A 288358-nucleotide genomic window follows, 5' to 3' on the forward strand; every position below is an offset into this window, starting at 1 on the left:
ATGCTGGGAACTGCCGACCACACATCCAAGCACAAATGTGACAAAGATAAGGTGAAAACAAACTTTGCACTGTATTTGATCTCTGAACCTCAGTGAAATTTTAATTAGAAGAACGCTGCTCTAAATGTTTTCATTCTGTCTCTGAAGAGCTGTTTAGCATGTTAGTACAGGTTCTCTCTTTCCTAATGTATATGTTTCCTTGTTCATAACCCTCCTTTTCCTATAAAAAGAAAACTGATTGCTGATGTTTTGACCCACAATGCCACAGAATTGGCCATTAGCCATCTTCCTCAATGGTGCAGCACTCCTTACAAATGTTATAAGTGTTACCAGTTGCAAAATTGGTCCTTTAAATCATGACAGTCTCACTTTCATTTCCTGAAGGCTCTTCGGAAGGAAAGCTGAGAAAGAAACCTAGCACTATCATTAGCTGTGTTTTTAATGTAAAACTAATGAAACTAAACTCCCAAACTAACTATGGTGTTAGTGTGCTATTCCCATAGGTGTTATAAATAAAAGAAAACTGGGGTCACGGTCATAGAGATCAGTGGAGATCATTGCTTTGAACCTAACACAATACATTCAGATTCCAGCTGAGAACAAAGGTCCCACTCAGTAATGACCATGGGCTGCTGTCCTTGCACTGCCCAGCGTTTGTTTCAGATTAAGGCAAAGCTACTACATTTTATGGACATTCTTACTCCAGTTTGTTGCCTGCAGAGAAAAAACCTGATCTTTCTTTTCTAGATTCTTGCTTGTCTAGAAGGAACATGCAATACAGACTGCCTCAGCTAAAAGAAGAAAATCCAATTCTCATGCCTGTCAACATTTATATACTGAGTTGCACTGTTAGCCCATTTCACAGTCTTTTTCAGCTACTAATTTGCAGTATACTGCTGCAGTCTGTACCTTTTCCTACCTCCCCACGTGCAAGTTACAAGCATTACTGCCATCTACCATCCATCAACCCGCTGTGCATTAGGTGGGAACACTGGAAACAATGGGAAAGAAACTTCTCTTTCGCAGGATCTTAGACACCATGTTAAAAGACACTTAAATACAGACTTATATTTTCTACTTCTTCCCATCGTATTATTCTACCAGACTCAACTACATGAACACGCGATGTGGTCTTCCAGAATAGCTGACATTGTACTTCCACTGAATTTTAAATCTCATTTATGTTCTGTACACACTGATACCAAACACTACAAATGTCTTATTAATATGTCTTCGAACACTTGCCACACTCCTCTGTCAGCAATTTTTAGAGCAAGAAGACACAGCCTGGTGATCTGTCAGAGAAAAGGCACATTGAAGGAGAACCTTCCCCTCTTTCATTGCACAAGGTCAGACTCATCTTCCTGTGCTGTTATCGAGAGGTGGACAGCTATCCCAGTTCGTTCACAGTCACACTGCACCAAGGCACCCCAATTAATTCTTTCCCTCATCAGTTCAGTCACAAGTCAGAGCATACAAGTATCTCCGTCCTCCAGATAACCACCACTAGCTTCTACCACCTCTATGCTGGGACTCCACCAAACTCACCTGGATCATGCCTGGACTGCCTGTCCTGGGTCTCATGAACTTGGTTTTGTGCAACTTGGTGTTACAAAATGGGCCAGAATTACCACAAATAATTTTCATTCTGGATTAATAATGTTAATGGTCATCTCGGACTAGGCTTTCAGAGTTATTTTCATATTTGTCTGTTCAATAAAATATGAATTTTATTGACTGGACAGACATTTAATCTTCATATTAATTCTCACTATGATTTCACATATTAAATTATTACTTTCTAAGAAGCAAATTGTCTACTTTTAATTTTTGTTAATGTCTGCTGACATCAATTTTAGTATACGTTACTTATGATCAAGTATTCAGAGTTCTTTCATGTAGCCTCAAGTTAACAGCCCTGAGCAGAACTACTTACTCAGAGCATTTTGAACTGAAGGCAGAGACGAGGTCATCAAAGCACCATAAACTAAGCCAAGAACTCAAAAATGAGATGAAAATGCTTGTGATGACCTTTCACTTTGTACAATAATTTATCTAAAACAAATGTTCCTTAATTTGCTTTATAATGGTAATCACAGGAAATGACTGGGCAGCTCTCACAGTTTTATCTGCAGTAATTAAGCATTTTCTATGCCAGAATTTCTCCTTCCATTGATGAAGCTAGCTGGAAATGCACTTCTAGAAGGTCAAAAAATAAACTTCTGCCATTTCCTTCACCTTCTATTAAAGATGTAGCAAACTGCCCATGAACATTCATAGTGTATATCATTGAACATGAATGGGCTCAATGACCTGTACAGAACAAGGGTATTGAGCAACCTATTAGACATGCTGACAAAAATACAATATTTGGGTCATATTATACAACATAAAAATAATTACTTCAAAGTTACACAAGAAGATGCAGCTTACTTAAAACTACAGACAACTTTTACTCTTCACAAGTCATTTTTCTAACAGAGACGGATATCTTTTTTGTTATTGTTGTTGGGTTACCATTACGTTTAAATACAGTCTTGAAGTCTGTCTTATAGCATCATATAATCACAGCTGTATTTAGAATCTAAAAATAAGAGTGCACACAACAAGCATTGTTTGGTCTTGGTTTGTTTAATTTTGCCGTTTTTTCTACTCAAGAAAAATGTCCTGAGTATTTAAACCTTCCAATAGAGTATTTTTTTTTTCTTTCATAATGCATTTGCAGATTAAGTCAGGAAAAATCTAGTTTTCTTACCCTTTACGGCAGAACTTCATCATGGAAAAAAATGACAAAAAAGAAGTCAATAATGTTCTTCATTATAATCAGGTTCAGACAAGGGTTGGGATACAAAAAGTCACAACTATACAAAAATTTTGCATTTAAGAAACTCTATTATGCCAAAATATCTCAACCTTTACCAATCTGACTGCTAAAGGACATACTTGAATGAATGAATGAAAGCAAAACAGGAAATCTCATTAAATGTTGCCAGCAGCTTCAAATCATTATGAATTTTCCAATACAGCATCTGATAATTATATTAGTTTTCCAATAATGTAGTCAAATGTCTCTCATTACAACCAATTGAGAAAGTACAACAGATTACCCAATCTCAGTGTTTTATGAAAAGAAAATCATGTCTGGTCAGCTCTGCTAACAGCTGAATGCATTGACATGCACAAAATGTCACCAGAACGTCAGCACTTACATTTCTGTGGGTCAAAATTTCGTTAGTGGATACTTCTTCCTATGTAAACTTCCAAAACTGACTGATAAACAGTGTGAGGCTTTAGATCCACAGTAATTCTTTGATTACAGTCATAAATATTTCTAGTTATCAAGTCCAAATAGGTTGTAAATTTTCTTTGTCACACTCAGAAACTTTCCTTGTGCTCCTGAGACTTAGAAACTGTCCCCCACCTTCAGGGTCACAGTTCTGAGGACAGCTTAATTAGCTTTACATGACTGTCTCTCAGATATAACCTTTAGGAAACAGGTCAGGGCAGAACTGGAGCTGCACAGTCTTCACGGCTGGCAACAAAAAGCATGCTGGAGGAAATCCAGATGAAACTTATAGAGCTGGCAATCAGGTTGGTTCCTCCCCAACAGAACAATAAAATCCACACTACTGTTGTTACCATAATTACTACAAATTCCCAACTAAGTAGAGCTCTAGCTAGTAGAGCTCTGTACAGCTGAGTATGTTCAGCACCCACATGGTAAAAGACAGAGCACACAGAACTCAGAGAGACAGTTGTGACGGAATTGCCCTTTGGGCCTGCGCAATGGACAGCTCTCACTACCTGCACTGTGAAATCACATCAGAACTATGAAGCCTATTTGGAAGCATAAAATCAATGGTTATTGAATTCTGAACTCTGGTATAGTCCCTGGCAGCTTGCTTTTAACAAAATTAAAAACAAAGCAAAACAAAACAAAACGAACAAAGCAAACCAAACAAACAAAAATCTGAGGGAACAAAAGAATATTAATTTTTAACATGCCCACAACACCCCTTTACTCAGAGGTTCCAAAGTCATAGTTGCCTAAAACAGGATGACCAAGTGAAGATGCAACACTGAGATTCAGTTATTCATGGCAGCATTTGGAGACACGAGCATGACACCAAAGGACTGCAACCAGAAACAGTGTGCAATTACTGCTCTGGCTCTGTTTTGCCACCATCTCCTGTATGTCACCTATGTGTTTCAGACACTTCAGGGCTGGAGGCCATAAGGAGCGTGTTTTCTGTTGCTTTACACACTTGTGCCTACAGGCTAGAAAGCAGTGTGGTCACTGCGCTCAGCTATTTGGTGCTGAAGTCTCCCCCTTCATGTCCAGGGCAGCAGAAGGTAGCCATGGCTCAATGCCAGAGAAAAGCTCTTCTGCCCCTGCCCAAAGGAGAGAATACAACTGGTGGTTCAAAAAAATGATTAGGGTGACACAGGAACATCTCTGTGGAACTAAGACCAAGTATTTCTCAGTATTTAACACTCTTGGCAAAAAAAAACTGTAGAAACTTTGTGTTCTCATGAAATGCGCTCCCATCTAATAAGCAACAAGGCTACAATAGTAGAATGCCTATAGTAATATCAATAACAATAATAATTACATTGATAAAGGAGACAGTTCTATAATAAATATTATGGTGATTAATTTTCCAGAACTTTCAAATGGCCATTTCAGACTGCTGTCTTCATATATTATGAACACTGCATATATGTCATCATTGATTTTTTTTTTAACTTACAGCTTTTGAAATGTTTATGGCTTGAATCAGCAATAGACACAAAATATGCATGGAAAAGATAGGAGAGAGGACACTTGTGACACATTTGAGAAGTGCTGCATGGAAAGTGAACAATTACTAAAAGAGTGGCAAGATATGAAGATACCACAAAAGTGATCATAATGTAAAATGGAAAAAAGTATTTTGCAAAAGATCTAAAAGGCTTAATCCTAAATATAAATTCAGCTTTTCTTTCTTCTACAAACCATTAATTTCTGCCTTGAATAGCAATTTTCCTGATTAGTAAATTTAGAATGATGGGCAATTGGAATGGATAAGAGAGCACTACAATGAGCCAATAAATTATTGCTGTGTCATGTCTGCCTATTCAGGAACTGCCATTCTAGCTGCTCCCCTACAAACACTACTTGGTTAATATCAAGTATAAATTTATCACTCAGCAATAATCTGTCCCCTCCGAAAGTTAAACCTAGGAATGGCTTTTCACTGACTGACAGGAAGGATTATTCAAAGTCCTTCTTTTATGTCTGCATCTGACACAAAACACTTTCAAAACGTTTGAGAGAAAGTGGTCATTATTTAAAGGTCAGTTTTGGAGAAAACTAATGTATAAAGTTCAGAGTCCTGAAAACCACCTAAACCAAAGCTGAACAGAAAAGACGGACTGCTAGAGCCAAGGTGAGAACACAGTTAAGGTCCACTGTTGAATATAAAAACTTACTTGGTCGCTCAGTGGCCATTTTAAATAATTCAAGCCATTTACAGCCCTTCAAATGACCAAAAAAACCCATTCGGTATGAATGTGTGTGTGTGTGTTGCAAGTGCATGTCTGCATCTCTGAGGGAGGAATAAAGCTTGAAAATGAGATTATTTTGCTCTCATTTAATTTGGCATTTTTCTAAGTGGGGCAGAGAGTGTCCCAGGGGTAGAAAGGAACCTGCAACCCATAAAAATTCATCTAATTCAAAAGAAAACCTAAATATTCCTTATCATGAAAACAGCAGTGATTTAAATGTCGGCAAACAGAATTATTTATCAACAGTTGCATGGTCTCACAGAATGAAACCCAATTCAACACTATTCTCAAAGAAACCATATCCCTTTCTTTAGTGCAAAGATGGGAATGAAAATGAGTACTGTAGTGACTGATAAAGGGGAGCTATTGCTTTCCAATAAGGTAAATGGCACAAGCCTGATCCCAGAGTAATTTGGCATAAAACTGGTTTTCCTGGTAACACGAAAAGGACATTGTGTATGGAGTCTCTTCCCGTTGATTCATCTCCTCTTTTCAGGCTCTGGCACTGCTGGAACAGATTGTCTCCTCTAGCGTAAACCCAAGTGACATCTGATTCACCCACTGGCAGCCGTTCAAGCCTATCTGGACAAGCAGGCCTCCGTGAACTGGGGACTTCAGGTTCTTTTCTGCAGTGTTTATCAGCGGTTTTCATGCTGTTTAAATGATCTTGGCAGGGCTGCTCACAGTAATCCCTCACCCCTTTGTGCCACCGTGATCTGGAAACACAGCTTTCCTTACTTCTAGGTGTGTTATCTCAAAAGACTTCAGTCTAGGAAAAGCTGCACAAATGATCAGTTAAATTGGACTCCTCAGATGATTCACATGATGTGTAAAATCAATGCCCTGTAAAAACTAATATAATTTTTTAAATGCAATTAAGTTAACTAGCTGCCTATTTAACCTTAGCATTTAAATCCCCCAAGGTCTTGGAGCCTGCAAATGGTAAAACTCTCTAAACATCACCTAAATACATTTCTTCTGGGTGCTAGTCATGTCCTCAGGCATTAGGAACCTCTTTGGGGGTTTCATTATCAAACAAAGCCTAATATGTTAAATTAATGTAAGTAAGATGAGCCACATGCTTAAACACGCATAGTGTCTATGGAAAAATAACAATTTGTTGTATATTTGAGGGGAGGAATTTAATTTATCTGTACCTACAATCATACCCAGGAGCTGGATAAAAAAGATACCAAGTGAAACAAATTGTGTTAACAGTGTGCCTCAAAATATCTATGAGTGAATGTCTTACAACTTATTCCCTGAGGGAAGAAAAGGAACCAATCTATACCTATAAATAACTGTCAGCATATGGTACAATGTATTGCATCGTGAATTAGATGTTATCCAATGAAGGCTCCTAAGAATAAAGTGAATTAAAACCAAAACCAGGAACTCTGGGGAGTCCTGGAAATAACTGAGGATGAAAGTACAGCCTATTTTAGGCTTTTATTAAAGCATTTATCTATTTGATACATAAGCATCACTTCCTCAAAGCCAGTCTGAAACACTGTAGCAAGCAGGGTCTAAGCCAGCTTAAACAGTACCAAACAAACCAATTCAAAATTACAAAGGCTGGATGAAAAAAATCGCCATGGGTCAGTGCAATGTCAGAAGCAAAGGAGAGACTTGATATGACTACCCTGAAAGATGTCCATGTCAACACACATCAAAAAGTAACTTCACAATTCAGCAGTTTGTATGCAAGATGGCCAGAGCCCAAGAAGGAAGCCTACTTGAAAAATATTTCTTTGGTTGTTCCTGAAATTATACATTACCACCTTTTTGACCACATTAGCAGTGGAGGAGCCAAAGGAAAAAGGTACAGTAAGTCCAGCCTTCAAAGTAGAAAATACTTACTTGTTAAGCAACAGATAGGCAGTACATACAAAAAACTCTCCTTGAAAATAACCCTTAAACTCATTAATATCGTGTATCATTTAAAGATCAGTGAAACATGCAAAAAGGTGATGGCAATGTTCTAGTCACAGGAGGAATTAAGTAGTAAAATTCTATTTACTTTTCAATAAAGAATAATTTATTGCCAAGATTAAACGATGGAGAGAATATTTATTTTTTACCTACCAGTACAATTCTCATAATCACTCAAACATGATATATTGTTATTTAATATGGTAGTATTCCAGATGCAAAGCTCATCAGATTTCTCCTACTATCAATCATTAAGGGCAGATCAAACTGGTCTTTCCAACCTTTGAGAAGATACAGGAAAAAAGCTCCAAATATTTATATTTTATGTAAAACACACATAATAATATAGACAAAATTTTGGAGATGGATCTGAAAGCTGATGTAATAACACTTTTTATTATTTACTGTATATGACAAAATATATACCTAAAGGTTACATAAAGATCAATAGCCAATGGGACTGTGCAGTGTAGTGTCATGTCAATAACATTCATCAGCAATTGTAACAACACACCACTTACATGCAGTATTTCTGTATTGAAAAGAGAGCTCTTAAATGACAGATAGATTATGAAACCATGTTTATTAAGCCTTTCATTTTATATACAGACCTACTAGTCCATTCAGCATGGAATCAAAATCTTATTTTTGCTGTAATAGGAACGTGTATCCTATTTTCCTCTTAGTAAAAATTTATATTCATAATCAAAGTCTTTTTCACTTACCATAGTAGTAATTTAAACTGTCAATTAAGCCAGTCATGTCTTGTCTTGACTCTAGACATGTTGACTTAAAGAGTGCCTCCAGTCTGAAACCAGGACACATTGTTAAACTTCATGTGCTATACCGTATTTTTCTAACATGTTTGGTCTCTTCTTACCTTACATAATCTCCTCTTATACTTACCACATTAATAATAAAAAAAAATCTGTGACTTTTGTAGTATCCAGTATAAAGGAACTTGGGGTATAAGGCACAATGCAATATCTCCATTATGCAAATAATTTAATATTATATATTAAACAGAGGATCTTATGCAAAAGCCTTCAGAAATTAATCATTAATCATCTTCACAGTTTACATTTATGAATGTGAGAAACTTGTTTGGATTTGTTATATGTTACTGATATAAAAGTATATTGCCCTGGCATGTATTCGAATCCAAACAGATGTTGCCATAATTTCATATACAAGATCTAGCTACACACTTTGTATATGCCACTACTGTGGCTCTTCATGCTACATCATTAAAAAAACATCCAAGCAGTAAGTAAGTAAATGGGCATCACTAAAATGTGTCACTACTATTGCAATTTCAGGTATAATTACAGTTGTGTACATGTGTACATATTTACAGGATAAGAGGTGTTATGGGAATGTGGACTATAATTTACCAGTTTTTAGAGGAAAATGTCCTTTATTTGAGCTTTCCTTTATAGTCAAGCTCTCTACCAGAAACTTAGACCTTATTGTAGAAAAGCTTCAGGGAAGTGGTACAGTAATTAGCAAGTACAAGAGTTAGTTCCATGGAGAATTCAGAAATAAGAGCTTTCCTGCTGGGATAAATAGTGGCAGTATGGAAATCAAAATATTTTGTTATAACACTTAATGCTTTTAAAATCAGTCTCTGCTGAATTCTTTCACATGGGAATGAAAATTCTTTTGTGTAGTGACTGGCAAAATTAAGAAATGTCTAATGCCAAAATAGAAGCTTCAAGTGATTTTTTTAGATGAGAACTTAAAAAAAAAAATCAGAAAGGCATTAAGAAACACACACTGTTTTCCCAGCATTGTAAGCAAACAAAATTCTCACATCTTTGTATTTCACACTGTGAAATAATGTTCTAAATAAACTGGATATTTGTAATATGAGGCAAACAACTTCATGTAATTTCTTATTACTGTGGTCCTACTATTCTACAGAGTGCCTACAGACAGGTGTAATAAAAACATGTACATTTGCCAGAAAGACAGTATGTTCTGCCCTTAGTCATATGCATCTCTCTGCTTACTCTGTATAATTAGCATGCAAAATTAAATTTTTGTCAGGTTTCTTATTCACTTGCTTTGCTATAAATATAAGTTGAATCAACAGGTTGAATTATGTCTTACACAAGAAATGAAAGCACTAGTCTTTAAATGCAGAAGAATCATTCTGCAGCCCTTGAACCGCCATTACCCTCTACCTTGCAACAATCTTGAAAAAGTTGATTTCAAAATACAAATTTGCTTTGCATACAAACCATTTCCTTCAATTAGCAAAGTTAAGTTGATAAACAGTAAGAGTTTGTAATTCTTTTTATGCCAAATGGAAATAATTGTAATTTGATTAGAGTTCTATCATAGTGCAACTTCATTTTATGACATAAATGTAATTTGACCACATTCTAAAATATTTTTAATGGGAATACTTGTTGGATAGAACATCATGAACTATGCTAGTTTTTATCGCTATGAGAAAACTATATTAGCATCTCTATAAAAGCGGAATGGTGAGACTTTTCCTCAAGATCCTGTTTCCTCATGATGAAAACTATCATAATAAACTGGTTTTAAGTTTTTAAGTGGAAATTTAAATTCCAGCTCATACCATAAAATAAATAACTCTGTAATATACTTTAACACAAAATAGTATTTCTTGTGGCACACGGTCAAGTAAACATCAAGCAAATGGTCACATACACACATATTTGTGTGTGTTTCTATGTGTGCACATACGTTACAGTGAATCAGAGGAAATGATTCATCATTCCATCTTAATCCTTTGTAAGATGCTTGTGAGCAATCCACTTTCAATCTGGCAGAAATGAAAGCAAGGTTTGTTTCTGCTTCAGAGGAGTCCACCTCAGAAAAGGCTTTGCAGATTTAGGTTCAGAAGCACGAGCAGAACAGTGTCACTAACACTGCACTGATCTAAAGAACAGGCTGTCATCGTATAAAGACTTTATGACTATACATGGTGTTTTGACTAGATCTATAGATACAATTGATTTCCTCAAATATGTAAAGTATTTAGGGAATGAATGCTGTCTCTGCTGAAACAGAACGAATGTGGTTAATCTGAACACTGTTACTTAAAAATAATAAATTAACGGGCTGAAAAGTGTTGTCCACAACTGTCACCTCACTGTTCTCCAGAGTGATGGTGAAACCAATATTTGCCTTCAGAAGAACCAGTGGGCCCTGTCAGGAACAGACCCATCTGGAGCAGATGGGAAGTAGAGGGGGCTGAGGGGACTCCAGCGATGCCCTGCCCTCTCCCCACTTGCTTTAGCATGCTTAACGCAACCCTATAGTGTGAACATTTTACTGCTAACTGTATAGCAGGAGCCAGCGTGTGGTTTCAGTCATGGTTGATGAACCAGGGTTGAAAGCTGTACCATGGAAGAGGGTCTACATGTTTATGGTTGTTAGGGTAGGGAAAATTACTCACTAACATGATATTTTCATTCTAAGAGAGGTGAACGGGAGGAGGGGCCAGGATGCCTGTGTTTCCTAATGATGTTGTTGCCCTGCAGGTTGTGTTAAAGCAGTGGTTTGCTAGGCAAAGCCTGCAAGAAGACATACAACCCACAGTTCCTTAGAACCCTTCTGCCATGGTGATGTACTTGCAATATCATAGAAAATCAGCTTTTTTCAAAAGACATGGGTGTAGAATAATTTAGTAGGACAAAACAAGACAGCTTGTGTAATAATCTGTCATATGAATGGCTCTGCTTCTTGCCATACTATCACAGGTTAACTCAAATGAGTTCTTTGTGGTTTTGATTGCTCCCTTCGTTTTTATCACAGCACCTTTCCTGACATCAAAATGTCCATTGTACTTTACTTCACCCATAGATCTCTTTTCCCCAAATTCACTGCTTCCATTACCTGCGCCCACATAACTTACCTTGCGCTGGCAGACGGGAAAGAATATACAGCCGCCTCCTCATGAGGTAATCAATAGTGCTTCAAAGATAAGCCAGCCAGCAAAGGCTTGTAAATAAGCATCACTTCTGGCTTGAACAGCCCTCCATATGTGACATTTGCAATGTTTTTAGTCTCAATTGACTTGACATAAGGGAAAGATGTCAAGAAACCTCTGCTGAATTGGAGCTCCTGAGGTTACTGCTTCACTGAAGAATCACCACCTTATACCACACTTCTTTCATAAACACTAAACCCTTAAGCTTTATTAAGATGAACTCTCTAATGAATGATCATCAAAAGATGAACACATCTTTGTTTAAAAGGAGACTACGCAAGACATACCCTAAGGCAGCAACACTGTACATTACACTTTGGGATGACTGCATTCCTAACAAAAACTTTTGGCTTACATAGATGTAAAGAAACACTGACCAGGAATGTCTACAGAAACACTGAACAGTGACAGCTACTAAACCAGCTCTGTAACTGGCAGTTTCTACTGGGCCTTTGCACAGGATTTCTGTCAGCAGGGTGAGTCAGGCAGGTCCTTCCAGAAAAATAGCTTACATCCACCTTTCTGAAGAAAGAGTAGGCAAGGGAAATGTTATAGTCAATGCTACGTAACAGATTAAAACATCGACTTAAAAATTACTTTCTACCTGTAACTCTTTTTTTCCCCCCTCGTATTTATCAAACTTTTCATCTATGGTGAGATATAAAATAAAGATATGCAAAAAATAATTATATTGATAAAAGTCAAACGACAAGAATAAAAGAAAAAATATCAATATATCAGTGTTCTCTTGCAAACTGGTTATAAGCTCAAAAATATTGAACCCTTCCAAGGTATATCTAGGAGACTGCCACTATTTTTAGAAATATCATGTACCATATCATCTTGCAAGTTTAAGCTTGTGTGGTTTGTGATAAAGTTCAGATGTCAGTCACTTTCCAAAGATACAGAACTGGTGGTCAGTAGAGTGGGACTTGTGCACAAAGGAATGGAAAAAGTTCCTGAAGCTCCTTGTCACTGCCACAGCTTAGTGTCTTTTAACTGTGCCAGCATGAGCTCCACAAGCATCACCTAAGTATGTATATCTTTGAGTTGTTGAAAATTTAAGGAGAGGAAAATAAAACTATTTTTAAAACCTTCCAAACAAACACCTCAGTTCTATTTCCATTATCAAATATTTCTGAAGGGATAAACAATAAATCAATATGCTCAAATTATTGATGCACTCTGAGAGTGAGTACTAAGACCTGCTATTAATTTTTAGAGGCCAAACAGTTGCACTATGTTTCTTATTTTACAAGGCAGCACTGGTCTGAGCACCAGGAGCTCACCTGGACCCCCAGAGCCCCGGGCAATGTCTGGATTCTGCTCCAAGCTGGGAATCTGGCTGCAGAGTAAAGCTCAGGGTCATGCACTAGAAAGTGACATTTCCCTCACACTCTCCGAGGGAAAACAGACACACCTGGAGTTTATAAGCTAAGTGGCTTATTACCCTTTCTATTTGCACATGCAAGCTGGTAAGTATATAAACATGAAGTAATTATCACAGAATCATAGAATTCAGATGGGAAAGCAGCTCGGGAGGTCTTAATCAAGCCTCCTGCTCAAAGAAGGGCCAGCTTGAAATCAGACCAGGTTGCTCAGGCTTTATCTTCTAAGGATGGAGACTAAATAACCTATATATCTATATAATCAAAAGAAATATAAACCAGACTTTTATATATGTGTACATACATATACTACTATATTTAAATGATATCTAGAGTTGGAAAAGCAGCTGATCATCTTCAAAAGGTTTGTATGTCAGGTATTAGGGGATATACATGAGACAGGGCTGTAATCTAAAATTAGAATTCATTGTAAAAGAGGAAAGTAAAGGTCAGATTTGTTTCCTGGTGCCATAGATGAAACAGTTCTCTTAAAAGCAACTGAAATAAAATTCATAAGTGAAATATAATTCACAAATGTTGTATTAATTTGACTTCTGATGGAACTATGCTCCTGATGAGAAAATAAGTTTACTTAAAAATCAACATTTTTGAAATGTAATGGTACACGCTCAAAGACACTGATCCCAAACCTGCTGCTTAATTGCTGCGTTTCTCTAACTCTTCACTGCCAGCTTGGACAAATATGGCAAAATGACTGTTCCATTTTTAGGGGCCGTGATCATCGGAGTCACAGAATGTTTGGGATTGGAAGGGACATCGAAAGATCACCTAGTCCAATCCCCCTGCTGGAGCAGGAACACCCAGATGAGGTTACACAGGAACATGTCCAGGTGGGTCTTGAATGTCTCCAGAGTAGGAGACTCCACAACCCTCCTGGGCCGCCTGTTCCAGTGCTCTGTTATCCTTACGGAGAAGAAGATTCTTCTCAAATTTAAGTGGAACCTCTTGTGTTCCAGTTTGAACCCATTACCCCTTGTCATATCATTGGTTGTCACCAAGAAGAGCCTGGCTCCATCCTCGTGACACTCACCCTTTATATATTTGTAAACATTAATGAGGTCACCCCTCAGTCTCCTCCAAGCTAAAGAGACCCAGCTCCCTCAGCCTTTCCTCAAAAGGGAGATGCTCCACTCCCTTCATCATCTTTGTTGCCCTGCACTGGACCCTCTCCAGCAGTTCCCTGTCCTTCTTGAGCTGAGGGGCCCAGAACTGGACACAATATTCCAGATGTGGTCTCACCAGGGCAGAGTAGAGGGGAAGGAGAACCTCTCTCCACCTACTAACCACTCTGTTTCTACTACACCCTAGGATGCCATTGGCCTTCCTGGCCACAAGGGCACAGTGCTGGCTCGTTGTCATCCTGCTGTCCACCAGGACGCCCAGCTCCCTTTCCCCTATGCTGCTCTCTAATAAGTAATTCCCCAACTTATACTGGAGATGCATGTTATTTCTACCAGTATAATGAATGTTTGGTCTTTCTGATTTGTTCCTGTGAGATTTCAAAAATAACAAAGTTGCAGTGGTGTTAGAGATCCATACTTCTCTGATTACATGTACTTAATGAATGGTATGTACTTTAAATTTGAAAAACGCTCTTCTTCTATTCACTGAACTGAATGCCTAGAGTGTAACAGATATACTGAAATACTTGTACGTGCAACTTGTTAATGGTGTATCTGATTTTCCTGTTGAAACTACAGGCAGAACCTTGATGCATGTCAACCATTATTCTTCTATTTTTTGCCATATATGGTAGAAACAAGAGTCTACTTTTTCTAAATTAACTATAAACATTAGAAAATTGGTGCATTTTTCCACTTCTAAAACATTGTGCCTGAGATACATTCATTTGTTTTCCTTCATGGTCCCAGATGACTCCAAAGGCAAACATTCAAACACTACGGATCTGCTCAACACAGAATAAATGACAGCGAGGTAGCAGTTGTAGAAGACTATCTAGGGATGTGCTAAAAAACATGATCCAAACTATACTTCTTCTTCAGTCTGGTTTTCCAGGCTGTTGGCATCTGTAATGGAAACAAATCTCTAGGGTATATTTTGGATTTTTTTCTCTGTCCCCCCATCCAACTGCTGGCAGGAGCCTCACCCTATTGGGTCCCATCACGCTGACATCTCTGAAAGGTGACAGTTCTCCTGGATGGTCTAAAGTTTTTATCCACAAGGAAGAAAAGGTAGTCTCAGTTTTGTTTTGACTCCAAATGCTAAAGATGTGAATCAACAATATGACTTCACAGTGAAAGAATATTCTTAAAATACATACTGAGATTTAGATAAGCAAGTGTTTAACAATTAAAGACAATTCCATAACACAAACAACGCAGGTTAAAGAGTGGACTTAGTAATGTCATGTATTGTCTGCACTGTACCTGGAATTGCAGCAGGAAACTTTAAGGGAACAAAAGAGGCATTTTCCACCTAAGTGCTTGGCTTGATGTTTGTTATTGAGAAGGAATATTGCATTTCTTTTAGAGAAAAAACATCTCATAATACTGCAGCTAACATTTGAAAGAGCGGTTGATGTCTGAAGATATAAAGACATTTAAAAATGCAACTAATTATTATAATATTTAAGAAAAAAAGGTTATTTCATAACATATCTTTCATAGCAAGACCTTAAAAATAATGTTTAAGGTTGAGTAAAAAAAAATTCAGATATTAGTGATTGAAAAAAACATCCTAAAAAATTGTATTCCAACAATTAAAACAAAAACATCCTGAAGTCTTTCTTGTGGGTTACACTACTGTTACGTGCTAGCTTTTATAAATCTCATCTCAGCAGCTAATTAGTCTTTCTTATTCCACAAAGGTTTTAGCACTTGCTCAATATTTTCTCAGGTAGCATTTAAAACCTTCACAACTTACTGATGACTGAAGTTGTCTCTGTGTCTTTTTTTCTTTCCACATCATTGTAATTGGTTGGTTTTGACTCGATTTATGTCACAGCCCCAACTTTCTGACTACCTCTAGCCAGAACACCTACAGGTACCACCTCTCATATACAGAAAAGAAAGCTCTGCCACTGATCTAGGAAAAATTAGGATGTTTCTCTCAAACTCTATCCACCTGTTCAGTCACATGGCAGAATAAAAACTCATTTGTCTTAGTATCTCTCTCTGCAAATTTCACTTGGTACAAATGATAACATATTCACTGTAAAACCTGTTGGCAACTTTATGCTGTAAAGGGATATACTTTATTCTTCCAATAGAAACTGGCAGAAGTATGTAGCAGAGTAGTGACATTAACTGCGTTCAGTTGTATTTCCTTCTTTGTGAGACTTCTAATTGCTTGCTAGAATGCTACAGCCTGCACTGCTTTACTTGAATTAACACAGGCAATGAGGTGCTCTTGGCTTGTTCTGATATACTACTCTTCTACCATAAGATGGCAGCCATAGTACATAAACTTTCAATAATATATTACACAATTATTGGAGCAATATGTATACAATGTTCACTACTGCCCTTACTTGCATGAACCAGAAAAAAAATGGTCTCACTGTACCATTACCTGCTACGGCATTCATGATATACTATTAGTTCATCATTGCAGCTCTTTCAAAACAACATGACTTGGCAAGAAAAAAAAAAAAATAAAAATTTGATCAGGCAGAAAATTACTGTATTTTTGGTTAAAGTGCAGAACAATAGCACAACATAGGTATGGTATAGCTTTTGTTTTTATTCAGCTGCTTAATATGCTGTAGGTATAAATGAGAGACTTAAACCAAGCATCAAAACTGAACCTTTCAGACGTTAATGTGATGATAGCTGTGTTATTATGAGCCTAATGATATCTAGTGCACACAAGAATACATAGGTGTCATGCTGGGAAACCAATGATCTGGCTCTCATTCTGACTGCAGGCAAAGAATATCTCATCAAAGCTATAAATTTCATGAGTCTGTTCCCAAATTTAAAACCCTTAAGGAAATGGCTTTCATGGTTCAACAGTTTTAAAGGGTTGCTCTTACTTGGCTTTGTAACAAGGAAATTAATAGTTCTTCCAAAACAAATCAGAATTATGCCATAGCTGCATGCATTTTCATGCTGTTGCCTTCAGCATTCTACTTCCTTCTCCAGATAACATCACTGCAGAATCCACATTGAATTCACCGTGGGGAAACATTTATTACCTGCTATGAGTTCACACTATAGCCTTAGATAGGTGATAGAAGTCGTTTACTCATTGCTATGTAAAAATTGTTTTCTTTAGGTCATGTGAAATAGAGTCAGTTTCTAATCAACCTTCACTTTTCACAGACTAAAGCCTATCCAGCCTAATGTCAGGGAGAGTTAGTTTCTGTTGTGTGATGCAGAGCAACCAACCAAGAGGCAGACGGCTTATGGGAATGCAATAACAAGAAGCACTGAAGTGATATACTTCTCTACCAGCATTTTTTTTCCACTTTAAAAATTCTGACTGTGCAAATACTGAAGCACTTGAAAGGAACAACCATGTTTAAATAATTTTCTTAAAGGTATACAAATGCTTTCTAATGAGCAGAAAATGAATGTTGTGTTAGGATTAGCTGCTGTATGTCACATTTCATGCATATAATGTTCTACAACTAGTGCTGTTCAGCATAAAAACCATAAATGAGCACCAGTGTAGCAATATATTTCAATGTACTAGAATATGTCCAGTGTAGCAATATATTTCAATGCATCATTAACAAAATACTGTGGATTTTCATTTAACCAGTGAGAAGTTACACATATACTAGTATTAAAATACCAAGATATATTTCCTTCTGTGCAGGATCCTTATGATTGCACATTTTAGACACAACTATTTCAATGTCTATGGAGCTACAAATGGGAGATTAAGGGCACCTGTGTCAAAAGTAGCTTCGCTTTTTCAGCCCATGCCAATCATTTCAAGTCCTATCTTCAATGTGAGAATGTAGCATTCAGAATAAGAATACCTGCATGAAAACAATTAGGTAATATACCAATATATCATCTAATAGCAAAATATTGCACATATATTTATGTGCATTTATATACATATATTTATGATATACCTATGATACAACATAAACCATAATCTCATAAATGAGAAATCTTACTCTGCGGGTGATTGACAAGAACTTCCACACCTCAAATTGCCAATCCCCATATGAGGGTGTGGTGCAGGTGCCTAGAAGGGAGTGGAAAGGTCAAACACTATTTTCTGAGAACAAAAATCATATTAATAGACAAATTTGCTCTTCTCTGAGTGTGAAGCAATTGTCTGTAATAGAAAACCTAGTGTTGGAGTCCACAAAATTCTCAATAGCCCACTGTTCCACAGGGAGAAAGAGCAAACATGGAGGACTGACCAAAAACACGTGGTAATCTATCCTAGACTGCACAAAAGCAGTAAATTTTCTTTAATCTGAGGAAAATCAGAGTTTTTCCAAAAGCATGGGAAAAAAATTATCCTCTAAAGCACCCTGAAATAGCTATCACTGGTGCAAAACAGAAAACTGCAATTCCCAACTGGGGAGCATCGCCATTGTCACGCGTGAGAGGGATGGAGTGGGAAACAAATAGTTTTCCATCTAGATTTTCAGAGCAGCACGTGATTTTTATCATTAAATAATGGCATAGAGAGAGAGAATAAAACACAAAGGATATTATAACTGGCTGCTCAGGTATATATTCATGGGAGTGTCTGTGTATATTTATATTTATTTATATATTGCTCCATAAAAATGGCTGTAATAGTTGAATTAAAGCTGTGTAAAATCTTGCTCATCCCATCTCTAAACTAGTCTTTGAGCATATTCAGACAAGCTTTGAGCCTCATCCTACAGGAGCTAGGATGCTTCCAGCATCCAAGCTGGATTGTGTTTGACTGCAGCATGGACATATCTTTAATAAAAGCCACAATATTCTGCATCAGTTTTTTGACTTAGTTCTGATGAAGAGTTAGCACTCGGAAGCATCATGTAATGTAATGTAGGACTGTTGCAGCCATCTGCTTAACCCAGTGCATTGTATCCAAAAAAACCTCTAGATACTGAGATAAAAATATATGGTGAAAATGAAATTCATGCTGGCAGTCTGAAAACTCAAGAATACACACAAAAAAATCAATTAATCTGCAAATTTTAATTTAATTACAATCAACACAAAGGAAGTAAAGTCATCTATTTTGTATAGTCTTTATTTGATCTTAATCCATTAAAAAAACCCTCTATTTAGTAAGAAAATGTCAACAGAAGTCATTACATAGGTCTTCCGCATTTTTCTGGAGGGGATTGCATTTTGATTCAGTCACATTTGCCACCTTAAACCCAGCTGATTATTATAACAGTGCTGGTTATTAATATTTTGCTGTGAAAATCTCTCAATTCTGGTGTTTGAATTTTGAATTAAATAACCAAGGCACAGGTTTCTAACTGTGTGTTTCTGACTGTAGACTTCTGGTGACCTATGTTGGTTTTCTGAAAAAGAAGTTACCCAAAAGTATGATTTATGATACATTTTGTATATCATATGATATGATTATACTTTGTATATGGTATGATATGATTGTACATTCACATTTAATTTTAAGAATTTTTGAAAGATACAGAAATATTCCTTTTAAGCTTATCAGCTTTATGCATTAAATGGAGGCTTCTGTATCTTTCAATGTCTGAACTGTTTTTCTCACTCAGGTGTTTGAGAGCCATGTATTTTCATAGAAAACCTGAACACTAAATAACCACTTTTCTCATGTTATGCACCCATAAAGTTCCAGGCTGTCACAGAGCTCAGACTCACAGCAAAAGGACAAACCTGCTGCCATGAACTGAATGGAAACAGATTAGTTTGCACAAATGAGACCCTATCTCCTAATTTCAGACAGGATAATTGGGATGGACAAACCCAAACACCAAGTGCACTGGGGGTAGGAGTGGGCAGAGAGGCCAAGGCATGGCTGTAATCCATCCCAGCCAGTAACTCCCCCTGCCATTGCCCGGCCTTTGTGTAAACCCTGTGTAAAACCTCGTTCTCTCACCTTTTCTCACAAGTTGCTTGTTCTGTCCTTCAAAATTCAGAGGCCTTTCAGCCCTTTCCAATGGCAAGCCTGCTTGTCCTTCAGATCTTGACGAGTCCTAAGCTCTGAGAACTGACCTTGGTTTTCTGGGTTAGCCAGAAAAAAAAGAAAAACATTCACTTTGTTCTAGTCTGTCCTGTGATCCTACACACCACTGCACAGAGAATGGCCCATAAGGTCCTGCATGGTAAATGTGTGCTTCTCTCTTTCCTAAATGTCTCTTCTACTGCAGTAAAGACAAAATCATATTCCGCCTCCTTTCTGAGGTGGCTACAGTGGTTGATTGGCACCAAATGGACCAATGCTGAATTTATTTTATATGCTAATTTACATGATAGCTGCATTCGTTAAAATGAGATCTAGTGTTATTAAACTCCTGTAGAGTAATTGTGATTGAAATTCGTCCATGAGCTACACACATTTGAACCTCATGAACCAGAAAAGAATTTATAAAAGATATTGCTTAAGCACAGGCATGTTGTTTTTAAAATATCTGAAACTATAACTTATACAGACAGGATAAAATTGAGGATGAATACTATTTACAATCTGATTTAACACTCAATATATAGAATAAGAGTAAAAATATAGAAGAGTGGGAGAAAAAGTGAACTTTTTCAATCGAGGACAATTCATTTCTCCTAGAGCAAGATAAGCTTCACTCACGACACTTCAGTGAGCATTGCTCTAATCTTAAAACAGAATCAGTAAGATTTTTGGCTTCTTGCAACCTGTGAAACTATCAGGCTATAAACTTATATCTGAGTTTCTGGTACTAACCTTCCCATTTACTGACCTCAACAGGCTAAAAAGCAGAAGTAAATCAGAAACCAAAATGATGAGTACAGGAAGAAGGGTTTTTTATTTTAGATTTTCACTACTCACTTACAGGTCTAATGACACAGCAAGAAGTTATCTTATTCTGTTAGAATAGAAAGACTAGTATGAAGGAATTTGACCTGTGAAGGATGGCCTAACCAAGACAAAAGCTTGACATCCATTAAATCATCACATGAAGGTGGAAAAGTTTTACATGGAAGAAAATGATAATGCAACATGAAGCCAATTAAAAAATCACATGAGATACAAACATGTAAAACTAATTACTTACGAAAACATATTGTGCACACCAAAAAATTCTTACCTCCACCCAGTCCTTGGCAACATTTACTTTAACCACTGATCAGAAGAAATTTCAGAACTCATTTAGTAGAATACACTTTTCTAACATTTAAGAATCAAAGCTCTTGCTCAGAAATACCAAAATATGTCTGAGTTATAACTATCCTTTAGGGATAACACTGCTTTGTAGAGTAAAAAAAGAATTGACCTGTTTGCTTAGCAAATGGTATTAGTGATGAATAGTTTTCTATACCCTGTTCAAAAAGCTTTTAGAATTTTATTGGTATGGTGCTCAGTTCTGATAATTCAGCTTTTAATGCAATCAAGAATAACACCAGGAGCTACTTAATTAATTCCCCAGGGCAGCATGAATTTAATTTTCAATGACTTTATTGAGAACTTTTTTGTTAATTTTACAATGAGAAACTATAATCACTGTTACACAACTTGCAAATATTTCAAACAAGACAGCAATCTACTATTTTTTTGATTTTTTCTGTTCCAAATTCAGCTCCTGAGATGGATTTTCTACCTCAGCTTCATTTTCATCTTCCTGTAAAAGAAAACAAAAACCTGAGTATTCATCAACTTATTGAAGAAGTACACTTTTCCTATTTATGCATCGTTATAGAATTCTGTACAGACTTCTGTCATCTTTTGCCTGACCAATAAGCATAAAAATAAGCAAAAAATGTCATTAATTCTAGCATTTGATTTTGCTTAAGAATTGAAAAAAAATCATAATAACAATAAAATTTTATATTAGTCTAATCACCTACATTTGTAGTAGAAGAATAATTTGATGAGTAAATATTTCACTGACCCATTTACTGGATGGTTACATGAAGAAATTACAAAACCATACACGGATGATGGGATATTAAAACGTCTGCAGCAGACAGCATTGCACACCTTTCCTTTGTTCTTGACCAGAGGTTTCCACTAAATTACTTTCAAATGCAAGAACTTTCATCATTGTTCTAAAAATTACTTTTGAAAAGCATCTGCCATTGAAAAATGTTTCATTTTTTTGAGACCAGATACGTTTACTTCACCATTTGATAAAAGACAATAAATTCAACTCCAGAGACACTTTATGTGCTGCAGCATCATATTTTTGTCCCATCTAGCATATTTTCTTGACAGGTCTGCCAATTTTCCAATTACTTGTACCACCATATGTTATCTGAAGATCAGTCAGGTCTAAAATAGGAAACACGAGCATGTCAGGCAGCAGCATGCTTACAATATTCTACAGCTTCAGCTCCAAGAGTTGGGCTCATAATTCACTACAGGTTCCTCTGGATCTCACTGGAAAAATGAAGCGACATCATAATGCCCTTTTCCATAGGAATGGATGCTATTTTGTGTCCAGTACAAAATTGTGACCTCCAAACTATAAACTACAGAAGACTGAGAAAACTATTTTATAAGGTAACTTGCAACCCATCACATCATGTACAGTCCTTATCACACATTCAAAGTACAGCCAGTTTTCCTGCCTGCATTCCAATTCAATATACAGAGAATCTTCCTTGTTCCCAAAACAGAAAGGAGAGCAAATGAATAGACATTTGGGAGCGAAGAAATGTCCTGGCTGCTGTAACACATCACAGGGTAACACTTGAGAGAAAGGAAATGTTAGGGACATTAGGTGGGACCCAGGAAACCAGAGTGCAGTTTCATGCTTTAAAACAGCACCTTTATTTTTCTATGAAAATAACTTTAACTTTTGTTTCTTAGTCCTCCTTTCACCACCAAGGAGTGTTTTGTAAGGATAACTATAATAAAGATTTAGAGCTACAAAATACACAGGAAGATCATGTGGGCAGCACAAAATAGAACAGCAATGGAAAATCTCATTTTAAAAAATGTGGTCTTGTATTATGTTACACAACAGTAAAATAAAATTGAAAAGCTAGTTGTTCTATTAAAGAAACATAAACTCCAAACCATTCTGCTTCTAAATCCTCCCTCTTCTGGGGATAGGCTAAGCACTGAGATATATTTACATGACTGACCACCAAAGGCTAAATGCATTTTTTTCTTATCTTTCTGGAATGTCATCTCTTCACATGTAGTGAGCCCTGTGTTTCTTTTAGTTACGGTGAGGAAACATGTCTGTGCATGTGTGTGAAACCAAAGATTGTTGACTCATTGAAATTACAACTGTAGCATATATTCAACAGAGTGTAACGTATAGTACACATAGAAAGGTCAAGCTTCTGAAGAAAATAAAGGCAAGGCAGAATGAAAAACAACAACGGAGCAGCATGTAACTAAGCTTGGTGTACGGCTTACAGGTGACAAGAATATCTTTGAATAAAAAAAACCACTCACAGAAGCTTTTGGCTGCTATAGAAAAATTGCCAGGTCCTTTCATGAAGGATTTCTTAATAAAAGAACAGCAAATCTGCATGTTCCTGAAAGCCCTTAACTACAGAAGTTGTATCCCTACTGACCTCAATGCCAACTAATCCACCTTCTTCACACACAACCTGCCATTATTCCAACATCTTGAGGTGTGTTCCCTCATACAGGGAATATAAACCCTACCCAATCATTCTTTCCCCAGCACACTTGACATACTGCTTAGGGCTCCCTCTTCTAACAGAGTGAGCATCCTGAAATTTCAGATGCTACAAGAAAAAGATGTGGTTGTACCTTCACTGAGCACTATATGAGGGTGAAGGGATATTAGGCTAAATACTGAACATCTGCTTTCTGAGTATTTTTTGTGGACAAAAAGGTTTTATTCAATGAAAGAGGTTTTGTAACAAAATCTTCTGGCATTGTGTAAACTTGATGGCTGAGTGGCTATGGCAAGTCCAGGATCTGCTCTTTGTCAGTACCCACAAGAGGGAAGCATTGCAGTGCCAAGCTCTTTCCTTTGTTCATCTGCTGTTGCTTCAACCAGGTAAAACATATTTGAACAAGTAAAATCTACCAGCAGAGCATGATTTTATTTATGTGGGCAGGTTCCCCCACACACGTAATTCGGGTCTCTTTTTGCTATTTTGATATGTTATGCATATCTTGATATTGATATATTCACAGTATCACAGTATGACAGTATGTTCTGGATTGGAAGGGACCTCAAAAGATCATCTAGTCCAATCCCCCTGCTGGAGCAGGAACGCCTAAGTGAGGTTGCACAGGAACATGTCCAGGTGGGTCTTGAATGTCTCCAGAGAAGGAGACTCCACAACCTCCCTGGGCAGCCTGTTCCAGTGCTCTGTCACCCTTACTGAGAAGAAGTTTTTTCTCAAATTTAAGTGGAACCTCTTGTGTTCCAGCTTGATCCCATTGCCCCTTGTCCTATCATTGTTTGCCAACGAGAAGAGCCTGGCTCCATCCTCATGGCACTCACCCTTTATATATTTATAAACATTAATAAGGTCACCCCTCAGTCTTCTCTTCTCCAAACTAAAGAGACCCAGCTCCCTCAGCCTTTCCTCATAAGGGAGGTGCTCCACTCCCTTAATCATCTTGGTTGCCCTACGCTGGACCCTCTCCAGCAGTTCCTTGTCCTTCTTGAACTGAGGGGCCCAGAACTGGACACAATATTCCAGATGGGGTCTCACCAGGGCAGAGTAGAGGGGAAGGAGGACCTCTCTTGATCTACTAACCACCCCACTTCTAATACATCCCAGGATGCCATTGGCCTTCCTGGCCACAAGGGCACAGTGCTGGCTCATGGTCATCCTGTTGCCCACCAGGATCCCCAGGTCCCTTTCCCCTACACTGCTCTCTAATATGTAATTTCCCAACCGATACTGGAACCTGGGGTATATTTCTGAATAGTATTGTATTAAAACATGCTCCATGTAACATATCTTAATTTTGTAGAGGCGCTTCTACCCTATCCCTATTTCCAAGAACAGAAACTGACATACTGAAACAGAAATTTGAGTTTAGTATCTGTGAACATGGGTGACTACTGTGCAAAACTAAGAGTAATGATGATTCGTCTTTCTCATAGTATGAATTATCAAGGGGATAAAACTTTTACTTTGTCAGATATGTCTTCAGCCAGATCAGTTCCCAGACCTGTGTGCTACTACATGAACAACAGTGCTAGAACGAAAGAGATGGCAGAAATGATTGATGGGGACACTGGAAAATATGAACCACCAGTTCTGGCACTCATGCAGCTTTCTGCCAGAAAAAGAAGTGACAGCAGTGGCCTGAGAATGGCAAACTTACTAATGACTAAAAATTAGCAGAAAATTTTGAGACGTTAACTCCTATATACTATATGAAGTGCAATATCACTGCCAGTATACTTGGGAAAGATTTGAACTGGCAATTTAGAGCACACATTAATTATACTCCAAGATGAGAAGGCTCATGATTATTCCAGTTTGCTGACATTGCAAAATTTATATGATTTTTTTTTTTTTTTTTTAAAATAGCCCAAGAGGCACCCCAATGATTGCACACAGAATACTGAATTGGTTAGAGCTTCTAATGTCATTAATAATGTTTGAATTTTCAGCTAAATAGCCTATATAGCCTAATTATCAAGAAATTATGCCAAACAGACTGCAGATTAAACACATTTAATATATTTGTTTTACTAATTACCACCTATCATTATCATCATTATAATGCTTTTAATTCTGATGGATAGCAAAGGAAAACCTTTTCTTTTTATGTTATCTGTTAAAAACCAGTCCATGATGGCAGTGTGTAACGTTGTTATTACCAGTGGCTACATGGCAGATGAAATACTGAATTCCAGTTTGTTTCAAAGAAATTCAGTTCACACTATTTATATTAATGCCTCGCATCTCTATTTTGTGTTATTATTTATTTTGCTCTCAGCTCCCTATGACACTACTGTCTAGTGCTTTCTGACCTAAAATTTCTGAAAGATAGAACAGTCATTTCGATGTTTAAATGTTCAATGATCAAAGTAGCTTTTGTTAGCAGATGTCAGAAATCAAACTTCTCTCCATATCTTTTCTGACTACAGACAACTATAGCCTTGAATATTATACAGCGAGTTTTGAATACTCCTCTAAAAGATGCCTGAGCACAGATCTTCTAAGAGGAGCAAAGGGAAGTGAATCCCTCAGGACTGTATTACTACTCATACTGAAAACATGCATTTAACAGGCCAAAGATTATTTTCATATTGAAATGAATGATGTTTACTGCTCTGAAATTGTCACTCTTTCATATTTATAATACAAAATCAACAGTGATAAGAAAAAGGACAAAGGGCTTTATAAAGTGCTGTTAAACCCCTGATCTTGAATTGAAATATCAGCTCAGAAGCTGCTTGAGCAACTGATTACTGGACATTTCATCAGCATCCTGATGATATTGATGGACTTTCCACATCATCTTTTTTGCTACATCCTTTCCTCAGGTATCCCTCTTTTCCCTGATGGAAACCAGATATTGGATTAAATGGTCCACTGTATGATCTACAGATGCCTTCAAGTGTCCTACGGATATCTTTTCCTTCGAACTACTGGGTCTACACTTGGTAGATGTGCATTTATGGATCAAGTAACAGAACAGGGCCAAGAATTTAAAACTGAGACCCTATAATCTGTCACCTAAATAAGTGCTGTGAATTATTAATAAAGTATTGAGCATTCAATTACTTTGCTGAAGTTAATAGGAATATTTTGATATGTAGACGTCTAAGTGCCAAAAACTAAAGGTAAGAAGCTGACTTTTAAGATCCTACTTCTGAAATTTTGATCTGACAGTTGAGAGAGACTGTCATATAACTTCATTCCCTTTGAAAGCATGTTTAAGGTCAACTACAAATGGCATTCCAAGCAGAGAATAACAGGTCCCGTGTGGAAAGTTAATTTTGTAATAATTATTCCAGAATATACCCCTGTAGACAAATTCTGGCATTAAAAAAAGAAAAGGCCTAGAAATAGGTGTCCCTTTCTCTTTTTTCCCTCTCCAAACAATTTCATTCAAAATGAGGAGAATTTCTTTTTATTCCATTAGTTAATGATATGAAACTGGAAGATGACAGTGAATTAGACAATTCTTAACTCTGCAGGGAATCTGACACTACTCTGTATGTAGGACAGATCACAGCTGTGCTAGAAAATGCGTCAGTTCATAGATTTCTGCATTACACCACACCTGCAATTTCTCAAGTTGCATTACAAAGGTATACTTAACAAAATAAACTTTCCATTGTGTCCTTGGCAAATTCTACCCCCTATTCTAAACTTAATAAAGAGCCATATATGACAGTATGATGTAAATAAACAGCAGAATAATGAGAAACACGTAAATATTCTACTATAATGAGGAATGACGAGATCTCTACACTATCACATAGTGTAGAAATACCACCTGAAAAACATGTAACACCAAATCCTGATATCATACTTTCAATTTTCATCGTATCTTAACCCAAAAGAGCTGTAATATGACCAATCTACTAAGCTCCAGTGAGGGTGTATAGCTGGTATTTCATCTCCTGCCTCAAAGATTCTAGCTAGCAACATACCAGTAGAAAGTAGGTAAAAATACTTTTAACAGTCTTCAAAAATGTATCAGGACAAAGTACTTTGGAAACTACAAGAACTTTACTTTTTGTATGTTAAAGTCTAGTTTTCCAATTTCACTGTCCAAATTTGGAGCAAAAGGAGTTTCAGGGCTGAAAATGGGGAATTCAGTCAGTCTCTGTTCCATCGGCAAAAGGTAAGCATCTCACACTAAAATGTAAAAGTTATTTTTCTTCCAAAGCCTATGCTATCTTCTTCAAATGTATCACTGACAACCTTTATAATGAAGAGAGGTGCAAAAATAGAGAGTACTATTGGAACAGTTCTTTACCAATGGATATTAGAAGCAAATATAAATTTCTTGCGATAGATGACAGTTTTCTGTCAGCACAGCTCTGCGCTGATAAGGCAGCTGTTTGTTTCCCAAGAAAAGGAGACCCTTGCTACATGGATCATTTTCATAGTGACAGCCTTGACAAGTTTGACATTTGCTTCATGAAGTATTCTGAAGCAGCCATCAAGAAAATGCCCCCTCCGGGACCACTGGCAGGCTGACAGCCGTACCTTTTAATGCGCATCTCCATTAGTTCTTACTGTCAAAGGTCACCAAATTCCTTCAACAAAAATATCTGCTGAGCTGGTACATTAAAAAATGAATGAACTAACCATTATAATGTAAGTAAACATGACACCAATTAACTGGAAGCAGCCCTCCGCCCCATTTTGTTCACTAAAAAGAGCAACGTTTAACTGTTGGAGGTTTTCTCCAGCGATGCAGTACGTGGCACCGTGCTCTAGGTGGCAATGCAAGGCCAGGAGAACTGCTACAGTTTTACACTAAAGCTCCTCTTAAGAAGTAACAAGCAGCTGCATGTTTATCACAAGTTCTTTCCTTCAACTTGCACTCATAGAGGAACTTTAAGTCTTTTTGAAATGTTTGTCAGTGTTCTGTATTTTCTATTTCCTGGTTTCTAATTCTGATTATACAGATAAATGTACCATCGCAAGAGCCCTTACAGTCAAATTTCATTTAACGCTTAGTACAGAAGTGGAATATCATGCCAGATTTCTAATCCTCCATCTGTTTCTCTCGTTTTTAGGAGGCAACCATTCCACTGAGTGGCCCTTTTGGCTGACTGCCACTACAGTTGGGATGCTCTTCAGGGCAGGTGGTGCTTGAAACCCAACCATTGTTTTACAAATTCAGCTGAATCTCCTTGAAGAAAGTAGAGGAAAATGTTTCCTTTTTAACAATTTGAGTGCTTAAGTTTTAGGTTTATAAACTTTAGACTGTATCTATAAATGCTTAGATATCACAACGTTGAAATATCAACTAAGAAAGAGATGAAAAGCAACTTTAATGGGATCTAATAAATCTGTAGAGGACCGGCCTCCTTAACTCCACACTGGTCTGAGACTGCACACTTGGGTTAAGCCTTCAAGTCTGACACTGTCCTGATTAAGATACTTAATTATAATACTTACCTCTGTGCATATATAAACATTTACATATATATACATATATGTGTGTATATATATATATATATGTGTGTATATATATATATATGGAAACCACAACAGCATTTTCTACTTACGTGAAAATGTAATCATTATTTTTATGAATTATAAATTAAAATGGGAAGTTTCACTTTATTTATACTCATAATACTACTACAGAATAATATTGCATAGCCTAGAAATGCATATTGTAATAAAATCAAGACTATATCAAAGATTCATGGTTATACTCCCACCTTATTTACACTACATATTTACTAATTTCTAAGCAGCAAAACTTCACGTTTGTATTCTTGATACAAGGAAATAAATGGCTTCTTCTTAAAATAGCTACGAGAAAAGGCGCTCAGACCAACAATAAGGAATTAATGCCTCCTTTAAACAATCTGATTCCTAAGTACTGTTTAATTAAAACCAAACCAACGAAACAAACAAAAAACCATACACGCAAATAAAACAACTGGCTACTTTTAACTGCCCAATTGTTAGGCTATATATGTATATTGGTAGTTATTAAATGATGGCTGAAGATTTTTTTTCATATTTTAACTGTTTTCACAAATAAGTTTAGCTATAGATAGCCTTTTATGAAGAGGTCTGAACATTGTATCCAAAATGATTAACAACATCAAATAGAAAAGTAGGCACAACTGAGCTATATAAAAATGCTTCTGTAAGGTACAATCAAGAAGTGCTGCTTATAGTCGTCGGCAGATGAAAGACATCACTCTAAACATCACTGAAGCACACATTTTTAACAAAAAAAGATAGCACTACCACATGAAAGGAATGAATTTATCTCAATAAGAGAAAATCTAGGAAATGTTTTAGGAAAAATGAGTGCGTTGCATGCTTCTGACCAAAATTAATTAGAGTTTTAATGTTTTACATTTCCACCATAATTCTCTAAATGGTGCATTTATTTCATAGTAATAAACACTCGGTTCATTAAGTAAAGTTCAAAATCTGTGTTAGTCGCTACATTTAACAACCTTTGGCCCTCTTCTTCAATATTTCTTGATTCACGTTTCCAAAGCATTGAATAAGCAATTGAGGAACACAATTACATTTCATGACTCTGCATATTTAGGATTCTTATTTCATCTAAGACAAAAGGCAATTAATCTACCATTCTGTACTGAATTCCAACTTTAGTGAGCCATGATAGATACTGAAATGAACTTAAAGGAAATGCTTAATTAAATTACTGTAAAAAGCATAACCAAAGTTTTTTCTTTCCTTATGACAAAAGAAAATGCACATTTAATGAGAAAAGGTTTACTGCAGTATTATAAATTTGATAACTTGGGAATTCATGAAAATATTGGTATAATGTGACAGCTAACAATTCAGAAAGCTTTTTTTTTCCGCTTTCTTTTACATTTCATCAGAACATTACACCTGAGTACAGCCATGAAATTCCATTGAGGCTCAAGGCATAAAAGATGGATCTTTCAATGGCATTAATGTGATGACATAAGAGTCTGAACACCATAGCAAAGGCCTTTATTTTAGTCATTTGTTTTCCAAAAAGTGATATAGCTAAATGCTGTAAATATGGCTTTACATCTGTGGTAATATTGAATGCCTATATTTAGTTACAGTGCATGAAGTTGCAGACAAAATTCATAGAAATGGACAAAGCTGTAAAAGTAGATGGAGGACAGGCTATGACAGCAAATAGAACCTGTGCTGCTGCTGAAGAAATCAGAGATGGAAGACACTTTGGCTTTAAAAAAAAAATAAAAAAATAAAAAAGTTCCTTCCTTTCAGTAGGTCCCCACAAATGTACACTGACATTTAAATTCAGAACCAAACAACTGTAAGTAGACAGATGTTTCAATGATTTCAACATGCATTAAAAAAAATCCCCAAAAGAGCATTCTAGGCTAGGACCAGATCAACATCTACACACTAGCAACGGAGGTACAATACCTCATGGAAGGCCTTCCCAGATGTTATCATTCATTTAATCTAAATCAACACTACCACCGCGGACCTATCCAGAAGTCAAAATCATTCCTTTACAAGTTATATAAACATACTTTTAATTCAACAATATAACCAAAACATTTGGCTATGGACCTGATATAAAACAAGACAAGAAATCTATGGCTTTAGAAGCTAAACTTCAGTTGGTTTGATGGCAAAGGAAAGCTTGCAGATTCATTTGGGTTCATATTTTTAATTTATTTTTGTGTTTGAAGGTAGAATTTACTGTTCTGATCTTGTAACAATGCCTGAACTGTTCCATTTCATACAGTAGATCAATTCAGCTGTATTTGAAACATCAAGGTTGTATTGGTAACAAACACATAGTCAATTCTGAGTCAAAATTGTAAAATTTAATATACCAAGGTTTCATTAGTTTCAAGCTGATCAGCTTCAAAACTAAAAAGATGAATGTATTAGGTTTAACATTAGAATGAATTATTTTCAATCCCCACTTGTCTTTGCATTTCCAAGTGAGGTTCTATAGCCAAATGTTATTTAATTCAGTGGGTATACTGAGGGATGTTTTAGTAATTTGTCATGATAGCGATTTTGCTTCACTATAATTTTTTTGAAGTCAGAATCTGATGAAACTCTTTCAACTGGAAATATTACAATGTCCAACCATTTAAAGTAACACTATCATCAAAATGAACTTTGCAAAAATCTGCCCTGTAAAAGCAGCATCTGCCTCCAAACACACACTGATACTTTCCCAAAATTTCTTCTCTAACAATATTTATATACTAAAAAAAGATACATATAAGCTGCCTTTCAGAAATTTAGAATCAAATTAATTGACGAACCTCACCTCAGTGCAGGTAGTCACCACAGCCAGGGTTCCTTACAGGTTTGTGGTGCATTTCTTTCTGATAAATCCAGAAGTTACTGTTTCACTGTACTACATCAAAGCCATCCTAAGGTTTGTCAACAGCTTGCTTTCCATCTCTCCCTACCCTCCAACAAATCACACATAACTTTGTTAGAAGATCGGGAGAAAAAAAATACTTTGATGTGATTCAATTACTGAAAAGCTATATTCTAAAAGATTCCCAAAGCTAGGGAAAATTGGCTATAACTAATTAGTGTTTTGCATATTTATGGCAGAAGAGCTCATTACAGAGCTCACATTATAAATCATTATTTATCTATTTTTTCCTTAAAATACTGAAGCCACTTAATATCATTTATCGAAACTCCTTTTGAAGCTCGCTAAACTCCATTCCTCAGAAGACTACTCACTCAGAAGATTTTTTTGTCTCCCATTTCGTTATATCACAGTGCTTCCAAGACATAATACTCTTCACAACGATTAAGGGCCACAACTTGCAAACACATATGCATGCATCATTACACTCAACTCATCGGATCACTGAACTAAACAGTACTATTTAGTGGGGTTATGTATGAAATATACTGTAGAAAAAGGCTTCTCTGGAATCGAATACTGAATTTAAACAGCCCCCAGATCAAGCACGGCATTTAAATTATGGGTATTTAAGAGGAAGTTGAGGCTATTTTCAGATGGCTATTTTTTCCTGAAATCCTAGTGCTGCCAGTCAGCTGCCTTCAAAGAGTTTGTGTCCCAAACCTTACGCAGGGTTGGTGATGCCCCGCAGAGACGTTCGGTAGTTGCTGCTCGCTGCTCTCATACTACAGCTGCTCTAACTCCCAGTGTTAACTAACAATGCCTATCACATGCTTATATATTCATTCATTTAACTTCGTTATAATCTATTTGTCTGGTTTTATTTGCTGGATTTTTTCCTTCTGCACATACCGTCTTCAAGTGGACTGAAGTATTTTCAATCCATTTAAATTCAAGCAAACCTTTCAGGGCGTAAGGTCAAAATAAAGGAAAATCTGAAAAATATTGCTAGCTGTTGCTTCTCCTGTCCATTCAAACCTCCCCAATTGATGCCTTTTAAGACCTGGATACAGAAAGGCTTCTAGCTCCTTTCAAGATTTTGCTGTTCAATTTGATAAATGGTTATATATTGATATAATATTTAACTATAATATTAATTATCAAAACTTTTGTCAAGCTATATCATGCCACTTCCTGTACAAATACATATGGAGAGTCTGATCTTATCTTGAAGAGTCTAAAATCAGTTATGAAAAAAATGAAAGAAGGACAAGAATTAAAACATCATAAAAGCCAAGAGGGTCAGCATGCTGGGCATGTATCTCAATCACATTTTTGTGCCAAGTAGGGTTAATAAATGAAGAATGATTAAAAATTGATTATCATCAAAATGTGTATAAAACTATTTCATGTATAAATACTCTACATTTCTTTATAAATCAAAAATACTGACTGTACAGGACAGACATTAAAAATCAGACAGTTATTGCAGATATTTTATCGAAACAGTACTGAGTCCTGAGGAGTCAGACTGTAGAGGTCTGCTTTTGGGGGGGTAATGGAATTGAGGTCAAGGTGAGAACTCCCCGTATGAAGCATGGTGTGTGGAAAAAGCTGAGAAAACTTCTGTATAGTGAGCTGGAAAATGTCATTGGAGGAGAGGAAGAAATGGAGGAGTGGCATGTAGTGGGATTTTTAATCTAGAGGAGGGTCACTAACAGAAACCAGGACAAAGTTAATGCATAGTAAGTCCATAGTAAAGCAAGGTCTGAGACTCAGATGAGGAATTTCTCAACTAAAATATCTGACGTTTGTCCCCGTGCTATAATACATATTCAGTCTGGAGGGCGTGGAAATTGGACTTACTGCTACATTAAAGAACTTATCTGTAAAATGTGAATAACAATACTTTCAATGTCGGGATGGAGTTCTACGCATGAAAAGACATATAAGTGCTAAATGCTGTCATTGTTATTACTTTCAGAAAGCACAGAAGGTTTTAAAAGCATTAACTTTTCTAGTTCAGAACATCACCTGTTCTTTCTGAAACCAGCAAAAAATACACAAAATGAGTGCAGTTATAGCAAGAAACTGTCTAGTTCTAAATTCTGATGCACATTTTTTGTCTCTGGAAAAAGTAAACAACTGTTAATAGCAGGAATTTTATGACACACGATAAGGTATAATATGTGGCAAGCTATAAAGCATATGAAAAATGGTTCTACTTCATATAAACTTGTTTTTCATCAGGAAATTATTTAATTGGAAAGATGCTTTGAAATCAAACACTTCGAGAACAGCAATAATTCACCTGCCTTAGCAACACCACGTTCATGTATAGTGAGGGTTGCCTCTACATATAATCTTTTTTTCCTCTTTAAAATCTTTATTTCATGTGGAAAAATAAAAGGCAGAATTTTCTTTCACATATATAAAACTTTAATTACAGGAGGACACCTATTGGTACTGCCTAACAGGTTAAGAGACTTTCTCTAAACAGAGCTGTCACTAATACAGTATTTACATTTACAAAGTGATTTTTGCATGAATGGGATTGTTCCGGGCTGAAAACAACATTTTTAATACCATAAACAAACAAGAGATGAATACACAAAATGAACTGTTTAACAGGGTTTTATGCACCCCCTGTGTATTGTATTTGGAAATGAAGTCCTTAAAATCAGAGGCAGAGGGATTCTCTGTGGATTAGAAGAGACACTTGCAGTCCTTTCAGCAGCATCCTTTTATACAAAATTTGGCACTAACACTCTGTTTGCTTCCGCAAATGACTTCACGCTTTGCCCTTTTAATCCAATTTCCACCTTAATATAGACTAAAGTGTAGAGAAAATACTGGAAGACTTGGAAATAAACTGCATTAGACATGTAATCCAGGTGGTAATCCAGTCCCACACAGTCAGCTCCTTATTAACTGAGAAATTTAACCCACAGATAGTTTCATACAAACCAGCATTCAGCATTGGCTATTACTGGATATAATTCTGACACATCAAAATATGACTCAACAAGGCAGGTAAGAGGCTTAGTCTGCCAAAAAGTAAAGGAAAGCCACAATAATTGATTGTAAGCCTTATCCCAACTTTAGTAGCTGGGATTTGTAGGTTATTATGGCATAAGGTACTTTGCTGGTGCAGCCCATAAGTGTATAAGCTACCTTATTCAGCAAGACCGTCCCCATTAGCAGGTCTTATCTTCCTCTTTGCTATAGGCCTAAGCACTGATATGTACCTTGAACACCCATCCCACAGCAGACAGCAGCCTATTCAGAAAATGCTTATTCATATTTTACTGCCATGGAAAACAATAATTTCCTAGTCAATGAACACTGCTGCTGTTGCTATTTCTTTCTTGGACTTATTAACCACAGATGACAGGTCAGACAACATCCGGAAAATGACAGACAGTTGTGGATACCGACAGCTTGATATCTATGTGTCCTGGCAAAAATGGCCAGAAAACCAGCATCACTGTGTCTCCCTTGCAGAAGCTTTGGGTCTATTGATAAATCAAAGGCAACACAACATTGCTGCTCATTGCTTGTGGATGTGATGTCAGACACAGTGAGACTCAGCTATTAAAACCAAAGCCAAAAATTCAACAACTTAATATGTTGAAAGCATACAATCAGAGTTTCCTATCACAATACTTGGTGCCACAACCCTTTTTATCCTAGCCAAACTACTATCTATTCATAGAGGTCTCTCTCTTTAATTCATGCCTTGAGCAGAAGCAGGAGAAAGAAAACAGTGCCTACTCAAATTAAAAGCAGATTTCAATAAACCAATGGATTACAGTCCTATATCTCAGAATCTGCAGAAAGCACAGTGCAAGGGCGTCAGGAGCCAGAGCTCACTGGCAGCTCACTCTGATGACCTCCAGAACCCAACTGTAGGTCTCCCACTTCCCTTCACAGTGGGAAAACATATCAAATACAAGCCAAGGGCAGGTAACTCAAGTTAATTCTGTAGCCTGGGGATCCATACTAAGTTCTCAACTGGCTACTGCTGGCAAAAAGGAAACGATATTTTCTACCCTTTGTGAAGAAAACATTTTCTTAATGTAGTTTCTTTTGCATAGCCAAGCTTGACAGTTTTGCACACTTCTCCACAGAAAGGCAAATTGTTCCTTAATAATTTCTACAATTTCTGACAAGATATAAGGATTTTGTTTATACAGGGTATTTCAAAGTTAAACTGGTAGAAGCACAAAAGTGTGCAGGAAGAGGCAGAAGACCCACGAAAATGAAAAATACATTGCCCGTCAGCATTCTTTCCAAGGAGATTTGAACTGCACTTTGCCTGCACTGGCTCTCAGCAATAAGCTAGTATTCTTGCTTGATGAAAAGGATTTCCATTCCTGTCCTATGTAAAAACACAGGCTGTATCTGTGATCCTCTTTTTCCTGTTGTTTTTCTGAGTGACTGAGGTGAGAGCTAAGATATTTATTTTGTCTGAATAATTTCATTAAATGCAACACAGCGCTCTGCTATTCCTTGGATAAAGTCCCAAATATATTTTTTCATTTTCAAGGTCTTAGCCATTGATATAAAGAATAAAAGGAAAATTTCTCCATGCCCATTTGGTTGTTTGTTTTTGAGCTGATAGCTTGAGACAAAAGCAGGTGAAAAGAACATATTACCTTCCTCACACAAACTATTTCCTTTAGCTGCCTTCTCAACATGTGTAGAACTTCACTCTTTAGTGGATGTTTCACCATCTATAGGCTTGGTTTCTTCAACCTTTCACACTACATTTCTCATCTTTTTTAACCAGGAAATTTCCTGAAGATCCTTAGGATAACACTTAAGATCGTTTTGGTATCCTTTCCTTTAGACACAAGCTCTTCTTTCAGTTTTGCTGTTCTCTGTCTACTTCCTTAAGAGAACATCTTGTTTTGTCACAAGGATAAGGTAGAAATAACAGCTTACTACTTATAGATGTGTACCAGGTACAGGAATTGAGATTTTCCTAGAAATAAAATATCTGGGTGTGTTTTGCAGTTTTGTTTTGTTTTTTTTTTTTTTTAATTCTGAATTACATTTTTTCCCTCTAATTTGACATTTATGGGAATCCAAGAAGAAAAACGGAAAAAGGTGCCAGTTTCTCTCTCTAAAAAGTTAGAAACACATTTGTGGACTGTGGCAATATGTTCCAACCAGAAAAACACCACCTATGGTGTCCATTTTGTGCTGTTTGACATAGGCACTGAATATTTCACTGATAAATGTAATTTTCAACTCACTCATCTGTCATAAAGACCTTTTAAGCCAGGAGTCCTGCTTTATAATAGGGAATAGATGAAGCAATATTTAACCTCAGGTTTATTCTGTTGAGCAACATACTTTATCCATCTCATCAGGAATGACTGGGAGTCTTAAAAATTAAAGATTTTCAGATGAAAAAATATAACACAGAAATTAATTATCCAACTACGTGTTCATCTTTTTGTTTGTTTGTTTGTTTTAAATGACAGTCCACCTGTCTATTCCACAGCCAATAACAGCACTAGCCAGACTTCAGTTCTTATTTCTCCTTAGGGAAGAGAATTAGTCCATGACTAAATCAATAATCCTAGCTTAGCAGCATCCAGTCATTACTTGTTCCAGTATTTTATTTAATTTTCTTCTGTACCTGGAAAACTAATCTTCCAGTCTTTTCATGCAAAAGGAATTGTCAAAAACTGAAAAATTTAAGTGGGTTTGGGATGGGTTGGAGTGGAGAATTCAAGTTGCATTGTATTGGTCTTTTTGATGGTAAACTGCTATACCAGCTGTTGCCCCTGAATCATTTTGGACTTAGTGATAGATTTCTGTCATCACTTTCATAAGCCAAACTTTTTAATATTTTACAACTCCTATTACATGAATGTTTCATCACTCTGAAAAAAAATATTTAGATTCTAACAGTGATTAGAGCAGCCTTTGTCTCAAGTGTTACAGATTTTCTGAGGAATGCAGCATGTTGTGATCATATTTATAGTAATTGAGATAATTTTTCTAACTTTTATAGACGACACTATCCTGCTTTCATCATGCCAGATGCATATTCCCCACTAATCCAAAAATGTTAAATGCATAATTGCATTTAGTTTTCTCAGGGCATATGATTCCATAACCCATAGTAAGAAAGGATAAGAAGAGTAAATTGACAAAAAAATGTCATGCCTGTCCAGACAAACGAAATGCAAATCTCAATAGCCAGGCTTGTGCATCATTCTCCTGCTTTCTACATTAACGTTTAATAAGCAGTGATTTATTAAGGCCTGCAAAATCAAGCAGTAGATACTCAGCAGTCAATACTTTTTTTCCATACTCTCTGAGAGGCACACTCAAACAAATGTGGTCTAAGAAATCAGCACTTCAGAAAGCCCTAGGGATATTACGACTGTCTCCTCTGAAATACCACTTCCAAACACAAGATAGGCTGACTTGCTGAAATTTCGAAGCCACGTACTTTCACAGCTAGCTGGAACGCTATTAGGAAAAGAGCAATATGAGTTTACTTGTGACCAACGGTAGGCTTCCTGAATAAAGTTTTTTGGTGCTGGAAGATGTGGAGCAACCTCCTCAGTGAGCATTGGGAAGATGTGAATTCTGATGCTGAAATTCAGAGGTCACCACCAGTCAATAGAAGTCTACCAGACTATAAGATCCTGCAGTTTGCTTGCCTCAGAAGCATCACGTTATGTTTGAAAAGTATGAAAGAAGTAGCAGTCAGTATGCCTGCTCAAATGTCTTCATTTTGAGTAGAACAACATCTAAAGAAAAGTTTTAACCTAAAAAAAAAAGAAATTTACGATCTTACTTGGAGCAGTCAGTGCAAAATGGAACAATTCAAATTATTTCCTGCCTTTATTACTATTAAGTTACTGACATTCTTCATAAGGTAAAGACGACCCAGTGAATCTGCAGGACAAGACCAAATATAAACGGCTGTCTGCTGTCCAGAAAATGTCACTCTTTCCAGTATTATGCTCCTTGTAAATCACACATGCAGAATTTATAGACACAAATGTCTATGTTTGAAGTACTGTGTTATTTCAAGGCCTCTTGAGGTGACTAACCAAAATTCAGAATACATAAAGAGCATAATCTTGAAAAATATGTCTAAAAACCTGAATGAAATGTGAACAGATCTAATCAATTCATTACTATGTGCTTTGATAGAGAACCATTGGTAATTTCAACAACCATGACTCAAATTCATCTGTCCTGCATTTGAGCTCTCTGAAAGTTAGACAGTTTGCTTACACAAGATGCACTTGGTAGACAGGAGAAGGAATGCCCAGAACATAACTTATCACCCCTATCTTCACATTGTTTTTAGGATGGGATAGTGCAACAATTCCCTAATACATATGCTAAAAACATTATGGCAAGGACAGATTGCAAGTAAATAGAGTTACCCTTAACACTGTGCTACTACAGAGTGCCCATCCAAGAGTAAATTGCACTCTGTCTGTAAACACAAAAGGTAAAGATTCAGGGTCTGTAGGAACTGGAAATGCTTACAGAGGGAATTAAAATTGAAATTGCAAGTTTCTTTCAAGCTACTGATCATGCAGTTATAAAAAAGTTTTATTGCCTTATCACAGTAATTAATTTTTGTTTCGCATTAATGACATTCTTATCATGCCTAAGAAGCTAATGCAATTTGACAACAGCGAACACCATAAGATCACTTAGCTTATTCATGTCACTAGCAGGGACAAATGCATAGTTTTACAATAATGACTTTCCCAACATACTAATTGCTTCCAAAATGAAGGACTGCTTCTGTGTTTTTGTTATAGAAAGGAAGGATTTATCCTCACATTGTCTTTTAATGTCTGATTTTGTAAATAAAAGAGTTATCAAGTTTCTAGGGAGCAGTTCTAAACTGAAATGTTTGGTATACCCCATAAAATTATATTTTCATAAGTTTCCTATTAAATATCTATTAATTATATAAATACAAAATCTACTACTGTTAATGAGTGACAAAAGCTAATTTTATTGCAGGAAAAAATACTGGGAGTTCAAATTAAAATTCTCATATACATCAAAACACTAAGACTTCATTTCAGCTTTCTACTTATTTGCAGAAAGCTGTTCCAGACTGTGACGGATGCTTTGGGTCTTTTGTGGATGGAACCGGCTTCAGAAAAGAAACGTCTCTTCTGAGCCAGTGCCTGGGAGAGCACCTCAGAAGAGTCACGCTCTCCAGCTGCAGCTGGAATTAGGGAGCAAGTGGCTGCAAAGGCGGGAGGTGCTGCTGCTGCAGCTGCTGCAGTGTTGTGGGGGGAAGGAGCCCTTGCAAAGAAAGTGTGAAACTCAACCACTTGCCCTTGACTGGGAAGCAGGTCCATTTCTTGTTAGAGAAAGGTGGCATATGACCCTTCAAAGTACTGCAAACCAAACGGTTTTAAAAATAATAAAGGGACAGCTATGAATTCTGCAAAACGAGTGCAGGGTTTCCTGCATTTTCTTGTTAAAGAAACTGGAAGCACAGATCAAAATGTGTTAAGATACCAAACCATAGTATTTGTGTATTAAATGCTTAGTTACAAATATGTTTTGAATTCTAATTATATTGTTACTGTCCCAATTACTTTGCTATATATATGCATATTTAATTACAATTATATACTGTGTTATGCACCTCTCTCCTATTACATTTACTGCTAAGGCTATTTTAACTAATTTAAGACTTCATTCAAATATATCAGTATTTTGTGGGTATTTTGCAAACTATATTACTATTGCACAAAATAGCAAAGAGTTTCTCTAACAACAAAATGTGTACCTTGAGACTGATACTAAATAAGCATCATAATTTGATATTGTGTTATAAAGAAAATATTTGCAGAATTATTACCAAGTTTACTGCAAGCTTGTTTTAACTTTCACTTGACCTTCCCTTTTTTTTAAAAAAGGGTTTTCATATTCATACATACATTCCTGTTGAAGATGGGGTTAAACTTGTCAGAAACATTTTAATAAAATACTGAAGACCTCCTTTAATTTATGGCAGATATATTTTCAAGAAGGAAAATGCTGATATTATCTTGGTTATAAGCTCGCTGCTGAAATGATTTAGATATTCTTTTCCTTTCACACTGTATCAGTATAAAGCATTTCTTTGCAGGCAATGAATTATAGTTGACACTTCAAACCTATTCTATCACTATCTTCTAGTTCAGAAAAATGAGAAAACATAAATATTTATTCTATATATACAGAAGAGACATAGGACTCTGATAAAAATGATCCATTATGGAATGATGAATAATTGTTACATGTGTCACACTTAGAACAGTAAAGGGCAAAAAAATTTGCCACTTTTAATATGAGGATTTGAGGTTATTGTGTAAATAAAAATGCAGTCATTTTATCACATTGAGCTGATAAGTATTTAAACCCAGTGATTTCTGATGACATTCACTTCATGTCTACATGCATGATGAAGCTACTTGATACAGACCCTTGGTCTGGTTTGATAAAGTCTGTTAATGATGTGCTTTAACAGTGGAAAAATATTTATGCAAACAGACTTCCATTTTCCCAGTTTACATGTGCAACACTTCTCTAGTTTAAGTTTACCAATTAATAAGACTAGGAATCTATTTGTTCCATTAAGTGAACTGTTCACTATCTTTAATCTTTTTTCTGTTACTAACTAAAGTTTCTATATTATGCAGAGAAGTAGAGGATATTATAAACTGCTGACTAATGCATTCTGTAGGGGAAAAAAAATCCAAAACCAACAGTGAAATGTCCAAATATTTGAAACAATATTATGTCTTATCAATCTTTCTTTTTTTAAAAAAAACCCAAACTCTTCTTATTAAGTACAAACCTTAGCCAAAATGCAATAAACAGAACTAATACAACTTGATTTATTAAGAAAAGAATTATCCACAACATCTGGTTTTACACTAGAAATGCAACCTTTTTGAGGTAAGGATATTTTCTGATTCATTGCTTTTAACCATATAGCCCTGAACGCAAAACTGGAATGTATTCATAATACCAGTTACAGAGTTAAAAATAAACACTCAAAATACCAGTTACAGAGTTAAAAATAAACACTCAAAACTACAAGCTCTTGGAGTAAGATTGCCATGAGAAAAGTATAATATATAATCGAACAGAATTATTTGCTAATTTGTGTTATGGGAGCTTCACAAACTGCAACATAAAGACCCTTTGCTTATTAAATCCAAATTAAAATGCATATTTATTTAAATTAAAATAAAGTAGCATTAATTCAGTAAATAAAAATTGGGAGGTTCTGAAGTTCTAATACCCTGGAAAAATTGGCTAAGCCATCTTTTAAACATGCTGCATTCATATTAAACAGTGAAATATAAACATAAATTTAGAAAAAAAAAAAAAAAAAAAGACACCACACCACATATGCAATATTGCATCTGAGAAGTTTTAATTTTTGACACTATTTCTTGGTTTCAGCACTCCACCCAGACACTAGCAGGTTAAATTTTGGCATAAAGAATCAACGAGATGCACTAGGTAACATCAGATGTTTATCTAACCCGGTTTCTTATTGCCTTCAATGGCCACAGGCCATTGGGAAGATTGCAAGATGAAGGCAAGAACAAGTCAAATTTATCCTATTAGTTTCCTAAATTAAATGTTATTACTAAATACAGTAACCTTTGAAATAAAGACATTTCACCTGATATGCTTAATATCATAGGAGGAATTCAGAAAACTTAAGACTTCAAAAATAGTAGTATGATATTAAAGAACACACTACAAATTCTTCCACCTTTCAATCTCAGATAAAATAATTCAAATAAAAGTTTATTTTTAAGTTTTTTCTAAATGTTTCTACATGAGATTTTGAAGACAGGATGGAGGGATAAAATGTATTTCACCCCACGGCACATGGAGACATTTGGCAGGGTGTCACACTTGCAGCAAAGAAAGAAGTTTCCTCTACTTGATCTTTCTTACAGGAACTGGGGTTGGGTTTGTTATTTCCTATGTTTTTATGTGCTTCCTCTTTTTGTATAACTAGGTGCCCCTGCAGCCACTGAAAGCTTTCTCAAGTTACAACATGACTTCAAAATCAGGTTATTTTTACTCTGCTGCTAATCAGGCTAAAATATGAACAATGGTGAATTTTGGATTAGCTACAGGCTCTGAATGACACTGCATCATTTCTGCCTCTATCTTCATTTCAAATATCACCCTTGAATCTATAAAGAGGCTGTTAAAACAAGCAACATTTTGCAGAAACAAACATGGAAAATTTTGCACAGCATGCACACACCCAAATTATATTCTGAGTGACTCCATTTTTAAATGCTGACTGAGATCTTTTTCCCAGAGCTAACTATATAAATAATACTGTCAGAAAATGAGAATAAAAGCATCTAAAACACAGAAAAAATTATCTGCTCCTTTATTTGTGTACTCTTTCTTTGCGCTTCCTACTTTTTCATATCATCTTCCATTCTGAGTATACCTCCCAGATTCAGAGCTACATTAAAATAAATATGCCCTTATTCTTGACTTTGTGTTTAATTTTCCACACTTCTCTAAGAAGCTATTTTCTAAAGGCCTGTCTTTATTCTCCTAACTATGGATATTTATATTCATAATACCCAACCTGTGTGACCAGCATTGGATTAACTGAATTTACTTATAGTGAGTGCTTACATGCAAAAAGTCTACTGAAAATCTGGAGAAAACTGGAGTCAAGTGCAATCAAAGGTTTGGAAAACATACAGGGAACAATTCTATTGTCATTCAATTGCACTGCTTTAAGGCAATTTTGAATTTCAGTTGTAAATCTATCCCAAATTAGAACCTACTACTTAAATTTTCTCTGTTTTTGGAGAGAGGATGCTCATGTTAGAGTCCTAGATTTGAGCACATTTCCCTGTACTTTGTTGAATCCAAACCAACAGTGATGGTTTTCCAACAAGTAAGGTGTGGATACACCTCTGTGCACTAATAGTCTGAAAAATTTATTCAATAAAGATTAAAAAAAAAAAAAGTCACAAGTATATAAGCACACGCATACCACTTTGTGTGCATTCCAACACCAGTTGTTGGAATGCACACCTGCCTAAATTTTGTGTGACTAATCACCTGTCTGAAAATTTTACAAGTAGTAATTGATCCTAATTTGCAGAAAGAGGAACAAGATTTTTGTTAGTTTCAACATTAAGCAGTAGGTCTTAATTTTAGTCAATCTCCTGAACAACCCAAATATGACAAGCCTACTCTTGTGGAGTAAACTGAGTGGAGTGTAAAATGAGGAAAAAGTGCTCCTTTTGAATGGATAGATACAGAAGAACTGGCCAATACACTAAAGACAGAAACACTAATGGGTATTTTGAAGGTCATTTTCATTTAATTTTTCTAGAGCACCGAAATTGCAATGTAGTCTCACTGTCAGTCCTGGACCCCTGAACTGCAGGCTGCCACTGAAGAGAGAAGTTGTGGTCCACAGCTACGCTTTCTGAAGACCGTGAAGTAGACTAACATACACCATTATCCTTCATAGCACTCACTGACTCCTTCCATCCGCCGTGGCCCATGGTTGGCCAGATCAGCCCACCCACCCAGCTCAGTCATCTTCAGGTCCACCAAGACCAGGAGGCTGCCTGTGGGAGCAGATTGCCCTTTCAGCAGCAGCTTGGGCCTGGACTGGTGCAAACTGACTGAGGACTTGCTCTGCAGAGCATCTCCAGAACTCCGTCTTAGCCAGCAGTGAAATACATTCCCCTAGGTTAAAGCCTAACGTGGATGCCCTGAAAAGCCCTGTGGAAGCATCTTCACAGTGAACGCTGGCACAATCTACGGAGGTTTAGACAAATGATGTTAGCCAGATAAGCTATGCAGTAGGCATTTCTCCACCTCTTTTGTGTACATGGAGAATACAGAATAATATGAAAGCAGTCCCTTGTGAGAGGATACAAGGAGTGTGCAAATTTCCTCTGCTGATTTCAACCAATTTAAACAACAATCTTACCAGAATAAAACACATCAGGACTGGATAATGGATAACCAACTTAGCCAAAGATACTACTCCTCATCATAGTCCAAGTCTCTCTGAATTTAACTGTATTTTCAGTGACATTTTCACAGTTTCTAAATAAAACAAAGCCCATAACTAGAGCACAGAATATGTACTTGTACGTATCCCAGGTAATCTAGGGGCTTTGGGAGATTAAGATATCTGATTAGCCACTACTAAAAACCAATGAATTAATTATAGAAAAACTGTTCAGTTAAGAAGGATTTAGCAGGTCAGTGAGTGCTATGAAGGATAATGGTGTATGTTAGTCTACTTCACAGTCTTCAGAAAATTTATACATGGTGTTAACACAAATTTATTTTTAATTTAATGTCATTTAGGGTAGATTAATGTACATACGACTATTACATTAACAGCAAAAAAAAAAGCTGTTCTAATATATAACACATCACTGATCCTACCATGCTAGAATAGTTAGGTAATATGAACACTTCTATGTCTAAATATTCTGCTTAACAGTGAGAGAACTTTACAGAAACAATACTTTGATGAAGCAGCATTGCAACACTATTGGGATTGCACTGCAGTTCAGCGATAACCCTGAAACAACTGGGTAGGAAAAAATCTATATAACCTACGTTATTAATGACTACTGACTGACCTCTGCTTACCTTCACTACCTCAAAGATGACATTGAAATTTTCAACTCTGCTCAAGCTTCATTATTCGAAATCTAGACAACAATAACTTAAAAGGGTTCTGATGATATTTTCAACCTGTCATATTAAAATAAAATGGAAATTTTCTGACATTATATACCACCTAGAAAAAGGATCATTGCTTTGTTCACATTGTGCAATGTGAAGTCCAATATTTACACTGCATGCAATGACCACAGAATATATTTGCTTAATTTTTCATTCAAATACTACAAATAAGAGAGAAGACAAGCAGTCCCTCAGAAAAGAAAGAGAAAAGAACACTAAGAGTGTGTACCTAATGTATTGAAGAAAGGAGTTAGGTTTACTTCCCTCTAAGAAAGAATTTCCATTGTGTATCACACATGCCATACAACAAATTACAACAGTAGCTTACACGATAACGTACCACGCCATGAATACCCCACAACAATCCAGTCATAGCTGGTCATAGCTGACCAGATAGTACACAGAAGTCCACTGACCTCAGTACAGCTATCAAAATATACAGCAAGTGGGAAACAGCCTTCAATTTGTACAACTTGCTGCTCTTTTCCTACCTAAAGCTTGCTTAATTCTAATTGGTCATTCCATTTTCCACTCTGTTCCTCTAGCTGTAATTTAATTGTTTCTTCTGATCCTACCCATTTTAAATATGTTTCATTTTTACAACTGAAAGACACCACAAAATCCTAAAATTGCTACAGATGCCATCCAGAAAAATCTATATTCCTGGGGAAAAAGAAAAAAATATAGTAGAGAACTAGTAATTGTTCACACAAATTTCAAACTAAAGCCATAGTAAAATCAATGAATCTCACAGATTTATAAGCTCCTCATTTGGCAGCATTTATTGTGCCATGTTTTTTGCATGTTTGGTCATTTTTCTCCTACTTTGTATTAATTATGACTACTTGGAATTGATGATTTCCAGGGTACAAATCAGTGCGTATCAAGGTTGATGAACACTCCCCAGATGCTGGAGTCAGGGGGAGTGTCTGTCCATGCCCAGGATCTGTGCTGTAACCCTGAATGTTTTCCTGCAGCGGACCTGCAGGCACTCCTGACAAAGAAATGCAGCTGACGAAGGAAATTCCAGAACTGTTTCTCCTTTCTCCTCCATCACTGCCCAAGAAAGACCTTCTTATGCTGACATGCAAGTACATGTTTTAGACAGGGTACTGCCTGGTGCCCTGTGCTTTCAAACCTTCCCCTTTTCCTCTCCCACAAAGAAGAGTGTCATAACAGATTATAACACTTATCTAACTTTGATAGTGTGCTATTCTCTGTAGTCTCTGTGTAGACAGTGGTGTCCGTCTCTGAATTCAATTATTTGGGCACTGGAAAAAAAAAAAAACCCACAACAGTTATTTTCTAAATTTCTAGCATGCTTTTCTATTGCTTTTAGAAATATCGCTGAATGTCAGGCAATAAGAGAGAATACTGCAGGAATTCTCAGCTTTTGACATTTTTAATTGCCTCTGCTTTGGTTATTACACAATAGATATTTTCAACTTCTAAATATAATGTATCTTTGTAAAATACTTTAAAATATGATTTCAAACCGATGAATGCCATTTTCTATTTGCCTTTAATTTCCTCTGAATAGTAAGTTCATCAGAGTGTAACAATTAATTAACTTAATTAAGCTAACTTAATTATGTTCTTTCATAGGTCAATATGTAGAGCTACTCAGATTAATAGCAGAGCTTGTAAAGTTAATCTTCTTGTATAATGCAAATGATGCCAAGTCATGTATTAAATACGTTCCTGAGTAACAGATGATATAGGACTGAATGTACTTTAAAGAAGGGCAGAGACTGTGAAAAGGTTAAATAAAGAAAAATGTCTTGGATTTGTGGAAATTTTAAACAGACCTAATTCATTTTTTAAATTAATAACATTCTTCTAAGAGAAGCCCTCATTCCATAAGGCCATTTACAGCTTAAATATACATGAATAAATTTTGACTCCAAAAGCAGAACCACATGACAGCGCTTTCCAGCCATCTTGCGACCTTTATGTTTTGTTATTAAGAAGATTACATAAAACAGTCATGTGAAGAGATTAGACAGAAAATATGAATTCCTGACTTCAGAGCATTTGCATGCTTATGGTATTTCCCAGTTTATTTTACAGAGGAATCACTTCAGTAGTCAAAGGTATTATGTTCTTTTCTCTGTTCATTATTAATTCACTTTTAACACAGACTCTAATGCTTTTTAGGCACGTGGCTTAGCACTTTTGTTATAAAACACTAATGGGAACTACAGTATTCACAATAATTACTTGTAGACGCATAAGAAGTAAAATCAAACGAATCTCCTAAGTGACAAATGATCTAAATAAGTGACTTGACTCTTCTGTTTTGATAAACGAGTCTGATAGTTGGAACACACATTCTGACACAAGGAGTTTATGGGCCAAATCACCACATTTCAGCCAAGTAGCCAAATTCTGTCTTCTCTAGAAAGAATCTGACTTGGGTCCAGGAAATATTCTAAATGCACAGCAACTCCAGATCTGTAATCTGTTGCAACAAAGAGTTGCAATACAAAAAAACCAAACAAAATAAAACAAAAAGAGGAGGGACGCAATAAAGGTAAGCTGCTTTGAACAGGAGTGTAAAGGAAAAAGCTCTGAAATTGTGAAAACTGCCATTGTTCAGAAGTTTTAAAACCAGAAGAAAGTACTAACAAATGAACCTGAGAGATCAACCCTATGCCTTCTGGGAGATGGATAACACAGCTGGTCTTATATGTTTTCTTCTCTTTGTTAAAGTATGACATATAGTATGTGTGATGTTGCACAGAACAAACATCCCAATCTCAGCGGAGTAGCTGGTTCAGAGTACAGATCGGCTTCTGTTACAAAATCACAGGCCTACAACTTCTGATATAACGGGGGATTATTTATCCATGATACAGAATAACTAGTAAATTATTGCTTATAATTTTACATCAGGAAACAGGCTGTTAGGTCCATATAGCATGGAAATCTCTGTTGACTTTCCTAAGTAGGAAAGTTCTTTAGAAGTTGAAATAAAAAATTAGCATTGAGGAGTAAATATGCAGTCCAGCACACCTAATGTGGGTAACTGCATTTTTTTTCCCAGTTTACAGTATGCAATGAACACTAACATATTTATAGCAACAATAGTCTGACACAATTCTTCTGTTGAGTTCAAGCGAACAGCTACGCAGAACAGAGGGAAAATCTTATTATGCCTATGAAATTCAGAACAGAATGAACAGTCTTTCCACAACCACATGCATAAAAGCTTTGCATTTATACATATGGACAGATATACAAATGTACATTTTCTCTAATATTTTCTTACGTTCTTTAAGAGTGGAAATAATCTTTTTGCTTCTTGCCAGTGCTTATTCTACATGAAAGATGTCAGTTATGGAAATCCAGTCATTCAACAGTCTTCTAAGAACAGCAGATGGAGAAAATACCACATGAGCGTTATTACAAGCTTGGCCATGCAATTACTTTTTATTTAATTGTTTCAGAACATATGACATAATACTTTGCTTAAAAGACAAAAACCTCAGTGTAATAAGATAGCATAAGGATGGACTGCAAGCTCTGTGGATGAAGTTATAGCTTCAGGTTTTAAAAAAAATCTTTTTGCATACTCTCAACTTGAAGAGGCAATGGGATTTGTTGGGAAAGGTTTTATCCAGAGATCAAGGAAGGAAGCTAATTCAGGAAACAAAAGGCAGTATCAGCTGCCAATTGTTTTCATAAAAATTAAGAAAAATTCCCTTTGCTCACAAATGCAAAATGCAGACCGTTCCCCAAAATTTTCCAAGAATAATATAATGATTTTAACTCTGAATTCTATAATCATTTTAAGCTGCTTGTACCATATTTGTGACTAATGGCAGGTGACTTATGTGTGGGACAGATCTTCTCCTATAAAACAAGACACTATACCTAGGCCGTGAGGCTGTGCATTACTAATGGAAAAAAGTCTGTCCTCTATCCAGATAAACTGGATGCATTGAATGTCTAATAGTTCAGAAACAGATTAATTGGTACCTATCTTAATCTTTCTTTAGCTGAGATTCACAACACTGCACAGCTTTTGTAGTTTTAATATAACACTCAGAAAACACCACAGATACAGAAGTTATCCATGTTCATATGTTACCATCACATCATTTATTTTACCTTAAAATGCTCCAGAACATATATGCATATTTTTCTTTTCCTGGGGTTGTCGTGGGGAGGGTTTTGGCTGGTACAACATTTCATCTGTTATCTCCACAGTTCTGGCAATGCAGCCATTTACAAAGAACAGCTCTGCTACCCTCTAGGCTTACACTATTAAAACATAATTAATTGATTTGCCACAGGATTGGCAAAGGAAATTAATACACATAACTCATGTATTTCTATTTTACTTCTCATTAAAGAAGAGGATATGCCTCTTATGAGACTCAGGTTGAAGGGAACTATCAAAACCAGCCTCTTCTTCCTTAGACAACCAACCACTGACACCACCATTCCCCATGGATTAAAGTGCTGCTTATGAGAGATGGTATCAAGATACAGTCCACTTGTCTTGCTCTTTAGACACTATATAAAAAAGGGAAAGCAAAATTCCTTTAAAAACTATGCTTCACTTTCTTCAGTGTCACTGTACATTCATCTAAAAATCTGTACAAATGTATTTACTAAACATACTGCAACTGCCAGATGCACAAAGTGACTACAGAAAACAGAGTAAGGGTGATGAAACTTAATTCATCAGCCTTTCAACTTCATCAAACCATGACAGTGTTATTCAAGCAAGTGTATTCATACATTTAAAACATTTTAAAAGCTCTGATTCTTAAGTAATCAATAAGTCCTGAGAATATTTTTCATCAGTTCATAGTAAAGAATGTGTGTGATACCAGAGATATAATTTAATGTAGTGACTCAGGTCATACTAACAATGGTGCAGTTCTGAATTTTGAAATAGTTGTGGGGACAAAATTCCTATTTTAAGCATTACTGTTGGAGGGAAACCACCAAAACTATATGATTTAGCATGACAGTCTAAGAAAAGCAGCGTTATTCTACAGTTTCCTAAGAAATCAAGAATGTCTAATGAAATGAGACTGAAATTAGGATGGCACACATCTGCCCCCTTTCAAATGCATCAAGAATTTCTTTCAATTCCACTTTTCAAATCCAATTCTTAAAAAAAGACAATAGATATATACGATATTAACTCGCCAATCACACAGGAAACTTCCTTATTTTAGTAAGGATACTAATTAAAATCATTCAAGCATTCAAATCCATACAACTTAAATTTTACTGAGGATAGCACAGCTTTTGGCAACACAGAATAAGGTATCTTTCTAACTTTAAACAGTTCAGTTATTTTATAACCCTAAATGTTTCTGTATCTGAAATACACTGATGAATATACACACTTTCCTGAATCCTTCACAGGTGCAAAAATTTAGGAGTATCTAAATCTGAACAGCCAACAGTAATTATCTCTGCTGTGGCTTTTGTCGTATTCCACATAGCTGGACGCTGTCCCTATCCCACACAGAGTTAAATCTGATTTTAGAGCATGAAAAGAGGCTGGCAAGAAGGGAGGCAGTAAGATGAGTGGATGACATCCCACCCTCCTGTTGAGTAGAACTCAAAATCCAACCATCGTTTCTACCAGGAGGAATGACTGGACAAGCAAAGCCAAGCCTCATCTGAGTGATCAAATGACACCTCACAAAGTTAAAACTCATGACACAAGTAACTGAGTGTTAGATTCAGACTAGCCTAAGAGGAAAACAAACTGTAAGCAGGAAAAAAACTATGCTTTATACAAATTTATGTGGCAACTCATGGGTATTTCCTTATTTTCTCCTGCTAGAAATTGTTTCTCCTCACATTTGCAAGTCCAAGGCTCTTTTCGAACATCACTTTCCACATCCTTCTCAATTCTCCTCCCCCTTCCTGAAATCTTTAGCTGGCAGCCATTTCACTGCCTTTAAATTTTTCTCCTGTTTCTCTTTTCCACGGCTGCATTCGAGCTTTTCCTTAACAACAGCCTTCTCACCAATACTGATGAGTCGAATTCATAAATTCATAAATTATTACACAAATAATGCATCAGCTAGCAGCTGTAGTTAATTCCAAATATGAACACATTAAGCAGATCCTGAAAGATTATAAGGGAGTCATGTACCAGGAGACTTCAAATCAAATGAGAAATAAAAAAGGCATTAGTTGAAGTAAAGCTCTGCAAACACTTTTTGGACCTGTTTCTTAGGGTATAATTCACAAATGTTTCTTTACTGTGCTGACTTACCCATATGTAACTTAGATGGGTTGTTTCATGGTGTGTTCTGAATTTGGAAATTCAGCAAACTGGTGCTTCCCTCTCAAGGTTCCCTGCAAATCCAACCACAAAACTCTTTCTGACTCACCTCTCTCTGTTTTTATGCAAATTGCAGTAAATTGGATAAAGTCTCATTCCTCTATAAAACACATATAATACTTCATGACCCCACATTCAGTAAAACAGCTTCAACATAAACTATTTAGTAAAATTCAAAAAGTATATTTCCATCTCTTGATTTCTCCCCGCCCTGCCCTCAGTTTAGCTGGTTTTTATTCTACAAAGGCAAAATCTGTATACTCATCTTCCTCTTGGTTGCCTTTTACTAACCATGTTTCATTCTTCTTTCAGTAGCACTTTTCCTCTTTTTATTTTTAAATATCATCTGTGCTCTCACTTGTAATTTCTCCAGTGGACTGAGACAAGCTGGCAAAGCTGAGACTTAAGAAGCAGAACCCATGGCCCTCCACAGATTAGAGGTCGCTTTATTACCCAATAATATATACAAAAGTATTACTAAAAGCTTATATTAATCCATCCTCAGAACTGTTTAGATGTGATAACCTGACTTTCTATCTTAGAATATGTGGTGATACTTCAAAATAAGTGAAGTACCTATTTGGTCTTAATCCAGAAGACACTCTTTAGAATTCTCCTGGCCCTGTACTGCAGACTTCCCTCTTCTTCAGACAAAGTGACAGGACTATCAGAGGAAAGGAGAAATTCAAGAAGGTATTTGATAATTATCTAAAGCTGCACTACAAACTAATAAACGTCACTGTATTTTCTATGGCTAGTATGTCACACTGTCCTTTACTGGGAAGACTATAGTCAAAAGAAACCTGAGAAAAAACCAGGAATGACTAGTCTTTATATTACCTGGTACTCAGAATATCAATAATAATAATAATAATATCAATAATAATAATAATAACAATAATAACTACTACTACTACTACTACTACTAAACTGTTTGAGGAAGCCACAATTAATAGTGTTAAGGTTACTCCAAATAAAGGACTTCCTTCTCACAGGAAGGGTTAATTGAAGGATAATAATGGTTCTCTGAAAGGATGATTGTCACCATAAACTGAAGTTGTGAATCTGAATTCTGCAGACAATCTCTCCTCCAGCTCTGGTGTACTGTGACAGGTACACATTGCAGGGACAGAAAAAAACCAAGTCATTGAGTACTTTGTGGAAGTACCCTACTAGCCAGCACCTTTTCTTATAACAACAGGGAGTATGGCCTTATGATCACAGTACATCATTAGGACCTATAATCATTTTGTTGAAAACAAGGGCACAAAAAAGGCACAGTATTAGTGACCTTCTTTCCTTTGCACAACCCATTAATTAGCTGTATTTAAATTTAGTGAAGGAAGACAAGAGCTTTACATCTACCTATATGCTTATGTACAGATTTTACTTCTGACTCTTTAGTGTCATAAAGTTTAATTTGCCAGAATCTAATGGGACTCCTGTTACTGTCATGCCATGAAAGCCAGGAACAAGAAAAAATATTTTCCCAATAACTAATAATAGGAAACGGTATTAAAAAGTAGTAGACAGAATATACTTGGCTTATAGGTACTGTTAATCAAGGTCCTAAGATTTACCTCAGCCTTGCATGTAGTTGGTGTGGGAGGTTAAGATTGAGCTTTAGCTTTATAAGTCTCTGCTCTGAGTAAAACAACACTAGTCACAAAAAACAGAGGCAAATGTGTATTCCCCAACAGTTAATCTTGGAAAATAATAGACACAGAATGTCCTACCTCTTCTGGATGTTTCTGTGCCACCGATACCAGCTCTTCAGAGCTACTTCTTGAGGTAGAGGGTACCACATTACCTGGGGCCTCTGAGACCACCTCATTTGACGGCTCGGAGTCCTGAGGGCAACAGAGACAAATAGACCCCTCAGCAGCGTGTTGACGTGGCACGCCAAGAAAATGAGAATTTTTAGAGGAACTGTGCTCTAAGCACAGACAGAGAAATGAAAAATACTTGAGGTCTAAAACTCTACTCTTTTTACCCTAGGGAACTTCTTTTACCATGGAAGCAAAAACATCCGTCACGTATTTTCTCTTAAAATGGTAATACTTTCTTCACAAGAGCATTATAAGACTTATTAAATAGCTACATAGCATTTCAGAATTGCAAAGTTCTGAATGAGCATGTTTGTTTTGCCCATATCTACCCCTGCTCCTGAACTGCAAGGAAGGGAATATCACATTGCATCCTCTTATGCAAGATGGAGGTTTCTGCAAAACAGCTGGGCCCATGCTAGCACAACCCCACACAAATGTATTTTATCAATCGCTGCAAATCATTATAGCACACAACCTGGTAAAGTCAGAAAAGTTAGCAGAGTTGGCTGTCTATTAGTAACTTTAACACTACAGTAAAATGAATAAAAATTCATAAGTAGTTTAGATTCTACTTTCCAAATTACTTTGATTTTGCAATGTGACATCACTAGCTCAGTCAAAACAAAAAACATCTTAATACCTTCAATGCTTCACACAGTGGTTTTGATAACTGCATAGACTGAGATATTTTACTACCAAGAAAAAAAAAAATCCATTAATCGGTACTATCTCTACTGTGCTTATTGTAATACTCATTACAGGAGATATTTTAGATGTCATCACTTAGCAAGCAGAATATGTGCTTTTGATACATCAATTTGCCTCTGCAGTCATTAATTGCAAGGAAATCAAGATTATGCTTTTAGAAACTCCAAGCTGCAAAGCTCATTATTAAGTTTTCCAACATAACAACCTCTAAAAAGTAAATTGGAATTTCATTAGGATAATATTCAGCATATGCAGTTTAGCTCAATGTACGTTTGATTGTTGGAAGGGAAAAAGTGAACAAAGTGGTCCAACAGCCATTACTGAATCACATCGAAAATCACCAGTAAGATCAAGTATTGTTAAAGAACTAATAAATGGAAGGGGTTGTTGAATACTAGCAAGTTGGAAAAATCTCTTTGGGCCTGGGGATGGAATACTCTAATATCTCTATCTCACAGACCTTTTCAGTTGAATTCCTTTAAAAGAGCTTCTGAGCTCAAATATTTCAAATAAAGCTTTTTATGCCCTTCTCATTGCACCACTTCTCTGTGACTTAGAAAAAGGATATTCTGGTCCATTCCATGGCCTACCACCCTAAAGTTAAGATTCAGTATGAGCAAGACATTTTAGGAAAAGTCAGCTTTCAGTGATGACTAAAGAATATAATTGATTAAAATGCTAGCAATAAGTCCAACTGCCATTTCACTGAACTGTTTCATAAAACTGGCATAAGCACTGGATCTTTGGAACAAAAGTTAAAATGAGATATCCTGGTAGAGCTACCATCCGAAATAATTCCATGACAGGAATAACAACACACTATTTTTCAGCCTTCTCATTTCCTCGAAAGAGTATCAACAGCATGGTTAAACACAGTGAACTACAAGAAGAAACATCTCTAGCATTGCAATAATATGTCTGATGCACTATATGCCACCAAAATAAACTCTGCATCGTGTTCATCTTGATATCTCGCTCTTTTCCCTAGCAGATCTGGACTGGCACAAGCAAATGTCCTCTTTCCCAAAGGCCACTTCAGTTTGGTCCTGGTAAGCCATGACAATGACACTATTCTTTTTGCTGACCCAATTACTCATGAACTGACTGTGAGTACAGAACAGTACTATTTTGTTTTCTCATTGAGAACTGGGAAGTTAAATCATCACCATGCAAGTTATAGGCTCAAGACGGTTCTAGAAGCTCTTCTGCGCTACTTACAAAACCAAAAAATAACAACCACATATGCTGGAAGAAAACGATGTGCTTGTCTAAATTCTCTGGTTCAGTGATTTCTCTCCTTGAATTCTGCCTGTCTTTTGTGTCTGAACAAACTTTTGTTATTTTTCTATTACCTGTGGACAGATAAGCTTAGCAACACTTTTTTTTTTTTTTTTTTACTTATGATTTCTTACATTAATAAATGATGTTTTTCAAAAACAGTCTGAAAAACTGCATTTTGGTAAACATACATCCTTTTCCATTCCTCTTGCCTCAAGAGGACAAACACATCATGGTTTCTCTTCCCCCATCATGTCTCAAATATCTTCTTACCAAGCAGATTGCTCACCCTTGTCAATAGTTTTCTTAACAACTAGCTAGCTAATATAATACTTCAATTTTTAAGGAGATGGATGGAAATAAAATTTACTTTATTATTCAGAAACCAAGCTGAGAAAATGTCTCTCCTTTTCCAATTACACTGGTTTTATTATCTCTTTTCACACTGCTGCCACTTCTCAAGAAACCTCTATATAGCATCAACATACGTAAGAAAGGCAATCTACGTTGCCCTGAACTAGTTCAGCAACATGTGAAGTACAGCTTTCAGAAAGAAACATGTTTGGTAATTGGAATGAGTTCCTTTCATGTAAGTTACAACAATAAAAATGCTGCCAGGTACAAGTGATAACTTTCATAAGGCTTTCCTGTGTTTTATGAGTACACGGGCCAAGAGAGCAACAGTTCTGGTAACAAATCCTGGTACCTTGGCTTGTACTCAGGCAAATAAAACAACCTGAAAAATTATTAATATTGCTTACTTTTGCAAAAAAAAAAAAAAAAAAGGCAAAAAATCTGTCTCTCTAACCTAAAACTACATTTTTATCGAAGAAATGTTAAAAAATGTCTTTCAAAAATAATTACAATTATTTTCTTGTCCTTCCTAATTATTATTTATACCATAATATACCGGAGTGTCTTTGCAAAAGTCACTTTCTTCTTTTTTTTCAAGGCCTTGTATCTTGAAAGCCATACCGATGGCACTTCTCATTGATTTGTAAGCCTCAGCTCTACCAGTGATGGACATGACTGTTCATGGACATGTAACCCACACAGTAAGTAATTTGGTACACATCTTTTATAGTGACTAAGCCCTTCCCATTTAATTAAAATATTACTATATTTTCCAACCTACATATGAAAGCTTGGATATCTGCATTTCCAAGTTGGACTGATCAAGATGTGGCTTTCTAATGGATCAAAATATTTAATTATATCAATAAATTACAGCGAAAACCACTATTAAGTGGTACTTCCAGATTCCTGAAAATACAGAAATCCTTTCTCAAAATATAAATGCATCACAAACAAATAAATTTAGAATGCTCAGTAATTACATTTCTCCTGCACACTGCTGATTTTGATCAAAGCTTATCAGAACATGATCCTTCTTGGGACTTATTAAATCTTGTAGAAGAAACACGAAATGTGTAGATATTCCACTATGTTTATGCAAGAAAGACAGCTCTGCTTTCAACTGTGTCTTTCTGTACAACCTACATGTTCACGCAGTTTAAGATACCACAACAGCATTGGCTTGAGTAAATCACAGTTCTGCAGAAAAAAATAGTATTTGAATGACATGTTGACACAAATACATAACAAACTGTATATTCTAGTCCTAGGATGGAACTGAAGCTGGTTAAATTCTGAGTCTTGAATTAGCTTTTTGCTGGTTTTGTTTTGTTTTGTTTAAATTCAGATCAGCAGAGATCAAAGGTGACAATGACTGGCAGGAGGTAAGAAATCAAAGGTGCATCCAACTATAGCACCTCCCTAAAGCATTTAGTTCTTGTCTCCCCTTCATACCATTAGGCATATTTGCTATTTGCATCTACTATAATAGAAGGAAAACATTGTGCTTTTACTTTTGTCATTTTCTGTGCAGAAGTATCACTGACACAGTACGTTGAAAAATCAATAGTGCATATAGAACAGATGTGGATTTCATTTGTGAGCTACATAAAAGTTTTTGGGTTTGGGAAAAAATATTTACATTTTATGCTATGCTGATGTTGTGGCTTAATTTAAGGACTCGACTATTTTTACTCTGTTTTTTAAAAAACAGACCATTAAATAACATCAATACACATATACAAATATGCGTTGTCCACGTAAATACCGCATAGATATGTATATACAGACATGTATACCCAGAGAGAATGCTATGGTAACAAAATACTGTAATTGTTTACTAATCCATGTTACTGTCGGCACAGATGTTGACTCATATGAAATAGAAACTCTACACAGCTTCTGATTTTGAAGAAAATGGAGAAATGATGTATGTAAAAAAACAAACGTATGCATAAAATATTTTGCTAGAAAACAGAAGTTGTTGCATTTGAAACAAGATGATGGAAAAACAATGTCTCACGCTGGTATTTATACCAGCCAAGCATCTGCTATTTTTTCTGCCATTGCTACTTTAAACCAAAACTAAACTAAAATAGAATCAAAACAAATCAAGCCACAAAACCACAAACCCTTTATACACGATTTCAAGCTGCCAGGTTTGAATATATTATGTTAACTCTGCAACAGTTTTCATATATCATCCTTTACCCTGGTCCAGTTGAGAATTACACAAGTAATAAATTAGCTTTAAACAAGTTTTGAATCAGCCTGGAACTAGTTTTCAAATTAAAGAGCTGTCAGTATATTACATGGTACTGTCATTTTATTACCCCAATCAATTCTGTGTGGCCTGAGGTAGAAAGAAAATGGATGCTGTCTTCATTTGCAAAGGGTTTATCTCTCACACCAGGCTCCGAAAACATGACTGCAGTAATGAATTGAAACCTAAAGTTACTAACACAGACTTCTAACAGCAATGAAGTAGCAATATTTGTACCCCTTTAGACTTATAAAAGGGGAAAAAAAAAAAGCCCTTTCTGAACCATGAAGTCAGCTTCTTAAGGCTGAAGGACTATGGGAAGAAATTGGCACATTTCTACAGAAGTGCTAAAGTGCTTGAAGCCTCACAGAGCCCCATTTTCAGTGCTGCACAGGAAAAGTGTTCCTGGGCCAGACAGACGGTGCCTCTCCAGCCCGGACCACAGGACATCCCTCCATCAGCCGAACACCCGCTCCCACCCACCCTTAGTCTCTCTTCCACCCCAGGGGCACACTAGGAAAGTATTCACAACATCTTAGCCAGAATTTGCTAAAATCTAGTGAAGATGAGACATCTGTAAGTTCTCCACAGTTCACAGGAGGCCAAATTAAATACCCAGGAGAAACGCAGAGCTTATCTCAATCTACTTACACCTGTGAGATCAATCAGTTTGCCATTTCCAGGATTTTTTCCCGTGCTAGTCAATGTGGGGAGAATACGGGCTTTAAACTTTGAAGCTGTGCTCTGTAGCTCTAAAATTTCTCTTTCTCTTTCTGTTCTGCCTTTGTCACTCTTCACATGCTGATTTTATTTAACTTCTGACAATCTCCTCTCTTCCTCTGCCCCCTCCAAAGACAGGGAATTACAAATGCAGCCTTTAAGGTACATGTACTGACCTCCTACACTGTCAGTCACAGAGGCAACGCCATTGTTCTGTCCTTGGCTATTTTTCTCTCTCTTGAGAAGGGGACGATGACTTCCATGTTTATACACTGTTAACACAACAGGGTCTCATTCTCAGCTGACTCTGAAACTACCTCAGTTGAGGTAATAAACCTTAAGCTAGCTGTAAAACCTCTGCCTTCTTTTAAAGACTGATACAAAAGAAAAACCTTTTATAATTCTACCTTGTCTTTCAATGGCTTTTTCTGACCCCAAGTCTCTGAGGTATATAAAAAAATCTACTCTTAAAACACTGTTATTAATTAAACCTCATTAGAATGCAAATCCTGGAATTAAACTTCAAAATACAGATTCACCACACTAATCTCATCTCATATAATGCAAAGGAATACACTCTTCCTGTTACTGTCATGGATTACAGTATGTCTTAAACTATTGGCAAAAATTTCTGTACAAACATGAACTTCTCTTTTAATCACCAGAAATTTTTAGAATTTCATCAACAAAGGAAAAATGCCGATATCTATCCTTTTGTGCTAAATCTCCTATGTCTTGCATAATTTGGTAATTATCTGGTGCACCAGAGCAACATATTTTATATCAATACCAGGATATTAATATACTGGCAAGAGTGCTGTACTAAGCCATTACCACTGCACATTAGAGTAACTTAATAATTTTTCCATTTTTGTCCACACAACTTTCTTCCTACATATTGTTCTGCTATTTTTTGTTATTATGAATCAGGCTACAGATATATACTATAGCCTAGAAAGTAATTTTTGTCCCGATTTTATATTTTATGGAGTTCTAAAAGCTCTTTAAGACAATACACACATACTTTATTACTGCTGGATCAGGATATTTCATATTCCCTGTGCCCAGTTTGTACAACAGTTCTGATTTCTCTGATCCTTTTCATCCCCCCTCTGTAGGAAAAAAGATCAAAAGTTGCAAAACAATTGTCAAACACATCATGTGCATATACAGCCACAGGAAGTGTAGTGCTTATTGTGTTGCTTTACGTATGTTGCATATAACTTGCAGTTGTTGACTTCAATATATTTACACAATGATATAAGAACTTTACACCTAAGATTTTAAAACAAGCTTTTCTAAACTATGAATGTACAAAACACCTGCTATTACTTGTAGAAAGCAGTGCTGCAGCTACAGTTGCTCCATTATGAAGTCTACATTTGGATTTGCAGTTGTCTGTTTCCTTAAACAATGGGTTCTTTTCCTTCAGAAATGATCAGAGGCAGACCACAGCCATCTATTCATATAGTCTCAAAAATACAGTTTTACTCTCTCTGCATTTCTTTTTCAAATCATTTTTAAATTGCCCCATTCATTCCATGCTCTTAGATTGCTGAAGCATTGACAACTTGGGAGTAAAATACAACAGCAAACTTACTTCCACCTCTCAGGGTTAAGCTGCACATCCACACAATTTATGATCGAAGTAGTTTCCTTTACTCCACTTCAGCAGCTTGGGAGAAAGCATACACAAAATTCGCTCAGAATACTTGGCTGATACTTAACTTGAATTAGAAGACTGAGCACTTGATAAGATCTCTGCTCCAAAAAGCAGCTGCTTTATTCTAACAAAAATAGAACGCAGCTCAGAAAAAGCTTTCTTTCAAGCACACAATCTTCAGATATTATGCATCAGCATTCAGAGTGTGTCTGTCAGATGTTGGAACAAAGCGTTAAATTGTACCATCTCACTTAATTCTCAAGATGGGGTCAGCACATTCATAGGGCTGGGTTTTTTCAACCCCTTTGAGAAGTCCTTTAAGTAATATTTATTTAGCTCCTTACATTTTCATCAGCACTGATTCTTGCTTTTCAGCTCCTTGAAGTCCAGATTTTCCCAATAAAATGCAAACCAGAGTGATATTAAAATGTGTGATCAACAAAAGCATCACAAAACTGTCAAAGGCTACTTATTAAATCAAGACTGGTTTTCATCTCTCCCCACTTCCAGAATTTTTTTTCCACTAAGAAGATGAAATAAAGAAAGGCATTTCACAGCACACCATATTTTACAGTCTAAGTTTATTATGCAGGTATTATAGCTCCCTAAACTTTACTTATATGGCACCCACTTATCTGCCTATGCTTCAGACATTTTCTATACATGCCCTATCCTGCTTTGGAGGAAGACTGTGTGCCCTCCACACTGTTCTCTCCACTTTGCCATGGTCCTTTTTCTTAATTCATACCATTCTTCTCTGTAAGGGATTCTGTGTATTTCTGCAAGTTGAATTCACACATTCTTATGAATGTGTGTGTGCTCACATTTCCCCTTCTATGCCAAGGGTATTTCTTTCAGTCCCATTATTTTTTCCCATACTGCTTTTCTCTCTTTCTCTTCCTTTCCCTCTCTCTCTTCTTAAAAAGTACCATTGGTTATTTTCAAATGGTAAAGTAGAAAAATAATACATTAATTTGAGGCAGTAAAAATATTTTAAAAGAATGAATCTATCTATAGAAAAGCTTTCTATAAACGTTTGTTATCTGTTTCTTTTCAGATCTCCAATATCTGAATATGCCAAATTAAAAAAATCTCTAAGACATCCTTTCAGAAGCTGCAAACAAATGTTAGGAACTCCATTTTGTGGATGGTCCTGACTTACGCATTCATGCTAATCAACAGAGTAACTAAAGAAAATTTCCATATAACTTTGTACTACTAAATAGGGATACATACTATCAATAATATAAAATAGCCAGCTAAAACAAGGATATTTTATGCTGTCAAACTGAGCTAAATTGACAATGGGCTGTTTACTAAAAAAGGAACGAACAGCCCAGTTGACACAGTTTAAGATGTGACATTAATCAGCCATCTTTTGCTGAGCCCACAGGAACTGAAAGGTCACAATTAGTGCCGTTGTTTTAAAGCATCCTTAAAAAGGCCTGGAAATTCCTCATTCTTCCCTAATTAACAATGCTGAAAATGATACAAGGAATGATGAAATGTTAACATCATTACTGTATTTTTAGAAGGCATGAATATTTTTCCTGTGTTGTTTTTGTTGTTTTTTTTTTTTTTAACAATCACATCTACCAGACAAAATTCCTTTATATGGTTATCATCTCATAGTACAAAACACACACCAAGTCTCTTACTCTTAAATATAGTTGCTTAATAACATTGCACATCAGATTCTTTCAGTTAAAAGCATATGCATACAGTGCTTATACAAATATACAAATGATAAAATTTAATACCCTAACAGTACATATCTGCGCATCAATTTTTAGGCTTTCAAGCTTGAGACTACTGATGCGTGAATTCCACAAATTGTCTGATCAAAATTGGAATGAAATAACCTGTAGTCAGTCAAACTAAACTACAAATCTAGCTTTGATACAGCAAACATAAGAGTGGTTTTAATAGTCACTTCATACCAGTAACTACAGTGATGTGACAGAACAGCACTGTGGAGCAAAGCAGCTGGTGCTGAGGATCAGCCAGACGTTGCTGTAGGATTCAAAGAGATGAATATGTTGGTCACAGAGACCGACGGCCCACGAGCAGCCAGAATGCAGCCTCAGCTTTCATGTCCCTTTACAGGAACCCCGTCTGTGCACTCTTGAGACCTCTCCGTAATGCAAATTGAAGGGTTGCAACTGAGTGATTCCTTTCAAAAATGCATTCCCAATCTTAACCAAAATGCTGAGATAAATACACATTGAGATACCTGAGATTGAGGTCCATGAAAATGAGCATATCCGAGCGTAAGAACCATTTCAGGTAATCCATAGGAAATGTTCAAACTAACAGGGTATTTTAAACATCAGCTTCATTCAGAATTCAGTAGGGTTACCCTGGATTACGAACAGTTCCCTTCCTCCTCTGAGATTCACTACACTGAAAGCTCTTTGGGGGTATTACAATTCCTCCTCCCTCTTTTTTTCTATTCTCCCCTGTCCCCTCAATTAAAAAAAAACAAAACAGGAGAGACAGACACACCCAGTTCCCAGTTCCTTACTTTTAGTTGATGGTTTGACTGCTGCCTTAAATTACTTGATGAACACATTCAGCCATCACAGGGAAGATCCTGATTCACTTCCCTCTTCCTAAGTGGGTTCAAAATCATTTTTCCCAAGGGATTGCTTAAGCCATCTTACTATTTTTTAGCTGAAGGAGGTAGCTTTCCATGGAAGAACGAGTCACTGGATAAAATAATTCTTTGTGTATCCATGGCCCCTGTCTATTTGGTACGCAGAAAGCATATAAACAACAAGGTCTATAGGTCATTCCAGTGAGATAATTAGTAATATATTAATAAATCATAGCTCTCAAATCTCAAGCTTTTTTTTATTTTATCTTAGTTACCTTTTAAATGTAAGATTCCTGAATCTATCCTTACATTAATAGAAACAGCTTACAATAACCTTCAAGAAGTTCCTTAGCACCAGCAATCAAAAAAATCAAAACCAAGATATCAATTTGCTCTGAAGTTCCTCTGCGTTCTGCAATATTTTCAATCAAAACAAGCAGTGGAGATATCAGGCACTAGAAGAAAATGGCAGGACAAGCTGCATATTTCTTTAATACACAACATATTTCCAAATATTAGTACCTGATATGTATCCTTATTTACTGCACGGGATGGATTATACATTTATTATTCATTATGTCAATGACTGTATCAATCTGCTGACACCCTTCTATTTCCAAAAATAAATACGTGATGTGATTAACCCACTCTAAGTACACTTGTGTGTACCTTCCATAAATACTGAGTTATCTTGCTATTTCCTTTTTTGACACTCTCTTTTCTTTGGCTATTTATACCACGTCTAAAAGGATACCATCTGCCCTTCAGTCTTCATAAGATTAGTAGCTAGAAGAAATCTTGATATCTACAGATTCCAAGGCTTTCCATATATGAAATTTTTTTGTACTGTTTGACGCAGCTGAAATACACTTAAGACTTTTCAAACATGCCCAAAGGTGTTTCAAACCACTGAAGCAGATAATAATTTTCAACCATTACCAAAGACACATTCACTAAAAAAATCTAAGATAAATTTAATTGCTACCGGAATTTAACACTGCACTATACATTTTAAAGGTTTTGTAAAATTCTTTTCAAAAGCCATCTTAAAATTCCATGTAATATTTGTGATTTTTTTTTTTTTGGTAGAGCTGATTGTAATGCTCTTTCAGTTATATTCCCACACAAGCTATTTGCTGAGCCAGTTTTAAGGAGAAGGAACTTTTCTGCTACCGAATGCTAAAACCCAAGTGATGAGACACTCCTTTGCACCGAAAGTGGCTGACACAGCACAAATCAGCAATGCCCAGCTGTCTTCTGCAAAATGTGATTAAATGTGCCTGGCACCAAGAGAATCTCTATTTGAGAATGGCTACTAAACCTCACTACCACTATCTAACACTACGACAAAAAGCAAATCTATATTCTGCTAAAATTCATTACTTGCTTAGCACTTCATAAAATGGTACTTTCTTTGTTCCCCCTTTCCCTTCTTTCTCCTGGTTCAATATGATCAGATTTTGCCAAGGCAGCATTAGTAATTTATACTGATGAGTGACACACTACTTGAAGTGACATATACGGTTGCATTCCTTTGGAAGCCTTTAAAATAAGATGAACCTTGAGAGTAAACATGAGCAGGTAATTAGGCAACTATGATAATGTGTTCAGATCCTATCCAGAGGCTAACAACTAAAAATCTAATTCTTCCTGTGTCAGATGGAGTATGATTACAGGTGATGTGCTAAGATAATTTGCAGGGTAATAAAGCTGGACTAGTGAGGAATTAAGCAATATAATTCTTCTTTAATTACATGCCTTCTAGTTTTATATAAAACATAAGGCAAGAAATATATTTCTAGGTAAAGAAATCTATCTCAGGAATTCAGTAGCAACAGAATACTACCTTGCAAAATAAGAGTGGAATGGGATGCCACCAGACTTCAGATAGACGTTTGCACCTCTTAGGACTCCTTTTGCTTATGCTATTGCACTGTACACAGCTTTTACTAATTTCTGTTGAGTCTTCAATTCTTCGCGAATATTCAAATTAGAAAAGATTATGCACAATGGATATGTGTTTTTAATACTGCCCTCCCAGAGCTTGTGTCATCCAAATCAAAAAGTTAAGCAAAGCTCAAGAGGTTAAAAAATTCATAAGTCAGTTACAAGCTTTTCATTCACAGTCTCTTCAGACACTTTCAAAATCAATGCGTGCTCTACTAATTAAGTAAATAACAATCCAAATTTCCAATAGGGTTTTTAACAGACGGTAGTAATGGTCAATTATAATTTATTGATAAATTTATGACTCCACTGTCGGCACGAAGACCCTAATTATCAATACTCATTATTTTAGGAACTCTAGAAGTAGGAAGACAAGTGGATTGATGAAGTAGATCTGAATGCGTATTAGTGGTGAAGCTATGATGCTTTGTCAGCTACAATTTGGTGACTTTCACATGCGTATATCTTCCTTTTGTGACCTCACTTAAAAAGGAATACAACACAGAGAAAACTTGGGTTAAAACTACTATCCCCATGTCTTTTACATTTCAATATAGCATCTTCAATATGTTACATTCACTGTCACGATGCTGCTCAGGATTGTATTAATGAATATCTGGAAATTGTTTTTTAAAAGCAAGAAAGAGAAAGCCTCCTGTTCAGTAAGGAGCAAGTATTCCCTCTGTCCCTCCCAGACACCAGCCCTCTACCAGCCTTCTCACACCTTGGAGAGTACACGCAGCTGCCGACCAAGGAAGAGGTACAAAATCTTCCTGTCGCGGAGTGCTGCTCAGGGCTGAAAAAGTGCTCCCATTTCTTATCCTCTTACACTGCGTCAGCCTAAAACCAGGTTTAGTAGTTTTACTTCAAACACGATGCTAGCTGCTTTTCGGATTTTTCTCAATTGCAGACAGGTGCCAGCAGAGATTCCTTGCCACTCAGCACAACAATAGCAGGCAATATAGGCTGTAAATTCATTTTGTCACGGCTTAGGAAGCGTAAGTCATAATTCAGTGGAAAAGCTATTTCCCAGATAAATCGTAATTGTAAGCAGATTTTGTTAGAAGCATAACCTAAGGAAGGTAAGGAGTGGCAGTGGCATTTCTGTAGTAACAGCTGCCCACAGAGGGATTTTGCTTCCTTAACCATTGCCTTAGAGTAGGTAACAGTTATTCTATCTAAATTAAACCACATCTAAACTAGAGGTTCGGTAATTTAAATGCTAGATTGCCTATATTCAGATTAGATGCATTAAAAATGTATCATCACTACACTGTGTTTGTGATTTCATTTTTTTAAGTCTAGTACTTTACTAATCAGGTACCTCTTAAATGTTGCAATGGAAATCAGACATGGGTGCCTATTTTATCCAAAGTGATAATTAATGACCAGGCTTGTTTCTAATTTCAGGCATCTTTGTTTTTACTTCAGTAACATATTTTTAGTTGCAAAAAAGCTAAACTGTCAAGATAACTTATGAAAAGCAGGACTACCTCAGTAATAATTGGATTCATGAGACATTCACAAAGCCCCTTGGAAAAATAATTTGCTTCAATTTAAAGGAAGTATAAGGTGTGCGTGTATAATGCCATCAGAATGAATCACACTTTTCATTAGTATTCAAAACATTTTTTTCCTACTGCTTTTGTCATAAAATATTCAGCATTATGAAGGGAATTAAATGATACTACTGCTCTCCCATTAAGGAAAGATCTTGTAACAAAGTGCAAAGTTTCAGCTTTAGAAAAATCCTGCGTTGTTGAGTTGTTTATGAAAAATGGTGAATGAAGTTAAGTAGCAAGTAATTTCTTCAGTCTCCTGGATAAGAAAAAATATGGAGAAGAAGAAAATGAATCTTGGAAACCAAACAATTTTTTGGACCAACTACGATTAAAATGCTCTTTTTTTTTTTTTTGACAAAAATACTCACTTAAAACTGCTATGAATAGTTTAAATCTTAATTTTCTAAGAATATACCACTGATCAAATAGGCTCTTATCAGGTTTATTATAACTGCTGGTTTTTGACAAAGTTGAATGCAAGCAAGAACTAGGCATCTCACTTGGCATTAATTGGGAATTCAGTTTTTAATCTTTTTTATTAATACTCTTTGATCTATTCCAGTGTTATGCTTTAAAGTCAGAAATCTGTTTTTGCATTTGGAACAACAATTCCTCATCAAGAGAAAGATCCCTGTATTCCAGTTTCTTTAAAATTCTGGGTGGTATTAAATATACTATCATCTGCGTAACCAGTCAAAAAGAGACTGGTTCAGACGAGGTTATGGGAAAGACAATGCTGTACTGTATTGCCCATTTTTAACTACACTTTTTTGATTACAGCTAAGCTGCACTTAAGCAGAAGAACAAGCACTAGAAGTCCATGATGAGGATCTGACAGTCAGTAATATGGAGTACTGGAATTGGCAGAACTGATTTTGATGTGAAGAACAATTAAAATATTTAAAATAAGCATCTGTTCCAGAAATATTTCACAGTGCTTAACCTTTTTTTTCATTAAAACCTTACCTTCCCGCTTACAATATGAGAATGTTCTTCTGCCAGCTAAGTGTATCTGATCATTTGGATTAATTTGGGGATTCAATACCAACTAACTTTATGCTGAGTTTATCCGCTATTCATAAATCAAGTCCCAGCTTAAGTTAATTTCAAGGCTGATTATTTTTGGAGCATGTTATGGTATAAATTATTCATTACATAGATCTATCATACCTGTTTGCCAGAAAAAAACAGATGCTGTGCCAACTAATTGTTTTAAATGGCACCTGGGGAGCAAATATTAAAATGCAATCGGTGATATTTCAGCCAACTGATAAGAATTACTATATACTGCAATTTCACTTTTAAAAAAAATTTTTAGAAAATATCTTGACAGTAAAATTAATTTCTGTGCCAAGGTTTGGCATTACTGAAGTCCTTAAAACAGAGCATAAGTAGTGTTAGGACTTGTGTTCACACAGCCTTACAGATTTGAATAATATTCTCTTGTTCAATTTTAAAGAAATCATTCCAGTGCCAACATTTGTCTGCTTCTCAAACTCAGGAAGAAAACAGTGATTTCAAAACAACCACATATTTTCCAGATGGTTTATTTATATATATATATATATATATATATATATATATATATATATAAAAATCTTCTGTCGCACATCACAGAAAACAGCAACATCCGAGTCTACGTAGCGTAACTCAACTTCACTCAACCAATTCTAAAATATATGAACGCACACAAAAATGTTTAACTCTATCGTTCTGGATGACCACATAATAAAGTAGATCGCAATACTCGCACTTAATAAAACTGAAGTAAAATCTTTACAAATGCAGTCAGAGAGTTACACTATGCAATCTGTTCTTCTTGTAACACAAACCACTTTGAAATACTCTTACCTTCTGGCTGAAAAATGTTGCATAAAAATTGAACTTCTTCTATTGTATTACGCTCTGCTTGTATCAGCCAGCAGATTTATTAGCAGTATTCTTTTATCATTTTTCAATGCTGTTTGCCACAGTGGCACTACATTTGCTTGTATGTTGTGTTCTCAAATGAAGGTGCTCAGATGCAACAGTGTCTCTGATGTAAGCTGATTAAATCAGGGTCATAGTTTCTTTACTGTTGCAGTAACCCTTTGTCAGAATACGCATCTGAAACAAGTTTGAATTAATGCAAAACACTTTGAAGTGTTTCTTGAAAGACATATTTTAAATGTAACTACTTAAAATCACATTGTATTGAATGATAAGATGTATCATATATGAAACATATTTAAGATGTGATTAAGCATGCATATATACTACGACCATGTGCCAACCTCATCTATTATATTTAAATAAGGTTTCCTTGTATACATAAAATGTTAAAGATATTGGCTATATTGAAAATGTTTTGTTCCGAATGTTTAGTAAATGCCCAGATAAAGTCTGTCCATGCAACACTGATTCAATCATCTTCTGTGTGTACTCAGGCAAGGAGAATCCCACCTAAACTATAACCCTCGCTAATCTAAAGTGGCTGGCTTGGCTCCCTCTGATAGCCAGTGGGCAGGAAAAGGCAACTCCAGAGAACAACGCATCCAAATCTAACAAAAATGTCTAAAGTAAGGGAGCAGTACTGACATTTTGCAAAACCAAAGGAAGAGTAAGAATTATAATTTCTATTAAATTAGTTGCTGAATTTGCAGTAGTCCAGATCACATAATTATGGAGACATAGTATAGTACTTTCAGAACTCAGCTTACAGTATCATCCACTGCAGTTTTGAGTATTCCGCATTTTTGCATGTTGGGCCAAGGTATTCAAGCCACGCAATAGCAAACAAGGAACAAAAAAATCACAAAACATTTGAAAATGTTAATTTGTCTAGCTTTCATAGGGTGAGACAAAGGTGAAATTCAAATTTCTGGTCACAACTCAACTACTTCAAACATATGGTCAAGCTTCCTTTTCTTTTTTTCTGTTCTCAAAATCATCGGTTCAGCTTTAAGGCCTTGCAAAAGCTAAGGACAGTATTTTCTCCCAATACTCAATCCAAATTAATCCCTTTTAGCAAAATCAGAGAAGGCAGTGTTCCTACACCAAAAAAAAATAAATTCACAGTATGAAATGATCAAAGGCTGCAAATTCATGCACGGCCACAAAAGGATTTGAAGTGTTGCGGGTCACCTTAATTTTGATGTTGCCTAAGTTCAGAGAGCTTGGCATCAGGACTTTTTTGTTTCACTATTTATTTTTTAACACACTTGTGTGAAACTACGTGTGTGAGGAAATGCTTTGAAGAAATGCTTCCTGAGTTTGAAAAAAAGGCATAATTAAAAAAACTAAATTAGACAAACCATAATGAGATTGCCACCTGCACGAATCATGAGTAGATCAGGAACTTCTACACTCCTCACAGGCCTTCTTAACCACTTACTTTATTCTTTACTAGAATAAAATTACATGGACTGCAGGAATTGAATTGCTCAATTTTATCTGACCAAAATAATAGATGTGAAATAAACAATACATTAAAAAAAAGTTCAAATATTATATGAAATATTTTATTATTTCAGTGTCCAATTACATTCGCTTGTTCACTATGTCAAAGCTAGATCCACCCAAAGAAATACTTCTACTTGGCTAATAAGCAATATCATCCATATTTGCCTTCTAACACAAAAGGTGTAAAAAAATATATTACTTGCCAAGGCTGGTGTGTCATGTATTTGTAGTTCCAGCAAATATTTCCTGAGGGGTTTAGATGAGAATTCTATGCATATATACTGACAATTTATTTCCACTGGAAAAATGCAATACAGTAAAAAAGATGAAATAAAAGCCAACTAAACAGAAGTCTAGAGACAAGGCAGCTGATCTTGCAGCACTCAAATAATGACCTGACATGTATACTCCGCAGTGTTTTGCAAAATAGATTGTACACAAAGATAAGCAGACAGAAACCTAACTAGCACTGTCATTCTAACCACCATGATAGATGCTTAGACTCTTTGCTGCCTAGGTCCTTTGCAGTATTTTAACATTGGAGGAGATACTTTAAACAATACCTTTTAAATAGAAGGCAACAGAAAGGAATCCACATCTAACATTATAATGAGACCTCATAATGAGACCCTTATCGCACATAATGAACAATGGACAGGCCACATTTATTCCTACTAAATATTACCACACCATAATACTGAATAATTTGATTTATATTTTATTTCATTTTTCTTAAATTCAACTAAAATAAGGTTTTATTACATACTCATTCTGAATATAACTATTTGAAATTATTAGCAAATTTATGATTTAGAGTGCTGTTTGGAAATCCTGAAAGTGCACTGTAATCCTTTCCAGGGTAGATGGATAATGTTACAGAAATTGAGAGCTTATAGGTTTACTTCAGCTTTCATGTGATGTAACAAAAGGCACAATGTTTTTGAGATGAGAGAGCTTGTCAGACCTTAGTAGTGAGCATCACCCATTCCATAAAAGTGACAGCGAGTATTACCAGCAGAGAAGCTGTTGCCCTCATGCCCTACAGCAAAGTCACTGTCTGTCTATTATTTGACAGGCAGGGTAATATGGGAATATGTTACGCTGGTGGAAAAACTGACACAATTGCTGGAGAGTCCTGTGACTAGTATGAGCAAAATGGAAGTAACGTCCAACATTTGTGATAGATAGCAATTTAAAGCATATGTTTATTACTGCTAAATTACATCCCTTGTACTGCTGACATCTGCAAGTGCTTAGCAAAATCTGAAAATAAAATCATATTATTCATTGTCAGCAGCATGCAACTTTTCCTGAACATCTAAAATTGAAATTTCTAATTAGAATTAAAAACTAACTGAACCATTATATCCTACGTGCTATAATCGCTCCCCTCAGGTGTAATTTACCTACCAATTGTTTTCAAGGCCCAATACTGCTATAGAAGCTACTGTTGGGGAATTTTAAAATGTATACTGCAACAGTGATTTAAATTGGTTCAAAAAGGATGAACAAAATTGGAGGAATGGAAACTAAACAATAGTCTCCTTGGCCAAAGGTGGAAATTCAATCCCATTTTGCTGCTATAATACATACAATAAACTTTACCATGACACATCAAAAATTGGATTTAGACTGAGAGGTTGGAATTGCTGGTAGCTCAGGCTTGCGATTCATCCACAGGTCAGGCAGAGTGCAGCAAACAACACAACCTTCTCTAGGGTTTTCCTCTTCTGAGCTCTATGTACACATTTGAGAGACTATCCCCTCTACTGAGGGGTAGAAAAAAACCTTTATCGTACCAGCTCCTTCTGGCTGTGACATGCTGTACAAAATCGTGGATATATAATACACATTCCATACACTACATTCACTCGGCAAACAACCAAGTAGATAAACAAAGTCCTAATCCTTTTAAAAATACATTTACTTTGCGGTTGCAAGGAGTTTAACTCAACACCATATTGTTGGAATTTGTTACACAGTATAGAATCAAATAAAGCTACCAAAAAGAGACTTTTTAAAACATGGAGAGCAATACAGCTTTTTGAGAGAAATTTCTCTGCATAGCTCTGTGGAAAAGCTTTGGGAAAGTGACTAAACAGAACCACAAGGAGTCCTCATAAGACAATTTTTCAGTATCATTCATATTCATTACATATTCACTCAAATAGAATTCAAATTGCCTGTTTTTGAAAGTGCAAAAGACTTTATTTAAATTTACTCATTAAAAATCTTCATGAAGGAAAATGAGACAAAATAACAAGCATTTTTAAAATTTATAATAATCACCAAGGTAACACAAAATATACCGTCATCCTAACTATAAATTGTTTACTCTTCAGAACATCATATTTTTCAACATGCATCTCAAAACTAATACACACCTTGCACTAAGTGAAGCCAATTGTACTTAATATACAGAATAAAGTATTTTAAAAATTTTATCTGGTACACAGTGTGTTAATCTCACGGAAACATATTTAGAAATTATAAACCCTGTTCTGTTTGTTTACTCAGAAGCAGCCAAGAATACAGGAGATGGAAGATTTTAACGTTATCAGGAACCCCTTTTAGTTTAAGCAGGTGACAGAAATTCAATAACAATTTTAATTCACTCTTGGAACGTCCATTGCATGTAAGCGGTATTCAAGAAAGATTGCTTGATGTCCAAACCGTAGTGGACAGCTAATTTCCGATGTCTGTCTTCATATGTCCTTACAGAAAAACAACTTGATTAACCCCACAACATGAAACTGAGTATCATGTTTTTCCAGTTGGAAATGGACACTAGCAAGCCAAAACATGATGAAAGAGTTTAAGTGTCCAATATGCCCACACACAACCTAAGACAGCATCCCTGCGAAGCTGTGTCCCCATGTATCCAAATACTGAACCACTGCCTTACTAGTTAGAAAGTTCTGCGAAATAGAAAGTGGTGGAGTAGCCTGTAAAATATCAAAGACTTTTAGAATACTCTATTATTTTAACACTGAGGTATCAGGTGCGTTTATAAATTCAATTTTGAAAATCATTTGGGAAGTGTCTCTTCAGAGATTATGGCGATGATAGAAAAGAATGCCAGTACTAAAGAAGCTTCTGTGCAAAAAATCAAAATCTTTATTTTTGAAAAGTCGGTACTACAGAAGCATACTACTACTGTCAATATAATTAAAGACAGTTAACCCATGTCAAAAAATTTGTTCTAGTTTTATAATGTTGTATTTGATCAAGGCATACCAATCAATATACAGTATTAACAACCTTCATACGATTTTCCAGTAGTAAAAACAGCTTTAGTAATTCAAATTATCTTCATTTCTTTAAAAAAACATGTATTTTTTATCACTGTCCTTAGAGGTTTGTATTCTTTACTACTCCTGGCATATTATCACTTGTCAATAAAGTTACCAAGCCTGATACAGTATCCACACTCCTTTGTCAGAGAGAACATAATGTGAAAAGAAATAATTTAACTGGGATAATAAAATTCTCTTTATTATTTCCATTTTGCATACATTCTTTTTTTAACCTGTTTTACAGAGAATCTGAAATAATTATTTTATGACCTTCTATTTTTTTTTTCAGAGCAGAACTATGTATAGCATTTCAACAACAATTTCAGATGCTAAATAAGACTGCTAAAACCAGAATACTTCAGCTATTTCACAGGATGAGTTAACTTACTTTGGAGGATGTAGAGTCACATTCCTGACAAATCCATCCATAGCCAGTCTGCTTAGGAGACTTTTTCAAGGGAGGGTCGAGGCAGCCAAAATGGTAGCAAAGTCTGCATTCGTCACACCTGCAACAGAAAAAAATCAAAATATCTATTTACATATTGATTTCATTTCTATAATATTTTAGATTGAGCTTCACTGATATTCTCAGCACAAGTTTTCCCGATCCACTGTCAAAACACAGAAAATCCATTTTCTCTAAGTGGTATTTTCAAACACAAACACTTCAAGTAGGTTCTGCTGAATTTGGAATATCTGATGTAGACACTCATATATCAACTTTGTCATAGTCACATATATAAGAGATTATTTAAGAGACTTGCAAAATAAAGAAAAAAAAAAAAAGTAAAACAAACCAGCTCAGTTTTTTGGATATTTCAATATAATTCAAGGTCATTTTCAGATTTTTGGGAGGTTTTTAGTTGGTGACTATATTGGTTGTTCATAGTTTTAAGACACCATTTTACTCATCTCATTTTTCAAGGCAAACCCAGCAATGTTCCCTCACATATCCAACAATTCAAGTTTAATTTACAACTACGAATTATATTTTTTTACACTAGAACAGTGTGGTTGAAAAATAAATGCACAAAATATTTTCTTATTTGCTTTGAATTTTCTGGAAAGCGGTGCTAATTTCACTGTGATCTTTCAGGTTTAAAAGTGCCCTATGTACAGAAAACACTTTTATGTTATTTTTTTAATTAAGCCTTTCCTTTGTATTTTGTACTATGTATGGTCAACATAAAAAGCTCAGAACATATACTAATAGTATAGCTGTTGTTCACCTATTCTCAATTTACCAGCATTGAAGAAATGCTACAGTATAACAAGTGCTTCATGAGAGGATTTTTAAATCAGTACAACAATATGCTGAAGAAGAGAAAGCTATTTCTAAAAGTAAATAAGAGATGTTCCTATATCCTGATGAACTTCACTTTATTTGCATACCTCCTGTATTCTTTTGTATGAAAAAGAAAGCTTTTTTCAAATTTACTTTGCAATATTCTCTTAATTAAATGCCATTAAACTCTGAATTAAAGTGATATAAAAATATAAATTATTCAAAAATAGGAAACAGACTGATGAAAACAGATATTTTCTAAGAAGTTCCCTACACTTTCTTTCTCTGCTTCCCTGGCCATCATTTTCTCCTCTACAAAACATGCAAACACAAAAATATATAAAAAAATTTGCAGTAGCAGCATGGCACAAGCATCATCAGATCAGAGGGATATAATTTATCAACAGAACACACGGTGCATCACAGGAGGATTTAAATAACAGAACACACTGCTGTATTAACAGAAGAAAATATTCATGTGACGTTTCTCCAAGGACAAGTCTCCAAATAAAAAGAAGTAACTGTTTTCTGATTATGATCGTTTAATCTAAATCAATACTTCTGTCCTTGTTCTCTGGGCTGAGCTTGCCAGGGAAGCCACCTGTTTTTAGCAGTTATATGTAAGACACAATAATTGCTAAAGGTGTTGCATGTACTGTTTTCCACTAAGCAGCTATTAAAAGCAATAATCTACCTATTGTCAGTATGCAGCATTGGACGGACATGGTTTTTATATTTTTACAAAGTAGGACCTACCAGATTATAATCTAGATACCTAGGATTGTTTAGTAATAACTAAATCCAGGACAAAGAAAACATTGAAAAAAAAAGGAAGCCATTCTCAGCTTTTAAAGACGTAAGAGTTCTAATGTAGAAATATATTATTTACAATCAGGAATATATGTATTTTTATTTCTTGTGAAAGGTGTATTAAAATAATAAAAAGGTTGAGAGCGGGAGATGAGACAGGTCACGCTCCTACATCCCAACAGCCTATTTGACCTTCAGCAAAAGATTAAGCCTCTTTTGAGCCTCAGTGTTATTATCTGTAAATGAATATATTTTTACTAACCATATATGTATCTAGAACCTTACTTATGTAAATGCTTGCATTTGAGCAGTCCTTATCAGAACTCCCCTTCTTGTAAACTGTTTGGGACCCCCTAACACAAAATAAAGCGTCACACTAATTCTGACTCACTTTGTGTATTTTTAGCGCTTAATCAAAAAAATCTACATCTGACTTCAAACAGTACTTAGATATTTTTTCTGAAGTGATTGTCTATAAACACAAGTGTTCATATCTTCAAAAGAAAATGTTTCTTCTTTAAAATTGCATTTTACCATCTCTTCTTATATCTTTTCCATTTTGTATCTAGAATGTGGTATTTCCTGACTGCACCTTCAGACACGTTTCAGAAGTAAAATGAGAGAGTTTGCAAGGCTGGGTTGAAATAACCAGAACATTATGAAATCAAATACAGTTCTGAAGGCACCTTTCTAAAGCTGAATGTCTTTAATATTTATTGTCATTAACTTTTATCACGTCAAAGTTGTCTTGTTTGGCAGAAGAAATACTGCATTTTCCCAGAATGAGTTAAAAATATCTGTATGAACGTTTTCAGATACTAATAGCTTCTATCTGCACCTGCGCAGCTGAGAAAATGCAAATAACAAAAGCTTATTTTCATGTATCAAAACATAAAAAGCTGCATGGTGATAAAAGCTATTTTTAAACACATCATACTGCTTTTTATTGGAATACAACTTCTGTATTGTGGCACAAATCCACTGATTCTGAAGTTCTCAGAGCATGATGTGGGGAAAATGGCCGAATACACACTGTACTGTGGTTATAGATGATGCCCTAGCTGTCCAGCAGCTCTCTGTCTGCTGAGACTGAACTGGGACCAAATGTGGAGCTTGCACACATCACATTGGCATTCTTAATTCCTAATTCTGATAGAAAACTTTACACCTAGGTTAAAATAGCACTAGTAAAGTGAGATTAAGCCCTCAAGTGTATACTATTACTTGTGTTCTTTTGTTTAGCTACATAGAAAATCCACTGTCAGAAGGAGAAAATAAGAAAGCGACACAAAATAAGCAGTACTTTCAACTTAATTAAAGAATGAAATTGTTGAGTCACAAAAGGTGTCATGCTGACAGTCTCACAGCCTTTCAGTAAATGCACTCAGAGATCAATCACAATACAGACATTTAGAGAGCAAAGGAGTCGCACGGCGCTTTCATTTACAAATATCATCCACTTCCAACCTGAAGATGGCTTAATAACACAAGTTAAACTATCAGGCTGGGCGGAGAAAGGAAATCACTTCGTCCATTTTACAGGTTCAGTTAAAATTTTTACCCTTGTGAATTCAAGGTCACATCTTCAAAACAGTCTGCAATCCAGCAAATATTTTATCTTGCTATTATTTGTGGATAACTTTTTTGTGGTTAAGCACATGATTTACAAACATAATTAAATGCACAGCCATCTTCAGTGGCCTGGCTAGCAGTTGTACCGAAAACTTTGTGAAAATAAAACCAGAGCTCCACACAAAGACAAGCTAACCTAACCTCATAAATTACCTCTAACTGACAGGTAATTGCTTACTATCAATGTTTTAACAAGCCTGAAATTACTTTATGCATCAAAATTAGAAATCACTGTGGTCCTCATTCCAGCAATTAATGAGGATAGATATATGTCCACTATATACTGAGAAAATGGAGTGTGAAGAAGAAAGGTGAATTCTGAAGGAGTGAGGTTAACGAATTAAAAAATAAGAAAACGTTTTTTACTTAAAAAAAGTATAAAATGCAGGTCAGCTACATCGTCACAGCAAGAAAGCTTGATTAAGCATTTGCATACCTAAAATATGTCTGATTTGTTCTTTAATAAAGTGATCTCCATCTGCTCATGCCCTTGGATTGTTTTTATTAGTTTTTTAGCAGTACAGCTGGCTGTGCTCAAGCCCTACATAACTCTGCATTTTCCTGTTCATAATTAACTAATTATGCTCTAATCAATAGTGTAGATACTGATTTTACAATGTAAATGAGATAAATGAGATAATGGCTGGGGTCAATCTCATTTTATTTACAAAGCCCAGCACACACATCCAATTTCATTACATTGCATCTACCTGCATAGGAGGGAGTCTTATCAGTTGGCCTGCAGAAGTCTTCCTGCAAGCACAGGGGAAAAGGACTTGAGCTTTTACAGAGGAGCAGTGAATGCAAAACCTGCCCATTGCTGGCACATTTGTAAGTCACTGGTTAATACCATCGAAAACCACAAAGAGCTGATTCAGCCAGAGTGAAGAAACCTATTTTGCATTCACAAGACAGCATCACCCATCTCTAGCTGTAAAAGTAATTACCTACATGTCCCTGAAACACAACATTAATAAGCTAATCTTTAAATACAACTTTCCAAATATGCTTCAGAGACTACAGAAAATCTCTCTTATGTACACACCATTGCCCATCGTCTGCAGTGTCATGTCAAAAGGTACCACGCTGAATAAAATTGCAAAATATAAGTGCTACTCCCCATTCATCGCAACAGCTTAGAAAGATTTACTATAATGGAAAAAAATATGTAAAACTTCGATACACTATTGAGAAACCATCATCACCATTAAAATTAGAGAATTTGTCATATAAGACTTACTCTGGCAAACTTCGAACTAATTAGAACAAAATGAGAAGTAATCAATCTAGAATTTTTAAACTCTCAGAGAACTGCATAGGTGTGCATTGGCTCACCCATTACCTGGAGGGATACAACATGATGGCTATTCCAGCACCTGTGAGGATTTAACCATTTAAATGCACCTTTCCTTGGCTTGTTCTGGACCTCATTTCTGAGTAAAGGCTCTTAACACCTCCAGAACAGATGCTGCTTCTCAGGCACTGGTCTCTCTCCCTTTAACCCCTTGATCCCAAGTGCTGGGCCCCTTTGAAACTGCAAACAGCTAGAGACACGCACGGGGGTTCATTTTAAATTCCAGCACATTTTGGGGTTCGGATGAACAACTTAAAACCCAGCTATGACAGTTGAAGGCACTGTCATAATTTTGATTCTTGTTAGTGTCTGTATGATAGATCAAATGGCACAAAAACCAGAGTAAGCCGATGTAGCTCAAGTGAATTCAAACCCCAGAACCAAGGTGATTGACTGGACTGGGGCAGGTGAGGAGTGCTCCTGTCACACCTTAATTGCAAACAGACCACAGAACTGATAAGTTCTGGGTGACAGGAATGAATACTATGGCAGGGGTTCTATCAGCAGCTCTTACATGTAATGTACACATTCCTCTACCTTTATGTAAAGAATAAAATTAAAGATCTAATGGTGACATAACTGAATAATATTATATTTAGTGCACTGTTATTAATGCTGTCCAAACAGTAAATTTATTGCACTTACTGAGGGAGGAGCCCAAAACAATAGTGCTATTTCTTTATGGAATATGTGGAAAACATTCTTCTTTTTAGCTTTTTTTTTCTGACAACTCTTGAAACAAAGTGAAGTGAAAATACATTTTGTATATTACCCTGCCATTCTACACCAAAACTCTTCAATTCAGCCCCACAGATTCCAACAGAAATTGCTTTTGTTTTGCTGTGACATGTCATAGGCCAAGCATAGACCACAAGTGATGCAGTGCTGTATTTAGACTCTAATTTAAAACATAAGGTCTAGATCCTTAGAAGCTCTTTTTTTTCTAGGCAGAATATTGCCAAAAGAGAAAAACATACTAAAGTATGAAATGGAAAAAGCTGTTTTTCCTCTTCCCGATTTTTGCACATTTTTCCTTGCCTACAAGGAGCATAACAACTCAAAATGGTCAAGTCACCTTGCTGTTTCTGTTCTAGAGAACAGTTTTAAGAAACCTTTAGCACCAGGATAATTTAATAGTCTTCTCACACAGGCCAGCCAAGCTTTATGGGACATGAGTACCAGGAGTGTGACAGATTCCAGCACTAAAATTCTTCCATGACTGCACTTGCATGCAATACTGAATATAAACCAGGATATAGCCTAATTATATAGCCTCTTCAAACACAGGCACTGGTTATCCTGAAAGGCTATCTCCAAAGATGCTCAAAATTCAACTGTATGTAATGCTATGGAACTTGATCTAATTTCAAAGTTAGATCTAACTTTGCAGTCAGTCCTGCTTTGAGTGGGGGCTGGAACAGACATCCTCTACAGGTTTTTTCCAACCTACTTCTTTCTCGATTATAATCTTTTCATAATTTTCATTTAAGTAAATGAAATACTCTTTCTGGGAAGAATAATGCTTATGGTATTGTACAAGTAATTAAAAGCCACACTCAAATTTCTATTTTGAACAATGCAATCATACAAAAAGGAAGTCCTTGACTTCCATAGTTTATAATGTTATATGAGACAGTAGATACTACTTCATTCTGTTATGCCTGGAAGACAGTGGCATGGATATTGCTGAAAGGTGAGAGAATATACCAGACTCAGGATGATTATTACATTCTGTTTTTTATATCCACCTACTACTGATGAAGACAGTGTATGGGCAAGAAGGACATACGGCCCGACAGAGCAGGATGACTTTACTGATCTTCAGCTAACAGTAGTTTCACGATGAACTACTTACACAGTTCTGGATGTGGGAAACTGTATAATCTCTAACTTACTCAACGTTCTGTCCAAACTCAAGGACATTAATAAAATTATTGTTTTTTCTCTTTAGTATAAAATAGTCTGGTGGAAAAGCCTTCATTCACTCAGAAGATCTGTGCTACATTTTTCAGCATCTGCTACATCAACTAATTTTTAAAGAAATCCTGTATTTAGCACTAGTTACAACACATAACAGCGTGAACTTCTATGGCTTTGACCTCTAAGCCGTTCTGCTTTTAAGTAAAAAAGGTAAAGAAAACATTCTACTTGCAAATTCAAAAGAAAAAAAAAACATTTTATCTAGCTTCTACTCCCCACCTCCACAGATGTTTATCATGACATAAACTAAACATCAAATACTTCATTTTAACAGAACTGAGAAATAGTGTCAATTAAAGCCCAAATGAGCAAAAGAAAATAAACATTAGTCTGGCAGACATTTGTGTAGCTAAATTTATTATGCTAAACCCCAAGCCGCCACCCCTCCTACTTAATTCATGCTTTTTACTATTAAAACAAACAAATAACCCCAAAAATCCAAAAACCTAACACTGATTATTTATGGGCAAGGAAGAATCTAAACTGGCTATTGTTATGTGACATTCCTGTGTAACCCAGATTTTTTCTGAATGGTCAACAAGTCACCTGTTTCATGAACTGTACACATTTGCGTGTACACAATCAATCATAACAACACTATAAAGAAACTTTATTTACTATACCTGCAAGTGAAAAGCTTCCTTTCAGCAAGAAATGCTCACTTCTCTCTCTCTCATAGTAATTAAAAACTATAAAACACACAAGTTTGATAAATTATCTTCCAAAATAAAGGGCCCACATATACAATGGGAGTGTTTACATCAACATGTAAACAGTATGTCAAGTGTGTTTGCTTTTGTTATCATACAGTTACAGTATAGAACTTATATTTACAGTATTTTTAAGTTTAAATTAAGTACTTCTGTGAAGACAATACCTCCAAGACATGTATTAAGATACTGCTACACAAATTAGAATTCTCAAAAAAGTCCAAAATATTTTCTTTCTTGGTAAAACCAGGAAACTCTGAAAGAACAAGGATAACCCCCCTGACAAACTGAAGAGTATAAAATTTAAGAAATGTATTAGCAAAAGCTGCGTTCGTTTTTCTGAAGTACATTCTAGTCGTAATACATGACTGCACCTATAGTGCCATTCTCAGGTATTCAGACTAGTAACTATACTGAATGGTGTGCTGTTCGTGAACTACTAGAGAAGTCTATTATAGTTTTGAATATTGCCAAAAAACTTCTTTCAAAAGGTGAAATATCAAGTGTTAACATCTGGCTTTCCAGAAAAGAGGCAAATGACATAGTAACTCATAGGAATGAGAGAGAGATATTCAAAACTAAACTAAAACCTAATGTAAAAAGAAAGTGCCAAAGAAGGAACAAAATCCTACAAAGAAGTTGTACTGGGGAACAACCATAGGAAATCTCCTTGGAATATTAAGCATGCTCATGGGAGTATCAATACTCAAACAATTTTTAACACACATTAATCTGTCCTTAAAATCCTCCAACAGCAGAGATTGCTCAAGTTCCCTAACAAATTTCTGTAGTGCAATTATTCTCATTGTTAGAAAAAAAAAAATTCTATTGCCTAACCCAAATCATCTTCCTACAATTTAACTTATTTTTGGTCTGACGAGATTTGAAGAACTCCTTTTTTCCATTCTTTGCAGCAACTTCTCTCATTTTTGTACTAATTTAGGCTGTTTGAAGAGAGATTCCCCAGTCTTCTCTAATTTAAGAAATCCAACCATTACAAGCTTTTCTAGTCATTTATGTCTCCTGTAGTCTTCTTACCATGTAATTCAGTTACCTTTGGACTGTCTCTATGTATTTCTTGCCAAAGCAGCCAGCATATGCTGAGGCTTTTCCAGGGGTGAGACAGTAGTCTTCTGAATATTCAGGAGGAGTACTTTCATGTGCTAAATGTAACACCTCACACCTCTCTTTGGACATCTCGGGTATGATCAATTTGATTCATGATCAGTTTGTGATTCAGAGTCCCAAATACCTTCTTTTTTGAAGATGTATCTCCTAACTAGTTACTCTTTGTATCTTAATCATGTAGTAAACAGTGATTTGCCTTTTCCTTTACTGTACTGCATGCTCTTTCTGAATGCTTTCCTAAAATTTCATTTTTAATTCTAACACTGTAGTGCATCACATTATTCTGGCATCACCTGCAAATGTAACCAAACACTTTACCCCAGCACCTAATACACTAGGGCAAAAAATAACAAAAAATATAATACTGAATCCAGGAGAGTTCTGAGTGGAACCCAATGAGTGGAATATCATTCCAGTTCGACAGTGTGTCCACAGTAATTAGTGTATTTTTCTAATCAGCTACATATTTTATTGCAGCTTAATTAACAGACTATTTCTCTAGCTTCTTTAGCAGAATGCCACACACAAAAGTATTTTTAAAGTCTTAATAAAGGCAAGATATGCTACATTTACCATTCTCTCCTACTTACAATACCTAGACTGTGTTACTGATCATAAATCACAGTAAACATTACTTGCTTTTTCCACCCCCACTCCCTAAAGTCAGCATGACATATGGGCAAACACCTTTTTTAGCACAGCATTTGGATATAACTTTTTACTTCCAGAATTCTGGACAAGTGGTCACCAAGATTTGTCCTTTCTTCCTAAAACAGATTAATGGATTCTTAAATAATAGAATCCTGCACTAACACCTATTTCCTAGTAGCAAATTGCTTTATTTTTAAGGTGTCTTTGTGTGCCTTGCCAACACAGAGTGGTAAGCATTTCCAGTTATTCAGACAAAAATCTTACTCTGTTATCATCCCATCCCCTTTTTAAAACAAAACGACGTGTTAGACATCAGGTTAATTTTATTTAATATAATATCCAAACACGAAATGCCCTGGTAAGATATGACTTGCAGATAAGGATACACAAATTTGTATATTTCTCCTATTACTTATTACAGCATTTAATTTCTTTCTTATATTTAAAAAATATTTTCAAATAAAAATGTGCCTTGATAGATGACAAAAACCACCATATCTCAGGAAATCCAAAGGTTATATGTCATAAAGTTACAAGTGTGATTGAATTTAAGCAGAATTTTTCCGAGCAAGTTCAAGATGAAAACGATGAAGATGCCACCACACTGCTACTGTAGATTTAAGAACTGGATCAGTACCATTTTGTAGATCAACATAATATGTCTGCATCTACCGGGATATATGTGGACGAAGATGAAGATCTCAGCTGTCATGCTGTGTGATCAGTTCTTCATTCCTTCCCCAACTTATTATACATAACAATTTCATACTTGTATTGTGAGGAGATAAGCTTGTCCTGAACACTGCCAGAGAAGTAAGCCAAATAAAACAAGAGTCTGCATATACTCAAACTTTTCTTTTTCTTAAAAATATTTCAGAAAGCAATATAGGTATAGTTCTATTCACTTGAATGTCTGAAGTCAGAAACAATTAGTTCATACTAATAAGCATAAAATCAATTTTTCCGTGGCAAATCTATTCCTTCAGGATAGTAAGTGTCAAGTGTTTTACAGGTCTCATTATTAGTGAACATTTCTTTTTCTTAAGGAAACAATCCTTTTTACAGTAAGGTCTATGTACAACACGGTGTTCTATATAGAAATGTTCTTATTAAACTGCATATAAGTAGAGCGGCAGGAGAATTGCAAACCGTTGCTCATTTCTTTCAGTATCATCATAGAGGAACGCACAATATTTAAGTCCCACAGGCTTCTGTCACTCTTCAGTGAATCCAAGCATTGTATAACATCATTTGCCAACGAAGCACAGGGGAAAAAGACATTACTTAATAGGACAATTCTGACAAGACATTTATCCAGGATTTTTCAACAATGCACATACGAAATGTTCCTGATTAGTGCAAAAAATTGCAGGCAAATTAACTACCTTGTCAGTCCAAATAACAAACCAATCAATTACAGTCTATCCAAGCCTGACAAGCAAACTCAACTTTTTGTCATAATAAGCTTATAGTAGAGACAAGGTAGCTGTTCTCCTTTACTTTAGGTACTCTATTGAGAGCTTTATCCACATCTAAAAATCATATTATAAAAGGCTTCCACGATTGCCTCCGAGGATGAGTTGTGGCAGAGTTGTGTCTCATGAAGGGAATCTACACAGTAAAGTGATAAGAAAAAAATATTAACATTGAAAGATCATAGCAGCTCTGCTCTGTCTTATGAAACATTTTAACATCACACTAAATTCAAGCAATGTGTATGCTCAGATCCAAATACTTTAAGACCCTCATACCAAACTTCCAAGAGTCTCTAAGTATTAAAACATTAAACTGAGTTAAGTCTAGCATCCTTCAAACTTTTTCTCAATATAGCTCAAAGAACAAATGCAGTCCACCAGAAGACAGAGAAGACTTTTTTTTCCCCTTTTTTTTAAAAAAAAAAATCATAAAAGTAACAATTTAATACCAGTAGGCTTGAATGTGAAGCTAGCATTTTCCTCGGATTTGAAACCCACACAAATGCAGCTATGGGACTGACTACATGACAAGCACAAACAACGTGGGTATTGTGTTACAACCTTAAAAAAATGCGTGTTTCATAGAACAGCATTTGAGAGAAAAATCGGTCTTAGCATCAGCATTAAGTAAGGGAGGGTTTCTTTCATAATGCAATTAAATAATTTAGTACATAGGAAGCTTTAGTCACTTTTGAAACAATGTCTTTATGTCTTTGAGGCAGTAATTCAAAAGTCTTCACGGCTTTTTTTTCCTACTTGTACTTCCTGTCTTTTGACACTCTCATGACATATCTACTTTTCAAGGATGCTTTTTTCAGACTCCACAATTTTAAAGTGCTGATTCTCTAAACACTGTAAAAAACTACTTGCAATACAGCAAATTAATGTAATTCATAGCACTGCGAGATCTTTTAAGCAGAAAAAATCCATGTTGTCTTTAAGCTGTGCTGGCATAGCAAATACACATCAATTTCCAAAGACTGACCTATATAAAGTCTCCACTGCATTTGTTTTGTTTTCTACTTTGAAATGTATTAAAGTAGAATTGTAAATAAAAAGGAATTCTAAACTGCTGTCCTGTTCTCATAAAACAAAAAATAATCTGATGAACAGGAGCAATAGTGTTGCCACATGTTCCAACCACAGTTCTTTGCAAACTAATTTTAATTTTGAGTGTAAGGATTTTGAGTCTAAGAATTAGAGGGACAGCAAGGAAGTAGCAGATATAAATTCATTACAATTCTCACTTCATCTCTTACTCAGGACACGATTAGAATTTTAAATCAGGTGTCCTGAACTGCAATACTAGAGTCCAATTTGTAACTTTTTAAGAAAAATGAAGAAAAGCTGAGCTGTAAAACAGAACCACTTTTAATAGTCATCTTATTACAATCCTCTTCCTTTAGTGAGTGCAACTGGTTTTGTTCTGATCAGCTCAGAGCGAGTAAAGTTGACATTAGTGCACATTCAAGAATAGAAACATGAAGGGTGGCATCAGCAAACAATCTGAGACAAGCTCAAGGTCTTTGTGCCACCTCTGTCCTCTCAGCAACATTATGAGTAACTGCAACTGCACTATCAGAGGCAGCTCATCAGAATGTGACAGCCTGTGCCCCATCTGGGCTTACAAGGTTTGGACATGAATACAGTGATCTATATTTTTAATACAAGTTTTTCTTTCTGTTTCTCAAAATGAGTGTGTACATATATTTACACACATATATATGTATGTATATGCACTCACATATATGTAAATGTACATATAATTGTACTCTTATTTATATAAGTTTATATTTAGAAATTATTTTATGTAACTACATAAAACTACATTTATGAAAACATGTTTTTATATAAGAAACAAACTTCATAGCTAAACTAATACAATACTAAGTTAAAATTTAACAATAGGCTCAGAAATTGAAGTAACAAAAGACAAACAAGGCTCACAGAGGAAAACTGTAACTATAGAGCAAAGCTAAGATCCTAATTTTTTGTAGTACTTTAGGTAAGGCTGTAAGAACACAAGCATCAAGTGGGAAGTGAAAGTAACCTACACCTGCACTGGTGATTCCAATAATATTTCTGTGCATTGCATTTTTATTGATAACATATAAAGAAATTTTTAAGAATATTATAATATTTACTGACACATTAACGTTAATATACTTTTTATATGGCTGGACAATTTTTCCATTTCTGCTCTTTTAAATTTGACTTGAGATTATTCATTTTACATGATTTAGCATTATCTTCGCCCCTCTCAAATTTAAATATTATTTAGTTAAGTATTATTAAGTTAAACTGACTTTGTTTAAACACAACTCTAACCAGCAACAGATTGTTAGAAGGAACATAAGTGGATAAATACAATACTTTATTAAGCTTGTAACCCACAAACTCATCTGGTAACTTACTACGGATTCTGGAAAAATACTTACTAAAAATTTCTCCCACACTGATGACATTTCTCCTGTTTCATTCTTTGCTTTTCTCCCACCCTTATGTACCATTTCCCAACCTTCCCTCATCCAAAGAACTGCTCCCTTTCCTACACATCCACTTGAATTCCTACTGACTGCAGTACCCAGAGCTGCCCGTGATGTCTTGCATTTTTGGTCTTAGTTGGGAAAGGAGTTCACTGAACACAAAGATCTGAAAGAAGGACAGTGAGCAAAACTGACCAGCTTTCATTTCTCCCCAGCAGACAGAACAAATAGCAGATAGAAAAAGCATCTCCTTCATTCCAGGACAAATATAACTACGAAAGCCCTTCCTTCAAGTTTTGGTACAAAAAGAGAGAAACACATCACCCTTTTCACTTCTCTTCCCTGTAATCTGCTCTTCAGTTAAGTAAATATTACGTAATGGGGGACGTGGGTCTACGAATATGTGCAAATTTCCTTTTCAAAGGAATCTACAGCACAAGAACCCCCCCAAATTATTTCAATACTTGCTACCAGAATTGCTAAAGGCCCTCTTTGTTTTTGTAACCATTACTGGAAAGTGCAAATCGCATACAAATGTAATGCTTATGTTAGTAGTTTTGATCCTTGTTCTTTTTTAGCCATTTTAATACTTGCTTTCATCAGATAAATACCCATTGTGAGAACAATGTTTTTGGCTGTTACCTGGGAACAAGTAAAATACATTTGCAACCATAACGGAAGCTCAGTTTATCTTCAAAGATCTGAAGGTAGGAAACTGCTTCAGTATACCTTACCAATTCTGAAACATGAGGACCCTCTCACCTAGCAAGTCTGTCAAGCCTAAAGAGGTATTTGGAAACTTGAATGAAGTAAGATGGTAATGAAAGAGGGAAAACAGAGCTATTTAATTACAGCTATTTAATTATAGAAGAAGTGCTGACAAAAATCAGTTTTAGAAAGCAAGGAACCATATCTGCAGTAAACATCAAACCATCTGTAAGTGATACAAGTTATACGCATTTTTAAAATTCAAGCTGCTCAAGGTACAGCCCCTCATCCCAGGAATTAATGTGTACTCATAACTCCATTAAGTGGATGAGAGCTGCAGAGCTCTTTAGTGGAAAAAAATAAAAAAGCAGACCCCCAAAACAATGATGAGCAATGTGTCTTCTAGACACTGTTAATTACTTCAATTTTTCTCAGTACTGATCAAGTAAAAAATATTAATAAATGCTTCCTGAGTGGTTACAGATTTCTATTTGCTAATATACACACTGATTAGTCTGTAAATAAGTTATCTGCAGGACAAAAGATCACAGAACCTGAGGTACCACTGGAATAGAAAAGCTCTGCTTCCTTCTAATAACTGGCACACTGGAGTGTAACTAGTGACACTTAGAGCTGGTCACTGCATAAATGAGGTAAACAAATCAGACTAATCAGTAGTCTCGATTTACAGAATTCTGTTTTCCAAGTACCACTATGCTCACTTTGAAACAAGAACACATTTTCAAACCATTTCAAAGCCTAGAAGAAATAATATATCCTATACAAAAGATTAAATAGAATATTGCTATCACATATGTGAAAACGTTTTATTTGGTAATATAAGTGTCATTTTCCATCACTCTGCACTGTCTTTATGAATACAAGCTTCTGAGAACCTATGAAAAACATTTCTCTCAATACACTCAATACTCTACATGAAACCCAGCTTTCTCTTTTAAGAGACTGCATTTACAGACCTTGCCACAACAAGGTCCTTGATGTTATCGAAGCAATTTCAAGATACTTTAATCATTGGCAAAACTCAGTAACCTGACAAGAGAAATTTGGTCCAGGAAGATTTCGGTAACTTAAAAGGAAGGTTATTGACTGATGTAATTTCATTTGGATGTGACTGAATCCAATTGATCTGGCTTTTGCAATGCATATCTCCGCTCTGCAGCTGTTCCTATCTGATTCTGCGTGCAAGTGCAAGGAGTGACTGACTATCCCTTTCCACTTCAAGCAAAACTCTTCCTTCCTCCTGCTATTATTTTGAATGAACACATGAGGAGAGCATTTTCAAGTTTAATCTCTGTACTGACTGTAAGGAAAAATATACTCAATTGAATGCCAACCCATGAATTCAATTGAATCTTGTGGTTGCTAGCATATTCATTACATAGTTAGAAAAACAAATCATAGAACATACTTCATTATTATTATTATCATCCTAAATACTGAGTTAGGGCTTGTATAACACAAGGTCAAATGACAGCACAAAACTAATTCTCAACCCCAACTGCACAATATTATGTAATCTACACTTTAACAGATTGTACGTATTTTCAGTTGAGTACTTAGATGCATTCAAAAGAAAAAAAAAAAGAGCATAATAACTTAAAACCAGACTATGACATGTATGAAATCATATCTTCCCATCCAAGTTTGGTTTACAGCAGTTTTAACAAAAGTGTACCAGTATGAACATCACAATTGAAGTTAAGTTTAAACAGCATAAATCTTAAAGAAATTGTGGTATAGATGGGAAGTTTAAAAAGCCTTTAAGGGAAATGAGCGGGCCACTGTCCCCAGATGGTGTTCATGCAGGTTGCTGCTCTGCTAAATATCAGACACCTTGTTTAGATTACATCAGAATTAAGGAGAACTAAGGCGGGCACTGACGCACACCTCAGACCACAAGTGATCTACACGCATCAGTGTATTCTTTAACAAAGATATTTTCTCCAAAATTCAGTACAGCTATTACAAATTGAGTCATTTTGTCTCACCATTCAGGAAGCCATCTTATTCAGATACTTGGATAACTGAATATTGATGAATAATGTAATCATCATTATATGATCATGAACTATAACTGAATCAGGATGTGGCAACAGATGTTGTCACCAACATGTAGCTGGCAGGTCAGCTTTTTTAAGATTACAAAACAGAATTTCATGAAGGTGTCTCAGTTTAATTACTAATTAATTGAATTACTAGTAACTGGAATATAAATTCTAAATGTTAGGTCTAACTGCTGCCTGTAAAAAGGTGTTGCTTCAAAAATAAGCCTTTTGCAGAGATTTAAAAAGACATCAAGGCCTCAGTTTTAATATAAAACAGAATTTATATTTACAAAAATATTTTAACATACTAAACTGCTTTATACTCTCCTGTTTAAATGACTGAGTCATCTTCCTCAATACACTGTGATGCAGGGCAAATTTATCAATGGAACATTAGTACAAATAAGCCAACAGTAACTGTGTTATAAAGTCAGTAAGATAAAATGCAACTGAAATTGACCTGAAATAGTGGAGCACAGTAGCTTAATGCACCATCTCCAACATAATGCTTTTACCACATGCACACTTTTTCTCAGTTTGTATGCTGTCTTGGTTGTGAAAGTGAACAGATGGGAAGTCTTATTAAATGCATATCTACCCTGACAGAGAAGTTACATATTATATTCAATTATTTCTCCCAACAAGATGGATGTAACATGCAAAAATGTCAAAGCAACAAAAGAAAAAGGGAAAGGCGATGTAAGCACAGAAATTTAAAAAGCTATTTTATCTACAGAAGTATACACCAATTTAAAGACAGAATTGTATAATTTTGAATTATGTGAAAGCTGGTCATTTAAATGAAAACTTGGTACTTCTTAAATAACTGAAACATAATTTTCAAAATACTTCTGATCCCCTAAGTAAGTATATATACAATTTGAAAAGTAAAACTTTGCTTTGTAAGAAAGCCATTTGGTATTTCCTCACACAGACAGGGGTTTATTTCCCCCTTGTTTATTTCATGAAAGTGGAATGAAGTGAAACAAAACAAATTAGGAAAACTTTTCGCTGCAGAACTAAGTTGGCCTTTACTTACTCAGCCCTAGTCTTAGGCTGACTGCACACACAAAACATGCTTGACCAACTAAACATGACTAGTTGGCCTTAGGACAAAACAGCGAGCTTTCCCCCTGATTAGATAGGAAATTTTTCTTAAGTTTTAAGACTTTTGAGGGTCTTACAGTGCCAGGAACATTTGGGCTGCTCTGAAGCAGCGTTTTGTCCCAGACATGCCCATAGAATCCAATCGTCAGCATCAACCACCACTTCACCTGCCTGATCCCCAAGCAGGCTGAAAAGGCTTCAGGTTCTGTTGATGATAATAGTCACAGAGTATCTTTCCAGTAAAATTATCTCTTGCATAAACTGTGTGTAATTAAGACTTGATCTATCACTAAAGTAAGTCAACTGCATAAACTCAATAAAAATGTTTATATTTTATATATTACACAAACTCTTATTATAAATATTGTCATTCACTGTAAGAACAGTGTGTTCTTTCTTAACTACTACACAAATATACTAACATACCACTAATCTTTCTGATGATAATACTACTTTAGATTTTATTATTTTGTTTGTTTCTTTAAAGAAAATGAGATGAAGGAATTTTCAGTGGGTTGCCTTTTTATCATTGGGGTGAGATGACTTTCGAAAAGATAATCTGAATTTCATTGTAATGTCTAAATTTTAACACTCGACAGTCACCACCAGGTGAGCCAAATGCGAAGCCACTGGACTGCATGGTTTTCATGATGCTGTTAATGAAAATGCATGGCTAAGCCGCTGAGTTAGCCATCAGCTATTAATGGTGTATTGATAATGGTGAAGCATGTAGAACCTCCCTTGTGAATTCAATATGTTAAAATCTAAGCATGACTATTAGAGCACCACAAAACAAGCCAAAGTAGGAATCCTGGTTTCCCACTCAGCTGCTCTTTAAAGCACGTGTCTAATAATAAGGTTGAGCTGTCCCACTGCAAGTAACAGGCTTCATGTAATTATATTAGTCTGATCAGTCTAAAACACAGATTCAGGGCTAACAAGTATTTTTTCTAACTTTTTAAAGTAATTTCTTCTTCAATACATCTATAGGTTTTTTTCCTGACAAAACTCCCACTCCTAGAAACAAAACTATAACAGTTCTATTGTGAGCCACTCAAATCTCTAATGCATCACGCAGAGCCTCTTCACCAAACTGCTGTATATCATAGCCCAGGTTAAAATCTGTGATGCACTTGCTGCTATGGCTGAGATACGTGGAAATCAATTAAGATCAGGTTTTATTTATAGTTTAGATTGAGAAGATTAATGGCACTACTGAAACTTTATTGCTTATTGGAACATTGTGTCTAGAGAACAAAGGGAGGTCTAAGTGCAGTCTCTTATCACTGTTACGGTTTAAAAATTACAGAAGAATTTACTACTTCTTCATCACAAATGCTACAAAAAGCTGTATCATAGCTTTGGAAGAGGAAACCTTGACTTGTCAAAGAAACTGCTAGGCAAAATCCTGCAGGTGGCTGTCACAAAAGGGAAGGTTATCAAGCGAGAAAGGGATGATTTTTAATAGAAAAGTCACTCAGAGCTCCGAGAAACACATCATCCCATTGTGCAGGAGACAAGGAAATACAGTAGCAGGTCTGTTTGCTTAAGCAAGAGACTTCTTATTCACCTAGATTAGCAAAATGAGTGGTGGTAACATACAGGATATGGAAACACATAGAAGTTACACAGGAGCAGTATTAAAGGTTGCTTGAGTACTTAGGGACCAAATTCAGAAGGCAATGCCCCAGATGAACCCAGTAAGAAAGATGTTCTACAAGAATGTTAGCAGTTAAATGAAGTCCAGAGAACACACAGATCGTATTTGAACTGGTAGCACAGAAGGGGCTGATGTACTTGATGCCTTTGTGCTCAATGCCTTGGTCTGCACAGTGAAACTCTGCTCTCAGACTTCCATGCCAGCCAGCATGACCTGGGAAAAAGGAGGACAGCCAACAGCAGGAAAGTAATGAGTCAGGGTCTATTCTGTCTGAATGTATTCAAATCCACAGGGATTATCCAATGGTTCTGAAAGGGATGCTTGTTGCCTCTGCTGAGCTCCTGTGTAAGATCTAAGAAATGTCGTTACAACCAAGGCAAGTCTCTGACAACTGAAACTAAGACATGCCCTTTAATAAAAGGTATTAAGTAGGTCCTAGGATATCACAGGCTGGTCAGACTCACCTCTGCCCTAGGAAAGATCAAGAAGCAGGTCCTCCTGGGATCCATTTTCAAACATGTGAAGGGATGAAAATAACCCAGAGCACTCAAAAAAGATTTATCCCGGGTGAAGGGGTTGCTTATATTTGAATAACCTTACTGCCTTCTAAGATGAAGTGATTGGCTACATGAATGAGGGAAGAGCAGTCATGCTAACATAGCCGAGCATATTCAGCGCAAGGCTTTTCACACAGTCTCCTACGGCATTTCATTACTAAGGACAAGGCTAGATGAATGGGTTGAATGCCAGCTGGACTGCTGGGCTCAAAGAGCAGCAGACAACAGCTTGAGATCATGATGATGTCCAATAGCAGACGAAGTACCACAAGGGGTGATTTTGGGGCTAATATAGTTCATTAAAAAATCATCATATGAAACAAAATTCACCCTATGCAACTTTAAGAATGACACTAAGTTATGAAGGGTGGACTGGCAAATTGAGTAAAGCCCCAATCCAAAATTTGCTTGAGAAGCTTGAAGACTAGAACAACAGATAATTGTGAAGCTCATCAAGAAACAGAATGAAATTTTGCATGGAGGGGGGATAACTCCAGGCATCAGTGCAGATCAAGAAGCAACTGAGCTGCTCTCAGCCCTGCTAAAAGGACCTGGAGGTTAAAATGAGTGTCAGCCTCAGTATGATTAAATGAACATGGGACCAGAAAAATCAAGGAGATCTTCTACTCAGAACTAATGAGACTGTGCTTAAAATGCCATACCAGTTTCAGGCCACTCAATTCAAGAGAGATGAGAAAACACAGTCCACTTAAGAGCTATCTAGATGACAGGGCCTGCAGCATCCAGCCTGTGACGAGAGGCTGAGGGAGCTGGCCTCATTTAGATGGGGAAAGAGGACGCTACGGGGCAAAGTGGGGGGATCGAGCTGCAACCCACAAATACCTGAAGAGCAGTTACACAGACAGTGCTGCCAAATTCTCCCCATTCATGACCAACGATATCATGTGGGTTCACAGCAACAACCTGCAGCTTGGGAGGCTCAGAGCGAATATCAGCAGCAGTTTTTCCATTGTGAGGAGCAGTGCAGCAAGTTCTGAGGGTATTCAGGACTCCTGGATATGGTAACAGTCAAGCAAGAAATCATGATAATTTGTTCTTGATATTCTAAAAGCCTTCATTTCAGGTATTACAAGAGTAATCCCTACATCAGCCATTATTTTTAAGTATTGCTGATTCCTATGATCAGGATGGGAAGTAGCTACATTGAAAAAAGCCCTGTGATGCTCAGTGTCTGGCTCAGTGGGGAACTTCTGTCAGTTACACGGAATAATAAGAAATTTGCTTACCAGCCCTCTTATGGACAGCATTTGACCATCCACACACCAATACAGGATCTCTAAGAGGTGTCCAAGACTGATTTATAATCAGTCTAGTTGTATACAAGTAGTAAAATGTTGTACCCTGATGCCACCCTAAAATTCAATGGTAGCTGTCACAATAAAGGCCCTTTTCTTTGATTAAAAGGTGCTTTTATATTCTGCTGAAACCTAGATAACATAAACTTCTCACCAAGTAAAAGCCAAGAAAAGTTATGTGTTTTTAACTGTGAGCACATCTAAGGCATATCGGTAGCCATTAAAATAAAATCCTCAGAAAACTAGTATTATTCATGTATATTTACAATTCCAAAATAGAAGACTTTTGACATGAAAGGGCCTAAGTAAAAAGTTCACAGATTCATTTACAAACAAAATATAAAGTCAGAAAAGTATGGAAAATGTAATGCATTCACCTGCACAGTACATACACATCCCTGTATTTTAAAATACACATCTTAATATTGGACTAGTTTTTTGAGAGGCCAGGAAGACTTTCAAACTGATTGATAGCTACAGAAGAGCTGGAAAGCTCTGTTTCAAAATGTATTTGCTTTACTTACAAGGAAAACATTTTATATATTCCATTCTAATTTCTCCGGTCATGTTTAGCCTTAATTTTTAAAACTTTCTAAAACAGAAGTGACAGGTCTCTAAGTGGAAAAGGAATTAGAACAGAATAAATCTGAAATACATACACAAAACCAGGAATTACAGTTTTCTTTCAAATTAGTTCTAGAGCATGCATTTTTTAGTAATATTTTTTCAAATGAGGTCAGAAGTTAACCAATATGTATGAACAACAGATATATTTACATTTATATCATAATCAAACTATATACAAAAATCATCATCTAGCACTCTAAAAATTATTTAGACAAAGTATTTACAACTAAAATTGTCTTAACATGGTTGTTTGATGCCATGGCTGAGAGCATGCACGCAAATAAAATTCAGATATCATACATAAATCTTAAAAGCAATGATGACTACTTATATTGTATACAAAAATCTGTTAATTAGTAGCACTTATGACAATGTCAGAAGTTTGATAAAAAGTGTATTAAGAAGATGCCCTCTGTGCTATGTAATACATAAATTATTTCCAAAAGAATTAAAAAAAATCAGTAAAATGATCACTAAAATGATTATTTAAGTTTTTTCTCAAACGATATAAAAAAAGGCTCTCAACAAAATAATTTCATTATGACAAAAATGGAACTCAAGGAAGAGAGTTTTTGCAGACTTGTTGCAATGTCATTACCACATAAGTGCATTCTTGAATATTACTTTCAGCAGCAACATCAACAACACAGTGTAGACGAAACATGAAGTGGGGTTTGTTTCAACTGAATCAAAAGATGTAGTAACTTTTTTAGACAGAAAAATCATATTTTATTTGTACTACATATTGTCATCATATTACAACTTGGCAATAAAATCTATATAAAACAAATCTAAAGTAAATCAAACCAGCAGGGTGAATTGATGCCTCTGGGCACATTTGGCCAGCCAGATCCATTCCACAGTACAGTTCACTTTGCAACATGAGAACAAACTCAGCATTTAATCCAGGCAGAAATGAAACTGCTTTTAAAAGCAATTAGTAACAGGCTTAAAAGCATTTTAAGTAATGCACCTCTATAATTTTCTGTCTTCAGAAGAGGAATTTGGGGAGAAAAATACAAAATAAAAGAAGACTACATGTAATTCTGCATAACTTGAGAACTGCAGTGTACATTCGGCCTTTTGCCTTATTAATAGTCATGGTCATTCTGAAATGCTCTTCCACCTTCTCTGTTCCTTTCCATAAATTTTTCCCCTCAAGAAGAAAACACCAAATGTGAATGTATCAACCCAGTGGAATGATGGACACAGAAAAGGCAAAAATGAAGGATACAAAGAAGTTAAAGAATTTGATTTCAAGAAAATTGCGAAGTGCTTGAATCTGTGACTGTGATTAACTGATTCCTGAAGTCTCTCTTTCCGCACTTATTTTTGGAGAACAGAGAAAAATTAAAATATTCCAAATGAGGCTAAGACTATTTTATCTATTTTTTTAATTAATTGGTCAAGATAGAGGAAATATAGCAAGTAACATAAAAGGAAATATATAAAAACTTACAACACAGAATTTCAGGAAAAAAAACTTGTTTACAGAGGAATACTGATCAATATATATTTGATTAGTTAAGCCATATACTCAGTGTCTTTCTGCATTTAGAATAAAGAGTCTGTAAGCATGCAAAATAAACACATTGTAACTGTAATTATACAGGCAATGCTATTATGGTTTTACACTTTTTTCATTAATGTTCACTGTCATAATTTTTAGAAAAAAATACTTTCTTGTTCAGTTAAGAGCTTTATTAATATTTTGATTAATCAGTAAAAACAATTTAGCAGAATAGAATGATGCATATGAACATAAACAAACAGCTTAGAGGACCTTTTGCCTTGCTTGTATTCTCTACCTCTCAACTTGTAAGTAATTTCAACAGAAGCTGTTTTGAAGAACAGTATATTCTGTGACACTGCATTTACTGATGCTCAAATGTACCATCAGGAAGCTCAGAGGAAGGGAAAAAAATTAAAAAGCCACCTTGCAGGAGGATTGGAGATGACAAAGGTCTTCTATCTGTGTACCTTCAGTATTTTCAAAACAACACACCAGTATCAAACAGAAATTTTGTGATCATAACAAAACAAATATCCTCTGCCACCCATACCTATAAAATGGCTGAAAAATTGTTAAGATTCCATTTTCCAGTCATCCCCTCCCCATTTTTGCTTCACTGACTTGCCTCAAACATAGCAACGTCTCCTTTCCACACAGGCTTCCTACTCTTGTCTCCCTCTCCTGGCTCTTAAAACAGTTCCACTATTTCACCTCCTCTGACTACCATCCACATGGTTTTCATGTTCCAGTGCTTTCTCTCACCAAACCAACTTCCTTCTTCCATGTACTTGGACTTAGTAAGTCTGGACTTTGCTGGCTCTCCACACAAGTTTACCACAGACTCTCAATTCTATTTCTGCACATCTACACATTTACCACCCAAACTCGAGTCCTTCTACAGCCCATCAGTCTCAGTCCCAACATGTTCTCTGTACTTGGCTGTGACTACCAGCCTTTTTGCCCAGACAACCACAGCTCACAGGTTTGTCTGTCTGTAAACCCAAGGCCTTGTTTCATACAGCACATCTGCATGAGGTAGCTTTACTGAAGAAACAAGTTCAGATTAATATAGTACAAATGCCAAACTCTGCTAGATAAGTAAACAATTTCATTGTGTCTGTTGATTTGAAATTATATACAGCTGTGACTAAAGAAAAAACCCTCCCACACCAAGCAAACCAACCAACCAACCAGGAACACTAAATACCCTGAGAACACAGTGGAGAATCTGAAGATGGCAATTCAGCAAGATCAGGAGCAGCCTGGTCCAAGGAACAAGAGAGATTGAGACATCTTCACCTTACCAATGACTGCCTGACCAGCAAAGGTTCATCAGACATCTACATTGGGCATGATACTCATACCAAAGCTTAGCCTAGCAACATGCTAGTCCTCACCCTAATTGAGTAAGTAATTGTTGTGTATTCTTGAGTTATAGATATCCTGCTCGCATCTCTCTGTGAATGACAGAAGATGACAGTGACCCGGAAGGAGTTACACACCTGCCCACATTCACTGCCTGTCATGGCTGAACCCCAGCCAGCAACTAAGCACCACGTAGCTGCTCACTCACTCCTCCTCTCTGTGGTAAAACTTGTGGGTTGAGATAGACAGTTTAATAATAATAATCATCATCATCATCATCAACAAGCTATATACATATAAATCGCTCACCAGCCATTGACTGATGCCCAGCCTGGCTTGGAGCAGTGATCCTGCCCCCGGCCAGTTCCCCCCAGTTTCTATACTAAGCTGCTATCGTATGGTATGGAATATCCCTTTGGGCAGTTTGGGTCAGCTGCCCTGGCTGTGCCCCTTCCCAGATTCTTCTGCACCCCCTTGCTGGCAGAGCATAGGAAGCTAAAAAATCCTTGACTTAGTATAAGCACTACTTAGCAACAACTAAAACATCAGTGCGTTACCAACATTATTCTCATACTAAATCCAAACCACAGCATTATAGCAGCTACTAGGAAGAAAATTAACTCCACTTGAGCTGAAATCAGCGCAGCACTTCTCCACTCTGCATATGAAGTGAAGATATTTTAAATTACCAGTCACAGGGATCATGCTTGAGCTCTTTGCTCTCAGTCTACATTCCTTTTCTTTGCAAGTTCTATGGCAACTTAGTGCTGCAACTGCCAGGATAAGCATGCTCAGCTGGCCCACAGCACACTCAAAGCACAGATGACAAAAGATCTAAAAACTGCTGTACCACAAGTCTGGTAGTTATGAGGAAACTAATCCTCCCACAATATTCTTGAAGGCTTCCCATTTTCCAGATTTCATCAAATTGATATGGATATATTTCTTCCTTGTCCTTAAGAAAGAAAGTGAGGTTTTCCTCAAAATTCAATTTACTGATCAAAGACTTTTCTTCTTATGTGTGTATGTGTTTGAGGGGCATCTGGGCAAGACAATACACTTGCCCAAACCTCAGATTAAGAATTTTGCCTGAAAACATCCAGCCTAATAAAGATAAACAAGAGATATGGAGAATTTTGTCTGCCAGTGATTCAAGTTTTACAAGAAACTGAAAATGGGTCTGGTATTGCAATTATTACCACTGCCCATATCTAACTTTCAGCTGCACCAATGCCAGCTAAAAACCTCCAGAGGTTAAGTTTTGCTAAGTTTCAGTCATGGGCATTTTGTTTGATCATTTCACAATTTCTTATTTCGCTGCCTTTAAATCAGTATTTCATAATATAATAATTGTATACAATATGCATCATTCATGCTTCTGGATGAAATGCAGTGGTTAGATTTTACTGTTTCAGAAACAAAAATAATATCATGAATTTGAAATAAATGAAAAGAAACTAACATTCAAAAAGAAGAACCAAACTTTCAAAATAAAATACTTCTGGAAAAAATGTAATCAAATATTGATTAAGTCAGCAATGACTTCTCTAACAAATTCCAGACCTTTTTTTCTGTTGTTGACAACAACAGAGACACAGAAAGACTCAAATGTGATGACCAAGAGATGCTGAAACACTATTTTTCCCAAAGCTCTGTGCCCAAGGCAGAAGGAATTCTTTTGTATGTTTGAACAATGAAAACATTACGTACATCTTACAAAACAGCAAAATGAAAAATAACACTAAAAACATTCCCATTTCTGGGGATGGCAGAGAACACTCAAGCTACTGAAAAAGGCAACTGCCACAATGCTTAACCAGAAACATAGTTTTTCGGTTTCTTCAAGTAACTTGCTAACTATATACATTATGCTCATTGCCAGTTGGTAAATTTTGCTTCAGGTGACAAGAGTTACGTTTTGAACCTTATCACTTTAACTTATAAAACCCATCAGCTTCACATAAACATTTCTACATAGATTTGTCAGAGAAAATGTACTTCAAAAATTTATAATATGGATTAATCTATACTGAAAATACCATGCTGCTTAATTTCAGAATTTTATCAGTCTTCATTACTGAAAAGAAGTTAATTATCATCTCATACAAATGGCTTAATATAAAATTTAAATGCAAAAATGAAGGGAGTGTGGGAATTTTTCTGAGGCATCTCATGGAACAGTGAAAGTAGTTTTGAATGAAATACTAAGGTATTTTCATAATTTGAATGAGACAATAAGATATTTAAGTAGAACCAAGAACTATTAACTGAAGTTTCAAAATAAAAGTCCGAGGTCTTTTAAAAATATTATCTTATATGTTTTCTATGGTAAGCAGGATCAACTGAAAAAAGGAAAAATATTTAGGTACCAAGTATCATATACTGTAACCTTAATCCCTTTCCCCATCAAGGAACTAGGATCTGTATCAGAAAAAAGCCTTACTGTTAGTACTTTTCTGTCACTCCACAGAAAGCCAGCTCATGCGTTCCCACTTTGATTGGAATGAAATGGAGGAACTTAACTCTTGCATCTGCAAAAACTGCACCCACTACACCACTTTGTGGGGTACCCCACTACCCACTAGAGGGGACACAAAGGATAACAATCCTCCTGCCCTCATGTTCTCTGTCCCTCAGGAAAGGGACCTTGCCCATCTAGTGTAATGCCACTAGACCTCTCCTCCAGCACTTCTAATTCCTTCATAGCTAAGGAAAAGTGTGGTATTTTAGCTCTGACATTGTTATTTATTATTTTCTGGGGTTGAACGGAATTAGCAAACATCCCTTCACAGTTGAGTTTTGGGAATTTTCGTGTCCTCAGTCCACTACTAGGTTAGATGATACAGCTCTTAATGCAATTTTACAGATGCCTACTGAAAGCTATCATTAGATGGGATGATACTCTAATGCACTGAATTTGGAAATGCATTTGGAAGAGGCACTTGTCAAAGCAGAGGAAGGGGTTGGAACTGTGGACGTCTTAACATACATAGTAGAGCCCTCCACTAAGAGATACAACTTTTAACAGAAAACTGTAAGCATTAGCACTGGTAGGTCTCCAGTATGTTGCTCAATGAAGTAACCTTTTAAACTACAGTTACAATTACGACATGGTTTTCCCAAGACACGATTTAATAAGCAAAATAACTGAAGTACCTTCTCATCCTTAAGTAGTGTCCTTAATGACTCACTATATTGACTACAGGAACATGTATCTTTTATAACAAACCAAATTTTGCCTGTTATAGATAAGATTCTTTTTTTTTTAAATAGTTTCCTTTTATGGACAATAAATATGCTTCTTCCCTCCACTCAGCCCTGGTGAAACCACATCTGTAGCACTGCATCCAACTCTGGGCTCTCCAGTACAAAAATAGAGTTGCTGGAGTGAGTCCAGCAAAGGGACAATGAAGATGATTCAGGGACTGAACCATCTGTCATATAGGGGGAGCCTGAGATGGCTGGGATTGTTTGGTCTGGAAAAGAGAAGGCTCAGTGGGAATCTTCTTAATGTGGTTAAATATCTGATGGGGAAAGAAAACAGAGCCAGACTTCTTAGTGCTGTCCAGTGAAAGGACTAGAGGCAATAAGCAAAAGTTGAAACAAAGGAAGTTTTTTAAAACATAAGAAGAGTCTTTTTTACTGTGAGGAGGGACAAAGAACAGAACAAGCTGCCCAGAGAGGTTGCAGAGATTTCCATCCTTGGAGACAGTCAAAAGCCAACCAGATACTGCTCTGATATATCTGACCTTGTTTTGAGTAAGGGGGTGGGGACTTGAGCAGCTTGCGAGACCTCTTCCAATCTTGACTATTCTGTGACTCTGCTTTTAGTAAAAGCAGAAATGGCTTAGACAACTCTTTCAGAATTAAAGAAAATTGAAGTCCTGCAGTTTACTTATTGTTCTCTAATGTGAAAAACTAAGATTGCCACTGGAGTTTCAAAAGCCCGCTGGTTTTCTTATCTCTTTTTCACAGCAAGTGTTATTAAAAGAACTGTCAGTAGGTACCAGCAGACGACAGGCTGTTTTTATGCAAATTTAAACAATTTGTACTAAGACTGGTTACAAAGTAATGCTACTTTTAAAATTTTCATCTGTTCTGTATTTTAAGATATTAATCTGCTGTTTTCCAACTTTTTATATAACAGTACTTGCACAACCTCTCCAGAATTAGAAAAACTTCATTTAAATATTACTGGACTGAGTCATATCACATAATTGGACCAAAACTAGCATCATTGATTTTGCTCATGCAAACGTAAAATCTTAACAGATATTATATTTCCTTTCAAAAAAGGACATTTTTTTCCTCAAGTGCTTTTCTTAACATCCCTCCACAGACTCACACATTGACAGTTACAAATAGTCTTCATCAAGTCAGAAAAATCTAAAAGTTGCTCTCTTTTCCTGACATTCATTACAAAGCCGTCTTCAGTACTGAAGCAAACAGCTTAGCAAATAAGATTATCCCTGCCACAACTTCTCATGCTGTTATTCAATCCCATTTGTTATTCTTTCTGAACATCTTCCAAATCAACTATTCCTTTTCAGGGCTGAATTTTTGGTCACGCTTTGTACCATCTGCAAATAGCTTCATCTTTCCTCTTCTCAATTCCTACATAATCAAGTTATGTCCCAAACAGATTCTAAACTGGATTTCTTCTTGCCTCCATGTATAATTTCAGATCTTTGTTCACTACTTTGAGGTTTACACAATTTGAAAGCCGATTTCTCCTCTATTCATTACAAATTTACATTCCTTTCTGCCTATTTACCCCTTCTTCTGTCTCATTTCATAGTTCCCCAGAAGCTCCCTCTTGAGCAGCGTCTCCATATTTGCTGATTTTTCTCAAAACACTTTAAAAATATAATTAATTTAAATATAAATATAATTTAAATATCCTAAATGTCTCAAAACCAGCTGATGCCATAAAAAAAAAAAATTGCTTTGGACTTGCAGAGATTCTTGTTGACTATACCAGTTATGTATTCAGCTGCACCGACTTAATGTCTAGTTCAATAAGTATTCATAATAAACCACACTTCACTTCCAGAAAACTCTTCCACATACCTCCTCATGTAGCCTGAGTTTCTATACAAAAGTTAAAGGACAGCAAATTCAGGCAGACAGCATTAGCTCAAAAACAGCCCTACAAAGTAAACGACAGTCAAATTCAGTTTCAATGGACTTCAAAACTTCATACAGACAGAGTTTAAAATTATCTTTTTTTTTTTTTTTTAAATTGCCTTTCACCAGGCATAAACCACAAGTTGTTAGCTGTGCTAATCAGCATGCTTCCCCTTAGACGCAAAAATGCAGGCAGCAGCCTCATCCATTCTCTTTAATGTTTTATTCACCTGGATCGCTGAGCAGACGGGAATACTTAAACGAGCAGTCCGTATCGCAAGGTCCGAAGGGACTTGTGTTTTGAGGCCTAGGAAGGCTTAATACAGGCATGCTTATAGAACAGGAGATTTAACTCCTCTCCTCTATTTCCCTAGGTAGCAACATCAGCACCAGGCATAATTTGTCTCCGACTTTTAGTAACAAGAACACTTTAAAAAGCTCTTCAAATTTATGAGATTTTTAAACCCAAGGATAAACCTTGGCTGCAGTTTACACTGAAGTGTGCACTTTCATTCATACAATATTTTCTTACCAAATTATAATCAAGTTTCTGCTATGCAATTTTGGTGCTGCTATTGCTAGCTTTTATTGCTGTATTAAATTGTTTGCAAACAACTAAAGGCTGCCAAAACAATTTCCTCACATCTATTTGATTTTTAATAGCTTTTTTAAGAAACAGCTCCGGAAAGACTGTTTACATATTATGGTCAAATAAATGTCAACAAATTGTATCATATAGGTTATTGCTGTTAGGATTTTTACAATTATTTTAGGCTTTATTTGAACATTATTTTTTAGAATTTACTAAGTTAGCTATCAGTCCACTACTGTCACTGAATTATACTTGTATTTACCTCTATCTACTCAAGCTAAAACCAACAGATACTTCAACTTTTAAGTATCAGTACTGTATTCACCTTTGGCTATCACAACCATTTCAGCTTCCTCTCAAAAACATAAACACCTCATCAAACTGTTTTAGCATAAGTGGGATGCTGAAGTTTTCATAAAGTTCTGAAGGTGCTATCAGATGCCACACAATTTCCATAAGACACATCCTACACTTAAAACCCATTTGTACACAATAGCTTTCAGGAAAAGTAGGGAGTTAGCTGTCTGTGTTCACTTTTAGCTACAAATATTTAAATTACATATGTGATTTTGATTTTAGATTTCAGTTGAACAAACTAGGGTTCTCTGCCCAGAAGATTATTTTGAATCTGTCAAAGCCAGCATGCCTTCTTGGCCAAACAATAAATAATGTCACAGCAAACATGTTCCAACACAGATATATTTTCTCTCAAGTACGTCACTGTACAACTGAAACTCTATTTTAATTTCTAGTGATTACAAACTAAAATATTTTAGTCTTATTTAGATGCTCCTGAGGTAAACAGAATGACTTCTAATGACAGCAACTGTCATCCAACACATTAAAACTGGATGAGAGAATGATCAAACAAATGAAGTGCCAAGAAAACTTCATATATCCTTAAGAGAACAAAAGCAAAAGCTGTGTTTTTCAAAGATAAAATTGTACACTGTGCGAGAAACATGCAAGTCTTTTCATCAGTTCTGAAACAGGAAATGAAAAGCTGCCAAAGTATGCATGAACCACACCTTATATAAGCAATTTTTCTGCCCAGGGACTCTTATACATATTACTTTAGATGCAGACAACCTCCTGTATGACATCAATGGGTAGCAGCTTTCTCTTTTTGCACTCCATAAAAAAATTTATCCTTTTCCAAGTGACAATTGCTGACCTTTCAGCCTACTATGTTTGCTCATGCTTTGCTTCCTTCTACAATTGTTTCTTGTAATATACATCAAAAATGAGAAGCAGAAATAAGTGTACTGCATGTGCTGTGCTGTATAGCTCATGTGTATGGTCTCTGTGATGGCCAGTTAGAAAGGATGATTTACTGAATTACCATACTTGGTATGCAATTACTGCAAAGCAACAACAAAAATTAACCCTACATAAAAAGGTTTTCAATATTGATGCTGGACACTTTTACATTTCCTAAAACCAGCAAAATCCAAAGTCAGAAATAATGTCTATCCAGAATGGCTTTTGGTTTTAAAAGAGAATAGAAATTTTTGCATTAGAATTCAAATGCTTGGCCACCCTTCCTCTGCTTTCCTAACCTTACTTTTGTTTCTTTTTAATAAGAAAAAGGAAAGTCAGCAAAACAAAATGTCACCATTAAATCATTTCACAGCATTTTGTGTCAGAAATGTAATGGAAAATGTGCACATCATGGGAAAGGTTACTGTTCTTCCAGAACATCTTTTCACTTGGTTCAGGGCTCATCCCTCTATATAACTGTGCAGTCACTACTGATGGTTGTTCTCCCTGGGCTTAATTTGGCAGTTGAAGGATTGTGGCATTTTCACGAAACCACAGTGCAGTGATTTTAGTGGTTATCCAGCTGAAAGTGATGCTATGATTTAGAATAATTACTCTGTTTATGTGCAATGGTAAAAGTCAGTTACTATGCTATATTCCAATGTCAGCTTATACTTTACTGCGTATTTCCCTAATATGGCATCACATAAGATCTCAAAGTCAGAATTAGAGGAATTTATTTTTCCTGTTCCTCATCAGTAAGTACACATGCAATACAATAGCATTACTATACCTAGTTTAACTGACAGTGTGGGGTGGGTGGAAGGTAAAATCAGTTCTCCCAGTTAATCAAAGAACTGCAAATTAATTTACACTTGACCTTTGCATTGTTACAACCACTGATACGAAAAAGGGAACAGACCCATATTTGTCCCTGCTAAAAGGTTTTAGATATGCTTGAAGAAAATGGGATTTTTTTTTTCTTGCATTTCCTTTCCACAGCCTTTCTTCTCAAAACTAAGTGAAGTTACTAGGCCTTCCTCAAGATTAAGTCAGAGACAAGCTTAAAAATTTAGCTGTAACCTTATTCAAGACAGCATGGCAAAATTCTTAAATGGCATGTTACTCATCTCCACAGGACACACACACACACAAAACCAGACAAAAAACAAACAAACCCCACCACTTTAAGCCAAAGAGTAAGTATTTTAATAAGTTCATTCAAGGGTAAATGTTTAGAAAAAATATCTGAATAATGAGGTAATAAAGTGCTACCTGAAACTTTCAGTGATACTGAATTCCTGCCTTAATATGGAATCATGCCTTCGGCATTTTAAATGGCCTGAAGCCAATCGGTGGCAAAAGTTTAACTGCAGTGTAATGAGAATTTAAAAGAATGACAAAGTATCAGTAATAATAACAGTCTCAACTGTTGTAAAAGAGGACCCAGTTTTACTAATTGTAAGGTAAAGCAAAATCCAAATCTAGCCATAGATATAGTACAGATGACAAACATCCAAAAAAATGAAATAACGACAAACAAAACACTAAAAATAATGTAAAAGAAAATAACAAAATTAATAATAAGGCAGAAAAGTAAATGAAAAACATATCATTCTACTTCACAAATTCCTAAGGTTTGCTGAAGAAAAAAAAAACAAACCAAAAACTTTAGTGTAGATAATTCAATCTGTTATTTCAATGGCCACATCAACAGGGAGCCAAAGACAAGTGATATAGACAAAATGAAAAAATCTAGTGAACGTCAAAATTACACTGAAGTACAGGAACAACAAATAAAGACTACAACTCTATTCCTTTTCCCCAAAAAAACACACGTTCTACAAAAAGATTAATATTAAACTTCACCATTCTCAAATTATCAATTTAGATATTGTTATATGCTAATATTTCAGTGACTCAAAATAAAGTTTAATAACAAAACTGACTTTCTTCTGTAACATACACCTCAAAAAAGTGATCTTTCTCCAATGTATGTATCATAATGCCAGAGAGGCATTATGACAAGAGCTTTTCAGCAATTTGTTGCTTTTTATGTTTTTTAAAGTAGGTTCTCCTGTAAGTAGCTCTGAAATATCTTGGGCTATAGAACTACTAAGCTAAATAGAATAATAATATCCCATATACACGTAGATCATGTACAGCCTCTCAAGTACTAATAACATATGTAAAATTATTGATTTAGACCCAAATTAACAACCAATTGCACACAAATTTGCTCCATTGATTTACTAACGAAAACTTGTGCGATATGCCATTTTAATCATGTGAAGAAAACTCTGGTCAGTGCTGACAAAAGTAACTCAAAATCCTTAAGCTCACTGTACCTCTAACTACTTTTCAAGTAAGGACTTCTTTGGTAATATAAAATATACTCTCACATTACTCCAAGATAAAATTTGTTCTGAATAGTGCAGATCGGGGTGTCAAACACATTTTTATTGGGGGTCACATCAGCTTTGCGGTTGCCTTCAAAGAGACGACTGTTATTTTAGGACTGTATAAATGTAATTTTAGGACTGTGTACATAAAGTTTTGTACCCAAACTTCAGGCCTCCTACTATCAAAATCCCACACAGATTAACTAACTATGGATCAAAGACTTGTAAAAGCAGTAACAAAAGTGACCAAAAACAAAAGTGTGTAACATTTTTGTTACTCAAACAGTCCATAATTGACATTACGGTTCTGTGGACAGACATTTAATTCAGAAAACTGACTGCACAGATGCTCACTTGACAGTAATTGTGACAAATCAAAACTGATGCTGCAACACAGCATTTAAATGGTTATTGTCTCCTGCTGTGGTCTTCTACCACACTATTTTAACACCTGAACACGAACATTCTCAGGTTATAAATTTCAAAAGTATAAATTTCAGTTTCGTGGCTTCTGTAGCAATGGCTCAGCTTAACGATGCAAAACACTGAACTGCTAAAGAATTTGACACTTCTTTTCTGAGCACCCTATTCTATGAAATCATCTGATGTGATACCATTGCTGCACTGGAAGTGACTGAAGTAGTTTGGCCAGAATGATGGAGTATCTGACATATTCAAACACCAACTGAATTGTATTATTTGATGCAATTTTGATGTTGTAAGAAAAAAAATCTTAAGAATGCCCACAAAAATAAGAATCTACTGACCACATCAAGGTAGATATTTTTGCAGCCTTAACCTGTTGCTGGTAACCAGACTGGGAAATCATTTGACACATCATTAGCCTCCTCTCTTCCATCACAGGTGATCTGTTTTCATATTCTCTGGATTATGTTTCATTAAAGTAATTTTAATCTTCTGAAGAGGCACCCCACTCAATGACCACTCTAAAGAACTCACTCATTACTTATAGGAAAGATAATTAGGACATCCTTGTCATCATTATTTTAATTTTATAAATTCTTCTGAATCCTAGGAGTTATAGAAGACTAAAAGGTATGAAGGTCTCTGATGCACTTCCAAAGGCAGTCAGAAAAAGAATATATAAATCCCAAAACACATAGCTGTTTTGGGAACAAATGACAACTGCTGTAATGTACAAATCCATGACTGCAACACAAACTTGACTGAGCAGCTGTAACTGAAGGAGAGAAAGGAATAACTATATTTTTTTAAATTCACTGATCAAAAGCTAAAATACTACTTGTTACTTGAAAACAAGTAATCCTGTAGAAATGATTACCTGAAACATTTAGTTACAAGAGGTTATCTTGTTATCTTGTTGCAATACTTCTAAAGTTGATGACACTGGTACACAAGCTTCTCAATCAGCAGACTTTAAACTCAGAACTTCTGACAGTTAAACACCTGAACCAAACTTCTACCTGAAGAGTTAATAAACTTCCGCTGTTCACAAACATTCTGCAGACTAAAGTCCAGTATACAAGAACCTGGGAGTCATTGGTCTGCAACTGTAAAAAGATCTAATGATGAACTTCAAGGAGGTTTGACTGACAGATCACTATACAGTCAATGTAAAGAAAAACATTATAGGGGTGCACAGGCCACTTAACCCCACAAACATGCATTTCTTCCTCTAATTCTAGATACTTAAGTTCCAGTTCTTCACAATGTTTTAACAGCAAATGCCATTAAATATATATATATATAATATATATATCTATAATATATATATTTATATATATATTTTATATATATATTATAGATATATATTTATATATATATATATAAAAGGTTAATTCACAGAAATTCTACCTTTTTCTCTGGGGGACCCAAAAAACCCCATAATCATTCTTATATCTGCACTTCATTAGAAAGTGCCAGTAGACAGAATAACCTTTGATGCAGTTTTGCTCTTTTTTTCAAATTGAAGACTCAATGCTAAGCTTTACACAAAAAAAACAGATGGTCCTGTGCTTATCTCCCAGCCTGAATTCCCCAAGTCTGATAATGCAGAATCGAATGGAAATAAGTGTCATTTAATCATTGCAATACCTCCATTATTTCAGTTTTGGGTCACTCCTACACAGACTACCTCTAAGATTGTTCCTTCAAGATCACACATTATCAAGAACCAAACCAGAGCTGGAACACAAAATTAGTACCCAAAGACCTGAGCTTCTATTCTTCCAGTGGCTTAAATTTCCCTAAGAGTTTACCAGCAAAACAGTCGGGGCAGAGGAGAGGGGGAATATTTTAGTCTTCAATTCAGATTCTGCTGTCTCATTTTAGGAAAATAACAAACAAAAGCACTAAAGAAATCCTTTAAGTAGCAGGTGAATGAACTGGTGCCTGATTAAAAGAATTTCAAGAGTCTGCCATGGACTTTTCACAGTACAACTTCAAATGTTCAGGCAGCAGGGTAGCCCAAATACAAAGGTGACTTACACTTTGCTTCCAGAGAAACCCCAAGTGCCAGCAGTGTGAGTCTTGCCACCAGCCCCATGCCCGACCTTTAGGTCCTTCGCAAGAGCTAAACAATGCCTACAGCTTTTTTTAATGTCTGCCTTAGCACATGAGTTTACTGAAAATGAAAAATAGGTAGTATTTTACAGTAAAATGCAATGCAGAATAGGTAATTCGGTTTGAATGAAGTCCTCGGCAAATAAAAATGTGCATTTGTCACTGTATGTATATCCTGCTATCTTGCATAAAAACAAATACTTTTTAGAAGGCAACAAAATGAGGTAAATGACAGAAAAAAATGATCTAACAGGTAACTTACGCAATTATAAAATTAATATGCAGAATTAATCCCTGTAAATTATATAGCAGAAATAAACTACACAACTGAATGTTAAGTTTCCTTTCATTCAAGTAGTTAATTACAATAAAATAATGCATTTGTAATCCTCTGTAAAACACAGGAATGTTGCAAATCGTGGCTGAATCAACTAACATTTTCCTTGTGATTAATCTCTACATTAGCACCCTAAAACTTCTAAAAGTACTGTAAATCACAGCCTTTCAATTACTATCATGGATTGTTAATTTTGTTACAGTGCATTTAAAGTAATTAATAATCACCATGCTTGTTCTGGAATAAACTTCAGCTCAGCTCATGCAGAGCTTCAAAACTAATAGCTAAGGAAGAAATCCTTACCATGAATCTGTATGGAAATATCAGAAATAAAAACACAAAGATGAACCTATCCAAGACAAATGCAATAAAGAAAATAAAACGAGCAACAGTTCAGAGAGAAAATTTCCAGGATTCAGAAAAGTCTGTCTAGAATATACTTTCTGTCAAAAACAGTATTAAAGTAGAACACTTTGTGCAGCTAAACGCTCAATCATTTATGCAGTATAAATTATCTTAAATTTGATAAATACATTTGTAGCACCAGAATTACAGGTGTTGCATATATTATAAAGATTTTCAGTTATAGTATGATTTGATGACTCAAAGTTATGACAAACCTTATAGTCAATTTTATTCAAGAGGTTTTTTTATTTAGTAAATACGACATTGCATATGTTTTCTTCTTTCTCCCTTCCTGCTCTCAACCTTCCCCTTTCAGTCCTGCCTTCATACAGTGACTGCACATGCAGAACATTACACTTGCTTGAAACGTGAGACTTAGCATATTTGGAAAAATAAATACATTCACAGTTGCATATTTCCTAGTAATCATCTGCATTAAAAAGAAATACTACTTACATACATGCTTGGTAACATGTTTTGCAGGTTTATGCTTTCTGAACACTTCATAATCAGCATTCAAATCTATGTTTTCAAAAAATTCTATTCTATATTCTTTCAAATACATGACCTTACTCTGTTTTACCTTCCCTGTAATGCTGAAGTAATAATTTTGCCTCAGTTGCTGCAAATCAAACAAAATGGAAAATTCTAACTTAACTGACAAGAAAGCATAAAAATCCAATACGCAAAACTATAAAAGAATATATTAATATATGCTTGCTCTAAACTGTGGAATGAAGAAATATAATGCTTTTTCAGAGATTACTTAATTTGGACAAACATTATTTTGCCCCATACATAAATGATATTCCAATTTTGCTCTGTTTATCTCCAATCTAGCATTGAGATATCCATTTTATCTAATGTACTATATTCCTAAATATTACCCAAGCACATATTGAAGCCAAGAACTGAATTTTTTTTTTTTTTTAATAATAGCGGCAGTTGAGAACTGGATTTTTTTGAGCAGAGGCCAATTCTTTAGAAGTGAAGCCATTTAGAAGTCTTCCTTGGAAGATTTTAACTTAGATTAGCTTGTGCATTCTTCTTTAAAAACTCTTGTACATATTAAAATGAAGTACACAATTAATCTTTTTTATTTCTTTTACCAAAACAGAATAGACGTACAAACTGTGCTAGAAGCGCTTCTGTGTGAGGGCAAGCTTTACTCATCGCATATTGAGCCACCTGAAACACACTTGCTTATCCATGCTTCCACTACCTATGTTTAAGTTCTAAAGGTTGCTATTAGGGAGCTATTTTTAAAGATTTGCATACTAATGAGTTTTAGGAGATACTTATGAATCAAGCAAATGCTTTGATCCTTTGAAAGATCTATTCATGCTAAGTGATTCATGCAAGACTCTAATAAAGCACTGAGGAAACCTATTGAATATATAAACTACCTACAACTTTAAAAGACTCACAAAGTGAAACAAATGCAAAGCATCATTACACAAATCTTTTCTAAACCAAACAGTAGTGGTCACCTCTAAAAACAAATATATTTTATAATTATTTTCTGAGTTTGTTAGAAAATATATCTTTCACATCAGTTTCCAGGAACTCCCATATTTCAAAAGATGTTTTCAATTTCAAGCAAATATTTTCAATATTTGATAACTCCTTAAGTAGGATACTGTTCTATAGGTACCCCCTGGTCTTGCTACACTTTATTTTCAAGTGCACATTGTAACTCCTTTCACTGAACTCTTACCTCTTCGAAAAAGTGTTGTGTCTCCATGGCTTACATCAAAACTATCTGCATCAAATATAAAATATTAAACCCTCTCCATCTTTACTATTATTCCTCTCAAAATTCAAATTACAGTTCAAGTAAAAAGACATTTAAAATCCACACTTTGCTCTAATTATAGATATAGCTTCCTTATTGTCATTTATCAAGGTTACAGATCAGACTTCAACTCACTTGAGTAAATGTTTTCAATTAACTTTTCACTGTTCAACTAATCTTGTAAATCTTGACTTTGTCACTCACTGATCTTGTAAAAAGTTAAAATTGCAGAAGTATTTTGGTTAATAAAACTTACATAGATGCATATAAAGGAATTTTAAAAAATAAATTAATTGTAAATTCTAAAAAAAAAAAAGTATACCACAAAAGGATCACAAGACTGATTCTTTTTTATAGACATAACCTCAAAATCTAAACTTTCAGTTCTCGTGCATATCGTGTATAGTAGTATAGTTACTGTACTGAAGTGGTCTACCTATAGAATCTGACATCAGTGGTTAAAAAAGCACTGATTTGGCAGGTCTGTAATACATACATATGGCAAGTATTACCACATATAAAAGTATGGAACATGTCAGTATCTTTCAGTCAAAAGTGAATAATTAGATATTCTAACTTGAATCACGTTTTTTGATACAAAACTCTAGTCACTAAGGTAAACTTTAGCCAATTAATGAAACATTATAATTTATCAGAATTAAACGTGCTTTTTTAGGAACGATTTTAAATATAATAATTGCCTGTGAAAGGATTTAAAGGTTTTAAACTATATGAATGACAGGTTAAGTAAGGACACTGCATATATCACATATAATCCATTCGTGATCCAGTGCTGCACACAAGCAACTAATATGGAGATTAAAAAGCCTGAATCTCCACTAGTCAAACAGTAATAACTAGTTAAATTATTTAATGTTGTTGTTCCAGATTCATTATTAAATACTCTGCTGCATTCTTTGAAGTAAGAAATAGTTGCTTATCTTCCTCTAACACTTACTCAGTTAACAATTTCAAAGTGAGAGACATAAATTTTTAGAAAAACCTACCAGCCCTCTTTGAGATAACAAACAGCAGGAAAAGTTAGAAGGCTTATCAAGATTACTCCTTAAATCTGCAGTTTCAACAGTTGCATATGCCCATTTTACTTGACAATCAACTTTCACATCCAGAAAAATGTCTTCTATAAGCTCTCCACAAACTTCCCTTTGCTTAGTTGCAGATGGGTAGGAAAGGGTGAAAATAAAATCCAGTAATTACAAAACATTTGGTGAGTGAAGAGCAAAGATGATGACCAAGATTATTAGTTTTCTGATATGGTTTTGTCTTCAATAACAGACAGCGACAAACAAAATGGATATCGAGAAAAAACACTTCTGTTTTCCCTCTGCTACCACAAAGGAGTCCTGATTGATGGTACAGGCAGGAGAAAAAAGCAGTGCAGGCAGAAGGCTGCTTCTCTTTGTGATAATGTAAGGGGAAAAAAAGGATCCTGAAAACTTTCTCTGACATAGTAATGCTCTGTCGATCACACCCCTACACAGCTTTGGCTGTCTGGTAGCTAGCACCTTATTACAGTCCCTGAATTTACTCTAATGAAAAGAAATACAGTTTTAAGAAAAACAAACAAACCTAAAAAATATCAAATTTACTAACTACTTTACCCTTATTTAGTAATTATAAAAAATTAGCTACCATAGAACTTTAGAAGCAGTGGTCACCTAACTTGGATAAAATTGCAGCTATTTATAGGAATTATCTGAAGAAAAGCAAGTTTTAAATACAGAAGGCAGAATATTTAAGAAAATGTTTTTCAGAGTACTATGAACAAAGGATTAGAACATAAGAATCTCTTTTTCTCCTACGCAGGTTTACTATTCTGTTTGCAAGCCTAATTAAGAGGATGATTTATGAGAGATGATATTGAGTTTTGGCATGTAGCATGCCTATTTTTGGCCCATCTAAATTACTAACAAAATCTTTTCATGTAGTTAACAAGATACACCACTAATTTTCTACCATATTTTTAACTGCAGTTTAAATATACAGATCTTAAGGGCATTTTCCTCACCTTATCTTTAACGTCCTCAAATGTGGTATTTAACACTTGTAGAAAAACTCTGAAGAAGAAAACTAATCCACTGCCTTTTTTTTTCAGTAAAACACAGTACATGTTATTCCCAGGATTCCTTCCCATAACAAAATGGTCTTCCTGCGTCTTTTATTTCTTGCAAACAACAGGGCTGAAGAAAGCCCTTTATCTTGTTGAGAGCAGTTAAAACCTCTTGCCACCAGCTCTCAGCAGTTTGGCTCTATCAGCAATTGCTGTGACCTCCCACCACTATTTCAGTCTGGAACTGAGCAGGACCCAGGAGCACCCAGCAGCAGTGGCTTGTCTATGTAAGGGAGTCACACAGTTACCGATGAGCTCATACAGGCACTCTGCCTCCAATTTGGAAATCAAAATACAAACTGGCACAACTTCTGTATCAACTTCTACAGTAAAACATATGCTGTAATTGATAGGGAAATCAGCTACTCTGAATACAAGACATCTGTACCTGGGAAATACCCTCATTCTAAAGCTGTGTGTTACTTCTATATAACTGATTCTGACTTTTCTCATAACTCTGATTCTTTGAAATAAATTAAAGGATGTATTTTGCAATAATCCTTCCAGTTAAAAACAATAATTATATCTAAGCTAAAGATCAGATCTTGCCAAGAAAAAAATCTAGTTGAAGCCTACAGGACCCATATACATCACTGTTTTTTATCTGAACTTACTACAGGATCATTTTAATGAAAGCTCAGTAGATTCAATTAAAATCTGCTTTCTGGTAACTAAGCGCCATTATTCTTCTTACAAGAATTGTGAGCAGTTTCTACAGCTTCGCAAATAGGCCACAATGACAGCTATAAAGTTGAAATCAGCAGAAGCTGTAGTCAACAGTGGCTATTTAATGGCAGCTATTCTACACTTTAATTAGATTTCTGCGCCTACTAAAAAAACCATTCAAAAGATTTTTTTTTCCCCTTCTTCTGGTTCAGGTAAGAAACATGATTATCAAACCCCTTTATGATCTCCATTACTGGATGCAGCATTAATGCATTTTTAAAAACAAAAATTCCTCATAATCCAGATTTCAGCTCATAAAATTGTTAATGATGCTAATTTAATTATGTTTAGGATGCTCCTGTAGCTTTAATATCATTAAATTGCTCGTTTATCTTTCTGACCTGCTCTAAAACATTGATAATTCACTCTGACGAGAAAATTAAGTCTCTTGTGTTAGAAAAACAGATTGTCTCAGTTATTTACATCTTAATCCACAGTGTATATGTGTTTGGCAGATCAATAAATGAATTAAGTCAATATTTCTGATGTATTGTTTCCCTCAAATAAGTTTCTCTGTTTTGTTTTGTTTGGTGATTTGTTTTGTTTTGTTTTTTTTTTTTCCAAAAGCACATTTTCTTCATTATAAGCATGATAAAAAACTGATGAAGATGAAACCTGTAAGGTTATTTCTTGTAAGGTCAGAGCATCAAACCTACCTGACTAAATTTTCATTGTCTCCAGTCCCTTTGCACGTAGCACATTCAGTCCTTAAGTCCTCTGACTTGGGCTTCTTTTGTAGAACAGACTGCCGTTGTCTTCTTTCTCTGGGAATCCGTTCCTGTCACAGCAGAAGGCAAAAGAAAGGAATGGTGGGGAAAGAAGGGAAGGAAAGCAAATATTTTCAATTATAGCACTGAAAGTAACACTTCAGACTAAAGTTTGTTTTTAAACAGTTTCACAAAAAAATAAACAAACAAAACACTATATTCCAACCTCAGGTTTCTCTTCTTCAGGCACAAAGCTTCGTTTTCGTCCTCTAGTTCTCTAAAAGAAAATACGTTCAAAATTCAATATTAGATAAGAAAATGGTTTTGCTATTTATCTATTATTCATAACAATAACAAAAACATAACACAGGAAATAATTTAAAGCATTAACTACAGAACCACTGCAAGACAACTACAATAACAAATGTCAGAACAGCTTCAGATCCTGAATATAATTTTACAGAACTAGCTAAAAAGTAAATATAAATATATGTGTTGACCTGAGTATGTGAAGCCTTACTCAAAGAAAGACCACTGCCAGAATTAGAAATGTCTTACAGACTTTGCAGAAACTTTGCAATACTAAAATGCAGAATTCAAGAATTTGTATGAACAGTATATTACAGTGAATTCCTTAAGCACATAGAAGTGCTTTATTTATAAACCAAGTGATCACATTAAAAAAAAAATAAATCAAAATTAAAAAACTTAATTAAAACAGAAATAGAAGATAATTCCTATAGGTTTTGAGGATGTTGTGGTTTAACCCAGCAGGCAGCTGAACACCACACAGCCATGTGCTCCCTCTCCCCTGCCCAGTGGGATGGGGGAGACAATAAGGGAAAAAAAGGTAAAACTCATGGATTGAGATAGACAGTTTAATAGGGCAAAAAATAAAGGCAAAATAATAGCAATAATGATAAAAGAATATACAAAATGGGTGATACACAATGCAATTGCTCAATACCCTCTGACCCATGCCCAGCTTGCAGTTGTCCCCTGAACAGTTTCCTCTCCAGTTTATAGTGAGCATGACATCACATGGTATGGAGCATTCCTTCGGTCAGTTGGGGTCAGCTGTCCCAGTTGTGTCCCCTCCCAACTTCTTATGCACCCCCCAGCCTTCTCACTGGTGGGGCTGGTGTGAGGAGCAGAAAAGCTGTGTGAGCACTGCTCAGCAGTAACTAAAACATCCCTGTGTTATCAACATGATTATATCATCCTAAATCCAAAACGCAGCACTACATCAGCCACTAGGAAGAGAATTAACTCTATCCCAGCTGAAACCAGGACAGAGGAGTAAGAAAAAAATAAAGCTTTCAAACTGAAGCTTAATATAATGGATATATGGCAGATGCTCATAAAGCTGTAGCATATATCAACATACAACTGGTACACAGATGGAATGGGTAATACAAAAATGGAAATCATTTCAGTGCTGTTGGCTAAAAAAATGTAAATACCAACAGTGTCAAGGAAAAGAGGTTTCTATGAACTGTAACAACAAACACCAAAGGTTTACAAGCAGCTCTAAGTAACTACTTGCAACACACGAGTCCGGTTTCAGTCACCACGTTTTTATCTCTGAAATGGCAACTCTATAACCTGCATGTGTTAAATAACTTCCACAAGCTGACAATATCACACTCTCTACTCCTCCTTGTTTAACATGGAAAGAAAACTAGAAGGGATGGAGAAGAAAACTGAAAACATCAGAGAGTATTCCACTAACTCACAATGTCTCATACTTTGACACCAATAAAATAAACAAACATGTAAAAGTTGTGTTTGTTTTTTTTTTTTCTGGGAGGAAATAATCATCTTAGGAAGTCATTTGTCATATGAGAAGAAAATAGTGCCTACTTTATGATTTCTTAAAACTTCTTTTGAAGAAGCTAATGTTCATCCCAGACGAAGTGAAAAACAACCGATCAAAATCTTAAGCCAGCTGAGAATCACAAGCTGCCATAAATCCAATTCCAAAGAAGTTAGTAATATGTTCCTCCTGTTCAGGGTCCTCTTTGAAGGGGATTTATACTAGTTTCAAGCCTGTTCACTATTTTAAACTATTTTCTTTAAATATAGTTTACATTTAAATATAGTTCACATTTAAATATAGTTATGCTGTAAATAAACCTGCCACTTCAACACATCTATACCTTTCCACCTGTGCAGACTTAACTCTGTAGTAGAAAGGAAGGTAGTAGAATGGAGGACACTGGTCTATTTTGTGCCTCTTTAGAATACCTTAATTACAGCTGAGATTCTCTTCCATATTTCCTATTAACTATACATTTAATAATACAGTCATAACTGTGCTGTTCTACCTTCCACAAGCCATACAGTAGATACCTAAGGGTCCATATCTGGGAGAAACTATTTATTACAAGTAATTGAATTTATCAATATAATATTAGAAGTATTAATATAACATGGGCTACATGTCACCTACATGTTACATAACCCAAGGTCACTGTACATTAACTCTAGTTGAAAAAAAGTCTGATCAGACATCAGCACATTAACTACTAGTTTTACTACTTTCAACCTCTGGCATTAGTCCTAGGAACACTTGTAAAATTTGGCAATTTTCAGTCATGTAGACCCTGTTGAATGCAGCTGTGTAAAGATTAAAAAGAAGTAGGTGTAAAAGTGCATGCCAATATATGCAGTGTTTGGTTCTCATTCTCCATTTTCAAGCAGCAAGAGACAACAATGCACGTTTTGTACAGTCACAGTAATGCCATAGTGAAAACTGATAATTTGGAAATATTGATAACAATGAATTTTTTTTTTTTACCCTAAGTGGAAAACATTACAAGTTAATAGCTACGTTCTAAGAAGTAAGGAATAATATTTAAACTTCAGTAAAATGGGCAGACAAGATTATAAATAACTTATTCACCTTTGTCAAGAAAATACTGGTTTTCATCTGTCTGCTATATAATGTGTGTTGCATATGACAAAGACTGTCACATTAAATTATACTCATGTTATGGTTCTATTAAATTTCTAAACCTTCAAGCATACTTGAATCTGTTTCACGATCACTAGAAAATGGTCATTAAAATCAAAACCTTTGACATACACATTTGTAGGACAATTGATATGCTTTTAAAGTAACATAATTTTACATTAATGTTTTTCCAAACTGATTTCCACACTGAAACATATTTGCAATGATAACTCATGTTCAGAAATATCATACTATTGCCAGCATTCACAATGGAAAATAACATCAGTTTCACAATTTAAAGCAGAATATTCTGTGATTTTCAACAATAACCTTCCACTAAACAAGCATTTGTTATTTTATATATGCCTTCACTACAGTTACCTTACAGGTTCACAGAAAAGAATCAGATAAACCTGGACTACTTTTCCCAGTATTTTTTGTTGCTGTTTGCCTCAAAGTACTGTATTTGCATTTTAAAATGCTTTGAATAATTTCTCTCATTAGTGGGCTCAAAATCAGAACATTAGAGATTATAAGCATCAAATATTGGAGCTGCACGTACTTGTCACAAACTATTTAAAATTTAAGATTTCTTTACACAGAAAGGCTTAAAGGAACAGTATTACTATATATGTCAAATAATAAGTACTAGAACAGAGTTAAATTTGTTCATATTCAGAAGTCATTTGGAAACAAAGATGTTAAGTCAGTATAAGATGCATACAAAGGCAGTGATTTTTAATCAAAACACTTAGCAATCCAATACTATAGAGATACCTTCAGTTTAGGACTTCTTTATATCACAAAACAGAGCAGGCCAGTTTTGTGAAATTTGCCCTTGCACTTCCAAAGTGCTCAAACAGTAAATCAAGAAAGCAGAATATCATGTTACCAGCACCCAAGCAAAATCCCCATTAATGCCAGTGTTATCTCAGTGTTTTTTTGTTTCACCACAAAAAGTAGATATCCTCTAAAATATCTACCATTTGAATGGACAAACCCACCCAGAACAAAACACAGCCAGATGTAGATTAGACAGATGCAACCCATAAATGGCAACTGCTGCAAGATGACACATTAGGATAGAAATAAAGAAAAAAGTACTTAACAAAGCAACATGGTTCAAAATAGGTAACTATATAATTCTATATAATTTTCTAAGCATAGAAGTAAAAGGTTTTTGTAAAAAAGTATTTCAAATGTTGATATTTAATGACAGCTGATTGGCAAGTCTTTGGTTGTGTGGCATCGTAAGTTCTACATGCACACAACTCCAGAATGTGCACTCAAATAACAAAAAATTGTGCTATGCACTCAGATACTTCCCTGCTACTAACAGGATTCCAGCCACTGAGATTTACATCCCACAGCTTCAATGGAATCACCATGCAGGAACCTACATTCTGGTTACTACAAAGACAACTTTTCTGTTGGCAAAGAAATTATACACCTAAGGACTAATTAAGTACTGATCCTATATAACCTTAACCACCTTATCTTCTGTGGAAAGTGGAGAACCATGCAGCATTCTTCTGAGTTATTTCATTAACTTGTGACTTCACATTCAAAATATGGGAAAAAACGCCCTGCCTCTTGCCTCTCCAACATTTTTAAAACTCATACAAAACATTACAAGACTCTACTGAGAAACAGTGATGGACACAACATGCAAACAGCTATCAAACCTGAAAAGATAAGGAAGTAAAAAAAACCTCAACATTTGTTTGCCCCTATCTAATCTAGTTTGTAATTATGTAGGAAGGGTAGGTGCTGATCTCTTCTCTCTGGTGACCAATGATAGAACCTGAGGGAATGGCAGGAAGATGTGCCAGGGGAGGTTTAGGTTGGACATTAGGAAAAGGTTCTTCATCCAGAGGGTGCTGGAGCACTGGAACAGGCTCCCCAGGGAGGTGTCACAGCCCCAAGCCTGACAGTGTTCAAGAAGAAACTGGACAACGACCTCAGACACATGGTGTGAACTGTGGGGTTGTCATATGCAGGGACAGGAGTTGGACTCATGTATGGGTCCCTTCCAACTCAGGACATTCTGTGATTCTATGAAACTGACAGTGACTAAAATATCCTTAAAATATATGGTATTTTATAACATACAATGCAAGTAATATAGCACAGTTAAGAACGAAAAAAAAAAAAATAGGAGAACTACGGCATACATGCATACACTTCTATAGCCAAGGAAAAGATAAATAAAAAAATGGGTCTCTTTCAGCCATCTTGTTTTGTGTCACAAAAGTATCCATCTGTGCTGTGTGGCATTCTACAGTTAAAAAAAAAAATGTCTGAAATGGAATTAAAAATGTTGAGGGAAAATGTGACCAACAATGTGATCTAACTGTCAAGCCAAAAGAAGATGAATAAAGTCTGAAGAGGGAGTCTCCATTTTGGATTTGGAAAAGCTAAAAGTGAATGCTCACATTTCATATTCAAGTTGTTTATATGTTCCAGTAACAACTGGACAACAATAAGAAACACATGTAAAATGAAAAAGCATAATGCATTGACTGTAAGATTTTGAATATTCTCAGAAAAATAAATTCCATACATGAAACAAATGACGGAAGTGCAAGGGACAAATAAAGCCTAGGATGAATCCGATACTCTCTGAAAGGCAACAGACTGTTTGCAAAACGGCAAAGGAAACAAAGCAGCAAAGCCGCAAAGGAAACAATCTGTTTGCCATCACTCACAGATGCAAGAAGTTGATATGTGAGTTTCCAAGTGTGAAAGCAGCACCATGAGTGCTCAAGTAACCCCAAACCACCATGGCTGCCACCAAGCCACACTGCTATGCCTCTGGAAGACATGTGCTTTAAACCACTTCATCCAAAGACAGCAACAGAAGGCTGAACATCCTCTTGGAGAAGTTTTGTTTTGTCAGCTGGAAGAAAAGGAAAAGCAATGCGATCCAGAACCCATCAACAGACCAAAAGGGGAGAGGTAATTCCCAAGAGTCTTAAGAATATTATCCTGTTAAATATTAAACATTTACTGAAGTGCTCCTGGAAGATAAAAATTTATACTGTTGCCTATTTTGTTGCTTCTATACAAGATGATATACAGGAGTTATCATTATCACAAAGAAATGGAAAGGAGTATGAAATACTGAAAGCATATGTCATCAGTGGCAATGGCTCAATTCCACTCCACAGAGGGTGAACCGATGTGGTTTTGGACTTGATCTGCTAGTCAGTGTTTCTCAGAAAATCTATGGTGATTTCTGCATGGCAATTTCAAAAAGTTATTTGAGAAAATGAATTTAAACCCTAGAGGTGTCAAAGCACAATGCTATTTAACAGAACTTAAGAGAGTCCTAGTCACTTGAAAAAGCCATATGAATTCTGTCAACTATTTCAAACATCACAGTAGAAAGCACTTCTCCCAAGTTCTCCTTTGCTTAATACATTAACTGGTTAAAATTTGTTTGCCAATGCACGCAAAGGCAGCAGAGGCCCAGCACACCTGCTTATGCCATTCTGTGTAAATTCAGAGGTTTCACTACGTTAATTTGTTCCGCTTCTCCTAACAGGATACATAATCCTTATGCTGGTGCTTCTATACCTCTTGCATGTCACAGAAACAATACTGCCATACAAAAAGGGCTCCTCTTTTTGGCACTGAGCTTCTGATACCGCTAGAAGTGCTGGCACTGAGAAGTAAGTATTACTCCTCTTTGTAAAGGTGAGCACAGGAAATTCAGTCAGTACTCCAAGTGCTCCTGGAGTTTGGGGGCACATTATGTCATTAGGAAGGTATGCAATTTCATTTGAGAATACATGGTTTGTGTTGTGATTATCAGAAGAACAAATGTGAAGAACTTGAGATGCTTTGATTTTTGTAGATCTGTAAATCTCTCATTTCTTCTCTGAAATATTTTGGTTTTGTTTCCCTGACAGACCTGCATCTACATTGACTGCTCTGGAAAGACAGGCAGATACATGAAATACTGCTAAGAAGGCCACTATAAGATTGCAACCATGTTTTAAAACTGTTTCCTGTCTAAATTCTTAAGGAATTTTCATTTTTATCTTACATCACCTTAGAGTTGACACACTAAAATTCCGGATAAACTTCCACAATTTTACCTTTTATCAAACTATGGTTCATTGATACATACCACACATATCTAAAACTTTCTAACCCTAACCCACTCACTCACGCAGCCTTTAGCATATGCTTGTTAATGAGAATCTAAAGATAAAACAACAACAAAATACCACACTAAAACAGTAAATACTAGAATGCTATGGAATTCCAAACTAAGAGGTCATAGCAAGGAGCAATTAAATTACTACAAAACAGAAGATGATGCTGATAGGAAACATCAGTAGAGCAGAACATTCTCAGAAAACAGAATAGGAAAATTTCGACTACTACCAAAAAAGTAACCTAATGAAAACACTGCGCTAACTAGCAAGAGTATGCATAAATGCAAATCATAGATTTTCAAAAGCCTGAGGAAAAAAAAGCCACACAGGTTGAAACTGTACAGACAACATGATCTCTCTCATGTCAAATACAAACCATTATCATTTTGCTAAGAGAGCAATTTTCAGTCCATGATATCATCCAGTCCTTACTAAGAGTTCAATGTTATAAACATTCTTTACCCATCAAAAAGTTACAGTCAAGCCAGTTGCAGAAAAATGGCTTTGACTTCCTTTGCTTGTTGAAAGGCAAAAAATTATTCTATTAATGGCACCACAGAGGCACAAAATTATGTTAAATTAAGGTAAGGACAGTTGTATAGACACCAGATGGCACACTCGCTCAATACAGATCAAAGTGAATACCTTAAATGGTACATATCACCACTGTTCAAAATATATCTCTGAGATAATTATTTAATTTTCTGGAAAGCTGGCAGTAATAAAAAGGGAACTGCCAGACAAAAAGAAGCAGTAGTAAATCAAAATATGATTATAAAGAGAAGCAAGTCAACCATGAAGCTTAATTACATAGACTAATAATTTTACCTTTTTTTTTTTAGTTTTCATTTTCTTGAGAAGTTCTATTTTCTAGAAGAGCAAAAATTTTGCAACGTTCTTGCTGTCAAGTTACGATATCATTGAATCTGTTAATTAACTTGAAACTACTGTTTCTGCGACTTAGAACATGTAAAATAATTTGAGAACTAGCAGGACTGCATTCTATTAGTTTTCACACTTTTTCTCCAAAGCACATACATTTAGAGAACTGAAACAGAAGCAGAAGAGAGGGAAAAAAGGTCAGAAAAAGTCAGTTTGTAGTTGTTCCTAGCACAAGTGATTGTCTTCTGGAAGACTGAACTTCAACGCAATTACTTGCAGAAGTGATAGATATGCTAGTTACCTTTACTTACAAAGATATCGATATTTACACCACTGGAATATGCCCATCTCTTTATGCCTTTGCTATATCAAGAAGAGATCTTTCATCTCTGTGTTTGTTTGGCTTTTTTCCCCCCCATTTTCTTAAAAAAAAACCCAAAATAATCCTCAAACCTTGAACAAAAAAGCCCAAAATGCAAAACTCTTGATATAGCGCATTTGTTTCAAGCTTTGCGGAAGAGCTGCATCAATTTATCTTACTTCCCTCCTTTCTAGGGAAAAGAAATACACTATCATGTATCCATGTATTTGGAAATATGACTGATCTATTATGTTTTCCAAAGTTTCAGAAAGTCGAGTAACTCCTGATTATTGTTTTTGTAGAGCTTTAATGTTCAATTGACAACAACTTATTATAAGTCGAATGTGTCAAGAACACTACTATTAAATAGTTGCTTTAAAAAGTCTTCCAGGTATTTATTTAGAAGTCTTGTTTAAATGAGTTGACCAATCACTGACAATAATAATTAAAATGATGATTAATAATTATAGATACATGTTTTAAAATTATCTGCTCATTTTATGAAGCACTAATACATACACTCAAATTGGAACTGATGTTCTGGTTTCCTCTTGTAGCCATCTTTTAAACAAAACTTTTATCTATGACATCACATAATTAAGTTACACAACAGCAGTTTGGAAACCACTTCAGTGGAAATGCTTCAATCAAATACAAGATAACAGTCTTATCTTTTAATATACTTCATAAGAAAAAGAATAATCACTCGCATGCTATATTTTCCTATTTGAAACAAAAGAAATAATAGCCTACTCTAAATAACAGTATTTATTTGTAAAACAAAAGCAGTATACAAGACAACTCCCTGTGCTAAAAAGAGTTTGTAGGTGCTTTGTCAGTATTCTTTTGTATTCTTCTTTTATTTTTTAAAACTAACCTACTTAAACTACAGCACCTCAGGCACAGATTTGTTTTCTTCCACATTTGGAAAAATGAACAGCATAGTGTTGGTTAATAATTCTTTCCCCAAAACATAGGCTTTTTACTGCTAAATAGAAAAAACACTGTCTGTTCATTTGGATTTTATACAATGTAATTATAGAAAAAAAGCTATCAGATTTTCAGGTTTTAGATAACGGAAATAAGTTTGGTATCAGAAGGTTTTATTTAAATCCCTCAACAAACTATCCAGGTTCCAAAATGCCTTTATAAAAAGTCTTTTTCACCTTTATAACGCTGGGTAGATATGTCCTTTTCACTATAAAGGAACCAAAAACTTAATTTCCACACAAAATATATACCACATTCTTATATACTCATTAGGAGTACAAGGATCTGACAGCATTTGTTGAAGAATGGAATATTGAACACCACAGACACTACGTAACTTCAAAGGATACATCAGAATTACAGGAAAAAGCATCCCCTACCACCTCTTAGAGCACACAGCCAGCCCCAGCTGTATAATATTGCTTTAGAAGATGTGCATGTATGTGACACTTCTTACAGACACTCCATTACACTTCCAGACGACAGCACATACAGCAGGTATACTTCATGAAATTTTAAAGTAAAGAAATTCGCTGAAATATACTTCAAGGAATTTTTTTCAAGGGACAGCAGGAGAACACTGTACAAAAATATGACACCAGACTAACAAAATTATCTTAGCAATGACATCTTAGATAAACAATAACTTGTGTTTTCTTTTTCATTTGAGTATAGCAAATGAAGTTGGCAATTTGTTAAAAGCTGTGTTTTGTAAATATGGATCAGCTCATAAAGGCTATAAAAAGCTGAACAAATATAGTTGAGTAGACAAAAAGCATTTATCTCTCAACTTACTGATGTAAAGCATTATCCATATCTCCTTAAAGATTTTTCCAAATATGTACATACATTTTCCAAATGTATGCTTTTAATCTTCATAATGAAAAATTATCCAATATGAAAAAATTGTACAGTTCTAAAAAACTGAGGTTAAAAAACATCGTCAGGTTTTTAACACATATTAGAAAAACCATATATAGACATCTGGTTTACACAGATTAGCTATTGATTTCTGTTAACTCTTAGCTAATCATTAGCTATTATTTTATCTGAAATTAACTAGCAGCAGAAATAATGATTTGTGAAGCTTATACAAGTATGAAATTTGATTTATAAAGATTATAGATTTTAAATAAAGCCAGTTAAAAAGTTATTCATGGAAATTCAGAAAATTGTTTAAAAGATCACTAAATATGGCTTGAAATGTATAAACATAAACAATGAATTAAATTCTGTCCACAAATACAGGCCTTATACAACAGATTAAAGTATAAAGGCCTAATGTCTTGTCTATTTACATTAATTTATAATTTGTATAAATGCTGACTAAGAGTACAATTCTCATATATTTAAATATTGTGCATTTAGGTATATTCTCTTATACGATCTTTCTTAGCAAGTTTAAAATTAGAATAGTCTTCTTGTAAAATTTAGTTACATTTCAATGTACAATATGATAGGCACTCTCTTCAAAACAATGCAGTCTGAATGGCTGGACCTCCCATTTTCTTTCTGTCTTTCCATTTTCTTTGAAACAGCTGCTCTTCTTGATTGAAATAATGTTCTGAAGTATTTGAAAGCTAAGAGATGTAAACACCAAAGAGCACTCGTACGGTTGTTTTAAAAAGCTTATACGGCATTAGGATGCAAAATACTGACCTGACACATAACTGAAGTATAGACCTGAAAAGCACTGTCCTGAATCTGAATAACCTGCTTCAGTTGTCACACTTTCAAATTATAGAAGAAACTGAGTCTCCAGTACCACACAGAAGCTGTGAACACAAGTCTACTCGCACGGACAGAGGTCTCTGGCCATCGCTGTTCTCATGTAAGATTAAATTAAGATTTGAACAATGTAGATCATAGAAGAAAACCTGTGTTTTCATAAAACAGTTTCACCTTCCTCTCAATGAGTTGAAAAATGAATATTCCTCACAGCTCTTCCCAGCCAGTAATCAGTTATGAGCCAACCCTTTGCACAAGCAGACTGAAGATATGAAGAAAAGGCACCTCATTCAAAATAATGCAGAGCACACCACACTAGACCTCTGTTAAGAGTATCCTGACAGATGTAAGGCTGAGTACTTCAGAGACTTGAGAAAAACCTGAATAGAACTGTTAAGTTCATAAAGGAAAAGAAGGAGAAATAGTATGGGTTGCAGTAGTTAAAATTAGATGTTCTTATTATTTCTTGCAATAATGCAAAACAAAAGAAGTTGTAAGGTTACATTTAAAGCAGAAAAACAAAAATACTAATATTTTCTTTAAAAAACAATTTACTCCTGGAAAAGAAAATCCACAACATCAATGAATTCAGGTACTCTGAAGGATAATACAAAGAAATAAAAACCATTGCATGACCTAAGTATACTTCTATAATTAGACTGCATGACAAACAATGGTAAAATTATTAATACTTCTAAAAGGGTCTTTTACTTTCCATAGTACACCCCAAGCAGACAGAAATTAGAAAAAAAAAAAATACTATGAATAAGGAAAAAAAGCAATTTTTCATGAAAGGGGGTATTCTTTATCATCTCTGAAATCACTGTTACCAAATTGGAGCCGAAGGATAAGCTGATGGCAAAATATCAATTCTGAAAGTACAACTCAACAGGAAATATTTTTTTCATATAGTTAGCATATAGGCTTAGTTAATCATATGCTTTTTTATGAAATGTCTTACAGATAACAGCTATTACTGTCATGAGTAACACCTAACACAACTTTATCAAACAAAATATTAAGGCTTACCCACAATTTCTGTCAATAAAGTAATGAAGAGTTAACCATGATAAACCACTACCATGAAATCCAAACATGTAAGATGCATTTTGTTCTCTTAGATATGTGGCAAAGACCTACTTTCAATTAAGTCAATTCAGGCTAAATTGATGCAAAACAAATAGAAATTCCCTTAAAAGCAACAGATACACAATTCAACAATCTTATAATTGCACTTGTTCATTATAACTGTAAGCAAGGCTGATTACACATGGTCAGCTAAGTAGGCTTGCCAATTCCTTTCAAAATAAAACTAGATTGTCCAGAGATAGAAAGTACACTGAGAAGAGAAGCCTGTGAAGTAAGTATATTTTCAAACTTTTTTTTTTCTTTATTTTCTTTTATTTCTTTATTTTAAACTATTTTAAAGGATTAAAGGACAGAACAAGTATCTGGTCATCCTTGTTGAAATGCAGCACACTGATCTTCTTGGTGTAGTCAGCCTCAACTTCACAGGAGTGGTTATTCACAAGTCAGTTTTTTTTTCCCCTCAAGTGTACAGACAGCCCCAGATATAATGAATATAGAAGTATACTCTTCCTAAAGAGGAAAGAGTATTTTCATTTTGATATACAGCCTAAGTGCACCACGATCATGAAAGAGTTCAAACAAAGGAATTCAGCCTAGTTCAGAGAAAGAAATCCAACAGGTGTCAAGGGAACGAATCTTCTCTTCCACAGTTAAGTAGAAGACAGTAGGAAATAAAAACAAACAAACAAAAAGCCAATAACCTGTCAGCTACTGGAAAGCTGTAAGTGTGCGGATAGCTTTGACAGAGAAGCCCGGCCCACGGGGCGGCAAAGATGTTATCTTGCAAATCTGTATGTTGTAGAAAAGTAGTGAACTGGAGAGCACTGAAGGATGGCTAAAAATTCCATCAGAGGAACAAAGTCTTTCTTAGCAGTAATTTTCCACAATGCAATGCTGTACCATGCCAACATAATTGTCCACTCAATGTAAATTTAATCTCAATATCACATACTGCAATGTGTGTAGATATACTCTCTAACAGGTGAGGTGCCAAATCACCAGTGACACCCATCAGAGTTTCACAACATGAAGGCAACACTTCAGAGCAATCAGACTCCTCTCCACATAGCACAGAAAAAGCTTGGCAGTTATTAGCACAGACCAATCTTGTCTTCATACGGATTTCTGTACAATGCCTTATATCACTCCACAGTCTAATACTACTATTAATGTTCTTCCTGAAATATTTTAGTTTTCTTTAGTTCCACAATCATGAACCACGCCCCCCCTCCACCCCCCGCCTCGAATTACCACCACATTAGCTATAAAAAGAGGGAAGAGAGAGAAAGAAGACAAAGGGGAGAGGAGATGCAAAGAGTTCAGTTAGCAGGAACACCAGACAATTCCTTTTATTGTGCACAACAGCATGAGAACAGTCGGTTCAACCCAGACAGCTATAAGATCCTATGTGTTTTTAAATACAGGGAAGAAAGGAACTTCCCCTCAATGAGAAAAAGAAAGAAAAAAGTTTCTCCACTACCGAGAAGTTCTCAATTATTCACAAAATTTAATTCTTACTGACTTACACTCCTAATACTTTGAGCTAAATTAATCAGTTTGGCTCAAGTCATTCCTAAAGTTCTTCTTAGTCACAGACCAGGAAAAGGAAGCAATTAATAAATCGAAACAGTGGCCCAGACAGTCCAAATATATGGAAATGTAATTAAAGTAAACATTTAGGGTAGGTCAAGAAAACACTTGCTTAATCCTATCAGTGTATAGTCCAAAGAGTTAAGTATGGTATCTGCTAGTACAAGCGTTAAAAGTCTGCAAACATCTGTGAGGAAAATAAAGTTGTGCTGCATGAGAGATGACGTGTGTTTAACCCTAACATGAGAGGCTTTAAGTATTTCCTAATACTAAGAAGTATACCGGAAGATGAACCACCAGCTTCATATATAATTACTACTCATGTCCAAAGGGTCATGGGAAGACAACACATTGCCTAAACTGGACCTAAAAAACCCTTTGATTAATATTATGTACATTTTATAGGTGATGTGACACATCACACATGAAAAACTTCATTTTATGAGCAAGTAGGAGAAGAAAATTTTAAGGATTAGAGCACATTGACTAATAAAAAAGTTCTACTTTCAAATGAAAGAAAGATGCTAAACATTTAATCAGTATGGGAAGCAAGAGCATTTGCTTTTCTTCTCTAAACACTTCCCACCAGGAAGGTCTGAGGAAACACAGAATGACTTCTAAGACTAGGAAGCTAAACAAACTGATATAACAGGGTCTTGTGATAGTCATAAAATGTGCAGTCAGTCAGTAGGTTGTCTGTACATAAGGAAATTACTAATTACTTTACAGCTGCAATTAGCAATTCCATACATTTAACTCTTAGCATATAAAAGCAAAGTGTCCTTACTAAGGTGAAGAACAGCTGTAAAGGCTGAGTTTAACTGCAAACTGCATTTTCCCTTTTTCTGCAATTAACAGAGAAATTTGTGATCCAGGTAAAAGGAAAAGCTCATAGAGTTCTCCAGTTCAGTATTGTGGTTCCCAGCCTTTTACTTTAGCAAAACTACATATTTAACAAAAATAATAAAGCATTAAACAGAAGGGAATTTTTAACAAAAATAGAACAACAATCAAATTGAAATTGAACAATTCAAAAGGTCTAAACCATAAGTAATCTCAAACAAAATTATTATGAATATGAGCTGCATAATGACTCAACCAGTATTTACCGTGTTTCTGATTGGAATTTTCTTCGGTTCTGGTGGCACATCCTGAGGAACAAATTTCACTGGTTCCTTAATCTGCCTCCGTGATCTTTTGGTCCCATCTGGTAAGGTTTCCATGGCGATATCAGCCTCCATATCACTGCTACCTGCCTGGTCACACTCTGAGCATTGCCTGCAAAGCAGAAGATTTTCTATTTAATATTGGTCACAAAAGCAGAAAAAGAACATATTGAACTGTTTGGGTTTAAAATACAATCAAAAGTCAAGGAAGTGAACAGACACTCGAATGATATTTTAAGCAACTACACAAAAAACAAGCAAGGCTTTCTTATTGTTTTTTGACTGTGTTTTGTTTGGTTGGTTGTTGTTTTAGTCTGTTTGGGGTTGGTTTCTTTGTTTTTCTTCTGACAGTATTTAAACTTTGAAAACCAAGACTATGAAAGTAGGATCTAATCTGCAAGAACAATGCACCCTATTCTACCATATCCCCATTTTTAATGGTGCCCACTGATCTGTAATCTATTCATTATTGTTGCTGCTGCACCTTAATCTTTACAGTGACACACTGCTGAATTCATTCTGATGAGGACACTACTGGCAGGGATTTAGAAGAAACGTCTGCTCTGAAAACCAATTTTAATATGTATTTTCTAAGGGAGTGGGTTTTAAATCAGAAAAAAGTAGTTAGGAGACAATTACAAAAAGAGAAGCTGGAAATGTTTACTAACAAACTTTGAGCACCGAGTTGAAAAAAAAAGCCTACTGTGCTTTGGAAGAAGTACAAAATCACAATCAGAATTTCAAAAGTGAACAGATGCTAAGTTAATGCTATTAACAAGCTCCACAACAGAATTAACAAGATGAAACGTCATCGAGATGTGTTCTCACTTGCAGAAAATACTTATCTTCTGCAAAGTCATAAACGTGGATGTTAACTAAAAATATGTTAAAGAAAATATTAAAATTATACACACTGACGAGAGCCATTTTTTTAATTCCTCTTCACATTAACACTTTCAATTTAAAAAAACTATTAATCCTTTCAAATTAAAAACTAAAAACTAAATTCAAAAACTAAAAATCCTTTCAAACAAATTCCAATTCTTCACTGTTCTCATATTAAAATGTTCTTTTTATAATACAAACTACAAAACAAAAACCAAAAATCCCCCCATTATGTTCTGCTATTAGTTGGCATTATCAGGGACATACACATTAAAATTATCTAAATGAAGGAGCAAATTTGCTTTGGAAGGAAACAAACAAAAAACATGTATTTCATTATTTGAAGTTAAATGTTAATACACATTTGTGACAAGAAGGCATACTCATCCTATATCTAAACAAAAAGACAAAGTCAGGTATGCATGCTGTGTCTGAGATGATTTCTTTGTGTGTACATGTTCAACAAGAACAGCTTTACTCCTATGAACTTCAGTAAGGGCCAAAACAACATCAACTCCATCAACTTGCCATGTTTTTTAATTCTTTCAAGCTAACACAAGCAGTATAATCTCACATCTCCTGTGGCTATACCAGAAGACAGCAGCAATCATGGTCCGCTAGACAGACCCATGGCTACCAAGTCAAAATAGAAAGAATCTAGTCGTGGATCGGGTAACTGTTATCAGTGTAACCTTGGCTAAGCCAACACCTTCCTCCTTCATCTTTTCCATATGTAAAATTAAGACAATTGTAACTACATTGTAATATCATGAAGATTAACCACTTCTTATTTGTGAAGCACTTGAGACCACTGGAAATAGGCTGCATACCAGTGCTAGAAGTGCTACAGGGTGGATAGTGGGAAAGGGTCTCCCCCCATCCCTCATATAAGTAAGGAGACTTTATTAGTAGCAAAAACACAAGAAGTCAGTTTATGCCATTTTTATACTTTGCAAACAGGCTTTGGCCATTGTACAAGTGTGTATTACTCTCTTTTTCCTTCTTTTTACAAACCTCAGTTCACTACAGACAGTACCTGTTAACATTTTCAGGCCTCTTCAAGACGTTAAAATATACAACCAATGAAAAAAAATATAAAGTATAAGAACTTTCACAAAATGCTACTTTTTACATGTATATATTTACATAAATTTGTGTGCATAAACAGACACAAATACATATACATATGCACAGACCAAACTAATATTATTGTAAGATTTTATGGAGAAAGGCTCTCCAATGATGTAATGAGAGAGAAGCTTTACAGATAACAGCATTCCCTCAGAATTGTGTTTGTCTGCTTAGCTAAAGGTTATTTTGTGTTCTTTACTTTTATATGATACATTGTCTTCAAGCTGTCCAACTCAAAACTCAATGAAGATTTCCTGTTTGATAACCATCAGAGAGCACAGTCTTGTGTAATACTGCAGCATCAGTCATGTCATTGATTTATGTAATGGAAAGCACAAGTGAAAGTACTTACTATGATCTGCTTATGTAGATGTAAGCAACAGCTATGCAAGTGGTTCTAAAATACTGTGATGAGTAATTCTCACAAAAAAGTTCCCTATTAATATGGTAGAAATATGTGCTACGTATAAATTTAACAATAAGCATTCTACAACTAAAGAACTACATTAAAAATCTGAAGTTTTATAATACAAAAAAATAGTGGTATGATTTTACAGCAAATGTTTGGGGTTGGGAACCCAGTCTCTTGAACCTACCATCCTGCACCTATAATTTAAGCATTCCTGTTCGTTAGTTCTGTGCTATTAAAAGGGACAGTTTTTCTGCTACATAAGCTCAGGCAGTAGCATAGAAAATATAACTATGCAGACCAGTAAAGTAATTCAGTTTCATTACAGCCCTATTTAAAAACAAATAAATAAGGTATTGTAACTTTGATGTTAGTGAGGGAGACAATCAACATCTCTGAAACAGACCAGGTACTGAGTGCAAGTTTCTGAAATTCCTTTTTTATGATAGAGCTTGCTCTGAAACAGGTGATGCAAGTGTCACAGCAATCAAAAATAGAAAAAAAAGCTAGACCTAGAAAAACAAAGCTGCAAAATGATAGTATGATGAGGGGGCTGGGTGAATCAAAGAACAAAATTTCACAAATACTTTGAAGGTGACAAAAAAAGGAAAGTTACAAACAAGAATTTACAAGCAACCTCTTGATTTACTGGAATAGCCTCTACAATCACAGGCAACCACATCTTATCAACCCTATTACAAAACAGTCAAGCTTCAACTACAGTTTGGTTGTTAGCTCCCTTAGGGCCCACAGAAAAGCTATTACAAACACACACTCCTCTGACTTGGAAACAATCACCTAACTTTCAGCTTCCATTATGGTTTATTTCAACATGTTCTTGAATTTAAAGAACTCTTTTCACATTTAATCTCGATACACTCATAGAAAGCAGACATACAACTCCCTGTCGTCCTGGCTATGCTGGAATCACGCTCATTTAATTTCACCTCTTCAAGGACAACTGATGAATAGAGAACCTACCACAACAGGCCACCTTCTGTTCCAACAGCCTTTGACTACCTCTAAATTAGTAAGCATTGCCATGCAGTACAACCAAATGAACAGGAGAAATTGTGCCAAATATTCAAACTTCTGTACACAGGGTTTTTTTTGCTTTTAGTCCCGACCTGCCTAACCTAGGCTCACAGCGAAAATTAGTAGTAGGATCAGTAGTAGTATGGCTACTACTAAAATTTCTGGAAATGTTTGATCCATCAAGAAATCTTAGTGGTGATCTGAAACCATTTAATCATATAGAACGTCTTTGATTAAGCTCTAAATAAAAAGCTGAACAGTTTTGTTGTTTTTAATCTGACTCGGTACAAGAACCAAGAGGACCAGAGATACCTTCCTAACTCATGAGGCAAATGGATCTTCTCAACTCACTAGCAAAAAGACAAGAACAGCAAGTGAAGAGCAAAGCACACCATTCATTTTCAAAAATTATTAAAAGTCTAAGCTGACACTGAAACACTGCTCTTGTGTATCTGCGTGATGCAAATGTTTCTCAGTTGTCTGGTGGTGAATATATTTTTGAGCATAGGCAGCTTCAAGAAAAGTGTGAACATGTAACAGGGCTTCACTTCAGTAAGCACACAAAGACAAAACAGTGCTTCCTGCATATGTAGAAAATGAGAGTATGAGGCCATTAACCAATAAATTTTTATTATAAAGTGAAAAAATGAACATCTACATCATGGAGAAAACAAGGAGGGAAGGGACAGTTTGGAGATGGGTTGCTGGTTTGTTTTTTGTTTTGGTGAAGTAGAAATAAAAAACCGTAAAGCAAAAAACCCTGTTACTTCCTCCGAAAAATTAGAGCAAACAATGGCTTTATGATGCTTCCTTATGCCGCCGCTTTACACAACAAAAAAACCCTAAATGCACTTCAGCTTGATGAGCCTGACACATGGAAACTGAACACTATTCCTGTATAAAGGAAAGGTCACGAAGCTGAAGATTTTTCAAAGTCAACATATCGGCAAACTTAACATCAAAAAATTTGGTTTTATTTTTGAAATTTTAATAACAGAGCAAACAACATCCTTGCTATATGAGACACAAACCCAGATAAAAACATATGAAAATATTTTGTTGAAACAGTAACACTACAAAAACTAGGGAAAAAAAAAAAAGAGGTTTTGTTCAATTATCATCTTTTAGATTAATTAGACTGGCTTAACGGTGTTATGGTTCATGGTTTCATGTGGCTTGCATGATGAAAATTCAAAAGACTCAGTCTAAAAATCTCCCATTTGCAATGACCCAAACATCCTTCAACTAGTACAACTGACAAATACAGAAAAAATTATGTTATACGTAATACTACATTGTACTCATACTTACATAACTTAATAATTTTATATGATTATCCAATGATTCAGGACAAAAAAAACTAACAAGGCATGCCGGATCAGTACTAAATGAATGGGGTCAGGAACACAAATGAAAGTCGAGACACTGCAGGAGTGTTCAAGGGAGGCTGGTCAAGGACTCCACAATCATTCTGTTCTGTTGCCAATACTCCCCACACCAGAGTTACCACCAAAATAACTTGGCCTTCCAGAGTAAAAATAAAACCTATGAAGCTTAATGTGATCATTAGTCCTTGTTCGGTTAATCTGAGTCCCCAGCACTTCATATGCTACCAAAAGTTAACACTGTCTTTCAGCCATCTCATTTCAGTAGAAAGCACTAGTCCCTGTTGGTAGCTGCCGAGTATTTTCTTAATGGAAATGTCAATATTTTGCAATCAGATTTTGATTCATTGTGTTGTCTGTCAACACTTGTGCATTGCTTTTGCAAATTACTCTCTACCAGAAAAACACTCAGTTCCCAGTCCATTCAGAACAGGCAGGAACATAAAAGCACACAAGTTGTCATAGAGAATGACAAGATTTAATTTTATGATAACATGTGAATCAAAAGAATATTCTAGCATTTAATCAACAGGATTTCTAGAAACTAAAATTTTCCAGATTTTTATATAAAAGTAGGACACGCCATTTTACTCTATGATTAGAACTGCTAGTCTACTTTGAAAGCAGCACATCAAAACAAATACAAATTAATGCTTTCATGTTTTATTACTTAAAATAGTTATGCTTTTCCTCTCAAATCCATTTGAAATGGAGACAGGCTTTGAAGTTACTACGTTAGCAACAATTTCTTTTTAAGATATTCAAGCTGTATAAATGTTACCCTGGAGAAAACTGTCAGGCATCTGAACAGGGAAAATTCTTAATTCTAAGTGCTTGAAACTAGTTTCTAATAAGCTGTGAGACACTGGTGTTCACCAGGTCTAAACTCTTACTACAATTTCACTAAGACTAAAATAATTTCCTCCTTGTAGAAAAACTGAGATAATTAATTATAATTTGTGCTTTCTTTAACAAATTAACTTTTAAATATAGAAATATTTTTCCTTACCATAACATGCAAAAGTGGATGTAGCTAAACAATTCCAAAATAATTTCAGTATACTATAATTCAAATTTCTATTGAATGCTGAGCATGAAAAGGACAAAAATAACAATTGACTAATCTACGTAACATCACAAATCATTTGGCGTCCTGAAACGCAGCATAAAATATGAAGCCTAAGGAATAAACTCATGCTGAACTACCCAATGTTTAAATAAAGATGTATTGACGAAGTATATGGGTCTAATAATAAAATCTTTTGCAAAGACTCAAGCTAGCAATGACAAGCAAATCATTAGAAGTGATAAATTATTTAACTGTTTCCTGCTTAGTATTTTAAAAGAGAACTAAACATTTTAACCCTTTAAATGCAGTCTTTCAATCTGCCTCATGTTTCTAGGAATTTCCTGCTATACTCACTTCATCTTTTTGCATAAGTACCCATTATATCCTATACAAATATCTGAAAAGTACATGGCCCTCATAGAAAAAAACTGCACTTTTGTTCATAGCTTAATCAAAAGATTTAAATTTTATTTAAAACAGCAGGAGGGAAAAAGAACTACTGAACTCAAACTTAGATTAAGTGTCTGTTCTATATGCTCTCTACTGATCCTGAAAAGAATACATGAAAGCATGTCCAATGATGAAAAGAGTGCAATCAATACAGCTCAATTTGTCTGCTATAATCTCACACTCCAGAATACGTCTCAGCTAATTAGAAGTAAAAACTAAGTTTGTGATCCGAGGTATAACTGAAGCATGAAATTCACAGCAAAGATAAGTTACAGCTTTGAAATAAAAGCATTTTACTACCTATTCTGCCTTTAACACCTGCTGAGAATTGTAGTCTTACATCTTTTGGACTGATGGCTTTTAGTAAGCCTTTTCAACTTAGCTACAAAGCAGAACAAAAATCAAGAACCTCCTGTGCAAATGCAGAAGCTACCAAAAAATTTTTAAAAATGCTTCTGTGTGACATAACTACTTGGTAAATTTGACCAAAGAGCTCAGAATACCCTTGAAATAATGAAAACTCAAAAATCACAGACTATATTAAATAATGAAAGGAAAATTAAGTTCAGAAAAATATTAGTGATGGTGAAAATTCTTCTGAAAATTTCAGCTATTAAAGGAAATATCTATTAATTTACTAACTAAATTTACAGGGGTAAATTCAGGTTTTGTCATGCTAAGATACTAAAAAAAAAAAAAAAGAGACTTGCCATTTCATTTACCAACCATCTTGCTCTGCACACAACCATCAAAACTACCCCAAAAGATGACTTAAAGTAAGTGTTTTATGGAAGTTTATAAACAATTAAAAAAATAAAACTAAGAGACATATGAAGAAAAATAGAAACCAGGTTTTCTCAATTAAAATAGTTTTACTGTATTTTTAGGAGAAATTCTTACACTATTCTGATTTGGTACTTTAACATTCAGACAAGGTGATGATTATTCTGGGAGACGTTGTATACTACCTTCTTGCCAGACAAAAACTGCTTCTGAGTAACTGCTTCTAACACATTTCAGAGCAGTTTAGAAACATTCAGAACACCAACACAACATAGCAGAACATTAGTTTTATGACAGTTTGAAAATCAGCACCTTTACCACGTTATCAGTTCTCCATTGTACCACTTAGCTTCTGGTCTGATCTACTGGCACAAAAAGTAATTTTAATTCATGGAAATCTAGCCACATTAAGTATAGTTATGCATGTGCTACTGCCACTGCGGATTTGAGTTGTAAGACAGAAGTAAATCCAGCTGATTTGCCATATTGCAAAACCAATCTACTTCTTACAGGTTTATTTTAAGTATTTACAAGTATTTTCCTAAAGATCTGCACAGAGAGTTGCATATCTGGGTCCTAAGGTAAGCAGAAGACCAAGTCTTTCATTTCCTAAAGGCAGCCTGTAGTTTCCTACCAGTATTATATAGCAACATTAATCATCATAAATTATCTCAAATGCTAAAAAACCTAAAGATATAATATATTGCTATGTGGTGGCAAACAACTCAGTTCAGACTGTACTTTGGCAATATCTAAACCACTAAGAATTTGCAAGTCTATTCACATTTATGACCTACTTCAAGTACAGAGACAGCACAAGATGACACATCAACTGCATTCTTACCAGTAACTGTTCTTAGTCTTCCTTGGCATCCTTGTAAGAGGTGGATCCAGGCAACCAAGATGATAATGGAGTTTACAAGTATCGCACAGTAGCAGTAGGTGTTGATCATGGTTCTTCTTGCAAATTCCACAACTTTTAATGTAGGTAGCAGAAAAGCATTATAATTACATTTGAGCTCATAAAGAGTAAGTCATACATCAGAGTACAACCCCCAGTTTCAATACAAACATGTGGCAACCTCAATTTCAATGCATCATTTAAGTGCATAATTACTTTTTAAGGCGTTTTACATATACACAGTAAACCATAAAAGGCACCTCATTTAGTTAACAATAAAATGGCTTTCAATGTAATTTTTGAGGACTTATAACAAGTAAATAATCACTTGATATTTCAACAAAATGTACCAGTGGCAAATGGAAAAAATACTACCTGGTGCTATCCAAAGGCTTTAATAGAAAATTATGCTATTATCAGTTTTAACAATCATATCCTTATTTTAATAAAACAAGCACCCTGAAATATGTCAGTGCTGCTATTATACTGGGCAATGTATCAACTCATAAGAAATTACTTTTCCTTTTTATTATTTTGTTTTACTGGAACTGAAATTTTAGTTATTTCAAAAAGATCAGGTGTTCATTGATTCCATTATAAAATGGGAGGAACTAAAGGATCGGGTTTAAGTGAACCAGAACAAGTAAAGCAGGATTACTATTATATAACATATTATATGACTGTTTATGTATATGTCTAAATTGCCACGTTCTCAAGATGACCACGACTCGCAGCATTAGAATCAACTTTTGCTGATGTAACCCATCTTCTTCTCTTAGCCTGCCAGCTGGGCAAGGCCTGGCTGCTGCCCTCTAGATAAGCGATATACTGTACCACTTCTCAGCTGGTGGCAAGAGAAGGAGATCTAAGATGATACGTATATTCTGCACAGTTGTGCTCTGGGATACTAGTATGTGTATCACTGTTAGACTTAGTTAAAATCCAGTTGGTATCTTTGCAACTTACAGAAGCAGGGAAAAAGTGGAACAATGACAGAGAAATTGAATAAATTTTATTTTCTTGGGAATGAGTAGAAATAGAAGTATGGAAATTGAAAACATAATATATCCCACAGCATTTGAGAACCCATGAGCAAAAAGTAAAAATTCTTCTATGGCAAGTGTTCTAACACACCCAGCCACTGTGACTAAACAGCAACAGCACTGTTTGCAAAGTCATCAACACAGATGACTGCATTCAAAAGACAGTATGACAAGTTAAAAATTTTCACATCACGGAGACAAAGGACTCTTCTATTTCAGTTCTCTTTCAGACTCTTCTATTTCTCTTCAGATTTACCTTTGTCCTTGAAGCACTGCTGTCAAAGTAGCAAAAAAATCCAAACCTTACTGATGTGTACTAAGGTGAAGAACTGACTACTATTCAGCTTAGCCTTCAGAACTAAGTAAAACGTATAGACAACTCTGAAGCATTCTGTTTCTTAAAACTTGAGCAAACAATTTTCTCTTAACCCCTTTGTGAAACTGTAACTTATTATATATTGTATCTATTCTGTTAAGACTTGCCTGTAAAGTACTGCCGGAAGTGTAGATGTCTTTTGTGTTCCTCCTTCCTTTTTACTCGGTTTCCTTTCCTTAGGAGCACGTAAAATTGCTGGTATGTTCAACTTCTATTGGATTTGAACAAATGCAGTACACATGAGTGTTGAGACTTTTAGAGAATACCATTGCAATCCCAGTGCATGAAAAACAAGACTCAAATTATAAGCAGGAAATTGGTTATCTAACTTTCTTACAGACAAGGGCAACTACAGATGTTTAGGCCAGAATGATCACAGAATCACAGAATGATTTTGTAATATAAAGTAATTTTATACTCTTTTTTAAAAATTCAATAAATAAAAACCATATTGAAATACTGGCTTTTAAAATTTTTTTTCAACCTTCAAATAGAGGGATGGACAAAGATACATTTGTATAGGCAGCTGAAAAAAGCGAAGGCAAATTAAACAAAATTCACAGAAGAATACTGAGGCAGTTTATTTTCCCCAACATCCCTGCTACATTGGTGCTCAATAGGTTAATTAGAAAAATTATCTTATTGGACCAAGCCCTCCACAAAGCAGATGAGATTCTCTTCGGGTTTCTACTAATCTGCAGTATGCTAGCTTCTCAGACAGCAACCATCTATCAAAGTCATTTCTCAGCAGCCCCATGGGTCTGCATCTGTTCAACCAACTGGAAAAAAAATGTCATGCAAGCTGTGTAAATGAATTCTACTCAACTTTTTTTTTTTTTTAAACTAGTAACATTTGCACTGGGAAATATATTTGTGAATACTTTAACCCATGTTAAAAAGGAGGGAAAAATAATCTTGATTCAAGATATATGGTATGTGAAAATCCTTCTTTACAAGTAGAAAAGACAGGCAGAGAAACAGAACTAGAAAAAGCTAGCATACCTTAAGAACTACTACTGCATAAAGAAAGGGTAAGCTTCATTTTCTAAACAGCAGCAGACTAAGGAGTACCAAAGGGCATAACAAAATTGTGACCTAATAGTAGGCCTGCATTTTCACAATGAACAGTTTATTCAATCTTCCTTAAAATCATAACTGGAAATAATTTCATTCTCTCTGTGACATCTAAAATATTAATTGCCATTTAATAACTTTGACATAAAACATCTATCAAAAAACTGCAAGAATCTACACTTCTCTCTTTTCCCTGCGTGTATCAATGAGAACAAAGATAACTTCTAGCAACAATAAGTAATCCAAATCTTCTCCTCAATATTTATATTCATTTGACCAAAATATTCTACTCTGTCCAGTTAAAAATCATCACATACATACTGTACTTTTACAGATTTATATCTTATAAAAGCCATAAAGAGTTATCATTTGAAGCCAACAATAACTAAAGAAAATGTGGAGACAAAAATGGTAGGATTAACTCATGCTTCACTTCAAGGTTCATCACAAATGACAGGTCTATCAGTTATACCAAATGAAAGAATTTTGCAAACAAGATCACTATTACAACAACAAAATTAAGCTACAGGTTCCCAATAGGTGATTTCTAGAAGTCTAGGTATTTCAATCAGTAAACATTATCCCCAGAGTAAAGCCTGGGTCTGATCAAATCAATGTATTTGGCCATAGAAGTGACAGACAGAAAACAAAATGCCTATTCTTGGAAAAGCAGGTCTGGGGGTGGGAGGCGGGGGAGGTGATGTGAACAACCAACCTGTCCAATGATTCTGCCCAGCAGAGCCCAAATGCCTTGCCCTTCATTTCGCAGTTTTCCATTCATATTTTGTAGCTCTTCCAAAGATTCACACAGCTGAAAATTTAAAGAAAAAAATCAACAGGAATGAAAAAAACATTGAGTTATTCAATAAAATTTATTCAACCTCTTACGTATCTAGGATTCATTACTTTACTGTGGGATTAAAAAAAAAATTGAACTCATGTCAATATAGCTGAGACCAGTGCAATCAGTCAGCAATTTAATAGAACTAAGATGAAAACCTGGACAGCCACCTGTTTTGTAAAGAAGATCTCAAGCATTTCAGCATGAAAACAAAGTTTCATAAAGTCAATTAGAAAGCAAAACTAAAATACAGGAACATTTTTTATATGCTGTCCATCCTACTTAAGCAGCAAGATTATGACAAGTAACCATATAAATGAATTAAAGCTCTATATTACCACACAAAATAACGCTCAATCTCATAGAAAGAAATATAATTCATTACAAGATGCACACAGAATTTCTTTTGTTTTCCTTCTGGAAGTAACTGTTAGTTACCACCCAGCATATACTAGCTACTAATTTTGTTAAATGCCCTGTAACACAATCTCCTTCCCCTTTATCATCTTTGGGCACTTCATAAGGACCTGCTGCTTCATTTCCATATGTTCTCATTTAAAACACACACCTGACAGTTTGACAACAGCAACACTATTTTTTGTCATTACTAATAATAGTTTGCTGAATTCAGCAAGAATTACAGCATGTCATTTGTCACAAAAGATACAGTATATTAATGTTCCCTTTCAAAATATTTTAAGGTTGAAATAAAAAAATAATTATTCACTAAAAATGCAATGAAAAAAAGAAATTATTTTTTAACCATGATGATGAATTAATAAAAAATTATATTAGCAATATTTTGGAGGAGCAATGCCATCATGTATAGGTCCCAAATTTCCTTTACTGAAACAAAACACTATGGATGTGTAAATACTGATTATTTCAGCCTGAAAATGACCCAAGTCATTAAATCTAGGATGAGCACAACTGGAGCTGGAGTCACTATAAATAAATAAATAAATGGTACTCAGACACTCCTAGGTTCCCAAGCAGAGAACCAAGCAGGTTCAAGAAGAACCTAGAACTACACACAAGCAAAAAAAAAACCAAAACAAAATAACAGAGAGAGAAGAGTAGTGAATTTCTGTTGTCTCAAAGTCTCAAATGAAATGTAGATCAAGAATGAAAAAAAAGAAGGATCTTCAGAACCAGTCCACTTATGAGAGGGACCTGTCTGTCTATGTCCAATTTGTTACTGGAGCTCTCAGTGGGCTTGATTAAAAACCCTGTGCCCAGTCAACATATGACATTTTAGAAGTTGAATCTACCTGTATGGGGGGGTGGATCACAGATTATTTGAAATACATTTTTAAATATTACTTTCAAAGGAACAATAGTTTATATCTTTCTTTCTGAGCCATTTTGTTTGGAAAGCAAAATGCTATCAAAGTTAACAACAGCAATACCACAACAGTACAACAGTTTAGTATCCCTTTTTCTTCACCTTATTATACTCAACATGAAGCTTTTCTTGCTCATTTTCTAATTTATCCTTGATATTCTTCTGTTCAGCCATATTCTCCTGGATCTGAATCATGCGCATATTTCTCTCTGTTTAAAAGATAATGGCATTATTGCCCATTCTTGAATATACATTCAGGTTTTATGCATTGAAAAAGGTGAAGCAATGAAAAGCATAAAACCATAACAACACAAAACTATAGCCTATAGGTTTATTACATTTACTGAGTACAATGAAGTCATAATATTTAAGTTTTGCTGCGTAAATAGTATAGTTATTTAAACAGTGAGCTTTGATCAACCATCTAGTGAACAGTCTGAAGTCACGCTATTCCACACAGATACAGAGAAAAACATAAGAAAGGAAAATGATACTAAAAGGTACCTAAGCTTTCACTCTCCTCTTAGCAAAGACAGTTTAGCCTCCAGTTTATATTTGAAAGATCTTTTTTCTGAAATGTCTTTTTAAGAAAAATAACTTTCTGTGTAAACAGATGTACTAAGCAATAATATACTTGACATAATATGATGTCCTAATATTTATCTATTAACACCAATGAAATACAAGTGAAATAAAAAAAGCTAATACAAATAGCTACAATACAAAAAAAGCTAGTACAAATACAGCACAGTGATAAATTTTCATTGAGGAAAATATGCAATTTTCATCCTTACCAAGGTAATAATTCACAAAATCAGCTGTGAGAGCTGGTTGTTTATGTTTTCTTCTTCCATCAACACTGGAACTAGTATCTGAAGTGTCCACTGGAAAAATGTCTGTACTAATTCCCATTAATTCAGCTTTGCGCATAAGCTTGCGTATGGCTGAAGCACTGCTAGTAAGTGGCCGTGGCAGCTTCTCCCTGGGAACCCAGGCCTGAGGCCTGGTGGTGCGGGCCAGCTCTGCCTTGGCACGATACTGCTGCAGCCTGGCGTTGATTCGAGCCTGAAATAAAGAATTCCATAAATTAAAGCCATATGGGAACAATGCAAAATTGGGTTTGAGTTATACCCTTTTGGAACACATTCTCATTTTATTTTCATTTTAAAAGCCGCATGATCTAATCAACATCATTTTCATTCCAGAACTCTACGAGTGAAGAAACAGCCACTGATACAGACATTTGATTTTACTTCAAAACACATACACAAATAACATGATCCTTTCACAAGGTTTTGGAGCTATGCACAGGTTTCTTGATGACATTTCCACACCAACAAAAGTAACACAAGTGATAGCTGGCTTTTGGACAATCCCTTCTAATAATGATAATTATTTCACAGCTGGCACTGTGAAAACTCACTACTGGGAAAAGCCTCAGCTGAACTATCAACAATATATTTAGATCCTTTAAACTGGTATCTATATAAGCAATAAAAGTTGATGAAGAACATTTTTGCCATATTTGACATCGTTTCACAGGAATTCCTTTCTCAGTGCCACATCTCTTTATAAATGTTAAACTAGCGGATTGTAGTGTGCCATGACCTCAACCCAAACAGAAGTGAAGTAGCCAAGAGAAGCTCGCAACATATATTGTTGATGACATATGTATATTTGTGACCATCTGGGAGATCAAACCCAGAAGACCAAGTTGCTACTGAAAGCTGGAAAACACTGTCTTGTGGAAACTCTGCATAGTGGCAATTCTGGCAGAAAATGACATCAACATACAAACCTTCAAAGGCAAAACTCCAGCTGACTATCAGAAGTTGTTTACTTGCCTGCAGGAAGAACTGCCTCACCATATGGCATGAGATTCTCCTGAGACAAAAGCAAAACAGTGTGCATATATATATATATATATATGTATATATATATATATACACACCCGCTATGCTTAAGGAACATCTCTGATTACAACTAGAATTGTTGAAGGTAGTATTACAGACAGTTTAACACACGCTACCTTACTAGGTCTTGAACATTAATGACCAAGAAAAATGGCAAGTGTGGCTTGCAGGCTAGATCTCAGCCCAAGGGCTTTTTTCTTGGACCCCCAGCAGCAACAGATACATCTATAGCCACCATCCCATTTTATTCTCCACTAGAATGACTAAAGATGGTTTATAGCTTCCTCAGCTAAGATGCTTCTTTACATGCTCAGTTCTGAAATCCTTGGAGTCATTGAAGATGTCACAGAACTGCATACCTAAAGCCTTATTCCAGAAATAGATCACAGATTAAAATGACTAATGTCTAAATGGAATCCCAAACTCAAGTTACTTGGATTTAAGCAATTTTCAAGTATACACTTTACTCAAGGAACGTGTATTTTCTTATTGCTATAAAAAAGTACTCCAATGTAGAACAATCAATAACTATTCTAGACAGCTTTGGATATTACACTTTTTAGAGGCATTCACTTTCTTTGGCCACATGACTTGCCAGATCATCAGCTCAGTTATTTTCCTGCCTGGGCTACAAAACACCAAATAACAATTTTTTTTCCTCGTTCAAAAGTGTGACTCAAAAATCCACTTTCACAATACCAGATAAATTATTTGTACAATTGCATATTTATTTATGTTATGTTAGCTCAATGTCTGTAAATCTTACTTAAGCCTACAAACTCCCCTGGAAATTTTTATTTACTTCTTAATTTTATTTTTTTTTTCCCCAGACTAAGCTGTCTCAAGATTCCTATTTCTCACACAAACTTAAACAAAGATGGTTGAATTTACTGGTGGGATTTTAACTTCCTTGTGCACACAACATACGGTACGATAACGGGTGAATTCAAACGTACTTTGTGCCATCTCCCGAGTCAGACATTTCTAATATGTATTAAGTACCCCTTACAGTTCTGCATTTCTAAAAAGGCACAGAAGCCACTCAAAGACAAACAATTACTTCCTAAAATATCAGTATATACAACTGGACATGGAAATATATTTTTCAAGCATCCAATCTGTTTCCATATGTGTGAACTCAGGCACACACACAATGCTAATGCAAACTCATACAACGCCAGAGCCATCAATAGTGAAATCAAGTGGTTTTACAAAATGTATGGAAGTTATCACATTTGTATCAAGTTGTCTACAACACCACGTCAGGTAAGCACAAATGTAGGAAACAGAAAGAATGAATGCTGAAAACTAACATACAATACAAATAACTTAGATTAAAAAATCTGCAGGGTCTTGGTTTGGGGAAAAGAGGAGGAGGAGAGGTGCACAACAAGCACCTAAAAACAGAGCTAATAAGCTCTGTTGGACCCAAACTGATTCTGCACAACCAGCGCTTACCATTATGCTGGGTAGTATTCATATTATCGTGATTTCTCCACTACACAGGTGCATCTCTCATAATTGAGAGTTGAGTGTATTCAGTAAGAATTACGTAAACAGTTTTAAATCAAGCAATATGAAGAAACAAATATTTTATGCAAAATTATACTATAGAGTTTGCTCATAATCATTCTCAACTGCACAGGTCAAATTAATACTCTCTTATTCAAAGACCTTTGAAGAACTAGAAAGGTATGATTTTTTTAAAATAAGAAGTTTGATGATATGAAGATTTATTTTCTGATCATTAGACTGAAGTTCTGCCTTCAGAAACAAACAAACAAACAAAACCAGTTATTTCTCTCCCATAACTGCTCTCTAATATTTACAGCATTTGCTACTTTCTACAACAAATTAGGCAGGACTAATTCAGATACCAAGCTGCTTTCCTACCCAGGTGTGATTTTTCCACAGAATGAAGGTTCAGTCTAAGCAGTGAAAGGCAAGTATGCCAAAAATTCCTCAGAATCAGAAAAAAATGATAAAGCACACACATTAAAACATATTGAAGTACAGATTCCCTTAGAAGGACTGAAACCCTTATATCAACAGGACATTTATCAACTGAGCTTATGCAGTAACAGTTTTACATGGGTCCACCAAGAGACATGGATAAAGATGTTGCCTGAGATTTTTTCAGACAACTCCCACTCAGCAGAACAGAATATATTTTTTCTTCTACAAAATCTTGACTATGAAAAAACCCACCACATAGAATTCTACTTAGGCCTAAAAAAAGTGAAAAAGGATCTAACAAGAAAAAAATTTTAGGCAAGCTAAACTCTTCTGCCAAGTTCAAGATATTACTAAGGGAAAAAAATAGATTTCTACTGAACCTGGGTTTAGAAATATGCCTAATTTCTTGTCTGGTTGTCTTTTTTTGGTAACAATATTGAAGAAAATGTTAAGCAAAATCTGTGAATTACAATGAAAATTTAATTACCAACTTTATGCCTCAAAACCAAACAAAATAAGATTTTTGAATTCAGACAAGCAAGGACATCCCTCTTTCATAATTCGCTTTTTGAAAACTGTTCTTAGAGACCAAAACCTATAAATAATTCACTGCTTTGTCAAGTGACCACACACTCAATATATTTTACCTTTCATTTCCTACTACAATCACAATTTCCCAACCTCTTCATTTCTTTCTTGTTTAACATGGATGATTAATACAGACACATTTGTGTCATGAATACAATACCTGAGCTTCTGGTGAGAGCTGTTTTTCTCTCTCCTGCAAGGACATTTTACAGTAAGACTGTAATGCCAAGTAATTCTTCCGCTTCCATTTTCTGTCTAACCTGTCCGCATGCTGTTTACAATAAGCAAAAAAAGGGTCAGCTATATCCTGTTTCAGAGAAAACAAAGGGAAGGGAACAAAAATAAAGTAAGACATACAAGGCCAAAAGCCTCTGAACAGCACAAACATTCTGGCAATGAGTTCAAATAGACATGCTTTTAAAAACAACTAATATCTATGTTTCTAAATCAATTTTGTCATGTTTATGTAATTTAGCATATAAAGTGCTTTTCCACTGTTTTCACTGCATGACCCTAAATGTTTTTAAATGTATTAACTGTTTATCTCTTTACTGTTCAATCACTGTACTATTTCCTCATTCCCTGAAAAAACAGCAGAAAAAAAGCCTAAGTACAACTCTCTTTAACATATAGCATGTATTGTTAACTTCCTGTTGCTTCACTGTGTCTTTTCCATTATACAAGGGATTTACAATACTGAATAATACCAAAGGCAATATATTTGGTCTTCTCAAATGATTTTCCTAATACTTTTGGTGGCTATACCCCCTACATGATTTATCATCTCTCAGATGATTTTTTTTTTTTTCATTCTTTGCTCCATCAGATCTGCACATGATGGTTGTAAGTTTATAGCAACTTTAAGCACTTGCAAACCTTGACAGCAAACTACAAATATCTGAGTCATGAGGAGAAACGGTTTGAGAAGTATATTACATTGCCAGTATATTTGCAAGTAGAAAAATCATCATAAATGTAAAGACTAAGAAAAAAAACTTAAAACAGTCTTCCTTCATAAAGTAATAAAAATATTAATAAATAATTCACCTATCAAATTATCCTTTATTCTGCCTATAAAACACAGACACATAAAATCTACACAGGCTTTCTTCAGCAACATAATTATGATTTAGATTTTAGAGTGTGTGGCAACTTACTTCCAAAACTAAGCAGCATCCTAAAATAAGATTGTGTGAGGACTTCATAAAAAATATTTTGGTTACAGAAAAAAACATGCAACAAAATTTTAACGTGCAAAGGCAAGTAAATGTGTATGCCTAGAAGAAATTCACATAGAGTATTTGAAGAATCAACATTACACATAATTTATTAAGGACAAAACCAATTAGGTAATTGTGCTATTTATCAGTCTCACAGAAGAAAGTATTTTCTGATTAATTTAAGAATCACCTAGTGGTCTGCTGTTTTCAGAAACAACAGTGTCAGTGCAAGTAATGCTTCTTTGTGTGTTATCTGTGGTACTTGCTAAGGCAATAAGAATTTAAATTGTTCAGCTATGAACATGACAGATTTAATTCAACTGATGCATATCAGGATGAAATTTTGCAACCTAAAATACTTATACCATAAAAATGAACTTGGAAGTAGGAGCTTCAAATCTATATTGCTTTAATCATAGTACAGGGGAAAACTGGTAAGAACAGATATTTTAAAAAGTTATTAGCAGGTTATAAATGTTTGATTTTCATTCAGATTCCTATGATCAACTTTACCATAACACAAGTCATATACCTGTACTGCAATTTGAAGAAAATACTGGACAACATGCATAAAAAATGACATTACAAATGCAGTTAATTTCTCAAGACACTCCTATTTGGTATGAAACAGAGATTACTATACTACATAAACTATATAAGTAGTTTTAGCAGGCAAACTTCAAGAATTAGAGTTAGAATTCATGTCTGTATTGACTGAGAGTCTGTTAAGCTTACTTTTGTGTTAATCTTCTCTGGCCCTTTTTCCAGGCCATTTTAAAAAATGCTCAGAGTTGGACAAGAGCCCTCCCCAGACAGTCTCTTTACTTGGCCTAAGACTTGCTACTGATTTACAAAAACCTTGCTCAGGGTTAGCAAGCAAAACAGGCACAATTTCAGGTTGTCTTCACAAGCTTTTGACACAATTGTCTTTTTCTATCCTTTCCATAGCTACCTCTTCTGCTGCTGCTTCTGAGAGGAGGCCTTCCTTCTGAGCGCAAGTCACATGGAAATAGGCTCTGCACATCCCAGCATCACAGCTAATGCATACACCAGTTCTGGCAAAACGGGGATCTTCGCAAAAACTGCATTCCTTTATAAAGAAGAGTGGAAAACGTCACAGTAAATATTTCAGGTGTGTTTTGCCAAATATATGTTAATTTACTTTTTACATATAAAAACTAAACACGCAGATTTACTCTTGTGTAGTACAGATACTCCTGTGTAGTACAGAAACCAAGCATGCTGCTGACAGTTGACACTACTTAAAACTTCACCCCTTCCCAACCCCCACGATTGACTTCATTTTCAACAAGAAATGGAAAAGTGCTTAAACAACCTAAACAGCATGTTGGATGAATTTTCATATGAACTTCCATGTCTTGTATTTCAGAGCAAAAGCTAAATATCAGCAGAGCAATTAATGCACAATTCATTAGATAAATATGGTATCATAAAACAACATTACTGGTCAGCAAACATTCAACTATTCAACAAGTGCAGAGGACAAACAAAAAAAAGATCTGCATCACTGAAAACCATAGATAATTACATAGATGTCCTCTGATAAGCAATGGCTGAGCAGTGGATGTGTGACAACACAGAAAAAAAATACTCAAGAATTGTAAATATCAGTAAAGAAGGTTGTGATTCGTTTAATTAGGCCACCATGGCTTCAGCTACTCGCATTCTAGGCACAGGCACTTGCAACACAGCAAATTGGCATGCCCTAATGCGACCTGGAATTAAAAAAAAAAACCTTATTTTTCAACCAGATTAATTCCTCAGTCTGTTTCACCACAAATTCATATCAAGCAGCTGTGCCAGAAAAATAGTGATGAGCACATAGGCAGGAATAAGTAAATGGGAGCTTGGGGTGCTTAAGGAGTGTTGCTATCCAGTGCATAAACATGACCTAAAAGTACACTGGGGTGTACAATTCTTAATTTCTCACATGCTCAATACAGAGCAAAGCTGTGTATCCCCTCGAGAAAATATCTCCATGCACAAAAGTAAACAGCAGAAAGGAACAGCAAAGAAAACTCAGTGATGGAAGAATCTCAGAACACCACATACACAGCTAAAGAGTGCCCTTCTAGTGTAGTGTAACAGCAACATGTAACAGGTAAGAAATGAAGTGAAAAAGAAAATTAAATTAAGCTGGTTTTGCAGGGGGCAATTTAGCTAAGTAAGCTGTAACTTCCACACTTGATACAGCAAACAGGGTTTGTTTAAAGCTCTATCAGAGTAATGAGTCCTCATCTGTGCAGTTCACTTTCACCTTACTCACAGTAAGAAAATACACCCAAATTCTTAGCCCTACTCCTATATATCATAATAAAAAAAAAAAAAAAATTAAATGCATGATTCATTGCAACAACAGTTTGGGAGTTTTGGGAGCTTGCTTGGACTTTTTCTTATACAAACATTTCTAAACAATCCTAAATGTCTCAGGGGGTCCATGCTGAACATGCTCCTGATACAAGTATGTTGTACAAGGGCAATTCAAAACGTTTTCATGTATTTAATACCTGTATTTTTAAAAACATACTACCTATTTTCATTTCACATTCAACTTGACAAATTGACATTTCAGAACATGAAACTGCCTGTGTGCAAATGAAGCATTAGAGCAGCAGGAGTACAATCACCTTCCTTCACATTAAGCTGATAGATACAGCTTCTCCACAATGTCCCCATTAGCTACAGAAACAGTATTTAGCAAATTACTGACTGCTATCCTCTGACCATTGCAATGGTTTTCTGTATGGTTTGTGCATGATGCCTTCTGATCTGGATCAAAAACATTTACATGTAAAACCATGAGCTACTTTTCTGTTCCAAGTTGAGCGTCACATGGAGTTGTGATTTTTTATTTTAATACTGCTTTGCAGTAATGTTTTTGTATGCATTCTAGCTTAGAATTATATGGACCTTAAAAGCAATTCTTTACTGAATCTGTCGCTTTCTTAATCAACGCAACCTTCAATTTCTCTATTTCACATCCCATAAATCCTCTTCATTTTCCATTCACATTCTGGCAATCTGCCACTAACCAACTTTAAAAGAAAGTAATTAGCACTTGCATAAAAAATAAGGAAAAAAAAGGGGGAAACCAGTGACAGAAATTATGGAGAAGAGTGGTAAGGAAAATAGAAAGAAAAAAGGGAGGGAAAAGCAATGATAAAGCAAATGTGAACATACTTCATCTGATTTTAAGTCCTGAACCTCACTGCAACTGCTATAAACAAGAAAAATAAAGCTGGGAAGATGTATATGCTTCTATTATACGTAAAAAATGTAAAATAAAGCTACACGTTGGCAGTACGTCTCTTCTAAACTTACCTTGGCACCATACTTTGAATAATTCATTTCTGTAAGTGTTACTGGACGCAGTTTGTCAATATCTCCAAATGCCACTCCTGGAACATAGAGGGCACAAACAATATGTACCCACCTAAAACAGCAGATAAAACTAGGTTACTGTTATCAACGTTTTGCTCCTGTATTATACTCACCATCTGCAGATTTCAAAGTGCCTTGTAAATGTTACAGATGCTAGCAGAAATGTGCTTGAAGGAAAGCACACTAGAAGCAGGGAGAGAACGCATATTTGGAATTCAGCAGCTCACACACTGAACCACAGAGCACAGCTTTTCAAAGCCCTTGGGATTGCTCTGCCTGTCTGGATCAAAGGCTGGGCTACCATCACCTTTTGGGTCTCATGGCTCTCATGTGGGGCTCCGCACCTCTTTTTATGCAACATGAAATGCATATAAAGATTTTGATATTACTTCTAAGGCTAAGGCAGACAAATACTTCAATGATGAGGCAGAAGGTGGGAAGAGAGGAACAAAATTGTATAGGTAGTCATAGCAGTCCTGAGCTCTGAGCACGTAACTATGAAGTAACTAAAACACTTCATCTGTCAGAGTTTGCATTGTTCCAGTTACACCTGTTAGTATCACCAAAACTAACTAGTTTTAAGCAACACAGATAGGAACTGCATTCAGTTATAAGCATACCTGTGCTGTAATACAGAAATGCCTACACAAAACTCACATGAACAGACTATTACTTCATTGTACTTTTCTTCACTGGCCATAAACAAACTGGAAAGAGTATGAGGCCTAAGTGTTCAGCCTTGAGAGGCATAAAATTAGACAGCATGAATTTGGACCTCGGTGTCTAGTAATTAAATACAACACAATGGTAAAGGCATCAGCCCCAAGTCTGCCTTTGACAGACATCTTCATAATCTACTGAAACTCCCAGTTACCAAAAGACAGCCTTGCAGCAGAAGAAACAATTTCTTCTTCTGTAATGAACACTTCTTAAAAGATCCAACTCGCATTGTCACAAACCATCAGTTAGTCACTAACTCAAAATCTGTTCTACACAGCATGCGTGACTCAAATCAACTGAGACAAACTAATACAGAAAGTGTTCCTCCCCAAAATAATCTTTCTGCTTCATCAAAATTCCAGGAACTATTTGCTACCCCTTGCTAAGTCACTAGGTGGGAGCAAACTGTCATAGACAGAAGGTCAATAATGCCACCTTCTGTTATCTTAAAATATTCAGCAAAACAGCCTCACAATTGCAAAGGTGTGTAGCTACCACTTTGAACCTACAAGCTACCAAATGACACGCAACACAACTAGCGACTTTGGATGTGAGCTGAAATATCCTGTGTTTGACCCTTAGCATGCAGGTTAATTCAGCACTTTATGATCTTCCCAGTCATTAATGTTTGACAGTAAATATATCACTAGTGAAGACTAAAACTTCTAAGGGAATAATAGAATCTACACCTTGTATTCAAGTCTCGACTGTGCCAGAAACACTTCTTCCCTTGGCTCTTTCATCACCCACAAACTGCAATTTTCCAATCTCCCTAAATGTGCTCTTCTTTTCTAGTGTTCTAACACTGTTTAGCCTTTTCTCCCTTCTCTTTGTTTTGTGTGTCAATTAAAAAAATTCAACTGAGATCAGAGCAGTAAGATCCTGGTTTTAGCTGCACTTAAACAGCATGTTTATCAACCTGTTATTAACTGACTGTCTACAGATGAGAGAAATACTGAAGCTGATGGTTATACTAATCAGGAGCTACATGTAACCCCGAGTTCCCATGTTTCCCAAATCACCATGTTTCTCATCAGTGGTCCTTAGACCTACAATGCTGGAATTTAACACATTCAGAATTATTAAGATCCATGTTAATTATATATGACTCATATGTCCAAACAGAAATTCAAAAAAAGCAAGATATGAAAGGTTCAGTAGCAAGCTCAAAAATACATACACATTTAAGTCTTTACAAAATAAAAGAATGAACTTGCAATGTGTAATGTACAAAATTAGTGGACAGAGTGTCTATTTAGCATTTTCCCCAAACATAGTCCATGATAACTGGATAACAGAAAAATCCCAATAACAGTAAGAAACTACTTAGAAGCCATTAACTCACTCCACTCTCTAAGAAACTTCTCAGTAAATCTAAGTCACAGTACTGACTGATCCATAGCGTTGTATCTGACAAGACTCTTTACAACTCTTTATCTAAAACCAAGTTTTTGCCCTATTGCTAAACCACTCAAGTTTGAGATGCTAAGTGGTAAATTCCCTTTAAAGCATGAAAAATTCAAACAGTGAGAATAATGTGTATCCCAAATATACATTTACATGCAACAACTGCATTGCTTTAGTTTTACAGATTTCACCAGGGTTCTCCACATTCACAATGGTTTGGTCACAGCACTGTAACTACTGGAAGACTCAAAGAAAATTTAAAGATGAGCTATAACCTTGTATTTAAATAAAATGGTACAAATATGAAACCATGCTGGCTGCCAAAAAACAAGCTGAAATACTCAAGTCTTCTGCCAAACTTCTTGGTGCTCAGACAGGGAGCAAAGATCATCCCTGGTTTGATTACAGTATAAACACTCCAGCATGCCACTACAACCCTCTAACTTAGTGCAATATTACAGGCAAAAAATAAGATTCTTCTCCTCAGTATACGAAAGTGCATCTTCTGTCTGCCTTCCCACAAATGCAATGGAGGCAAAAGACATTCCTGTGGGTTAGCAATGGAGCACCTGGGACCATCTCTGCCCTTCCACTCTGTATCCAGAACTGGCAATAGTTTGGCCCAAATCACTACCATAACTTTATGACATATTCTACAAAAAAGCATACGTCTGTGCATAAATGCGTATTTTGGTAAATATTATGCATTTACTAAAATAAATATCTCATTTAAATGAGCATATTCTACTCATTTTCAAAAGAAATCAAAATACCTTTTTCAAAAAAAGCAAAATGCCACATGCGGAATGAGACCTGTAACCTTGAGATAATGAGATTGCTTGTTTGTAAATAAAAACCATCTGAATTCTGTAGGCCTTCTTTTCTATAATCTTCCATTTATTTAAGATGTGTTACATAGTACAAGTTCATATAAACTGACGTTATGTATCTCCACAATTACTATTCGTAACAAAAATCCAAGGTTCTGGTTGGACTTTTTTGATAGTAAGTTTTAATACAGCCTCCTAAATGTACCCTCCGAAGTTCAATATAAAGATACACATCTTCTACAAGCAGCTGCTTCTCAATTTAATTTGCACAGTTTTTTCATGCTCCACTGGTGTATTAAATGCCGCTGCACTCCATAGGAGTTTATCTATGATAAACCCAACAGCTGGCTGCTTGCTTCATACTGACCTTCTCAAAATGGTTTAGTACATGTCACCCAAGTATTACAGTATTACAGATTTAAATTGCTATTTCAGTGTGATTGGCACACAAGTGCCTCATTTCTTTAACCACCTATAGGAGAACTCAGACCTGAATCTTTATTAAAAAATATATACAAGTCAGTCAAGTTCACAGTTGAAGCAATTTCAGCTGCTTCTAATACCAGTTCTAAATATTTTCCTGCTCATTTGTTTAGCTGCAAATGTTTTAGAAGCTTGTAATTAAGACAAATTGGGTAATCAAAGAAGAATAATCTTCCTTGTTACTCTACCATCCATTTAGCTTGGAGCAATGATGACAGATGTTGATTACGGAAGAAGAAAAACTCCATACTGAAACAAGGACAGAATTCATATTCTTGGATAATAGCATTTTGAGAAATAAAATTTCATAAATTCACATTTATGCTTGTGAAACTGAGAGGTTAATGTGAAAAGGCTTCTGCTGAGAAACTAAGCACCTCATTATTCTAATGATTCACCTTTCACGTAGGAACAGAGAAATTATTCCAACTTGATTATGAAGAGAAACTGAAAAGATTTCATCTCACCTCTGTGCAATTTCCAGCACCGATGTGTATGAAGAATTTATTTTAAAAAGGCGGTAAGGGGATGGAGAGCAATGGCGAGTTAAAGGACTCTGTAATTCAGTAGTCTCTCTCTGCTAGTATTTCAAGAAAAGAACTGAACTGGGTTGCAGTTTACTGAGTATAATTAAATCATAATGAACACTGCCAGTCCCAAGACTCTACCCTTAGCCTGTAGTGCCCCATTACCCTTAAAAATTCAAATTTGTAAATAAATGATAGAAAGAAAGAGAGCATAGGAATTTTCACATGGTAGGTAGTTTTTTCTAGTACATAGGCTCTATTCATCTATGAGAATAAAACTATAGTTATTCATTACAGCCATATCACATTATCTAGCAGGTAAAAATACAGTAATAATTATATTATTGTCTTAATGCCCACAATCACCCAAGTAGGCACATGATTCTTCACAGAGAACCAGTGTCACAGAGAAAACACTTGCACATTAATCAAAAGCATGCTAACATTTTAAGACTCACGTATCATTTTTGTGTAAATAGTACAGTACTTTATTCTGCTTTCATTGTTTTTTCACTTTATAAGATGCATGTAGAAGACAGGAAGGGAAAAAAGATTTCTTTTACATGCTGTATGTATATCTTTAGAACACATCTCAGCTACAAATGGAGAAGTGGAGCTCAGTGGGTTTCAGTGGAGAAAGGCAGATGCCTCCAAAGGGTACTGCTAGCATCTGCATCCAATGGTCAAAGTTCAGTGTTATGAACAACCTCGTTATCTCTTTACACCCAACATGAACTCAAATTGGTTTTGCTGTCAGGAAAAAATACAAACTAAGGGAGAAATACAAGGGCATGTACTATTAAATTCACAAAACCTGAATCAACTTATGACATTCCAATACCACATTTACTTTTCTGAAGATAGACAACACAGTATGTAAAAAAAATTTAAAAAACAGTATGTAAAAAAAATTAAAAAAAAAAAAAAAAAAAAAAAAAAAAAGCTTGACAAAACATCATCCTGAGCTCTGCTGTGTTTTTAATGATGGCAGGACCAGATCATTAGAGTACAAGCAACAGTAAAGTCCGTAGAAGACCAGAAATGAATAAACAATACATTTTTTAAGAAGACAAATAAATAAACAGCAAAGAACTAGGGAGGGGAAAAAAAGGAAAATACAACAGACATGGATATGCTTATACACACATTATGTAAGTGATAGCATATACAAAAGCTTACTAACACAGATGACAAGATTAAACTTTTACTTAATTTTAACTCAAATCCTAGCATTTGTGCATGTCTGATTAGGGAACAATATATATTTAAGTGTAAATATTAATGCGACTATCAATTCATACTAAAAAACACAAAAGATTTTACAGTAACACATGTTGACATTTCTGAATTTTAGAGTACTTAAAGTACCTGTACTAATACTGAATATTTAGATGGATTAGTTCCAACTCATCCATCACATCAGTAAGATATGCCTGCAGACTTCAATATTCCTGTATCTCAGATACATTCAAACAGAATTAGGAAAGTTTCTCCTTCCTCTGAACAGCCTACCAACTAACTATTGCCTACCCATGTCAACACAATCAATGAAAAGCTTATGACAGGTCCAGCATCTGAAAGGTTTGTATGTTACTACACACCTGCAATGTGTACAGGGTGTTTCAAAAAGATGGACCCAATTTGCAATCACTATATCTTTGAACCTGGTTGCATCTTTTTGAAACACTCTGTATATAACTGCAAAATGTATGAAAAAACAACTTAGTTGTCATGTCACCACCACCACAAAACATCCAAGCACCCACCAAAAAACAGTAATGATAGCCATAAATCAGACATCACTGTTAATCCTGCTCTCTCGTTTATCATAGAAAATTTGTTACTGTTAATACCTGTATCTTAATTTATTTTCCAAATGTGACAGGAATGGAAGACATCACTTGATAATTATTCCCCTTATTCTCAAATTAGACCTGAACCTCTTCCTAAAATGTCCATCTCTGGCTGGAAATTATCAGAAGTAAAGAATATTCTCAAAAATAAAAAAAATATTTTTCAGCATTCAAAATAATCATAATATACTCTGAATACCTTTAGCACAACTTCAATATAATATTGTTACTTTCTTCCTTTGCCTGATACCAGCAACACCCAGTCCTTAGCACTGCAAGAAAGTAGCACTTCTGTCCTACTTGAAAGACACAGACTTGAACACATCTGCAGAAGGCTGCAGTGGCTCTACCTTCCATGAAGCAGAACACCACAGAAGGGATAAGGTCTACTTTTCCTTCCTTCGGATGGAGCATATGCTTTGATTTTCCCAGTGGTCACATACTTCTCCCCATCAAATACAACAAGAAGTCTGGAAGGTGTTTTCCCCCTCCCCTGCAGACTTCATCATTCTTTTTTGTGGCATTATTTACTACAGAGGAGCGTTTCAGTGTTTTGCTACTCTTCGGGATTAACCATGAAAGAAACACAACAGTAGCAACACATAAATGCAACTTTCTGGCAGCTGATTAAATTGAACTAGCAGAACACATGGTCAAATTCTACAGAGACTGACAGCAGATACCAACCACCACGAGCTCAGTCATCGTAAGAGAACCACTGTGACCAGCCCCACCAGCTGTCCTTGCTGGAACATAATACTGCTATTGAGCAGTGAGGCTCAAGGGACTGAAATCCTGCTTTTCTCACTGCAACCTCCAAGCTTGAGCAAACTTAAAACAGCTACACAATTTTTATTAGATTCCTGATCCCCAGACTCTGCTGTCAATAGTTCAAGCCATTGGTTAAGTGAGAGAAGTCTTTCACGCCAATATCCTTGCAGATGTCTGAATATGGAATAAGAGTTCACAGGACATCAACTTCCTCTACATAGGAAACCTCTTTTGTTTAAATGTAAACTGAATTCCTGATGCAAACAAACAAATAAGTTTCTTTTGCAAGACTCCCATCACCTCCACTAGTATTTTTTTTTTCTAAAAAAGATCAATCACACAAGTGGTTCAAGAGAACAAAGAAGGGTCTTCTAGTATATCCAGTAAGGCATCCATATACATATAACAATACATGGTGACTTCATACTGAATAACAGGATTTATCAGTCCAGGAAGGGTAATCTTTGTTTCACCTAGGTACATCTTTTGCCCTTAAGTCCATAAATCTTCACCCGAACACAACACCTTTCTAATATTGCAGTGGGCATGAAGAATATTAGGAATACACAAAAAATGATGTGATCAACTATCCAGAGAACACCCAACTCAAACGTGAGGTAAGAGAGAGAGGATATCAACAACAGTTTAATTTACGACACTCTCTCCTATAGGAATGGACCAGGGAAAAACCCAGTCTTCGAAATCTAGAATGACATCAAATTCAAAATATCACATCCTTCAGCCTTACCTGCCTGCATCAGTCTCCTTGAAGATCCCATCCTGGTTAGGACACAGTTCACAACTAGGTGTGACACCACATTTGCATGCATCACAAAACCAAGGCTCCGTGGAATTTTCTGAAGCTGAGCTCATGATTGAGTCACTCTCTCCATCAACACCATAGCAACCTACACACAGAAAAAATGGAAGACCAATATAAGAAAAGACAACTGTAAAAGCAGACAGTTGTCAATTTTGATTTCAGCACACACAAATACTTCCAGAGAAATGACACTGAAAGGCCTAAGAAAACTTACAATATTTTTGCAAATATTACCTTTAGGGCAAAATTTACATTTTAAAGAGACCCTAATTCTAAGAAGTGATCCATTTTATGTGACTGGTTTAGATTACAACTCAAAAACAAGAATAAAAAGACTAGTTTACTTTGTTCTTTTAGCAATGCTTGGTGTTCCTCCAGACTATACATTAAGAAGTAAGAAAACAAGACTTAAAGCAACCAACAAAGACTGAGAAAAACTCAAAGCATTTTTTCAAATAAATATATTTCCATTTAAATGCAACAAGGAATGCTAAGGAAAACTTTAAAAATCCCAGTAAAACACTGTTCAGCACTGTTCAGCTACACTATTTTATATTTACAAGAATGGTTCTTCATTCCTTTATTATTTCACTGTAAGATCGTATATACCATATCCCACTCATCTCAGTGTGACAGGCCTAGTGTTTATGTTAGAACTCCCTTTCTTCCCATGCAACCAAAGGAAGTCTGCTTTGAGCTGGATCAACAGTCTAATCCACATTATAATACGGTTTCTGGAATAGTAGCACTAAGTGAAGAATCCATATGTATCATGGGTCAGATGGCAGATTTGTGAGCATCTGCAGGCTTCTACTGAATATTTCTATCTTTCTCCTTCTCCCTACTCTGAAAATGAGCATTATTTTGAAGGCTTTTTTTTTGGTTTTTGTTTTAGGAGTTGACTACACCAGCAATATCTAGTCAACAAATAGGCACTCCACTTTTCCACTTTGCATTTAGCATCTGAATCAACTAAAAGGGAATATACACAAGAAATAAAAAACATTACTTGCATACTTCAGGGGTTGTAGGACTGAGCTTAATACTTCAAAACCAAGGTATAGTTGGCAGAGCACAGACTGACAGTTTTGAGACATCATATTGCTTCAAAAAAAGTTAGTATGCTTCATCAATCATCATTCTCATTTTTACATGGTTTTAAATTACAGCTAAACTCAATCGTTCATTTTCTTCATTCTTCGTTCTACTCTTTATGATTGTTAAGGTGTCTATACATGCTCAATCACCACAAATTCATGAAAACAGTATTTTTAAGGTCTTTTAGAAGCTTGTTATTTAATTTTGGCACAAGAATAATAGTATTATCGCTACTGCAAATGAGAAAAAAGAAAAAAAGCTTATCAGAACAGAACTGTATGTCTGCATATGCCACATTTTGAACATTTCCTGTTACTCAATAAGAGAAAAATTTTATTTCATTATCAACACTTAAAATAGAGATTTCATTAAAGATTAAATTCAACTGTTTATCAAATACAGCGATCAAGTCAACATTTGTGCTTGCAGAGCAGTTAAATTATTACATTTTGCAATTAAACAGCAACATGATTTGTTACTTTGGTTCATTACCCACTGACTGTAATAAAATAGCAACAGTGCTGTAACTCCCCTTGTGACAGAAACAGAGGTCTGCATTATAGACTAAAACTACATTCAGGAAACAAGCAATAACACTGTAGGAACCATTTAAAAACAGTCTTCCATTACAGAATGAGGTCCATCAATAAGAATTAAAATAAGAAGCCAGAATGCTGCTTCTCATTATAAAAGTATTTCAGAATCAAAACACAAGTAATGTGCAGAAATGCATTCACAGGCAAGTTTCATTAGGTATATAAAATATCATATAGGTTCCACAGAAGGTAACTCCATTTTCTTTATAATGTGGCACAAGCTTAAAGTAGTATTCCAGAAAGCCATTTTCTAATAATGCAATCTTGAACACATGCCAGTAAAGCTACTTTTAAACAATTACATTAACGTACCAACACACAGCCCACTGATATCAAAGGGTTGATGCATAATTAAGCTTTTTATAATTCCTACAGACTTCTTAACATATTAGCATTTTCCTAAATGTACTTATTCAAAATTACCTAACGCTATAGGAACAGTAATACTGTCATCAATCCATCTGGCAAAATAAAATCAGTTCATTCAAACACTGTTGCTTCTCCACCAACTGAATATAATTAGATTTGCTTTTCTAACCTGAGTGTCATCAGTCTGTTAAAACAAAAATGGTGACTCACCCAAACTGTCTTACCTTCATTTTGAAATATTTGCTTAATTATACTTATCTGTCATTTATACCTGATTGTTTTTTTCTTTCTTCCTAAAAAATGACACACATGTGCCATATATATTTCCATCCTTATCATACGTGTTCACATCAAATATTGTTTCTATAACAATACAAATCCAGATCCTTTTTTGAAGCAGGTAAAAAAAGTCTGGATTTTTAACGCAAATGGATGGTCACAATTTGTAGCTTTGAAGATCTCTAACAGACAAGGAGGCATTTGCTGTTTGCCTTAACTATCATTTAGGAAAAGCTAAACACCATATTGTTACAACGAGCAAAAGCAGTGGTCACTGGCTAGAGAAAATAGACTAGATTACCATTAATCACTGCTGATAAATACATCAAAACAATCTTGTCTGCAACACTGACAAAGAAGAGCAAATCCAGCCCATCACCCTGCTGTCAACTTGATGTATACTGCCAAATAAAGTTACAGAACCAAAGCTGCAGTACAAAACCTTGTTCCCCATGAAGCCACATAAGCATCAAAGAGGTTGCACACAGGGGTAGCTTTTATACCCCTATACATTGGATCGTTACCTTTAACCACGAGGAAAAAAAACTTCAGTGCAAGGTTTCAGAGAGGGTCCTTTGTAGTTGTTCTTGACTGAGTAGTAGAATGAACCAATGTCACTATGCTCCAAAATAAGTCTGAACTCTACATAATATGTCTGGAGAGTTTACTTGCTATGAGGAGCTAGGACTAATGTATGTAAGTAGTGAAACAAAACGCAGCTTTATGAACAATACTTCTGAACAGGTAATTAGGTAATGCATCGTAAAGAATTTCTGTTCAAGCCTTGGGACCCAACAGATGAAGTTTAAATTTGATCTAATAAGACTTAACAAGATGAAAAGCTGAGTCCCCAAATTAATTAGCAACCACCTATTAAGCTGTATTTTTTGCTAAGGATATGCAACTATTTTAACCCAGAATTTTTCTCATGTTTGCTACAAAAAATCATTTCCTGCTTTGTTAAGTGATTGTTAAGTGATAACAAAAATCAAAGGAAAGGTCAAATTTTGTCAGTGTAATGTCCATATGGATAATACACATCTGTTGAACAGCTGTATTCATGAAATGTCTGTAAAGCTACAATCTGTAAGAAAGATGACAAATCTTGCATGTGGTTTTGGCACCAAAAATCAGTATGTATATGAAGAGAATTAAATTACTTTAAAAACTAGCAGTGAAAGTTCCTTGAAGGCAAAAAAATATATGGTGAATCAAAAAATTACAAGTATCTATTTTTAAATAATATAACTTTCATGATTCAAAACCAGCAAAATATCTTGGAACAAAAAAATAACCAATGACATAATATGTTTAGCCTGATTTAAAGAATAAAAGATAACACAATGATGATGTCATTTGACATTAAGATGCCAGATGTATTCAGGAGCAGATGTAATATTTGGTTTTGAAATGTACAAGGAACAAAAAGACACAATTTATTTCTCTTCAGTTGAGATATGAAGGCAAAAAGCAGCTTCAGAACAAAACCCCATTGTAGAAATACATTAATTTTGCTAAATCTTTTCAGTCCAAATAAAGTGTACTTGGAACAATGAAAAGCTAAGATCACTATAGCATTCCCCTGGGACGTGAAAGTCTGAAATCTCCGCCAGTCCAAACCAGAGCAAGGACATTAATCTATTCTCCCATAACCAGCACTCTGATCGCACACGGAAGTTATTCTGGAATAAATACTCAGACTCTTCTGTGAGTTTCTCTGCCTCTATATGTAAACATTACAGTATTTATTGTACTACATGTTTACTAATTCTTCAGCCTAACAGTAGCAGGCTAAAATCATTCCAACATATTGTAAAACGAAAAAACATCAATACCTTACAGTTTTTCAAGCAATGCAAACCTACTCTTTGGTTATTAACAAGAAACCATAATGAGAACCCTGGCAAAGCTGAGTAAAGCTGCTCACTTGGTGTCTGTAGGCTCAAAAATAAAAATTAATTTTTCAAAATTTCTCAACTTACTGACTTCATTTTTTCTCTTGTTATCACCAGTTGCAATACCAGCTGTCAACAGAAAAAACTCATTTGATTAGATTAACATCACATTTTTAAAGAACAGAATGCTATATACACTTTGCCAAAATTTAGGATTGTGGATAAACAGATTACCAAATACATTAAAGCAAGCAGATGCAATAAATTAACTCTAATGAAAACGATGAACTTGCAGTTCTAGACCACACTTTCAGCAGCTTCCACTTTCCAATTTCAAGTAACTTTATGATAGACATGCTAAGTTGAAACTGGGGGAAAAAGTGTTTCTGCTGCATGGCTATAATTGAATTTTTTTGTATTAAATCAGACCTACAGTACAAAAGGCACTTGATAAAAATCCTAAATGCATTTTTGTTCAAATTTGTCTAACAAGTTACAATATACAGATGAAGACTTCAGAGTTTTTAAAAACACCTACATTTTTACCACAGTATTATTCTTTTATCTGTGACTATTATTTCTTTAAATATACCATTTTAGGATCCTTAAAACTTCTGACTACAACAAAGGTTCAGCTTACTACTGTCTGCCCTCTTTTCCTATGCTGGCAAAATATTTTGGTCCTATTAGAAAAAATTTTAAAAGCATTATTTTTATGACTCTTTAAAATACATAGCTATGCAGATATAAAGCTGCTGCTGCTCAATAAATCACTTCATTCATGTTTATTTTCAGTTATTACAACTGCACCTGTGACCTATTCAGCATTAAGTCAACCACAGGCCCTTTGCCTGGAAAATATGTTGAATGAAACAAATCAACTTTTGAACACTTTGCTTAAAATGCATGCTGCCTGTCCTCAACGTTCACAAGAATTCTGAACTTTGGATCTTTAGAACGCACGTGAGAGCCCCTTTTCAACTAAAGATCATTACATCTTCTTGTCTGTATATTCTCATATTACTGCATCGCAACTCCATGTCTGCCACCTCCTTGAATGCTTCTTACATTAAGTGATAAAACTGCTTTAATGCAATAATAACCTATGAATTTAAACATATGAAAGGCAAGAAGTTAAAACTCTCACAACACGTACTGTTCCAAAAACTGCATCTATATATTGTGATTACAGCCAAATTGTCGATCAAATACGTGTAATTTTACACAGAAAATGAACTTTTTAATTCCCTGATTTTAAAGTCACCATACTCCGTCAATAGCTTATTTTTTATGTGATTGTCATTAAAATGAATTTGCAAACACTTTAAAATGATAACATTAAAACAATTGGTCTGAAATTTATACCACTGAGGGAAATGGGAAGAGAAACCTAATGCTTGCCTTGGCTGCAACTGTTCCTCTGTCTCTCTGGAAGGGTCATTTTTTGCCAAACAGAACATCTACATACCTTAGCTACACCTACAGATATTCTGAAACATGATAGTCACATGAAAATCAAGAAAACATGAACTTTAAGGTAAACTGTAGGTTTGCAAAAATAAATGCTGTGAGATCACAGCATTTAAAATATGCTACATCCAGTCCTTAATCAGACCACTAGTTCAGAATAAAGACATTAATTAATTCACATACCATAAATTCAGAACAGTATTTTATTTAGTAAACAGAGAGTACTAAAGTACATGATCTCGAAAAATGAATTTTTATACCAGATAGCAGCAAACCAGGGTAAGCAGCAAAACTATAATACAAAATTATTTTCTACACTGTAAATCATATAGTGACTCACTATGGCTTTTAGCAAGAGAAATTTTATTCCCTGCCATACACATGACAACAAAGCAAGAAACAAATAGAAGGGATGGAAAAGAAACAGCAGGAAAAATGTAGAACTTCTCGCACTTAATTCACAGCAACTAACCCAAGGGCAGTATCTGGCAAGTGTAGTACCTGCAGTTATGAAGCATGCTGTGATATGCACCAGGCATTTCCTTCAGACACGCTGCAGTTCATAAGTTAAAAACACTGACACCACAGTGGGAGGTGTCCTGCTATTACAAGATCTTACCACAAAAGCGTTTATCCAAAACGACAGATTAGTGCCTAAAGAAGATTTTTATAAAAAGAAATCAGAATTATCTCCACACAGAAGTAAACACTCTGAAAAGCAACAGTACTACCGCAAATTCAATATGAAAGATTTTTCCCCAGCAATGTAAACATTTTTCCTTTTTTTTTTTTTTTAAAAAAAAAAGGTTGATATGTGAAATGAGAGCAAATTTTCTACTGATGGACTTAATTAATTAATTACAGGCTGTTTAGACACAAAAGATGAATGCAAAGTATACGAGTGGGTACTATATTAGCATTACTGTATGCTACTTACGCAGTTTCAGAGGTAGTTACAGATTACTGTCATTTGGAATCACTTGTCTGCTCCACAAAGTTTATAGATTTCTGGACGTGTGTTAGCAGAGCAAAGACAGATTTTGGACAAGTGATGCAGGCCATGCAGGTGATATGAACATCACCCAGCACATAGTTGCACTGGAAAGAAAACTGAATTTCTAGCAATCCCAAAACTTTTTAGTAAGGCAAATAAAAGTTTACTAAGGGTCCATTACTTTACTAGGGGTTTTCAGGCATTGGAACAGGCTGCCCTGGGAAGTGGTGGAGTCACCATCCCTGGAGGTGTTTAAAAGGCATTTAGATGAGGTTCTTAGGGACATGGTTTAGTGCTAGAGTTAGGTTAGGTTCTGGTTCGACTCGATGATCCTGAAAGTCTCTTCCAACTGAAATGATTCTATGACCCCGGTCTGAACAGAATCCCCCGCTAACTCATGGCCATGCTGCTCTGTTCCACATGAGCACTGGAAGAGTTGCTCCCAAATGACTTATCATCCCTCTTTTCCCATGGAAGACCTCATGTAATAGTTGATCAACGCAAACGAACCAAAAGGGACACAAATCATAACAGAAAAGGCAGCTGCTGCACCAGGTACTGAAAAAGGAAAAGCCACTAGTACCAAGTGCCCAGGTGTACAAGGACTGAAGCAGCATGTGCAGTGATAGGAAAGCCAAAACTTACCAGAGCAAATGAGAATGGAGATCTAGACGCTGCCTGATTTAAAACAGAAAGCAGCATTAGTTTTCCCTCTGAAAGAGGGTAACAGATTCTTGCCAACAATGATGATGGCATGCAGCCACTTGAGGGGTCACAGCTGAAAGGGTCAGCTTCATGTGAAGGGGACACACTATCACGTGTGACCTGCCCTTTGACCAGTAGCTACAAGTAGAGCAAAATCCTCCCTCAGGGAGGAAGGGAGCCCTGGCATGCAGAAGAAGCAGGCTTGACTCCAGGGCAGTATTTTCATGGCCAGTGAATAACTTCATATTAAATATAGAGGTGGCCACCATAGAAAAAGCTTTTCAGTCACCTAAAAGGTTCTGTGGGAGACAGAAGCTTCGACTTCAGCAGAGCACAAAGGCACAAGACAAGGGTATAAGACCCCTCCCTGTGAAGTAGAAGTTTCTGTAACGGTCAACAAGGAGAGAGAAATCAAGGTCTCCAGGCAAAGAATCAAATCACCAATACCATCATTACGTGGGTTCCTGTGTGGGACACCCGTTGGGTGTGAAAGGAATGCACTTCCTTCCAAATAAATAACTACAGTGCTACAGAAAAGCAGAGAAAACACAGACATTTGTAATACAATTTGAAATTGTATATAAAAACTATGAAGAAAAACCCTGGGGCATTCCAGCAGCTTTGTTTGGGCATTTCAGGATAGCAGGCATCTCGGGTTTGAGATTCTGGGAAAAGACTAAGTATCAAAATCAGTTCAAAGGAAATGGGCATATTATTCTTCACAATGGCAGGCAAACGCGGGTAAACATCACTGCATCGATTTCTATCCAGTTCATAAATAGGAGCCTCTTCATTCAATACTGTGCTAGAAACTGCATTTTCAGAAAAACTCAAAAGCTAAAATATCAGAATAAGTTTCAGGACACAGCACGGTGTCTGCAGCCACAGCAATTTACCTACTAAAGAAAACCTGCAAAAGTAAGAACAATGTGTTTACAAAATGGACTCACTCATTAATGGAACACATTTTTCAAACTACAAGGCAGCTGTGTACAGGAGTACAAAGGACTTAAAATACAGACTATGTGCATGAAATGGGCACAGAGTTAAGAAGTACAGATTAAAGCCAATGTTATGAAGAGTAAAGTTCGCCTCTATTAACATTTATAAAATAATTCTCAAGGTTGCAAGCAATGTTTATGATTAGGTAGTAATTATGTCTTCAACTATTTATCAATTTATATTTGGAAATCAGCTGAGATGAATGATTAAGCCAACAGGAACAAAAAGTAATTGTTGCTTTGCATTTTGGTATTGACTGCAACTTCTTTATGAGAGCCTGTGTCTTCATTTATTACTCATGAATTCAGAAGTAATACAATGAGCCAACGATCACTGGGCAGGAGTAGAGAAAACTCCAAGTTATTGAACAGATATATATATATATGATCACAGAAACAAACTAAAGCTTCAAAGGTTCCAAATTTTTAATAAAATTTTTATTTGCTGCAAGCAATTACTTAGGCAAATTACTGAAAAAAGCTCTGATTTGTAATAGTACCTGCTCTTATTGTTATAAAATATTGAAGTACAGAAAAAATACATCAAAATAAATGTTCATTTATAATTACAACTATATTACTATATTTACAACTTGATATACATATCTAGCAATCAAACATACACATAAAATGTCAAGTAAACTTCCAAATGGCATTTACCATAAATCTGAAGTTCAGCTTGTTGCTGGGGAAATTTACACATTTATTACAGTCAGCAATTACTATCATTTACTCAGCTTGCCTTGTGTTTTGTTTTGTTTTTCTCCCCCCAAGACCTCACTTGTTAAAATAAATTGTAAACAGCAAAACTTTTAACCATAAGTGTGAAAAATTAACCAACATCCTTAGTCAATTAGCTTGTACAGACTGTAGGACTTCTCGGAATGAACTACCAATTTAAATCTTCTGAATTAATCTACTTTGTTGCAATAACAAAAGAAGCATTTACATTGTACTCTTTGTCTCAGTGGGACTACAGGAAATCTTTGCCTATAACACTTTAAAAAGAAGAATGGCAGCAATTACTTTTAGACAGATTTTGAACTAATAAAATTCAAGTGACTTTTGAACTATGAAACTATTTTCCTGTGGAGGAAATCCAGCTACAATCTTCCCTTTTGTAGGGACAAAGGTTTAGTAAACTAAACAACATGAGGAAGTGATCTTTCGGGGATTTTTAAGGCAGCCCTCTGCAACAAAAAACAAATTTGCCATCATTTTATTCTATAAAGTCAGAAGATCATTTTTCTATTCCAATCATTCTGCACTTTAACATGACTAACTGTACAATCATTAACTAAATCTTACAGAAGAATTTTCTGGGAGCTCCAAGGCTTTGGGGTTTAGAAGCACTGACATTATATAATGTTTGGGGGATTCTCAAATAGGCATTCATAACTATCATCAAAAGACACTTTCATTTTTTCTTTTCTCATGAGTTAACATAAGACTGCACTCAGGGTGGAGGGGAGGCAGGGGACAGTCTATCAAGATTCTATAAAACTAACTTCTAGTAGCTTACTGAATCTCTAACAGAATATTTTCTGCACATCATATTCCAAAAAATTTACGGACAGAGGAAGGAACTCTGCAAGCATACCAAGACACCTAAATTGAGAAGTCTAACACTTGTTATAGTCAATGAAATCCTCACTAATGCCCTCTAAGGCACCTAGAGTGTGATTCAGCTCATCATAAATTAGGTCAATTAAATTGCTCTCTAAGCTCCATCAACAGCACTGACACGCTCTTCAAAGGACTGTAACAGGAGTTCAGGAGCTGGTGTACATGTTGACACTTAAAACAAGGCACCTGAACCTGAGGACAGAAATTCCATTCTCAGTTTCCTAACTGCAGTTAAGCAAATAATTGAATTACAGCTCAATGCATGATAAATATTGTTTCGAAACAGCTTTCAATCCAGTATGAGGAAAAACAAAGAGGAGTAGGGGGCTTAAGAAAACCCCTTCTTACCTGAAACGGCATGCTAAAAAGCTGAAAAGAATTCTAAAATTGTGAGCATTACATAACTCACATAAATGCCTTTTATGCTTTTCAATAATTAACATCTACCTTCTTTTAATTTCAAGGATTGAAGTAGCCTATCTCATTTTCCTCGGAAACATATAAAAAAAAAAGTGAAGCAGCCCTAAAAAGGAACAGGATACCAGAAATACTTAAACAAAAAAAACCCAAAAAACCCCAAACAAAACAAAACACACACTTATTAATGAAGGAAAATACAGGTTTTGTTTTTCAACAAAATAGGTATGCCTCTCTGTGTTAGTATCTACCCTACCTTTCGTCTCAGAGCAAAAGCAACAACACATAATACATCCTCACCTTCCATGTAAACCTGTTAAAATTCCATACGCTCACCTCAGAATTATTCTGAAGTGTTTATTTAAAACCAAACCTCCTACATTTGTAATATACGCACAGACCAGATTTCAAAGCAATTACCTACATGACAATTTCAGTATGATTTAACTTTAAAATTTCCCCATTTCAAATTGCCAGTGAAAATTATGAGAAAATTCTAAGCTAGCTGTTCTCACTTGTAACTAAATCCCATAGGCAATTCCTTCCTCTCCTCCTCCCTATCCCTTTGCCTTTTTTGTACAGCAAAAACATGTGTACAAAACTCTTTCCCATTCTCATGACCTTATATTGCAGCTATGCATCAAATACGTATACCGGCACAGGTAAGACAAAAATACATTTAATATAATGTCCTAAGGCTCTGATAATACAATATATGGCTCCAGTATTTGCACACTTTGATTGATTAAATAGGTATCTATAGACCACGTCCTGCCCTGTAGTTGCTTACATTCGCTTCACTAAAGTAGAAAGAAGATGGTTATTCATCACTAAAAAGGAACCACATTACAAAAAGTTACCTGACAGAGTTCAAAAGCTTCATTTTTTTTGAAGAAAGCAAGTCAACATTTTACTGAAAGCAAAGCATGTGCTTTCCTCCCACACTGAGAATGAAGGGTTGCATTACCTTCATGAACTGTTATTCCACAGTTGTCACACTGGATTATTTCATCAGCATCTTCACTGTTATCTCCAAGACAAACGCAACAAATCAAAATATGGTCCATTTTCTGGGAACTCCAATTTTGAGACTTCTCAAGGATCAAAGAGTCCTAGTATTGAAAAATGAAGACACATGGATTATGCTAGGAACTTCCATTTTATTTAAGATAAATAAAAGATCTGTTATTTGCTCAATTTTGAACAACAAACACAGGAAAAAAAAATATGGAAAATTATTTTCACAAGAATAAAAGCTTCTTTGTTGTCAAAACATTTGAACACTTCATTCACAAATACAATAGCTGGGAGAAAGGATGGATACAATCTGATCTCAATAAACCTAGAGATCTCTTAAGATCCAAAGGTCAGAGAAGGGGCTTATTTCCTCAGACAGAAATATATGTCTTTAATTCATTTATGTTCCACAAAAAGGAACAAATACATACACCTAAGAAATCAATTAGAAGCAAAAATAATTTAAAAAAACACACCAAGGCCAAAGATGACCTTCAAATGTGCCAATCTGAAAACAGCCTGCCAAGTCTTCATGTACGTAAAATATAACAAACTATATAAATAAAATATAAAACATATCAACTCAGTTCTATTTTGTTGTAATGCAAATTTATATGCCTCTATGCAAACCCATATGAATTATTAAAGCTATCACAACTTATTTTTTTCTGATTCCATACAGGAGATAAGATTTGTAGAACAAGTACACGGCTCTGTTTTGGCAACTTTCAACGTGAACTACACCACTTAAAAAGAATGTAGCTTTTAATAAGGAATTTCTCTAAGGACACATAGAGAAGTTTTTCACAAACCAAACAAAGCTGTATGTAAATTTTAATATTTTCATAAACACCATCTAGCCTTTTTCTTTTTATTGTGAGGTAAAGCCACTGTCTCTTCTGCAAAATTTCACTGCTTCCATAGATTTTCTTTTATTTTTATATTCAAAATAAAAGATAAGTTTTCTCATTCCAATTCCTAATTTCTGACATAAAATGTAGCATCAATACTGCATCTGTGTAGCCTAAGCACATAAAATTATCTTGAATGTTACATGAAGTAGGTATTCTTCCTCAGGATTCTTAAATTCTCACACTGATCTATGCAATTACTTCATGATAGCCTCTCAATCCGATACAGTAAGTCTCCAAACAAAATCTTCAATGAATCTCTAATGACGTCTCTTTGTAATTTAAGTTTATTTGGGTAGTTATTTGCAGTGGTAAGACTGGGAATCTGTCCTTGATTTTAAAGCAAGATAAAAGGGTAAAACAACATCACCTCCCAAAGCCGGGCACAAATAGTTTACCTCAAGCAACAGAGGTGGCTTGTTATAATGTTTTTGACCCAGGAAAGGTCGAACACATACTTCTAGCAGTTAGAAAAGGCTTCTGGATCTCTCATCCATTTTCTCTAAACAATGTTAGGAAACATGACCTAATAAAAAGAAAGCTCATCTAGAGGTAAAAATAAAAGATTACACAACCAGTCATACGGTCATGCTTGCTTACAGGAAGGCCACTAACAGTGAAAAACACACGATTCTCCCCTACAGGGTTCAGACTTACGGGGTATTTCTTCCAGCATCCTCCTTTTAGGACAAAGTTGCAAAGCATTTTGAAGAAAGCAAGAAAACTTGCATTTCTTTTTCCAAAATTCTGTGGCCCATCATTACTCAAAATACCTGTATTTAGCTTACCATTCACATTACAGATAATAAAATGGCAGCAGACACTCCCTAATTTTGGCAGATTCATCATGCAATGGCACAAGCTTCTTAGATGCATCTTTCAAATCTACAGAGATCAGCTTTTTCTGACAGTACCTTTGACTTAAACTGTTATTTGGCTTCAAGATCAGAAGTTTAAAAGCAACCTGTGATCTCTACTGCTAAAGAAGCCCAAGGTCTGGTAATTAAAAAAAGAAAGAAAAAAAAAAAGCTATTACTTTAATTTAAATAAACAGAATTGCACTGTAAAAACAACACTGAAATAACACTAGCTGTTTAGGCAGTGAGAACATACGGGAAAAAACAAATAGAAAGCAATGATGGAATTGGATTCAATGACAGGATGCCCATCCGTTATGGTTTACCTTACACGAAGACAGACAACAGGCCAAACAGAGCAGTAGAATAACTTAATCTTCTCTGCAGACACAGAGAGGGAGCAATGTGGCACGTATGCTGCTCCCCTCTGCTTTGACCATGTAAGCACCTGAAAGACCCTGTCCCAGAAGCTGACCCTACATGTCTAAAGCATGGGAACTTGTATGTACAGACGGGAACTGCTGCCAACTCCGGAACAAGTCCTGTTCCCACCCAAGTGAGAGAAAGCGTTTCAGTTAACTCACTATATAATTCCCATTTCCGTAGTGTTAACTAAGAAAGTGAGCATTTCAAGCTATATGCCTGTATACTTCTAACTGTAAAGGAATAATAATAATAATAAAAAAAAAATAACCATTTCCCTGAGAATAGAAGAATCCCACAAAGTGGTAAAAACTATAAAAAACGGAAAAGCCCCATTTATCTACTAATGATGCTTTACCCTAGAAAAGAAAGCTAAGTTTGTTTTCTGTGTTTAACACAGTAGAAAAGTACATAGTATTTCATTATAGCATAGGTTAAAATACTGTATGTGCAGACCTCAACATATTTTTGTAAAATGTAGAAAAATAAAATAAAAATCACACAGAAAAAAAACCCAGACAACTCACCCCTAACAAGTACATAAAGGAAGAATGCATATTAAGGACACCACTACATGCTCACAGTTAATTACCTGAACATTCTTCATAAATTATGCATTCGGACATCTGTTTTTCTAAGAAATTAGCTTCTGCATGCAATGTAATGAGATTTAGCTAGACTTGTCTGCTAGACAGGGGTGGTTTTTTTATTATTTTAAAATATTGTAGTACTTGAGACTATATTGTTAAAATACAGTTGAGTCTCAAACTAAAAATTACAGTCTATAATCTAGTGTAGATACTCACTGTTGCAAGACTTGTTAAAGTCCTATTCATACACAGTACTCTGCTCTACATGCAGTAAACTATCAGTTACAAAGTTATAATTTGAACTTCAAAATTTTCAAATTTTGATTTTATCTTTTCATCAGTGTTCTAAATCCATGGCAAGAACAGACTCTGAGCTCCACGTATATTAAGCTTCGAAAAAGGTATATCAGAGACAGCTCTCTTGATTTTCCAGTCAACGGAAATTATGGACATATTCAAGAATATATCCCTAAGAAAATAGACCATTCTGGTATGGGAAACAACTCTGACAGAAAATTACCTATTTCTATTTGATATTCTGGTCATCAGTATTGGTTCTGATCATGAGCACTTTCAGCTCCTGAACCAAGAGAATATGGGTAACAATACCAGAATTAGAGAGCTAGACAATGAAAGAAGATGCCTATACAAAAAGTAAAAATACTCCAGAATTATGCTTTTTTGTTTTCCAATCACAACTGTTACTAGCAATAAAACCGGCACAGCTCATTCACAATCATATATATATAATATACATAACAAAGTATCTGAAACAGAGACAACTGATTCTTCCAAATACTCTCTTCAGGTTCCTGTCACTCTACACATTAAAATAAGTATTAAACAAAACAGCAGAACTTTACTGTCATACCTCTATTGTCTATCAAATCTTACATTGACTTTGACATTATTTCCTGAAAACTGAATGCAGATTTATAAGCAACTCTTCTTACTTTGTTCAGAACTTTGCTACTGCAGGACATGAAGTCAGCCATCCTGACAACCTAATACCTTAGTTTTTCCACAGGCACAACATTTAAGGAAACAGTAATTGCGCACAGGGAAAAAAAGAGTTGCATTTTCAAACAACACAATTATCACATTCCGCAATCATAAGATATTTAATATCATAGTTCCCAAATACTTTTTAGTACTGTAAGAAACTACTTCACTCATGTTATGAGCATTATAATAATGATAATTTATGTTGCATTTGCTTATCCTACTTCATTTTAAAACCAGTGTGCACATTTCTTTATTTAGAATTCTTCTATTGATGAACTTAGTGTTCAGACTTCGATGTTTGTCACAAAGATCTAGGATCAAAAATAACCTATCATTTAGCTATTAATATGTCACAGATGCCTTTTCATGTTTTAGAACATTACAGACACATAACATTTATGCTAGAACAGAACTAAACTAAGTGTCTCACTAATACATGTTGATTTGCATACTGGACCTCCGATTTGCTTTAGAATTAATCTGACCCCCGCTAAAGCCAAGAGAAATAATTTTAGTGGCATTAGATTGGCCAAATGGTGCAAACGAGGTTATTTAATTTGCAGTGCCCATTTAGCACAATTTTGCTGTAAACACAATTTCAACCAATAAGTTTAACTTTTCAAATTAACAGAATAGCTACTGGGGAGTAGTTTCCATTTGTCAACAGATATATTATAGAAAGTTGGTTGCACTACCTCATTACTCTTGCTTTGTGAAAGAGCCAGGCTATCATTTGTCAATTCCTCATCATCTGCATTATTCCTGTTAAGAACTTTACTCTTCTTCTTCTTGGATCCTCCATCACTAGCTGTGCTGCTATTATCTTCTTCATTACCTTCCTCATCATTGTCATCCTCATCACTCCCGCTCCCATCATCTTCATCATCCTCGTTATCTCCATCACTCCCCTCTTTTCGCAATGCATTTTTTCCTTTTTTTTTCTCAGCAGTGGGTCGCCAGTCGTTGTCATCTTCACTATCATAGTCATCCATATCGTTTAGTTCTTCCATTGATACAAAATCCAGCAAAGGTCGGTTCCTGCGCAAATTCCATTTTTTTGGTTCATTTGTTTGCTCATCAGCCACGGCATCAATTTCAGCTGCCTTCTCTTTCTCTTTCTTCTTTTTTGGCTTTTCTTCTTCATCTTCTTGCTCTTTCTTTTCAGTTTTAATTACCTCTTTGTCTGCTGTTGGCACTTCTTCTTCAGTGGAGCTTTTTGGCTGTTGTTCTTCTACTTTCTCTTCAGCCGCTTCCTCCTCCAAGATATTTTCTTCTGATTCAGTACAGGAACCTTCACCACTGTCCTTTGATGCATCTTCACTCCCATGACCACTTCCTTCAGAATCTGTTGAGCACATGAAAATTTAAAAAAGGTTCCGAAACAAATGTACCCCCAAAAAATAAAATCTGTTGAAGTAAGCTGTTAAACAAAAGAATGATGCATGTTCCTCCCTCATAAGGTATTCCACCTATTTTTTCAGCTGGTGTCCAAATACTGCTATTTCGAGTGGTATGTTGAGAATCTGTTAAACATGAGTGCATTTCAAGATGGAAAAAAAAGATGGCAGAATTGATTAAATGAATGTTAAATGCTCCTTTGAACTGTAGTTCACATTAACAATAAGCAGTAGCAGAGAATAATCTCAATGTGAAGTCATATCTTAAAGAAAGAGCATTTCAGATTTTAATTTCTGGAAGTGTTTTCTAAATCTTCAAAATAAAATAGCTATCCAATAGAAGAGATTTAAAATTACAAAATGAAGAGTTTATGTAACAAGTATTAACACCAGTATGGATAATCCCCCCCACACAACCATTTTTAGCAGAAGTTGGTATTTTGGTTTCGGGGACTCTTCAAAAATTTCCTTTCACTTATTAATCCCACATAAGATATACCGCATTCAGTGTTGCAGCTGCACAACAATTAATAAATCCTAACCTTATACCACTGATACGGTATTGTTCTGTGTGTACTATTTCCATTACTGAACACAAACTAAACTATCCAATAGAAAAGGATTTGTAAAAAAAAATAAAAAAAAAAAATCACAAAAATGTACTATCAAGTTCAGGTAAAAAATATTGAAAAAGATGACAAGTTGTTAAACTTGATAAACATCATCCACCTTGACTGTCTCTTATATTCACTTAATACTTTTCATTTACAGTATTCAGTTTTAATGAAGAAAAATCTCAGATTTTTTTTTTTTTAATTATCAAGAAAATATGAAGTTGCTTGATCCAACACAGGGATTAAATAGGCAATAGCTACAGTTTTCAGTTTGTTTACAATCATTACCAAGTTCTTGATGCATTGTCACATAGATGCAAAGGAGAAAAATGATGCTTGCAAATTAAAAAAAAAAAAAAAAAAAAATCCTTAATCACTTTCATTACAAAAAAAAACCAACAACAACAGCAACAAAACCCACACCACCAAACCTCAATATCACCTTACACAGAATATCTGTGCACATCCATCTCTGCATAAAGCCAAATAACAAACAGTGGGGTCAGTGTGCCACCACATGGCATTTTCTTCCAACCCACAGGACACTGCCTACGACTCAGTAACTCAGCAGTTACTTCAAGGTTTGCCGTCTTCTGCTTACGTGAAAATATTTGATGTGGGGAATATATAACTATCAAGAAAAAAATCCATCAGTGCTACTACTAGTGACGTGGACATCAGTGTTATCAGCCCCTTTAGAAGCTAATAGAAAGTAACACTTTCCTACAAATGTTCTACCCTTTAGAGAACCAGAAAAAAAAAAAAAAGAGACTGTTACTAAACAAAAGTTATTGTGCAGTCTTTTGAGAAAATTCAGTCATTTCCCTATGCCCACCAGCACTATTGATAGTAATGGAAGTACAGCATAATTAACTGAAGTTTCGAAATAGCAGAACACCCTTCAGGCATGCCCAAGAAATAAAAAGCAGTATGAACTAATATGCAATCTAAAAAAAAAAAAAAAAATTAAATTACAGTAGCTTTGTTCGGATACCTGTTCATGGAACTATTAGAGTGGGTCCAGAGAAGGGCCACAAAAATGGCAAGAAGGCTGCAATACTTCCTGTGAAGACAGGCTGAGAGAGTTGAGGTTGTTCAGCCTGGAGAAGAGGAGGCTCTGGGGAGACCTTGTAACCTTATTGTGGCCTTTTGATATACAAAGGCAGTTTATAAGAAAGAGAGACGTTTTACCAAGGCCTGAAGCAAGAGGAAAAGTGGGACTGGTCTTAACTGCAAGGGGGCAAGGTTTACACTGGACATAAGGAAGATATTTTTTACAGTGAGGGTGGTGAGGCACTGGAACAGGTTGCCTGGAGAAGCTGTACATACCCCATTCCTGGAAGTGTTCAATGTCACGTTGGATGGGACTCTGAGCAACCTGCTCTAGTGAAAGATGTCCCTGCCCATGGGAGACCGGTTGACCTAGATGATCTTTAAAGGTCCCTTCCAACCCAAACCATTCTGTGATATTTGCCAGCTCTCACAAACACTTTACAAGTAGCTCTTAAAGCGAGACTCCAACACTATACATTTATAGTACAGATTAAACACCACGTGTGTTAAAATGAGTGCAAACATGCACCACTTGTCTCACTGTAAATAAGGCAGCACAGGGTTTTGCCATATTAAAACTCATTTGACTGGATCTTTAAGGTAATTTATATTATTTTCTTTTTATTTACTTCCTCACCATAACTCCATGACAGTCATTTCTTCAGATGCTTTCATTGTGCTGTTCCATTTCTAAATATGCTTACACTTCTTGTGAATTTAAGTGTCTATTCAATTTTGGGGGAGATCTTAGTCTGAGTATAGTTTGATCTTCAACAGCACTCTACCAACAGTGATTCTTGTACATCAATATCACACTGTGGATCCTCTCTAGCTCAGAGGTGTCAAACTCATTTTCACCGGGGGCCACACCAGCCTCACGGTTGCCTTCAAAGCCCTGAATGTAATTTTAGGACTGTATACATGTAGGAGTAGCTTACAGTGTAAATACACCTAAATGTACACCTAAAATTACATTCAGTCCTTTGAAGGCAACCATGAGGCTGATGTAGGTCCTGGTGAAAATGAATCTGACATCCCTCCTCTAGTTGCTTTATGTGATCCAAACAATATAAAGCAGAGAGAAAATACACATTAGTTTTATCCACATCTCTCCTTTAAATTCTCTTTGCCTTCTGCCTGCACCTGATGCTTTGTGCTCTCCCTTCTGCATGCACGTACACACCAGAGAAACCTATAGTAAGGAATATCCCTCTTCTGTTTGAATGCATCCACTGTGATAGGCACTTTTCTAAAAAGAGCTGTCCTGTGATAACAGCTATTTTTGCAGGTGTTCTTCTGTCAGATGGACCTTCAGTTAGGAAGAGGCTGTAGTATGCTATTTTCTCCTTGAAAGAAATTGTTAAAGAATGGCTCTTTCAAATCGGCAACCATATCATGTCATTCCCTATGGGAGAAAAGTCAAGTTACTTTCAGTGAAAGATGCAGCCAGATACACTGTCAAATAGTGAAGAATATAGAGTTCCACTGAGAACAAATATGAGAGATAACAGTTACGAGAAAAGCATCATTTATTTCTGTACACCTTGTATCTTTAGCTTTACTGAGGACAACAGCAGGTGGCAGTCAAATCTAAAGAGGGTAGTTCTTAGAGATAGACATTATGATCCAGGATTAACACAAGAAAAAAAGTAATAAAGATAAACAAAAGTGACTACTAATATCCACTTCAGCTTTGGGGTCTTTTATAATATGTACTATTCAAAAGACTCCAGAGGAAAGCTGCTGAAATCAGGATAGCAGTTTAAAAAAATCCTCCCACGGTTTTGCAGGACCATTTTACAGGCAAAGTTAAACATGGCACTCCATGATTTTTTTTTTTTCTTTCAATATTCTGTGAAAATCCATGTATACAGAGAGTAACTGCTCACACAAGACAGGCTGATTCTTCAGTGCAGTATTTAGCTTAACAAGCAGCTCTGTAAAAAGCAGCTTGATTGTTTGGTTTTAAGTCTGAAAGATGAGCTAGTTAAAGGGAATCACAGACTCAATTTCGGGCTTGCCTCTTCCACTAACAAAGCCTAACCAACTCCAGATAGCAAAAGTGAAGCACCTGACATCATTTTGGAAAGTTTTTTTGTTGTTTTTTTGTTTGTTGTTTTTTGGGTTTTGTTTTTTTTTCTTATTTGCACTGAGTCCTGTCTGGTTGAGTCTTACCCAGGTGCTCAAAACTACACACCATGAATACAACCCTGGAACACTGAAAAGGAGTGAAAAACCTGAAAAACTGAGCATGTAATACAGAAAACAACCGCCATGTCTGAAGTTATTCCTACTAAATAATATGGTTTAATAATAATCTATAGTCATCCAGCCCAAAGTGTGCTTCAGAATACCCTCTTTTCAAGGGCGGTAACAAGAAACAGGCTACAGGTGAGGTTAATTCTTTTGGGGGTTAAGGCCACTGGATCACCATCAGCCTGCCCAGTAGTCCCTTAGCCTCTTTCTCCCAATCACAAGGCAGACAAGTCATTGACACGATGATGTGATATTACCCAGGTATCTCTGCTAAAACACCATAATTTTAAAGACTCCAAAATACCTTAAGAAAATGCTTAAACTAACTAGAAAGTTCTGACATTAATGAGCATATTTAAGACCCTCAGAGGTGGCCAGGCTGCAAACAGACCATCCCACCAAGGTGGAGTTAATAAAGCACAGAAACTTCTCCACATGGCAGGAAAAACACAAGAGATGGATATATGCACAAAAAAGAGGAGATGTAAAACAATGTAAGAGCAGTAAAGTAGGAGACCATGAAAATCCTGTTCAAGACCAACTGAACAAGCAGAATGACACTGTATTGGTGACCAAGGGTTCTGTAAGGGACAGACAGACTGGAAAGACAAGGCACAAAAACTCACAGTAGAAGGAAAACAAAGGAAAATAATGTCACTCTGTCACTACATCCACCCTGCCCAGACACTGGAGTGAAAGCCTAGATTTCTGTTATCTTATTGCTCTGTTGCCAGAAAAAAACATGGAAGAACAGAAATCTCAGTGTTTCCAAAGAAAATGCAAGTTCAAAATGCCAGTCAGTTACTCCAAAGCATTACTTCAAATGACAGAGGTCTGCATGGATAAAAGAACTCACTTGGGATGAAGGTAACCCAAGAGAACATAATGCCTGTATTTTCCATTTTCTCAATGGGAAAAAACCCTTGGGAATTCCACTCTGATGGACTACACGTTAACAGTTGCAAAGTCAAACCTTCAAATGATTGCAAAAATTAAGCTTGTGCAATTACGTGATAATTTACTAATGATTAGCTATCCAATATTTTCTCTTACCTTCACGCTCTACTGAAACACCCTGCAACTCTTCTGCTGCATATCATTAAAAGTTTATTCTCGAAAACAAATGTGTTAGTTTCTTCATCAATATTTCAGTAGTGTTTATCACTACAGTATTTTGGTGCTTCACAAACATGTCTTTATATTACAATATCCTGTACAGCAAAGCAAAAGTGGAATCTCCACTGTGGTAAGAGGAAAAAAATCACAAAAAGAAAATATTTGCAATTTTTAATTTCTAAATCAGGTCACAGGTTTTTCAGAGTACCTAATATATGCATTTATATAGATCAGTACACATTTATAAGCAGAGCTCTTACTGACCTCAATTGCAATAATAGTACGTAATATTTATGCAAGTCAGGCTTCATGCTCAAGACCAAAAAATTAAAAATAAAAATAAATGTTTAGAAATGTCTCTAAAAATTTGAGTCCAGGAGACTTGTTGCAAAGTAGTGACAGAATCCAGTTCTTCAAGGCAGCATTCAGCTACACTCTTCTTAGCTACAATGAGACACAGAGCCAGTCCTTAAGTCCACATATCATTCTTATTCAGGGACCACACTACATTTATAGGCATCATTTCAGTTTCAGTACATAAGCTGTCAGAACTAACCAACTTCAACAATGAGAAAGAGGAAAAGTGGTAAATCCTTGCTTTGGAATTCTGCTGGGAATTACTCTACAACTACACACTGATTTCTGACATCAATATATCTCAGTTCAGTGAGAGCAAGAAAAAAAATAAAGGAAAAAAAAAACACCCACAACCAACGTATGTTCTAGTTAACTTATAAGCAAAACTTCAAATAAGTGATCTCTAGTGTGAAACATATTATTAAAAAATTTCAGTTGAGTAGTATATTACATTACCATCATTTCAAGTCACGTATTTGTACACTCTGCCTCAGAAGGGACAGGTTTTTTGACCGATCCCACATTGAGATTACATGATATTTTTATTTAAGGAACAAATTTTTCAAGATGTTTATAAAAAACAAAAAAAAAACGCAGTACTTTAAAATATGGCATTCCTACTTTCTATTAAGTAGAAACAGAAAAGCCATTAAAAATTACTTCATTCAATATTAACATAATGAAAAGCCCACAGGCCTGAAAATTGGCTACATTAAATAAATTTATAAGAACGTAACAGTTCTAAAATCAGTTTCCCTGAAGAGATGTCAGAATGATGAGATCTTTACAATGGAAAAAGCAGTAATTGCCTGTTGTTGTGTCCTATACCCAAAGGAAAAGAAATAAACTACACTGTAAGTAAAGGCCATATCTTCTATGGATTTCTTTTTTTGGTGGAAATGGAGATTAGGTGATTAAAATTAATTTAAGTAACAAAAAAAATTACCCAGGCATCAGGACTCTGAATACAAAAATTCAGAAAAGCCAATTCCTTCCTAAAAGTGCTTAATACCAACTTCTCAAATCCTTACTGCATCTCATATTCCCAGAAATCTGATAGAACAATGAGAATGTATAAAAGCTTAAAAGCTCAGAGCTCAGTCCTCCTAGACTTGCACAAGATCATCTACTAGCCCATATCACTTAACATTCTAAAGCTCATACATATGGATGCAACATAATCAACAGGGAGAAAACAACTTCTTTTAATTCAATATTTGAACAGTCCTTTAACTTTTAACTCCTGGTTTTTTTAAAAAAAAAAACCAAAACACTTATGTGCATTTGTGAATCAAATAAATACACATTGCAGACCTGTAGAATTACCATACTTACGGAATTTTTCCAAGTGCATGAGTAGAATTTATGGTCATTTTCAGTGTAGAAAGACTGTTTCTTCCTTCTGTCACATTTATTTCCCTTTGTAAGCAAACTATGCAATGAAATTATGAATTCAAATAGGTACTAAATACTGATTTGCAACAGGCTACATATGGAGAGACTTCTACGGTCATTGAAAAAAAGAAAAAGAGCAACAGCCCTGACTGTACTGTACTTTATGCTTTGAAGGCTGAATTCACAGTGAAAAAACAGGAAAATTTGTTTTCTATTAGCAACAATCCAGAATTTGGTAGGGCTGCTTGTGTGTGTACATACATTGTATATATATACATATATAACTTTGAAGTTATCAACTGTACTTATAGATTTGTGCACTTCTTCCATCCAAATCTAAATGGACTAGGTAGACCTAAATTTAAGGCTATGTTATACCAGCTTCATTTTAAATCAACACAGATGTTCTGTTTCAAATATCCTGCAACTATTCATTTAACTTGTATTATACATAAGAAAGGTTTATTTTTAATTCCAACTTGACAGGTTATATGTTTAATAACTTTCTGTTCCTCTGCTTCTCCAAATCATCACAACTTTCTCCTTCACATTAAAAATATTTGAATAAAGTGTGAAATGTCAAACACTGATGCTGCTTCAAAGTGTTTTCCTTGGATTTTAAATGTTATTAAACAGAACATTAATTTCTACTACAGGTGATAGACACAGGTTCTGAGATGTTAAAGCTATATGAGATACATGAACACAAAGACGTAATTAGAAAAACATAAGTAAAACTTGGGTTGTTCTCATATGCTTATTCCAATTCAGTGTTGCTTTTTTAAGGGAAAACCCCTTCAAACCTCCTCAAAATGAAAGTGAGATTGAAATAGTACCCTCAAGGCTAGACACTGACTGCCCACCCCCATGTGTACATGCAATATTCTAAAAGTCAAATAGGCTATCAATTACAAGTGAATCCTCTGCATTTAGACATAGTTGAGTCAGGAAGTTTTATTCATTTTTTTTAATTAATTAATGATTGTCTTTTAATCAAACACTATATTGCTTTGAATTACATGTCAATCTCCCAAACTCTATTTCCAATTCTCCTTTTCCCTTAAATCCTGCCTACACTTTTCCAAAATAGGGAGATTTTCTTTGGGAACTAATAATAATTTCCTTTTATGGCAAATGGTCTTTACAAAAGGCAATGTCCTTACTCAAAAGGATCAAAAAAATCCCCCAAACAAGATTAAAATGCAAATGGAAGAAGCCCTCAAAAATCTTTGCATGAAATTGGTAACATGACATCAGTTTTACTCTCTTAAGTCATTGCAGCCTGCTTCTGTCAGACCAACCTAGGGAAATATGTCTAAGCTTAAGAAAAAACAAAACAAAACAAAAAACAAACAAGGAACATTAGAGCATATCTTAAAACTGGCACTAATGATTATTGAAAATATTTAAATTACTTAATAGGGAGGAACTTGCCAGATGTTAAAAAACAAGCCTTTAAATGGAGATGGGGAATATTTTTGCAAGATACACTCACATGAAAATAGATCAGCATCCCCACTGCAGAAATAAAAAAGTGAAGTCCCACTGTCTGTTTGCTTATTTCCCTGAGCACATGCCACAGAGCATCCAATGCACAATTTATTCACAAACATGGTCCTGCCCCTTCTTTCCCTTCCCTCTAATATACTTGAATGTATTCATTTTATTTGGGCACCTTGTTTACTTTCAACATCCGTGGACATTCCCTGCAGATATAGGAATCTGCACACATTGAAAAGACTGCAAAACAAAAACACTTTGAGGCAAGGACTTCCTTGTGGTATGAAATGCATACACCTTTCTGCATAGCTATCTGAATGGACATCTTGTCTACTGTAAAAAAAAAAAAAACAAAAACAAAAACAAATTTGAACAGATTATCCTTCTGCTTAAGGTTTTCACTCACAGAATGGGATTAACCTTGAGAAATATGCAAGATCTTAAGTCCAAAACAAACTATTATTAAGACTAATTCAAAACAAAATGACTTTAGAACATTCTTATTTCAATACTACATGCAGTGAATATTTCAAAAATTATCTTTACATTAAAGAAATAAAAATACATATAGCTGAAGCAGTCAGCACAGAAGCTGCTCAAGTGCTTCTGCCAAAACTTGTTTTATATCATGAGCTTTCTGTTGAGAAAAAATTGCAATTGAACTATTGTATGGGTGCTCTGTTTAATCAGTTGTTTCTTATCCACAGCATAAGAATTTACAGTTATCCAATCAAGTTACTGAACTTCCAGTGGCTCCAAGTCCCAACAGTTCACTAATACCATTCTGTCTCCCATATGATATCAAATGAGCAACCATAAAACAAAAATGAGGTCATTCTGAACAGAGGAGATGAGGAAGCATATTTACCTGAAGCATCTCCAACTTTAAAATCACTGTCATCAGAGCTATCATAATCTAAAGCTTCCAGCAGCGAAGCTGCCAAAGGCTTCACTTGTCTCCTCTTCGAACTGCGGTCCACTGCAGAAAAAAAAAAAAATAGTACCGTTACTAGGTGGCATAAGGAGAACTCTGCTCCCTTACTTAAATTAAAGGGAACGGCTGAATGGCCGTGACAGGCGGGACAGTTTCCAGCCGGCACACGCGGGCGGCACCGGGGACCCGGAGCCGCTGGTTCCCACAGGTGAGGCGGCAGCGGCGGCACCGCGCCGGGAAGGTTCACCCGCAACCGGACAGCCCGGACAGCCCGGCCGGCGGAGCCGCGCTGCTCCCCTGGGCGCCGGCAAACAACGCGGCACCACAGCGACCGCGGCTCCCGGGCTGCCCGCAGCCCCGAGCACCAGCGGGACCCCCGAGCAGGGCTGGGCAGACACGGGGGTCGCCTGGGGCCACCAGCAGCTCCGGACGCAGCGCCCTGGCGTGACCCATCAGCGCCAGCGCGGGGAGGGCAGCCGGGGCCGGCGGGGGGACGGCGATGCGTCCGCCCGAGGAAGTGGGCGGGAGCGCTCAGCGGGCACTCCGGCATCTCCGCGGGGCGGGGGCGGTCAGAGCCGCTGCGGATCACTTACTAAAGCCTGCGCAGGGGAGCAGCGGGCGGGCAGGGGCCCTGGGATGCGGTGCTGCCGGGCCCCTTCCCCAGACAATGGGCACGGCGGCGACCCGGATGCAGACCCGCGCCCGCCCGCCCGCGGCGGCCGCTCCCGCTCCCGCTGCTGCGCCTGCGCACCTGTCCGTCGCCGGCCCTGCGGCGCATGCGCCTTGAGAGCGCGCCTGCGCGCAGGCAGGTGAAGCCGAGGCGGGGACAGTGCCCGCGCTGTGCCCGGCGGTGCCGCTCGGTGCGGGTGTGCAGGGACCCCAGAGCGCCCGGCACAAAGTGTTAGTACAGACCGGTTCATGCTCATGGGGGTGTCTGTTCAGATTTGCATTTATTAGGGAAAAACGGCTTAAAAACCAGTCTGGTACCTTCTCAGTTCCCCTGTGTGTATAAGAAGCTCTATAAAACTGTTTTTACTCTGCCCCTGTTCTAAGAGCTGAGTGCCTGGTGGGCGTCGTTGCATTGCCGGTCTCGTTCTTGCACTCCTGAGGGACAAAAAGCTGTTGCGTTTGGGAAAAAAAAAAAAAGAAAAAAAAAAAGTACGAAGAAAAAATTCCAAAGAAAAATGTGAATCCTATGTTCACTTTGTGCTTGAATTTCCTGGGTTTTTATAGTGCATTATCACAACACTAGTTGATGTGTTTGCAGACACACCTCCTGTTACCTCCAGCAATTCTTTGGCCATGTAGGTAGCCTGACCGCACCATGAATTCCTGTTCTGAGTCTGGATTTGCCAGCCCTACCCAAATATGCTATGGGCCCAGGCAGTCTGGTCTTTCCTTCAAAACTCCGATCAGCTTCCTAGTTCAGTAGAAGTTGCACATGTCTTAGATTTTCACTCCTTAAGAGTTTTTTTCCCTTTAACTGGCATCCCTATCCTACTTTCTCTTGACACACAACTGAAGCCTCAACAGGACCAGTAGCAGGGCTCAGATCCTGTTGTTTAGACTCTGCAAATCCATGCTGACATGTGCAGCAACAACTTCTACAGAACCTCCTGCCTGTCAAAGGATAAGTCCCTGATCCTGTCCTGTATACAGTGATTGGCAGGACAACTCAAATTGTATGTAAGCGAAAATTAAACAGAATTGATCCCAAATTTGGCTTTGTGTAGAAGAGCAGACTGGGCAGGACAGGCAGGTTTGACAAGGGGAAGGCAATGCCCTGTAGAGCAGTGGTGGAATTTAGGATTCCTTTAAACATGAAAGTCAAAGCAGGTGTGTGGACTGTCTGGCTTTCAGTTCAACTTTCTGGGGCAGCCTGCGATGCTAGGATTATCCCAGTTTCTACCTACACAGTTCTGGCAAGAATAGGTGATCAAGCAGAAGTTAATTAATGGCTACCCGCCCGCCCCTGCTCCTCATCAGCACCTCACATTGCCCAACCACTCCTTCCTCCTTTGCTGTTTGTACTCTGTGCCTCTTAGCCCTTCTGTCTTCCTTGTCTCAAATCTTTCTTTTTATTCTTTCTCTCGTTTTTCCCCCTCTGAGAGAATGTTCACACTTTTATTTCTGAAAATAGCATGCACACATTCTTTGTTATCTTCTCTAGTCAGCCTGGATACTTCATGCCTCAACAGAAAAAAAAAATCAATAAAATGAAAATAACTTGGAAGTACCTAAAATGTATTCACTGTTTCCCTAAACTTCAGGGCACTACAAACAGGGATTACCAACAAATCCTCCAGATTTAGTAATTAGTAGTAAATAAAACATACAACATAGAAATTAACTAGAACTACCAGTGCATGTTTTGATCATCATTCTTTCAAGGTTTCTGGCTATTAAAACATCTATTAAAAGATAAGTCCCCCTTAGTAAATATTAACCTTCTTTAGTAGACTCAGACTATTTCAAATAAGGGGAAAAGAAGGAAGAATTCATGCTCAAAATGAAAAGAAGCCCTCAGAGAGAATGTATGATCCCTTATCTTCGCAAGGCCTTTGCTAATCTCAGCAGATAATCAAGGATGTTGAAAAGTTTAGTTGCCATTTTAGTTGAAGAAATTAGGTATTACTGGCGCATTGCTGGGAGCTAGGCAACAGTAGTGACATTGCTATATCTATTAAATAGATTGTAAGTGTTGTCAGTTAAGCACCTTTAATACTACCCTCAGACACATACAAAAAATTGTCTTAAAAGGTTATTTTTAGAGCAAAATTGTGTAAAGCTGAAATAGTATCATACATCTAGTATGAAAATGTCATGGTAGCTCCATCACTAACATAATAGATTAAAAAAATGCCTAGAAATATTTCGGTATGTTGGGTCATGTCAGGCACGTCAGGTCTTTCAATCATCTCAGCATTCCAGCAGTTCTCTTCAGGACGAGCCTTCGGTGCACAGCCTGTTGCAAGAGTAGGTGCATGAATCTCCATTTCAGTGCTGCTCTTCAAGTGCTGGAGAAAGAGACAAAATAGTATCTTCTAACTGTACTTTTGCCCTAAGCAAAAAAAGAATCTTTGTTGTGGTTCTGTAAAGAGCATTTTAGAAGGAGTTAAAACAATAGCAAGTCAGTAGAGAATACAGTCACACTCACATAAATTACTGTGAAACATCATTCTTATTTTAATGAAAGTGTTGACTTTTCAAGGAAAGAAATACAATAATACAACGTTTCCTTACCTAGTGAATAAACTCAAAAGTATATTTTTAACTCATCCATCAACTGTGAATGAAGAAGTAATAGTATGAAATCCTGGCTCTATTTTTGTTCCTGTCAGTGAGCAAACAGTTAAAGCCATGACCTACCTGTCTGAATCCAAACAGCAAACTCTTTTTTTGTCCATCAAAACATCACCATCTGTAGTAGGCAAACCGACCTCTTCAAATATCTTTCTAAAGAGGATTGTTCCAGCTTTCACTCTTTAACTGTGCCATTACAGCAAGCACCTCTCTCAGTGATCTCTGCTCCTTTGTCTAGGATTATATGGTGAAATAGAAAGAGAAAAAGACTAAATCAGATGTCCTTGCTGTTTTAAATTACAAAAGGAGGAAATTAATTATCAATAGTCTCTGAACAATGGGGCTTTGAAATAATAATCTGCAGACTGCTACAAGGTCTGCTGCAGTCAAATGCTGCTGAGGAGTGTTAAGATTGCAAAGGTTATGAAATATTAGAATTAGGGCTACCTATTTCTTTAGTTCTGTGTGAATTGTCATGCTAAGTAAGGTGGGTCTTTTTTTAGAATTAAGTAGAGGTGGGCCCTACTCCCGCTTCTACTTTTTGCTACAGAATACAGTTGTTAAACCCAAGGATTAGGAAAGATAGATTTATGTATTTCTGTTGCAGTCTGGTCCCACTAAGGTACCTGTGCTTATACAGATTCCCACAGGTGGCAGACTCCTGCCTTCCATACCCTCTCTTCCCATTCTGTGTCAAGTTCCAGTCCTGCAACCCCTTAATCAAACAGCTATTTTAACTTCAGAAAAAAAATGTCATTTTGCAGATTTTTGTCAGCTCAAGCTTCACAGAGCTAAAACAGAGATCTTCACACCTTTACCCGGGCTCTATATACCTACGTCCTTTTCAGCCACTGAGACTACTCGCTGTCACTCATGTCCATATAAAGAACATCATCCTCACTCAGACCTTGCTGCAGATCCTACTGCTGAAGTTATGTCTGAAAGATTCAATGCAAAACATACCTCACATGCAGATTTCCTATCTGGCCATTCAGCTAAAATTCTTGTCTAGGCTCATCTCCCTCCTGTTTCACATCAATATTCCCTTCTCTGGTTTTCAAAAATGCAGTTGTGATGTTGCCATATCTATTGTAATGGTTTTCCTCAGCTTCTACAATGTTCCTTTTCCTTTTTTAACACTCCAGTGAATTCTCCTCTGTGCATCAGTCATACATTTTTGGGGGTTTGATTTCAGTACACTTCACAGATTACTCTTTATTTCGCCTGCCATTTCTTTACAGCAGGTGGCATTTGCCTTACAAATTTGTTTAACACAATGTATTGGCCTCCTGTTCTCTGTTAAATTTTCAAACAAATTTGTGTGTGTGTGGTTTGTTCTTTATTTTTTTTACCCAAGGATACTTCATACCTAAAATGTGTTCCATGGATTAATAAATACCTGAAAAATCAGTTAATTTTTCCTCTCAAAATACCCCTCTACCACCATGCTCCCAAAAAATGCTATAAGGTCCAACAGATACTGTCTCACAGGTTACTTCTGCTTCCCTGCTATAGCTTTCTGTTACTCATTCTGTGCTTGTATTTTTAATCCATTCGGGGCAGACTTAGGATTTCCATTTTTGTAGTGGTTTTCTGTCTATGATTTATTTCAGGTGTAGCAGAATTCTGAGTCATGATTAAAGCTCCTAAACATAAAAGCTATAGAAAAGAAGGAATATTAATAGTGTTTATCATGTGACTTTCAGATAGTGAGGTCATCAAGTAAGCCATATTCTTTTTGTTTGTAAAGTACATATAATTTGGGCCACTGTATAAAGAAATAAGAATAATTAATAATAACAGTTATGAAAGTATTAGACTACAGAGGTATTGTATTGGTTTTTATAGGGTTTTATCTAGCCTAAGTGGACAATCAGAGAAAAGTATATATGATACTATCTACTGATTTCCCAGCTTCCAATTATATTCAACTTTAGGAATGTCTTGATCTTGATGTGGTTTGTCCATTTAGTGGCCTGTAATGAGTCTTCTAAGAATTTTTCTTTTAAGAGCTTGTACATTCTCCCTTGTAACCCTTGTAGAGTTATGTATTAACACAACATTATTTAGCACAGAATTTCACAGATCTACTATTGTACATATGAAAACAACCTTCTTTTGTTGGTTTTGAACTTGGCTTCTCTCCTCTTCTGCAATACCTCCCAAGTCAGCTCTTTTCTGGGCTGAAGATGCCAGCTGACACGGTCACTTCTGATAGTGTGACTGAGATAGACTTCCATTTCTCCAATGACCCTTTGTTTTTTTCTTCCATGAATCTTTTCCAATCTTTATATGTCACCTTTCTGTAATGAGAAGACAGCACTGGAATGCAGGCAAATAGTGCATATATTCAGTTGAATAATAATGTTTTCTGTTTTTTTCTCTATACCTTTCCTAGTAATTTTTAAGATTTCTTTTTTCTTGGGACATGCAGTGAGCATTGACTGCACTGAACTGACACTTGCATAAAGCTATCAGAATCCCAAGGTCTTGTTGCTAAGTGGAAACAGTCAACTCAGAGTCCATCATTTTATGCGTGAAGCTAGGATTGCTTTTCCTCAGAAGCATCCATTTCTTTACATTTATCTACACTATATTTCACTTCCTTTGCATTTATCTATATTGATTTTAATCTGCAATTTTATTTTTTGCCCAGTTGAATAAGAGGTTACACCATTAGTAGTTGAACTGTTTCATACTTGACTTCTTCAAGAGTTTTTGTGACAGTGGTGGTTTCCTAGTATATTATCAGAGCATTTTAATTTTTTTTTTCTTATTATTATTTTATCGGTAGCTGCTTCCACAATAACTTCAAATTCAGACAGATTGTCTGCTGAGCCCATTTCCCTCCAAGAACAGCACTCTAGCTTGGGATTATCTTCATTTCTTCTCCACAGTAAATACTGATGGAAAGAATTAATCTTCCTCAGTACACATTTCATACAAATCTTTGCTGGCTCAATGAACGCTGGCATGTTTTTTGCTGTGTTTGAAATATGATTTAGTACCAATTTTGATTATTTTCTCATGTTGATTCTCAAATTCTTTTTCCATTCTGCCTAATTGATCATATTTTTATATTTAATCTATTAGAGCTTATGATACTTTTTATTTTGTTTTAAATACTGTCGAGGCTTTGATTGCGGGGTGACAATAAAACTGTGGCAGATGTATTGTTAACCCCCTGACCCCCCACTTTCTCCTTCAGCCCTTCCCCTCCCCCTTTCCCACTCAGGACAGGCGATTGGGAGGGAAAGAAGGACAGAGAGAAGAGAGTTGGAAAAATTAAAAATGTTTTACTAATGCTACTGATAAAATAGACAAAAATAACAGAAAATATACAAAACCAATCTTGAAAATCCCAGCAACTGCTGGGCTAGCACCCGAAGTCCTGGACTAGACTCTGTAGCCAAATGGAACTGGATTCAGCCTGTCACTAGACCTCAGTTCGCAGGGACGACTAGCAAGGTCCTCTCCTAATGTCAGCCACAAGGAAAAAAGACGAGATTTTCGTGATCTCCCACTTTTATATGAAGTATGACGTGAATGGAATGGAATACTTCAGCTGGTGCGTTTCTGGTCACCTGTTTCTCGTTGCTGCTCTCGCAAGATGTACATCCATCCTTATCAGCCCAGCGAACTTGCATACCATTGCTATGTCTACCAAAACATGTATCTGGCTTTTCAGGAAAGTGCAGCTAGTAAGAAGGCTTTAGCTGACAGGCAAATTCACTAAAAGAGAAACTTGTTTTTAACGAAACCAGGACAAATACAATTTGAAGGATTCCTTCCTTTTTACAGTAGCCTTCTTGACTTTGTTGGAAAGTGATTTTGGCTTCCTTTGCCATTTCCACAGGTGACAAGCACTAACGCTGTGATTCCAGTATAGTGTTCTCCAGTAGCTCACATGCCTATGAGAATTTAATTCCTTGGACTATGCCTCTCAGATACCTTGTTAAGAAGCTTCCTCATTTTCTGTATGTCCCTTTTGAAGTAGGGCACTAGAAGTGTGGATTTTTTTAGATTTGCTGCCTTTGTAGGAATGCTGAATAAGTACATGGTCACTGTTAGAGAAGAGCAATCAAGCAGTAAAGTTTTTATTAGATCCTGCTAGTTATTCAGTACAAAGTCAAGCTTTGTATTTCTGGATGTGGGCTCACGAACCACGAATTCCATGAAAGAGTCATTCATGATGTCTTAACATTTTAATCTCTGCTTATATCTCAGTGTCATGTTCATCCTGTCTGAAGGGAAGTAACAGAAGTCCCTCAGTACAACTACTATCTTCCTGATTTTTCTCAGAATATTGCAGTCTGTGTTGCCATCCTTTCTGGGTGGTTATTAGGAGAGACCCAATATTATTATCTCCATCCAATTCAGGCCTGCAATTTCAATCCATTTCAGTGAGGTGGTTAGTTTGTTGATTTTATTCTGATTTCTTGAATGTATACTACATCTTTCCCCTGAGCACAGTTTATTTTGTCATCTCATGTATATTTTCTGTTTTGATATTACAGTATGCCACTGATTGTCTTCTTCCCACCAAGTATCCAATGTCAGCCATGTCATTTTTTTTTTTTCAATAAGGGAGGAAGTTCTTGTTCCTCCGTCTTATTTCTTAAACTGCTAGCATTTGTCTATAAGCATCTGTACCTCTGTTTTGTTCCCATCTTGGGAACTCATTTAAATAACACTCGGTTTCCTGTTTCCTACCTGAGTATTTACATCCTTTGGCCAGTCCTACAGAACTTCCGAGCTTTTCTTTTCAGCAGCATCACCATTTCATAACCATGCGTTTTTGTGCATTTGTGAGCTCTTTTAAAGTCTCCAGTTTAAATGCTCAGTTATGACATCATAGACTTTAACTGTCAAATTTAAAATCACATAGGGTCATTCTTTGTTAGGGACCTGCACCAATGGGCTCTTCACCTCCCTAGGGCAGTGTGGCTGTCAGTGCTCAAGACCAGCAGTGATTTGATGCAGCCCTGCGACCTTGGATCAGACTCTGGAGAAAGAGCAGTGTGAGAAAGAGCCAGGAGAGGCCTTGCTGGGGGGGCTCTGCAGCTCTGGAGCTGCATTTAGACTCAGGTCTTACCTGTGGTGCCTGCCAGAACAACACTGTATTATTGCCTTGGCTGATCTTACCAGGATCTTGCCTGGTCCTGGCTTAAGCGTAGACTTACCTCATCATTTTCTACCTGGCTGGTTACCAACACCAGACCTGCTCTGCTCTTCTTCTTTGAGCCTCGGCACTGTGCCCTCCCTGCCTTGCTGCCAGCACCAGCTCCTCCACCCTCCCTTATGCAGCAGCTCCCTCTCGCAGCTCCCTGACACCTTGTTCAGATGAATTTCAGATAGAGTACTCCATTTATTCTGAAACTGCATTCTTACACTATCCAATCAAGGTATTACAAATCTGTCTTTCCATGTCTTCCCATGCTCCCAAGGGGAGCAGGAAGCATTTCACAGAATACTACCATAGAAACCTTAGTATTAAGTTTCCTTCTTGTTTGCTTAAATGTTTTTGCCTTTGTCAATAGCACTGGTGCACCACAAACAGTTACACCCACCAGGGCTCCTTAGGAGTCTATCCAGGCTCCCCAAGGGGGTTTGCCACCTAGTAGTTGCTGTGCAAGCCTGCAAGCCTCTTGGGGTCACAAACCCAGCCATCTATCAGTGCAACAGCAGATTCTTCCACCAGCACAGCCTTTCTCTTCCTCGCTGTTGGAGAAAGAAAGGATGTGCAATACATGCAAAGAATGTCATTCCATTCTTTTTTAATAATCAAGCCTCATTCCCTCTTAACAAGGTATGAAAAATGTGAACATAAGCCAGTGATTCCCACTGATTTCAGTGGGCTCTGGCTCAGGCTTTTAATGACACTGACTGATACACTTTTTCCAGATGCAGCCTTTCATCCATCAAGCCATTCTGTTGTTCTGAAAAAATCTGGGATGTAAAGAACATCTGCCACAATGAACATAAAAAGCACAGACCTGCTGTTACTACTGGGAAGTATTCTAAGGGCTTGGATTTTAAAAAAAAAAAAAAAAGTTAATTAATTTTACAAGAATAATTACTTCGAATGAGAGTGTCAATGATCCTTCTCAAATAAAGCTTTTCCAATAAAATCTTGTTTTGGTCTCACAGAGGACAAAAGATGCTTTATCTATACTGACAAAAATATTTGTGAATTGCTATAAAAAAATTCTACTGAAGGGGTTTCTATAGCTTACATTTAAATTCTATTTTCTTATTATCTGTAAACAAAAGAAGCCGAGCTGGCCTGCTTTGGATTTGTATGGAAAACTATAATGAAAAAAACCAACAAACAAACAAACAAACAAGCAAAAAACCCAGGAAGCAATAAAGAAAGGAAATAACTGCTTTTAATGTTCTCTGTTAAAAGTAATTGTGACATTTAGGAATCAATTTTGTTTTTCTAATATTCCTTATGTCACTGATTAGCATAATGTGTAGCAAAGACACGGGAGACATTTTATTATCACAGATTTTATAGAAATTAATCTGGTTTTGATCTGGTTTTGCCAAATTATGCAGGTTTTTTCTTGAAAAATTGCATTTTAAGAATTTGATCAAATTTAAGATCCAGTTTATTGCCCAAGACATATCAAGACATATATACATAGTTTTCATTGCTTTTTAAAAAAGAAATCAGTAAGACATGTCTCTGTTCAGGTACTATGCTGGCAGCATATGGCAAAAATACTGGCACCTTGTCCGGAAAGTGCAGTGAGAACTGATAGATCTGATCTCAGTCTATGGCTGGAGAGAAAACAGAGCACAGCAGAGGCCATCAATTGCTTGGCAAGAAGTGCAAGTTCTTGAAAACAGAAGTGGGATGGTGAACTCATTTTGCAAGTCAGGGAAAGAGATTTTACCTTCTTAAGTGATGGTAGAGCCCCCAGAAGAGTCCCTGTTAGAGCTGGACCTTCAGAAGTCTCTGTGTAATTGTGTTTTATATTCTACTGTGAAATACAAATTTCAAGGTATAAATGTTTATGAAATTATAGTGCTAATTTAATATTTTACAGGTCAATCTCAAGTATTGCCTGAGAACTGGGATGAAATCCTGCAGCTGCAAGAATGCTGAAAAAGCAACAGATTTTCTTCCATGCTGTCCTATTGCTGAGTCAGACATTCCAAGTGATGACCTGTTCCATGGGAAAAAGACAAACACTGACTTTTAAAATTATTTTTTTATTTCTACATTATTTGAAACCTGTCCTGGCAGTACTCAGTTGTGGAGGGTTTAGTGGTAGTGAGTGGAGAGGGAATCTACTGTAATTGTGATGGTTCATAAACTGGAGATCCTCAAGAAACTTGAACACCTCCAGTCCCAAACATGGGCAAGACTTCTAGCTAGAAGATTCTACTCCATCTTCCATGGAGATATTTTGTATGCTAAATATCATCCTATAGCGGTGAGCATTTTTATGCTTACACAGATTACATATGCATATTACACTGTAACAATTATAGGGGGAAATAGCAGAAACCCTGTATTTAAATAATTTAACAGAAAATACACTAATTTTAGGAAATAATGGAGGAGATTTGAGAAGCTCGTTTGTTACAGTCTCTGAAATTCAGCAGGTACAACGTTCTGATGGTGAAGATGTACATTTCTTTGTCCTCTTGAATGTTAAATAATTTTTATCTTAATTGTAAAAGGACTGCTATCCTTTCCTCCTTCCTCATTCCCCTCCTCTTCCCATTCCCAGATGAGCAGAAGGGAAGAAATTAGAGACCCTGGATTAAACTCTGTCCCGTCAATGGTTCTACTGGAAAGGAAAAGTAAACACAAATAAACTAATGAGTCTCTTGGGATTTTTCTCATCATGTACAGAATGGGATAAATTACCAGATTACTTTCAATATTTGTCAAACTCAGGAAATGCTCTAAAAATTAAAATATACAATTTTTTTTCAAGTGCACTGACATGATCATAACCTTTGCTTTTAGTTTTGCTTAATGAGAATGTCCAACCACAATGACATCTCCCTAATCACAATGATGGCAGGGTGCAGTTGCATACGAAATCTGCCATCTTCCAGTCTCAATACCTGTACCAAATGTTGCAATTATTCAACTGTGCAGTGAGCTAGATTAGCTTTTTGATCTGACAGAAATCTACCCTACCAGGAAGCCCGGTGGCTCCAAGACCAAGTGCAAACCAGGGGCAGGGTCACAGGGAGAGGAACACATGGGGAGAGGGGAAAGCAGACACAACTGCCTGGCCCACCAGCAGCCCGCGTTAGACCAGGTGTGACACACACAGCTGGCGGTGGCTGCACGATCCAATAAGTAAGGCCTGTAGTAAGAGGGTACAATCCCATTGCCCCTCTCACATTTGCTTCTCCTGGATGCTTTTTTGCAATCACATCCTTTATACATAGCAACTAGCTGGAATAGATCCAGAGAGATTAAAACTTTTTGTTTTGTCTCTTCTGCACAGCCTTATGCAAACTGGTGCTGGCACCTGAGTAGCCAAGGGCAAAGGATGGATGAAACTGTCTCTCTGAGTAGCACTTTGGACTTTCTGTGAATTAAAATGACTGGGTAACCTTGGCCTTAGTGATTCACTACATCCTTTACTGTTCCATGTAATAAAACCATATCTGCCTGTGTTCTCACTACTATTTATTTGTATTCTGTGATTCAAGATGGCTCTCAAGAAGGAAAGATTTATGGAATCCACAGTACGGAGTCTTTTCTGTTGCCCTCAAATGACTTTTCTCTCTCTTCCAGATTCCACGGTCATGAAACAGCATACCAGCAAGCTGATTTAAAAGAACTATGACCTTGAAAATCACACTTCTTCCCCTCCCAGATCAAATGTGAGAGCAGAGAGGGACAGATGGGGAACAAAAATTCCCACTGTCCTGATTTGTTTCTTTAGAAAATGCTGTGTGGATTATTTCTTTTAAAACTCATTGCACTGGAATTTTCTGATTTTAAATCACACGAAGCTTTTCAGTTTGACCAAGTTTCAATCAAAGCTCATTTTACCCTACAAACAAATATACTGAATCCAAGTTTGATAAGGCAGATTGTTCTTTTGAAGACATTTATTTTACTCAGAAAAATAATTAATTCATCTCTAGACTGCCTCCTTACATGATTTTTTTTTTTTTAATTAGCAATGATTCTGCTATGGAGAGGTTGTGTAAAATTTATCTCTTACGAGACATATTTTTGTCATGGGTATTGCTTTTCAGAGTTCCAGCATTTTACATTATGCTTGCAAAAGATATCAATTTTAAAATCTGTTCATTTCATCCACATCTGTTCTGCACTCCAAAGAGAAAAGACAAGAGTATTGGGTGCCTGAACGCTTTAGTATTACTACATGTGTTTGTTAAGACAGCTCTTTCACACAAGTGTTGGTGTTTTGCTTATGTCTTCGTAAACAGGGATGGCAGCCTGAAGGAGCTGTTTCTTAAGGGCAAGTCCCAAGGAGGAAAAACAGATGGGCAAAGACAGCATCGATGGAGTAACAGCTCAAAGTGCACAAGCTTGTAAGTTAGTCAGGCAAGGAGGTTAGTGAAAGACAGGAATCAACTTTTTTGAACCAAGGATGTTCTGGAACAAGCAAGTAAACAAACAGAACATTCTGTTGTCTTTAATCTGATTTCTTGTGTGATGTAAGATGAAAACAGCATTTCACAGGAAAAAAAAAAAATGAAAGTACTTTATGAAACTCCTTTTTAATTAAATTTCCTAACTCCTATGTTCTGTCTGTTCTCAAAGAATATTTTGATGGCTTAGAATATATAAGAAAAAAAAAAAAATCAAGATATGCTGTAGTCTTCCCCTTCATGTCATTTTCACTTCAGTCTAGACTCTGCTCTTCAAATAAAATAAGGAATTCCTTCTCATAAGTCTTGTTACATATATATATATATATATATATACTTCATATAATCACACAATGTGAATCTGACAGATATACTATATATATTCTTCAAAGGAGAAAGATGGGCTCAGTCACACATCAAAACATGTTATCATCCCTCTCCCATAAATAAAATAATACAATTCCCTATATTTAAGTGAAAATGTATTTAAAGAAAATATAATATGGGAATATTACTTCTTTATACATAGTACATCACACAATTTTTAACAGACCAGAAGTTTTCAAGAAAACACAAGTCAAGAGTAGCCAAAACAGTTACTTTCATACACCTTTGATAAAGCTTTTTGATTTATTGAAGAGAGATCATGGGATACTTTGTATTCTTAGAAAAAGAACCCTGAGTTTGGTACTGATTTAGATAAATGCCGGATTGATACCAAGTGGAAATGAGAAGCTGCTCAAAGGACTCGGGGTGATTCAAGTTCCCACCTTTCTCAGGGGTAACAAAGAGTTCACAGTCATTCTGTGAAAAATATCATTTCTCAAAATTTGTGGCAGATAAGTTAGAGTACAATGCAGCACTTGGATCTGCATACAGGATGAAACACGGTCTATCTCCTTTCTCCTAAGAAGAGTACAGTATATTTATTTAGTGGCTAATACCCAGAAAGGAGTCAAGCTGGGACTGGATTTCATATTCTCCTCCACTGGAAATCATCTGCATAAAGTACTAATGATTCATGTGAATGTGATAGTTTGAGATATTGTGATTGTAAAAGGGTGATTGCTTGGAGATCCACTACTTGCTTCCTTACCAGAACCTGACACTATGCCCTTCTGTGCAGATTTTGTTGATGTCTAAATTGCACTTCAGTTGGCTGTTGTGGGGGAGTGATTTAGGATTCTGGAGGGGGTTGAGTGCATCCGCCACAGTGGCAAAGCCAGGAAAAGGTTTAAACAACTGCCAAGATAGCGATAGTTTATCCCCAGTTATACATGCCACTGTCTGCAAAATCAGGCTGCTTACAAAACTGATCAGCCCTCACAGTGTCTGACATCACAGCCCTTACAGAAGGAACCCCAAGACTAATGTTTTTTCACAGAATGAACCATGGGAGAATATAAAGAAACAGATATTGTAGATGTTCAGCACAAAGTGTCCAGGTCTTACCAGGTTCATACCAGGATACTGCAGGTATCTTGGTTTTGCTCTGCAGGGTAATGAAAGCATGAGGTTTATCCAGTAACATCTGAAATGCAACTGAAATCCACCTGTGCACCAGCCTGTATCTCCAGTGATTTTGGCAGGGGCCAAGGATGACACCCTGAGTGATTTTTTCTAGCTCTACTTTAGGTTGCCCCTGCGAGCCACCTCTATCTTCCTACTGATTTCAGAAGGTAGACTTGCTTAAACTAATCCCCCAACTTTTGCAGTTCTCAAGGTTTGTGAAAGGTATTGCCCCCGCCACCAGCACTGTCATTCACTGAGGTAAAAGCAAAACACATTCCACATTCATGCTTTTCAGATGGTGGTGTGTTACCCAACAGTGTCAGGATCTGCAATATAATTCAAAGACTCCTAAAGTAATCAATAATAGTTCTGTCACCTAGTATTAACAACTGGATTGACGTGTCTCTTCTTGCTGCAATGCATAAAACATTGTGGATTTCTAAACCTCCTGCAAAACATTCTTTTGCAATTTCTATTCAGTAGACTTTCCTACTTTGCAAACATTAACCTTCCTCTAAAAACTACAGCAGAGAGGCAAATGATGTTCTCTCTGGAAACTACATGAATAACATTCTTACTTCCAAAATAGCAGTATCTGCCTCTTGTTCATAAATCGCAAGAATCCCTCTTTACCTTTTCCATAAAGAAACCAAAAGAATATGACTCATGTTACTGGAAGACAAATGAGATTTTCTCTAGCCTAGGTTTCTGGAAAATAGCTTGATCAGAATTATGTCTAATCCTGTCCTCTAAAGGCTCTATCACCGTCTTAAATGAGAACAAGTTTTGGCTTATTGAAACGGTTAGATTTGGAAGCCTTATTCTTTCCATAGATTGTTTCCATTAAAATATTCTCCATTATAGAAAAAAAAAATCAGAAAAATAAATTAGAATACAAAATCTATTTATGTTTTTTTAACTGTGTAATCCTTTGTTGACACAGCTTGTGCAGATAATACCACAGCACTAAGACTATCCTTTGTAAACACATGCTGTTTTCATGTTTCTTTGTTAATATTATATTGTTCTCTTTATGTTTGGAATACACAGTGAACATGAGGCCTCATATATTATTCCCTACAGCTGTTGCACAGTCAATTGTACTTTTTTTTTTTTACATTTCAGAAGCTGCCTATATGCAGCTTGCTCTGTTCCCAGACTGTCTGCTTGAGTCACTCCTGTGGCAGCTGCATCAGTCTCTGCTAAGCAGCAATATGTCCTGGAAAGTGCTGTCAATACCAAATTATTATTTTCTGGTAAAGGAGAAAAACTTTATTCATAGGGCAAACTTCTATCAGATTTTTTTAGAAATAATTAGCCAAGAGCTGTTGAAATATAATAGGTTTTGGTAGCATAAGCCTGTCTGTCATGCCAGCCCTGGAAATCCATTACTGGTCTCAGTCAGTGTAGATTCCAGGAATAAAAAAAATGCAGCTGAGATTTCAGTAAACTTGGGTAAAACTATCAGCAGACAAAAGATTAATCAAAGGCTCAGTTAAATTTTGTACATCAGAGCAGAGAACATGTACGGATTTCTATATCTTCACCAGCGTATGTAAAAGAAACAGCATAGAATGCTCCTGGAAGCATATTTCAAGTGCGCTTCTCCCTTCTCCATAGCTGAAACTCAAAAGCATCCTTTAACCTCCTGTCTCAAGATGAAAGATCAAAAGCCTTAAGACAATTAGAGGCATCAGAAACAGGAGGACTTTTGTCTCTCACAAGTTGTTATATCTGAAGCAGCACCTAGTTATAAACAGTTCCAGGTACCAGTCCTGTTTATATTTTTAGTGAAATTTTGACTTTCTATCAAGCCATTGAATTTATATTTTATTTATAGAGTCCAGATAGTTTTTCAAATTAAACACAAGAGCATCTTACAGGGAAATAGCATCTATGGATGCAATCACAGGAAAGATATTACCTGCAAAAGGGTGCTGAATCAGTATAGTTTTCAGGGGAATCGTTCCAATAACTTCTTGTGGTCCTTCTGGTCAAGTTCAAGCCTTCCAGGTGGGGGCAAGCTTTGTGGGGCCTGTACGTCTGCATCCTAACATTTGGCAAATTATATAATTTAAAACAAAATATATTTTGAACACAAAGACCAGCTGTTTCATTTACTCTCTTGAACCTATAGAGTAAGCAGGGACCACAACTGAGTTTTTTTTATGTATTTGATTCTCAGCTCTTCTCCCTTTGCCATGTCATTCTCTTTCTTGCTTTCTGTTCCTAATAGTTATGGAATGATATTACATTTAAAAAATATATATGCATTTTATAAATGCTGGTATTTAAAACCTGAATATTTTCATGTATTCTGGAATGTCTTATTACTCTTACACATCTCTATTTCTGTTTTTCTGCCATAACTACTGAAGTCTTTCAGCTGAAATGTTTTATTTTCAGCAGGCTAAGAAAAACTCTTGCTGGTGACAGATGCGATAGCCTGTTTGCTCCTGCAGGATCTGTTACCTGAGGTGCTTCCCACTGTCAGCCCACGCTGCTCCAAAATCTCTAAAGAAATTGAATTGAGCCAGATTTCAGACTGTTAACTGACACGTAAAAAAAGTCAATATTCCATTATGAACAACCCCTGTAGCCACCTGGTTCTCCGCGAAATATACACTTTAGTAGGTCTTCTATGGAAGGAATGAATAAGAGCATTTTTATGCTAAGAAATAGAATCACAGAATGGTTTGGGTTGGAAGGGACTTTCAAAGGTCATCTAGTCCAACCCCCCTGCCATGAGCAGGGACATCTTCAACCAGATCAGGTTGCTCAGAGTTTCATCCAGCCTGGATTTGAATGTTTCCAATGTCCTGCCCAGTTCTTCTTTTTGTACTCTGTATGGACAAACAAAGAACTTGCCTCTAGATTTTTTATGCAGTTTCACTAATAACCATTTATGACAGCTGAGGAACTAGGATTTTATAAAAATTGTGTTCAAGGACAACAGTTTAAATTCTTGTAAATATATCCACATTTTGCCAGAAGATGCTGAAATTCAGGAAAGAAAGATTAAAGAAATCCTTGCTTCATTTTATTACTGGTAATCTCACTTTTGCTAAATTGCACATATTCATATAAAGAGTGTATTTATTTTCATTTAAAATAAAAGCCTTTATTTTGAAGCAAGTTCTTAAAAGTAAGGATTTACTTGCTTTAAAGTAATTATAACTACCACAGCAGTTTATATAGCTCTACACTTAATAAAAGTGTAATGCAACAGGAGTTTTGTACATTAGGGCTAATATCTTTAGGTTTACAAATTGCACTGTAAAAATACAGGACACAATTTGTAATATAAACGAATAATCATAAGTTATGTCCATAAATCCAAGTCAACTAAAAAAAAGTTTTTCTGTCTTAATATGAATAGAGTATTATCCTTGACTTGCTGAGCAGATTACAAACTCTAAGAAACTATTCTTCCCTTAGTAATAGAATATAGAAATACAGTCACCAAGTTTTTTTCTTTTCCAGATCTCTAGCACCCCTACTTAAGAGAAATTTTGCTTATACGGATGCTATGCGGTTATGCTGCATAACATGTCTTTATATAAACTTGTTTAAACTGAAATTGGGTATTTTTAAAAATAAAATAATAATCTATTTATAATGCTAATATTATTGTGCATTTTTAGTTAGATATATGGAGACAAGCTTTCTTAAACTGTACTTTTGATGGACAAAAGTGAGAGATGTAGAATATTTCTGTACCATATATTTCAATACCAACTGTTACTCATTTCTTCTGTTATTGCCTTTGTGTTTTGTTAGTATACAAGATTTCCAGAAGCTGTTTTCCTTTCATCATAGTTCTCTTAAATGCTACACATATTTTTGTTGCAGTTTAAAAAAAAAAATCTGCTCTATAGCTGTAATTTTTTCTTTCAAATTTTTTTGTTTGCAAACATAACATTTGACTTAACCAACTGCAACACACTGAAATGCTTAGGCTTTTTTTTCAGATCTGTTATAATATTGATGATGTTTACACTCACAGGAAGATTTTATCACAAGGTGCTATGTTACTGCCCCTACACATCCACCTCAGTCCCCCAAGATCCCTTACTGCCCTTAGACCAGGGATGCAAGAACAGAATATGCTGCCACTCCATTTTACAGTGTTAAAACCAAACAAAAGTCGGATTTTCAGAAAGATGTAAACAGACTCCTCCACATGGGTTTGGCTGAGGGTGCGTACATACACCCTGTTCTGCTCTTGCTCCCCACTAACTGCAGAGAAAGGAATAGGAGGACTTAAAACAGGAAACTGACACACAAATGGGAAAAAGAACACACAAAAAAATCACAAACAAAAACCAAACACCAAACAATGACAACAAAACAAAAAAACAGACCAAAAAAAAAACCAAAAACCCCAAACAACAAACCATGCACACGAAAAATCATCACAAAGGTCCCTGTGTATTTGTTGCATGTAATTCAGGGTTTACATTTAAATTTTTACTTTTTAAATACATTTTTGGTCTCCTAGAATTCCTTTTGTCTGCTAAGAACTACTTTTAAAAGTCTATGCCTTTTAACTGAAACTGTATGTCCTAAAGGAAATCCTCTGTTTATACATAGTTCTGATTAATAGAGAAATGTCCTTGATGAAATACGACAATTCACTATGAGTTTAGTTTCTTGGTCTATGACCAATTGGAACATCTCAAGAATCTAGTAGTCTTTCCTATTTTACTCCAATTAAAATATGTAACTTCAAAGTGACTATAATTATGTCTCTGTTGCTTTTTTTAAAAAACAACTGATTCTGTCAACCTTAGGAGTGCGATTCTTCAAATAACCTCTGATTTTATTATGTCTTCATATTCCTGTTCTTCTGGAGATGAGACATGATTTTATCTGTGGCTAAAATCAATTGCTTCTAATATTAAAAAAAAACAACAACAATAAAACAGAAGCGCACCATAACTGTTAAACAGAGTAGAAATATGTGGCTTTGTGATTAATAATAATAGGGAAGGTTTAGGGAAGGAAGGCTTTAGAAACAGGAAGGTCACCAAATATGAAACAAAAAATTTGGAATAAAAGAAAGTTTCTGAAACCAAAAGCCCAAATAAGCCTAAAGATAGAAACAGGATATTATAGCAATCAAAGAAGGACAAGTGAGAGACAGAAGGCATGAGGTGAGGCTGTACAGGAGAACAAAATGAAAAGAGAAAAAAAAAAAATGATAAAGCACCAGAATAACCTGAGGACTTGATTTTCAGCAATGCTTAGCACCTACTGCAAATCTAGCCCCTTAGTTCTTAATGGACCAGTTTATCACAAAACCTTGCCAAAATAACTGAAGGATTTATGGATTCACTTATTTAAAAAGCAGAAACCTGCACAAAAATAACTTTATCCGAATAAACTAAGTGACCAGTCTAACTAAAGCATCATAAATTGTCAGGTGTAAACACAAAGACACCAAATTTTAAGAGGAAATAAATGTGTTTACTTTCAGCTTGAGTAGCTAAGCGACAGGTAGAATAGTGATAAAATTCTCTACCTTTATCTGGTGTTCACCCTTTTTAAGGGAGTGGATGGATTCTTGATGAGTAATAGAAAATTGTTAGTCTTGAAGTATGGCCAACATACTGAAAGCATTACTACAAATTAACATATACATTTGAAATAACTACAGTGTAGTTCAAGCACACACACATGGCAGCCAAGTAGGTATTTCTAGGACACAGAGATCCACCATCAAAACACCGTGAGGTGGCTTGAGTTTACTCAGAATTTCACCAAGCCAAGCAACTGAGAGATTGCATTTGTAGCACTAGGTGTACTTTAAGAACATTAACTCACAATTTCTAAAATTATAACAAAAAAAAAATCTGTTTTCTGTTTGTTTTCACTCTTTTTATGTCTGTGAAATTCATTAACATACACAAAAGTCCAAGTAACATAAATAATAAGACATGTATATGAACAATGAAAGAGCTGAGCCATACAGGCAATAAAAGCTGATGTTAAATTTATGAAAATATTTTTAGAAAAATTTATGAAACCTCATAAGATGCTTGAAAAATTTTGCAAATCAGGTCCTATGCCTCTGTTTAAATTCATAAAAGTCCAAGAAACCAACAAAAGTATAAATCATTAAAAATGAATACTGAAAAGCATAAAAAACCCATGATGTATTTCTTAAAAATAGGTGCCCATGACTTGCCTAGTAGAAACAATGTGTCCTGACAGTCTTCCCTTAGTAATGTAGAAATAGGCTACTCAAAGTCTCTGAATTTCAGCCGCTTACATCTGCTGTGCAGAAGAAAGCAGAGTGTTCCAATCTGAGGTGAATTTTGCTGAGCAGCCGCACCTGGTTACTGTTTATCCATCCACCCTGTGGCCTCCTCCTGGTCATCCTGCAGCTGCTGCGGCAACTCGTGTTTCCTGTGATCCAAGTATATGGTGAAAAGTTCAACTGCTCTACTAGAGGGTGAGCAGTGTAACCTTCCAAGTTACTCTTGGAGGTTTCAGGTGTTTCTCTCTTATAAAGGAAATAGCAATGATACTATTATTTTCTATACTTTTAACTGCATGGACAAATTGCTCTCTTCATTTGGAAAAAAATGAAAAAATGCTGTCCCTACGACACAATGTATAATGAAACAATTAACAGGATCTTGGAATACACCCAACTATGCTCCTGTTTGTCAATTCTGAAGCAAATGAGGGAGATGAGAAGACAGCCTATGGAACTAGAACGTGAAATAAAAGACGTCAGTTTGCTTAAAACATATATTCTCTGCCATTTAGTTATATTTTACTTCAAAAATTTACTTTGACATGTATCCACACAAAATATAAGCATTCATGTAAAGTTACTCTGCTCTTAACCTGGGAACAGGATTCTTGTCTTAGGTTCGCAGCGTGCTGATATTCCCTCTACCTAAAGTTGAGTTTCTTAATGACTGAGTGCAAATAAAATTACCTTTTGCATCGCTTTTTTGTATAAGAAATCATACATCAAAGTGGCTGGTGATCCTACCCAAAAAGAGGCACTAGGTTCCCAATTCTGTATAAAGTAAGATATAAGGCAAGGGAGACTACACTAGGAAAGGACTTAGTATTATACATTAAGGAGCTCCACTGCTTATTTATAATTACCTAACAGAGAAAATAATGAAATCCAACCCAACCTTGGCAAAAATATGTAACATTTCACACTCTGGGCCAAAAATATTTTTTGTGAATCATTTGTATGTTACACATAAAAAATCACAGAATGTTAGGGATTGGAAGGGATCTCAAAAGATCATCTAGTCCAATCCCCCTGCTGGAGCAGGAACACCTAGATGAGGTTACAAAGGAACGTGTCCAGGTGGGATTTGAATGTCTCCAGAGTAGGAGACTCCACAACCTCCCTGGGCAGCCTGTTCCAATGTTCTGATACCCTTACTGAGAAGAAGTTTCTTCTCAAATTTAAGTGGAACCTCTTGTGTACCAGTTTGAACCCATTACCCCTTGTCCCACCGTTGGTTGTCACCAAGAAGAGCCTGGCTCTGTCCTTGTGACACTCACCCTTTATATATCTGTAAACATTAATAAGGTCACCCCTCAGTCTCCTCTTCTCCAAACTAAAGAGACCCAGCTCCCTCAGCCTTTCCTCATACGGGAGATGCTCCACTCCCTTAATCATCTTCGTTGCCCTGCGCTGGCCTCTCTCCAGCAGTTTCCTGTCCTTCTGGAACTGAGGGGCCCAGAACTGGACACAATATTTCAGGTTTCTCTCAACGCTGTGTATACACCTAACTTGCACTACCTTTATTGTAGCAGCACAATTAGTTTGGCAGTTTCATTGTGAGTTTCAAGAAAACGAAACCCTAACTCCTCGAACCTTTAACCCGGGTAACGTGAGGTTCCCCTCGCCGAAAACAAGATGAACGCGGGTGTCGGTCTGTGCACCCGCACGCCGCCGCACACATCCAGGGCAGCCCCGGTACGTGACAGGTGCTCACCGAGGGGGCTCCGGCGGCTCCCGGCCCCGTCTGCGCGGGAGCAGCTGCGAGGCGGTGACAAGAAACCCGCGGCAGCGGCTCCCCGGGCCCCGCCACCCCCGCTGCCCCGAGCGCAGGCGCTGCCCGCTCCACTCCAGCGCCAGGCGGGGCGGGGCCAAGCGGCGTTGGCGCCTGCCCGGCGCGCCCCTGCGGAGGGGGCTCGGGGTGCCCGGGCAGGTGCCTGCTCCCCGAGCGTCGCTCACGGCCCGGCCGGCTGGGGGCCGCGCTAACTCTGAAGCTGTGAGGGCTGGGGCGCTCGGCGCTGTCGGTACGGGGCGCCGGCCAACGGCGAGGCGCGGCGGAGAGCGAACAGGCAAACGCCGGACCTGCTACATCCGGGCTGCGGCGTTGGGCACCTGCCGCGCCGGGGGCCTCGGGTGACATTGGGCCTCGGCGGCTACAGGACGGGACCGGAGCCTGGGGGACCCTGAGACCTTCGCCTGCGCCCGCTGCCGCCATGTTCCGCCTCATCGTCACCCACGCCAAGAAGCACCCCAGCGTGAGTACCCGCTGGCGCGGGGGCTGCGGAGCGGGGGCTGCGGAGCCTGGGCCCGGCGGGCCCCCGCCCTGCGCCCTCCGTTGATGGCGGTTGGTGCCCCCGGCCCCGCCGGTCGCCCCCGCCTCGCTCTTCCGTGTCCTTTCCTTCTCGAGTGGGCCGGGCTGGCGGCCTGCGAGCAGGTCAGGGCACATCGTTGAGGCACGGCCAGATCCGCTTTTCCTTTAGGATGTGCGGACCTTTTGTGCTGCAGCAGCGAGGCTGGAAGCGGCTCTTCCCATCGTCGTGCTCATCTCCTTCCCTACACCTCCCACCCCCATTTTCCTGCTTTATCGTGGGGATACAGATAGTAGGGACTGTTCTGGGCATTAGAGTGACTGATGTGTGTTTCTCAGAAACATGCTGTTCTGGGACATTGGGTTGTTCTGCTTCTGGCAGTATTTTTTTCATGTCTGCATCTTCATAGCCACTAGTTCATCTCTGACCCCAGGGATGTCAGCACAGGGAGCTGATGTCAGGGTTTTAGAGGGCCGTGCGTCATGGCTCAAAGTGTGTGAGCTTGTTATTTGGTTTGTCGTTACTGTAGTTAGGATTGCGATGTAATAATACTATTTTGTTATGTTGTGGCATATCATTTAATTTCATTGTTTTTATTCTAGTTGATCCCTCTGTTTTTGATCATTGGATCTGGAGGTGTTGGTGCAGGCCTGTATCTCTTGCGTTTGGCAACAGTTAACCCTGATGTCTGGTATGTATAGAATAATTTACAGCACACAGTTGTCTTGATACATATATTGAAGTAAACCTTACTGCCTTGGTTTTTATGCTTCTGGAGACCTTAATGTCTTGTTGCAATATCACTATGCGTGAGAGTGCGTGGAGATTTCCTTGATTGGGATATTGTTTGTTTACTGTTTGATACTTACAGACTGCTGACAAAGGACTGTGCCTTTTTCTGTGGAAACTTGCCTGAATGGGTGACTCTTCATGGCCTAATAACCACAGCACACATATAAATTTTATTTATTTTGGAGGTAGTGTGATTCTCTTAATACTTTCTTACATCTTGCATTTCTCTCAACAGCTGGGACAAGAAAAACAATCCAGAACCTTGGAACAAACTGTCTCCCACTGACCAGTACAAGGTAAAATAAAAATTACAAATGTTTAGGAATCATAGTGTCAAAGGTATTGCCTGCTGCTTTAGAATGTTTAGGATATTGGACAGTAGCTGAATGAGTGGTGTATTTTCTCTGCCATTCTCTCTTAACTCAGAGCAGAGAGAGCTGGGTTTGGTATTTTAGACTTTCCTGAGCTGGTTGATAACGAGGTGAAAGGAATCTATACAGAAGCAGTTATATGTATTGCACTGTAGGAAAAAGAGGAATTGTATGTGAGAGAAGGAACATACTAGCTCATAATACTTGGAAATAAACTACAGGGAGAAGGACATAAACGTCTAAGTTCTCCACTAAAGCTTTCTAACCTCTGAACTATTGGACTTAGGAGAAGCAAAGCAGAAAATGTTAGTGTTTAACATAAACACTAATTCAGTTTTACTGGTGGTTGTTTGAAAACAAAACAATTGTCTGTAAGTAACTGGAAGCAATTGAAATACTCTTTAAGTACTATTCAAGTTATTTCATTGAACTAATGAGGAAGCATGCAAAAATGTGTAAAACAATTGGTAGTTTACACAAATATGAAGTTTTATTGAAACAGTATTTCAGTAGATTCCAGTTAAAAATATTTTAAGATTATCCTCAAACTACTAAAAAAGCAAACCCGCTATGTTTTTCAAAACTAGTGTCTGTTTAGTACCATATCTTACTATTCTAATAATTGAAATAAGCAAAAAAACCACACTCCAAAAATAAAATATGTTGTAGTTCCCTTAAAGGTCCAGGAAGAACATAATACTTTGTTTTCATTGCTGCTTCTGGAATGTTGCCCTTTCTTAAATATCTAAAAGAGGAAAATTCAGCACACTGTGCAGCACGAATTCTTTAAAAGAGTGCATGCCTTGTGTAGCATTCCCCTTCTGTCTTAGCATGCAAACACAACCTCAGGCTTTACCATATTTGGGGGTGTGTATCACTGGGGCTGTTTTTCCAAATCTGCACTGTGGGAAATGGAAAGGCAGATACTCTACTCTGTTTAGTAAAAAGCTCTTCTATAAAAAAATCTTAGATTTTGATGATTTTTTTTTTTTGTATACTGCTTTGTCATGTCAATTTCCTCAGTCTTCCCAAAGAAAAAAAGTCAAAGACTTGTGATCATTACTGTAGGAGTTGCAATTTGTTGTAGTTGGAATGTGCTGTAGGCTGTTTTCTTTTCTCTGAGAAAGTTAAAAAAAATGGGCATAACTAAACGTAATCAAGCTAATAGATAAATATTTGCTTTATGTCAAGTCAGGCTGGGATACCAAAATATGCTTTTAGTCTAAGTTCATTGTTCTCAGGGACTATTTAGGCTGTTTTGAATTGCTTGTAATACAATTCAACTTTATTAATGTAAACTGGGAGTGTGAAAGGATCTATTCTTACTCTCCTTCCTCTTTGTCATACCTTGCATTTATAGACACAGCTACTTAAACCAAACTTAGCTTTTGCAGCACTGTTCTGAATGTTCCTTTGTGACACTCTTCATATACACCATGCTTTTGTGCCACTTGGTAAGCTAGCTGTTGCCCTCTGTGTACAGGAGCACATGGATTTGGGGCAAAAAGGATAAATTCAGCAGTACTGTAAGAGCTTCATGTGAATGGACTCTTAATTCTGTGAATCAAAGAAGAAACACTGTGGGTTTTCTCTGGTTGTAGACATGAGCACTGCCTCATTTTAAATGCAGAGGTTCTAATAGTTTATGCAGAATGAAGATAACATAAAGTTGTTGCTCTTCAGACTCTTTATTTATTATTGTCTAGTGTACAGACTCAAACTATGATTTCAGTTTCCTGAGTTTAAATAATGTGTGTGTTTTAGTAAATACCATGGAAAATGGACAGTCAAGATTCTTACTCGTTTTTTTCCCCCCTAGTTCTACTCGGTTAACGTAGACTACAGTAAACTGAAAAAGGACCGCCCTGACTTCTAAACAACACGCTCATCTCTGTAAGCTGCACAGAAAGGTCTTCCGGAAGCCGTCCGCACAGTTGTCACACATAAGCATCCAGGAAATAATCAAACTTGCCTCATGCTGCACTTGGTCATGTTCTGAGTTCTGAGTGTTCTGAAGAGGCTTAATAAATGCCTGAAACTTGGAGTGTCTACTCTTTAATTTTGCTAAATGAGAATATCCTTTTATTAACAGTTTGTTGTATGATAAGTCAAATAGTAAGCAAAAGCCAATTCGTGTTTCCTCAACAAGAAATAAAAGTTGTCTTGATGGGCTTTATACTCAGCCTCTTGACTCTAGAGAAATAATTGCATGTTCATGCAATATATCAAACTACAAGAACTTGAAAGCACACATTTACATTTTTATGTTTGTGGTTGGTTTTTTTAATTGCACCTGAATATTTCTATTTGGCTACTTTAAGAAATTTTGGTAAGAGACAAGTCAATGCTAACAAATCATTGTCCAACAAGGAAGCAACAGATGTTGCCATATGTTACTGGAGGGAAGGAAAAAAAAAAAAGTCCAAGCTCTCTGCAAAAGGTTTCTGTATTTTTTTTGTTAGTAAACAAGAAGACAATCTTAAGTATTTAAAAAATAAAATTCTAGGGACATATTCAAGTTTTCCTGTGGATCACACTTTTAAAGAAGGGAAGCACACAGCAGAACAGGGTGCAGGATTCGAAAATTAAGTAGATTTTCATGTAAAAGGAAAAATATCTTTCACCAAGGGCAAATTCTCATACTTCAGTACTTGGCTGAGTCTTGCTATGGGAATACAAAACCAAAATATTTTTGCAAGTCTGTAAGTTACGGTGGGCTCTTTGTTCTTTTTTGTGAACATCTGGTATTTCCCTGGCTAAGGCATATAATTCTGGACTATCTGACTGAGCACAGCTGTTCCCATCCTTACACATTTCACTTCACTTAAAGTGGACTCTCAGAATGTACAGAACCAGAGCTGCTGTTGCAAATAATAAGTATAGATTCAAATAACCTGAGTGGCAAGAACTTTTACTAGAGAAGAAAAACTATGCTGTAGTAATGACTTAAAAAAATATATTTGCAAGGACTTCACATTTTACACAGAATAATCTTAGAGGTCAATTGGGTTTGGTAGCAATTATCTTCATTGCATACCAAAATGGTGGATTTACTTGCAGTTTTCACTTGTGTGTTTGAGAGGCTCTTTAAGAGCCTGAAGAAGAAAACGAATGTTATGAGAGAGATGTTTACAGTGGTGAGCAAAGTCTATAAGCATCCTTAGGGACTCTGGTTGCTATCGGAATCCAAATATTTTTAGGAATTAGAACATTCTATTGCAACACTTTTCGTTCTTCAGTTTAAAAAGTATGTTGTGTAAAAAGCAGAAGTGTTCCAATAACTTACTGGTTGGTAGTACTTTGGATTTTACTGATGTTACTGTGGTCTCTAAATGCAGATCACTTTTTCTGGACATAAAGACCAATACCTAGGAAGTAAACCTGATTCTTAGCAAGGTGAGACAAGGGTATTCCCTTTGGTCACAGCTAAAGAGGGTATAGATGCATGTTTTTCTTAATAAAGGCACTTAAGATGAAGTAAATAGTCTGCCCCTGACATATTTTAAAATATATTTAACAAGTGCTTAAGCTATTTGAATCTTTAAATATGGATTGACTAGAAAACAAAAAAGAAATGTGTTCAATGCTACTTTACCTGTAGCAGCATACTTGCTACTAAAAATACAGAGAGCTGAAAGTCTTTTAAGTTGAGATGGTAACATTTTGTTCCAGAGACCATTATCCTGAGCGGACACTTCCTTCTTTTTCTTTTTGAGGGTATGCTTCTGTGCTGTTTTCAATGGTTACAGACAATAAGTTACCGTTTCTTCATTAATCTTTGATGCTCAAAGTAGTCAGTAATTGAAAAATATTACATTATTTCCAAAAAGAAACTGAGTCAAATGAAGAATGCTGTGTATTTTCTGTGGATTACCCCTTCAACCAATAACACATTCTCTTCATACAAGCATAATATGCTATTTTCTGGCTCTGTACAGTGTGATGTTTTTCTTATGGTCGAACCCTCACATCTAGAGAGACTTAAAGCCACACTACCTACTGTAAGTCTGTCTTAAATTATTCAGTGGGCAGAAATTAAACACTTGCTTAAATCTTCAGCTTTGGGACATAAAAGCATTAAAATTTACCAATTTCATTGGTAGTATTACAATGTGTGTTCCTCAAATGCCTGAGAGAAAAGTTCCGTAATTTTTGATATTTTATAACTTATTGGTTGATACATCTGTCCTAGTAATTCAGTTCTGTGATCTGTTACTATTTCCTCAGTGGTCTGTGGTTTTTCATGTGTCCTTTTGTGTGTGTGTGTATGTGTGTGTATGGTTTTGTTGTTGTTGGGTTTGTTTCTTTGTTTGTAAACATACAAATGCATTTAGTCCCTGGTTCCTTTTTTTTTGTTATTTCATATATTGTTTTTATTCTTAAAATTCCAGTCCTGCAAGACATAAAATTCCTGCTTACCTTTTTCTACTGTGAGTTTTCCTCAGGGGACAGAGGAACCATTTATTCCATGTAAAACCAAAGCACATGCTTGGCCCTAGTTTATAACTGGTTAGTAGTGGTATATCAGTACCCACTACATTTCTTAGCATTTTTGTAGTGTTCTGTTTCTGAAAGAGAACCATTTCCAGCTTGACAGTTAAATATGTATTAAAATATTCAACAATCTTCTTTAAAGCTGTTTATTTAAAGCCATCTTCTACCTTTTTCTTCTTCATGAAGGCAAAAGATGGTATTCTCTGAAGACAACATGAAGAAATGATTGCAGTTTGGATTTTTAGGATTCTAGCTTGCAATGTTCATCTTTGGCTATTAACTTTTATGAAACAACTATATCTCATCATTTATAGGTAAACCGAGGTCCTTCATTAACACTATAGCATGTAATTTTGCTTCAGCAAGTGCCGTGTTATTGGAAAGAGACTTACATTCTGCTGTCTTACGTTCTGACTAAGATGGATACAGCTGCTGCATTCCAGTTCGTGCCAGATTTTTCTGGAACAATCATTGTAGGCCTGGCCTGCATGTCTTGTTAATGAGCCACGTACAGAAGATTTGCCTGTAATTTTTACAATACAGCATTGTGCTTGCCACTGTCAGATTTCTGTTAATGCAGTTATTCTGCGCCTCCTTATCAGTGATCCTGATACGCAGCAGGGTGATCAAATCTGAAATTAATTCTGCCCACCTAGGGTGGAAAGAATTACTGGCTTCTCTAGTTTTTTGCACATGAACACAAACTCCTTGCAGCATGTTGTAATGTATTTCATTTGGTTGTATTTTTAGTATAGATAGTAAGTAGGATTTATGTTATTTGCCTGCAGTAAGGAAAGCTTCTCATGAGTATAGAATATCTAACTGCCTCTAAGAAATTAGAAGGATGTGTCTGATACTAAAAAAATGATTTAAATTTTGCATAGAATTTCTAGCCACGTGTCATCTGAGGAAATATCTTTGAGATTTATATTCAAGCCCTGCTTTACCTTTAAGGATATTTTGGTTTGTGAATCTTGAATGACCTTTAAAACTAAGGAAATGTATGTTTAATGCTGAGTGGACTGTAATACTTTGTTAGAAAAAAAGATTGAAAAGTCATTACAGGAATTTTAAAAAGGTATTTAGAACAGAAAATGAGTTATTGAAAAAAATTAGATATGTGCAAGTGCACACTAAGTTATTGTTTCTACTCATTGGCAAGCCTTCATGTGAAAGCAACTGTATGAGCTAGAAAATCCTTTCTGCAGGATAAAGGAAGCACGGCAGGTCTATGAGAACTCCAAAAATAAGGTCTTCACTTGTGTCATTGCCACAGTAGTTTTTTTATATTACTTCATGGAAAATCTAACTCTTCAGTCCTCTGTTTTAAAATCCAGAAGTTGTTTGACTTCATGCTTTCATGACTTCATGATCCATCCGCTTTTCCTTAGAAGTGGTCTTGGCATCAGTGTTTAGTCATGAGAAGCTCCCATGAAGCTCAAATCTTTTCATCTCCTCCTCTGATCTCTAAGCTTCTTAAGAGTGTCTCTGGATGCCACTATGATGGCAGGTTTCCCAAATGTGTATTAATTCTGGTGCCAGACGGCTTGGATAAACTTTATTTATTTATTTTTTCAATAATTTCAAAATATGGTTGTTAAGTCTTAATACTTTCCTATAATAGTAAGAATGACATGAGCAAGTACAATGCAAGAAAATAGACACTTCTGCCATTCTTGAGAAGCAAATGTTTTTTTAGCATCCAGAGTAACATTTATCTAAACCAGAAATATATTTTATGTTTTTTTTCTTCTTTTTCAAAGTTTTGTGTAAATGAAACTAAAAAGTAATTTTTAGACTTTCTAAGCTAATATTATTCTCAGAGCTACCAGCTGAAGAGCCTGTAAGATCACCACACTTTGACTTGCTCAATTTTTTTTCTATTTTCATTTCAGTAAGAATCAGTATCACTTTATGTAATGTCAAGTGAGAGCTTAAGTATGCAAGTCAAGGCAAGAACAATGCATTGAATCTTTTAATAGTTTGCTATCAGCATTTATCTGACAATCATTTGCTACTAGAACTGATACAAGACTGGCATGTGGAACTCCTTAAAGAGACAGCAAGTTCTGAAGATGATCAGAAAATAGTTTATTAACACATGGCAATGCATACATTATAAAGGAGAATAGAAATTCTGGTGGTAATATTTATGACTATTGGCAATGCTTTATAACTTAGACACCTCAAACAGTATTTCTAGGGTCATTAGTTTGAATTACTTTGGACAAAATAATGCACTATGCCATTTACAGTTCATCACTAAAATGTAAAGGCGACTTTTTTAGTAGAACTGCACAAGGCATAACCCAATAGACAAATTTATGGACTTGTTTTTTCACATTGGAAGCAAACTAACTATGAACATGAAATGTTTTCTAATTTTAGTTTCCTTACTGCAGGCAAATGAAACAAACTGCTGAGAAGGTAATGAAAACAGATTACTTAATGGTGAAAAATCTGAGTGCCATTCTTTCTCTACCAGTGGTGCCACTGCTGGAATTTAATGGGGTGGCACAAGTGCGTCTCAATGAAGATTTTGGTCCTAGCTGTTTAAAAATGGTGCTGAATCTAATAAGATTTACTCAGTACTGATAACTTATTTTCTTTTTTGTCCTGATTTTTTTTTTCCTAAACTGAGAGCAGGATAATAGCAGAATTCATTGTCAACAGGAAGAAAATGGAATTTCATCCCAATTTCAAACTTCCTACTCTAGTATCACTTGCATCTCATGATAGTCTATGGGATTTTGATAGAGTATTAAGGGGATAATTTGCTTCAGATGTTGTTCTTCATGATGTGGCAAGCAGATTTAACTTCCTAGTGTTTTGGAAGCTTAGGGGAGGAAAATTCAACCCTGCATTACAGACAATGTGCTTAAAATTACCAGGGTTCACTGAAGCAGTTTTCCGCATATGAAAATCATATCTTTCCCCTCCCTTTATAAAACCCAAGTAAGTTCAGGAATTATTCCAGAAAAAAAAAAAAAAAAAAAAGGGTAATATACATTTGACAGAATATGCAGATGTGCAGATGGAGCCAAATCTGTTTTTACATCAATTACAGACAGTTCTTGGTTTTAGTGCAGGAGTTTTCTAAAACATTCAAATAATGTAAAATGTATATCTGAATCATGTCTGAACTGTATGCATTTTAATTGTGTATGCTTTCTCTTAATGATTTCAGTGTGAGTAATTGATTATATTAGTTTAAGATCATAGTATTTTATATCTCACCCTTCATTACTGTACCTGCACAAAACTTATCTTATACCTTCAAATAGGAAAAGGTTTTCAGAAGAACTTCCATCTTAAATCTAATTTTATTTTTTTGTATGTAAATGGAACTCTGCATCACTGGGCAAAGTTGTTAAGCAAATCGTTATTCAGCACCGGAGACGGGGCCTTGTCCCTTTTTCTGTAATGCAAAGCAACAAAGGACACAGTTGAATATATCTCGCCTCAAAATAAGGAGAAACAAAATTTCCAGGAGCTGTTCTATGCTGGTGGCACAACATCTAAATATGAAAGAACTCTTTTGCATGGATGGATGGACAGGTAGTGAAGAACCACCACCTGACCTGCTCTTTATCCATTGCCCTGGCAATGTCTTGCTTTTATCAATCTCCGGCAAAGGAGGACAAGGTCAGGAGTTGACTAATGGCCCAGGCTACAACAGCTACGTATTTAAAGGTGATCCAGACTGTCACGCACTATCTATATGGTGACGATAAAAATGATGACTCAAACCTTGTCTGTTTCCCATATCAAATAAAAACTTTCACAGCTGACCTGGTAGCTAGAGTAAAGATTAGTTGAGTTTTTACAAATTCTACAATTTAATAACCTGTGCTTTAACTAATAATGACTAGAGGACAATGGAAAAAGTTAAAACGGGATCCTCAGATTTAGAGTATCTTGCTAAAGAAATGTCTCACCACGGAGCGCAGCATGTGGTGGTTAGGCAGGTAGATATGATTTATATTGTACATATAATAACAATAAACCTCCTAATCCTGAAGCCTGGGTGCTTGCCCCAGCAGTCAAATGAGTCACGCAGCTGCATTCATCGGCTCACATGGAGCATAAACAATGTGCTTCAGGAACAGCACAGCTCTTCAGGATGAAGCTTAATTTTCCATTATCTACCTGTGTGCACATCAAACACAAAATAAACAGTCCAGTAGTGTATTTGAAATTCTACTTGGATGTATTTTGCTGTATTTCTCAGACATTGCAGAGGGCTTTTATGGGAAAGAAGAGTGAGCTTTTTGAGATGCCAGAAAAAGAGATACGTCACATCCAAAGCAAGGAGAATGGAGAGACAGAAACAAGTGGCCTACTCATTCAGGCGTAGGAAAGCAGAGGATGTAAAATGTGCAGTGGAAGCGTAATGAATTCCTCCATTACAAATTATTGTCACAGGGAAATGTTTTTGTACATGAATTTTGACATAGAAAATTGGATGGATTTTTTGTTTGTTTGTATGTTGCATTTATCGAAAATGAAAAAAAGCTCAGTGACAGCAACATATAAATGTGTATAGATATGTTGCCTATGGTCTCCATTTTTCTTGTCTTCATCTTTATTCTCTCATCCTTTCTTTCCTCAGCTAGGCAGGCTTTCTGCTTACTAGCCTGAGAAATCCTCTTCACTCATCTATCTTCTGCTTGTCAGGAGCTTTCCTTCTGTTAGGCTATGCTGTTTCATGACATGCCAGAATCATTGGCTACTTTTGTGTTAAAAAGAAATCACACTTTTTCCCATCAGTGTCTCATTACAGTTGTGACACCTACTTTCTGAGTAAGCAGGAAAGTTAAGTGATTGGAGTAAAACTTTGTAGAATTTGCAGTAGAAAACTGCCTTGATACAAAAATATCTACCAACAAACTGAGGATCATTGATGGAAGCCTGAGCTTTCTGAAAAAGAAGTGGTATCATCTTTGCAGACTTGTGAGGCATACCATGTTACTTGCTTCTAACCAGTTCTGTGTAATGGTGTACAAGGACTGATACAAGATCTGTTGAAGTTAAAAGAGAGTTCTCCACGATCTACAGCAGGCTTTGCATTAAGAGCCTATTGACTATTTTAGGGCCAGGGAGGAAGAAAGAAGCACAGAAACTTCTGTGGTGAAATTTTCATGTCACTGTATTCAAATGGAGTTTTGTGATTGCCTTGCATGAGATCAACATTGCCCTTCAGAAATGAATTTTCAGTTGGGTAGAGATGGTTCACAAAAACCACTTTACCACTCTGAGGTGTCCAAAATGACTTTTAGAGCTGGTCTATATATTTACTATTTTTACCTGCATACAAATAGATTTAACTTTATCAAGATGGTTTTTGCATAATCTTTTAACTCCATTAATTCTGTTGAATGCATACGATTTTGGATTTTATAGCTATTTCCTAAGACAAATAACCTTTGCTCTTTTTAAGCAATATTGAATATATTAATTTTCTTTGGACTAATTAGCTCATGCAACTTCCAACAGAGAAAAAAAATTAACTTCTGATTTCTGGTGAGAGGTGTGCTTGGCTGTTCTGGCTAATGCCAGTTAAAGGACCATACGGTTTGCTTTCAAGTATGCCCTAAGCCTTAAGGAAACCTATTCAACAAAATGCTGTGCTGTGCAGCAGTATGACTTTGGGCAAACAAGCCTATTTTTCACACTAGTAGCTGTCTAGCCCCATGAGCACAGCACACTGCGTCTGCACAGGCCAGCAGAGGTACCTAACGCTACCAGGAGGACACGGCTGCTGGTCTCCAGGGCAGCTTGATAAGAGCTACCTCAGTTATTGCTGTGCAGCACTGCCCTCTGCCTTGTGAATGTATGCAGACTAGAACATACTTAATGATTTTAAAGGGCAAAACTAAAGGATTTAGGCTGTTTCTATGATTTTTTTCTTGAGTGGAAAAAAAAAAAGCCATGGTGGTTTGTGTGTGTGCACTAAAAAATACCAACAGGAGGAAGAATGTACAGTATAAAGAAGTGATTTTTGTATAGCTGTGAGTATAAAATACTTTCTACTGAAGTATTTACACATATGTATGCATATGTATGCATAATACAAGTCATATATAGATACAGTATACACACATGAAATATTTTTTTAATAGTTGCAGTTCAGGTGCTATATTACATATTAATCTGGTGACATGCATGCAGCCACCACAGAGCGCTTATCTCCTGTAACATTTAAATGGTATATGCTCTTCTCTCCCTCATGAGCATCATGTGTCCTTTTGCAGCTGAATCTATATGGGGATGTCAGTTCTTAAAAGGGAGGCAGGCATGCTGGGCAGGCAGCAGGGAGGATTTCTAGGGCTGAGCTCCGTGTCACTGGGGCTGGAAACGGGCCACCAAATGATGCCCTGTGCCAGCCCTCCATCCCTTCCAGCTGTGCTTACATCTGTGCAGCAACAGTGCAGCGGAGGCTTTTGCAGTCACCCAGGAGTTGTTTGTGAAATGCTCTCTTACCATTTTACTGCCTGGAAAGGAAAATTTCTCATTATCTTCTCTCCACTGGGTTCCCAGGTGTGTGAGGTGCTACAACAGTGATTATGCTCGTAATGCACATCAGGCAATAAGCCTACTTCTTAGCATGTTTTAATATTCCATGTTGGTATCCCAGCGTGCTTGAAAAGCAAACCTTGCTGGTGTTTGCATTTACTTCTCCAACTCCACTGATCATTTCCTAAGTAAAGGAGGACTCTATATCAACACTCTTTTAGATATAGCATTGCTATATTTTGTTGAAATGTTTTCTTGCTTTAAAAGGTGTTTCCCTGAGAACTGATCTATTTCACATAAAACTGTAATGTGTGGCAATGTTATAAATGGCAGAGGTTTATCATGGAATCTTGGCTTTTTCAGTTAATATTTACTATGAACACTTAATGTATACACTCAATCTATCCAGATTTTAAGGAGACTGTACTTAATAGTAAAAAGTAATCTATTTGTGTTTTTAGAACTTTGACAAGTTTAATAAAAATAGGTATCATCATATTCAGTGGACTTGCATGACTTACTGTTACCTTCATTTAAAACCAAAAGGGTTTGTATTGTGGCTAAAAATTAGAGGTAAATTCTTGGACATGCTGAATGCAGTGAGAATTTACTGTTGATTTAAATAGAGCCAAGATTTCTTTTGGAGTTATTTAAAAATCATTAGTGGAAGCTTTTGGAAACTGAACTAGTATTTGCTTAATCCTTGTGTTTTCAGTAGAGAAACGTATTTATGAAACATGCATGAGATATCTGGTTCTTGGCAGGAAGCATCCTGGCTGCTTTTTGCTGTGAAGCTTCTCAGTCTTGGCAGAACAGGAGTAACAAGCTTTAAACAGATTAATAGTTTATCTGATTCAGTGATCATCTTGCTTTAAGATAGAGTTAAAACCATCAGAATCCTTTCCTTGAACTTACTCAGGAAGCATTCACTGAGAAGTGAGAAACCCATGTTTAATGCAGAAGTGCTATCACTGAAATTTATGCTTTTTGGTATTACTGTAATTTACTTTTTGGGTGCTATTCTAGGCTAGGTAAGTAGCCCTATTTTAGCTAGTAAGTATATATACTATATATATAGGTTATTTGTTTTTTGACAGCTTTTGAAATCTTGCTTATAATTATTGCCTTTTTGTGTGTGTATATGTGTGTGTGTGGTGGTTTGGGTTTTTTTGGATCACTGGTTGGTTTTGGTTTTTTATTGAGGGATATGGCCTGCTTACGAACTCATAACATATGCAGTCTAGAGGGAAATGACCAGTTATAAGAATCTCTGGTTTTTTATGTAAGGTTTTTATTTGGTAGGTATTCTCTAAATACTCTTGTGGTCCTTGAGATCAAAGAGCCAGAGGATACAACTCTTTTGTCAACTGCTAAATTCTCCTGAATTTCCCTTCTTATTATGTAGTGTACTATGCAGTTTTAAATTCCACACTCTACCAGCAGCTATAAATCTTTCTCCCTGTGTTTATTCTAATCTGATTATTCAAGGACTCAATTTTAAACATTTGCACTATGATAGCTCTAGGACCCAATGCATGCTCCTAATACCAGATTTGCCTTTCCCAAATAATATGCAGTCTGAATAAATAAGATAGAAAGGAGATGGAGAAAGGTTACATGTTAATCTATAAATAAAAAAAATAAAAGTAACGATTGTGTACAACAGTATGTAACCATACTTTTATTGAATGGATTGCTTCACTTTCATTTACTTTCATTTATTGGGCCTGCCATATGGCCACACTTTTTCTTCACAGCCAGTGATGGTATCTGATTTTCTGTGCCAGTGTCCTAGCCCTTGAGGTTGTTTATCCCTGAAAAAAGAGAAGATCAAACTTGTAATCCACTACAGCAATAGTCTTCCAGACTCAATCAGATTTCTCGTTAATCTCCTTGACAAGCATGAGTGTAGCTTCCTTCGCCTGAAGAAAAGCTTAGAGTTCACTGAATCTCTGGTTCCCAGCATAGCTGGTTATAATTCTTACTTTTGAACTTTGAGAGCTGAAAACACCAAGTTGGTCCAATTTATTTTTACACTGGAACTGATAAACATTTGTAAAATTACCTTAACCCTAAACTGAGCAATGTGGTCACACTGGGAATAAAAAGAGTAGGAAAGATACATTCAGTCAATTTTTATATGGACCACTGTGGAGAAGGGAAAAAAAATAAAAAGGAAGAAACTAGTAAATATTTTGTTATTTAATACTTGATTTTAAGCAGTTTCAGAAAATGTGGACATAGTTGTGAAGATGTCACTCTCTCTCAAACTGAAGCCCAACCACATAATTCAGCCACATAATTCAAGAGAAAGGTTTGCATGTAGCTGAAATTCTTGAGTCCCTGTCTCATTAAATGGAAATAACTACTAACAGTGGTATTAATGAGGGAATCCAAGAAAATGGACCTAATAAAATGGAAGGTCAAATGAGAGCAAACATTTTGTTAGCCAGAGATATCTGACCATACATCCCATATCAAGGACTACATGAATATGTACACCCCGAATCCTTATAGACTCACTTCACCTGTGTTGTATTAGTTCCTACCCTGAGGAAGTCCTTCTGTGAGTAAACTGAAAACTATTGTGTGTAGTTCAGCATAAAATGTTCAAGCAGTAACAGGAACTTTTTCTCCTTCTGAGCAGTGCAATACAGTAACTATTGCAGAAAAAATAAAGAACAAGTCTTCTGGCTAAGAAAAAGATTTAAAACGTTTCTTGTAGCATCTGCTAGGTATAAACTGGAGTTGCTAATAAACTGCAGGAAAAGGTGAGAGTCATTTGTCAAGGGTCCAACAGAAAGAAGAAGTCGATTATCTTTGCATTAGCCTCATGTACCTTAACTAAGGTGCATAAAACCAAAGTCATTGTAAGAAATCCTCAAACTTCGTAATTGCATACAGATAGTCTTTGCCCTTATCTACTGCTAGAAGGGGGACTAAGAAAAAAACTGCAGGATAAGAAGTGCTGTTGGATACCTGACCAGGCCCAAGGGCTTGGTTTCCATCTCCTGTGGCTGCCAAGGTGGAGAAGTAAAAACTGTGATTTTTCTTTATTTTTTTTATTTTTTTTTTTTTTCCCCATTTGTGTGGGAAATGCAAAAAGTGAAAGCTGCTTGGTGATTTTTCACTCTTTTAAGTGAAACCTCAAGGAATCATATTATAAATTTTAATTAAACAATGCTTTTAGGTACGCTTCTTCCTGATAAACTTTTTAAAAAAATAATTTAAGTAAATATAAAACTTAAACTTTTCAGAAGCACTCCTTTTTATACCATACATAAGGCAAACCAGTAACCATATCCCTAAGATCATTGTAGCACACAAGCTTACCAAATTGTCTGAAGGGCATTGTTTTAAATCTGATTCAACACAAACCAGTTATATATTAAAATAATTGGGGCTTTTTTTAATAGTAGTTGCATTATAATTGAAGATTATAAGTCAAATTATTAAGAAATTCAGTGGTTTTGGTTCTGTTTAGTTTCCAGGACTTACTGATATTTATTATTTGACTACATGTGTATTCTGTGATCAGTATCTGCCTGGGTCAGTTTCTATTGATATACATTAGCACAGCTCAGTTCACTGTGCTTATGAAGTTCTGTGTGGCTCAATAAAATACTAATTGACTTAAAAGAGTAAAACTTGTTGATCTGCTAAAGACCTCCAAGGTCAGTGGAATCAGTGAAAGGAGTTATCTTTATTAATTTCCATTCTGATATTAGGAACAACATTTTTGAAAATGGCAAATGTATTCTGTTAAGTTTCAATTTAGAACTCTATCATGATAAAAATGTATATGGATATATTGTTATTAATGAATATAGTGTATATATAACATTTAGGATCCTGGATAAGTGCAGGTGGCTGAGGTTCAGGTGAGCCTCTGTTCTAGAAATAGGTACAGCTAGTAGTGTGTTGTCTAAAAGGAGAGCACATCCTTAAATTAAACATGTTAGTATCTATTTAATATGAAATGTTGTTTTCCTTTTGTAACACAGGTACATGGATTAACACAACACCTCATAGTTCTGCATCTTGGTTCTGTCTCAGTACAGCTTCTTTTCCCTGCTAGTGGCAGCAAATGCTTGCACTGCCCAGAGACACTCAGAGCTTCCTTTGGTGAGCCTAACCCAGATCCAGAGGAATCAGTGTGCTGCTGAGGGTCAGCATAAAAGGTTGAGAGATGCCATAAAGCCCTAAAAGGCTCCTGCATCGCAGTTTATAACCAGACAGGAGCAGGCACATCCTTCTGGCATGAAGCACAGTAGAGAAGGACTGAGAATGAGCAGCCTAAAAGTGGGGTGATGAGTGACCTAAGGAGCCCAGTGGTGTCCAGCAACTTTGGTGCTCTTATACTATTGAAAGGAGTGTAATTTTTATTCATTTAAAATGGATTTGATTCACTCAGCTATCTTGCACTGAAACACTGGGAATTTTTATAATGCTTAGACATCAGAGCTTGCATTAAAATCTAGAGTGAAGCTACTGTTTCCACATACGTTTTTGACCAAATGAAAACATAGTTGCTTTGTCTTCCGTGCAATTTCAAAAGTGTTATTAGTGTAGGTTTGACTTTTCCTCAGAATATTTTGAATAACCACCTAATTAGGACAAGATGACCTACTTTGAACTTAAAAATATAAACTTATTTTTCATAGAATACAGCATTTATCTTACTGTGAGCTAAATGCTTAGAAATTACCTCAAGAACTGACCAGGGCAGACTAGAAATAGAGCAAATTTAGCTGCCTAGCAAGAAAAAAATGAAACATTTCACAGATTTTGAATGCACTTTAACACAGAAAATTGTATGTTTTCAGGTTGTCACATTCTGAGGCATGTACTTCTTCTGTGGTAACACATTCTACTGCATTTAATATGTAAGCTGAGCAAATGCAATTTGGTAGTAGTGCTTAACTATAAGGAATGATGACAAGGTTATTTGGGGAATAATATAGTCAGTGAGGAACAAAATGAGTGCAAATGTAAATAAATGTCAAAATAAAACTAACTCAGGAGGAAACACTATAGGTTATATATAAATTCCTTTCTTTAGTGACTGCTGTGGAGCTAACCTGCCAGTTTTGTAGCTATCCATCTGCACCAATTAGAGCATCCTCCTACCAAAGCTCTTACCCAACTACATCAGCACTTTTGCTAGAAGACCTTTGAGGAGCTTTTAACTCATTTGTAAAAATTTGTCTCAAGATGAAAAATGACAGAAAATTTAAGTCCAGAAGCAATACTTTCTGTTTGTTAGTTTATTTATTTAAATGACAAATCCAGAAGAGAAGGAAGGAAGTCAGCTACTTCAAAATTAGGTGAATTACAAAAATATATGTTGAGAGCTTTATTGTTTAAAGAGACTTCTTTTTCTGCTTGTATAACCAGGAGGATTATTTAAGAATTACAAATACATTGCATGAAGAGAGAGATAACTGAGGTAACAATATGAACCAACTTAATATATGTAAAAAAGCATGCACAACTTTGCTTATATGACTAACCTCTCTGAAACTGAAATATGCACCCCTATATCAATAGGCAAGTTGTTTGCTTTGGTAAGTTTTCACAGGGTCAAAACCTTTAAGTCTAATGTGCAGCTAGTTCCATCTACAAATTTAATGCGACTATTTGACAAAAATTTTTTACCATGAAGCACAATGTAACCCATGAATCCCATCATTCACTCCGTAAATCTCAGAGGCAACTAGTCAACACCCCAAGTATTTGTCGAGGTTCGTGGTGAATTACAGGATAGGAACCATGATTATTGAATACGGAAACACTGAAATAGTGTGAAATTCATTCTTGCTACTCACCCAAAACTGTCTTCTCTAACTGCCTGTCATTGTGCACTCCAGACTTTAAGCACTTTATTTGTATCATGTGCTACAGGTATTTTAAAAACTGATGTTAATAATGTACCTTACTAGAAAAGCTCAGAAAACAAAGGACACAGAATGTATTTGGATGATAACACAATGTGCAGTTTTCTTCTGCTTCCAGATGTCTGGGGAGTTGACCAAGAACATTTACTTTGATTGCACTCTCTCCCAGCTGCTTCACACATGAAATTCACAGCCCCATCATTCAGAGGCACATGAAACTGTGCTTGCTCAGATCCATCTGGTGTCCCAGATGAGTCAGTTCTGTTCTGTGCAAAGCTTTCTGGAGGAGCAACACTTTGGAGCCTGTGATACTTTCAGCAGAGAGTGGATACCTAAGCAAACACCAGCATGGCAGTCATGGTCTCTTTCCATGGTTGGGGTTTCCTCAATTAAATACACATCCTTCTTCCACTGAGAAATCACAGGAACCTTCCTGTTTTCCACTTCCGATGGCTTCTAGCAGATAGCTACATGTTTCTAGGGAAGTGTCTGCAGATGGGCTATTAGAGACCAATGTTCAGGACAAGAGCAGACAGGGATGAGCAGAACAGAAGATGGACACTTGTGCTGCTTTTATGCTTCCCTTCCTAGCTCTGTGTGTTGGGGTCCACGTTACCCCCTTCCATGATACAGTTGGTTGTGTGCACTTCGCTGCAGAATTCACATTCCACTGTGCACAAAATCTCTGATTCCAGGCTTCCTTGTGGCTGTGGTCCTTTCTTCCCTCAGTTATCATGGTAAAGGCTGCAGTTTATTTGTTAATTTTTGTACACTGTGACTTTTCACCTCTGATTTATACTTACAAAAAAAAATTATTCCTTTTTTTGAAACCACACTAAAAATTACTCCTCTTTCTCAACCAGTTTTCCCATTTCCATCGCTAAAATGCATTGTAACATTAAGGCAAATATTGTATTTTCAGAACCAGTTCACCAATATTCATTTTTCCCTTGTTATTTTTTTATCTGTCTCCTCAAAGTTCAAGAAGTATGTGTTTCTACGTCTTTATATAAAAGTATACATATTCTGGAACTGACTATAGTACCACAATGGCAAATACTTAAACAATTGCTTATAAGAGCTCTAAAATACTTGTAATTATCTATAAACTACAGAAAACAAAAAAGAGCTTACTGAGTTCTAAAGTACCAATACAGTAAACAGTACTACTGCGGGAATTATTTGTCATGCTTGACAGGAGACATCAAAAAAGAATATTTGGAGGAAGGGCAAAATAAAATTTCTTGATGAATTATTCTTTATTTTATGAGAAACTATAATAAAATTCTGGTGAGGCACTATGGTAATACTAGTTCAATTGTTTTTATTTATTTGAGTCTAACTATTGTAGTCATTAATGCTTAACAGTTCCACCTAAATTTTCAAAGCTTTGCATGCAGTGGAGACTCACTAATCTTGTTAAAGTCAATGAGGGAATTGTTTCTTTACCCCAAGCAACATCTTAGAAGTTTAGCAGTTATGTCAGAAATCCTCAGGTTTTTTTAATGAGGATGATTGCACTGGAACAACATTAGAGAGATGGTGGTAGCTTCCTAGAAAATCTCAGCATTTTGGAAGGAAGAAAGGCAATAAATCAGAATTGCAACATAGAGATGAATTCCAGGATTCTAAGTAAGTAGATAGAAGTTCCACATATATTGAAATTATAGCCACGTAATAAATAGTATAATTTGAAAAAAAAATCTAATATACAATATGCTGAGTATTTTCAGTCCTCCTCCAGCTCTTCCATCTCCTTAGAAATTATATTACTATTTTTTTAGCTCTTAAATAACATGCAGCAGCTATAAGAGTAATAATAATAGTAATAATGTTAATAACCAAACAAACTTGCTACATAAAAGACTTCTTTTTCTGCCAGATGTAGTGTTTCTCTCAAAAGATTTACATGTTAAACAATAGGATCAGTCAGACTCTCTGTTAAGATTGTTGCAAGGACCTAGGGAGAATGAGGTGTGGGAAAGGTTACAGTCAGACACTCTGCAGTGAGGCAAGGAGATGGAGAATTAGTTTCTGGGAAAATAACATCTTTCTTTCTCTAATACAATTCCCTACTTACTACTAAAAATGGCTTTTTCTATGGTTCTGAATGTACCCCATTAAAGTCCACTTATTCTAGGAGCAATTTGTTTGTTTACTATACATTAGTAATAAACATTCACATTTAAATAGAAAGCTCCCTAACATTTTTGAACTATCAAGTACACGAATAAGCAAGTTATTTTGTGAGTAGCAGACTTATTAAAGCCTCACTGCCTGCAGATTTTGATGTTTTCCCCTCTCTTTTCCAAGAAAAGTAAGCCGAAGTTTTCCATCATCTCATGGCATCCACCAGCAGTGTGTGCTGTGGTTAGCCAGGGTGCGGATGCCTGCTGCCTGGCCAGTTGGCTGATTTCAGCCACAGTCCATAACTTCTGAATTTTTGTCCCCCTTCACATCAGGGATGTATGTTTGGGTGTCCTCCTTCCAGTTTTGAATTTTCATGGAGCTTCTAGTAACATAATCATTGTAGAAACTTAAACCACTGTCTTCTGTTTTGTAAAAGTGGGCCAACAGATTTACATGTTGATAGGGAATGAGAGATGGGCAGATATAGAAACAAAGTCTGAATTTGTTTTGCGTAAGAAACTTTAATTTCCTTTCAAAAGCTGATTAGAAAAGAAAGCACAATCAATTACCAAATATATTTTATTTATTTTGGCACAATTTAAGTTTAATCAATCATGTTGGTACTCCTTAAGCATTGTAAGTATATAAAAATGTTTCTCAGCATTGGCGAGAAACTAGTAGATTTGGATTATAAAGTGGGAATAGTATTAAGAGCCTATTGGTGTGTGAAATTGGCTTTACTGGAGGGTAACTTGATGTTTCAGAGTTCTCTGCCCCAATAAACTTTTACCTGGAACTGTTTATATCACTCATTCAGCTTTCAGGATTAGGTGTAGCATTGTACTGCTCATAATCTATTAGCTATTTTCCTGGTGACCCCTGATTTTAATTGCTACCATATATGAGGCATCAAACCAATTAATTTGGAAGAGTTATGTCGGAGAAAAATAGTTCATACATGAGCAAATTCTTTTTTATTGGTTTCTGATGACTCATTAGTAATGAGTGCTCTATTCCATGTCAAAGTAGTACTGAGATTGTTATTCTTTTAATTGTTGTAATTCCTTTACCAAAATATTAATGTTTAGCCTGTGCCCAAACTAAAAATAGGGATTCTTGTTGTTGCTCAGTGAGTTTATTTATTGATTTTTTGGACTAAGTTCTCCTTCAGTACAGTGTTAAAAATACCCATTGTGGAATCCTGCAGGAGAAAGAACTGCAAAATCTCATGACATAGCAGCACAGAACTCTTAATCTTACTAACCGTCTCCTTCTTTCAAGAGATACTGAAAAATATCAGGAAAAGTTTAATTTAGATCTGTAGTATTTTGGATTTATTATATGGGTCATGTGAATCTTTCTTCCTAGCCACTAAATTAGCATAACATAAACAAAGGATGCCTCTATCAGTACTTCTACTACAGCTAAGATTCCAAATAGAGCAGTGGAAATTCAGTTCACAGAGTAAGAAGGAAACAATGTAGACAGGGGAAGCTTGGTAAAATCAGGTCAGGTTTATGATCTTTATGGATTTATCAATCTAGATTACTTGATTAGCATTCACTGTCTTTAGTTCTCTAGATTGCAGTTTTAATTTTTGCTAGTTTTCCACCAGTGCATTGCAGACTTTGCTGTCTTTAGTCTCCATATCCTTAGAACAACTGATCTTCGTCTCCATAAAATAATATTGACAAAAACTGTCCAAAGACAGGCTAAAAAAAGAATGAAGACTTTCTCTTCAGTGTTATTATTATGTGGACAAACTCTTGCACTGAGAGTAAGGACTCCATATGGAAGTTTTCAGGAAATAGTCTGAAAAAAACCAGCTTTTGTTAGCTGAGTTGCTGTGAGTTGCAAATTGTAAGCCTCAAATATTGCAGTTTGTTGGTCAAATCAGCCCCTATTTATATGCTTTTTCTCTAGCAATTGTTGTTGAGTATGAAAGTAATAAGACATATAGAAATTACAGGAACAAAAGCATTACATGTTTAAAGAAATAAACATTTTTCATCAAGCCTGAGAATCTCTGTATAAAGGTCTGACAGGCTTCTGATAAGTCCATTTTCAGAGGTAGGAGCTCTCAGCCAAAGAAGTAGTTGAAGTCAGCCAAGGAATGCTAAAAATTTTTGAAGAAATCAACACCACGTGTCATCCATACCAAGTTAAGCTTTCTGCTGTTCTTTAGGAGAACAGTAAAAAGTGTAAGAGGTATTCCTTATTGAAACTTCAGGATTTTAAAAAGCACAGCCAAATGCATAATCTGACTTTACAGCTGGACTTGATGATCTTTATTTTCCAATCTAAATGATTCTATGATTCTAATAGATTTGAACTACAGCTGTGATATCCTCAGGGTATAGTACCTATTTTTTGTATTAACTTGTATTTCTGTGTTTTGTTAAAATTCTCATAAGCCATTTTAATCTACCTTATTCTTTTTGGAAGGCACTTAGAAAGGTTTCTAAAAGCCATATATGGGATTCATGTTTGTACTGAAGGAGGAAGATGGACTCATACAGGGTGTAGCACACACAGACCCAGGTGAAGAAAGGCAGTTCCACAGTATTAACCTCAGGGCCTCTTGGAGAGTGATGAATGAACTCACTAATGAGTCCTTTTGTTTACTTCTGTAAAGACTTTTAGTGGATTGATTGTGGTCAACAGTACAGCTTGCATGTATTTTCATAGATCCCTCTTATTTGTGATTAATAAGAAATTATTTGTGACTAGTAAGAAATTATTTGTAATAACTATCTATAATCATTAGAGTTTTTAATGAGGTTACAAACTTAGATTAAGAAAAAGAACGTAAACGTGTAATAAAAATATAGCTGATGGCTGACCTTGTGACTGCCTTTGTATGATCCTGCCAAGTTCAAGAAGGAATAACAGCTGGTGAGATTGTTAATATATGAGGAAGACTTATTTAGGAAAAAATTCTGCTTGTTTATCTGGGACTGGCAGCTTATCTTGTTGAGAAACGTTAGTATCAATCTCATCAATAAGGAGCTAATTTTTCTCCCCTGATTTTACTCAATCATGAAAGACAGTGTTTCACAAACATGTGTCGTGATACCATAATCACATTGATTTTGACTCCCTAAGAACACTCATAAATGATATCAGATGAAATCCAAAGCCAAATTGAAATCCCAATAGTATATTTCTTACCTTCTGCTCTAACATTGTAAACTAAAACCTCACCTACAATTAATGATCATAGATCAGATAAATTCACCAGGTGAAAATCTTCCTTTTAGTTTTCCTAAACCTGGAACACAGTTCATAAATTTCTTTGCACTTCATTCTCTGGAGATTGTATTAATTGTACTAATTGTAAAATTGTACTAATGATAAGTCAAACCAGAATCATTGTGCTCTCTTATGCTTTTGATCAAGCATAGATGTACAGCCTATGCAGTATAAATATGAGGTCTACTTAACAAAAATAAATAATATAGAAACACTTGTTTGGATTGAAGCTTATATGAAGTAACAGTATTTTTTTATGAGACCATAGTAAATTGGAATGAAACAGATATTTTCAAGCAACTGCAAAATTCAACAGCAGCTAAGTGTGTTGAAATAACTGAAGACCATCATCTTTCCATATACAGTGTTCAGCACAGAAACTGGCAACCTATGTTGGCAACACAGCATGTCCATGAGTCCTCCAATCTAACACAAATCCATCACAAAATCAGCACCCATCAAGTTATACTCAAAAACTGTGGTGTGCAGGCCACATCCACACCACCATCCCCACTGTTATCCTCGCCTTACTTTTATCCAAACCATGTAGCCACAGCAGTAGTATAAGGCTATTCTTCCTTTTTCAGACAGAGTTCCAGAAGACTTATGATCTATTCAAAAATACATATGAGTGACAAGAAAGGGCACTTACCAAGGACAGTAACTCATCCTGTTTCTCATATGATTATTGATAGTTAATACAAGTGTCAAAATTGGTTTTTGGTACTCAGATGATATATAGGCTGGTGGTTTTTGGTCTTCTAGAAGAAATAAGATTATATATGGTGGCAAGCAAGGTATTTCAAGACTTAGAGAAATGCGGCAGCTGTGAGAAAAATTATGTTGGGAAGCACATAAGCTTTAAGGGCAGGAAAACTTAATGCAGAATAAAAACAAAGATGAAAGTAAGATTGCAAAGTTTTACATAAAGACTCTCACAGATCTTGCAAGTGTTAATTAGTGTGAAAAGATGTATGAACAGTTTCCCTTATTCTGAGTTCTTGTTCATGTAGTATTTAATATTTGGGCTTTAGTAGAAAATTGTGGGTGGAATCATAATTATAAAAAATAGCTCTGGTAGGTGCAAATCCTGGGTTGCATCAAGACTTTGGAGTATCAAAGGAGCGAATGTCTGCAATTCATTTTAATGGTCCTTTCACCAAACATTCATGCTCAACCACTAGCCAGTGACTTGATGCAGTATAAACTCCTTTCTTTGGCAGGCTGTGTGCAATATATTTACATTTACTTAAACCCCCAAAGATCTTCCATGCTGACTCAAAAGAACTAGCAGATTTAAGTCTTAAATATGCCAGTGAATCAATGGTAAATTACTGTAGCACAGTCAAAATTTTCTGTTTGTAATGTTTACTTTTCTTCTTCTCCAAGGTTATTATGGTGGGCAAATACTGTAAGCCTTAAGGGTATATAAGATAAGTCATATGGGCCAATAAAGGCAAGACTTGGCCTTGTCTTTGACAGAAGTTGTAAATTTGACAGCATTGACCCAGACACATGGGCACAGCTATTATTGAATTCAAGTACGTCTCCTGAAAGCTCTACAGGGGACCAGTGGCGAAAGCTGTTCTTTTTTGGCAGTCTTTGAAGCAGGGCAGCACTGCAATTACTTTTTTAAAGCTAGTGTAAGGTGCAGCCAGCCTGAAAGTCACACTGAAGCTTGCAGTTGTGCAGAAACAAAGCTAGAGACTTCATTTTAACATTATGATTGATTTTATTCTGCACCAGTGAATACCATTACCCTAAGTATACTTCCAAAATCCTGTTTATAGGCAAAACCATGGGGTGTTTTCAGCTGAAAAGCTCTAGCAGAGGAAAAGGAACTGCAGCAGTCAAATAATGAAAAACCCAAATAGATATCTTGTTTATTCTTGTTATAATTGGTCCCCTGTAGTGTTGCTAATAAAATAAATGACAGCCAGAAAGCAAGTGAAAAAAACAGAACATCTACTCTTTTCTTTGTAGCTGCTTTCAGGAGGCCCTAGGCTTGGATGATGAATTGTTGCTAAGTGAGAAAAGAGTTTTCCTTTAAAACATCAAGCCTTCCTTTAAGCTTTTATCTGATGTTCAGGCAGAAACATTATGTGCAAGTTGCAAAGTAAAAAATTCATGTAAAGCACTAGTATGTTTGTAGATCAGTGGAAAAATTGGACAAATATGTAAATATCCTACCACTTACAACACAGAGCAATTTACTTCCCTGTCATGTTTCAGGGCTGCTACTATGTGACTAGACTTATTAATTAATAAAATGAATCAAATAGTGGGGATACTAATAGAATTTCCTTCTACTTGAGAAATACAGCATGTGCTTTTATCAAGGCTGCTTCTATATATCGTTATATAAAGCTATTGAATAAAGAAGTAAATAGAAATAAAACTGAATAAGTCACAAATTTTTCACCTTGTAGTCCTGCAAGCAATATAAGAATGGTTAGGAATCTTGGATTAACTTTGATATCTTAGAAATCTGGTGGTTACCTTGTTACTATCTTTAAAAACTACCAAAATAAGGCTTCATACAAAGAAGAGTGTTTTTTAGAAAATTTGTTATGAGCTTAAGGAATTGTTTGGCAAAATGAAAAATGAGTTGCTCAGACCATACATCCAGCAGACATTGACAAGTCTAATCTTTCTGATTATCTCTTCAATAAATCTTAATTTTAGAAGAAAACTGCCATTTCAAAGTCTTCTTTTTATCTAGTAGAACAATAAAGAGGATGATGGAATTCCTGTTTCATAAATCACATTGCAGAGCATGTATCCAGCTCAAAAATAATGTCTTCAGCAATATTTTCCAATCCTGTTTCAGATGGATGAATCCTTTAAAGACACTTTAGTATCTTGTGGTGATCTAATGGTTTGCCTATCTGTTCAATAATTCCTATCAATAGTGATACCTCTCAGGCAAAGCATTTTTCATTTGAACCTTTATGAAATTTTGTTTTTACTATTCCTAAAAATACCCCAGTGCTCTTAATGGTCTGATACATACTGCAAGTCATGTCTGAAAACTTGTATGTGAGACTATTGCTATGCCTTAAACACCTTTATTACTGCTTTCCTGAAACTTTCAGCCTAAGATCCAAGTCTAGTGTAACCACACTGCTAGAGTGGTACCACCCTTGTTTCCCTCATTGTGAGAGCAACTGCCTATGTAATTTCTTCAGCTTCTCACATACCACAGTAATGGGACACATTTTCTTTCAGTGTTAAAAAACACTGAAAACAAACAAATAGAACCCATGAAAAATTCATGAAGTAGTTTACACAGAAATACAAGCCTTGCAGTACTAGGATTTTTTTTCAGTGTGAATAGGTTCTGATTGTTTCCCCCATCTGAGTCCCTATCTTATTTGGACATTAGCAGGTCAAAATGTATTATTTGAATATCTTTGAAGGAGCTGTATCTTGTGAGCATTAGATGAATAAAAAATGAAGAGAATCAAGGCATCTTCATGGCACTTAAAATGGCGTCATTGCCAGATCTAGTTACCAAAATTTCAGCCAATGACTTGGTCAAAATAGTGCATTTTCTTTCTTCTTTTCCCTGCCATTATTTTAATGCTAATATTCTGCTATACTTTAAACTAGCTTATTGATATCTATTGACTTGATATCAAGATTGCTTATGCTCTCCCCTTGTTTTCCTAATATCTAATCAACATTAACCTTACAAGGGATTTCATGAATATTCTGGGTGAACGGACCCTTTGGAATGGCATTGACAGTGTAAAAAGTATGGTTGTAGCTGAACTGTGCTTTTAAATTACTCTTACTGTTGTCTGAAACTGCTTTTTATGAGCTATTCCATTACAAGGTTTAAGACGAGAAAAGAAAATTTCATAGGCATTAGTAAAAATACAGAAATCAGCTTTAGCTTGCATCCAAGTTGACAGGTTAAGTATTAAAAGCTAAAGAGAAAAATAAGAATTCTTGACTCAGTTAATTCTAAATTATATAACACCTTTTACACCCTAGTTTTATACTGTGCCTTGGGAAATATTCATATGAAATATTATGTAGGATTATTTTGTACTGTCACCTTAAAATACACTAGTTTATGACATATTATGTCAATGGGAAACTGTAATAGCCATGAGTCAGACAATTATTTAAGTATGTAGTTCACTTCTGATGGCACACTTATTTTTAATGTTACTATTTTGGATATAAAACTATTTCTTGATTTAAAATTAGGCATATGCATTTTGTAACAAATAAATGCAATAAACATTTATATTTACGTTTAATTTTAAACTGAAGAGTCAAAGCTAATATTTTTTTATAAGCAATAGAATACTGCATTAATGCCAGTGGTTGATGCATAATGTAAGAAACACTTAATAATGGAAATGAAAATAAATAAATGTCCAGCTTGCATGCTTAGGACAGGAGGTTGATAAATCTCAGTGCAAATGCATTGAACTTGGTACAGAGCTATACCTTAGAGACCGTACCATTGAAAAGGTATATGCAGCATTTCATAGCGCTCATATTGCAGTTCTTCAAGAATGCAAATGAGAAAGGAATTTTTAAATCTTCTGATAGTTTGAAAGTTATTTCAAAATTTCTTTTAAATGAGCTTATCTCATTTTCACATTAGTTTTCCTGAATATTTTTTTTTTCTCTCTAACAATTTTTTACATGCTACTTGATCTATTTATTTGCTTTATAAACCTAAGAAAAGAAAACATCCTCCTCATTTTCTCTTTTTATCTTCTCTTATACTCAACTCTCTATTTCTCTGCAGTATGGTACCTATGCATACAATTTGCAATGGGCTTTTTTTCTATAGAAACAAGTCATGATTAATATAAACGAGCTCAGATTGATTCAGATACAATAGGGGCTGAAGAGTGATGTCTGATGCAAACAGGAAGGGTGATTAGTATTGTTCTTACTGAATGATGAATTACACTACATCATGCATTAAAACAATGAATTGTCCTTCAGGATATCAAAGACATTAGCAAATAAAATGATGGCAAATATAGTCTTTTATCTGATGGGGACGGTATACCTCATGTAGGATGGTAAGGCTGGAGGAGCATGAACAGGATTGTCAATGAGATTTTTGGAAGCTGTGTGGAGAGGAGCAGCTGCTTGGTCTGTGAAACATACTGTCCAAAGTAAACCTTTTACAGTGACTTCTCTTACTGCCTCTCTTTGAACAGTTGCATTTTAATTATCATCATCATCACCATCACCACCTTCCTTAGATGACTGAAGATCAAAGCAAGTCAATCAAGGATAGAGGCTGGAAAAAAAGCAGTAGTTGCCTGCTGCCAGTCTCACAGACAAAGCAGCAGAGATCTTTCTGAGCAGAGACCCACACTTCAAAGCCTCTAAAAAGCCAGCATCTCCCGTTTGACAGTCCTGATGCTCTCGTTCTCCATTCTCCAAGTCTGATGTGCTTCAGTGGTAAATGCATGGCAACTCTCTCACAGTGATACTTACGGGAGAATTTACTTTGGAGGTCACTGTGCCACTAACCATTGACCTTTTCATGAGAGATAGCAAAACAGTAATACATTCATGATAGATAGCAAAACATGCCCGTAAATGAAACAACACCTCTCTGACTTCAGGCCAGCTATCAGGTTATGGATCACATCCTTATAGCTAAACCAACATTTCAGAATAGGCTGGCTGCATCTACACTACTTGATGGGACTGTTCCCTAGCCTGAGTTAAATCCAGTACCAAGTCTAGACATGGCCTGGGAGGGTGCTGAACCAAAGCTGCCCCTTGGATCTCACCGGCAACGTGACAGCGCTAACACGTGCTGGTCTATAAGCTCTGGCCCTGTTTGGTTTGTAGACGTAGTTTTCTACTATGTCTGTTGTCTTATCTTAAATAATAATCTCTTCATATGCCAGACTGTTTTTTTATTATTTTTTTTTTTATTCCCCAATATTTAGAAAGATGAGCTGTGCTACTACTGCAGCTAATAATTATTTATATATTAGCCTACAACAGAAATATTTATTTGGCATTATTTTAGCAAATTTCCTTTATATGAATACGACACACTGGTTGAATACTGCAAATTACATTTGTATTTATGAATAGCTTGTGGGCCAGTTTAATTGGCAAACACCACCTCCAGCACAAATGCAATAAATAATAGAATAAACAAAGTCTTTCACCTTTAATTACAATTGTCAGTGATCTGGTGGGCTGATGACAGGAAAAATACTTGTGTTCTTACCTCACAGTCAGTTAGACACCTCTGGGTGTTAATCAGCCGTTCTAATTGTATCTTTCTTAGCTTTATGAAGAGTTCAATCACCTTCACTTCTATTTATACATGTTATGATGGACCTATTCAATGGTAAGTGTTCAGAACCATGCCAGAAATTTAAGTTCACATGTAAATGTAGGAAAGCAAGGCTTCAGATAATGAGGAACATAAACCATGGTTATAAGTGCACAATTTTCTCTTTGCACGGAAATAATACTCAACACCCAACACCAATTTTAAATCCCCTCCATTATTCCATCTGAACAGATAATTTACTTTGGTGTTAGGCTATTTTTTGCCCAATCAAAACTAATCATCCCGATCAACTCTAATGACATAATGTTTGAAATAGGATTATTTTGCTTGATCTGCTGCAGGGCATTAAAAATTATGTTTCCTTCAAGGCTAGACTACATTAGTTCTTGTTCACTTGCTTAATTTCAAGGGAAACTTTAAGGAAAGAGGCACTAATTCTCATGTAATTAGAATGTCAATACTCTCAACTCTAAAGTACTTTAACACTTCCGCTTTCAGCAGTAATTTTAAAGTTTTCATAAGGACATTTTGTGTTTAAGACAGGTAACTTTTTTTTTTTTTTTAAATATCAGTGTTGTGAGTTTAACAGAGGGATTTCTTTGTGTAAAAAAAGAACTTTCAGAAATTTTTGAAATGGTACTGAGTGATGCTTTCAAAAATTTCTAAATCATCTCTAAGAAGTCTGATTTGTCATATGTATATGAAGAACACAAAGAATGACACAAATTACCATACTGATTCCAGCAACACAACATCTACCCCAAGGCTTGTCTAACAGTTGCCAGATGTGGGGAAGTTTTTAAAATTTTACATTTAGTATTCAAGCCCCTTTCTTCATTACGGACTTCCCCTAAGACTGAGGAATCCAGGGTTGGTCCTGACTTTCCTCCTCTGCTTTGAAGTCATTTACTTTTTATCTGTCTTGCCTGAGACAGCTGTTTCATTTCGCTGATAGATGATATGTCACCTTACAGCTATCTTGGGTTTCTTTCACTTTATGAGGGCTCTTTTTCTCTACACGGTTTCATTTTACCTCTTGTCTTCTTATATAAATAATGAGCTCTTTAAAAACATACTACTGTAATCTATTGGCACAGATCAAGGAGTGTCTGCAATCCACAAATGAAACTGGTGTGTGGGTTGTGGTTATCTCAACTCTATTCTATTCTAGACATCAGATTCATAAACTCTGACATTTCACAGAGGAAATGAAATGGTCTTATATTTTATCTGGCATAACTATACCTTCATTTGTTTCAATTTCCTCAAATTACACTGGCAATATATACTGTTAGTAACAAGACCAGTTATATCAAAGATAATAATAAAAATATGTTTGTTTCAGATTGAACTGAATTTTCAATTTGGTTGCTTTCCAAAATAGAGCAGCACTAGAGGAAGTATATTAATCTGCACAATTTAAGCTTTAATGGGCTAGGAAACATGCTTTTACATTAATATGATTTAAACCCAAAGTACTGCAGTTCTATTAAAAATAAATCAGCTTCTGCATGCACGTCTGAATAACCAGGGTTTTATAACTTGCATTGCTTTTACTTTTCTGTAAAAGGAGGAGACAATCCTGAAAGGATTGACATGGGGACTGCAAGCTGCAGTACATAATGATGTGTAAAGGAGGAGATTGGAATGTCTCTGACACACGTCTGCTCTCAAAAATATGCAAGTAAACTACATTAATTTGTGGGATTTGTAATTTTTCTTTTCCACCCATTGTGCTGTTGTTTAGTGCCTGATTCAAGCACAGCATCCAGCATCAGGGAGGGAGGCCATGCTCAGCCTATGTACATGTTTCTGGGCTGTTTCTGCGTGAGTACTTTGTTAAGCAGCCTTACTCTTCTTGTGTGTTGCTCTCTCCTTGCCCAGGATCCAGTATGCACCAGCTGGTTTGCTCTGTCTGTTGTGGTCAGAGGCTCTTTCCTTTATGCAGGAGGATACAAGCTTTTCTAAGGGCTGTGGGAGGAAAACAGAGAGGGGAGATCCTATTGGCCAGGTTGCCAAAGTCTCTGGTGACAGAGTGTAAAGGAGAACAGCAAAGGGAGGAAAGCAAACATGACCTCGGACACTGGAATCTGATTTTGGAGACATTATACATTTACATGACCTTTATTTATTTTTCTTTTCTTCATATGGTTTTTGTGAAGACACCATTAGCAAAATTTCTAGTATGGTGAATAGTGCAAAGCAGTAAAAGAAAACAGTAAGACTTGGCTTCCAGGAATCAATGGAGAAAATTTGTTAGAAGCTCATCTTCATTTGGCACTGATTGTTAACTGCGTGCATCAGAGAAAAAAAAAAAGAAATGATGAATTTCACTGTATGAACACAAATCTAGTCTTTATTAACTTCACTATGTGGGAAACTGGATCCACAATTTTCACAGCAGTAAAATGCTCATGCTCATGGTATATTAGTATATTTTTTTATTCTTTTTGGAGGATTATTTTTCTGTTTCAGTATTAAATAGCTTTATGATATTATTTATTTTATGTATTAATATGAAGGTCATAAATACAGATACATATTTTATTAAAACAGCTTTTATTAAGTTATACATTATATATATTTTTTTTATAGAATCGTAGAATGTCCTGAGTTGGAGGGGACCTACAAGGTTCATGAAGTCCAACTCCTGTCCCTGCATATGTCAACCACAGTTCACACTGTGTATCTGAGGTCATTGTCCAACTGCTTCTTGAACACTGTCAGGCCTGAGGCTGTGACTGCCTCCCTGGGGAGCCTGTTCCAGTGCTCCACTACCCTCTGGGTGAAGAACCTTTTCCTAATGTCCAACCTAAACGTCCCCTGGCACATCTTCCTGCCACTTCCTTGGGTTCTGTCATTGGTCATTAAAGAGAAAAATTCAGCGCCTGCCCTTCATGCTCCCCATGTGAGGAAACTGCAGACCATTATGAGTTCTATCATCAGTCTCCTCCAGGCTGAACAAAACCAGTGACTTTAGTTGCTCCTCATATGGCTTCCCCTCCAAACCCGTCACCAACTTTGTGGCTCTCCTCTGGTCACTCTCCTGTAGCTTAATATCGTTTTTATCCTGTGGCACGCAGAACTGCACACAGTGCTCCAGGTGAGGCTGCAACAGTGCAGAGTAGAGCAGGACAATCATCTCCCTCGAGCAGCTGGCAATGGACATGGGTGACCTTCTTGGCTGCCAGGACACACTGTTGGCTCATGTTCAACTTGCCGTTGACCTATTGCTTGAGCAATCTCTGGAAATAAAAATAATTAGTAATGAAATCAACACAATTCAGCCATGTCTACTGTTAATATTCATTCTTGAAGTTTAGCTGATCCTTCAGCTAACGTGACAGTGCTTTTGTGCCTGAATAAGGTACCATTTTAAACAGGAGAAGAAAGAAAACAGGTTCAGGTAATGAGAATTCAGTAATTAAGACACCATCCTAGTTCACAAATGACATTTGAATATAGATCTGAGGCTTTGTACCAAGAACAGGTAAACACTCTGGGAGATGAAATTGTTCATGAAGTGTTCACCACTGGTGACTAATGAAAGATAAATGTTATGTTCAGGACATTTAAAATCTTCAAAAATTATTATGAATATTGGTTTTGTAATATTTAGTCTCTAAGTCTGGCTGCAGATAACCTTTTCATCTTCAGAAACACTAAACCAGTAGTAGCTCCCTTGCTCAGGACCTGACACTAAAATTATTCAGAAGCAGTAAATGCTGCAGTAATTGTAGCTATAACTACATGAATAAAAGACCTTAAGTACACAAGAAGATAGGATTTCTGAGTTACCTTCTGGCCACTCAAATACTCTGAGCATCTTGAGGAGATAAAAGCGCACATAAATCCAATTGTTTAGTGTCCAGCACAGCTAGGGTAAGCACCAGGGAAGGAGTCCGGCTGGGACATATTTCTGATTAGGTCATTTAATAGGAAATGCTTGAAATGGCCTAAATTTGTGTTTATCATGCTTCAAATCCTGTTTCTTCACTCCTTGCATGGAATACAACTTGACCATATTGAAGAACTGAGACTTTTTTCTGTTACTTTGCCAATATATTTATAATGTTTTATTTATATGACTTATGTCCCCACCCTAAAAACTCTTGCTTCTAAGACAAAGATGATGTGGCCTAATTACCAGTTTCTTCTAAATGACTTTGTGCGGTAAATTTCAACTATTTTACGTATTACATGTAAGCTAGTATGGAGAAATAAGTAAGTGGATTTAGCACTTTTGTAAGTAAAAACATGGAAAGGGCTTACTTAGAAAACCAAACAAACCTGTATTTGATTTTGTAATAAATGTGAATACAGAAATCATTTAGACTGAGAGGGTGCTCTCTAATGAAGCCTCATTAGCAGTGTACTATATGGCCATATTGAGGATCCAGTCCTACAAGAGACTGAGCATTTTGACAGTGATAATTATTCTGCATTTTCTCTGTGTTGGGCCACTTGTTTTCTTAGGCAGTAATTAATGAAAGGTCTATTTAGGAATCATGAGCTTTTAATACAACAATGAGCAGGCATTCTACCTTAGGGTATAGCACAGATGCCTAAAAGTAATTTGCTTTAACAGACAGCACCTAGTCTCAATTAAGAACATTTCAAACAGAGTTGCAGTTTAGCTGATGCTTCTAAAGTTCTAGTTACACTTCAACAGACTGACAAATAAGTACAGTCTCATGTACTGACATCAATGAGTTTTGGATTAAGACTATTTGATTAGCGGTTATTCACTTTGTCTGAGTTTGGAGCATGAAATGATGGTTCAACATGGCACAGCAATTTAATTTCTAAAAAGCTCAGCACATACTTAATATTAGTCATGTAAAATTTACATGGAATTATTTTTGTTTGTTTGTTTTTTGTGGCAGGATAATTTCCTGCAGCCTGGATTTCATTGTCTCTTGGAATATACTAATGCTATCCTGTTAATTTTTGTCATTAAACCCTGAAGCATTTACTGAAAGGAAAAAATTATAATTCTATCCTTCACACAGAACTGAAAATTTGCTAACCTAAGATTAGGTAAAACACATTAGCATGTGCACAAGTACTTAATTACATTAGTGATGCAAATGTTTTGCAAGATTATGGTTTTGTAAACAAAATGATCTTGTTATTATAGAGAATTGGTGATAACTACCATGTGACGGAGACTCAGAGGCTAAGAGAAATGAGCCACACTACCATGTTTAGTGCCTAAAACAAAGCTTTCTTTAAAATGCATTGAATCCCCAAAAGAGTATTAAAAAAATCACTATTTAATTTTACATGGTAGATTCTGTAAAAAATCTTTTCTGATTTTATTCTTGTTCTGTATGGATTATTTTAACTTTAGTATAATATAACTGGAGCAATTTTTTCCTGGCTAAGCTTCTGGATGTTCTAAATCCCCAACAATTGAAAACACGTGTGAGTGGAGAACTAATTTCACACTTCCAGCACTAAAACTTGGATTGCCTATTCATACATTTAACTTACAAAATATCAGGAAATATGTGGCATGAAATGTGTTGCAATGAATAGCTAGGGTTCTTCAGAAATAGAGGATCATTTCACATTCACACCTGGCAGATGATTGTCTGCATCTTGAAAATTGGTGCTTACATGTCTAAAATATTATTTTCTATCCATCTGAAGCTGTTTACTAAGTTGCTTACACACGTATTTTAATACTAAAACATTGATTATAATTTGCTACTAATAACATTTTTTGGCTCTATTTCTCAAATATATCCTTTTTTTTTTTTTCTGAAATCTTTGGGAATCTTAAGTGAACAAAGAAAATAAATTTGACTGTAAAATACTTTTATTGCTTAAATACAAAGCATTCTTGCTTGATTAGCAAATAAGAGAATCTGTACATAATTCTTCTTTGATGACCTTCATAACCCAGCATGATTTTTGCCAGAGGCAGCCATCCCAGACTTAGAGCTATCAATACCCTCTGTCAGGGCACAGCAAGGGCCGGCTGCTCCCTAAGGGACAGGGAGCCAGGAGCAAGTCATGGTGGGAGAGGCATTTGTGTTGCAGAACATGTAAGAGTACATTAAAAAAAGAAAAAAAAAAAAGAAAAAAAAGGAAAAAAAATTATTTAGGTTGCAAAATCATATTAGTGGATATTAGCATGAACTAAGATGGATCCATAGTTGCTTGTGTAAGCCTTATTCCCCTTCCCTGTGTGAGCAGGTTGTATGCTGAAGAAAGCCAATGTATTATGTAAAAATAGTGTATAATCAGTTAAGCCACCATAAGATTTTTAAGTAAAGGATCAGAAAGCGCATATTTAGCACTTCTTAAACATGAAACTGCAATTTTGAAAACTAACCCCCAAATGTTTACAACAGAACTTACAGTGATATTTCTTAGTTTCCTTAAAGGAAAGGTTTCACAGAACTCCAAAATCCCATTTTTTCTTATTTAGCTGTGAGCTTTAAACTTGTGACCCCTTCGTGCTCAGTTTCAACATTTTAACCACATGCCAAGAGAAAATTGGTATTTCTGGTATTTCACTCTGTTTTGTAACAAGTATGTTAGGATAGCCAGAACCTTAATAAGTGCTTTTTATCACTTCAAATCTAAATAAAATTATTTTTTTTTCTGAAGGGATAACAAGCCCAGGCTTGTGTCCAGAAACATTGTACAACCCCCAACAGTTTGTGGCATCTCTGGTATACCATATCACATTATTGTTCCAATTCTGAAACATTTGTTGAGATGATAGATAAAACTTCTTTAAGGAATCCAGATGCTGCGGGACAAACCATGATTTTAACCATGCTTAATAAACAAATAAATAAATATTCAGCTAAACACAAATGTAATTTCAAAGCTATTTCTTTTTTTTTTTTTCATTAATTTTCTCTCTGCTTTCTGGATTCTTGCCTGTTATCTCAAAGAAGGCAGATGACGTAAAAAGACATAGAATATTTCATAATCAAAAAAGAAACCCTTAAAGTTTCCTTGTGATATATGTTGGCACATGTAGATATAGATGCGTATATTTATATTCATACGTATGTACATACATACATGCAGTGCCAGTTCCTTATCTGGAAACAGCGGCTATCGCAACTTGATTTGTCACAGGATATGTGACTGGTAAGGACATACACAATGTCACAAGTATAAATAATAAAACTTAAACAATACTGGCCTTTGTCTGTATTAAAATCCATATATAAATGCATATATATATATACATATAAATACATGTATACCTATATAAAAAAATATATATACAAAAATATGCAAAACACTGATTTGCAGCTGTCTATCTGTCCATATATCTATGTAATTTCAAACAATTTCTTTAACACCGTGATGCTTTACTGCCATGAAAGTGATTTCATATTCCATCAGTCCCTTTGAAAATGATGAAGTGAGATCATTTACCCCGTTCCTGTTAATGGGCTGGGCTTTTTATTCTTACTACAACAAAATGAGAGAATAGCTTGGCAAATTCATATCCATTACTACGACAGATGTACCATGGTGATACTAGTCAGATCATGTTTAATATTTGTGCTAATAAAGAAAAATATTCTGTCATTTGACAAGTTGGCGTATTTTCTTTCTGTTCTGCAAAGTTCTGACTGAAAGTACACATGACCTCCAAATTTTACATCTTTTTGTGAAAACTCCTTCTAAGTTCAAGAATGCTTAGGCACATATGACTTTAGGACTTGTGTAAGTCTAAAGATATCTACTTTTAGCATGAGGTTGTAATTAATAATGCTTTGCGGGCATCCAAATGTCTCTAAGCCTGCTGCAAAATTTAATTAATACTTTTAACAATATGGAGAGGTAGTCATGGGAGATAAAGGAATTCTTTCACATGAACTGAAGTGCAGCTGTCCTTGGACAGGCATGTAGCAGCTGTTTAACAGGAGGTAGAAGCACAGCTTAAGGCTGGAGATGATCTAAAAACAAAAGGAAATTTTGGTAGAAAAGGTATAGCATCCAAGGTTGATTGAAGGGTGGATATTATGGCAAATGCTCCGTTGACTGTATCATGATTCCATATGCCTGGCTTATGATAACTACAGTTTATTGTAGACTGATTAGAGAAATAGACACTTTACTAAAGGGTATGTTCCATGTACTTAGATGGACAGATAATTAATTAAATTAATCAGATGCAAACATAATTATATTCTGATAAAAATGATGGACCAAATGGTACTTCTGATTTCCTCAATGTGAGCAGAGTAACATAAAGCAAAGGTATTCTATTAATTTTGGAACAGTCTCTTGAGAATGCATGGAGGAGCAGAAATAATATTTATTTAAAATAAACCTATCATTTTAGTTCTCAAATAATAAGATGTCAATATAAAATCAAAATAAGGTAATTTCCTGTTATAAGATTGCTATTGATAGGGTATCTTAAAACATTTTGGAGGCCTTGTTTACAGTGGTGACTGACTGGAGGTCTTTGGCCAGTAAATGTGTTCATAGAGCAATTCTCCACCATATGCACTTTGGAAATGTTGAGTCTGTATGCTAGAGTTATGAAAGTAATTTCTGCATATAGAGATGTCCCTTTCCGGAGTTCTTGGTGGTTTCTTCAGGAAAAGTGGCTTGTCTCTACAAAAAGACAGTGAACAGCCACACAGTTTTATTGGGATTAGAAAGTTTGCCTGTATGATATGGGGTACTCTCTTCCTGTAGTGCTTGTTGGGGAATCTTTGGAGATTTCCAATAGGCCCAGGACCATAATTCGCACCTTTAGATAACTCTGGCTGTTGATATGGCTTTATTAAAGCATCCGTTGTAGTTCGGTATCATTAGTGTCATATTAAAGGCTTAGAAGTTAATACAACTCTCAATTTTCTGCTGTTGTAGTTCATACAATATTAATACATTAAATATCATTATTTTAAAATGACTGGTGATAAAGGGAGTCAGCAATATTCTCCTGGGTTAGTTCATTCCTTTAAAGAGACATGCTTCTTCTGCAGAGCAGTAGTGGCAACAGTACTTTGACAAACAGATATAAAACAAGAAAAAGTCCTACTTTCCAGTATTAATCCATCAGGAAGCTTTTAAGGATTCATCTTGCCTGAAATATTCATAGGCAGCAAAATGTCCTGAATGCCCTACAGAATTTGTGCAGAGTCAGGCAGGTGATTGATAGTGAAGTTCTGTTCTGAGTCACTCACAGTATGTAATTCTATTTGTCTTGCCAGACACTAAAGAGCAAGCAACTCATAAAATGTAAAGGTAACTGGGCTCGTATTTTCCCCCATGTAAGAAAGAACCTGGTGTCTTCACTTCACTGTACACTGAATATAACAATTTTCTGTTAAATCAAAGGAGAAAGGCACAGTGTTCCTAGCGGAGCACTTAAAAGCTGTATTAGGCAGGTGTCATTTATTGAATCACGCGTATTTGTGTATATGATTTCAAAAAACTTCTCCACAATTTTACATTGTAAACATCTGAGATAAATCAATAGATAGCTCTGCCACTTAATTTCTAATGACATTGGAAATATATTAAAGATCCTACTATTCAGTCCTTAAGTAAAAAAGTCCAGCAATCCCAATACTTCACCAAGACACCTTTAAGTCAGTAAACACTGTCTTAATATACCTGGTTATACTTGACAAAGGAAATAATAAAATGTGCACATCAGGTTTGGTTACCTACTTTTGTTAAAATGTAGGTTTTTGTTTGGTTGGTTAGTGTTTTTTTTTCTTTTTTCTCAAGAAAATGCTGTTCTATTTGCATTCCCAGTTGTTAATTTATTTCCATTCCTCTACTGTTGTAGAGGGGAACCTCTAGTGAAAGACACCCAGACTGGTACAGAAATAAAAATTGAAGATGCAGTGGCAGCTTAAACTCTGCTTTACATCATTTTTCTCATTTGAAGCTAGTCTATCAAAATGGTTGGACATTTTATATAGTGTTTATTTTTTGCTTTGATCTATGTCCATGTAGCTGCTTTCCCAGTGGCCCTCAACTGATAACATGCAACCATCTTTCTTTCTGCTGGGTCCCGCTGCATCTCTGTGAAAACATGTTTCGACAGAACTTGTACAATAACCTGCTGCCAGGACACTGCTGGGAATAAATCCTGTCTGTACCCAAAGGTGATGTACATTTTATGTAGTTTCAGAGATGGACATGCTCAGCACCACACTGACTGGGAAGAAAGCTATTAATGCAATAATATAAGTGTCCAAAATAGTATCCTTTGCAACCATCAAAGGTATTACAGCTGAATTGTCTGTCTTTTGCCACATTTCACCAGATCGGGAAATTTAATGAAATACTGGTAGAGATGCTCACTGGCTTTCCCAAGAATTCATGGGAAATTCATGGGATTCCCCAAGAGAGTGGACTAGGCAAGCTGTTGCTTCCCCTACCAGTTTAACACTAACAAGGTGCCCAGCAACAAATAGTTGTTTACTGATGGATATTAGTATGTGCCACTTGAACACAAGCTGAGGAAGACTGAAAACTCCACTCCAGTCTTCAGTAGGGGAAAAATATTTCCTGATCCTGTTCACATGTCATGGACTCAATCTGGGAGATCCAGAGCTGATGGAAATCTGTTGATCGTGTTAGTGGGAACAATGCATATTAGTGCATTAAAAATGTGTCCCGTGTTTTCTAAGCATGTGTGCTGTAGGTTGCAGGAAGGGAAATCTCCATGTTCAGAAACCTTGTTTTCAGATTGACTCGGTAAATTCAGCTATTTCACTTCTGAGTGTGGCTGACTGTGAAAGACTGCAGGGTTTCTGAACTTGCTCTTAGGACTTGTCATGTTTAGTTTCCTTCTACTTCACGCTATGGCCATGTAGTGCAACTGGAACCACATTCCTTTGAGACTGAAACAGCCTCTATACTGAAAACAAAGTAGGCTTTTGAAAATGTACTTACAGTTGAAAACTGATCATGTAATAAAGATAAATCCAATTGTAGTTGGATGAAGGGAGAAGTAAGGAAAAAAGGGAAGAGAAAGGAAGCGGCAATGAGGGGCTTATGCACCCCATGCAGAGGGTAAGTTAGATTAGAGGCACAGAGGAAAAGGCGGGGAAATTAAGAACAGAGAAGTGTAGAATAACACAGATAACAAACTCACTCTGTAAAACAATTATTTCTTATTCAGCAGCATCTTTCTATTGCCATACAATATTTATGCTTGGACAATGTTCATCTGTTAGCTTGTTTATTGAATAATACCCTGTTTTTTCAAAAAACATTAACTAACTTGCATTTTTTTCCACTGTTTGTCTGTTTTGCCTGTTAAATCAGACAAGTAGAGGAGAGTGTGAGGCTTTCTACTTCAATACAGAACAATTTTATCTGCTGGTAAAATTATGTATGACACAAAAGGCTCATAGAATTGCCACAAATTATGCACCAATTCACCCTCTCAAATGTAGTCTAGATGAACCAACAAATAAACAATAAATTCAGAAGTGCCTCCACATGCAAGCCTGTTTTTTTTTTTTTACATTCTTATTCCTCTAAGCCTCATTGAAATCAGTAATGCAAGCATCCTCTTTCAATCAGCAGCAAAGACAATTGAAAAAATTACAAAAAACAATAAGCTGTAAAAGTAGGATTAGTGCCTTCTGGCAAGATATTAATGGTACTGATTATATTCATGTCTCAGTAAAGAATCAATGGGCCAGATCCTCAGCTGAAAGAAAGTGATGTCAGCAGAGCTGTGCTGCTTTGATATCTCAGGTGAAGATCATACTCTATTTAGACAAAGCCACATTGCATCTTTGATTCCAGAGTCTAATTACCTGGAAGTGCCGGGGAAGAACAGAAGATGTGTTACTTAATAGGTCTCTATTTGAGCAGATGAAGGGCTTATTGCCTGCAATTAGTACTCTAGAGTGCACTGCAGTTAAACAGAGGGGTACCTGTGAAAGATACAGTTGGCCAAAAATAAGCCAGCTGATTCTCTGCTTAAAATGTGGAAATAGAGGGATAAAACTCACACTCAGTATTCCCTGGATTCTGGTTCACATCATTAAGCCCATGTAACTTCTACATTGTGATCAAGCTGATGGATGAAACTCTGGTTAATTCCATTGTGGTTGGTACCACGGTGCCATAAGGTCAACAGAGAGACTTGGGCTCTGATTTCTGTGCTCTGGGCAAGTGTAAAGGAAGGTAAATGCCTCTTGAAGTTGTTTTTGTTGGTGAAACTGAATGGTAAAAAGGTTAATTATTTACACTGTCTGCCAGCAGTGTAAGAACAGCATGTGTTCAGAACGGGAGTCGAACTCCTGCTGAGGAATATGATCAAAATGAAACAAATGCCAAGAGACTGATAAAACAATGCAAATGACAATACTTGTCTAGCTTAGTAAAGCAGATGGAACAGAACAGAAATACTAATAAGGTGAGGTCATTCTATGAGGATGTCACTGTATGGAGGCAAGAATATTAACAACAACAAAGCTTGATAAAGCACAAAAATGGAAATTTCACATGACTCAAATACACCTTTACACAGAATGCAATTACAGATAGATGGTGAGATATTTTGATGAGTGCTTTAATGAAGAGCTCAGTAAAGGTGACCAATCATTGGTTGAGCTCATTGTTGAGTAACCAAATTTTGACAAGTTTCAAGAGGCATCAGGAATATTCAGTCAACAAAGCTTCTGGTAGCAATACACTGAATTTCACCAGAGTATTAAACACACAAAGGGAGAAGTTAAAAAAACTCTCTATGTGTTCATTTCAATTTTTTAAAGGTTTGAAAATAAACCAGAGGACTTTTCAAAAAGGGGCAGCTATATACCCAGTTTTGAAAAAGGAAGATACAATGGAAAAAGTGTAAAGTTATTATGTTCTTGTTTATGCTCAATAACAGCCTATTTCTGAGGTCCTTTTTCATTGACTGACTCATCCTAGAAAGGCAATGTAAGTCAGATAATTGCAGAATCAATGTGAATTCCAACAGAAGATATTCAAATTTAGCTACTATGAGCAGTATAAGAAATATAACAAGAATATACACACTTTTATATCATTTTCAGAAACAGACTTGTGAAATAATTTAGAAACTCTTAATAAAGTGATGACACTGCCTTCGTTGTGTATTTTTGACTCAAAAAGCTGCAAAAGCAAGGAATAGCATTTCTGTTTCATTTGACAGCTGTTTGTCAGATTGTGGACAAGCCTAAATAGACATAACATCAATTTCAGTTATGAGATCATTTGCTGTCAAGGACCATTAATTACTGATAAAAATTGGTGAGAGCTGAAGTTTAGGCATAGACAAAGAGCTCAAATTCTCTCCTCTCCTCTCCTCTCCTCTCCTCTCCTCTCCTCTCCTCTCCTCTCCTCTCCTCTCCTCTCCTCTCCTCTCCTCTCCTCTCCTCTCCTCTCCTCTCCTCTCCTCTCCTCTCCATCCATTATGGCTCTATTTATCTACCAAGAAAGCCTCTATTTCAGTTGTACCAGGCCAGGTGTTTCAGATGAACACAAACTTGGTAACTTTGCTAAGGAAGAAAGGTACAGACAAGTGCATGAAAAGAAATGAACTTGGTTTTTTTTGTGTCCACTAAAGCAATATGGGGAGGCAAAGTTCTAGTAAGGAGTGATAGTCAGTCTCTGCAAATCTACACATAGCTGAAAAAACAGAACTCAGCTCTGTTCTGTTCTGTAATAATTAAGAGAGATAAGTGCCTTCAGGAAGATTCTTATGGTGATATTTGATTCTATGTCCATTGAAGTGAAGGATGGAGGGTAGGGCAATATCTAAAATCAGCAAATAATAATGACCACCAACAAGAAAAATGTCCCAGTATATTCCAGAAGAAGATAGGGCCAGTCTGTAAGAGAGGTCATGGACAGCCTAAAGATCCAGGTCCCCAGTGAGATGTGAATTTTGGCATGTCTCAGGAACAGTAAATACTCTCTCTGCGTGCCTCCAACACCAGGAATTGAAGGTCAGACTGACGAAGGGGCTGCACCAAACACCCTGATGCATGTGGGGAAGTCATCTCTGGTAAGGATAATTTTTTGAGACAGTAAATAAATGTAAATGTATCATCCAAACACAGAAGAGACAAAAATCGAGCCATTGACTTAAATTTTCCTAGCTGCTTAGTGGAATACTCATGATTTTTTGTCCTCAGATGTTGTTTGGAACTATTTTTGGTACTGCCTAATCAGCTGACACTCCCGTGTGCCTTTGTGCGATATTTCCGCCTTTGTTCTATAACCATAACCATCATCACCCTTATCCCCTACGTCTGTTACAATACTTTTTCAGTGAAGATCTACATATCACACATGTATTTTGTAGAACTTATTATCCCTTATATTTTAAAAAGAAAACACAGGGTCTCATTTCTCTTTTCTGAACAGCCACCTTTCTGACAATGGCTGATACAGAACAAAGATTCCCTTCTCACAGAGATCTTTTTTTTTTTTTTTTTTCTTTCTTTTGCTTACCACATTATCCACAGCTTCCCTATTTTGGTGCTTTAAAAGGCAGAAACTGAACGGGTTTGATGCATTTCATTTTATCTGAGTAATAAAAGAAGTACAGGGTTGAAAGCTCAGAGATGGACAAAAGGTTATTGGAATCTATGACTCCTCTTGCAGCTTTGTCTTTTGTAAGGCTTTCCTCTTAATATTAAAAGCTGATCATTCTGTAAAAAGTATAGCAGAGAAAAAAAACACTCAAAAGTCACTTTTGCTATATTCAATAAACATTATAACTCTATGATGTGCTATCATTTTATAAACCTATGTGGAAGAATATTTTGACTGCTTCAATACATACAATTGAACAAATAGGTATGTTTATGTCTCTGTGTATACAAATGGATTACAGAGTATAATTTATAAAAAAGAATTCCACTTACTTGCCAGATAAATAGGCTTCTTCTCCCACTTAAAAGTCACTGCTTTTTTTAAACCCTGTGGAGCTATTTACTTTGAAATTGTAACAAATAGAAATAAAACTTTTTCTGATCCTGATAACTTGCACTTTGTCTTTGGTATCTGACAAGTCTCTTTCTGATAGTTTTTCTTGACATTATTCTGCCTGTTATAAATTTGGTCTGACTGATGAGAGTTTAGGAATGTGTTTTTATTTCCTTCCCATGGGACATTGTTATCCTTTAGCAACTCTGTTGTCTTGTGTAGCAGAAGGAAGCTTACCACTTTGGTGTGGATTCGTTTTAAAGCAGAGCAGAGTATTAAACCAGTGATGCAGAGTTACAGAGAGTCCAAAACAAACAGTGCAGTTTAAGAGAACATTCATGAATTCAGCTTCAGGAAAAAAAAATACTCAGAGGCAAAGGATAGAATAGCAACATTAAATTTTATCTTTTGATGGGTCACTTAAAAATTAATGATATGAATGGCAACATAACTGAGAACATATTATGCTTATAATTAAACCATGATTTACCTGGTAAAAAAATATTATGTTATTAAAATTCACACAAATTATCTACTTCAGTTTAACTTTGAAAGAGAAAGATGACAAGTTAATGAGAGCTACAGTAACACTTTGACTGAGATTTAATTAGTGGGAGCCATCAGACCTTTCATTTTACATATTATTAATATTTTTCTGCTGAAATTGTTTTAGCAAATCACATTTCACAATTTTCTGCTTGTGTTTGGCAGCTGAATCCAAATTAAATGCAATGAGTTTGGTTGCTCTGGTTTACTCTCATGTGTGGATAAAATGTTAAATCACACCCAGTTACCACCTACTTTGGCACAATTGTATATGAACAGAAAGATCAGAATTAGCATAACTACCAAGTAAAAATGAAATGAATTATTTCTAGAAGGATGCATCTTGGCACCATCATGTTGTTCTGCATTGCTTGGACTCAGTAGTAAAGCTTAACTGCTAGGGACGCATACACTGCAGCCAGAAAAAAAAAAAAAAAATAAAATCCAGATATTGTATAGAAACTTGCTTCTGAAGAACTTCATTGGAATTACACAGGTGTCAGACAAGAAACTTGGTCAGGCCCAGGGTGGCCAGTCACTAGTGGTGCACCACAAGGATTGTTACTGGGGCCAGTGTTGTTTGACATCTTCATTAATGATCTGTAGGATGGGGCAGAGTGCACCCTCAGCAAGGTAGCAAATGATACAAAATGGAGAGGAGTGACTGATACAGAAGAGGGTTGTGCTGCCATCCAGAGGGATCCAAGCAGGCTGGAGAACTGTGCTAACAGGAACCTTTTCATGTTCAACAAAGAGAAATGCAAATTTCTGCATCTGGAGAGGAATGTGTTCCACTGTGTGCTGGGGCCACCCAGCTGGAAAGCAGCTCAGCAGAGAAGGACCTTGGGATTGTGGCCGACAACAAGCTGCCCATGAGCCAGCAGTGCACCCTCATAGCAAAGATCAACAGCATCCCAGGCTGTATTAGCAGGAGTGTTGCCAGTAGGTCAAAGGAAGTGAACCCTCCCCTCTGCTTAGCACTGGTGAGGACAGACCTGGAGTGCTGGTTTCTCTTCTGGCCTCCCCAAGAAGAAGAAGAAGAAGAGGGAGCCAGACTCTTCTCAGTAGTGCTCAGTGACAGGACAAGAAGCAATGGACACAAATGAAGAAATATGAAATGTCAGCTAAACACAAGAAAATCTTTTTACTGTGAGAGTGGTCAAACACTGGAACAGCTTTCCCAGAGAGGTCATGGATAATCCATCTGCGCAGAGAGTCAGAAGCTGTCTGGACACAGTCCTGGGCTACTTTCTTTAGCTGACTCTGTTTAAGCAGGGGTGTTGGACTAGGTGATCTCAAGAGGTCCCTTCCAACCTAAATGGTTCTGTGTGATTCTCTGCAATTTGATGGCATATTAAGAATTTTACATTGCACCATTCCTTCTGTGCTATAGATAAGTAATAACAGTTGCTTCAAAACTTAATTTTATCTTGTTAATATTTCCAGACAGATTCCTTACCGTCTCAGTTGACATACTGTGGGTTTTACCAGCCAGTTCAATGGAAACTATTGGTAGAGAGTCAAAGACAAAGGGACACCTCTGCAGACAGCTAATCCTAAATCTCTGAAGCCATGTGTCATGCCAGGGAAAACAGACATCAGTTTTCTAAATTAATATACCTTAGAGCTGAACTAGTGATGCTGTATTCCCCTAGCCATAGGCGTAAGCACTGAGAACGAGCTGCAGATGTGACATTCCTGGCTGGGAATTCAACAACCGAAATGCACATTAGATATCATATTCTGTTTCTTGGCTGCTTGAATTCATGCCCATCTGTCAGTATGGCAATATGCCGGTTAACAGTGCTACATGCCAGTTTTTCAGGTCTTGGGATAAACTGGAAATAGGCTTAGGTGGGCAGCTTGAGTATAACACTCAATATAATCTCTTCTGCAGGAGTCACTGCTTGGATGATGGTATGAAGATGACAACGCCTGCCTCTTCTTGTGATTTTTTTACTTACTGACATAAATGCAAAAAACGTGATAGACAAGGAGGGAAAACTAAGAAAGACTTCAAGAGGAGTGGCTGTCAGAAGGACAGTTTGCATTATGTGGACAGTGTGAAAGATCCTTTTAGACAGCAAGCAATGTAAAACACAAGCTTTGAGGTCCAGAATTATACAGAATATTTTCTTCAGAAGATGAATGCACTGGATATACTTCTGTGAAAGGAGTTTAGGACATGGTTCCATCTATAAATATTCTAGGCTAGATATCAAAGCCATTTTGTGCAGATGAGAACTTAAGCTGCGGTGCAATGAATGGCATCAAGCTGCAATTTAAAAAAAAATATTTTGCTAGTCAGCTTTTTCGTTATCTCTTTATACAGGTAAATTTCAACACACTCATGAACTACTGGCTTGCTATGGATAGTGTTTCAGTAGTGTGAAGTGTCCTTTAACAGAGAGAGTTTTCTTTTGCTTCTTGGTATAAGGAAATTGTGTTCTTGGCCTGTTTTACTAAAGGTGAGTTTAAAGTTTGGCATGAGCTTAAGAGCTTTGTTGAACTGACCACTGTGAGTGTAAAACCTTCATAAGTTGCTTGCATTAATCAAAAAGCGCTAATTAGTAAATAAGCTTCATTTTGGAAAAGATTGCATTCATATATTATGTTAAATAAGAAAACCTTTTCCCTCTGTGTGGCCCATTGTAAAGAGGATGACAGATCACAGCCCAAATATTGAGGGAAGCTAAGTGTTCCTTATTAAATGTTTCCAACAGGTAGATCTCACTGGGAGGAGGTGGAGCTATGTAATGCTCCATGATGTGTTGCATGTTGGATATCTGTGGAGAAGCATGGTAAATCAGGCTTTCAACCAGTGGCATAATCATTGAACTTCATGGAACATTGTTTCTTCTGTAGTATTTCACACTACAGCTGTAGCTGAGAGCCTCAGAGCTTGTTGATCATGATTAAATGGATCATGTCTATTTGAGTCCACAGCCAAAACCTGTTCTCTGGGACAATTGAAAAGAACAGACTTTATTTCTCTTGAGTCTATGGGCATGTGAGATCTATGGAAGCAGGCATTGTTGTGTTCTTCAAGGCTGGGACAATACTGTATGTGTCCACTGCTCTTCCATGCATAAACTAGCACTGCTTATGTGGAGTTGGAGGTAAAGTAAGGAGAAAGCACCAGAGGTGCTTCTGGTGTTTGAACGGGTTTGCATCAAAAGGCTGAAGGTAGAAGACTGACAGTGAATTGTAACCATGGAGGTGCCCACCATTTAAAAAAGAAAAGAAAAGAAAAGAAAAGAAAAGAAAAGAAAAGAAAAGAAAAGAAAAGAAAAGAAAAGAAAAGAAAAGAAAAGAAAAGAAAAGAAAAGAAAAGAAAAGAAAAGAAAAGAAAAGAAAAGGAAAGGAAAGAAAGGAAAGGAAAAGAAAAGAAAGAAAAGAAAAGAAAAGAAAAGAAAAAAGAAAAGAAAAGAAAAGAAAAGAAAAGAAAAGAAAAGAAAAGAAAAGAAAAGAAAAGAAAAGAAAAGAAAAGAAAAGAAAAGAAAAGAAAAAGAAAAAAAGAATTAAAAAAGGATTTCTATTTTAGGAAAATTGCTGCAGTGACAACATCAGTCTGCTGGAGCTGATCCACCTTTCAACCCTGTGCATGTGTGCATCCTCCATACAGGGTGCAGGAGCAGCTTTCATATACAGTCTGTGAGCCCTTGTATAGTTGAGCCACTGTCAGCATGGACAACTTCCACGTGCAGTCATGAAGTCCAGGAGCAGAGACAGCTCCATATGTAAATGGTGACATGATATAGTTGTGCCAGCAACATGAAATTTCAGCTGGGGAGTGGGTATAGCCCTACTTCGCTAATCTCAACCTCCCCATCTCCTTGACTAGAGGATCCAACTGGTTGCAGCTTCACTCTGATTAGATTTCGCAGGCGGGTTCTGGGAATTGGAGAAGAGCTGCAGCACAGTCGTAAGAATTTAGTCAAGACTGCAGCAGGAGAAACAGAGAGGAGCTACTGAACAGGACAGACACCTTCAGCCCACCCCAGGAAAACTGTCTCTGAAGAAGAGTGAAATATTATTTTTCATTGCAATAGGAAGCGTCTGTCTGCTTGTCCATCTGTCTACACATGGCTCTTATGTTTGCTCTGGTGAATGGTAAGAGGAATGCTTCCTGTATTCAATACATGAATTCCCACATCCACCCTCCCTATGCCCCAGTGCAGAAATACTTGTGTTCCCATTTTATAGATATGAAAGCTGTGCTCTACAGTGAAAAGTGAGATACTTGCAACATTTTCAGCAAGAAATTTATTTTTGAACAAATTAAGCTCTGCAGGGAGTCCAGCATTTATGATCTAAGCTGAGCAGTCCATTCAAATAAGTACTGATTTCCCAGAAATATTTGTAATGAAATGAGTGGAGAGAGAAATAGAATTTTCTGTCTGAAATGTTCATGATAGTGCCACTCAAACTATTATTGAACTGTTCAACTTGAGGCTTACCAACAGATTTGACAGGAAATACTCTCCAGGAAATTTTATGAGATCTTCATTCTTCCTGACAGCATGTGAATATCAAGTACATAAAAGTAAGCTTCAGCCGGTAGTTTTAAATAACTTTCACATTTATTTTTTGTCTTTCTAACTCTTTGAGATGCAAATTTACTTCCTATGATCAAACTTATATTGTCTTTGATAACAGTTTTCACCAAATAAATAAAATCCTGATGACCTTGAGCAATATGTATTTTCATTACAAACAGTTGAGCATTTTTTTAAATACAAAAAAATCTAAGCAAGATTTGTTCCACGGAGTTTGATTGTATGACATCTGAAACAGTTTTATAAATAGTAAACAGAATCACATAAAAAGAAAAAAGATGGTATTTCAAAAACGATAAAAATGCAGATATAGTTTTAATAATGAGATTAGAAGTTTTTTTATTTATTTATGCTCTTTTAAGATCATTCAGTTCAGCTAAAACATTCTAAACAGTGATATAGGAATAACTTAACAATACAAATGTGTTAATTGTTCTTTTAATTTTGTTTATGTTGAAAAGTAAAGGCTGATTTTTCTTTTACAGCAGTGACTCTGCTTAGTGTTTTTAGAAGCTGGGTTTAAAAATACTGCAAAATAAGTGAGATGAGGTGAGCCTTGAACTGCTGTATATGGTAACCACCCCACCCCCCACAGAAAAACAAAACAAAACAAAAAAACCCAGAAGTAAGAAAAAATAAAATCAAACCATGTTTCCAAAGGAACACCAGAGAGCTTTCTGTGGCAATTGGCAGATACATAAAGGCATTATTTTGCAGATATTATTGTTGATAGGTTTGATATACAGCATGGTTTGTCTGAGCCAATGGGATATTGTCCTTTTAACAAATCTCATCATGCCAGCAGTGTTGCTTCTATTGGATGGCTTATCAGCTCCAACCAGAGTCTGCTACGCTTGCACTTGCCTTCATAGCCTGAGAGGAAAATAAATTGTTCCCAAGCAGTTAATAAGAAAGAATTATTGTGAGTGAGATGCATGACATTATGAGAAAGCATGGTGTTTTACTGACTAAATGTTTCTTTGCAACTGTCCCCATCTTTGCTCACTTGGCAACATTCCCTCTTCTCTCCTCCTCCCCCCTGCAAAAAAAAAAACACAAACAAACCTCAGGTTCAGTGCAAATGAAATGAACATTTCATTTCTGGAACAGAGTCTCTTTAAACAGTTACTGATGGGCTATTCTATTTCAAGAAGTATACTTATGACATTTCTACTCTGTATCTTAATACAGACATTGGAGACGGCTGGAGAAGCGTTCCAATACTGTCTGTGTTATGACAACATGCATCTTCATTTTTTGCTATCTATGCAGTTATAAATGAGCATATACAAATATATTACATACTATGTGAATATTAGATCTGAATACAGCTCTCCTTTTTCTGTGGGTTTGCGAAGCCACTCCTGGAATGTCAGTGAGTTACAGTACGGAGGGTATGCAGTTTATGGACCAAATTCTTCTCACCTTGCACGTGTAAGGGGGTCCATTCAAAGTAATGTCTGGGAATCAAAAACACTGGAGTCTTCGATAAACTGTAAGCTTGTATGATGCCTAATAAATACAAAGGGAAATGTAGGCATGTTGTCATACAATTTTACTGTCTTTTATGGTGATATATGCATAAAGTCTTGACTAGCCAAGCAATCAAGCATATCTTTGTCTTTACAACTCTGGTCAAATCACAGTTTGGGTAACCAAAATGCAAACTGTTTACTTAACTGTGACTTTATCTAAAGAAAATAAAGAATTTAGATATCATACTTTTAATCATATTAACACAATTCTGATTCTTTGTAATCCAGCTATGTGCCCATTTGTTATCCCAGTGCTGTTGTGCAGAGTGTCTCATAAAGAACTGAGAATTCTTATGCAGATATCACATCTGAGGGAATTGTTCAGTATTTTATTGCTTTGAAATGGAAAGTGACTGTGAAGATCAAAGTACAAGGGAAAAACACTGATAAATACAACAGTATTACAACTTCTAAATGTTCTGGACTTCCTTGGTATCTGTAACCTGTGGATCTCGAAACATTTTCAAATATCACTGAAATATGTTAACATGGTTGCAAAAGCAGTTATTCAGGTTATTAGGCAGATAATATTACAAGCAGAAATGATCACCTAGTCTGTGAGAGGCACTAAATGACACAGCTGACTGTGTTAGCAGGAGACTGACTGAGGAAGTACCATATAGTTCTGCATATTTTTGAGATCACACAGTCAATTTTAAACATAGCCGGAAAATGAACTTGAACCCTTTTTGTCAGTATTCCACTTCCTTCATCCTGTTTTTCTTCATGGTTGGAATTAGAGCTTGATTGAAATTTCCAAGATAGTGAATTTAAACTGATTTCTTTGTTTTAATGGAAATCTGTATAGATTTTCTTATTTCTAATCAATATTGGGTTAGTTAAGCCTCTATAAAAAGTTGCAATCTACTTAGTATGTGCAGTCATTTAACTACAATATTTTGATAAACCATAGGCAAGTCTCAAATTCAGCTCAACCAAAACCTTCACTGATGTCAATTTAACAGCACAAAAATTTTCAGACTACTTTTCCGGTGAAGAAACTCACTATATTTATATGGATGTGTATGTCTTATATAATATTGAAGCATTACAACAAATGTGTGCAAGTTCATATACTTTCCTTGCAAGTCTAGTTGAATCTTATCTGTTCTCACTATATTTAAGAAAATAAATGATTATGTGTCTGAGATTTGCAGAAACAGTAATCACACAGTGCATCAAATCTGCATGTGTTTGCTAAAATAGTCACAACAAAATGTATTATGCAGAACAACCCGTCGATTTGATTAATTCCTATTCAAAATAGAAAAAGGGTTGGAAGATTTATTTCCTTTTATTATTCTGCACTACTAAAGCAAGTAAGAAGAGAATGGGATAAGGGATAAATTGAATTCAAATCTAGATTGAGACAAGTGAAATTCATAAATTCATATCCATGCTGTTCTCCCAGAGCTTCACAACTAATTGCTTTGAATTTTTCTCTTGTTCTTATCAAGGCCATCCTCCTGGTGGCTCCATATGGCTGAGTGTTTTTTCACCTTGAATTAGTTCTTTGTGTTTTCTCCCCACCTAGCCATAGTCCTTATTGAAACTCATGTCTGAGAACCTTAGACTTCTCTTCCTTCTGCTATTAAATATATATATATATTTTTTTTTTTTTTTAAATGATCTGCATCAGAACACCTTCTAAGTCAATTTGCGTTTAAAATACATGCTTGGTCATTTTGCAACAATTGGCAGTCTAAGTTGGTATACATCAGCATATTTCTAACAAATTCTGTTCCATGCTGATTCTCAAGCATTGCCATGTCCAGTTCAGAACTTTGAAATAAAATGCACAGAGTAACTAGGAAATCAGCAACCTCCTGAGACTGTTTTCACACAGAGTAACATCTGGTGCCCTAAAACAGAGTCATAGGCTTAAAAGCAGGTAAAAAAACTCAATGCACACTTGTTAACCATGATCGAACTAATAAACATTAAAAAAAAAATGAATAAAAAAATAACTCCATGTAGGAAGTTTTTGAAAAAGAGAAAGAGAAAAAAAGAACAATTTCCTAAAATGGCTGAGAAACAACCAACCTCTCAAACAGAGATTTGCAACTAGGAAAGAAGGAAGACAAGAGGAAAGATAGTGTTGTAGGAGAGCTTCAGCTCCAGCCAGCAACAGGAGGTGAGAAGCACTGTGGAGTACCACGGTCTCCTTCCATTCCTGCTGGTATTATGAAGGGCGCGTGTCTGTGTGTGTATGTGTCCGTGTATGTGTGTGCACGCATGCACATGCTCATGGGAACACCATCCCTCTGGTCACTGATCAAACTGTGATAGTTGTACATAAGGGAAATGGAAGGGAAAAAAACCTTACAAAGCACTGGATACAGTTGAATTACATATTTTTTAAGGCAAAAATTTCCTTGTTCTAGAGAAACAATTGCCTTCTGCAGACACTACTCATAGCATAGCTGGTAGAATCAACAGTACTAGTAGGTAGTTTTTTTCTTTATATTTCACTCTTAAGACTGGAACAATGTGACAGTGTGGCTTTGATGTTCATAAAAATACAGTTTTTGTCTAATTGAGGTAGTCTCAACTTCCCTGGGGGGAAAGGATGCACTGGACCAAGCACAGGAAACGGAATTCAAATCTTCATTTGAATGCCAGAGAAACAAATCAAAATGAAAAGACTGTTTAAGTCCCTTGCATATTTAGAGTTACTATGTAAAAGTCTTAGCCCAAATTGTCTTACCTCTTCTTAGTGTCAGTCACAATTAAGCTTAAAAGTAAACACGTCAAAAATTATTTGGATACCTGAAATCAGGGACACATTATATGGATGCAGCTGATGAAAGTATGAAACTGCATTGCAAGGCTCTACAGCTTTCCAGCAAGAGGCTGAACTGCAGGATGTTTCAAAGTAGAAGAAGGACAGGTCTGGCTTCTACTTCCTAGTGGATGGGATGATACTCTGAGCATAAGTCTCAGAACTGGTTCCAGCTCTGTGGAGATGATCAGTCCCCATCAGCACACAGGTAAACACATTTATGCATACAATTAGATAATATTTTATCTGGCAATACCAAGAACAGTTTCACTTTAAAAGCTTTTCAAGAAAAAAGTATGTTTTGTGTGTAGATTTTTTCCTCACCTCCCTTTTACATCACTCCCATAGCTCCCCAAAGTTTTTAATTAGCTCACCCTACCAAGCTTTCTTTCCAGTAATTTTTGTCTGATCTGCTGAACTTTGTTAAATGTGCTAATGTCACTAATGTGACAGCTACAAGATGCAACAATCAAAACCTGATTCCAATCAAGAGAAAGAAAGCTTATCATTAATTTCCTTATTTACTGCCAGATATAAAATACGATCTATGCCACTTTTCAAATTAAGGCATATATAATTTTCCTGCATACCTTTTCAGCCTGTTAAGTGCCTACCAGCTGAGGTAGACACTGACACTGTCATGCTAAGGCTTAGGCCCACAACACATGCAGGCTGAATTACCAGGGAAAATTAATTTGGCTTTTTTTTTTTTTTTTTTTTTGAGAGGGGGAGATTTAACATGTCTTAAATAATTTCCTTTCACCTGAATGGACCAATCTGTGGCAGATATTGCACCTGTTAGTTGTCCTTGACAACAACACCTGGTATCCTGGTGTGTATTTGCATAGTGAGTGATCTGATATTGTATTGATGCTAGTTTACACCAGCTGAGAGCCTGGCCTACAACTGCCAACTAGGAATGGAATTTATTTGCTCTGTCCTGCCTTCCATGCTTAATAGTACTCCTGGTTCATAATACTAGTGTAGTGTCTCAAAAACCTGCTGAAGCAAAAATGTTTAATCAAAACCACTTTTGCTCACTGCTGACATGTACCTGTAACCTCCTCCAAAGGTGGTTCAACATGATACTTATAGTATACAAACAAAACTGTTTCAAACATTTATCTGTAAAAAATAATCATGTACTGTATTCACCTAGAAATGTTGCTTATCTTGGGGGATGTTCATTACAACAAACGGTAAAATAATAAAGAAAGCAGAAAATAAAAAGAGGAATGAGAAGCAAAAGAAATGGTAAAGAAAAACAAAAGGACGTAGAGCTTGGTTGTATCAAGAGCAAGGTGAAATACAAAAACAAGAGAGGAATGAAGAAAACAAAATAACTATTCATTGTGCTCTTGGGTTTCTTGCATGAAGGAACAATATTTAAAGCTAAAGAGCGAATACGTTTTAAAGATTATGAAATTAATGTCAGAATAGAGATTTATGTATTTAGTACAATGTTATCCTACCCTGGGAGTTGGAAATGTAAAGTGATTATTAGCTAGGTTTCTGGTTTTGTTGAGCAGGTATCTTTTCTATTATTACTCTGTTCCACTATATGATCTTACTTCTTTGCATAATTTAGATCTGATATATGCAAGTGCCTCCATTTTGAACAGACCATATGGAGAGCTCCATGAGTGCCCAGGGAACCAGAAGTATGCAATGATTAACCATGGTTTCTGTTATTTGTTGAACAGATGAAAAGAGCTGTGAAATAAAAGACATTTCATGATGGTTTCTATGTCCTTGTACTGTCCTTTGTTTGGCTGTACTAGGAAAAAAAAGCCTAGTTTTAATATAGCAAAGGAAATTACATCGCCATTCACAACATCCAAAGTCAGAAACAAAAGAAAAGAAGCATGGGAAGAAAAGGCGCTGATCTATATAATAGGATCTATACAATAGGCCAGGGATGAAGAATGGAGAAAAATACAGATGTACATGTATAAATTTTTTGGATAAAGGGAGAAGCAAGTAACACAGAGAGGAAGAGATTCAGTAGACACAAAATATTTTACAATCTAAAGAGAAAAACTATTAAACTATTTCTAAGACTATCACTACTATTTCTAATATTTGTTAATCTCTGTTTAGTTAAGGACTTAAATAAATTACTTTTATTTATTTTACATTTCAAAAGAGAAATATAACACGGTAAGGTTTTTACTTCACATTATGTAATATTAAATAAAGAGTTGAATACTGCAATAGTGGCGACAATACTATTTAGGTTCATTAAGACTTCAAAGTCTTGAAGGAAAAAACTGAGCCTGATGCAATTCATGAGGGTTAACCTGAAATAAATTTATATTTCAGATTTCATAGGGAAAAATCATACACAGAAAGCAAAAGGGTATGAGATGACCACTGCTGTCAGCCTCTGCCCTCACTAGAAGGGATTTGTTTGCTTGTTTGTTTATTATATGTCCTCATCAAAGCTTTGTTTTGTTCACCATTTTCTGAGTAATTTATGAAACTGATGAACAGCACAGGGCCCTTCCTACCTCCATTGATAACGCCTGCTAATATAAAACCTGTACATTTATTCTTCTTACTATTATGTTTTGGCATCAGTCTTACCCACTCTATGATAGGTGCCCCCTGAATATTTCCACGGGCTTGAAACCTGTAAGTACTTTGCTGTCATTCTGTGCAGCTTCCAGCTTTGGCTTTTTGAAAGGATCAGCATGTCCACTCTAGAACAATTTTAGGCAAGTGTAAAAGCAGAATCACACTCTCCAGAGAACTTTTTAACCTAACAAGTCACTTAGTGAGTTTTGGGGACTTTTTGAGTTGGAAACGTGTTTAATAAAGGTTTTAGAAACATAATTTTGGGACATGGTGCAAGAAGTGCACCTTATGACTATTTTCAGTGTAAAAGTCTTCTTTTTAGATCAGTCATTTCATCAGTTACCAAAATTTCATGCAGCATCTCTAATACTTTGGGCCTCATAGGCTTGGTTGTCCAACTTCAGATATTTAAGCAAGAAGATGAAATGAAGAATGAAGCACCATGAGGTAGGGTTTTATGTATAACAACCATAATAAATTTGTTTGGTATAGTTTCTGTTGAAATCTTTATTATTGTTTTTTCTTTCTGCATGAGATCACTTTGCATCTCGTTCTAGTTGGCCCAAATACACAATAATTCACATATGAAAAATAATGGGAAAAGCTCCTCTCAGAAACCGATTATAATCTTGAGAATTTTAACCAAAACAGAGACAACAGAAGAAAGAAAACATCCATAAATATTGACAGAAAAAGAAACAATGTCTCAATTCATATCATATAACATAAATGCTAGCTTTAATTTCTCAGCTCTAGTAGAGAAATCTATAATTCCTCTCCAAGCCAAACACTTACATTCCTAGAGACAACCCTATATGTAGAACCTGTGACATTCTGGCAACTGCTCAACAGTCCATTCTGAAAACTTGTTGTTTAAGAGATTTTATTACAAGAATCATATGTTTGAGTGAATCTGTTAGGGCAGTGGCATGATATTGCTTATAATCTTGTGGTTTTGAATAGGTATTATTTAAGTGGATTTTTGACTGAAATCATTCAGAGTCATTCAGAATAATTGATGGAAATATAACTTATTTTTAAGCCAAAATCTCTTTAACTGCTTTAAATAATGGAAATATACCTATGGTACCTAAACAGATAAAATTTTGTGGTACCATTATTATCTGTCTTATCCCTCTAAAAGACGGGAGATTCAGGCTAGACATGAGGAAGAAACTTTTACAATGAGGATGGCCCAGGTTGCCCAGAGAGGTGGCAGATGCCCCATCCCTGGAGACATTCAAGGCCAGACTGGATGGGGCTCTGACCAACCTGACCTAGTTGAACATGTCCCTGCTCATTGCAGGGGGCTTGGACTCGATGAGCTTTGAATGCCCCTTCCAACCCAAGCTATTCTATGTTTCTGTGATCCAACAGTGCAAATTTTGGAATTATTTGTGGATGAATGATCACAAGTGATTCTTCTGGGCTTTTTTTAGATACATATTTTAGGATGCTCTTAAGTAGAAAAGCTTACATTTGGTGTGTTTAACTCTGCCTATGGTGAATGTAGATATATTCTAAAAACCAAGTGTTCAAGAGATGAAAAAAGAAATAGTTTTTTTGTGTCTTTGTTTGTTTGTTTGTTTGTTTGTTTTAAGAACAGATCATTTTCCCTATGTGAAATACCAGCCCAGTATACAGATCTTGAGACCTTTATCTTAAGAAAAATTACTTTTCCATGTAGTCACATTTTAAAAAGGATAAGGGAAGAATTGTTCAAAAGAATACTTAAATAGTCTTTACTGAAGATGTTCTTTGTACAGAACTATATATGTAGTTGCTATGGAACGCAACTATAATTCCAGTAGGACATTAAATCTATACAAAGTTATACTAATAAGCTTCCTTTTCCCCCTCTGCTAAAAAACCCATCCCTTCTTAAACCCTAATAAAACACTTGAAAATATCCTTTAAAAATATTTGACAGAGAATCTCAGGCCTTCATTCTTCAAATATCTGATGAACATGCATGTTACTTCTGAAGTAGAAACTTGTGCTTTCTGGAGAGAGAAAATATAGAAATCTGACCTTATATTCTAAAGGGGATACACCTCAGAGTATAAAGCTCCATCAAAGAGTATTTGGGGGTCATATGCAAAACATTTTGTGTCTAAAAGCAAGTTTCAGGATAATTTAAGAAATTAGAATCTTAACTTTAAATGGATTGTGAGACTTTCCCATGTGAGAATCTGAAGGAATAATACTACTGCTGTAAGTGCAGAAACTGATCACCAATTCAAGCACCAAAAGTTCTGGTTCTGAGACTATCTTGTAGAAGTATTGAGGCATTAAAAGGCATTATCTGTTAGTGAGTAAATCCTGTCAAGCCTCAATATGAGTCTTGTTTCTTCAGTTCCATCCTCAGGAATATTACAAAGAGATACTTAGGTTTTCTCTGAACTGAAATTCACCTTTTATTACTTCTATTATTGCCACATTCTCACTCTAACTGCTATTAACCATCACTCTTTTGTGCATTTTATTCAGTTCAGCTCCAGAGGAAACTGCAAAACAATACCTGCAACAAGAAAATGAAGAAGACAGAAAAATCACAATACAATCTCAAGATGCAGAATAATGCCTACCATGACATGATGGTAACAGCAAATATGGTGTTTTTTCAAAGAGTCACCATACATATTTTTTTCTTCGGCAATTTTAAGAACATTTTGAAGTATTACTGTAATTGCAGGTGTTACCAGTTTTTGCTTTTCAACTGTTTTAAATAAGAATTCCTGGAGACATGTTAGCTGACCACAATAAGCAGGGTGAAAATGTGCAAACTGGAATCTGTTACACTGCATTCCACTGAGCATTCCATAGATATTGGAATATAAGGTCACACTTGTATGCTTTCTTCCTCAAAGTCCTTATAGAAAGAAGCATGCAGCTCTTTTAAAACTTAATTTTCCATCTTTATGTATGCAGCATTTGATGTTGTTCCTTTGTGCAAATCATATGATAATGTCTCTACCTTTGGGAGACAAGATTCTGGTAGCTGAAGGGAAATATAGTCTCTCAAAGGAACTGATCCAAAATCTGTTCTGGTGTAAATAGATGCAGTCAATTGTTTTCAATGAAGTTGTATCAATTTGGAAATAAATTAGGTCTGTGACTGGTGCAATACTATAATCTTCAGTCAAAATTTCCATTATTATAATAAAAGTTTGTAGGATGTAACTATAAAAATGATAACTCAGAGAGGAGCAGGTCCCTTTTGTCTTTCAAAGGGAAATTGCGAGTGTTTTTCCCTTTGATCACAAGGTCAAAAAGTATTTTTGCCACTTGACACAAAATGAAAACGCCAATAATGAGCCAAATCTGTAACTGGTGTAAGTACAAATTCAGTTACACAATGTCTGACTTTAACCTCCTTGTATTTGACTGGAGTTATATTATTAGTGACATAATTATTTTTTCCCCATGGCATTAATGTGCAATGAAAACATGTATAAAATAAAATAACCAGTCCTTTTAGGTATAGCTTCAGGTTTTGTATAAATTAAATTTCATCCATATTATTTAACTGTTGGGGGCAGCTATATGTATGATCCTTTTGCCTACAGAAAGAATTGCTTTATTCTGTCCTAATATACTGTTCTGTCTTTTTAGTTAAGAATCTTTCTTTATCAGTATTGCTAATTCTCATTATTTCATTCCAGCTCATGTTTATTTCCTTATATTTTTCTTTTTTTTCTGTTTGTGTTTTTTTTTTTCTTTCCTGAAAGCTCTAGCTTCCAGAGATGTGTGACTATGTAAAAATCACATCTTTTTCACTTTCAAAGTAAAATTATTGTCCGCTTGGTTATAAGAAACTTGTGAATACATGATCCGAGTCAACATCAAAATACATAAAAGATCTAAAAGATTTTAAAAATCTATTTTAAAATACATATTTTTTTTAAAGTCAAGCTTATTTTTTATTAAAACCAGAACTGAGATATTTTTTAAGACTTGAGATTGGTAAACTTCTATCTCCTCACAGCTGCCAGGTTGAAAATCTCTTCTCACCCATGACTGGCAGATATTAAGAGAACAGAAAATGTGTATGCAGTCTCCCAGTTGGCTTTCTGTGAATTATTTATAGATGACAAAACCATTAGAGAAGTCCAGGCAGCTGGACTGTGTGTAAGACTTTCAGTGAATGATTTCATTTAGAATGTTGTTTCAGGGAGATGATGTAATTAATGTAGTTGGGAGATGAGAAATCTCACACACTGCCTCTGGAAGTTTCTCCTCAGGAAATCCTTGTAGCTCGCTGTTTCTGTCAAGCAGGGTAATACGCCTGTAAACCGCCTTTGACAGAAAACATATCACTGCATCAGCAGAACTAGAAAATGACAAAAGATACACAATGTGGAAGAGTGAATGCCGATGTCTTTGTGCCAAGAAAACACACTCATATAAGAAAAAAGAAATCTAAATCAGTTGGAAGCTTGTAAAGTACATCAAAGAAACAGTCTGAGGCAAGAAGATGTTCCACTGGTTTTCTTAACAGGTAAATAAAACACCTTGAATAAGTGAGAGATATCAGTATTAGGCAAAGTAAACACCTGCTTTGCACAGAAAACAACACAAAAAGCCACTACAGTAGGCAATTGTTTCCACCCCCGTTATAGCTGCCAGTCTACAGCGAAAAAGGAAAGAAATCTGAGGGCAAATATATACATTTCCAGATTGAATAAAACCTTAAAATTACACCCCTAAATATTCGAAAGTCTCCAGAGAAAAAAATTTGTCTTAAACTCTTCTTTGGCTTATGTGCCTTTCACGTCAAATTTTCAAGCTTTTACTATTAGCTGTGACTCCAGAAACTTAAATAAACTTAACTGTACAGAAACATTGAAGATTTCAAAGAAAGATCATAATAAGAATGCTCAAAGGCCAATGGCTGACTTCCTTCAAAACAAAACAACCCCCTCCACTTCTAAGCTCTACTAAAGCTAAATATATGCTCTATGCATACATTTTTTCATCTCTGGAAATTATATAAAATAAAAGTAACTACGTGATAGTCATTTGCACAGACATGTCTCTGGTGAGGATGGAACTTGGGTATACCGTTAATTCTAATGAACTATGAACAGAAAGCAAAATATTTTGCATTCTTATATGGAAAGAAAATTGTGAAAACAAACGACTGGAAATCTCCTTGAAAAAGATGTTTTTTTTCTTTATTAATTATTTTTATCAAATACAATCACTATTGGTTGCCATAAAAACAGGTGGAAATTGATGCATTCTGTTCTGCTATGGGACTATGGAAATGTATAGTAACTCTAAAACATAACAACAAAACACATGTTATTTTTTAACGAGAAATTCTTGTTCTTAGAATCTTGAAAACAATTGCTAATCATTATGTAAGTACAATGAGTCCTACTTATGATACGGAAACTACAACATTGTCTCTCAATCTGCTGGTTTCAATAGAGGGACTTGCAGAAATTATTAACTAATGTAATTTCCCATGTGCTTTAAATGCTGTTTTAACTTTCTCTGCAACAAGATGAGAAGAAATCCTTCATTGCTCTACTTTTGCAGATCTTTAAAAGAGAAAAAGTTTAAAAAATAAAGAAAATGAGAAGCTAAATGAAACGATGTTATTTTAAGCAGCTATCTTACATTTCAGAGTGAGTCTTTAATATAAAAGTCAGTCATTTTAGTAATAATGGTAATGTATTTAATGATACTTAGCTTACATATTCTGCTTTCAGACTATATTAATCTTGCTTAAACATATTCAAAGCTCTGTTTTAACAATCCTAATTTGTAATAACCAAAAGATGGCAGCACTCTATGCAGTATACACTACCTTCCACTGTTATTTCTATTCACAGATCTTTTTGCAAATTCCATTTTATAGTGCTGTAGTTTAAATTATCCTAGGCTGAGAAATATTTTGGAAGCTTTCAAATGAGAACATATGCTTATTAATTTGGGAAGCTAATGTGGTTTTGGAAAGCTTAAAAATATATTATTTTAATTTTAGTTTCTTTATTATAGTTCCAGACTAGTTAACCATCAGTATTATATAAACAGAACTGACAAGCTCCAACCTGAAGTCTATTGCAGGGAAACCCATTCTCCTGTTCTAGAGAATTAAACACAAGATAATTTGTCTCATATAGGTCTCCTCACTCTTTTCAATATTTTTTTCCTTCTTTTTCTCATATCTTATTTTTGCTCCTTATTTTTGCCTTCTTGCTCTGTCTCTTTCTTTACTGTTCCCTGGTCTCCTGTTGGGCAGACCTCTGCATTTGTTCCCAATGGCAGCTCCCTGACGTAAACGCTGCCTGTATTTGTATATCACCACCCCTCCCATTGCCAGAGTTGCTATGTATTATCTAATGTCTGCATACCATTGTACCTAAAGAGGTCTGAATCCATAGTCCTCTGTGAGACAGAACACACAATGAGGCAGCTCTTACCCAGCAACAACAGAATTTGATGGGGGCAGATGCTCAGTGACTGTGTGGCCTTGAAAATGTCGGGTAATACAACAGCATTAATGAGGAATCTGATGACTTCAAAATACATTCCTCACTCTTCGGAATTAAGTCAAGAGCAGTCATAGAGAATGAACACTAAGAAATCTGGATATTCAGTTTGGTTTTAAAAGGTGAAATTAAGAACTCAAATGTTATACAGAACAAATTAGGGTGGGAGAGGAAAAGGGATGTAGGAAAAGAAACCAAGGCTTCACTGTTCAGAAGGAGGAAAACAGTTGAATGTCTAAGAAGCAAACAGCAGAAGTTCTGCACAGTCACCATAAAAAGTGCCAAAGACTTCATGAATACTGTGATACAAAACAAGACAATAAAACCAAAATACTTCCTTATATGAAGCATTTGGCAGATAAATGGAAACAAGGCCCACAAACAAAATTTTGAAAATATACCAAAAATTAATAATAAATAATTATCTATGCCCTACTTTATCCCCATGCAAATACTTCCAAGTAAATGAGAGGAATTCTTCCAAATGGCATGGACTACTAAGCTGTAAAAGGAACAGATGAAATTGATTGAGAAGCCTAAGCACAGTGCAGAATAAACCCACCCAAGAGAATCCCAGAGGAAAGGCAAAGGTAGTTTGATCCAAAACCTAATTCATTGTACATACAATAGGAAGCTGCATGGGGAAGTAAGAACAATGTATGGAAAATGAGCTTCAGTGCAAAGAGCACAAAAAGTAAAGAGGTTTCAAAACTGAATTTGTAGCTATGTAATATAGCTATATATCCCACAAAATAATGTTGATGTGAGAGACTCTGGCATGTTTAAGGAGCCATACTGTTGGGTTCAGTGTTATTTTTTTTCACCTGCTGTTTTGTCAGTAACTTTTTCCCACTGACTCTAATTAGTTTCAAGCTTAATTTTATTATTTTCTGATATTTATGCTTACCTCTACTTGTTGCTGCTGCTGATTTTCAGAACTGTGTTATTGTGTGTGTTAAGTGAGGATACTGGGATCACATGTAATTCTTTCTCTTCTATCTGTTATGGCTTCAGAAGGGATTTTTTTTTTTTTAACAGAGGCTGTGCTGAAGAAGGGTGATTATCAGGCCTTTGCACTTTGAAACTGGTTTCATTTAATAAGCTAACAAGTTTTTTGACCTTAAAAACTGTTGCACACCTGACTTGAAATCCAAGGCCTTGGGAAAGAGGAAGCAGAAAGAGGGCTAACCATGAATATCCTGGCACCTTAGCGTATTTTAGAGTAATCTACTTTGAGTAGTTTCTTTGCTGTCTGGACATTGCTGTGTTTCATGACATGATTTCTAAGGACAAAGAGCCTCATGGGAAAGCAATAAAAGCACCTAAGAGTATCTTTTCATATAGGTGTATATAATAATGATAAATTAATATCAAGTAAAAGCTTTATTTTCCATAGAATATATAAAAAATTAGTAAAAGTGTGAAGCAGAAAACTCAAAATGGTTTAATGTTAATTATGTCTAGTAAGAGAATTCTGAAGGAAGGAAGTAGATACCACACATGATCCAAAACTCAAAGGCACATTAAACTTCTCACTATCAGGAAGCTGCTTTATGTGACAATATGGTACAGGCAGTAGATCTGATGATAATATTTAACAATAGTTTAGGCAAATCAGGACAAAGAAAAAAAATTAAGCCATATTCAAGATAATGCAATGACATTTCCAGAAGAGAAGTTTGTAGTAGAACAAGATGCCTCTGGAGTTAGATCTTTACATGTGCTGTGAGTGAAAGCGCCAACTAATGCTTACCTAGAATGAAAATGACTAGCAAAGAACCTGCATGTAAGGGTAGGACTGCAAAAAAACAGCTAGACTTTTGAGAAATTTACATCTGTGAAATTACACTGGTTACATGAGAAGGTGTCTTAATTGTCATTCTTATTCATCTCTGAATTGCTGTACCTTGTGTAACTTTGATCACACTCTGAAATGTTAAGAATTAACCTGAGGACAAAAAAATAGGGGCTTCTTTAGTAGTAAATAAAATTATTGTTAGCGTGAAGGATGAATTCGTGTGAAGACCAAGTCTGGAAATTTTCATGTGCTGAGATCCAACACATTTCTATGCAATATAGATATATCTCTATGCAATATAGATATATTTCTATGCAATACAGATATATTTCTATCCTATATTTCTACAAAATTCATGGAGGAAAAAATGCTTTCATTGTATTTCTATACCATCTGAGTAGAATAGATGACCTCCTGACTCTACAAGAAGGGAATATCAGAGAACCAAATGAAGCAGAAGAATGTCCCAGTTATGCTCCATGTAATCGTGGCCATTAGCCCTGGGAGCAATTAGATCTTTAAATCCTTAACATTTAAATTCTCAGAAAATGTCCAGTGTTTAAGAATATCAGCATGTGAAAAGAAACCAGAGACCAGATTGTGATGAGAGAAATCGAAGTCAGTTCAATTTATGTAACATTGCTTTACTATTATGTTGAATAAAGCATATTTTAATTTTTTAATCAACTTTGAGTCCACTCTCTGTTGTAACTCAGCACAAGATAAATGAAACAACTACTGTATTGCAAAGTGATCCTTTCTTGAAGAGACTATAGTACTATAAATCCTGAAGTATGTGCTATGTAAACCTACTTTTATTCCTGATTTCAGCTCTTCCAGTATGTGCTGTATGTAATATACCTTTCAACAATTTACCCACAGTAGTAGCTGTAATAGTAGTAATTGGTAAAGACAATTCCTTGTGAAGATATTTAGACAGAAAACAATAAAAGAGGGCTTAGCAAACATTCATTAACATAGAGTCTTTGAACACCTTTACATAATCTCTGCAAGATTTTCTACCTTCTGCTACACTTCACTTTGGTTTCCATAGGTAGCATTACAAAATAAATCTGAGTGTCATGATCTGTACACTGATTTTCCCCAAACTGCCCTCACAATTTTCAAATGTAGATGTTAGCAGTGCAAAGCTCACTGAAATTTTTAATCTAAAAATATTTCAAACTCTCTGTTAATGTGATCCTTTTCTCTCTGCCTTCTGTAACAGAGGAACTTCACAAAATTAAAGAGAGTTTGTTTTAGTTTTGGGATGAGTGAGAACAGATAGTTCAGATCTTAAGATTAAATAAAATATTGGGAAAAGTTACAGAGCCTTCTTCTATACGTTTTTCTACATTTCTCTTGTTAAGCTTGGAGATCAACATGTTATTATTGAATCTATTTCACTGCATAGGTATCTGTAAGTATTTTTAATGTAAAATATATATCCCCAGAAACTTTGGTTTCAATAGTCAGTTATTCTTAGTAGTTTTCTTTTTAAGTAAACATTATCAAAATTGTAAAGATAATCTCATGAATAAGTGATTGTTTTGTGGTTTAGGAGATTCAGTTTTAGGGTCATACTATGTCTTTCTGTGGAAACCTGAACAAGACCATTGAACTGTCTGGACTTCTGTTTCCTGTTTGTACTTTTTGGATAGTAATCACAGGTTTTTCTGTGCTGACACGTTAACAACATAGGCAAATCCCAAGCTTTAAAAAAAAAGTCATAGGAATAGGTAAAAATCATTATAAGAATCTACACTTTTTTGTTAGTATTTGTGGTGTGTTTTTTGAATCTTTACCTTGTGAAGTTCTCCCTCATCGACACAAGTGGAAAAGTCATTTTAGATTATTTGTTTCTCAAAGAAAATAAAATCTAGAACTTTCACACAACTTCATATATTAGGGCTATAAAAACCACTGCCTGTGACTAAACTCATAATGAAATCTTCACAATTGATGACAGCATTATCTGTTCATAATGTGCCACACACAGTCTGGTCAATGCCATCCTTGGCACCTGTGAGAACAACTGCCACAGGGAAAATGTGTTAGTGCAAGTACACCATGCCAAACTGGATGTGGCCATGGAGCCACTGAGTTTAGTCTTGGAGTCATTGAGAAAGCCCTGAGTATGTTTGTAATTTCTTCCTTTTGGCTGACTTAGCAAAAAAAGCAATTCATTCTTTCGGGGGAGAAAAAAACCCCAAACCACCAAAACCCTCAGTATTGTTTAGAAACAAACTCCTTTCATGGAAAACAATGTATTAGTTCTAGTAGAAAACCCAGTATTTTTTCCCAACTGGACAGTTTTAAAAAACTCACCTTGATTTTATTTCCATTGTGCTTAACCTTACAATAGAAATATGTGCCCTTGTGATCAAAAGGCATGTTTACTGTAGTTCTCTAATAGCGTATGCAGGCTTTGTGTCCCCTGTCCCCTGCAGCTTTGTGAAATGCAGAAATGTGTTCATTTATTTGTCTGAGCAGCTCTGATACCATGATCCCCGTCAGCCTCTCTAAGTTGGCTGCCTCTAACAGTAAAACAGTTTCAAGATGGCACTGGTAGTTTTTCAAGACTTTAAAAAAAAGTTCAAAAGTAGGTCTATGTGAGGTTTCCTTCCCCTATAGATAGGAATTTTGGTGTTACCTATTAAGTTAGAGAGTGAGAGTATACTTTAGGTGTAGTAAGCATGGAATTGGAAACTTATTTCTCTCTGGCATTTTTTGGTTTCTGCTTGTCATTTTTTTAAACATCTGGTCAGTTTTTTAAGAAACTACTGGTTTAGCCGGGTTGTATTTTATAAACAGACTCTTAAAGTCTCATGTGTCCTCCTTTCTTTCATGAGACGTGATTGGTATTTTTCTCACTATAGACATAAATCTTGCTGACTGCATTTATTTTTTTTTTTCCTTTTTTTGCTTTATATTAATATATCGAAATGACAAGGTTTGTTTCCAGATCAAAAGACTGCAGTAATGTAGTGCAACTCTTCATATGAAATGTCCTTAGACAGTTTCGATGCTGTATTACAATTTCAGAGTTAGACAATCTCAGAAGGAAAAAGAAGAACAAACAGTAATGAAAAAAATATGATATCATTTACAATGAGCTAGGGAATTCCTATTTAATGAGGGCAGCTTTTTGCCTAGCTGCCACCAAGTAGGTGGGAAGTCTGTAAGAAATATCAGCAGAAGTGTTACACCAGAGGCAGCTCTAATCTAACATGTTTAAGCATAGAAAACTAATCCATGGCAGCTCAGCTTCACTGCAAGTTTTGCAATGCAGAACTTGGACACTGAGTAGTCAGGAGGTCCAGTGTCAATCCCAGCATATCTGTAGGCAATTAGGGCTAAATGATTTACACTGACCCATTCTGGAATAAAAACTACTTTTGCTGAGTCACTAAACCAGAGATGCCAGAAGGAAAAGTGAATGCACCAAGGCTATGGAGTTGCTTGATGAATACAAGGAGCAGGCTAATGCTAGATGGGCAGAGAAAGAGGAAAATGAAACTAACACTGAACTTTAAACTCTGATCCACTGAAGTAGTATTAGAAAGGGCAATTCTTCACCCAAAGTGCAATATAGGTATATAGCATTATGGCTGTCAGCAGAAAATTTGCACAGGTTGTTCATTGTAACACACAGCCTTACACCATGAAGAAATAGTTTTACAGGCATAATCACTTCCATCTTTGCTACTACAGGATTCATGTATTATACTCTGAGTTTAGTGCTTTGCTGTATTTATGGAAGTTGATCATAAACACCAAAAGAAAGAACTATGCTTTTGTTGGAATGCATCATTACTTTCCATTCCATTATGAAAGCAGAAAAACTGTATCCTCTCTGCATGAAGAAACTGGGATTGATTGCTTTTTTTTCAAAATATTAAACTAAGTAGAAGATAATATTTTTGCCTAACATGAATTTGCACTTGAGAGCATAGAAATGTCTTGTTTGTTGCTGAAAACCTACAAACTGATATTATATGCATCTCACATATACGACATATGTTTTATATATACCTTATTAATATTTGTCCAGAAAGGTTTGATATCTGTACATCAAATAATTGAAGTTCATTTTAATTATTAGCAGCCATATGAGCATGTAAACATCTAATACATAATCTCTGAAATGACATTCATCTGAAAGCCTGAAATATCACTCATACTACCATCATAAATGTCAGCCTTAGTAATTATTCATGTGTGCAGCATAAGGCAATTTAATCCCTAGTTGAACTCAGCACTAGATGCAAAAAAACAATAGTAATATCTATTATGCCACTTTGCATCAATTGATAATGATCTGTTTTACTAAAGGAAGAGCACATGTACTGTATGTACTTCTCCTGAAATTGGAAAATCTACCACCATATATAGGTTTAACAATTGGATTCAATCAGCAAGTATAAAATAAATGAAATGGACCCAATTTTTTCCTTCACTTGGCAGAAGCCATTGAGTTGTGCCTGTGTAAAGTGCAGTAACATCTGTATGTTACCAGCACTTATGCTTCTGCCTCTCGGAAGTGAGGATTTAGCCACTAAGCTGCACTTAAGGTTAGCCCTGCTGAGAAACTTGAGAGTTGAAACTTACAATATACTGTCTCTTATTGTCATATCAAAATACAAGTAAGCAGAAATATGGAAACACTTGAGAGTTAAAGGAGGAATAAAAGTATTTTTATAAGGCTGGAGGATTAAATATACAAATTCTTTACATTGTATACAGAAGTACATGGAATAAATACGCTGTGCCACTTCAAATCTCAGAATAGTTGGTCCTTACATATTGAAGTGTTGAAAGAAAACACTCGTACTGTTCTGTCAGACCGAGGTCTGGACTAGTCCTTCTGCAGCCACGAGACAGCACAGCTCCTCAGCAATTTCTGTAGGAAATTGTTAGAAGACTAATGCTACGACTAATGCAAGACTGTTGCTGAGGAAAAGCTTACCATCTGAAAGAACAGACCAATCAAAATCCCAAAGACAAGGTTTCTGTTGGACTAATTAGATTGGAGGCTATTGGACACAACCTTTAGGGAAACCACCTTTATTGGGATCATTTGGAAGATTTAAGAGGCAAGGTAAGAGAGGAGGTCTGGTTCTTTAAAATGACAAGTGGCTGCAGTACCTGAGTATGCTGGAAGAAAATAAAGTGGAGCAGAACAGATGTGAAAAAGTGAAGAATAAATGACATAGGAATATAGTTCTGAGGGGAGAGATATAAGGGAGAAACACAAGTGGAGGACTTGAGCAGTGCAAATTTGCACGCTCATGGGAGAAGAAAGTTTCAAACAGTGCTGGTGGGTCGTTCTGCAGCCTCACAAGCTCATTAGAATTTTGGGGTTCAATGCGGCTTGATGATATGTACTGTGGCTGTGACAAAACAAAAGTGGTTCTCCACAAGTCCACTGGAGCACATTACTACTAATCTGTGTGTTTGTGGTTTTGAGTACATGAGAAGAAATTTTACTGAATAAACAACTCTGAACCTCTTGTACCTTTATTTTGTGCTGTGATTCGTTCAACACTTATTGCAAACCTATCTGATCTCAATTTTTGTTTGTTCTTGTATTTTGTCTTTATGACACTTGTAATTATATGCTCTTGAGTTCTTTCTCTGCTTGTTTGCTCTTCTGAAAAACACAATATTAGCCCTTCAAAAATCAATTTAGTGCTACCAACTAGCTTTGAACCCCTTATTGGTCATGTCATAAGTGAGTAGTCTCTAATTTGTCCATCCTTTAATTGTTCATATTCATGAAACGTAAACTACAGTTGCATTGTCAGTGGTCAGTGGCCCCATCTGAAAGCAGGTTTATGTGAGAAAATCATCCTTGCCCAAGCTATGTAGAAGTCTTATACAGTGAGAATAGTCAGACAAGACTCCTACCTTGCACACCCACAGTTTCCACCTCACTTCCTCCATCTGCCAAAGGCAACCAGAACAGCTGGGTCTTGCACAAGCAGCTACAGGGTGACAGAGGCTGTGGTGCTATGCAGAGTGTGTTCAAGGTAACTGGAAAGCACATTCTGTGGCCAGGGCCCCAAGACCTTATAACTATCACTGGAAATCCAAGGCATAGGACATTTCCATGCTGAGAATAAAGTAGTTGAAAAGTACTCCTTTTCCAGAATCTTGATTTTTTTTTTTGTTAAGTCATAGAAATGGCTGAAAGTTTGCAATCTGCATTGTGTTTCTGCTGAAAAATCTACAATTTGAAAAATGTAAATTGTTTTCTTCTGTTGATGAGTATAGTATTTAATACTCTCTTATTTTTCACTAGTAGCATTTCTACAAGAACAAATAGGGAATTACCATGACTATTTCCTTCAGTTTTCTTTCAGAGCAGATGGGCAAATGTCTTCAGTTTATCTGACAAAGGCAGATAACTTGACTATAACTATTCAGCATGATCAGGCATATAAATGGTTAGTAAAATGTCATATAAAATTAATCTAAAATGTGATGATGTTATGTGAAGTAAATAATGAAAATAAAGATGCTACAGATGGGACAACCATGGTTTATTTGGTGCAAGCTCTCCAGAATTTATATTGTTGTTTAGCACTGACAATCACACTGTTTCCTTTGAACTTCTCCAGGTATATATTTTATAATATACACAAGAGATGGTTTACCTGTCTCAAAATATCTGAGTATTTATGCTGCATATAATGGCATTAGGTTTACAGTCTATCTCTTTGTTGTTCAGTCTGGTCTTTTCTTGGTTGCCACAGATCTCATGTTAGTTATTCAATTACAGATTTCAGGGAATTGGGGTTTGTCTTTGAATGTGACTCAACAATTCATGAATACATAACCTTGTCAGAACAGCTGGAGCGTGTCTCTTACCTGCTCTGTGGGATGTGCTAAAGAGTTTTTTGATAAAATGTGAATTTCTTAAAGTGTTTCTCTAATTCCACCTTAAAAGCGGATTTTTTTTTTTACAAATTGTTAACTGGTTAATGCTATGTTTTGGTTTAGAAGCCTTTGGAAAAGACCTGGTCATCTGAAGTCAACCAGAACTTTGTCTTGGATTTAATTCTTTTCAGCTGCGTAGCATTTTATTTAATACAAAGTTAAGAACAGTTGAATTGAGAGTTTTTCACAAGCAAATGTTCTATTTTTTCTTGAGTTGTTTTGACATTGTTTGACAGCTTTTTTTCTTTCACCAGTGAAATTTCAAGAGACATGACACAAGAAGCTGCTTGTACTTACCCTGCAGCTGACTGCTAAATTGCCAATGGCTTAAAGCCAAGCTTGAATAGTTTCACTGCCATTCATACCTGAGCTTGCTTCAATTAAGTCTGTACTTTTTCATTTGCACAAGAGATCTAATGGTCTCACTGGCAACTATCAGATAGATCTGTTAATAAGACGTTCCCAGCATTTCCTGTAACATACTCCATGTATAAAAAATGATGAAATTGTACTGAATTATGAATCTCTTTCAATCATACTCTGATAGCTTCACAGAAATTTGTCTGAATGTAGATGAAGACAAGATCAAGAATTTACCAGTAGAAACTCTGTCCTGCTGAAAACTTGTCTTTTGCATATTTTCATAGCTTTTCTTTTCCGACCTCTGAGAACTTTTGCTTTCATTGGTGGTGGATTACTACCAATAATTAATGCCACAGAAAGGTTGCATATGTCAGATTTCAATTTGGACAAGATAACTTACATACCTGTCACTGTTGTCTCTCTGCAAAAAGGAGGCAAAGTAATTTCTGCCTTCCATTATCACCATCACTTATATTGACATTAATGTTATCATCAGTGTAGTTTTTCTCAATGTCAGGTTCAAATCTAAGTTTGTTCCTAAATCAGTAATGCAAAACTGGATCAAGCTGTCCAACAAAACCTGGGATTACAGGATCTCTCTCTTGGGTAGCCTTAGTAGGCTGTGCATCTCCTTTTGTGGATTCAGAGGCTGTATACAAGCCAATAACATTTTCTCTGCTGGAAGAGGGCATGTTAAGCACAGCAAAGACAAACTAACAGCATATAAATGATTTAGGGAAAGTTGTACTAATTATCAAAACCCAATAATATATGAAAAAAAAAAATCAGTCCACACATTATACTTTTTAAACCTAGCGATTTTAAGCCAACTCTTAAGTGATTTGTGAAGGTTTGGGTTAGCAATGGTATTAATATTTTCATCAGCCTATGGTATGCTAAAAGAGGGGTAAAAGTGCACCTAAGCAAATTTTTTTGGGGCCAATTAACAGTCAACAATACTTGTATGAGGGGACACAAAGATATGCATGCTACACATATACACTGGGAAACTTTTCCATCCGTATTTAGATTGGAAAACCTAAACTCAGTTTAAGGTTTGTGTTCTTAATTTTTACCAGCATTTTTTTTCTACCTCGTTCTCCCCTGTGTATTTTTTTTTTTTTTTATCATGTGATTGTGAATCTGAGAGTCCAAATAATGAGGAGTGAAGTATAATATAAAGTTGACCTTTAAATCAGCTCTTAATTGGAAGCAATGAAGTCATCTACAAAAGTCTCCACCAGCCTGGAACAGCGATAAACCAGTAAAAAATATTGTCTACTTTGGTTCTAAGGGTGAATATACAAAGATTGAGTTGAGAGTAATATCACTAAGTAAAGTTTAAAAATTCGGCACATTTTACCAGATATAGATCTCATACCTATAAATCTCATTTGTTTCTATTTTGGATCTTCAGCAAAGATATGCTATGTTATTAACTATTTGTATTAATATTTCTGAATGGAAAACTGGTTCAAGTACTTTTTATTTATATGCTCATTTTTATAGAACAAAGGCAAGTACCTGAACTACATCAAGTAGAGTCTCTGATGCCACCAAAACATGCATTTTAATGTAATTGCAAGGTGGACTAAGAGAATAGATGGCATACATTACTAGAAGTAGCTATAGGAAGCAGCCAAAACGACAGAACACCTTAAAGGTAATTGCAAGGGAAATGAGTTCATGTTAGAAGTAAAATACTTAAAACATTCCCTGGTGTTAGAGTCCTCTTTGGTTGTAATGGTGCTAACAAGTGCTCCTTTAGTACTTTCTTATACTCTATATTTCCTACCGTCAGATAAGATAAATGGAAATGGCTTTTTGTTCCTTGACTGTATTGTCCCTTCTGACTGGAACATTTTATTCAAGCCTGAAATTTTAACCCTGCTGACATGAAATCGTAGTTTTCTGTTATCATGTCAGTGACCCACATTAATGTTATAAAAGTATGGTAGAACAGCAGCACCTGAGTGCCATTTTTTGTAAAATAAACCTTTGTGGAAATCAGCATAAATTTAGCATAACGTTTGGTGCTAATGCTATCACTGAAAAATGCTTACATTGAAAGAATACTGCGTGCCACAGACAAGCCACTCAAAACCTGTAAGGATTCATTTTTTTGGTAACAAAATTCTAGTATAGCAGCACGATGTTAAAGGATGCTCTGGGGAAATTTATTTAGATTCTAAAATAATTCATGTTTAATGATTTAAATGATACTCTTCATGAAGTTACATTATATTTAGTCATAAAGAAAATTATCCAGGTCCTCATGTGTTTGGCAAATTATGAAGATGATTTTGCTTCCTTTGGTCACGTGTAGCAGTGAGTCCAGAGGAGGGCCATGAAGGTGGTCAGAGGTCTGGAGCACCTCTCCTATGGAAAGAGGCTGAGAGAATTAGGGTTGTTCAGCTTGGAGAAGACCACAGGGAGACCTTATAGCAGCCTTCCAATCTACAGCAAAGCTGAAGAGGGACTTTTTTACAAGGGCATACAAGACAAGGGGCAACGGCTTTAAAATGAAAAAGGGTAGACTTAGATTAAATATAAGAAAGAAATTCTTCACCATGAAGGTGGTGAAACACTGGAACAGGCTGTCCAGAGAAGGTGGGGACCCCTGTTCAAGGTCAGGTTAGATGGAGCTTTGAGCAACCTGGTCTAGTGCAAGGTGTGCCTGCCCGTGGCAGGGGGGTTGGAGCTAGAAGAGATTTAAAGTCCCTTCCAGCCCAAACTATCCTATGATCTTCTTCTACAAGTAAATATTTCAACAAATCCCAGAGCTGTTACTCAAATGAGTCAGATACTTTGAATGTAGGCAAGATTGGAAAGATCATAAAGACCTAATTTTTATTTTATATTTTAATTCAGTCACAGACTGTTAAGGTTCAAATTCCTAATTTCTGTTCCTAGTTCCCCTATGTCTTGTAGCAAACAGTGTTTTACCTTCTGCACACTTAAGTGCATGTTCATAGCAATTAACAACTGTAATGACATTTTAAAAATCCCACATGAAGAGAGTTTATTATGTGCTCCTTATTTACCTATGTATTAGTACGAACGAGTTCCCTTACATAAAAGTGTGTTTTGTGTGGGGCTTCCTCCTTTACTTATCAAAAAGTCTTTTCTGCTAAAACAATTAGCTTGTTGTGGTATCATTTGCAATTCAGGTGACGTTGCAGAAATGCTACAATTCTATAGTGCCTAGTATATCTATTTAAAACATTATTGATAGTGATCTGACAACTTAATAATGAAATAGGTATGAAAAACAAATATCCTGGTTTTTATAATGTTCTCAGTTTGTTTTCTTACTCCAAGTGTGATGTTTTCTCATCACAAAAGTCAGCAATAAATGTATGTGGAATTAATCTACTGGTAATTGCTAATGTATTCACATTCACAGCAACAGAGGAATGGCAAAATGATAACTCCCCTATATATTTTCTGTTTTAAATTCTGTTTTCTGTTAGCCTGTATCCCGAGTTCAAGTGATTCTGAGCTCCTACTGAGTGGGAGACCCTTTCTACCTTACCTGTTGCTGCTACTACATGGAGAATCATCCCAAAGCTGGAACTTGGCCTGTGAGTTTTCCTAATAGAGCAAACTACGTACATTCCTCTTTATTTTCCTGAACCAGTCATTATGTTATCAGCAGCTGACTTTGTCCACTCTTAAAAAAGCTGGACAAAATTTGCCTGAATAGCCTATGTCCTGAGAGAAAAATAATGAGAATCTTAGGGTGAAAGGGGTAGGAAAACCAGACCATTCTTTGTCTGGTGTAAATTTATGGAGTGGTTCTGTTGTCCATGAATACAATTATTCAGATAAAATAAATGGAATAGTTCTCTACTGAACATCTCCTCCATGATTTTGTTTTGTAAGAGAAGTGACTGGCTAACTATGGTCCTTTTATTCCTTTTATTACCATTTTTCTTGGTGATTTTTGAAACAAGGTTAGACTGAAATAATGATAGTAACTGCTTTAAAAAGTTACTCTGTACAGATACACTTTGCATTAGAATGAGTTATATTTCAAACAAATAACAAAATGAGCAAACACACAAAAATTCCAGGTAGTTCTAACCTATCTGTGTATGCACTATTACATATTTGTTTCTCTAAATAGGCAGGGTGCAATAATCAAGAGTGAGCTGACAGCAGCCCTGTGACAGGATGAGGGACTGGACTGAGAAGCAAAGGACCTCAAATAAGGTCAACACAAAATCAACAAGATGGAGCTTAAGACAGGTGACCTCCAGCATTTCCATGTAATCAAGGAAGTACCTTTTTTGGGGGTACTCCACACCCATCAGACCCTCTCTGGGAAATCAGCATGCTGGGCTGCCTCTCTGAAGTGCCTGTACATTAATGCACATAGCATGGGGAATAAACATGAGGAGATCTGTGCTTAGTTTTAGGGCTACAATCCTGTTGGAATCATGGAGGCTTAGTGAGATGGTTGACACAACTGGAGCTTTCCAACAGAGGGATCCAGGCTTTTCAGGAGGGACAGGCCAGGAAGATGAGCAGAAGCTGGTCTTTATATGAGAGAATGGCTGGAATGCACGGAGCTCTGCCTCAGGTTTGATGATGAACCATCTGAAAGCTTATGGGTCAGGTTAAAAGAGTAGATCAATATGGAGTGAAGAGAGGCCCAAGAAATGTGGTTATTATTCAAAGTTAACTTCCTCCAAGCGCTGTCAGGGTCAGTGAGCACTAGAACAGGTTGTCCTGAAGGACTGAATGTGTCCATTCTTGGAGGTATTAAAAAAACATCTAGACATGCTGTAGGTGCCACTGCTTAAGTGCTGGGGTTAGATAAAATGACCTCCAGAGGTCCCTTCCAACCTCAACGATTCTGTGGTTCTGCAATTCTGAGATTCTGTGAACTGATACATAAATAAACTGTTTTCTTGACCTACATTTTAAAATAAGGATATATAATATCCTTATTTTATACAGGATAATAAATTTGCTAAGACAAATACTGGTCTTATTTAAACTGACCACACTATTGTCTTCCAACCTATCCTACAATCCTATGTTTGAAATTTGGGTAGTTTTATACTAAGAATTAGTAGCTATTTCTAAAAGACAAAAATGAATCCATATTGTGCAGCATGTAGACAAAGCCATTTATTCAGTTATTAACACAAGTTATCCTCCAAATGAAATTGAATCAGGGACGTAATCAGAAGGTAGAACTACAGCTGTGTTTGGTATATGGCTAATCAAAGAAATTGTTTGCTTTGGTTCTCATCCTCTTGCCCTGCAAAGAATTAACTTGAGCAACTGACAGTCTAAGCATTTACCTTGTGAATATGGAAATCAAGGAAAAAGAAAAATGCAAAAATCACCATAGCACCATTACCACTGCCCCTGCAAAACAGAGCAACCTAAATATTGGTTTCAAGGTTAAAAAAAAAAAAAAAAAGATTACAGCCTGGCAGATTTATCAGTGCTCTTTGTTATCAGTGCGTGGTCAAGATTTATCACACGTAAAAATTCATCTTTAAATTATGCAAAAACTTCTTTTCCCGGTGAAAGTAATTCCCGAATACCTGTGTCCCACTTCTACATAGTGGGCATAGGAACAGATAGCAATAAACCATTCTGAACTCTTCTGCTAATCCTCCCTGAAGCATTATGTTTTCATTATTAAAACTGAAACTGTGCAGTCTTCTAGCTACAGGACTCTATTATTCTGTGCATATGTGCATGTTTGTATATGTATATAAAAACATGAGTAAACCATAGAAGAAACTAAGACTGACTGTTCCAAGGACTAAATCTTCCAAAAATACTTGGCAATTGATAGACCAGATTCTGTATACTTTTTAAAAAATATTATTTTTTAAAAAGAAATGAGATGTTTAAAAACAAACAATTTCACAGATTGGAGAATATGATCTCATTTCCAAGATATGGCAGAGAAATGCCTGTTTTTGGGCACTCAGGCATTGCTGCAAAAGCTCTATGTACCAGCGGTGCTCTGAAAGGTATAGACCTAGACATCCAGAAGGAAATTATAGGCCTGATGCAGACAGACTAACAAGATTTTGAGCAGACGCAGCTCTGTAATGTCATGTGCTCTCTTATATAAACTGTACCGATTTTGCATTTTTCTCATCAAATACAGACCTGATATTTTCCCAGTAGGGCAATAGATGATTAAACCTGTGTTTGTCATGAAAGAAGACAATATCTAATGAAATACTTACTGTATGAGTTCTAACAGGGGGATTTACCCAGCCTGAACTCCTGTCTCCAAAATAGCTGTCAGGGTCCTGAGGGCACCCCTAGGCCTGACTGGCCCTGACCACTGCACATTGCTGCAAAGAAAATTTGCAGGTTTTTGAGTGACTACAAAGAAGGTTCTGGCTCCTTAACTGTTCCATAACTGTTACAGTGGGCGAGAGACCATCCATAAGAGGGACAGAAGAAACTGGGCTCCAACACTGAAGTTAATGACCGCAGATTTGGACTCTATCCGTGGTTGGAGATTGAAAAGAGGTTAAGAAAGTGGTCTGAAGATCATAGAATCACAGAATACCAGGTTAGAAGGGACCACAAGGATCCTCTAATTCAAACTTTCCCAGCAAAAGTATGGTCTAGACAAGATGGCCCAGCATCTTGTCCCGCTGAATCTTAAGATGTTATCCACGTACCCTTTGTTTGTAGTGTAGACTATGCTCATGGCTGGGCTCAAAGTATGATACACATCATCAGTATAGGCCCCTAATTTATGTGGCATAACCCTGAAGCCCTCAGTTTCTGCACCCAAGGGGTCAGCTTCCCCTGCCAAGGTGGTCACTCCCAGCCCAGTGGCTGCTCCCCCAGCAGCTGGGGCAGCTGTGTCCAGCTGCAATGAAGCCAAGGCAGCTCCTCCAGCTTCTTGCTGCTGCTCCGAGGCAGGGGTTCGGAGCAAGCACTGGCCCATCTCT

At 36.0% G+C, this 288358-nt stretch overlaps 2 protein-coding genes across 2 annotated transcripts; one reads left to right on the forward strand and one right to left on the reverse strand.

Annotated features, from left to right (window-relative positions):
- Nucleotides 1–21508: 21508 nt before the first annotated feature.
- PHF14 (PHD finger protein 14) lies at nucleotides 21509–186856 on the reverse strand (the record flags this gene model as incomplete). Its single annotated transcript, XM_080340474.1, has 18 exons — nucleotides 186730–186856; nucleotides 186071–186181; nucleotides 176210–176859; nucleotides 171679–171823; nucleotides 160187–160346; nucleotides 152788–152899; nucleotides 150398–150535; nucleotides 148386–148532; nucleotides 144563–144833; nucleotides 143871–143977; nucleotides 142298–142393; nucleotides 140616–140719; nucleotides 139033–139164; nucleotides 130985–131153; nucleotides 116340–116390; nucleotides 116063–116184; nucleotides 74046–74163; nucleotides 21509–21583 (listed from the first exon to the last, which is right to left on the reverse strand). Coding segments are annotated over exons 1-18 (2709 nt in total). The 5' UTR covers nucleotides 186731–186856.
- Nucleotides 186857–208724: 21868 nt separating this feature from the next.
- Nucleotides 208725–212428, forward strand: NDUFA4 (NDUFA4 mitochondrial complex associated). The gene is made up of 4 exons (XM_080340692.1): nucleotides 208725–209071; nucleotides 209728–209816; nucleotides 210153–210213; nucleotides 212108–212428. The coding sequence occupies exons 1-4, from the start codon at nucleotides 209030–209032 to the stop codon at nucleotides 212162–212164; spliced, it is 249 nt and encodes an 82-aa protein (XP_080196818.1). The 5' UTR covers nucleotides 208725–209029; the 3' UTR covers nucleotides 212165–212428.
- Nucleotides 212429–288358: the final 75930 nt, after the last annotated feature.

Source organism: Nesoenas mayeri, assembly GCF_963082525.1.
Source record: "Nesoenas mayeri genome assembly, chromosome: 2".
Taxonomy (NCBI): Eukaryota; Metazoa; Chordata; class Aves; order Columbiformes; family Columbidae; genus Nesoenas; species Nesoenas mayeri.

What these genes read in the sequence shown, in the direction of transcription:
- NDUFA4 (XM_080340692.1), top strand. Translation starts at nt 209,030, where the DNA reads ATGTTCCGCCTCATCGTCACCCACGCCAAGAAGCACCCCAGC. An exon ending in ACGCCAAGAAGCACCCCAGC is followed by an intron (nt 209,072 to 209,727) that starts GTGAGTACCCGC and finishes TTTTTATTCTAG; the next exon opens with TTGATCCCTCTGTTTTTGAT. An exon ending in ACAGTTAACCCTGATGTCTG is followed by an intron (nt 209,817 to 210,152) that starts GTATGTATAGAA and finishes TTCTCTCAACAG; the next exon opens with CTGGGACAAGAAAAACAATC.